Genomic DNA, 286279 nt, shown 5'->3' with positions numbered 1-286279 from the left:
GCTGTCCCCTGGCAGTTTCTGAGATTACTCTGTGCTCTAAGCAGCTCAGAATTGTGTGACAGCATTTCCATGCAAGGGACTTACAATCATGTTTCATTAATTCGACGTGAATGAAGCCTCATTTCTGGCCTTGAGGAGCTTAAGATTTATGTGAAATTAATAACAGAACAGATGTCTTCACAATTTGGTTCCTCTGGAAAAAAAAAAAAAAAAGGAACCTGATTACTTTGAAAACTTCAATGCTGGAAAATGCAGACCCAGGGAGTTTTTACTCCAGGGTAAAGAGTTACGCCTTGATATGGTCCACATCTCAGAACTAAGTGGAATTTAAATGTCAGATTTATATTAAATAGTCATATTCCCCATTATGACATATATAAACAACAGCTTATTACTTTCATTAATAAGATGTGTTGGGCATTTAAACTAAAGCTTCCGAGATAAAGCTGGCACCTCATAAGCAGGAGACACTGGGGAGGTATGGGGGAATATGCAAGCAGCCTGGTTTTGAGCTTGGTTTCTGATAATTTAATCATCGATTCCTCCTAGGAAAACAAAATGCATCTGTGCTCACACAAAACTCACCGCTTTCCAAAGGAGTCATTTCCCGTGGGCGTTTGTGCTGAGGGGCCGGCCTATGCTACCCATTTCACAGGACATTTTAAGTCTTGCCTCTTTCTTTTATTTTTTCCTCTTGCCTGAAATCCCTTTTTTTTTTTTTTTTTTTAATCTATGCTTCTATCTCACTAGGCACCTCTCCAGCTGAATTTTAACACTCCTCCAGGCTCAAGAGTGACTGCACAACAGCGGGGGCTCAGTTTTTACTTCTCAAAGTCCAAAGAGGGAAAGTGTCATGGAAAGATCACCCATGGGCATGCTCTGGAGGAGGGGGCGAAAGAACAAAGACCCCCAGGCATGCATGGTTGGACAGATGGACAGACCAGAGTTCCCCTCCCTCTAGCTAAGCAAGTTAAAGAGGTTGCAGGGGGAGGGGGATATTAAATGGCAAAGTCCAGAGTTAAGGTCCCTACTACGACTACGATGACCCTTTCCTCTATTCCCAGCCTGCTGTGTCTCCTTTAAGCCACCACCTCCCCCATTTCTTCCATGGAAAAAACAAGAGCATTGAACCAAACAACCGGAAAGCTCCTCACGTTCACATCCTCCATTTACTCTAATTTTGGGCTTTCCTGACACTGACTCTCTTCCTCTCCCTCCTTTCAAACCTGGACCAGGTCAGGGGGTCCCCTGCTCCAGTCACTTCTCCAGACTGACCCATAGATGATGGTCAAGGGAAGCTCTCGGGTCCAGCCCCGGCGCTTCCTAAGGGCGTGGCCTTGGGCAAGACACAGAGTATGTTGGACCCTCTGTCTCTTCACCTGAAAGTGGACAGAATAACGCTCGCCCAGGGCTGTTGTGACAGTGATATGAGCTGATGCTGGAGAGTGGAAGAGACTGTCCAGCTCTGCTCTTAGCATTCCACAGCTTCACAGGGATGACAAACAGTGGGCCTGAGGGACACAGAGGTACCCAGGAATGACATTAGGAAACTGCGGGCTGCCGCGGTCCCTACCACCACCCCACCACCACCCCTTGAAAGAGGATTGTCCGAATCTTCTCTAACCTTGGCTGATCTTGGGCTATGAGTGCACAGCAGTGGGGACCAGGCTAGAATGCAGAGGGTAGGCCCCTTCCAAGGGGGAAGGGGCCTCTCAGAGTTCAACAGTTGTCACCCCAGGGGTGCATGCCAACGGCACTGTGGGGAAAGGCTGGCCCTCCTTCCACCACTTCTTTTTTTTTTTTTTGGCCGTACTGCACTGCTTGCAGGATCTTAGTTCCCCAACCAGGGATCGAACCTGGGCCCTCGGCAGTGAAAGTGTGGAGTCCTAACCACTGGACTGCCAGGAATTCCTTCTTGCCACCCCTTCGAGGAAGCTGGAACTATTGAGTTTTATGTGAAAGTCTTCCTGGGGTTTTTTTAATGCTTTTTTATCGTGGTAAAAGTCACATAATATAAACATATTATTTTAACCATATTTAACTGTGCAGTTCAGTGGCACTAATACATTCATATCGTTGTGCAACTCTCACCATCATCCATCTCCCAAATTTTTCACCTTCCTAAACTGAAACTCTGTCATACAGAGTGAAGTAAGTCAGAAAGAGAAAAACAAATATCGTATATTAACGCATATATGTGGAATTTAGAAAAATGGTACAGATGAACCTATTTGCAAAGCAGAAATAGAGACACAGACATAGAGAACAAACGTATGGACACCAAGTGGGCAGGGCAGATGGCTTGGGAGATTGGCATTGATGTATGTACACTACTATGTGTGAAGTAGATGGCTGGTGAGGGCCTACTGTATAGCACAGGGGGGAAGAAAAAGGTACAATCTGTTTGCAGGACATAGATTAAGTTAACCTTAAAAATACTTCCTGGTTTTGAGTAGAGGTCACTAGAAGACCACAAACCCTTATCTGAAACTGCTGGGGCCAGATGTATTTCAGTATTCAGAAATTTTCAGATTTAAAAAGATTACATGGTGCTACTACCACTTACTACCTGACCCTCCCAAGTGGAGCCTAGGGCAGCATGTCACAGTCAAACTCATGAATATCCCTGCATCCTAGGATGCCTCACCACTTCCTCTCCCCAAGGGGCACCCAGGGCAGGCAGTCCCCACCATGCTGGCAGAGGCAGGAATGCAAATGACCCCCCATTGTGTCTTCTGGTGAAGTGGGACAGCCATGGCTGAGGCCTGCGACCCAGTTTCCTTCAGCCAGCCCTGCTCATTATAGGAAGGCTCCTAGAAGCCATAACACTTTGGGATTCCTGAACTGAAAGACCCATAATGATCATTGAGTAAGTCAAGACGCTCAGCTCTAAGTGACGAAAACCCAAGTCAAATAGGCTTAAGCAAATAATAGCACTAAAAATCAAGTTTCCTAGCTCATGTAACATAAAAGTACAGAGGTGTCTGGTCAGGATCAAATGGATCCAGGTGTTCTGACTATGTCTGTAGGACTTAGGTTGTCCTATCTCTCTGCTTCACTTTTGATTGTGTTGGTTTCATACTCAAACAGATGCTCCCCTCATGGTAGCAAAATGGCTGCCAGAGCTCCAGCCTTATGTGTTCCTGGGGTTGGGACCCCTGGGAAACAGCTTTTGCTTTTGCCCAGAAGTCACCAAAAAAGCCATTGAGCACCTCTATGGCTCTGATGGGGTCACTTGCCCATTCCGGAGTCAATCACAGTGGTCAAGGTTACATATCCACCTGGAACTGAGGACAGACTCAGTCAGCTACGATGGTGATCTAGCTAAACCACCTCATTTCAGCAGAGGGAATGGTAAAACTAAGTGAGGAGGCAAGATCTGGCCAAGATCGCACAGTCAGGCACTGGGAAAGCCAAGACACTGACCCAGATGTCTCACAGTTCTGGGTCCCTTTATGACACCACTAGGCTTCCAGAATAGGTGGTGGGTGGGACTGAATCCCCAGGGCTCCAACCACCCCAGGCTGCTCAACGGAGCCTGCTCCAAAGCCCTTTCCCCACTTCCCAGGTTTCCTCACCCTCAGGCTGTGTTGAAGGGGCAAGAGGTGAGGACAGCCCACAATCTAACACACACACACACACACACACATGCACACACCATGAATGGGGGTCAGAGCTCTCCATCAGCATGTTTGTTCTGAAGGACCCACAATTTATCTTTTCTTCTCTTGTACCTCTCACACCTCAAGACAGGCCTCTGCTGAGACCAGCACAGAGTTAGCAAGGAATATATGTCACTAATAATAATATCATTGTTGTTACTGTTATTATTATTATTTCTCCTACTATTATTTATTCTTGCCCACATTCTCCTTGGCCAAACTTCTTCATTTACCCTGAGGCACAAAGGATGAAGCACAGAGGAAGTATGAACAACAAAGCAGAAGGACCAGGGAGTTGACATTTTGAATGGGACCCAAAGCCTGAATTCAGCCAAAGGCATGAAAGCCCTAATAATTACTCATATGCATAACTCTTTCCAATGTGCAGACCACTTTCTCCTCCATCACCTCATTAGATTCTTAAAAAATAAAAAACCATAAACAACAAGGACTTACTGTATAGCACAGGGAACTATATTCAATGTCTTATAATAACCTATAATGGAAAAGAATCTGAAAAAGAATATATATATATGTATATATATATATATACGTATATATATATATATACGTATATACATATATATATATGAATCACTTTGCTGTACACTTGAAACTAACACAATATTGTAAATCAACGATACTTCAATAAAAAAAAAAAAACTCAAGGAGTAAAACGAGGAGGGAAAATCATGTCCGTTTATGAATGGAAAAAACAGCTCCTTCCCCCTAAAGAAACATTTATGTAAGGTTTTCCAGCTACTAAGTAGTGGAATTGGGACAGAATTTGAGTCCCAGTTCAGAAGTTTTTCTACGAAACATGTATATGCTTGCAGCACACCCACACGTACTCATACTATTAGAAATACAGATATCTAGCGATATAAATAAACAGATGGATCTAAAAGCCACCAAAGTCACAAACCCTCGTAGGCCTTACATGACCCCTGTCTTGAGTCAACTTTACATAAAAGTATCAAAAGCTCCCTGGGCCACAAATCTTTAAGCCATGTATCAAATCAGCTGCCCTCCCTACCTCCCTCCAATCTTTCTACTCTCTTTTTTTTCATCTCCCACCCAAGGGCCACCACATCGGCCATTTATCCTGTCCCCCACGCTTATTTGTCTCAGTTGTGACCAGAAGTTTTTCTTCTCTTTGCTAATAAAAACTCTATTCAATTCAGTTCACATTTACTGATCTCCTAGGAGGTTGTTATTATTATAATCATTTAACTGACCAGGGAACAGAGACTCAAAGAGTTTAAGTAACTTGTCCAAAGTGGTACAGCTAGACCTGACCATTTCTTCCTGCCATCCTTTGGCCCAGGTGGCCTGTCATTTGATTCTACCCAATTTTTCCTCTTTCTGAAACTGGGGAGAATGAGTGTTCAGTTCCTACCCTTGAAAAAAGTGGAAAGGAAGGTGTTCCTCCTGGTCCGTCTTCAGGTGGAATCATGTTCATTCATTCATTCTACATTTACTGAGTTCCTACTATCTGTTAGGCCTGAGGTTGTGAGGGGTTTGAAGGGCAGAGGAGGAAGGAGAAGGGAGAACAGTACTTGTTAAGGTATAATTGGTTCTAAAATATTTGTTCTTGAGCTAGAACCTATATTAGCAACGATTCATGGAAAATCAGCTAGCAGAAAAAAAAAACATTCTGAAGAACCTAGGAGCAGGACAGGAATAAAGACACAGACGTAGAGAATGGACCTGAGGACACAGGGAATGCGAAGGGTAAGCTGGGACGAAGTGAGAGAGTGGCATGGGCATATATACACTACCAAATGTAAAATAGATAGCTAGTGAGAAGCAGCCACATAGCACAGGGAGATCAGCTCGGTGCTTTGTGACCACCTAGAGGGGTGGGATAGGGAGGGTGGGAGGGAGACACAAGAGGGAGGAGGTATGGGGGTATATGTATATGTATAGCTGATTCACTTTGATATAAAGCAGAAACTAACAACAGAAAAAAAATCAGCTAGCAGTATGTAGATATAGAGGTAAATGTAGATGCAGATCTGGATCAAGATCAAGATCTACAATAGTGGGTAATACATGCATACACTAAAAAAAAATTAGGTATTAAAGGTAATAAAAGTCTCTCTTACAGTCATCACCCAGCCACCCAGTTTTTCCCCTTAGAGACAATGACTTTAGTTTCTCATGAGTCCATCCAGAGAAAGGAAAGCATATATCATGAGACCACTTATTTCTCCAGAATCCCCCCAAAACAATATGTTAACAAACTTTGTCATATTTGCCAATCTAATCAATGAAAAACAGTATCTCATTTTTCTTGCCTATTCATAGTCTTAGAACATTTATCTGTTCACTTGTTTGACTTTTATTGATTTATAGAAACTATATATTCAGTAAATCCAACTTTGTATGATACAAATTACAAATAGTTTCCCACGTTTAAATTGCTTTTTCATGTTTTTATTGTTGCTACTGTCATTGTTGTCATGCAACCTTAAAAAATATTTCTTTGTAGGCAAATTGATCAATATTTTCTTTTATGGATTCTGGTGTTTCAGTCATATTTTGAAAACTCCTACCCATTCTGAGATCATTTTAAAGTTTCCCCCTATCTTCTCCCAATTCTTTTAGGTTTTATTGAATGCATAAAAACATTGATTCATCTGAACTTTATTTTGGTGTAAGTTGTGAGGTAGGGATCCACTTTCTATTTTTTTCCAGATGAGGATCCAGTTATTCCAAAGACACTTATTAAAGAAACCATCTTTTCCCCACTTATTTGAAATTCTCAAACCTTGGTAGCAGCTTCTATTTCAGCTTTCTTCAGTTATTTTATTGTTTGGAGGCTAGATCATTATTTCAGACTGATAATATCACTCACCATGTTTGCGGGGGTCATTTGCACCAAATTTAAGTGATAAAAATAAAACGATGTTGGTACAGAACAAGGGCTGTAAACATATACCCATCAGAGAGTTGCATCACACTGATGCCTGGTGCGAATACTTCCTATCATGAACCTCTGATTGTGTTCAGGCTTCAGCCACCAAGAGAAAAAAACTTGGATACCAAAATGAGACATAAAAGTGCATAGTTTTATAAACAAAAATTTGTAACATGAGGGTTCAGGAGGTTCTCATGTGAGGGCAGCTTCAGGAACATGCTGTTAAGGTTGTGATTCTACAGTCATGATCACACCACTGCCTCCCTCCCCCTACACACACACACACACACACCAGAGTCCACCTCATCCTTTACAGCAACAATTTTAATTCCTGGGGCCTGCCTTGAGCTTGAGGTGAACCTAGGACCTCCTTTCCACCAGAGAAGGCCTGGGTGCCCTTTAATCTTCTTAGAGCAAAATCCACTGAGCAAAATTATAATTTAATATGGACGCACTTAGCCAATAGAAACTCATATACCGTCTTAACATCATAATGCATTGTGAAAAGGAATTGCTAAATACCATGAAACATATGAGAACCTCAGGCTTCCATTCATCTCCAGCTTTATACTAGGGCAGCATGTTAAAGTGATTTCAACTTCAGAGCAGAGCTCCCCAAAGAGTGCTCCAGTCTTAATTAAAATGTCAATGAAATACAAAGGTGCATTGGGGACTTTTTCAGGCATCATTCCCTTTTCACTTTTGGATGGTTGGCTGTTCCTTCCCTCAAGCCTGCTTGCTTGTCCACTCAGGGCAGACACTCGACCCACCCTTTTTCTCTGCCATGGGGGAGCCCTTGTCCAGACCCTTTACCATCCCCTTGGGAGACTGGAGGGAGGTGGGCTGCAGGTGCCTGCTTGAGGCTTCCCTGTATCTTGAGTTGCCTGAGTTAGAAGGCAGGGATTAACATCACCTGGGTACGTAGCCCAGAACTGCAGAAGGAGGGGCGGGGTGGAAGAGCAGGGGGAAGGAAAGTGAGAAAACACAGCCTCAGAGTGACTGGGGCAGCATTGGTGAACCAAGGGAAACAGGAGTGACACAGGGATGTTTTTAACTCAGAAGATGAAAATGCAGATACCTATGGGGCTAGACAAGGGACATAACTGAGGATGTGGGGAAGACGCAGGGTAGTAGGGAGTGGTGGGGCTTGTGGTGAACTCAAAATCAGTCTCCCCTTGAGAGGGGCAGCTGCTCCTCAGCTTCAGGATTGTTTATATGTGGGATGCAAGCTGGGTGTCACCACATCTTCTGATTTTTTTTCAAGAAAATCCAGAAGTCTGTATTTTTTTAATGTGAAATCTCCTGGTTTTGTAGTGGCTACTTATTATTTAAATATTTAACATTTTTAAATATTTAAAGCCCTTGTGTGGGTCACCTCTATGACCAAAATAAAGCATTTGTGTGGATGAACTTTGGCCTTCAGTCCTAGGAGGCAACTATTAGGTCTCAGTTTTGTCCCTTCGTTAATTTCAATATCCATCCATCTATCCATCCATCTGTCCATCCATCCATTTATCCATCCAACCATTTATTCATTTATCTATTCATCTATCCATCCATCTGTGCATCCATCCATCCATCAGTGAATATTCAGTAATGCTCCCAGGTATAAGGGAATGTGATAGAAACAGAAATAAGTCTACCCCCAAGCCCAATCTTATCTCCAGCCCCATTCTGGTCTTATCTTGACTTGACAGAGGGAGGCAGCCAGATACAGTTTTTAAATAATAGTGTGTGTGTGTGTGTGTGTGTGTGTGTGTGTGTGTGTGTGTGTGTGTGTTTTAAGCACAGACCAAGGATCAAAAGTTAGCATGTGGAATCTTAGTTCCCCAACCAGAGATTGGACCCACGCCCCCTGCATTGGAAGCAGGGGATCTTAACCACTGGACCACAAGGGAAGTCCCAAAAGTCAAGTTCTTGAGGCCTATCCTGGCTCCTAAGCTGCATGTGACCTTGGGCTCATGCCTTCCCTTCTTTAGGCTTCTTCTTTCCCATAGCACAAGCTGGAGAATCTTCTTTGATACTTGAAGCTGTCACCTGTGACCATTTCTGGTCTGTTTCTTTCTTTCTTTCTTTTTTTAATAAATTTATTTTATTTATTTATTTATTTATTGGTTGCGTTGGGTCTTTTGTTGCTGTGTGCGGGCTTTCTCTAGTTGTGGCTAGCGGGGGCTACTCTTCATTGTGGTGCACCGGCTTCTCATTGTAGCTTCTCTTGTTGCGGAGCACGGGCTCTAGGTGCACGGGCTTCAGTAGTTGTGGCTCGCGGGCTCTAGAGCGCAGGCTCAGTAGTTGTGGCGCACGGGCCTAGTTGCTCCGCAGCATGTGGGATCCTCCCCAACCAGGGCTCAAACCCGTGTCCCCGGCACTGGCAGGCAGATTCTTAACCACTGTGCTACCAGGGAAGTCTTCTGGTCTGGTCCTTAACCTCATTTCAGGCCCAAGGCCAATGCTAACCTTTGTGCTGACCTTTGTGCTGACGTCACCTCAGTCTTAATAGGTTCACCCATTAAGCTGGTCTTAATAGGCTCACCTGCCTGAATCTGCCACAACTTCCTCCCTGTGCCCCGCCCCTGGACCATAGCCACAAGAAATGTCTCCATAAATGCCTCCCCAGAAGGAGGGAAGAGACGCCTGAGACAGGGCCTGAAGATACGGGCTGATCTAAGGCTCCACGGGACCGCAAGGCACTCTGGGTGGGCTCTTCTCCCAGGGAGCCCTTCCTCTCAAAAGGTACCCAGGTTCATGCTAAATATTTGACTCTCATTCAAGTAGCATCTCTCAGGAAAAATTGTTACCTTGGCAGCGATCTCCTGGACCTCAGGCAGAGGTATCAACCTGGGAGGACATTTCCACTGATGGGGAAAACTGTCCTGTCATTCTTGAAATCCCATCTCTGAGGCAGTGTTTACGTCTCTGGAGGCACGAGGAGGGAACACACACTTCCACAAGTGCATCCAGACTTGGCCTTTGGCTGAAGAATGAAACATTAAGTCATTTATGTCAAGAGTTGCAAAACTGCAACATAGCTTCTAGGCTATCCTTTATTAAAAGCTCAAGATGGTATCTTTAGATCACAAATGCATACTCACTCTGTGTCTGTTTCTCTGAGCTCAAGGTTCCCATTTCCTTTATCTGCTTATCTTTTCCTGTGTGCTTATCCTTCCTTTTGTGGGTCTGTATGTTTCTGGCACGTATTCGCTGTTTTGGGGCCATTTCAGGTCTGTTTTCTAGGGCTTTTATTCAACTGCCTTTCAAAATTTATGGGTCTCCTGCAGATCATTTGGCCATAATTTAACATTTGGGTTTTCTCAACTCTTTCAAACGTTCTTCTTTTATGGGGTTAGCAGCCCTAAAAGGAGGCAGGGATGAGAAGACATGCTTGGGTTTGTTCTGCCTTTGTTTGAGCCTGTTGCTGAGAAATAGTGTATACTTTGTTCACCATCTTATCTTTCCAGCTTTTGATCGATAGCAGAATGTGTTTTTTATATAAGAACTAACCAAATTTATTCAACAGATTATACATTCATTTTACCATTATGACATCAGACAAACAGATAATCCACACACACAAAAAAAGCTTTGGATTTCTTAAAAGTGAATTTAATTATAAGTAGTCATGTGTGCTGGAGAATTATAATTATGAAAAGTCGTGTTCTGTAAGTCTGAAATGACAGATTATATTTCAAAGGCTTATTGCAGAGGAATTAAAGGACCCAATTTATTAGTTGTAAATGTACGATTATTGCAGATTTGCTTTTAAAAAAACCCCACACGCGCACACACGACCACAGTATATTGTAGCTGGATTTACTACGTCTAATCCTTTCGACAAGAATCATATTTGGCACCAAAAGCTGCCACTTGGTTAATTTGTTTGTGAGACAGAGACAGGCAACTAATCTTCGTCTTCTGATCCCTGAATGGCAATAATTTCAAGGACTTTGCGGGCATGTTTTACTTCCCTCATTCCCATCCTTGCAAAGTGATTAAGAAGTTGATGTGGATCAAAGAACAGAAATATTGTTGTCAGGGAAGAAATGGAGACAGTCTCGTGGATGTTGGTAAGGAGGGTGGGGTGGGAGGTGCAGGAGCTTCAAAGAACCTGGAACTGGGCTACATTTGTTTCTGCAACAAACATTTTTGGGGGCGTCTACTATGTTCCAGGCACCGTACTAAGTACATTCTGTGTGTTTTCGCAATAAAAACTCTCAGAACAACCCCCGAGGTCGCAAAATTGTAAGCATGTCTTACAGATGGGGAAACTGAGGCTTGGAGAGATCACCAAGCAACCTGCCCAGGTAACTGAGTTCCTGAGTGATGGAGCCAGGACCTGACCACAGATCTGTCTAGCTCCCATGTTTATATTGTCACCCCAGGCCCCCCATTTCTCTCCCACGTGGCACTCACAGGCTCACTGGAGAGAAAGTGGGGGGCAGTGTGCATGTCCCAGTGGCATTAAGCGGGGTGGGAGGGCTGTGTTTATAGCAGTCCCCAAGACACAGAAAGGGAAGGAGGAATTAATCATGTAGATGGGGATGGGGAGGGGACATCGGGGAAGCCCAAAAGGATCAAGCAACACTTTGTAGCCATGACGTTGAGCCAGGCCCTGGAGGACAAGTAGGTTACTCCAGGCAGTGGAAAAGCATTCCCAGCAGAAGGAACAGCCTCTGGAGGAGACAGATTCTGAGGTGTACAAATAAAATGTCTTGTGTTTGCAAACGCTTGCATGATGAGGGCTTAGGGTATAAACAAGAACAGGAGAGAGGGGTTAGAGGCAGGAGGTAGGCTTGGAATAGAAACAGGGAAGAGCTTTTAATGCCCAGCTAAGGAGCTTAGACTTTCTTCTGTAGACAATGGGGAGCCATAGATGGTTAAGGAGCATGAGTTGGTGGTATTGGGGGAAGAGGTCACCAATCACTTGTCTGCAGGGGCCAGGAGGGTAATGGATATGAGCGATGCAGGCCTGGAGAGGTTGTATAAGCCTGAGAAAGCACACTCTATCTAAAGGGGTGACCGCTACTCGGCACCCAGTCGGCCTGGTGGACAGGGAGAACCAGATCTCCGAGTTCTTAAGAGAAGCTAGAAGTAGCAGCAACTCGGTAGATTGATTGCAAACAAGCCCCATCTCTTTCCTTATGCAGGCCCGTCACAGGGTGAGTCCCCAGCACCTCCCGTCATGTGTTGGAGCCTATTTCCCACCCACTGAACCTGCTATGCCCCATTGAATGTGACAGAAAGGAACGTGTGTCTGTTCTGCGTCTGAGCTCAAGTGGCCTTGAGGACTAGCCTGGGCCAGCTTGCGGAGGATGGAGACCACGTGCAGTGGAACCATGTCATCCCATCCTGGCCCACCTAGACCAGACCAGCTCCAGTGAGCCACCAGCTCGTCTGGAAAAAGAGAAAGCCCAGCCCAGAACAGCAGAACCACCCCCCAACCTGTAGACTAATGTAAAATGATCAATGTTTGTTGTTTCAAGCCACTAGGTTTTGGAGCTATTTGTTAGGCAGCCATAGCTAACTGATACAGTAACTAATTTGTATTTTTAAGAACTCTGTGCTGATGTCTCCCCCTACCCCACTCCCCAAAATGGAAGGATCAGAGACTCAATACTCAGCATTTCTTGTTCAGCAAGCATCAAAAAGTGTTCAGTTCTAAGTTGCTGGATGGGGCAGAGGAGGGAAGACCTAAGAACATCTCACACACTGCCACCTGCTCTGTCCTTCCCACAGGAGGCTGTGCCAACAGTGGAGTCCACCGTGGTCTCAGGATCCCCCACTAGTGCATGACCACCAGGCCCTCCTGCTCCCTGTTCAAGCAGCTCCCACAGCCTCCACCCAGCTCCCCACCTGTAGTAACTGCACTCAGCAGACCCTAATCCAGCCATCTCTTCCTCACCCTAGACCCCCAGCTCCGTATGTCTGAGGCTGTGACACCCAGGAGCTTGAAGCCCCCAGCATTTTAATCTGAAGTCACTCCCATTTTAGTTCCAACATGGTTTGCACATTCTGTGGACACACCAAGCCCTCAGGCAGGCTGCACAGGTCCCCCAGCCTCCAGACAGCCTGCTCCCTCCAGGCCCTGCGTTTGTGGCTCAGGGGACAGTGGTCACAGGGCTTGGGGTGGGCTCTCGAGCTGGATCCTGCTCTGCCACCCTGGCTTTGCTGCCATGGGAATTAGAAACAGCCTCCTCCAGCAGGCATGGGCAGACACAGGAGGTCAGGGGCTTGTCTTAGCTGGATGTAAGCCCCACTCAACCCCCAGCCAGTGCCCCTGGTTCAAGATGAAACATGACATCCATCAGAACTTGAACCAGCCCAGGCTTTCCCGACCATTGTCTCCAGCTATGAATTCTTTTCCTCCTCGGCCTTCAATGCCTCCTCTGGGAAGACCTCCCTGACCCCCTCTCCTGACCAAGCCCCTTGACGCCCTGGGAGTCCCCCCTCATCAGCTTGTGCCTTGTCCTGGGGGTCTCTCGACACCTGGCAGCCACCCCCAGTAGACCGCAGTCTCCTCCAAGGGCAGGGAGGTGTGGAGTGGGGTCCTCTGGGAATCAGAATTAAGGGGAACCTAGAGGCTCAGAAAGGAGGCTGGCCTCCCTCACCTCTACTCTGCACAGCTGGATGTGCCTGAAAAATGAATATTCCCTCAGGAGCCTGGGGCACTGCCCACACGTGCACTTTGGAAACCCCCAGCCATTTTCCAGGCCTTCCTGAAATCCCTCCTAGCCGCCTGCTTGCAATTCCGCCCCTAAGTCTCTCCTGGATTCCGTGACAATGAGCCTCCACCAGGTGAAGGAGTCGGCAGGGACCTCCCTGTCAACCCCTCAGTGCTGGTCACCGAAGTGGGAGGCCAAGGACCAGTTGAGTTTGATGAGAGTGGAGATGGGACATGGGGAAAGTTCCAGAGTTGGAGACTGACTTAGGCATCACAGTTGGGACTCCAGCCTGCGATGGCAGTTTTCAGGTCTCTGGGCTACAGCTGGGAGGGCAGCAGACAAAAGCCGAGCTGTGGGTTTTCCTCTTTGAAGGGTTTCGCTGACCCGAGGGGGAAGGATGGGGTGGTACTTACAGGAAAGGGGATTGACTGGATTCTTAGAAAAACAATAGCCAGAGCTTACTGCTGGGGCAGAAGGATTGGGGTCACCAGCTGGCTGTTTGATACAGTGATTGGTTCCTGCTGCTTTGGAATTCAAGGGCAGGAGGCACTTTGGGGCCTCAGCTCAACCTCGGGCTCCCTGGCCCCCTCCTGAGCCCCCTCCCTGGATCCTATAATATGTAGGATGTTCTGATTGTCCATTTCTCCTTCCTTCTCACTTGACTTTGCTTTCACTGGAATGTGGCAGGGGATAAAGTCTTAGAGGCATTTATCTGAGCCATGGAGGGACCTTTGGCGGTAGGGGGTGGGGGGCACAGGAAACAGATAAATCATCTCAAGCTCAAAGCCATTGGCTTTCTGCTCTCTGCCTGAGGGCAGCTGCTTGCTAATGATAGAGAGGGGTAGGGACCTGGCTTGGGTGGGGAAGGGAGAAATTCTGGATGAGGGCTGTTAGAAGAAAGGTCATCCCTGAAGGTAAGAAGCCACCTACACATAATCAAGAGATCTCAGAACGGCAGTGTCAGAAGAATCCACAGGATCCCCATAGTCATTAGAACACAATCCAACTCCTTAGCTTGGCCAAACAGCACGATCTGTCCCCAACTTCATCTCCCTTTATTCCTACACTGCTTCGTTAGGGTTATTTGGGTGCAAGCAACAGAAATTAATGTTGACTAACTTAAAACAAGTGGGCATTTATTGGAATAATAATAGGGGTGGTGGCAAAAGCTAGACAACCAGAGCAGGCACCAAGATGGGAACACCAGGTCCGTGGGACCCCACAGTTGGCATGCCTGGGCTCCCAGTGTTCTGTTTATATGTATGTCATTCAAGATTCCCTGAGTGTCCCATTGGCTGAGCCCAGATCACAAGCCCACCCCTGCTTGTAACAGAGGAAGGGTACCCAGAGGAAGGGCCTGGCCCAAGAAGGCACCAAGGACCCATGTGACTTCTGAAGAGGGAAGGCAGGTACCCCAGTCTGTCTTCCCAGCAAGAGAGAAGTTCCCCAGCAACATTGTCCTCAGTGGAAGGAGAGAAGTATCCCCAAAAAGGGGGGGGGGGCAGATGTTTGCAGACCAAACCCATGAATGTCTCGTGTGTCCTTCACTCTGCTCCCACCACAGGGCCTTTGCACCTGTCATCTTCTCTGCCTTGAACATTCTGCCCCTGGTTCTGCACATGTCTGGTTCCTTTTCTTCCTTTGGGACTCAGATCTCACATCAGCTTCTCTGAAAGGCCCTTCCTGCCCACCCATTCTCAAGTTTTCCCCATCAGATCATCTTGATCCTGTTACGGAGTCCAAGCTCGCTCTGCTCACCACACGACAGGCCAATAAATCAGGAGACAAGGTGTTGAGACAAGGAATAATGACTTTATTTGGAAAGCTGACAGACCGAGTCCTAGTGTCCACAAAAACCATCTTATCGGGGGTCTGGATGCCATTTTCTCTTATAGAACAGAGAGGGGGAGGAGGAGAGGAAGTAAAGTAAAATGGCCATTAATCTTGCAAGATATCTCCTCGCTTGGCCCACATCAGGGAGGGGATGTGTTAATTTCTTCTTTTCTGCGGCCATTCACAGGTGGGCAGGGATCCCTGTGGCAGGCCATCATATATGTTTACAGCTATAGACAGCATCCTTTTAGTGATTATAATAACAAAAGCAACGAAAAGCAAAGGTTAAAGTAAAAGAAACAGAGCCAACATGGAGTCAGATTTTGCTCTTCCCTGTTACAATCCCATCTTCACAGGTTTTCCAACCATCGAACATTACCTTGTTTATTAGTATATTAATTTGTCTGCTTTGTATTGTCTGTTCCCCCCGCCACCAGAATGTAAGCACCCTGAGAACAATGACTGTAGTTAATCACTGCTGTATATCCAGTGCCCAGTGCAAGGCTTTAATAAACATTTACCAGGGAAATAAACAAATAAGGACAAAGAGACCCAGACAGAGAAGGTTGCTTGGCCAAGGATGATCAGAGAGAAGATGCTGATGTCCTCAAAAATGCAGAAGCCAAACCTTGCCTGCTCTGGGGCACAGGATGGCCCCTGGCTAAAAGCATGGGCCCAGAGCAGATTGCCTGGGGCAGTGCTCACTAACTGTACCTCAGTTTCCTCTGTGCAAAGGGATAACTCTCTGTGTAAGGGATAATCATCATAATATATTCTCAGGGGCGTGTTTGTAGGATCAGATGAACTAATACATAGAAGGTGCTTAGGGCAGAGCCTGACATTATCATAATGCAAGTTGTTACTATTCTAGACCTTCTGTGTCCTTATCCCTGACAGATCAATGCCCCATCCCACCCTCATGCCAACCAGGATGAAGAACAGGCGAGCAAGATAGTTATAGTAATACTCCAACAGACAGACAAACAAACTGCAGCATCCTAAGACCGGAGGCAGGGAGATCCTGCCACAGTGATCCAGCTCACCTTGGCAGAGCCCTTCATTTATTTGCAAACAGCAGGTAACAGATGCCAGGTCTCCTGATGGCAGCCATGCTTCCTTCCTGCTCACCCACATGCCCTAGAACTGGGAGGGGAGATGTCTGCTGGCTCGCTGTGTGGTCATGGGTGAGTGACTGCCGCTTTGTGGACCTCGGTTTCCTCCCCTTTAAATGCGAAAATGAGAATCTCATATATGAAGTGGGTTGATGATTTTATTACCGAACAGGTGGGGAGCAGGTACAAATACATTGGTAGAAGTCCCTTTACAGCCCTGCTTCTCAAAGTTAAACTTTCCTTGAGTTCAGAATCACGCCCCCAAAATCTGGCTCATTAGTTCTAAAGTGGAGTCCTGGAATGTTTAACGAACCTCCTTGGGTGATTTCTGAGGTTGAAGCTGATAGAGTGTGATTGCTCATTAATGCCACTAGATAGAGCCACAAGCCTAGATAACGGTCTAACCCAGCAGGCTCCGAGCCCTGAGGCTGCTTCATCAAGAGTGGCCACCGGATGGCGCAGCCCATCTGCAGAAGGAGCCGCTGGCCTTTCTTTCTACTTGGGGACCACCACACCATTCCCACCTCTGCTTACTGGGCCTGCCCTTCCATCTCCGCACATCTAGGGGCGATTCATTAACGTATTCAACCATTTATTTGACAAGTATTCATTCAACACCTTCTATATGCAAACCCTGTTCCAGGTACTAGGGCCACAGCTGACATTCTAGTACAGGAGTCAATAATCAAACAAGAAATTAAAGTTAACAAGATTGTTTCAAGACAGTTGTAGCTGCTTGGAAGGAAAAAACACAGGGGGTGGATCCTTTCTGTGGATGGTCAGTCAAGGCAGGCTTCCCTGGGAAGGCAGCATCTGAGCTGAGACCTAGCAGATGAGAAGATTTGCAGGCCAAGAGGACAGGCATGTCAATTGGGTCCTCCAGGAAGTACATTCTGGGATGGGGTCAGGAGTTCAAGGAGTTTTGGAGGATAAGGCCAGAGAAAGAAAAAGAGTGGGAAGCAGGATGGGGCAGAGAGTCTCAGCCTCCAAGACAGCTCCTCCAAAAAGATCAAGTGGCCCCAGAGGGGAGCTCTGGAGCCCTGGTACCCTATGTGCTCAGTCATCGTCTGGGGCTTTGGCCAAACGAGCATGGTGTAGGCTCAAAAGCTCAGGCTGATTCCTACAACTGTAGGCAGTCAGCTCACTGGACTCTTTGCCACTGAACAGCATGTTCTTTCTTGAAAGAAGATCTATGGCTGTCACAAGAAGGTTGCCATCTTTCAGGAACAGAGAGAAAGCCAGCATAGCTGCAGATGAAAAGTGCAGGAGGGAGGAGACGGCGGGCGTGCTGGTCAATTTCCATTTGCTCCTCCAGGTGGCGCTCCACCTCCCTCCCCCTCGGACTGCTGGGGCCAGCTCCTCCTGCGCTGGGGAGCCCCACAAAGGAGGGTGTTTATTCCTGGATCCCGCGGCAGGAGGTCTCTCGGGCTGTCGTTTCGTTAAAGGCACCTGCTCTCCCATAACTGCGCCCTCCGGTCAACCTTCTGGGCCAGATGATCACGGTTCTGCTTCTGGCCCATTAGTCCCCCCTACCTTCCACCCACACACTTTGTATTTAATCCCTTCCTCACTAAGCACTCCTGGAATTAGCCTCCTCCAAGAGTGCCATCTGCTCCCTCCTGGGCTCCTGACTGTACGGAGAGGACATGTCTTGGAATCTATAGGCCTGGGCCTAGGGTTGGGGTCCCAGCAGGAAACCGAAAGGTACCTGGGGTTCCCTGGCCCCAGAGAAGGTCCTGCTATGCTCCTCTAGGATGGAGTGTGTTGGCACACTCCTGTGCCCCCAGGACTGCTTCTCAGATGTCCCTGGGACCAGAGACAGAGACAAAGTGAGGGAGGGCTGTGACCTCAGGCAGAGGGTCTGACTGGTGCTGATTTCTCAGCTAAGTCTTTCACTGTATCAGTCAGGAATCTCAGGTTGCAAGCAACAGAAACTCAACTCAAACAGACTTAAGCAAAAAACAAACAAACCACATACAAAGTTAGGAGGAGAGGCTATATTGACTCACAAACTAAAAAGCTCAGGATACTTTGGCTGCAGGCAGGGCTGGATCCAGGAGTTCAGCCGATGCCAGCAGGAGCTCAGCATCACCATTTCTGTTCTCTTTGGTGTAGTTTCAATCTTAGGAAGCCTCTGTCCTTAAGGGCTCCTCCACCATTGCATCACACCATTTATAGCTGAAAGTGTAGGCTACATCCCAAATACCTCCAGTGAATGTCCCAGAATTACTTTCCATGGGCTCCAATGGACTCATAAGCCTCCTTCTGGACCATCGTCTAGCCAGTGATATTGGATTTGCTTTTTAGCCAGGCCTGGGTCACATGGACCCATGATCCAGGAGGTACGTCACATCCACTGACCCTCATAGACCAAGAATTGGTTAGAGGAGGTTTCCTCAAAGGAAAATTAAGGGGCCGCTACCAAAAGGAGGAGGATAGGATCTTGGGAAGCAATAAACAACAGATGGCCACTACCTCCCCCAGGGCCCAGTCTTCTCATGTTTGGTATCTCCCATCCTTGTTTTCCCTCTTCATCAATACAAATTTTATCTTGATGTTGCTGTACCCCAGCACCTGGAACAGTGTTCATTAAAGTTTTCCTGAATGAATGAATAAATGAATGCATGGCAGGAACTGATGCCATATCCTGGTGTCACTTAATTGAAGCCTGTATTAATTTCCTAGGGCTGCTGTAACCAAGTAGCACAAACTGGGTGGTTTAAAACGTCAGAAATTTATTCTATCATAATTCTGGAGGCTAGAAGTCCAAAATCAAGGTGTTGTCAGACCCATGCTCTCTCCAAAGGCTCTAGAGAAAAATGCTTCCTCGTCTCTCCCAACTTCTGGGGCTCCTGTCAGTCCTTGGGATTCCTTGTCTTGCAGCTGTGTCACTTCAGACTCTGCCTCCATGGTCACATGTGTGTCTCTGTGTGCAAATTCCTTCTCTTATAAGGACACCAGTCATTGGATTAGGGCCCACCCTAATCCAGTAGGACCTCATCTTAACTTGGTGATATCTGCAAAGACTCTATTTCCAAATGAGGGCACATTTACAGGTACTGGCGGTTAGGAGTAGAACATACCTTTTGGGGGGGCCCACAATTTTTACCTGTATTAGTATTGGCTGAAAGATGCTGCAATACCAACTGTATCCCCAGATCTCAGTGGTTTATAGTATTATGTCAAAGTTTTTTTTCCACTTACCAAGTCTACAGTGGGACTGGTTGCTTTCATTTTGCGGTTCTGCCACATCACCATGGGGCTCCCGGGGTTACCATGGCTCCCAGGGTGACCATGGCAGGTTGCCAAGGCAGAGAGAGCTAAAGGGATACACAGGGGTCCTGGAGTGTATCGCATGCACTCACCGACAAGTTCATTTCCACTAGATACTGTCTATGCTCTCCTGGTCCCCTGGGCCTTAGTCACTACTGGGCACTGCCACTGCTCTGCTGGGTATAATGGACACCTGCTTCTGCAGCTGTCACCATCTCTAAATGGGCACCAAGCACCTACACTGGGCACCAATGCCTTTGGAATGCCAAAACTACACAGATTGTGAAGAGGCACAGTCAAAGCTGCCCTGTGCCAGAAGTGCCCAATGTCTTACAAAGGTTTTCGGGAAAATGTTAAACCTCAAATGGGACAAGTGATGTAAATGAGCAAAACTGAGCTGAGTCACATGCAAGGCAATAGAGAATGGTGGGGACTGTGGCAAACCAAAGTACATGCCTCATCTAAAGGAGGCAGCTGCTGTTTAGCCTCAGCTAATTGTTGCCATGTGGACATTGGCACCCAGTATTGCCAGATTTGTGGGAATTTCTGAAAGAAAACCAGAAAGTCAGATATTTAGATGAAGTGTCCCAAGTTTCAAAGTGCTGTTCAGGCGGGATTCAGCCCACAGGCCACGAGTTTGTAAGCCCTGCTTCAGTGAGACAACTTTTTCCATTTTCACTCCTAGCTCTCTGCTCTCCAACTTGGCTCTCTGGTTATCCAGAGGACGTGGACCTGAGCCAAATGGGGCCTAGCCAGGAGGCAACCCCCTCTCGCACTGACCTCAGACTCACCCTCCCCCAAATAGCCAAGGCTTCTCCCTGGGTCAGGATGATGGGCTGGGCTCCGCCTGTGGAGCGAAGTCCTTCCCAAGGGGTGCCTTTCAGGTTGACTTCTGGCCAGCCAGCAGCACATGCCTGCCAGGCAAGCCTGTACTTCTCTGAAACCCACTGACACCCAAGCTGCAGAAGCTTTTCTGGTTCTTATGATACAGACCAGATTCATCACCCTGACTTCCAAGGCCCTCACAGGCAGATTGTTGCTGACCCTTTCAGCCCATGACTTTGCTCCTCAAATTGGTCCCTGCCCACCCCCAGTCCCATCTCCTCACCCTCCCCCCTCACCCCCAGTTTTCAGATAGAGGGAACGTCCTTCTCCAGTGCATCTTGCTGTCCTTCATCTCTGGACCTTTGTAAATGTTGTTCCTTAGACTGTGCCTTCCACATCCCTCCCCCCACCCCAATACTCTCATGTCTTGTAGCTCTTCAGGTGTCAGCCCAGAAGTCCCTTCTTCCAGGGAGCCTTCCCTGACCACCTATACTAGTTTAGGGACTGAGGGCAGGTGTTCCCACACCTGCTGGAGTTCCCCATCACAGCTTAGCACCTAATGAATTCTCCTTCCTGAGGGAGGAAGGGGACATTCCTCAGGGACAGAGACCAGGACTGCTGGGTTTCCAAGTGTTTATCTAGCACCTAGCATTATGCCTGAGGCCAAGTAAATGCTTAAATAGTCATAGAAGAAAGAAAAGGAGGGGAAGGAGAAGGAAGGAAGGAAGGAAGAAAGGAAGGAAGAAAGGAAGGAAGGAAGGAAGGGAGGGAGGGAGGGGAGGGGGAGGGAGGAGGGAGGGGAGGAAGGAGGGGCCTTCACTTTGTTTCCATCTCTGTATCTCTTTCCATTTCTGCCAGTCTCTCTCATCTCTCTGTCTCCATCTCTAATCATCTAAAATCTCTTTCTCTGACGATCTATAGGTGCAGCTGATCATCTGTTCCTGACCCTTCCTCCCCATCTCTGACCTACGCCCCTGGGAGTGCAGGCCGTCCGGCCCCCCTCCGCGTGTCCCTCCAAGAACCGCTGCTCTCCAGCCTCAGGACGTCAAGTGTCTAGAGTGGTCGCGCCAGATGTTTCCCAACAGAGGTTCCATAGGTTTTGCGCCCGGATTGGGGAGTAAAGGTTGGAAGGTCGCCACACTGATGGTTCTCGCAGAGGCCCAAAGCTCTGGCTGAGGGGAAAAGAGGCGGAGAAAGGAAAAGAAAGGAGAAAAGAAGAGGAGGGCGAGAGGGGGAATGGGGCGGAGAGGGGCGGGCCTGAGCGCTCCCCCTCCACCCGGCGCCGCACTGCCAGCGCCCTCCCAGCCCAGCCGGCCACATCTGGCTGCTGCCCTCCCTTGTTTCCGCTGCATCCAGACTTCCTCCGGCGGTGGCTGGAGCTACGCATCTGGGGCTTTAAACATACAAAGGCTTTGCCAGGACCGGCGAGAGCTGGCGGCGGCGGCGAGGGCTGGGGGCCGGACCATGCGCCGCTGAGCCGGGCAAAGCCGAGGAGACCGAGTGGAACAGCCCCTGGGGGCGCAGCGCTGCGCGGGGAAGCAGGCGCCAGCCAGGCGGCGACGCGGCCACACGCACCGAGCCAGCCACCCCCCGGGCGACGCGCGGGGCCCGGGAGCGCAATGACCGAGGCGCGAGTGGCTCGGGGCGCGCTGGCCGGCCCCCTGCGGGCGCTCTGCGTCCTGGGCTGCCTGTTGGGCCGCGCCACCGCCGCGCCGTCGCCCATCATCAAGTTTCCTGGAGATGTCGCCCCCAAAACGGACAAAGAGTTGGCTGTGGTGAGTTCCGAAGCGAGCCTCATCCAACCGAGTTTAGACAAACTTCGGAGGTGGAGGAAGGGCCACCCCTCCCCCCATCCCCACGGAGGGCACACAGCGTGGGGGAGGGGCTTCAACAAACAGCACGGGGTGGTCTGGTTCGCAGGAGGAGGGGGTGGGGAGCCGTGGTAAGAGGAGAAGCCCAATTTGTTAACTTTCAGGACACAGCGGGGGGCGCGGGGGGTGCTTTGGCAAACCGCTGGAATGGGCCCCCTTTGCAAATAGCAAGGACATTGTCTAGTATCCGGGATTTGGCAAAGGGGGGCGGCTTTGTATACATCTCTTGGACACATCTGGGGGGTTGGCTAACGAGGCCGTTGGCCAGCGTCCTGCTAGGCCTTTGGCAAAAATCCTAAAGGGGTCTCTTTTGCAAACGGTGGAGGATCCTTTAAACCCCTGTGGGACTTAGAGAAGAGGGGCCTTTGGCACACAATTTGGATAAGTTTTTGCACGCGTGAGGGTGGGAGCTCTGGGCAAAGCGGAACTTTGGCAAACGTCTGGGAACCTTTGGCACACATCTGGAGAGGGGCCTTGGACAAACCGCTCCCCAGGACCTTTTGGCAAGTATTGGGGTCAGGAGGGAAGAGGACAGCACTTTTTCCGATGGCTCAATGAGCAAGTTGGTCAAGGAGGGTCAAGGGTTGGACTTAAGAAAGTTTCCTCGAACTTCTCCAGAGGGGTCGGAGGACAGAAGGAGAGAATTGGCCTGCAGGGCGGAGGGAGGGGCGGCACGAGGGCCCTGGCGCGTGGGGCGGGGGCGGACTGAGGCCGGCTGGGGTCGGAGAGCGGCCAGGGAGCCCTCCCTCCTGGCGGGGCTCCGAGCTGCGGCTCAGATGTTGTTTTGCGAGCGCGCGCGCGCCTGGCCAGAGGGGCGTCCAGGCCACCACATTGCACAAGCAGAGATGGGGGCAGCTGAAGGGCACTCCCCCTCACCCTGTAAGCGCCTCGGGCTGGGGACCCCTCAAGATGTTCTTTCCAGCACACAAGACATCTGCCACGTTATTGCTTCAGCCACCTTAGAAAGCCCCTATTCTCCTTCAGTGTGGTCCCCAAACTGCCCGGGACAGGATCCTCGTGCCTCCTGGTTACCTGGGGGGCCCCTTCTCTGGATGTGACACCACCCCTGCCCCTTTTCCAGCATCTAGGTCTCTGCCTTCTCTGGACAAATGGGTTGGGAGACCTTACATTTTTAGGGGGCTATTTTTCTCAAGGGTCTGGAGGTGGTCTGCATAATGAGGGGGCTATGGCTGAGGGCGAGGGTGGAGCTTTGGAGCACTGACAAAGCTACCTGGGTCCCCATGCTTTCTACAGCATATGGAAGTCCATGTTGCCCAGAGGCAATGCAGTGGGGACGGGGGCTTGAGAAGCCAGGCTTTGAACTTAGTCTGCCTGGCCTCAAATCTGGGGGTGCACTAACCAACTGGCCTAGTAAATCTTGGGCAAGTGACTTAACTTCTCTCAGCTGCTTCTGCAAACTGAGGGCAATAATGGTACCTGTCTTGGGGTTCGAGGAGAGGTAATCTTAGACACTTTGAAGGGTACCTGGGACGTGGTAAGTGCTCAATAAGTATTAGTCATTATATTGTTATTATCATTATTATTATTATACCCTTTATTTCTTCTTTCCTAACTACCCTCTCAAACAAGGTTAGGGCCCCAGTAATGAGATCTCCTGGCTCCTCCCACCATTCCCATCACATATTTAATTTTTCACTTATTTGTGGTCCATCAGCCTCCCCACACTGGGATTTGAACCCTAGAGACTAGAAACATCTGTCGTGCTCACCACTTGACCCCCAGCACCAGCACCGGGCTTGGCACCTGGTACGTGTCAAAAAGTATTTGTTCAACAAATAAATGAGCTGATTGGTCCCGGATGCCCTGCAGGGGCCTGTCTGGTTTTGGCCTCCCTTTTGGGGCAGAGCCTGCTGCACAGGCCCTGAAGGACAGGACTGTTTTCTTCTGGGAAATGGCAGATTCAGGACTTGAACCCAGGACTGACTGCTGCTGGAGCCCAGGCACATAACCCTTGAATCTCTTTAAGGAAAAGTGAGGAAAGTAATCCCTATGTCATCAGCAGTTTGGTGGATTAAAAGAGATGATGGAGGTAAAGAGGGGTGGTAGAGAGGTACAGTTCTAAGCCTGGGCTCTGGAGCCAGTTTGCTTGGGTCCAAATTCAGTTCTGCCATTTGTGAGCTGTGTGATCTTAGGCAAGTTTCTTAACCTCTCTGTGCTTTAGTTTCCTCCTGTATGATGGACTGTCTACATGATAGAGTTGCTGTGAGCATTCAGTGAGTTAACACAAGCTGACATTAGTGCCTGGGCACATAGTAAACACTCAACATGTGCTCCCAAGCCGTGCTCTCTACAGCTTTTATGTCACTCGGCTAGTGGGTGACAGAGCTGGTTTGGGAACCTGGGACTCCACCCAGTGCCCTTGGGTCCCTGACTCCTTTGATCAGTACTGTGCCATCCTGACGTGACTGCCTGTGCCGGGGTGCTTACTTCTTCCAGCAATACCTGAACACCTTCTATGGCTGCCCCAAGGAGAGTTGTAACCTGTTTGTGCTGAAGGACACGCTGAAGAAGATGCAGAAGTTCTTCGGGCTACCCCAGACAGGTGAACTGGACCAGAGCACCATCGAGACCATGCGGAAGCCGCGCTGCGGCAACCCCGATGTGGCCAACTACAACTTCTTCCCCCGCAAGCCCAAGTGGGACAAGAACCAGATCACCTACAGGTGCCGGGGCAGGGCTGTGGGAGGCAGGGCCCTGGGCCAAGGGACACCGCGTCTCATTGGGCGTTGCCTCCCCGCTCCAGGGACCTGGGAGTTATCTTGGGAGGACTTGGCCTCTTAAGGAGCTTGCATGCAGAATTCTTAGGACCTGGAATAAGACAGACCAGAACTTGAATCTCACGTTTACTGGCTGTGCGCCATTGGACTCCTTCCTTTTCAGCGCTCTGAGCCTTGGCTTTCCAATCTGCCACATGGGGTTAAAACGAAGCCTTACTTACGGCTTGGGAACTGGATCATATGTATAAAGGGCTTTCAGTGTCCAGCATGTAGTAAGAGTGTAATAAATGCTAGTCACTATTATTATCAGATGAGGTCATTGGGGCGGGTAAAGGGAACTTGATGATTGGTTGCTAATTGGGTTTTTTATTGTATTATAGAGTTGTTATAATTGGTTGTTAATTAGGCTGTGGGCTCTGTTCTGTACGGCTCATGTTGGACTCCAAGGATGAGATCTCTGTGCTGTGTCCCGTAATGCACTATTCACACCCCCATCCTTCTCCCTCAGCCAGAGGGAGGGAAGAGATGCCTGAGGCAGGGCCTGAAGATACAGGCTGACCTGAGGCACTGCCGGCCCTCAAGGCACTCTGGGCGGGCTCTTCTCCCAGAGAGCTCTACTCAACATGTACACACATTGTCTGCCTGTGCATCCACACTCACATGCACATGCTCATGCACACAGACTCGCACACCCCTCCCATGTATGCACACACTTGCATACACACACACCCTTGCACACTCACACACAATTGCATGTACAAACCCTTGCACGCATGCACATACACATGCATAGGTACACTCACGTTCCTTTGCACACCCGTACACACTCGCGTGCACTTCTGCCACCTCCAGGATTATTGGCTACACCCCTGATCTGGACCCCGAGACAGTGGACGATGCCTTCGCTCGTGCCTTCCGAGTCTGGAGTGATGTGACTCCACTGCGGTTTTCTCGGCTCCATGACGGAGAAGCTGACATCATGATCAACTTTGGCCGCTGGGGTAGGCAGAAGAGGGGCCAGCAGGGGGGTCAGTGCAGAGACAAGGGGGCGATCCAGACATTAGAGAGCCACAGGGGACTCCTTTCCAGCTTAGCTAGGAGGGCAGAAGATGCAGACACTGGAGAGCCGCATTGATGGGAAGGCAGTGACGCGACTCCTTGGAGGCGGTGTGAACCTGAAAACAAATGGCTCCACATCTCCTGTCCAATACGGTAGCCCCTGGATCCATAGGGCTACTTACTTTTAAATTAGGTAAAATTAAATAAAATTTGAAATTCAGTTTCTCCGTCACACTAGTCAGATTTCAAGTGCTCAGTAGCCACATCAGACTGTTAAGTTAGACAGAGAATATTCCCATCATGGCAGGAAGTTCTATTGGATGACACTCAGAGACACTGAGGAACTCTAGATATGAGAGTGGGTCAGATGGACCAGTGTAGACATGAGAGTAAGTGGGATGGAACCCAGCGTCCAGGGCGCCATGTGTGTTGGGGTGGGAACACTGGCAGTAGTGTAGACACGAAGGTAGGCAGTGTAGACATTGTGAGTGGTATGTGATGAGGGTAAGTGGCGCAGGCACAGGAGACAGTGTAGGCATGTGGCCCTGGGTGGCAAAGCGGTTATGAGGGTTAGTGTTATAGCCATTGGGGATAGTGTGGCATGAAGGGAGGTGATACGGCTAAGAGAGAGCAGTGTGGACTTGAGGGTAGATGGTATAGACACTGTGGACAATGAGGGTGGGTGGTGAGGAGACTGGTATGGCAATGTAGGTATGTGGATAGCTGTAGTGTCATTGGCAGTAGTGTAGACAGTGAAGGTTGGTGGCAGAGATTCTGAAGGCTGTGTAGACTTGAGGGAGTAGTGTAGACCATAGGATGGTGACAATCAAGTCAGCAATACTCTAGACTCACTGTGTCCCCAGTCCTGGATAACCCAGCAGGACAAGGGAAGGGGACAGATGCTAGGTGGGCTAAAGGGCCCCAACCATGGATGGCATGTGCTTGGGTTTCAGTGCCCAGCGGGGTAGCTAGAAGCTGAGATCCAGTGTGTTTCAGAGCATGGAGATGGGTACCCTTTTGATGGCAAAGACGGGCTTCTGGCTCACGCCTTCGCCCCAGGCCCTGGCGTTGGGGGAGACTCTCACTTTGATGACGATGAGCTGTGGACCCTGGGAGAAGGGCAAGGTAAGAAAGTGACCATCCGCATGCCCAAGCCTCCTTGCCGGTCCTCTGCATGCCTCCCTGTCACCTAGCAACAAGGACTTTGGCTTCCCTGGCAACCGCGGACCCCTCCATCTGCTCAGATGGGAGGGGGAGGGAGGTCACACACCCCGGTGAGTCACAATCCTGGTCTGTAAAGAAAGGCCCGGAGAAGTTCACCCTCCACCCTGTGTGGCCCCTCAGTGGTCCGCGTGAAGTATGGGAACGCCGACGGGGAGTACTGCAAGTTCCCCTTCCTGTTCAGCGGCAAGGAGTACACCAGCTGCACGGACACGGGCCGCAGCGACGGCTTCCTCTGGTGTTCCACCACCTACAACTTCGACAAGGACGGCAAGTACGGCTTCTGCCCCCATGAAGGTGAGTGTCCTCCTGGCCCCAGGCCTCCACCTTCCCGGCCTCCACACTCCCCAGGCCTGGCACTGCCAGTCAACCAGTGTCCCCTCAACTTCCTTCAGGCCCCATGTCCTGATCTGAGCCATCACTGTGCCCCTCTCGTCTGTTCCATTATTCACTTAATACTTTCATTAAATCAATTCCTTTTTTTTCTTTAAGTTTTATCATTAGTAATAATATTTTTGAACTCACCAGTTTGATGCACTAATTATTTTTTTCTAACATGCGTTAGAGGAACTTAGAATGATTAAAATGCCCAGCGGATCTCTAGAGAACCACTCTCTACCCTCCAGCAGGATTGGAGGTTCAAGGGCATGAGGAGAGGCTTGGGGGTAGATGAGAAGCCTAGCAGTGGGATTGGGAGGCAAGACTCAGATACCAAGGCTGGTACCCAGCCTGGCTTGGGGATGCCAACCTGGGGAATTTCAGCCATCACTTCTGGTTCTGATTTGGACTCTGAGTATGTGTGTGGGTGTGTGTGTCGGTGTCTGGGAGGTGTTGCGTCTGCCTTTCTTGGTCTCCATCTGTCTTTGCTTGTGGCTGCATCTCTGTGTCTTGGCAAAGGCATTAGGTTTGACTCCGTATTTTTGTGTGCATTTTTGTCAGTGCTTGAGACAAGCTTCAGATATTTTGAAGCAATGTAGAGGGAAAAGTTTTTAAAAAGGGTGAGGGTATTGACATACACACTCAATCCTTTTTCATCTATCTATCCTTGACACACTTCATACAGAAATCATAAAAGGACAGCATACGTACTTCATACTCTATCAAGTCATCGTGTTTAATGATTCTAGAGATTGAAAGCTGAGAAAGTTTGGGGAAAAGGGGAGAAAGTCCAAAACCTTTTAAAATACTTTTTAAAAAAGTATTCACTATCCCATAAAGACTCCTTGATCTATAGATGCCTCTGTCTTCTTGGCTGTAATTTTACATGTTTGTGAATCTCTGTGACTTTATTGCAACTGAACCCTAAGCACCAGCCATGTTGAGAGAAGGAAAAAAACAAAAACCTAGTTAACTGTGTTCCTGTTTACGCTTTTGGTACCAAAGTGCACGCAATACTTTGTATTAAGTAAGAGTTCAAGGCATTGACCATCAGTAAGTCAGAAATATTTAAAACCAAAAATATTTAATGTATCTTGCATTTCCCAGTAGGGATTTGGATGGCGTTAACTCTCCCATGTGTCAACCCCGGTGCTTAGAACAGAATGTCTTGATAATAGAAGTGGAAACAGCTGGAATTCATAAGTTAGGGAAGGGTTTTTCCCTGCCCTGAACATTAGCCATTGATTTGGTCTTTAGCCAGATGCAAGTACGCACGACATGCACGTGTTTGGGTCTTGGGGCAGAGGTTCTGGTTACTCAGCCCCTCCTGACTGCTGAGTCAGCGTCTGCTTCTCTCCATCCCTTTGGGGGCAGGATCTGAGAGGAGATGGGGGCTTCCTGGGTGGTAGAAATGCAGCTGATGGAAGGCCAGAGGTGGAGACTGGCCTCCATTGAGGTTAACACCATCCTGCCCACCATGGATGATATATTTAACAATTGCCTTTCCCACTTTGAGGCCACCAAGGCATCTGGCCTCAGTGTTTCTTCCTCCATTCGTCCCCTTGTTCCTGGCGTTGCAGGAGAAGGTCACTTGGTTGGGGAGACGGGAGCAGTGAGGGAATGGGGCCCCAAGACCTGCGATGGGGGCGCCACGGACTGGGTCAATTCTGGCCGTGGCGGAGTTAATGGGGGCTGGTGAGGTCACCTCTGGCGCCGTAGTGCACAGATGGTCCTTGTTATGCACTTGTGGTTTTGCTAGTTGGCAAATCCAAAGACACACAATTTTGTAGCTTTGGGGTGGATGAGGGTACGGAGGAGCAGGGGAAGAGCCCAAGACAGACAAGCCCAGACTCTTAATCCCACTGTCTCCCCTGAACTCTCCAGTCATGGCCCATGCCTTGGGGAGGTCAGAGTGGGAGCCTGGGGTGTGTCTTGAAAGGTCCCCCAAAACACCACCTCCCTGTCCTGCCCTCCTTCTCCTCTCCTCCTCCCTCCTGCAGGGACTGGAAAGGGCCTGGGGTTGAAAGGAGGTGAAGCCTTCTCTGTGTGCACGAGCGTGTGTGACAGAGTGAGGAAGGGAGAGATTGCGATTAAGTGTGTTTTGTAGTTTTCAGTTACAACCCTCATCCAGTTTTTCCGTTTATATGACCATGAGCAGTTCTGGAACCAGCTTCTGCAAACCTCAGTTTCCCGATCTATCAAATGGAGAGACTCTTGCCATCCTGCCCACCACGGATGACATATTTAGCCATCCGCAGGGATGTGGGCAACGACCAGGCAGAGCGGACAGTGCTCCTGGGGCTGGGGCAGGGATCTGAGGGCCCCACTGTGTGCCAGGTGTTAACTATTTTATTGCTGGTGTGGAGGGGCCGTCCATAACGTCCCAGGGGAAGGATGGGGTTGGCCGGGTAGGCAGGGGTAATTACCCCCTGGGAGCTCAGAGGAGCAGCAGTTTACCAGCCAGGATAGATGTTTTTTTTAACGTTTTACCAACGCTACAACTCCCCTGCTATGAGCGGGCAGGTGGGCAGCAAGCCAGCTCTGCGCCCATGCAGGTGCCCAGCGGATGCTCCCGTGGGCAGATGGGCGGTCTCCCTCACATTCGCACCCTCCCCCTCTCTCCTGCACCCCAGCCCTGTTCACCATGGGTGGCAACGCCGACGGACAGCCCTGCAAGTTCCCGTTCCGCTTCCAGGGTACCTCCTATGACAGCTGCACCACGGAGGGCCGTACCGATGGCTACCGCTGGTGTGGCACCACCGAAGACTATGACCGCGACAAGAAGTACGGCTTCTGCCCCGAGACCGGTAGGTGTCACGCCTCTCCCTGTCCTTCGATAGCAAACCCACGGGAGCCCTGTCCCCACCTCCTTTCCCCAGGACAGGGGCGCTGGTCAGGGTGCTTAGCAGCTGGTCCAGCACGGACACCAAAATCAGGACAGACGCTGGGCACCAGCAGCCAGTTCAGCTGAATCGGTTGGTGACGTCTAATGTCAGGTCCACCCAGGACCCTCTGAATGACCCGCACTCTCGCAGCCTCCCTGGCAATTGTCTCTTCCTCTCTCTGATCTCAAAGTCTCTATTGCCTGCCTTTCTTTGTCTTAGTCTATATCTCCTTTGGTCTCTGTTTTTCAGTAAGGACTCCCTCCCTCCTTCCCTTCTTTTCTTCCTCGTTTCCTTCAGCAGACATTTGCTGAGTCCCTGCTCTCTGCAGGAGACACAGGTAGGTCTCCTGCGAGACCATGTGTGATGGAGCTCCCGGTCTCGGGAAATGTGTTGACACCCTCAGCTCTGCCCAGCCCCCTTTGCCTCTAGCCACTGTGGTCCCATCCATGGGAGGCTAATTAAAGCTCTGGAATCTGGCTGCCTGGGTTTGCATCCCAGCCCTGCCACTTCCTAGCAGCATGTGCCAGGCAAGTTACTTAATCTCTCTGAGCTCCAGTCACCCCATCCATGAAATGGGGGGTAACCTAGGGTCCCAACCACACAGGGTTGTTGGAGGGGGCCAAGGGGGTGAGCGTGTGTAAAGCACTTGACCACGTGCCCCGGACTGAGTGAGTACTCAGTAAGCCTGGTTTTTTCATGTCCGCATCATATCATTGCTCCCTGGCGGTGGCCCCAGACCCCTCGCTGCCCGCTGACCCATGTCCCTAACCCCACAGCCATGTCCACTGTGGGCGGGAACTCGGAAGGTGCCCCCTGTGTCTTCCCCTTCACCTTCCTGGGCAACAAGCACGAGAGCTGCACCAGCGCCGGCCGCAGCGATGGGAAGTTGTGGTGCGCGACCACGGCCAACTACGACGATGACCGCAAGTGGGGCTTCTGCCCCGACCAAGGTAGGAGCCCTGGCCATTGGGCAAAGACACTGCACACCCCGCCCCGCCCGCAACTGGGCTGGAAATCTTCCAGAGTCCCCACCCACCTCAGCCACAGACACTGCCCCCCAGACACCCACCTACCCTGGTAGAGACACTGCCCACAACAGACCCGCCCACTTGGCAGAGATGCTGTCCGTTCCTCGTGGAGACAGGGTCCCTGCCTTGACCTTGTTTCTCCAGGCAGCGACTTGGCCTCCGAGATAAGACCCCGTCCATCCCAGTACCCGATTCCTGGGTGGGAACCAGCTTTCCCGAGGAGATGCTGCTTTTCCCTCCCACATCTGTACCCCTCCAGGTGGGGCTGTCAAACCCCAAAATGTCTCAGTGCTGGGCACAGGGAACCCTGCCCCAGAGAGATGATTCTCCTGCGAGGCATTCTCACTCCAACAGAGAGCTGCCTTCAGGGAGCCAGGTGGGCAGAAGAGAGGAAAACAGGAGGAGCCTCGTCCTTGCTCTCCCCACCCTCCATGCAGCACGGGGAAGCGTCCGCAGCCCTCCTGCCCCATGGGCACCATCCTTTGCCAAGTTGTGAATGGAGGGGTCCTCGTCAGTGCTGGGTGTTGAAAACACAGCTACCTGGGACAGTTCTCTGCCCTCCAGGACTCACAGGCTGGAGCGAGAGAGTGACCAGGAGACAGGTCATGACCGTACTGTGTGGTCACTGCAATGAATAGAATCCTTGGGGGCACTGTGCCCACTCTAGGCTGCAGGGCCCAGTGTCATTGGGTTCAAGGCCCCAGATGGCCAGGTGAGAGTGCTGGTCCTGGGCCAGCCAGAATTAGGTCAGCCTCTCTTTAAGTTTACTTTTCTTCTTTTTTACTCTCAATGAGATGGAACTTGGAGAACGCCAGCTGACAGAGGCTGGCCAAAGGAGTTTTTCTCATCCTCCACCAAGTACCGTGCTAAGACATATCCTGATTTTACCTGCTGCAGGCTCTACCTAAAGGTGGGATTCTCCACCTGCCGGAGTGGTTTAAGACTCCAGAGCAGGTGTGGTGCACCTGAGGGGCTGTGTATTAGTGTCCTAGGGCCGCCATAACAGAGTACCGCCAACCAGGTGGCTTAAAATAACAGAAATTTATTCTCTTGCACTTCTGGAGTCATCTAGAAGTCTAAAATCAAGGTGTGGGTAAGGCCACATTCCCTCTAGAGGCTGTATCCCTCCAATCTCTGCCTCTGTTGTTATTTGGCCATATATGTTCATCTCTAAGTATCTTCTTTTCTTATAAGGACACGGGTCACATTGGATTAAGGGTCCACCCTACTGCAGTATGGCTTCATTTTAACTTACATCTTAATTTATCTGCAAAGACTCTATTACCGAATAAGGTCATAGTCACAGGTACGTGGGGTTTGGAGGGACGCAATTCAACACACAACAGGGTGTGACAGTAGGGTTTGCCCACTGTCTGGCTTGAGCCTGGGCAACCACTGCAAGTGAGAATCTTTTTACTGCTTCCCCTGGAGCAGAAATGGTGGTCCCATGGGTTACCTCTTTGGAGACCCCGCAGAGCAGGTTTTGTCCTTAGTCTTTATATAGAGAAACAAACAGCCAGGAAATAGGATTTTTAACAAATGGGACTCTACATAGAGGATTTGCCGATACTACGTGCTCCCCTTTATAGCACACGTGCAGCCCACCTGGAAAGGGACAAGCGGACTTTGGTTGACTCTCCTTGAAAGCAATAGGCATGGTCTGTTAACCCCAGAGTTCTTGGGAGAAGGAAAAATCAGTACATGTCACCTCCACGCTCTCAGCCCCACCATGGGGATGTCCTCAAATGTCGCCATCGCCAGGGCCAGGCCTGACTTCTCTCTCATCTCTCTCCCTATCTTTCTGTCCCCCCTCCCCTCCCTGCGGCCCTCAGGGTACAGCCTGTTCCTGGTGGCAGCCCATGAGTTTGGCCATGCAATGGGGCTGGAGCACTCAGAGGATCCCGGAGCCCTAATGGCCCCCATTTACACCTACACCAAGAACTTCCGCCTATCACATGATGACGTCAAGGGCATTCAAGAGCTCTATGGTAAGCCTCAGCTTGGGGTCCCCGGGGCAGGGGTCTGGGGAGGTCATGCCACTGGGGATGGAGGCCCAGGGGGTGGAACCATCCAGGTCCCATTTGTCTAGGACTGCAGGAGACAAGGGCAGGAGTGCTAACCTGGTCTGGGGGTGTCAGAACCACTCTCCAAGGGGGCCCTTGGACAGCCCTTTCCTTTCCAAATAACACCAGTGTCTGTGCCCCGCTTGGCTCCCCAGGGCCACGCTGTGAGGCAGGCGGGGCAGAAATGGGCTCTCCATTTTCTAGGCGGGTCAACTGAGGTCTGAGAAAGGTAACCCTCTGGCCCAAGATCAACCAGGTTTATGCATCCAAGTGAGGTTTAGAATCCAGGAGAATTAGCTAAACACAGGGTAGAGTTTCCCAGTGCCTGGAATGACCTTAGTGATACAGGGGTGCAAGTTTCTAGTCTTCCTAATGATTCTTCTATTTTAACGTGTAATAGGATCAATACAACTAGTACCTGAAACTAGGGATTTTATTTATATTAATGCTTACAGTGAGGCCAGAGTTTACAAAGTAACTCCATTTTAAAAAAAGAAAAGTAAATATATAATAGTACTGGTGGTACCTGGATAAAGCTGAAATCATGAAACTGGCTCTGGAGTGATGAAGTGTGGGGAACATTGGACTTGGGGAAGAACTGCAGTAGAGTGAGAGGCTGTGGGTTCGAGTGCTGCCTCTGCCACTCACCAGCTGCAAGAGATGGAGCCGGTCTTTACCTCTCTCAACTCAGTTTCTTCATCGCTAAACTGTGGCTGGTTATCCTAAGGAGTGAAGGAAGTGCCACACCCCCTGTGCTAAACACACGAGTATCCCCTCTGACCGCCGTGACTCTCTTGTGGGCTTACTAACATGAGCTTTGGGTTTAAATATTTGGGCAAGTCATATACAACATTTCTGGGCCTCAGTTTCCTCATCTGTAAAATGGGGGTAATAATGATGCCTACCTCTTAGGGATGTAGAGAGGACTGATTCTGAGGATGTCAGGGAAGAGCATTTGTAAAAGGCAAAGGGCCACGGGATTCTGGTTTCTGTTCAGTCTCCTCTCTCCAAGTCCAGGCCTCGTCCCCCGTCTTCCCTGGGCTGACACCGAGGCCAGAATACTATTCTTCTGATGCTTCGCAGGTTGGGTGGGCCAGCCTAGGGGCTCAGCCTGGTAGGGAGAACCCCTGGAGCTGGGGAGAGTCTGAGGTCAGGTGTCCTCCCCCAGGGGGCTCCCCTGACATTGACACTGGCACCGGTCCCACGCCCACACTGGGCCCCATCACTCCTGAGATCTGCAAACAGGACATCGTCTTTGATGGCATCTCTCAGATCCGTGGGGAGATCTTCTTCTTCAAGGACCGGTAAGTGCGGGATCTTACTTCTTGTCCTCCTTGCCCTCTGCCCCTTCTCCGTTATTCTCGTGCCCCCATCTCTTGCTCAAGGATCCCACTGTGGGCTTCACAGAATGGCCTGTATGAGACCATTTTTTGCTGCATGTCAGATAGATCCTGGTGGCTACCCCAACAGGCATTTCTTGTGCCCTCTCCTAGTCTGTGGGTCTACTAGGTGCCTTGGCTTCGGGCTGCAGTTTGGGCTCAGGTCTGCTCTGCATGTCACTCATTCTCCTGGGATTAGCGGCTACTTGTGGCAGATGGCAGGAGCACAAGAGGCCAAATCAAACCACACAAGCACATTTAAAGCCTTCAGTCTCAGCATGTTTGAGAATATTCCACTGGCTCAAGCAAATCACATGGCCAAGCCCAATACCTACTCTAGGGGATGGTACTGCATAGTCATGTGACAACACACATGGATGTATACTTCTAAACTAGGGATGGAGGGAAGAATTAGGAACAATAATCCAGTCTACCACAGGCCTTCTCCTGGGATGGCCTTGACCTAAAATGTTCTATGTATGGGGAGCAAGTAACCACAGGGTAGAAAGAGGTGGTGTCCTTCGTGCTATAAATAAAGGCCCCGACTCAATCCATCAGGGCTGAGACTCACCCAACTATCCTAAAGGCAGGCAGAATCTAGGACTACATTAAAGGGTCCATCCATCATCCATCAATCCATTCATCTGCCTGTCCATCATGCATCCATCCATTATCTGTCTATCCATCATCCATCGTCCATATCCATCATCAAGCCATTCATCATCCATCCATCTGTCCATCCATAGAGCATAATAGCTGAGAGAATAGTTCTGGAGCCAGATTGCCTGGGTTAGAATGCTGGACCTGCTACTAACCAGTTGCATGATTATAGGCAAGTTAATTGTGAATCTCTTTTTAACCTCAATTTCCTCATCTCTAAAATGGGACTAATATTCCAACCTATCTCACAGGGCTGTTGTAAGGATTAGGTGAGCTTAGTGCTTAAAACAGTGCCTGACACAGACTAAGTGCATTCAAGTATACTAGCTGTTATTATCGACAAATAATTACTTGCCATCTACTGTGCCAAATCCTTTGATAGGCTTTGGGAACTGGGGGTGCGAGGTGTTGTTCTAGAGGTGGAGGGGCTGCTTAATGCCTGAATCGGTGTCCTCAAAAAGAGGTCAGTAGATCTCCCACACAGAAGCCACCTAGAGTGTGAGGGTTAAACGTGTGTGTTTCTGTCCCCACCCTCAGGCCCTCTGACTGGAACCTCTGGGAATGGGTCCCAGGCATCTGCATTTAAGAGAATTTCCCCATGGGAATTCCCTGGCGGTCCAGTGGTTAGGACTCTGAGCTTTCACTGCCGAGGGCCTGGATTCAATCCCTGGTAGGGGAACTAAGATCTCACAAGCCATGTGGCACATCCAAAAAAGAAAAAAAGAAAATTTCCCCAGTGATTCTGATGCACGTTAAAGTTTGAGCACCCCCAGTCTGCTTTAGGGAACAGAGAATAGGGAATATTCTCTGACTGCAAGAGACATTAGCAAAACGCTTTGTGGACACGTCCAAGTGAAGGAAAAGCTCTGCAGGTGAAGCAGCACTCAAGCGGAAACGTTAAAGGAGAAGCAGATGCGGATGGACGTGATGGGGCTGGCAGGGTGGGAGCGTGTTTGAGATGAGGGAACTGCAAGAACAAAGCTGTAGAGATGTCAAAGTTCCTGGCTTATCCCGGGAGAGCCTGGTGAGGCTGAAGATGTTCCAAAAACTCTTGTGAAGGGGCTCCTCTGCTCCAGCCACTGGGCTAGGTGCCGGGGGGGCAGATGCCAGTAGGGAGAGAGAGGGCAAGAATACAGAGCGAGGTGAGACCCAAAACGCAATGAGAAGTCAGGTCCATCAGGCCATGAATGCCCAAACCAGGACATGTAACAACAGACGTCAGTGCTGTCCTGCAGCCCCCATTACAGGGCTGGGGAAGAAGTGAGCGCAGGGGCCCCATGCCCCAGCACCACCCTTGGTCTGGAGCACTTCTCCCTAAAGAAGCCCTGACCACACGTGCGGATCTGAGTACAGAGTTAGGAAAGGGTGCAGTGCCTAGGCCCAGGTCGGAGCCATCCCTGGCCTGACACATCACACTTTCTTTCAGAAGGAAGTTGATGAGTGTTTTAACGGGCTCCTTGAATTAATCAGTAAATATTTAAGCGCTGACCATATGCAGAAATTGGTGCTAGGCATTGTGGGGGACGAGAAAGGCAGTACTGTAGGATAATTAAACTCAGACTTTGGAGTCAGATGTGGATTTGAATCCTGGTAATGCCATTACCTCTCTGAGCGTCATTTGCCAAATAAGGATTGTGATACTTTCCTGTATCAGGATGTTTTGGCTGCAGAGTAACAGAGAATCCCAGCTCAAACCAGCTTAAACAATGGAAAGAAATTACTCCCACGTGGTACGAAGTCCAGGGGTAGGGCTGCCTCCAGGGGCAGAAAGAGGGTCACTGATTCAATGATGTCTTTGTCCACTGCTGTCCTTGGCATTGACTTCATCCTAAGGCTGGGTCCCTCAGGGTCACACAGTGGCTGCCAGTGGCAACTGGGGCTATAAACTTCCTTGCAAACATCCAGCAGAAAAGAAAGAGAGAGACAGATCTCCAGATGTGAAATATAAGTGTATGTGTTCAATCTTATTGTGCCAACATAGGACATATGGCCACTGCTGAATCAATAACAGTTGCCAGGGAATGCTTAGCTCCGATAGGCTTAGATCAGTGGTTCTCAAACTTTGGCATGCATTAAAATCATCTGGAAGGCTCTTAAGACACAGATTACTGGGCCCCAAGCCCAGAGAGTCTGATTCATGGGTCCTGAGTGGGGCCCAATAATTTGCATTTCTAATGAGTTCCAGGTGTTGGTCTGGAGATCACACTTTGAGAACCGGTAGCTTAAACTCATCAGAATGGGGATTGGGTCCACCTATAGGAAAGGAGGGGCCATAAATGTGGGAATTTTGTGAGGAAGGATGATAGGGAAATAAGATAATAGATGCTGGGTAGACCACTGAGAGTGCATATTATCTTATAATATTGACATTGAAGTTGATATTTTACAGGCCACATAAAGTGCTTGGCACTTAGTAGGCCCTCAATAAACAATGGCTCTTTACTACTCCTGCCAAAGTGCCTGAATCCATCATTTCAGTTCAGGAAATACTTTTGAGCGCCATCGGCCTCTGCCTGAATTGGCTTTGAATCTGACAGAAAGATAAGACACTTAAAAAAACAAACAATCAAACTACTCTTCTGGGCACTCAGTGTTGATGATTTTGAGAGGCTCAGAGGAGGGAGAACACAGTAAGGGACAGAAGTAGTTAAGGAAGGCTTCCTGGAGGAGGGAGCAGGAGGGCGAGCAAAAGGTTGCTTCTCAGCCCTGGCATCTTGCAGAGGGGGGCTCTGCCCATTCTCCAGTCCTTCTCCACCCTTTCTTTGATCTTACTTCCCCCCCTCCCAGGGAATCATCCAGGGATGTTTCTGAGAGGGCTTATAGAGGCATGTGCGGTTACAACTGCAGAGTGACTGAAGGTGTGGTTTCCTGTGCCCCCTTCCCCTACCCAGGTTCATTTGGCGAACAGTGACACCACGTGACAAGCCCATGGGGCCCCTGCTGGTGGCCACATTCTGGCCTGAGCTCCCGGAAAAGATCGATGCTGTATACGAGGCCCCACAGGAGGAGAAGGCTGTGTTCTTTGCAGGTGTGTGGGAGGGGAGCTGCCCGGCCCTCGGCCCTGGGCGGCACTGCACCGTGATTCCTGTGCACTGGCGGCTGCTCCCTGTCCTTTACGGATCCACTCTTTCAACCATCATCTGGGAGATGGGTTCAGACACCCAGCGACAACTAGCCTTGGCCCACAGAACAACCATTTCAATAACCTTTTAATTCCTTTTCAATCCTTCTGATTCCTTTTCCAGAGGGAAAATGACACTTTAGTTCTGGTGTCTTTAACACCTTCCTAATGCTAGTGCCTTCGGCAGATGACAATTTTAATTAGAAATTTTTAAACACCATTTGTTTTCATTTTTAATGTTTAAATTTATTTCTATAGACTTCAAAATGAATTCCTTCAAAGCAAAACGTTAATTCAAGAGTTAAGTAATATGAGGAGTCTCTATGAGTGGTAAAAATCATCGAGGTAGGGTCATATGGGTAACATTTGGGAAACCCTGCTCATTTAATCTTTATTCGAGCAACTATCACGTGCCAGAGATGCAGCCCCTGCTCTCAGGAAGCTCATGAACTAGTGGGGGAGACAGAAAACCAGGCTGTTATGAGGGGGCGCAGGAAGGGCTGCGGTGGAGGCCCAGGGGTGGCTTCCTGGGGGCGCTGAAGCACCACGGGTGCATGTTCCACCAGCCGGCTTCCCAGCTCCTCCATCCCAGAGTGATCAGGGCAGCTGCTGGCTCACAGGGGACCTTTGTGCAACTTTGAAAAAGGTGCCTCTTCACAATGGGTGTGACACTTAGAGTCTCTGTCTTGGTGAGTGGAGCCAGGCTAGGACTCACTCCCACCTACCTTCTTGGCCAGGGACCTTCCATAACCAATTTGTAAAACCTTATATGTGGACCCTGATTCCGGACACTGAATCCGGAACTGAGCAGAACTTGTGTCCCTGCTGAGAAAGGCCACAGTGGGGTCCCTGGCAGATGGATGGTGGGAGGAGCAGCCTCCAGCACCTGCCACCAGCCCACCCTCTTCTTGCACCCCAGGGAATGAATACTGGGTCTATTCAGCCAGCACCCTGGAGCGAGGGTACCCCAAGCCACTGACCAGCCTGGGGCTTCCCCCTGATGTCCAAAAAGTGGATGCTGCCTTTAACTGGAGCAAGAACAAGAAGACGTACATCTTCGCTGGAGACAAGTTCTGGAGGTAAGGGAGGGCGGAGCGAAGGAGAGCAGCACCTCCAGCTGCGTGGACGGAGAGAAGACAGTGGCTTTGAGCCTCCTGGGTTAAGTTTGGAGGCTGGTGGACCATGGATGTCCCCTCTCTGCTCTCTAATCTGCCAGGGCTATGGGCCCTCTGAAAAGTCACCAAAGGGTGAACTATTCTTGGGCACATTACTGGTACAATTCTGGTTAGATCCTCCTTTCCCTTCTCAGAAGTCTTTGGATTGGGCCCATGTCCGTCTGGTCTGGAGCCCCATATTTTAGAGTCAATCACTGAAGAAGGGAGTGATAAAAATAAAGATAATAGCTGCTACTCTGATGCTATGTACCAGACACCATTCCAAAGGCTTTATGAGGTGGATATTATTATTACTATTCCTCCCATTTTACTGGTGAAGAAAGGGGTTCAGAGAGGTTAAGTGTCTAGCTTAAAGTCACACAGCCAAGTAGTGGCAGGCTGGGATTTAAACCCTGGAATTCTGGCTCCCAGAGAACATTCTTCACTTTTCTACACTGTACCTGAGATAGTGGGGTCCCAAGAGATGGGGGTGGTGGAGGCAGGGATGGCAGATGGCAAACATAGGATGAAAACTGAGACGGGTGTCCACTGGAGCCAACATCCAAATCCGGCCTCATTGAAAACGGCACCCTCTGGCCCATCTGCCACAGGCTCAGTAGCTGTGGGCACAGGCTGGCCGGGGGCCAGTGTGGAAGCAGGTAGCTCTCTGCTCCAGCTCATCCAAAGGGAAGGGTCTGATTCTGAGAGGCCACGGTCAGGCCTGAGGGTCAGGGAGCCTGATCTCCAGGAAAGGTTAGTGAGAGGCAGCCCGGACCTCAGGAGTTTGATTTTAAATCTTCACATTTCCTAGATGAGGAATCTGAGGCCCATAGAAATGAACCAACTTGTCTAAGTTATTTATAGGCAAGTGTGTTGGCCACAGATTATAGGATTATAACCGCTTCTTCTGGCTTCTAACCCTGGGCCCCCTGCACTGTACCCTCAGGGTCATTGGGTCGGTGGGGGAGGGGTGGTCTTCCTGCTTCCCTCCTAGCGTCCCCGTGTTTCCTCCCATGCCTGCATCTGGACCTTTGTCTGCCACCCCTGGAACAATCCTGCTTCCCTCCCAAGGCCTCTCTCCTCCCGTCTCCTCCCCACCACCCGCCCCCAGCTGCCCTGCATTCAGGAGCTGTTTATGACCCAGGCTGCCGTGGCAGGGTGGAATTCCAGACATATTGCTAAGATACTTAGCAACTTAAGCTGATTGATATCTCAAGCCTCAAGAAAGGAAACAGTCAGCCAGGAAACCACGGAGCAGGCACTCTGCCCACAGGCTCCGGAACACTCCCAGGCACGCGCACGTACTGTGGAAGGGCATCTCGGCACAGTAGGCACTCTGAATCTCCAGATCTTAGAATCATGCACAGCAAGAGGCCCAGCCTCACAGAGCAGAATCATAGAACCCTTGTCTTTGAATCATGGTGTTGAAAGGACATTTATAATCACCCTCCAGCACGTATTGTGAATGTAAACATATGAGAATAGACGTGTCCATGCGTAATCATGAGTGTATAGTGTGTGTGTGTGTGTGTGTGTGTGTGTGCGCGTGCGCATGCACGCACGCACACACACACACACACACACACACACACACTGATGCTCACGCTGTAGTGGTACCTTGCTGGGTTTTGGGCAGAGTTATCTGCTTCCCAGTCCTTTTCCGCAGCAAGCCCACCTCACAAAGCCTGGATCTGGGATGGACAGCCTGCTCTACAGAGGAAGTTCTGTGAATCTTCCTTAAAAGCAGCAGAACTGAAACATCTATTGGAGGATCTGGGCGGGGTTTCCAAAGGAGACAGATCTTTTTCCCACGAGAGGTAGTTAATGAGCTCGAGACACTGGTCCTGGTGGAGTTTGCCAGTGCCCAGGCCTCCTTTCTGGAGAAGGAGAGAGCGCTCCAGAATGACAGAGGACGAGCAGCTGCTTCCAGATTGGGCAAACCCTAGGTCATGCCAGGGAGTGCTCAGCCCTTGCTTCTAGAAGCTTCCACTAAACCCACAATAATATATTCAATATCTCCTATGTGCCAGGCAATTACCTAGGTGCTGGAAGACAGCGGTCAAGAAATAGTCACTCTCTGCCTGGTGGAACTTACAATATCGTGAGGGGAAGAGATATAAACACATACAAATAAAATAGTGATGGCTCTTGTGACGGGACCTGTACCACATCCCAGGGCTGTGCATTTCACCTGTATTTCTCATTTAAGGTAGATGCTATCATTAGCTCCCTTTTCTAAGTATAGAAACTGAGGCTGAAGTGCCTCAAGGATATACCTTTGAAAAAGCTCGGACACAAATGTCTGTGTCCTTAACACCTGCTCTGCACTGCAGTTCTGCAGCCAGAGGGGAGAAGTTCAGAGGGTCACAGAGAAGCCTTTCAAAAGAGTGTACCAGCGAGCAGGAAACACTGTAGGAGGAGGCTCTGGGGACAGAGAGGAATGTGAAGAGGCGTGGTCCTGTTCAGAGCCAACATGTTCTGATGGCTCCATGCTGTATTCTTCCTGGAGGAAAAGAACTTGGAAGCAAATTGGTTCACTTCTCCGAGCCTCAGTTTCCTCATCCATCAAATGGGGTTGCTTCCTGCTGTCCCTACCTTCCGTGGGTAGAGTGAGAAAGAAATGAGGGCAAGTTCAAGGACACATAGCTCTCAGCCATCATCACTCTAGAGAATGTAGTTTGGGAGGTCAGTGCAGGTGACATGGATGGACTGCTAGAATTTTGAGCTGGGAAACTTGGTTTTGGTACCCCAGGTCGTGAGGAAGCATGCTAGGTTTGGCAAGAAGAAGTCTCATGACAGAACTGGGATTAGGAAGGCTTTTCTGGCAGTTCTGAGGGTGATGGGCAGAGGGGGAAGACCCCTGTAGAAGGGGGCTCAGAGAGGAAGCTGTTTTTTGGCCTCTGGGGCGGAGGTGGTCAGGCTGGCCGTGGGGAAGAAGAGAGTCAGCTATGAGGCTGATGCTTGGCTGTCACTGGGATGGCATTCAAACACAGATCCATCTAGAAAATCAGCATCATGAGGGCAAGACTTTATCTTGTTGATTACAATATCCACAGCGACATAGTGGGAGCTCATTAAATATTTAGAGAATAATAAATATATTGAGTGTAAGTGGAGAAGCAATGGAATCAAAATAACCCCAGCGTTTAAAAAGTTCTCCCTCCAAATTAAAAAGACACAGATGTTGCTAGCCAGAAAGAAGAATACGCCAACTAATACTCAAGGTATTTACACAAATTAAAGGCAGAGCCCAAGATAACGACTTGCCCTGAGAACTGCGACTGGGACTGAGGTGGCAGGAAGTCACCCTGTGACTGACAGGGCTTGGTTTCACACACCACCTTGTACTGTAACGTCACTGTCCCAGCCAAGATCATCGCCCAGGATGTGGACTGTCAACTCCACTTGACAGATGAAGAAGCAGTATTTGTCCAAGCTGAGCCGTGAAGGGCAGTGATGGGGCAGGACCCTGTCTCTGGGCTCCTGGGCCAGTGCTGTTTGTACTGCAGCAGGGATCAGAGTTTGTAAGGGAACTAACATTTCCCAGATACCTACCCAGTACCAGATAATGGGATAGGCACTTTGCATGTTTTACTCTGTTTCACATATATGTTAATTAAATACATTAAATTAAATATAACCCATTTTACAGATGGTAAAACTGAGGCTCAGAGAGCAGTTTGCTGCCCTGAGCCAGACAGGCCGGGGTTGGACTCCCACTTAGAGAAACTGGGTGCCCTTTTTAAGCCTCTGGTCTGGAAAATGGGTATTATGGTAGTGACTATGTCGTAGGGTTGTCAAAAGGATTGAGAAAGTATATGGAAGGTGGGTAACACACTGCTTAAACGTGAGCAGTAATCACAAGATTGTTTTCATGGGACTGTCCAAAGTCACCCAATTAGTGAGTAGGGGAATTAGGATTCACCCAGGTCTGACTCCCTGCCCCTCAGCTCCAGTCAGTGGCCTCCCTGAAGGGCTAGGTGTGGCTTCCCAGGCTCACCCAGGAGCCATCATCCTGGCCCTCCCATCAGGTTGGGGAAGGGCTGGCCTTTAGGGATTCCCACAGGTTCACCATGGCCATTTCCTTGCAGATACAATGAGGTGAAGAAGAAAATGGATCCCGGCTTCCCCAAGCTCATCGCAGATGCCTGGAACGCCATCCCTGATAACCTGGATGCCGTGGTGGACCTGCAGGGCGGGGGTGAGCTGCCCAGGCCTCTGTCCACTTTCTAGGACTCCCTGCCCCCAGCCAGGACCCTGCTTCTCGCAAGCACACACTCCCTTATTGTGCAGGAAAGCATGCGGCGCCCCGGGAAAACAAACCAGCCCCTTCAACCCAGTGCTGGGAAGGCATCCAGACCCCTGGCCTCTGCTCACTCAGCTGGCTCCAGGCAGTAAGACCCAGAAAGGCCCCTCACAGCTGCAGAGCCTGGAGCCAGGGAGCAGGGAGGGCGGGAGGCCTGCTGGGAGCGAGAAACCTGGGCTCAGTGCCCTGGATTCATTCTGGGGTTTGATCCAGGCCCTTTTGGGTTCTGCAGGAGGCCTTGTGACTGCTTCCCATTAGCAGAAGGATGGCTCCATTTGAGACAGCACAAACTTTGTTAGGCCCTGCTGCTGAGGTGGCAGAGATATCCCATCGGCTCAAATTGTCCCTGGTCCCTTGCTGAATGAAACACCAAACCAGCGAGGGATAGAGTTTGGAGTTTGGAAACCATATTCCTGAGGAGGCTTCTGGGAGGTCCCTAGGGCCCTGGAAATGAGTCCAGTTTGGCTTTTTAGAGGAGATTTCAATTAAATTTCACAAAGATGCTTCTTGAGTTCCTATCACACGCTAAGCACATGGCCCTGACCTCCAGGGGCTAAAGATCTTACATGTCCAGGAAAAAGCAGGATACAATCAGGTGCTAGGTTAAAGATTATCTTCAGAAATAAACATCTATTGAGCACCTACTATATGCCAGGGTTCGAAAGGAAGAAAATGAGATCATATATGTCAGAAGTAAGAAATTCCAAAGCCCACAGGGGCCAAGCTGGTGGCATGAATAAGTGAAGCAGGCAAGGCAGACAGTAGGGAGTGGTGGGGTCTGTGGAGCACCAGAGAGCACATGGCTCATTTTCAGGGGACAGTTGCTTCTTGGCTTCTGGCGATCTCTGCCCTGCAAGAAAAGGGGAGCAGTGTTATTAGCTATTCTAACTCTTTTAAAAGGAAGTGAGAAATCTGTATTTTCATATGAAATTTCCAGATGTTTACATGTTGGCCAGTTATTCAAAACAAAACAAAACAAAAAACTTGTGTGAACTAAATAAAACCAATCTGTGGGCCCGATGGGGCTAGCAGCCTCCTGGTTTGCCACCTCTGGAAAAGGAAAGTGCCTAGTTTGGAGCTTGTGCTCAGTGGAGTTCTGTTATTTATCTTAATTATAGCATATATCATCTCATTTAATCCTCAGAAGCCTTAAGAGGTGGTATCGTTATCCACATCTTAAAGATGAGAAACAGACTCAGAGAGCATAATTCCACAGCCGTTTCCCTTCTTCCAGCCTCACAGGGGTCTCCTGTGATTTAAAAGCTTCTTCCCTATGGCAGGCAGACTTGTAAAGCTCTCAGGAACCTTCCCTGTGCCGTAATGCCTGAGGATGGGTTGGTCACAGCCTCTTCTCTTTCTCATCCCAGGTCACAGCTACTTCTTCAAGGGCGCGTATTACCTGAAGTTGGAGAACCAAAGTCTGAAGAGCGTGAAGTTCGGAAGCATCAAATCCGACTGGCTGGGCTGCTGAGCTGGCTCTGCCTCCCCCAGGGCCTGCCTCTCTATCACTTTCTGCACACCGGGCCCTGAGCACCAGGGAAGGACCCGGATGGGCCTGGCAGCCCTCAGCTCTGTAGTTAATCAGCATTCTCACTCCCACCTGGTAACTTAAGAAACCACAGAGTGGCTCTGCCCTGTGCTCCAAGAAAGGTGCTGATTGTACCCCTCCCAGGTGCCCCTCCCCCTCCACACCTCACCAGCCCTCCAGAGCCACCCCCAAAGAGATGCTTTGATATTCTCAATGCAGCCCTGTCTTGGGCTGCCCTGGTGCTGCCACACTTCAGGCTCTTCTCCTTCCACAACCTTCTGTGGCTTTACAGCACCCTTGGAGCCAACAGAGACTGTCTGAAGAGGGCACTGGTGGCCCGACAGCCTGGCCTGGCATGGGGCAGTGGGAGAGGGGCACAGCCCGGTGGCCACCCCAGACACCTGGCCTTCTCACTGCTGGCTGCCTTAGAACCGTCCCTACATTAGCAGTTTGCTTTGTATGCACTTTGTTTTTTTTGTTCTGATCTTTTTTATTTTTCCACTTTGAAATTGCATTTCCTGACAGAGGGACTCAGGTTGTCTGAAGTCACTGCACGATGCATCTCAGCCCACGTAGTGATGGTCCCCTTGGTCACTCTATTTAGTGTGTCCCTCCTCTGTCACTTACTCCACTGGATGGAGGAAAACCAAACCCTGGCTCCTCGCCCAGCTCTCCCCTCCTCTCCCTTCAGCAGTTTCCCCGTGGGAAAAACCAACGAGTATGAATAAAGACACCGATTGAGTGGCCGTGTTGGCCGGCTGTTTTAGCAGAGCCTAGAGAGGGGCCCCAGCCCCAGCCAGAAGAGGAAACTTAGAAAGTCTAAATCTCTGCTCCCTGCAGCGTACAGGTAACATCTGCTGGAAAGGTCACAGATGCCCAAATAAACAGCAAGAGACTCAGGGTGGGTGAGCTGGAGTCCCTCTGTCCTGTGGCAAGAGCCCTGGAACAGCAGCGTTTCTGTTATTTAATCGCAGGGCCTTGTTCAAGGTTTCCTCCCTTCCTGAGTCTCAGTTTCTTCGTTGACAATAACACCAATTCTAATACTAATAACAGTGAACAACAGTAATACCCCTTCCATTAATAGAATGCTTACTATATGCCAGGCACTTCACATGCATCACTTCATTTAAGCTTTATAGCAACCTAAAGAAGGGAGAATATTATTAGTCAACTTTTATTGATAAGGAAATTAAGGCTTGGAGAAAAGTGATTTTCCCAGGATACCATAGATATTGGGTAACATCCTGAGTCAAGGCCAAAGATGACCTAGAGAAGGAGCTTTAGCCGGAAGTTGAGTATCTCCCTCAGCAGCATTAACCTCCACCTCCCCCAAAACCCTCTAAGTAAACTCAGCTAGGGGAGAAATGTGTGTGCTTTCTAAACACAGCTTCTATTAATGATAAGCTCCTTACCTTCCTCCCCAGCAGATTGCTCATTTTTAATCCCTTCCTATATAGAAATTCTGGAGCTGCTACAGAACAGAAACTTAAGGCCTGGGGTTATTTCAGAGGCCCTTTCTGGCTCTGATAGACTATTACTTCAGGCCTCTCATGGTGGGGCTGGTAGGGAAGGGGATGAGGAGGGGACAGGTCTCTCTGGAGGTGACCTTGGTGGAGTCCTCTTTTCTCCTGTGGCCTGCCCAATCGCTCAGGTCCTTGAGGGCTCTGGAGAGACTGCCTTCTGTGCTAAAGAGCCACAAGGGTCTGCCACCCTCTACTTGAAGACCCCAAAGCTGGGGCACTTTATATCACGGCTGTAATATGTTGTTGTTAAGGTTCTCTGTTAAATACTGAGAAAATTCAGCTGCTCCACTGCGTAATACCTAAAAGGTGCCATTTCTTGAGTGCTTTTCTATGAACACTACACATGCATTATTTTACTTACTTGATACTGCTGGGTTGGCCAAAAAGTTCGTTCGGGCTTTTCTGTAGCGCGGTGTGGAAAAACCCAAACAAACTTTTTGGCCAACCCAATACAATCCTATGGGGTAGGAATTCGTCTTCCCATTCTGAGATGAGTATGCAAGCTCAGAGAGGTTAAGTGAGTAGCTGAAGGCTGCATCTATCTGGTAGGGTTGGAAGATTCTGAGATTCTACAGTGGACACCTTGGAAGGAGCAGCTGTCCCAGGGCCCAGAGTCAGATTCTCATCATGCCTCCAGCCTGCTGTGAGCAGTTGACCAGTAAAGACAAGTCATTCACCATCTCCATCTGCCTCTCAGCCACTCAGGGCTTGACCAACTGGTCTCAGGTCCTGGGAAAATCCTCCCCCTAACCCCCACCAACAAAAGGTCCAGATAGGCCCTTGAACTTCCTCAGGGTGAAGTGGAGCCACAGCCCAAGTCACTTCCCTTTTTGAGGCCGGGTTGCTCATCTAGTGCAGAGGGCAGTGGTGGTTTTGTCATTTTCTAGTAATTGCAGCTCAATTTTCCTTTGGAGAACTATCTCCCCATTGTCAGTCCATATTTTGAGTGAAAGAGATTCCACTCATGGCACTAATTTCTATATTAGTCAGGACTCTCAGCGGTAACTGATAAATATCCCACCAAAACGGGTTTAAGCAAAAACAAAACATACACCAGAAATCAAACCCACCCTGGATAATTAACCCTCTTAATGGAACAGCCCAGGGGTTGCTCCTTGAATTGCTGGATTCAGGTTGTTTATCTAAGTTCCGTTTATCCCTGATTACGAAGGGGGCAGCGGAGGCTCATGGAGACACTGATTTGACCAAGTCAAAGAGCCAGTAAAAGCGAAAGGAGGGGCTTCCCTAGTGGCACAGTGGTCAAGAATCCACCTGCCAATGCAGGGGGCATGGGTTCGAGCCCTGGTCTAGGAAGATCCCACATGCCCCGTAGCAACTACGCCCGTGTGCCACAACTACTGAGCCTGCACTCTAGAGCTCATGAGCCACAACTACTGACTGAGCCCGTGAGCCACAACTACTGAGCCCGCGCGCCTAGAGCTCGTGCTCCGCAACAAGAGAAGCCACCGCGGTGAGCAGCCCCCGCTCTCCGCAACTAAAGATAGCCCGTGGGCAGCAAGGAAGACTCAACGCAGCCAAAAATAAATAAATTTCTTAAAAAAAAAAAAAAAAAGCAAAAGGAAATCCAGGTCCGCCTGACCCTAAAGCAGAGAACTCAGCCTAAACTGTCTCTCATTGGGGGTGCCTTGCTCTGAAGGAAAAACATTCACCCCCAAGGAGGCTGAGGTATTAATCCCAAGAGTAAAAGCCAGACAACCTAAAGGGCTGGGGGGGGTGGGGGGGTTGTGCTCAGGGGGGTGGGGCCAGGGCCTGGGCCTGTTCAGAGCCAGAGGGGGCGGGGCGAGACCGGAGGGCGGCTAGGTAACTTTGGCGCCTGCGCAGAGACCCCGGACTCCTAAACTGCTCCCCCTCAAGCCTTGGCGGCAGCGGTAGCTCGCACGGACCGCTTTGGTCTCTTCGCTCCAGTGAGACGCCGGGCTCGGCCATGAACCGGTGCGCTGAGGCGGCGGCGGTGGAGGCCTCCGGGCCCGGCGCGGGCGTCGGGAACGCGGGGCTGCGGCCGCTCATAGTGCCCCGCCAGGCGTCCTTCTTCCCGCCGCCCGTGCGCAACCCCTTCGTGCAGCGGACACGGCTGGGCGCGGCGAGGCGCATCCAGGTGCGGGGCGAGGGTCTGACAGGGGACGCAGATTCAGGTGCGGGGCGAGGGTCTGACAGGGGACGCAGATTCAGGTGCGGGGCGTCTGACAGGGGACGCAGATTCAGGGGAGGGACGTGGGTCTGAGAGAGGAGGCAGTTTGAGGGGGGCTTGGGTCTGTCAGGGGAGGTTGTTGTCAGAGGGGAGTGCGGGTGTGAAGGGGAAGTGGCTGAGGAGGGCGTGAGCCTGGGAAGCGAGGCTCTGAGGAAGACAGGGATGTAGATCTGAGAGGGGAGGGCTTTTGAAGGGGCCATGAGTCTGCAGGGGACAGAGCTGCGGGACTGAGAAGTGAGGGCCCTTGGAGGATGGTCTGGGGGCGTGTGTGAGAAGAGAAGATGCAGAGGACATGTGGGCCTTGGAGGAAGGTCCTAAACAGGAGGAGGCTGAGCAGGCAGGCCATTGGCGGAGGAAACATTCCACGCTGAGAAGAGGGAATGACTCTGGGAGAACTTCGACTTGAGTCTGTGAAAGTCTAGTGGGACGTCGTCGTAGCACAGGAGAGTGGGTTTGGGGAAGTTTTTGCTTTGCCGCAGGGAAGGAGAGGAGTCAGTTTGGGATGGGAAGAGTAAGGGAGAAGGCAGAGAGCCCAGGGCTGGAATTAGAACAAGAAGAAAGGCTGGGATGATCGGGCTGAGCAGTGGCATCCAGGACGGGCAATCACAGTCTAAGAAAAGGGATAATATGGGGCAGCTGAAGGGATTCAAGAGTTTTTGGTCCTGAATCAGTTTTCACCCAAACACTTCTACATTCAAGAATGCGAAGCAGCTCAGACTTTCTTTCACTGTTAAAAACGGCTATATACAAAAAGGAAGTTTCCTGTCCTTTCCTTTTTCTTGTAAAACGCTGCATTTACCATTAGCACTTACACTTGCTCTTTGGACTTCCTGTTTGGTGAAGTTAGTGATCAGAGAACAAGATTGACTATGCAAGCTACGTTTGTCCTTTGTGTTCTGCATGAAAAAAATGGTTTTAATATTTTCCTGTCCATCTCACCCATTTATTTACTTTGGATTTGAAATAGTGTAATTTTTGCACGGCATACTTTTGTGCCCTGAGACTGTTGTCCTCTACGATGGAAGCAGGTTAAGTGGTGGGCTAAGCAGCATGGGATGGTGGTTAGAATAATGGTAGATGGGTGTCTGGTTGAAGAAAGGTGTGAGAGAGGAAGATAGTGAATGTAGTAATACCTCTTTGTAAAGAAACTAAGTGTTTAAAAATTTGATCTTCATGTCTTTAAATGGATAGATATTCCCTTTATATCTTAAAACTTCTGAAACACTTAATAAATACATTGACTATCGTTCAAGATTCCTTTTGGTCTGATTTAGTCAAATCGGTCATACTTAAATGAAAGTCATGTCTGTCTATTTGGCTTCATGTTTTGGAGAGAGGCTCAAAGTGGCATATTTATAAGTATTTATATTGTACCTGGAGTAAATTATTAAGTTTTTGAGGGTTTTTTTTTTTTTTTTAATAGCGTGCCTGCAACCATTTTGAGAGCACTTTCAAATAACCCTGTAAGAGTTGTAGTATGATGGAAAGATCACTAGTCTTAGTCAGAAAACCTGCTCAGGCCCTGCCATTTATTAGTTGTGTAACTTTGGCCAAGTCACTTAACCTCCCTGAACTTCACTTTCCTCATCTATTAAATTGGAATAATAATACATGGAAGAGGGATTAAAATTTAAGTGAGATAATGTGTGAAAGAATCTGGTATTGTTTGCTGATCTTAATATTGATAGTTATGCTATTTGTTATCTACAATTGTATACTGCACTTAAAATTTACCACTCGGATTGGATAGAAATGAATATAGTCTCAATATTTTTTTAAAAATTAAAAATGCATGTAGACCAGAGATTCCAAAGTAGTTTCAATGGCTTGAACAGTCTGGGTAAAAGGAAAATTTAAATAGACATGATTGAAAAACAATGTTGTCTGTATTATCCAGTTTAAAAGATTGATATACTTGCATTTAAGTATGATTCGATATGATTAAATCAGACTAAATTGAATCCTAAATGATGATCAACGTCTTGCTTAAGGACTGGTGTGACTTTTGCATCTCATTATAGGGCTTAGCTTTACTGCTCCCCTTCTCTTTTTTGACTGTTTAAGGGTCTGCTACATAGTGGCATATAAAAAATTAGCCTAGCTTCTATTTCCTCAATAGAATATGGAACTAAAATGAGTGTTTGGTTGTAATTGTGGGGTCATTTACCATGCCAAAAATATTTGTTGGTTGCCTACTATGTGCCAGGCACACTGTTAATCCCTGGAGACATAGCAATGAACAAGAGAAATAAGGACCCTGCCTATTTAAAGCTTGTATTTCACTGAAAAAGTTAAACAAGCAAGTACAGAAATATATAATTCCATGTTTTAGTAAGTGCTATGAAGAAAGTCCAGAGAAGAAAATAATCCCAATAGAGTGTTGAAAGAAGGGCTTCCTACAGAGATGACATATTACCAAATGGCAATATAATGGGTAATCCTCTTAATTCAACAGAGTTACTCAGAATTGATTTTGTCATCTTAATAATGTTTAAAGATTAAAATTTTAAGTCAACTTTGTGTATATACTAGCATCAAACAATTGCAAAATGAAATTAAATAATCTCATAATAGCAATAAAATAACATTAAATACGAAGGAATATATTAACCAAAAGCATGCAAGACCACTACAATGAAAACAACAAAACACCATTGTGAGAAATTAATGAAGATTTACGTAAAATGAAGAGATATACCATGTTTATAAGTTTGAAGAATTGACATTATTAAGATGATAATTCCTCCCAAATTGATCTATAGATTCATTGAAATCTCAACAAAAATCCCAACAGGCTTTTTGTTTGTGTGGAAACTGACTAATTCTGAAATTTATGTGGAAATGCAAAGGATCTATATTAGCCCAAAAAAAGCTTGAAAAAGAAAAAGTTGGAGGACACACACTACCTTATGTCAAGAATTACTACAAAGCTACAGCAATTAAGAGAGTAGGGTAGTATCGACAGAAGGACAGATGAATAGATCAATTGAACAGAATAGAGAGCCCACATGTATGTTCAATTGATTTTTGACAAAGTTGTCAAGAAAATTTATCAGGGAATGTCAAGTCTTTTCAAAAATTGGTTCTGGGGAATTCCCTGGCGGTCCAGTGGTTAGGACTCGGCGCTTTCATTGCTGGGGCCAGGGTTCAATCCCTGGTTGGGGAACTAAGATCCCGCAAGCTGCAGCGCAGCCAAAAAAAAAAGGAGGGGGGATGGAATTGGTTCTGGAACAACTAGATAAATCTATGGATAAAAATGAAACTTGATCCCTTCTGCACACTACACAGAAAGTAATTTAAGATGGATCATAGTCTTGAACATAAAAGCAAAACTCATATATCTTCCAGAAGAAGAAAATATAAAATATCTTCATGATCTGGAGATAGATAAAGATTTCTTAGAAAGGATGCAGAAGAGAACTAAACAGAAAATAAAAATTGATAAATTAGTCTTCATCAGAATTAAAATTCTTCTCATCAAAGGATACCATTAAGAAAACGAAAAGGTGGACTTCCCTGGTGGCTCAGTGGTTAAGAATCTGCCTGCCAGTGCAGGAGACACGGGTTCGAGCCCTGGTCCGGGAAGATCCCACATGCCGTGGGGCAACTAAACCCGTGTGCCACAACTACTGAGCCTGCACTCTAGAGCCCGTGAGCCACAACTACTGAGCCAGTGTGCCACAACTACTGAAGCCCGCACACCTAGAGCCCGTGCTCCGCAACAAAGAGAAGCCACCACAGTGAGAAGCCCGGGTATCACAATGAAGAGTAGCCCCGGCTCACTGCAACTAGAGAAAGCCCACACACAGCAACAAAGACCTAACACAGACAAAAATAAATAAATTAAATTTAAAAAAAAACAAACAAATAAAATGAAAAGGCAAGCCATGGAATGGGAGAAAATATTTTCAATACGTGTATTGAAAAAGGGCTTGTAAACAGAACATATAAAGAACTACAAATTGATAAGGAAAGGACTAACTACCCAATAAAAATGGGCTAAAGACTCGAACAGACAGTTAGGTTAAAGGGATGACCAATAAGCACATGAAAAAATGTGCTCACCATCATTGTTCGTCAAGGAAATATGAATTAAAACCACAATGAGATATCATTTTACACCCACTAGAATGGCTACAAAGACTGACAACACTGAATGTTGATGAGGATGTGAAGCAACAGGAAATTTCATACTTTGTTGGTGGAGATATAAAATGATACAACTACTTTGGAAAACAGTTTGTCATATCCTGGCCCAACAATTTCACTCCCCTTGAAATGAAAATGTATGGCCACATAGAGACTCAAACATTAATGTTTACTCATAATAGCTAAAAACTTATAATAGGCTAAATGTCCCTGAACAGATTAATGGATAGATTAAATGTGATATGTTCATACAGTGGAATATTACTCTGCAATTAAAAAGACTATACTACTGATACATATGACAACATGGTTGAATCTCAAAAATATGAAGTGAAAGAAGCCAGACATAAAAGAGTACATACTGTATGGTTTCATTTATATGAAAATAGAGAACAGGCAAAAATTATAGTGAAAGAAAGACTGACTGTCAGTGGTTGCTATACACTGAGGATATATTGACTGCAAAGAGGCACAAGGGAACTTTTCTGGGTGATGGAAATGATCTATATCTTGATTATAGTGGTGTCTGCATAGGGTTATGCATTTGAAAACCTCATACTTAAAATAGGTGCATTTTATTTTATGTAAATTTTGCCTTAGTAAAATTGATTTTTATAAAAGACTACAAACACCAAATGTCAGCAAAGATGTACAGTAACTGAAATTCTCATACACTACCAGTGACACTTTAAAATGATACAGCCACTTTGGAAAATTGTTTGGCCAGTTTCTTATAAAGTTAAACTACATCTATGACCCAGCAATTCCACTCCTAGGTATTTACCTAAGAGAAACGAAAACAACTATTCCCAAAAAGGCTTGTAGAAGAATGTTTGTAGTGGCTGTACATAATAGCCCACAACTGGAAACAGCCCAAATGTTCATCAGCAGGAGAATAGACAGATTGTCATGTGGTCATATAGTGGAATAATACTCTGCAGTCAGAAAGAATGACTTACTGACATCGAAAGCAACATAGTTGAATTTCAAAAACATTGTGTTAAGTGGAAGAAGTGAGACACACAAGAATGCATAATGTATGGTTCCATTTATATGACACTCAAGAACATGCAAAACTAATAATATATGATGATAAACATCCAGCATTGGTTGCCTAAGAGGATAAGGATTGACTGAAAGAGATATGAGGCAACTTTCTGAGTGGCAGATGTGTTCTGTATCTTGATTGAGGTGATGTTTACAAGAGTACACATTTATCAAAACTCATTGAATTATACATTTAAGATCTGTATATTTCCTTGTATGTAATTTTTAATTCAGTCATACACATGTACACAAATAATTTGATAGAGATCTGATAACTACAGTATTTTTGGCATTTCTCGTAAATTATTTGATGATGCTCAGATTCACATTACGGGCCAGTAGAGACAAGAAAGGCAGCACTGAGTAGTGTAATTGGCTAAAAAAAAAGAAGACAATTTGTGATATATAAGGATAGCTTAGGGCTTCCCTGGTGGCGCAGTGGTTGAGAATCTGCCTGCCAATGCAGGGGACACGGGTTCGAGCCCTGGTCTGGGAAGATCCCACATGTCACGGAGCAACTGGGCCCGTGAGCCACAACTACTGAGCCTGCGCATCTGGAGCCTGTGCTCTGCAACAGGAGAGGCCGCGACAGTGAGAGGCCCGCGCACCGCGATGGAGAGTGGCCCCCGCTCGCCGCAACTAGAGAAAGCCCTTGCACAGAAACGAAGACCCAACACAGCCAAAAATAAATATAAATAAATAAATAAATTTATAAAAAAAAGAAGGATAGTTTATTTCACTTGAAAGGCATTATGGGATAGGATTAAGAGCAAGAGCTTTATAACCACATTGGTTTCAAATCCTGTTTCTGCCACTTACTGTGTGATCTTAAGCAGTTTAACTTAATTCCCTCTGTGCCACTCCTTTCTTGTATGTAAAACAGCTTAAGGTTGTAAGACTCAGATAAGTTACTACATGCCAAGTGCTTAGAGTGCCTGGTACATAGTAAGCACTATTATTTGCTGTTCTTATTTATTTAGTTTTTATTCTTATTCTTACTTAGTTTTTATTATTTTTTGTATTTTCGCCCCCATCTCCTTATTGTTAGTTATAAAGGACTGGCAGGTATATAAAATAATACATTTACTTCTTCACACTCTTATGCCTTTATCATCCTACTTATAGCTCTCAAAAAGCTATTTCCCCCTCTTACCTTCCCAGCTTCTGCTTGCTTCTTAAAGCAAGACGTTTCAGCGTCAACTCCTCCAGGAAGCTTTCCCTGACTACTAAGCCCAACAAACCTTTTCTTTGTTCCCCCAGCAGCCCCTATTCACATTCATTGATATACAGATCAGGTAGTACTTGGTTTTCTTCCTTGTTTCTTTTGCTGCTTTGTAGGCTTTGTGAGGTCAGATACAATGTCTTATTTTCTTTGTGCTTAGATCCTTGTCTGGTATAGGGTAATGCCCAATTCATCTTTGAGTGAATGCATGAATAGCATAAGATTTTCCTCTTATGTATTTTTGTTTGATAACTACAGCATTAAAATAATGTCATCTATTTTTTTAATCAACTTTGATTTCAGATTTTCTTTCTCGGAATTATCCTGCTTCCAATTCGTGCCCTGTTGCTTGCATTAATTTTATTACTGGCGTGGCCATTTGCTGCAATTTCAACAGCATGCTGTCCTGAAAAGCTGGCCCACCCAATAACTGGTTGGAAGAGGTAAGAAATAACTATGTCTAAATATTAGGAAAATCAAGATAAAGAAGAGTTTGTCAAAGTTTAGTCAGTGATCAACAATTATGACTCTGAATATAGGATATTTTGGAATATAGTTGTTACAGGCTGTGTCACTAAAACTAAAAAATAGGAGGTATGGAAATTCTGTGAAGGGATGAGCTCTTTATCTTTAAATAAATAGAGATCTCAACTCTAAACTACAGGGCAAGGAGAGATAGGTCATTTCCCTGTGCCCTCTGGAAAAGTTCTTTGGTTTTCTGTGTCTCACTTCTCCTTACCGTGAAATTAAAGTTAGAGAAACTTCCTCAGGAGTTAGTTGCTTAATAGTGCCTCACTATATTATTGTATGAGTTTTGAGAGAATTCTATAGGAAGCCCATTTTTTAAAGCTCCCACTGGATGTCTTATGGGAGACATTTTTCATCTAAAGCTATAATGCTTATTCACATACTGAGATGTCTGTCATGTGTTTGCACTTCTAGGGCTATTTTTTTGTTTCTCTACTCAACTGAGTTTATCAAGGACAGAGACTGGATCTTACTTGTCTTGTGTGTCCAACACAATTCCTGGCATAATTTGATGAATTAAGTAATCTTTAATGACATTCTTTTTAAAGAGTAAACAATTCAGTTTCTGGAATTGAAATTTCTTTGTTCCAGAGAAGTGAGATGGTAAATTTACTTCTTAAGATTCTTGATGATATCTAAGGGCTATAATGATATAGGTAATAAGGCTTACTTTTAAAATTTTATTCCTAAAATAATTCTGAGGACAATTTCCTCATGCCGGTTCTAAAAGTGTTTTGGGAAGTAGCAGCATCCTTGTTACACAAATATAGATTTCCAAAGTGACTCCTTTGAAGGACAGTACTGATTTGGATTTCTCAGTGGTGGATGCATGTTGAAGATTCATTCTTTTTACTTTATAGTCACAGAATAAAGGAGCCACTTATTAGCCACATGGCCTTGGTAAAATTACTTCTCTGGGACTCAGTTTTCATGTCTGTAAAATGGGGATAATAATAAATGCTATCTATTTCATAAAATTGGGCTAAGGATTAAAGAAATTAATATGCATAAATTACTTAGAACAGTGCCTGGCAGAAAGAGCTCCACTGAAGTGTTAGCTATTCTTCTTAGCTCACGTTTTAAAATGAAGTGCTCCAGCTTGTCTTGGTTTTTGCATTGTGCTTTAGAGTAAAACCCTGCTGTTAGCTGCAGTTGGCAAAGCTAATTATGTCCTTTTTTGTATTTATTTCCAAAGGAAAATTAATCAGCCAGTCTTGAAGTTTCTAGGCCGTGCCATGTTCTTTTCAATGGGATTTATAGTTACCGTGAAAGGAAAGATCGCAAGTCCTGTGGAAGCACCAATCTTTGTTGTTGCCCCTCATTCAACATTCTTTGATGGAATTGCCTGTGTTGTGGCTGGGTTACCTTCTATAGTATCTCGACATGAGAATGTGCAGGTGCCTCTGATTGGCAGTAAGTACTTTATAAGATAACAGAGATAAAATATTTTCACGCTCATGCTTTCAATTTAGAAAATCATGTATAGTTCATTGGTAGGCTTTTTAAAAACTTTAAAATAATAAAACACTTAAAACATATTTCCTTGCTTTTAATGAGGTACTATATCACAAGAATGAATTTATGAAAAAAGATTAAAGACTTCCCTATCTGTACCCTTAATATTCTTTTTAAGTCTAAACTCTGTCACTGCACCATCACCTCTTTCTGCTCCTAAATATAGCCAAAAAGAACAGTTTTTAAATACCAAACATGGTAGATTTTTTGGAGAGAGAATTTAATCTAAGAATCTGTGAAAGCGCTGGTTACATGCTATTTCAGTGAATTTCTCTTCAGGCTATTAGACTGATAAATAAATGCACTAAGTCTTTTCTCCTAACTCTGTTTTCTTCATTATTGCCCAGATCTCCATGAGAGGCAAATGTGTAACTCTTTGAAAATTATGATGTGGAACAATTAATGCTTCCCGCCATAAAAAATAATGAAGCAATTGAAATGTCTTTCCCACCAGATGCTTTGCTCTCTCCCCAGGGGATTAGTCTCCAAGTAACTGCTCCCACTTGTCCCAAGGTTATTGCCAAGCATCAAGTGGTGAGAAAGTGCGTGTGAAAACTGCCTGATGTTGCCTTGGTACTCTGGAGAAATAATAGTAGTTCTTACAGCTTTGTCATTCATCTAAGAAAGACAGACTCTCTCTCTCTTTTTTTTTAAGGTAACCACCTTGCTTTGTGTAATATGACATTTTCCCCAAAAGTTGTTTAGCAATAGTCTTTTGGTAAATTGAGGTTTATTTTGCATGTGCTAGGAAGCTACCTACTTAAAAGACTATTGCGCTGAAAATTTTAGTAAGATAAATAATAATTGCCTCCTACCCACGTATACTATGACTTCACATAATCAGTTTGCAGGATAGTCCTGAAATAAAACAAGATAATCTTATAGTATATTCCAAATGTTTAATGTCAATTGAGGAAGAAGTCTTTTAGGGAGAAAACTGCATTTGCTTCTTTTCGTATTCCTGCTGCTAACTTCTGTTAAATCAGTGAAATATTTTTAGGTCTAAATATCCACCTATCCTTTTGAAACTGGAAGCTAAGTTCTAATAAACTTTGAATTAGAGGGCTTTTTTAAGTTGTTCTTTTTGATTTGCTATCATTTTAATTTTCCATATAATTTGTTTTATGATTTGTCTGGTATCATTGCTATAGTAGCTTTAGCCCCCAAAATGACTTAGTTGTGACGTTTCATTTGTTTTAAAGGAATATTGCGGGCTCTGCAACCAGTGTTGGTGTCCCGTGTAGATCCGGATTCTCGAAAAAACACAATAAATGAAATAATAAGGCGGGCCACATCAGGAGGGGAATGGCCCCAGGTAAAACACAGTAGATGTTTATTTAAATATATTGAAAGTTTATTTATTGTACACTTGTATACATACTCATTAGGATCCACAGATCCAATACTGGGGGACACCTTCTGCTAGACATCTAGAAGCAGAATAAATGAGTGAGGATTAAAAAGTCCTCTTCCCCATGAGATACTCTGTGGAATTAAATGTATCATTCTTTTTTATTCTCCAAACTCTTTGAACTGGTTTTTACTTTGTCTCATAAAAAGTAATTCTCTGCCTCTGAATTTATTTACCCTTTTAAAAAGATGAGATACTGAAGCTCAGTTATACTCAACAATATGTTGGGTTTCTTTTGAAAATGATTAAAATCTTAAGTTTATCTTAAGTATATTTAGATAGTCTTTTTAGTTCAGGGGCATCTCAGAATCACCTGCAGAACTTTTTCACATTTTACCATCCCACCACCTCCTTCCCCTGGAATGCTTTTTGAAGGTGTGGAAGGGGCAACATTTATTGCATAAATGGAACCTCATGGGTGATTCTGATAAGTACCCCTCTATCTTTGCCCAGGTGAAAACAAGTGATCTCTAGCAGAACTCATGGTCCTGAGGTGATCTGGCCACTCATGGTGATTTGTAGTTGTTAAAAGTACCAAGAGGCATATGACCAACCAGGAGGTTTTAGAAACCAAGGCATGTAAGGAATGATTTAAAAAGTCACTGGGAAGAAATGACATTCGGAATAAGGGTGTGATTTTGCTCTTGGCTCCAAGGAATGTATCTAGGACTTGTGGGTGAAAGTTAACAAGTAGGTAAATTTCAGTTCATTTTGCTCATCTCAGGTTTTCTGTCCAGAATTAGAATGGTCTGATTTGGAATCTCTTTCTGGAATGTTCAGGCATTGGCTAAGCAACCACTTGGGTGGGATATTGTAAAAAGAATTCAAGCATTAGAGATGCTATATGACTTTTAATGCCCCATACAGTTCTTGAGATTTTATGATTTACTCTATATTAATTTATTGTTCATAGTATGTAGAATATCCACTCCATGAATCATATTTGATATTGTATCCGATTGGGATAGGAAACCTGTTTTTTTTTTAATTGGAGGATGGAACTGCACCTATTCACAATTTTTATTTTACAAATTACTTGTTATTGTGACAATTTAGCTTAATAATGTTTTCCTTCTCTCATTTTTGTAAAATACCCATTACTAACTGCTGTTAGTGCAGGGATTTTCTTTTTTGTTTTATGTGCCTAGCAATTTACTCATTGCTAAATTCTAAAAGCTTCAGAAAAATGAAGCTGCCATGCTGTTCAGTTAATGAGGAACTGTACTGCATATCTTTTGCGTGGAAAACATAAAGAAGTATATTAAAAGCTAAAAACACCTCCTCAAAAAAGGACATTAAATTGTATTCCATATGTCAATGAATTGAAGTAAGCATAAAGCATATTGTAGGCATTTCCTCCTTTTTTCTCAGTACGTCCCAAAGCTATATGTTGTAAGAGGGAATATCATTTAATGGGAAAACTGAAACAAAGAAGTAGGAAATGATTTGGTTAAGGATGTACAGCAGTAGAAGAAAGCATTTAATATTGCCTAAAATGCACACAAATGCACGTGATTCAGGGTCTACATCTTCTTCGAAGCCTATTCAGATCATTAGCATCATCATTAAGAAACATTTACTGTGTGTATTCTCTCTTCAAAGCTTTAATTCATTTTCTAATTATCTTAATGGCCAGACTACACTTCTTTTAGAGCAAAACCGAATAATCAGATTCTAGCTTTCACTAGAATCAGGTGTTAGTTAGCCTTTTATTTTATTTTTGCTTTATAAAAATAGGCAACTGTTTGCAAAGTCTTAAGAAAGCAAGTAAAGAGCTAATCTATTCATTAGACTGAAATATTAAATCTATTCCTTTTCTCCCAAGATACTAGTTTTCCCAGAAGGTACTTGTACTAATCGTTCCTGTTTGATTACTTTTAAACCAGGTGAGATCAATTAAATTATGTATTGTGACAAAGTAGTACGGAAGATTTCTCAATGATCTGATAATAAATATACAAACTAACTTGTCAGTTTGCTTGGAGCATTTCTTATTTTCTGATGAAATGTTTTTAATGATGTGGATCCACAGAACTCACTCCTTTACTTTCTGTTTTGGTATCATAACCCCTTCCTCCTTGGAATGTCCCGCACGCACGTGTGTGTGTGTGTGTGTGTGTGTGTGTGTGTGTGTGTGTTGGAGCAGAAACCACTAGCAGATTTTTCTTTTCCTCCAAAGATAACCCTCACAGACACTTGGGGTCCTGTGTCATCAAGTTAGAAAACCTACTTCAATTATCATTATAATACCTTCAGTTCCTTCTAAGTTTCACTCCTTTTTAAAATATTATGAAGTTGTGAATTTTATAGTAGTTTGTAATTTCATATGTCATTTCATAGTAATTATTAATACTTTAAAATGTTTTTGTATTGGCTGCTAGAATGCTCAGAGCCAAAGTTAGAACTCACTTCTAGCAAGTGTGGTAGTTTAGGGCTCAAGCATTTGGTTTCAACTAGATTTTCTTCTCTTTATTTTCTCTTTGTCTTGGTTTCATCATTACTGTTTTTTTTTTAATCCTGTTGAATAATAGGTATTTGGCAAATGAAAACAAATGGAGATATAAGTAATATTTTAAATGACTTAGGCATAACATTTAATATTTTGCTTACATAATTCTGAATTCAAAAATCTGTCATTTTGGCTAACACTAGGGATTTACTAACATTTAGCCAATAGTTTACATGTACTCTTAAAACATTTAACATATTTACATCATTTATTATTAATTTTTTAATTCACTGTAAAGCTTGTGTTCATATAAAGGGCATGTTATAAAATTTCACTATGTGGTTATAGGGGCCTTCATTCCAGGAGTTCCAGTGCAGCCCATTCTCCTCAGATACCCAAACAAGCTGGTAAGCATCGTAGTTTACTATGGGAAGAATCTCAACATTCCAAACAGCACAAATTCTCTAAGACCCCTTTTGTTTGAATAAATAAAATAGATGAATAGATAAATGGTGGGAGCAGATGGGTAGACCCGTTCTCCTTGCCACAATTTAGTTTTTAAAAATTTGCAAGATAGGCACATATTGTTTGATACCAATTTGACATATTGCTTTTGCTATTACTAAGCTATAGGAAGATATTTCCTTAGCTTCTACCCTGTAGTCACTGTGGTGGTATGGTTAAGTCTCAGATTCAGGGTCTCTTAGACTGGACTTGAGAAAACTCTCATAAATTTGTAGTTTTCATTAAGCCTAGAAGGAGAAACTTCTCCTGATTCAATGGTCATTACTGGTGGAGAAGGATTGACGTAGTAGATAAATTTGGAAGAGGCTTGGTGTTTTAATTACTGGCTCAGTACTTAGTAGCTGTGTGACACTTGGCAACTAGCTTAAATAAGAAAATATCTGAAAAGAACCTAACATCCTAAAGAAAGTCCATGTGGGCTCAGGAAATACTCTTCTGCTGCAGCGAGGAGCATTGTCACCTTCTGGGTATTGACTGCGTCACCATTTTCCTAAAGAAAGTGGTTTCTTGGCAGGGGTAGGGATGTTCTGTTTCGGAGAGGAGCTTTCTTTACTAGAGAATTTACATTAAAAGGCAGGATGTAATTATTAATGATCTATGTCATTTAAGATTGAGTTCTTATTCAATGCAACTTTCTATCAGCAGCTGATTTCTCAACCTTGGACACTTGTAGTTAAAAAATTAAAATTCATCAAATTTTTACTCAGCATACTTCTACCTGTGGGTTTGCATTTGTCATTTACGCAAATTCTTTCACTGTGCACTACCTCACTACTGTAGTCTTTTCTCCAAAAGAAACTTTTTTTTTTGAGAACTGATGTATTCTGGTTTTTGTAAGCCAATTAATTATCCAGGTATGTTCATATTAGGAGAAAAATCGTTAAGCATGCACAAGTTTTTTAAAAGATTCAAAGCAACTTAATTCCATAAAAAGATAGGTGGTTACATATGGAAGGCAGATTTTTGCCATGTAGATATGTGATCCAAGAATTTATAGATCAGTTCACTCTTGTTTAACAATAATAATATGCTTGTCTTACTTTTCAGCATATTGCTTTTAATTCAGAAAGAAAGTATATTCAGTATCAAAATAAAATTTTTGTTTTATTTGGTGTTTTTTCTCTGAACTAACAGTTTAAATACTATTGTTATTCTAGGATACTGTGACATGGACATGGCAAGGATATACATTGTAAGTCGCTTATATTATTATTAGTTTATATAAATTTTATTCGAGCGAAGAAAAAGAATTTGTTCTTTTTTTTAAAAAAAAAAAAAAAGCCTTATTTTTGTAGAAGTAAAGATTTCTAATCAGATCCTCAAGTCTTGTAACTGATAAGTTTCTGCAGAGAGCATAACTATCTTGCCCATTAAACCCCAGTGTCTGCCATGTGCAGAATTCTAGTTGTTTGTCAGGTTCTAATGGGTCTCAAGTGTTTATCTACCAATTCTTAAGAAACATTCCAGTGATCTCATTTGCATCCTACTTAGCTTCAATTTTGTAGTTTCATTCCCATTGCAAATTTAGCATTATCTGGTGTCTCCATCTTTATTTTACTGTATTCGTTTAAACAGTCCAGAGCAGTTTAGTCATATGTCCTGAAATAGTTGTGATGTGTCTGATTTGAGTTGAGGAAATAGCTAACCAAGCTTTCACTTCCACTCTTGGATTTTAAGAGCCTAGGGATCATACAGTTTCACTGTTAAGCTAGCTGAAGTGAAATAGACCTTTTAAAAAGGGCAGAACATGTAGAATCTTAACTTTCTCTCAGGAAGTTCTTTTGTTTAGCTCCCCTGCCTGTTTACGTGCCTCCTTTGGTCCTTTACCTGCATGGAGAGTGTCGATATCCCTCTGTGTTCACCTCAAGGAACCTGGCTGGCTTTGGGTGGCAGAAGAGAAAAAAAAATAATAAACCTTCCCCAAACTTAAAAAGATTTTAAAAAGACAGCCTGTTTATATTTTGGATTTGAGGACTTTCCCAGGACTTATGAAGTAATGCCTCTTGATACTGTTATACACAGAGCTCAAATTATTGATGGATAGGTGACGATCACTTGGAAATATTTAAAAGAAATCGTCATTTGCCTTCAAGTACATTGTAGACAATCCAAACAACTTCTGAAAATTAGATTTTTTTTAACTACAACATACTTATTTTCTCCATTTTTTTGTGTTTGTAAGTTGCTTTGAAATGATACATTTAAATCAGAATAGATGGGCCAATTACATGTGTTAATAAACATTGATACGCATGAGACATTTATGTTCCTGTTATACTTCAGTCCCTGGTAGTTGAAGTTAAGTAAACAACACCAAAAATAAGGAACATAAATTGTAAAAGGTATCTAGACATTATGCCATCTTTAACCCTACAGGAAATCAGTCTATTCCCTTGGCTAGAATACATATTTCCTGTCATTACTAATTATGAATTCCTGGTTTTCAACTTCTATACAAGGGAAAAGTAGGAGAAACAAGTAGTATGAGAGCATTTTAGAAAAAGAAGTGCCTGAAAATTGAGGGGATAACATATTTATATTTCCAGAGGTGTGTCATCCTTGGGGCCTTTACAAGTTAAGTCCTCATAGAGATAGTGACTTTGGGTTCATCGTGACCTTTTTTGGTTTTGCAGCTGGGCTGGTGGATGTGAAGGTCAAATAGTAAGCTTTTCTGGAAGGTAGATCAGGGGTAAATAGAGTGATTGAGTTAATCTAGGCTCTAACCTGAGAAATGTGTGACAGAGGGGGAAAAATAGAATTCAGCAAAGAAAGAGAGGAAAAAAAGTATTTTCAGAGTTAAAGATTTCTTAGGATTTATAAACAAACACAAAATCTTCTAAAGATACAACGTTGTTTTATCCAAGTGCCACATCATACTTATGTGTGGTAACCTCTTGTTTCCACCTTTATCTTCTGATCTTCATGTTATATTTAGCACTGTGTCTCTTACTTCTAAATCAGTTTTCTCAGTTGCCCTGGCTCCAAGTACTACTCTGACTCAGGATCTAGGGAAGGGATTTTACACCAAAGCAGATGTCCTAGCGGAGAGGAGACTCAGGGACTAACCATCAAGAAGGGAAAGCCTTGGAAAAGCTGTTTTATGTTAGTCTAAGAAGTGTTGTTTGGTTTGTCTGTAGTGTGGACAAGTCAAGTTTAAAGAGATCTTGTGTGTGGTTTCATTTGTGTTTTTTTTTTTTTTTTCTTTAACAGCATTCAGAATTTTCAGAACAAAATATGTATTCAAGTCATTGAATTCCAAAGCTCAATTTAAATCATTAAAGAACAATTTACTTAATGATAGATAATATGGATTGGCTTTGTGGCTTGGAGTTGATAGTAAAAGATTCTTTCCATTTCAAACAGAAGATAGGAGAACTGACACATTAACAATTTATAATTAATTATGGAATTAATAAACCTGTTTCCTAAATTCCTTCTTTTAAGTAAATTCCTTGTTTAAATTCCTAAATTCCTTGTCTTAAGTAAGTCCCTTCAAGCAATTTTTACAGGTAAATCATATTTTAATTTCTTAATAGCAAAAAAAGCTTGGTTGGTTATTTTCTTACACATGTAGTCTAATTTACCCTGCCTGACTTCTGGGTCATTCGTCTACATGAGACGAAATAAAAATCCCATGGAAATCTTATCCAGAGAGTCTAAATATACACTGGAAAGCTGCAAGTAGGAACCATTTCAAAAATTATCTTGGAGAGGGTTGATTATAACCACTTTAAAGAAAGCCTTTGTCTAGCTTTACAATGAAATCTGAAACTTTTCAGAAAATTTCCCCATAGCTAAAACATTTATTAATAACTGGGACAGTGATGATAAAGTTTCTGCTTTTAAGGAAAGGCCCACTGGTTTTTTGTTTTTTTTAATATTAGAAAAGAATTTAGTAATGTTTTACTCAGCAGTTTTTCTATAAACACATTAATGTACCTTAAAATGTGACCATGGTTAGTTTCTCTAGGCCTATGAGTCTCAGCTGTCAAGAAGACTTCAAATTTGGGGTTTAGTCTGCTGAGCTGCGGCTCTGACCCACAAATACATATTTGGTATTGCATTCAGCAATTTAACTTTTGAATATCAAGAATAGTTCTCTAAACCCAAGAAGTGTTATATCTACAGTGTGGCATTTATAAATGGAGAATACATACAAAGAGTGACATGGGGTTGCTTGTATGTAAAGAAAAGATTGTTCAGTAATATTATATGGTACTTGTATTACCACATAAAGATGGCCTTCTCTTTTTTTCTCTTCAGCATTCAACTTTGTGTGCTCACTTGCTGCCAGCCCTTCACAAAGGTGGAAGTTGAGGTAAGTGGTTCAAAATGTAGCCTTGGAGCCTAAGATTTGGCCTTACCTTTCATTGTGAATTTTCAGTCTAGAGAGACCAGATGTAGAAAGATTGGAAGTTAAATCCGCCACCTTGAAAATAAACCCTGGTCTTTTGCAAATTGTGTGCCTAAACCCAGTCTGTCAACCCTAGCCCTTAGAACTGTGTTAGGAAACACAATTTCCTAACTTCTGGGAACTTCCAGCATGTCACCACCCTGGCTGGCCAGATTTGCATCACCCGTTCCTATCTTTTAATCCTTTTAGTTCTGACCTCTGCCAAGTTGTGTGATATGCCTTCACATCCTGACCAAAGGAGCTACAGTAGCTGGTAGAACCCCACAACTTCTTGAAGAAGTATGTTCTGTGAAAGCTGAGAGATTGTGGGAGAGGTAAAAGTGAGGGCCTCTCTTTAGAGTGAGAGACCCTCACTTTTGGAATCAATCTGCACATGGAAAGCCTGAGGAAATCATGTTGTATGAGCCGTGAAGGCAGCTCATATCATCGTTCACAGGACAGTTTTTCAGTTTAAGTCACAGTAGCAGCTGTAACACTGGAGGAGTGATTAGAATGTTCTGAAAATTCTGACCAGATTTTTAAGACTCTGAAGGTTGATTCCAAGAACTATGCTTAGTTTCCAGGAATGACATGGAATAATGGACCCCTGAATTCAGAATCTCGTTGGCTTTAGTGATACCCTCAGGTAACCTCTGAAGAGAGAGGGTCAGAATAGTGGTTCTCCAGACTCTTGCCTGGATTTTCCAATTGCATCCATGGCTTTTGTAATGAAAACCTTAAGTTTGCATATGTAATTCAGAGTTCTGTGCGGGGGCCTGTGCTCCAGGTGACAGGACTGTGGAATGGAAGTCACAAGAATCCTATTTTATTTTGTTGGATAGCTTGGTTGTTCAGCCATTTAGATGTTGTCAGCAATACCAAATGATGTAGGAGGGCAAATTATGTCAAAGTGAATTTAACTTCAGTGAAATTTTTCTTGAGACTTGCAGGCTGTCTGCCTGCCTTGAAAATACCTGTTTACTAATTATATGCCACACCTCCCCACTTTTAAAACCAGCTCAGTATCTCTCAGTGTGACCAGAAAACACTACATCTTGGAATATACTTAGATGTTTCTAGAGAAAAAAACTAATCTGTATCCTAATTAGTTTAGGAAGTACCAGGGTAAATAAAATGAATCAGATTTCTTTTCTCAAGACTTCTCAGTGCCTTTGAAATGTTTGACCACTGAACCCCTTTTTCTCTGGATACCTCCTAGAGCCAGTTTCCATAGAATACATTTTGGGAAACCCTGGTAGAAAGAAATATCTTATTATTTCTAAGTACTTCGACAGAGCACTGCTCTTCCTTCTTGAATAACTGCTCAGATAGCTAGCCCTGTTTTCTTTCTCTAAAAAAATAAATAAATAAATAAGAAAACCCATACTTAAAACAGCCATACTATCTTCTCTGCAAATTTGGAAGATTATTTATATATATATGCTGTTCCTTCCTCTAAATTTACCCCTCTTTAGCTAAGATGAAATCTAGCAATAGATGTGGAAATGCACATAGAACTGTACATTTTTTTGTCTAGCACACGTGTCAGTGGTCAAATTGTGTTACAACAGAGGTATGCAAATTCCTCATGCTTTTGCCCTGACCACTATTACCACATTTCCTTTCCATGTCATGGCTGTCCTTCTTTCTTTTCAATTACAATATTTGCATTCTCCAACCTGTTCTCAGACCTGTTTGGATAATATTTTCTGCAAAGAAAAGAATATATCCTTTGTTCGATAACTTCACACACAAAATGGCTTTCAACCAGTTGAAAAAAGCGGAATAAGTAGGGATTTGATGTACAAGAATTGTGGTGCAGGGTAAGAAGATGGAAATTTGTAGGCTTCAAATTGGGTATTCTTATTTTAACTGTAATTTAATTTGAGATTTATGAGTCTACCTTCCACCCAGGGGATTCCTAACTACTTTATGATTTTTGAATATTTTAATTCCCCACTGTTGGGATGTAACTGGAAAATGTATCCCAGCAGCCTGCCAGGCACTAAGTATACCCACACCCTGGCTCAAGACTCTCAGGAGCTGGGCACTAGCTCTGAGGCTCCAGCTTTTCCACCACATCAAAGGAGGCCCAGCTTGAGCTGCCCCAATGCAGCTTAGTCAGAAGTCTCAGTACATTTAGTTGCTACAATTTCAGTTGTCCTGGTTGTTGAAAAGCACCTCCTCTGCTTTCCTTTTTCTTTAAAATGGATGGAAATCCTGGGTATTATTTTTAACATATGTTTTTAGACCTTCTTGAATATTAATTAGGTAAACCTAATTCAAGATGTATTATTCAAGAATATAGCCTTAACTTTATGGTTTTTAAAATGAGCTATGAGGGGATTGTTACTAAAATGTCCATTTAGACACACTTGTTCTTGTGATTCGAGGACTTCTCAGTATGTTGAAGGCTGTATCCTTTAGTTTCACAGGTCTCCCCTCATTAATGATGATTATCAATCTCTTTAATTACCAAAATGATCAGATATCTAAAAATCTAGGGAATATAATATTTAGGACTATTTCCTTACCCACTCCTTCTCTGCTTCCCCAACACAAAGACTTATTTTTGAAAAGGTTATTATTTTCTTGACTCTTGGGTCTTAAAAATACAGGTTCCAAACCTCATGCCCTATGTAATTGGTCTTGTGGCATCTTTGAACAATGATGCCATGTGTGTCTACAGAATGGTTCTATTGAAAGTTATTCTTTGAATCATAATGTGGCATAGTGGGTGTACTTAAAGCATCTTTTAGTGATCACTTTTATCAGCCAGCTACTCCACAAGTATTCCTTAATAAGCATATGGCTTAGGGGCATAGGGAATAAGCTAGCTAGTAGGGAACATCCCAAAATATGACATAAATTAAGAGCCTTCTAGTTTATCTCATGAGAGAGAATATAAGCAAAGTCAGACTATATAGCACTCTGTGGATAACAGCTAGTTTCTGAATGGAAACATGACATTCACACTGACTCTACAATCAGTTTCCTTCTTCATGGGCTATATCTTAGTTTGCATTCAAACTATGTTGACTTTAAAGCCATCCATTATATTAGAGATACATAAAAATGATTTGTCTGTAGACATACATATTTTGCTTTAGGAAAATTCCTTGGCAAAGCTTATAGTGAGCTTCTAGTGGCTGCTGGCATTACTTAATGGTAGGTAATTCATTGCCTTGTGATAGAAAGAGTCTTTTTTTTTTTCATTAAAAAATTTCTGATGTAGGAAAGGATTATAATAATGAGTGTTATGATCAACACCTATAGAAATATATCACTTTTTAAATCTCTTAAAGCTAATTACTTAGAGAAGGGTCAAATACATTTGTATAGTTTATTTAAATATCCGAATGCACTAAAATGATGTGTAGTTTTTAATCTAAAACGGGCCTTTCAGAAAAGCATCACACAAATACATACATACATACACACACACACAACACACCCCATATGTATTTGTTCTAACAGAGGTCATTTCTTCTGGAACTTGGTAGAATTGTGGAATTTGTAAGTGGAGAAATGGAGTGCTATAAGAAGAGCGTTAGCTGGGGGTTTTGATCCAGTTCTGCTAATACTTACCTGTATTTGCTTGAGCAAATTACTTAAACCTCTCTAAGCCTGTGTTCTCACTGGTCAAAGGGGGATAATAATACCAATTTTATAGGGTTGTGAGGATTTAATCAGGTTGCTTGTGTGCTAGTATGTGGTAAGTTAGGCATTAACTTTTATTCACCTTATCAACTAGATTTTCCTGTTCTTTTGGGAAGGAAGGAGCTAATGTTCATAAAACATTGTTCATAAAACCTTTCTTCTTTTGCATTTCTCCTTTTGAAGACCGTAAAGGAGAATCATGAGCAGAACTAGAACTGCACTTTTCTTCTTCTTCTTTTTCTTTTTTTTTTTTTGGCTGAACTGCGCAGCTTGCAGGGTCTTAGTTCCCTGACCAGGGATTGAACCCCAGGCCCAGCAGTGACAGCACCCAGTCCTAACCACTGGACCGCCAGGGAATTCCCAGAACTGCACATTTCTTAAGATTCACCTGTTAAAATCCTTTTCTGTTCCTTAGAAGAAGAAAAAGTTGACTGTAGCGTCATCACTCGTCAATCTTTCTCCCTCTCATCATCACTTATTTAATAGAAAGGAACGCGCTTGATGTGGTCAGTAAACAACGAATACACCAGTCTCACTGGTAGTGAGTATTCGTGTAAAGGACTGGCTCTGGGTAATGGAGAGCCTTAAACAATAGGCGGGGGAATTTGGGCTTTATCTTGTGTGCAGTCTAAGGCCCAAGAAGAGGTAGGAGGCTCTGGGACCAAAAGTGCAAACTAGAGATGCTGGTGTGGGAGACAGGCCAGTTAGTCTCCTCCTCTCATCTGGGTCAGGACGGTACAGAGTAAGCAGGGTGAGGGAAGAGGGGATACTGCAGTGAGGAGGGGGCTGGAGCTGTGGAGCCCGTCTCGGGTGCAACGGGAAAGGGAATTGACGAAGTTTACACAGGATGCTGCCAGCAAGGAAAGACTTCCCTCTACCCACCCAGGTCTGATTCCTGGGTCTGTGAAATAAACTGACAATAGGCAGATTAACAGCGGAAAAGATATACAGATTTATTAAGTTTTAATATGGTATGCACAAGGGCAGCACAGGGAATAAAAAGGGAATACCCAAAAAAGTGAGATTTGAGAGCTTATATACCATATTAAAAGAAGCAGGGGATACAGCCGCTATGGAGAACAGTATGGAGGTTCCTTAAAAAACTAGAAATAGAACTACCATATGACCCAGCAATCCCACTACTGGGCATATACCCTGAGAAAACCATAATTCAAAAGGACACATGTACCCCAATGTTGATTGCAGCACTATGTACAATAGCCAGGACGTGGAAACAACCTAAATGTCCAACGATAGATGAATGGATAAAGAAGATGTGGTACATATATACAATGGAATATTACTCAGCCATAAAAAGGAACGAAATTGGGTCATTTGTAGAGATGTGAATGGACCTAGAGTCTGTCACACAGAGTGAAGTAAGCCAGAAAGAGAAAAACAAGTATCATATATTAATGCATATATGTGGAATCTAGAAAAATGGTACATATGAACCTATTTGTAGGGCAGGAATAGAGACGTAGATGTAGAGAACGGACATGTGGACACTGGGGGAAGAAGAGGGTGGGATGAGTTGGGAGATTAGGTTTGACGTAAATACACGGGAACCTGCTGTATAGCACAGGGAGCTCAGCTTGGTGCTCTGTGACGATCTAGATGGGTGGGATGGGGAGGGAGGGAGGTCCAAGAGAGAGGGGATATAGGTATACATATAGCTGATTCACTTCATTGTACAGCAGAAACTAACACAACATTGTGAAGCAATTTTACTCCAATTTAAAAAAAAGATGAATTAGAGCTTCCACATAGTTTATAGCAGAGATAAAAGTTTCAAATTAAAAAAAAAAAAAAAGCAGGGGAGGGAGGGCATAGGCCACTTAGGGGAGAGTAAATGATTTTTAAGAAAGACCAGTGGGCCCTTAGAACAGATGGGAGACATGATGGTGTGTGATAAAGTTTGTCTGGGTGTGATGTTGACTTCTAGTCTCCTCCCCTCTGCTGAGAGTCAGTCTTCCCTGTTTGATGAAACTCCCCAGGAGCACATTTAGGACAATTGAGTTCTTTTTGGAGGATCTGTCATGGGCAGATAAGGGGAGTTCAGAGAAAGCCTCTCCCTGCAGTGCTGTTTTTAAGTGCCTACAGCTCAAAAATAATTGATATACCCAAGTGGCACATTTTGCAGTTGCAGGTCCTGAACTCCTTCACTGTCTTCTTTCTAAAGTTGAAAATGAAGTATCATTGAGATGAAAGTGGAATTGCAACTTGAGAAGCAAGGAACATGTTTGAAACAGGAAAATATGATAGCAGCAGGTCAAAGAGGGACAGAAGAGGGCTGCCAAGCAGCAGTGAGGTTCAATTTAAGTAACTTGATCCTCGCCCATCACATCCACATTAAAGAAATAGACCCAGTGTTAAGAGCACATATTTTGTTTTGGCCCACCTGCACAGATTAGAAAGATAAAAGAAGATCTTCGACAACAGAAACAGAAAAGTATTTTTTTATGTTTGGAGGCAGCATGGTCACCTTGGGAAATTACATAATTTTTCAGGCCGCTCCAAGGAACTGAACATGAATTTGTAGTAGCCTCAGCCAATAAGATTTTGTACCTTTGTTTAGCATCTCTCAGCATCACTCTCTAACAGGATTAGGGAGGCAGGATCAGGAGAGGTGACCGAGTATGTGATTAGCGCCCTGCGTGTGGCAGAAGTGACAGATTCTAGGTGACAGAAAGGTCATAGAGAAGTATCTGATTCTCAAAGTCCAGTGTAGATAGGCAGACAGATGTTGTCAGGAGGGGGTGGATAGAGAGGGATGAATAGGTCCTGAGGGTGACCGTCAGTTTCTTGCGGTCTCTGCAGGACCAGGTTAGGGGTGAAGTAAACACTAATAGATAATGAGGGGAAACTCTCATGGAAGAACTTGTCAGAGGAGGAATTAGAATTGCATGTTTTTTCCATGGCCAAGGTGGAGTTGAGAAAAATATCTGTGGCCAGATGAAGGGGTGTGAAATCAAGATGGGCCATCAATGTGGATACTGGGGATAACGAGAGAAGATAAAGGTAGAAAGGATAACTTGTGGTCCTGGGGTCACTGGGGTATTTAGGTGTGTATTAGCGTTCAGTAATAGATAATGACAATCATATTCCCCTCTCTCTGGCTGATCTTTCTTCCCAAATAAAAGATATGTTCATGCTGCGACCCTTGAATGACTTTGTACAAATTGGAAATGTGATATAGAGGGCAAGATCTTATCCAAGGAAAGGTGACTTTTTATTAGAATTTCCATTGAATTGCTTCTCAGGAGGCATGGGGCCTTCAACACCAGTGAGTATCAAATCCAGGCTTTTAACTATTTTGAACTCTCGGGAATTTTTTTCCTCAAGAATAAAATGCCATGCCAATATGAGCGTTATTAAAAATCATTTTATGGAAAATATTCCCTGCACTAAAAGGAACCAAACCCATAGTTCATTGTATTGTGTTTGGTTAACAGTGTAACAGCAATTTATTTTTTAGGGTTTTCAGTATGAACTTTTATGACCTACCAATCAAGTGTATTATAAATGAGCATTTAGCTTTTTTTAGTGAATAATTATATGGCAATTTAAAACTTTAATTGATTGTATTATTTTGTTAGGTTTTTATGAACATTGATTTTAACATAATTTTCTTCCTTGGATTTCATCCTAAGCAACTATAAGAGATTTTACTAGAACAGGATGGAGGGAATTTTCAGAAATATTTATTTGCAAAGATTTTTCATTGCTCTGGATATATAAGTGATGTGGGGACCTCTGGTGGCTTAGTTTATTTTTCCATCTTAAAGAATGACTGGATACTAAGCGAAAAGATAGCAGTCCAGTTGGAAAGGACCTTAGATGGCATCTACTCAAACTTTTTCCTTTGACAAGAGAGGGAATTGAGGCCTATAACGGCTAAATGACTTTTCCAGGATCGCACAGCAGAGCCAAGGCATCAATCCAGGCCTAGTGCTGTCTCCGCAGCATGCCACTGTCCTCTTGGAGAGGATGTTAATAAAATAAATGTGAAAAGTAAAATAACAAATAGCACATTATCCTGTGATTTCTGTCCATTTTATCCTAAAAATGCCAGTTGGGTCCATGCTGGCCTGTACACCCTCCCTCCCTCCCTCTATTCATGGTCTTACCATCACTCACAGAGTGATTGTGGTTGCCTCCAGGGGTTCTCCCTGCTCTGAGCCTCTTCCTCTTTGGTTATCCACTCCCTGCCACCAAAGTTACTGCTCAAAAACTTGGACCGGGTCATTTCACTCCCTTGCTTAAACTTCATCTCTGAGTCACTATTGCCCCTAGGCTTCTTAAACATGGTTAACAAGCTTGAAAACAGGTCCATGTGAGTCTGAAAGTGGTGTTATTTATACAGATATTTACTTTTCTTTCAAATTGTGACCTTGCCATTTGTGTGTGGCTTAGCTATATTGTTTAACCTCTCTGGAGCCACATTCTTTACCTATCAAAGAGAAATGGTAGAATTTGCCTCAAGAAATTGTTGAAAGAGTTCAGCACGTAAAACCCCTTATATAAAGTACCCAGTACACAGTAGGTTCTTGAAGGATGGTAGCCCTTATTGGTGGACTTAGCTCGCTGTATCGTACATTTATTCCCCACTGCATGAAGAACTCCTTGAGGGCAGAACTTCCTTGTCATGTCTTCAAGGCTTAGTGTGGTGCCTGGCATATAACAGTGTGCCTAAGCAGTATTTGTTGAATGGAAATGAACCATGAAATCTTGAGCAAGTCATTTAATCTTTGTGAACCCCAATTCCTTATTACTAGAATTGAGAGGATTAATAAAATGAAATAATGCATATAAAACACCTAGCATGGTGCCTGGTTCAGTTAATAAACAGTAGGAATTGGCAAGATCATGTTTATCCTCAGAAAGTCAAGATCAAGTATTAGCTCTTCTATAAAACCTCTTTGGTTGCTTTTCCCAGCCCCGGACCAAATTAATCGTTTCCTATCCCTTGTGCTCATACTCCAGGAAGGATGGTTTAATGGGGAAAACAAGGGCTTTAAAGTCTGACAGGCCTTGAGCTGAATCCTAGTCATGTGGCCCATATAACTTTAAGTAAGTTAATTAAGCTTTTAAGCCCTATCATTAGGGGTAATGATAGTTAGTGCGTGTTGTGGCAGTCTATCCTGTTAAAATATGGATCTTCTTTAGAGCAGGAATTAGGGTCCTGTTCATCTTGCCTGGTATATAGTAGGTGCTCAAAAAATGTACAATGACTTAAATATAGCACTGAAAGCTTGTTAATGTTAGGAAACTATAATTAAAAACAAGAATAGTACAAATGAGGTATCACAGAATATCAGGTGGAGAAAAAAAAGTAAAATTTAAAATGATAAAGCAAAACACGGTAGAAAGCCAATATAAGGGTTCAAAAACAAGCAGAAGAAATGATAAAACATAAAGCTTGATCAAGTGATAAAAATATGGCTGATATAGGAATGGATAGAGAAGATAAACTACAAGAGACAAAGTACTACCACTAAGAACGTTTTCACACAGAGGGTAGGTGGGAGAAAATGCAGCTTTGAGAGTAAGATCTGAGTAGTTTCAGCTTTACAACTTCCAGAATTCCAGACGTTGGCTCATTTCATCCTCACCACAACCAGGGACGTGGGTGGTCATAGCCCTCCTTTCAGAGTTGAGGAGACAGTTCAGAAAAGTTAAAGGTCATACTAGTTAACACGCAGAAAGACCCAGAGCTTGGATTCAGATCTCCTGAGTCCAAGCCCAGTGCTCTTTACATTCTATCCTATAACCCGTGTGCTAGAAAGGGGATTTCATATAATGACAGCTTATAAATTAATTTAGCATTTAAAGTCTTAGGCCTCACAATTGTAATGGAAAGGTATATTTGCTTTTCAGTTTATGCCTGTTCAAATACCAAATGATGAAGAAAAAAGTGATCCTGTCCTTTTTGCCAGTAGAGTCCGGAATTTAATGGCAGAGTAAGTATCTATATGTGATTATGATCAGTAAATAGTTTTAAAATTATTGGTAAATGGCATTTAACATTGTTTGAAGTCTTTGTTTTTTTCTGAGGGCCTCATTCCCCAACTCATTTTGGTAAGGAAAAATCATGTGCCTAGGAATGCGGTCGGTAAGACAATCTATAAATATTTTCCCTGACGTAACCCCAAACTAATGGAGATGTAGCTTTGCCAGAAGGGGAACAGGGAGGGTACATGAACCGGGAGAAACCAGCCAGTGACCTCCAAAGGGTGAATTCTCCCAAGCTGGCCAGTCGCTGTCAGACAAAGCTAATGATGGTCTGAGTGGTTCCTGCTGTGACCCGCCTTCTATCCCCTCAGCCTCCATATAGCTGCCAAGGCCACGTGTTTCAAAGGCATTAATGATTATAGCACCAAAGAGGAAAAAGTTTGCAAGGGAATGCAATAGATGCATAGAAAAGGGGGAAAGTCACCCTCATTAAGGGGATGGCTATAAATTTAGGATTTAGAAACTGCAAAACATGAGGCAAGTATTTTCCTGCACTTAAGGGAGTTTTAACTGGCCACTATCCTGATTAAATAAATCACCTCTCCTCCTGTAATGAAAGAGTGTGTTATACTATTCCCACCACCCAGGCAGCCTCAGAGCCCTCCAGGTGTGCACCCTCTCCCCAAGCACCACCTCCCTCAATCATGCCCAACGGTAGGTTTGGAGCTAATAAGCCAGCAGTATTTATTCTCTTAGTAAAAATGCAATGAGAACTCTGAATTTAGCTTCATAGCTGAATTTGGCATTATAAGCAAGATTATATATATTATATGTATATTACATATATTAATGTTTCACAGGAGACTAACTTTATTTTCAAAAAAGAATAAATGTTTAAGTGTTTGGCTGAAAAACTTTTGTTACTATGTGTCCCTACATGTACTTGATTTACCTAGTTTCTAGAGCAGCTACAAAATTTGCTTTGAGATTGTTTGCTTCCCTCTTCCATTATGTTTTCATACTAGCTTATGTCCAAAATTTAGGAAGGAAGATAAGTATTAGGAACTGAGAGAATTTACATCAGATATTTTGACTTCCCAAAACCTGCCTAAAAACAGAGGAAAGATTTGTTTAAGCAGGCTTTTCCTGGATTTGGAGGCGTGGAGGTAGAAGGGCCTTGGATAAAGAGTAAGAAAGACCTCAGTTAGATGTACAACCTTGGATAAGTCCCCTCCAAGGCTCCTTTCCTCATGTGTAAAGTGGGAATTCTAATCCTTGCCTGGCTTTTCTCATAGTTTTGGTTATTATGAGAGTCAAGTAGGAAAGTATATGTTAAAAGCATTTGAAAATGGTAAAGAGCAAAGCCGAGGTAAGTAGCGGTGGTCGACCACTAATAAATATTTACCAAATCCTGTGCTAGGCCGTTTGCTTGTGTTACCTAACATAATCTTCACAGCAGCTCTGAGGCAAGTGAGGAAATGGAGGCTCTGAGGGCTAAGTGGTTTGTTCCAGATCATGGCAGATAGTGAGAATCTCTGGGCTGGGATTCAAATCCACACTTCCTATTACCAAAGCCCAAGCTCTTAACTGTTTCGTTCTACTACTTACTCTTATAATTCCTGAAGTGTTTTTAATTTTTATTTTCCTTATATATTCTTACACCCAAATAGTCATTAATCAAAAACAGCTTAGTGGCAGGTAGGAAAAAAATGTTTATTCATATTGCATTCATTGAAAATTGAATGTTCTTAGCCATGATTCAACAAAATCAAATAACAGTTGATGACATAATTTTATGATTGTCACTGAATGTGTGTGAATAAAAATTTAGCCAAGAGGGATCTGCAGGAAATTATTTTATGTACAGCACAGATTTTCTTCTTGTCACTCAAGTGTTTTTTCAAGTTCTTGTTAATACGTATTTTTTCCAGGTCTGGTTCACTATTAGTAGATCTCTGAGCAGGAGGGAGGTAGTCAGTGCTGTGCACTCCTTTGAGGACGGAGGGTGTTTAGGTTTGGAAGAAATATGATCTTATAATCAGTCCTCATTAGTATTTTTTGAAGATTGCTATGTAGCAAGAAGGTGATCTTCAGTCTTAAAAGATGGGAAGACGCAGATGGCTAGCAATATGGATAGACCGTTCACTTATAATATGTACAGGTGCCATTTATCTGTTTAAATGGCACTTCCACAGGCATTCTTAGTTGGTCCTTAAAATAACCCTGTGGAGGAAGTGATTATTCCTATGTGCAGATGAGAAAAGTGAGGCTTAGGTTAAGTGCCAGCTGGTAAAAGACTCCATAGGACTTGAACCTAAGTCTTCTCATTACTTTCCATGGACTGAACTCAACTATTATTATCACTGTAGTCAAAACACAGAACAAAAATGACTAGCTGGCAGAAGCACACAGACATAAGGAGATTAACTCGGGCCACAATAAGTCTGTGAAGTAGAGAAATATGTCTCTTTGGCAGTAGTAAGCCAAAGCCACTGGTTCAAAAAGTAGTAAATACTTTTCCATTTACTGTCGTTTGTTGACCAATTCAGGCCTAATGAAAAACCATCACCTTTTTGAAAAAGTTGAATCTGTTTGCTTTTTAATACTTTAGAGCTCTGAGAATTCCAATAACAGATCACACCTATGAAGACTGCAGATTGATGATTTCAGCAGGACAGCTAACACTGCCTATGGAAGCTGGGTTGGTGGAATTTACCAAAATCAGCCGGAAATTGAAGTAAGCGTATTTTAAAATTACCACACTTTCCTAAAGGTGTCCAAAAGAGATCTGAAATCCAGTATGTTTATTTTCTCTGGTTTCATTAATGCTCAAACTCTAGAACCTACGTGGTGTTTATTAAGAAAGCCAGGGATGTGAATTTATCTCCCACTTAGTTCATCTAGTTTTGTTTTTTCAAGAACAGCTAACTCAGAAATATGTGCGTTGGTCATGGGAGGAGAACGAGACAGTAAACATGGGTCAGCGCAGATCTGCCTCCCTACCCAGAAACAGCTGAGTAGTTGGTCCTGCCACCTTCTTATAAGAAAGATGGCATAATTATATGGTACTGGCACGAGGTGGTCAGAACTCCTCATGTGAAATAGGAAGTGACTTGTAGAGCAGCAATTCTGACCATCATTGAGTTTTAAATACTTCCCTAGATCAACCTTCTCCTTCTGGGTACATAATTTTTTTTTAAAGGCAAAAAAAAAAAATTGTGATTTTTATGATCTGGTTTAAACCATTTAGAACATTCCCTTTGAACTTTCTGGTATGAAGGTGTTAACTCCCACATCCCTCTCTGATTACAGTTCATTGTTTTCAGCCCTGACAGGGATCTGCAGAATTTATTAACTCAGTAGACCTTGGCATCCTCCCTAGGAGGGAGCTGCAGAACCAGTTACTGTATTAAAGTTCAATATTAAAAAATATTTTTTGATAACTGATGTAGTAAACATTATTTATATCTTCTAGATAGCAATGTTTTGATGTTATATTTTTACAGTATTCCTATAGATTTGAAAAAATTAGATAGTCACTGAAATTGGATGTAGAAGTATGTGTTGTCACCTGTTTAATTCTACAGGATGTGATGTAAGCCACAGTATATTTTCCAGTGTTTTTTAAAGTGTTTTATAACTAATATTGGAGGAAGTGTACAAAGTCTAATGAATCCCCCATCACAACATTTTGTGAAATGTGAGTTCATTATCATCCGGAAAGCTTGAAAGCAAGAATTGTATTTTTTTTTAACAACTCAGTAAGTACTGTTGACTTACTAAGTAATATTTAGATTAAAATGTGAGTTCTTTTTTTCTTCTCATGAGTCATTTATTATCTTACCACATTGCTCCTTTTCCCAGTTACTTTTCTTTCCCTCAGATATTTGGGATAATTACAGTTATGCTAATATCCTTTAAAAAATTAGAAGTCTGTATCCATGTTCAAAATGTGCCTTAAAATATTCGTTTTCTTCTCCTTTTCAAATGTAACACTGAATATATTTTTCCCTCAGACAGATGAATAAAACAATGCTCACAAAATGTTCATGTGAATTGTAAAACGCTAATAACACATCTTCGTAACTCTTTGTTTAGATTAGATTGGGATGGGATTCGTAAGCATTTGGATGAGTATGCCGCTATTGCAAGTTCCTCTAAAGGAGGAAGAATCGGAATTGAAGAATTTGCGGAGTATTTGAAGCTGCCTGTTTCAGATGTCTTGAGACAACTTTTTGCACTCTTTGACAGGGTAGGTTAAAGTTTAATCTTTAACACGCAAACGTTTTTATTTCGCAAGTCCCCACAGGGTATAAATCAGTATGGCAGGCATTAGAAAAACTTGCTAGGTCAGTGTTAGAAGAAGCAAGGCTGAGCCCATAGTTTAATTGCATGATTTTGTTTTTCCGCTTAACAGTAGTAGTAGCAGTAGTAGTAGTAGTAATAATAATAGTAATATAATAATAATTGTGCGTATGTGTGTGGCAACAGTTATGATAGTGTCTATTTATTTTAAACACCAGGTCAGAATTAAATATTGTGACCATATACCCATATTTGTGTATGGAATTAGAAAGGTTTACATAATTAGCAAGAATTTTAATATTTATGTCAAAATCATACATTGATGACACGGGTGGTACTATTCTATCCTGAAGGTTTCTGGACTTCCCCAAAAACATCCGAAGACCAAATAGATTTTAGTTTATTTATAACAAAGTTTTCCATTAAAGCTTGACTGTTTGTCCTTATAGTGGGGATTCAGTTTTCTGCTTACGAATATGTACGTACATGGAGTTAGATCATTGAAATGTCAAAGTTTCCTTAGGAAAAGTGCATCAAGATTTCAAGTTCTCTCTTTTTAATTTGTTTTTTAATATATAAAGTTGACAGTAAAGTTTACTTTTTTGGTTACAGTTTTGTGAGTTCTAACAAATGCGTAGAGGCATGTAACTACCACCACATTCAAGAAATACAATTGCAAAAAAAAAAAAAAAATTCCCTGTAGCTAGACTTTTATAGTCAACCCCTTCCCTCACCTTTAACCACTGGCAATCACTCCATCCCTATAGGTTTGCCTTTTCTAGATGCCATACAAATGGAATCATTTAGTATATCCTTTTGAGTCCAGCTTCTTTCACTCAGCATAACGCATCTGAGATTCAGCCATGTTATTGCATGTATCTGTAATTTGTCTCCTTTTATTGCGGAGTGGTATTCCATTGGGTGGATGTACCATATTTGGTGTATCCATTCCCCAATTGAGGAACATTTGGTTTATTTCCAACTTGGGACAATTATGAATATAACTGTTCTAAGCGTTCATGTATAGGTTTTTGAGTGAATATAGGTTTTCCTTTTACTTGGGTAAATACTTAGGATTGTGATCTTTTTTATTTCACATTCATTCCTGAGGGATATTTTTGTTGTACATATATGGAATTCTGTATAGAGTTCTTCCCTTTCAACAATTTAATAATTTCATCCTGCTGCCTTCAGGCCTATCTGGTTGTTTTTCAAGTTCCTCCTGCCATGGTATTTTATCCAGAGGTAGTGCTTTTTATATTTCGATCAGAGTTTCTAATTGTATTGAGAAGGAGAGATAGGCTAAACTGGGCTCATTCCATCCTGGTTGGCCCCAGAAGTCCCAGGTCTCTATCAACCACTGGGAAAAGATATTTTGCAAAGAAATTATAGCCTGCTGACAGAAACCAGGACAGAGCTTTTCTTTTTCTTCTTACCCAGAGGTCACTAACATTCCTAATGACTTATTCTGTGACTTATTCTCTTAGATAACTATTCTTTTTTTTTTAATTTATTGTAATTTTGGCTGCATTGGGTCTTCGTTGCTGGGCGCGGGCTTTCTCTAGTTGCGACGAGCAGGGGCTACTCTTTGTGGCGGTGCGCGGGCTTCTCATTGTGGTGGCTTCTCCTTGTTGCGGAGCACGGGCTCTAGGCGCACGGGCTTCAGTAGTTGTGGCACACGGGCTCAGTAGTTGTGGCTCGCGGGCTTAGTTGCTCCGCGGCATGTGGGATCTTCCCGAACCAGGGCTCAAACCTGTGTCCCCTGCATTGGCAGGTGGATTCTTAACCACTGCACCACCAGGGAAGTCCCTTAGATGAACTATTCTTTAACATGATGCAGGTAAGCAACCTTCTTCCGTATGGAGTGGACAAGCCTCTCTTCTGTGCTTGTTGCAGCATACAAATATTTTTTCCTTGTCCGTGAAGTGGTAATGTGTCACTGCAATGGTGCTACTATAAAGTGTAATGAAGATTTAGGGAAAAGGAGATGTAAATTATGGAATGTAACAGTGCAAGTTGGGAAAATAGAGGCACTTTTCACTTGTACTGTTACTAGTATTTCTGTGAGGTTTGTATAGCATTTTTCAGTATGGCTCTGGAAACCATGCAAGCAATTTTAAATAAAGTTTCTATAAATATGAACTTGGTGACGGGAAGGAATATGGCAGGGACATACAAATAAGGACAGGAGATGGGTAAATGGGAAGTGACATGAAACGGACCAAGAGGGAAGTTCAAAGCACATCATAGACTTTATGCTCATCAGGATTTTTAATCAAGATTAAAAATAGTCTCTATAGAAGTTGCCCTGTCTTTCAGGTGTCAAACTGTCATAACAGCAATAACAGGATTGCTTTGACATCAGTTCTGTCTTTTGATGACTGATGATACTTGCCAGTGGCCCCATTGTTTCTATAGCACTGGGATATGTGGGAAGATTTGGGAGTGGGGAAGGGAGTGTAAACCAAGGATTACAATAAGCCCTAGTTAGCCAGATTGACTCACTCTGAACGAAAGAATACAATTAGCTCCAAGCAGTTTGGAGACTGGTGAGCCTTTGTGGCCAGTGTGGTCAATCACACTTCTGCATGGACTGCTTCAGTGGGCTCACGTGTCAATTATACCTGTAAGTTTTCTTCACTTCTTTGTATAGTGTATAGACTTAGCTTTAGATATAGACCATGAGTTGGTCTTTAAAACACATTTGATCTCCAACGTACTGGAAGGTAGAGAAAATAATCTGGAGAATTAACAACCAATGCATTTGGCCTTTCTTTACCTCTTCCTTTTCTCTTCTCTTTGTCTCTCTGTCTTTCTCGCTTTCCTTTTTTTGTTTTTAACCTACCTGCATGTCTGTGCCTGTGAAGGTTTGCTTTGTTTTGAGAAACTGAATTATGCAATGGTTGCCACGCCCTGTGCCCATCCCCGCTTCCATGCTCTCTTGGAGGGATTTAGCTGGGAAATGTTCCACGGAAAAGACAAAAGAAGTTCAGTCATAGTTTATTTCTCTCTGAGTAGCTTATCTTGCTAAACTCAGTACTTATGAGGGGTGGGGGAGGAAGAAGGGTGGGAAAGAGAGAGGGTGGGTGTTCCTCTTGCTCTTTCATTTCAGTAGCTATAAATTTTTGCAGGACAGAGGGCTCCTCCCATGTGCCTTTCCCACTTTATTCTCCTTTTCCCCTTCCTTCTTTTCTTCTCTTAATCTCTCCCCAAGTCTGGTGCAATTGTGGTTGGTATTTTGGCGAAGGGGAGAGATCTGTATATCTCTCCATGTTCCCTTACTCCTTCTTCCCACATACATTCCTGGCAAGTCTGCAAAAACTTCATAATGGTTTTCGTCTCAGTCTGTCCTAAAAAAAAAAAAAATGTGCTGTCTATTCAGTTTCTTCTGACAATCTGATGTGTTCCTTTAGATTGTCAGATATGCGATGGCAGATGATTTCAAGGTCCAACAGAAATGTGGCATTCATGATCCAAAGCATAGCATGGGTCATTGGTTTAGGACAGTTTTTTGTGGAGAGGTCTCATCTCTGAAAAGAAGGAAAAGAAGACCCTTTTCATCTTTAGGTTTCATTCAGCTTCTTTATTTTCCCGAATGTACACTGAACTCTCTGAATCAGAGGCTGACTGGGATTAGTCAAAAGTCCACATGAGTTAGAGTTGAGAGCTGAGACAGTAGTTTAAAACAATGGCTTCTCAACATTTTTTTTTTTTTTTTTTAGAAATTCACGTTCTTTTATTTATTTATTTATTTATTTATTTATTTATTTATTTATGACTGTGTTGAGTCTTCGTTTCTGTGCGAGGGCTTTCTCTAGTTGCGGCAAGTGGGGACCACTCTTCATCGCGGTGCGCGGGCCTCTCACCATCGCGGCCTCTCTTGTTGCGGAGCACAGGCTCCAGACGCGCAGGCTCAGCAATTGTGGCTCACGGGCCCAGTTGCTCCGCGGCATGTGGGATCCTCCCAGACCAGGGCTCGAACCCGTGTCCCCCGCATTGGCAGGCAGATTCTCAACCACTGCGCCACCAGGGAAGCCCTCAACATTTTTTATATTCATAATTCAGTTTTCAAGACTAGATTTTTTTGCCAACACTCTTGAAGGCATTTAAATACACTTAATGGGACTGAGAAACAACACTGGCTAAGTCAGAAATAATTATAACACAGTCATTTTAGCAGTCATAAGAATATCTACACAGCATCACCTTATTTCATTCATTCTTCAATGCTGTGTTATTGAGCAGAGCCGTGTGCTGCCCTGCCAGCAGTATCTTACATACCTATGAGACAAGGTCCTCAGATATTTCAGCACACATGTCATCTTTGTTGCTAGTTTGACAGTATACCATGTTATCTGCCTCTTACCTCTTACTAGTGGCAAGTCATCTCGTCTACACTACATCTCATGATACATTCAGGGTAATGTTCCATCTGGCACACATCACCATAACGGTATGTATATTCGCTGGTGGCAAAGCTATATTTCAGGGGTCAGCAGACTTTTTTCAGCAAAGAGCCGGATTGTAAATGTTTTTGACTTTGTGGGACATTTGGTCCTAAACTTTCAGTATAATTTGTACAACTGAATAAAAAAAGTTAATCCACCCCACTCAGAAAGATTTCTCTGTTTATTTCCAGTCACTTAAGCCACATAAGTGCCCTGTCCTAACTCTCAGCATGAAAATCTGCGTAATACAGCACCCTACCTTCTCTAACAGGGAAGGGCAAGCAAGGATGCTTGTTATTATATGCTCATTATTTGCTCACGATTTAACACTTGAACTAATGCCAAGAACAGGGCAGACAGGAAGAACTTGGGATAAAGAAACACATTCATTCCACACAATGCAAAACAGTAATAAAAGATCTCCAGAATAGCCAAAAATGCTGGATTGTCAAAGTGCTAAAGTATACACACACCTTTCCTGTTCTAATATTTAAACAAAGGACATAGTAATGCCAGAAGAACTAAGTACCAGTTAGAAGGCTGAAATGGGAAAAATCAGGACAGTTTTCACATTTTTAGAGAATGGAAATAGTAACCATCTATCTAAATTTTCTTAGCCTGTGGTCTGTTGTGTGCATAATTGTTTTGGTAAAAAGAGAGTGAGCTCATGCCAGACTATAGCTGAGTTATTAGAAATCAGTCTCTGTCATCTGTGAAGATGAATGATATACCACTAGTTAGAAATGGAGAGGATGTCAATAAGAAGTAGACAGATTTGGTGAGAATAAAGATTCAGAGTGACTCCCTTTAAATCAGATGTGGAACGATGGTAGCTATAAGCCCTGACTGCAATCCTTCAATCAGTCCTTAAACTTTACCAGCATGCTTTGTTTTCATCAGTTTAGGAAATACAGCAGGTGACAGTCAGCAAAGTACAGCTGATAGACCAGATCCAGTCTGACGCCTATTTTGTAAATAAAGCTTTATTGGGACACAACCATGCCCATTTGTTTATGTACTGTCTATGGCTGCTTTCATAATACAGTGCCAGAGGTGAATAGTTGCAACACTGAAGTCTTCTATCCTTTTTTTTTAAATTGAAGTATAGCTGATTTACAATGTTGTGTCAGTTTCTGGTGTACAGAAAAGTGATTCAGTTATATTTATATATTCTTTTCCAGATTCTTTTCCATTATAGGTTATTACAAGATATTGAATATTTTTCCCTGTGCTACACACTAGGACCTCATTGTTTATCTACTTTATATCTAGTAGTGTGTGTCTGTTAATCCCAAGCTCCTAATTTATCCCTCCTCCACCCCCCTTTTCCCCTTTCTAATATCCTTTAAATTTCCAGTTCAGGTTTGATGTGTACTTTAGTATTTCATAGCTCATGTGAAAAGAACTCATCTTTTTTTTTTTTTTTTTTTTTTTTTTTTTGTAGAGACCTATTACATTTATTGGACATGAAAACGGGAGGGGGGAGTGGGAGATGTGGGGAAGAGAAGGCGAACGGTGGTGTAACGCCAAGCGGCTTCAAAGCGAGTTTCTAAAATCAGGAATATTTTGCCGATTCACACTCGATTTCCCCTCATGACACGGGACGTTCCTCTTCCTCATCGCTCATAAGCTAGAGAAAAGAACTCATCTTGATTCCAGTCTCAATTAATCAGGATTTGTTACATGAACTCTAAAGCTCATATGATATAATTAACAGAAGAAGGCTATAACTTTCTGAGTGGGCTAGATGAACATTCCTATCCAGTTGTACCAGTCATCCTGAAAGTTTGATGGCCTATATGTCTGACCATTTCTTTCTTCAATTCTCAGGGTGACTTAACTCCCCCATGTAGTCCAGCATAATATTTTCCCTCCCTGAGCGTTCTTACACTAGAAATATCCTTTTAAGCATGAGAATTATATGCTTTCTTTTTGGCTTCTCAATGCAAGTCTACCTAGGAGACACTTAGAGGAAACAGAAAGGAGAGGGCATTGACTAAAGCTCAATTTTTTATTGGAACAAGTGAGCAATGGCTTCCTCCAAGAGCATAAAGAGGTAAAGAACAGGGCTTTGTAAGGAGAAAATTGTGTCAGATCAATTTAATTTCCTCCTATGACAGAGTGACAGTCCAAGATGATAAAGAAGAAGAAATAGATATTATCTATATGGACTCGAGAAAGGCTTTTGATTTCATCCAACGTGACATTCTCATCAACAAATTAGGAAGGTCTGGTCCAGATCATGTTGCAGTTAGGTGAAAGCCCCACTTGACAGAGAGCCCTCACTGAAAGTGGGAGCTGTGTGTCCTGTGTTATTCGAGACCTGCTTCAGTCCCCCCACCTTGGAGTTCTGTCTGGAGGAGCAACATATTTGATAGGTTACCGGAATACTTTTGAAAACCAGACAATATGTCAAAGTGAGGATAAGGATATGTAAGTATGTCTTGAAAAGTTGTAGAACCAGACCCAAGAAAAAGATTAAATTACAGTCATATATAACATAAAAATACTTGGGCATGAGAAGGAAACTGAATGCAAGGTAAGAACGAAGCTGCAGTCACCACTTCATGGCACATGAAGATCTAGACCCGCAGAATTCTAGAGCTGAAAGGATGTTTAGTGTCAAATTGCCCATCTTCCTCATTTCTCAGGAAGCTTCCAGCCCAAAAGAGGAAGTTGCATGCTCAAGGCTACAGAGCTGGTTAGTTGCAACACTGGGAACTCTTAGTTCAGTATTCTTTTTACTAAAAACCATCTCTGGACTTTTAAAAAATAACTTTCTTGAGACATATTTTACATATCAGAGCATTCAGCCATTTCAAGCATATAGTTCAATGATTTTTTTAGTAAATTTACCAAGTTGTGCAACCAGCACCATAAATCAGTTTTAGAGTTTTTCCATCACCCCATTATGATTCCTTGTGTCATTAACTGTTAATTCCTGTCACCTACCTATCCCCCAGCCCTAGGCAACCACTATAGTAAGTCCTCCTGCGTTGTTCTAGACCTGGTCTAGAATAAAGACTAGAATAGAGACTTGTATAGATTTGCCTTTTCTGGACATTTCATATAATGGAATCTTACGATATACAGTCTCATGTCTGGCTTTTATCACTTTTGTAAGTTTTTGAGGACCATCCATGTCGTTGCCTGTATCAGTAATTCATCCCTTTTTATTGCCAAATAGTACTCCATTATATGAATTTATCACATTTTGTTTATTCATTCACCTGTTAGTGGATATTTAGGTTGTTTCTACTTTGGAACTATTATGAATAGTGTTGCTAGTAGCATTCGTGTGTCACTGTTAACTTTTTAAGTTCAATAACTCTTCCCCCTCAAATTGAGGTTAAATTTTCCATTGAATATGGCCTCTTCCCCTACCCTTTTTCTCCAGAGCTACACAGTAGAGTTCCCCCAGACAGCAACCAAAGTTCCTATTAATGTTCTAATAAATAGCCTTAGGGGATTAAATAGTCCAGAGAAGAAGAGGCTTGTTAATCTAATAACAGTCTTTTATTCTATGATGGCTTATGAGAAACTGTTAGCCAAATGCTTTCCATCTTAGCAGAAAATAAATGAGAGGAATTGGATTTAAACTTCAGCGAAAAACACTTCAGATGGTCATAAGGAGGCACAATTTATATGACAATGGATGCTGTCAAGTTAATTTGCAATATTATAAAAACAAAGCCCATGTAATTTCCTCAGAAGCTTATATGAATGGATTTAAATCTGTCTGAGGCCAGATGGCCCCTTGTGATCCCCTAAAGGGAAGAAAGTCCTTTTGTGGTGCTTCTTCAGTGTGGTAAAGGAAGACATTTGGCCTTTGGTGTTTACAGAGACCATTTCACGGTGCCCATGAGACCAGTTATTGGAGTCATTGTGCCATAAAACCAGTTGATGGAGAGTTTTCTATAAACCACTAAGTGTGGCAGGAGACATTGCTCTCATGTCCTACACAGAGCAGTGTCTCCCAGCTACTATTCTCTCCCTAATAATAACTAGAATAATCATTATTTAATTCTAGAATTGTACAGTTTATAAAGTAATTTTATGTTTAACCTCCTTTTGACTTCATATTTGAGTCTTAGTATTTTCCAGAGTAACCTGTGAGATAGACTCTGTCACATGGCAGTTCAGAGTCCTTTCCAATTTCATTCTATTCTATTGAGTTGCCTTTATCTCCCATCATTCTCAGCAGTAAACTCTCATCACACTGGACTACTCATTATCTCTTGAATACCACACATGCTTTAGTTCCTCTATCTTTTCACTACACCACCCCTTTATATATATATATATATATATATATATATATATATATCTTATATTTTGGAGAACTCTGACTTAGCCTATAGTCAGGTCTACACCTTATCTCTTCTGTAGGTAAATGTTCTCCTTTCCTTTCCTCACCAGAACTTATTGTTCCTCTTTTGGGCACCCATATTGGTTTGATAATCCTGTACAATATATTAGCTGTGTGACCTTTTATAAGTAGCTTAACTTCTCTGAGTTTTTCTTTCCTTATTTCAAATGCTTTTATGTCTTCCAGGGAAATTCTATGAAATCGATATACCAAAGAATATTATATACAAATGTAATAGTTTAGTATTAATAGTAGAAATGTGAAAATAGACCTCAGATTATAGTTACAACACCTAGTTTTCTGTGGGTCTCTTTGATCCTTGAGGACAGCAATCCTGATGTTTTCATCTTTCTCTTCTAAACATTGAGTCCAAGTCCTGAAACATAATAAAAGAAATTGAATCATTATGAAGTAGGCAGGGGAGATACTATTATCATCATCAGTTTGCAGATTGAAATTAAGGTCCAAAATGCTGAGTGATATAAGGATTTAGTTATGTCCTGGCCACTTTTCCCTGAGTTTACCAGTAGAACTTCCAAAGACTGCTGAAGAGCTTGTACCCTGACTCTACCTAGTATCAAGGGTGAGGTTTCTCAAAGTATTATCTGGGACTATCTGTCATAGACTGACTTCTGAAGATACTTATTAAAAATATAAAATCTCACAAATGTCATTTTGAGCAAAGAAAAGCCAGACACACAAAATCAGAAAAGAGAGGACAGTACTACCAAATTTACAGAAATAAAAAGTATTATAAAACAGTACTATGAGCAACTGTATGCCAACAAATTGGTTAACCTAGATGTAATGGACAAATTCCTAGAAATGTACAACCTACCAGGACTGAATCATGAAGAAACAGAAAATATGAACAGACCTAACTAGTAAGGAGATTGAATGAGTAATTTTTTAAAAACCTCCCAACAAAGAAAATCCCAGGACCAGATGGCTTCACTAGTGAATTCTACCAAATGTTTAAAGAAGAGTTAACACTAATCGTTCTCAAACTCTTCCCAAAAATTGAAGAGGAGGGAATACTTCCCAACTCATTCTATGAGGCCAACATTATCCTGATACCAAGGTCAGAAAAGGATAGTACAGTTGACCCTTGAACAGCACAGGGGTTAGGGGAACCAACCCCCGTGCAGTCGAAAATCTCCGTATAACTTTATAGTCGGCCCTTTGTATCCATGATTCTGCATCCACAGATTCAACCAAGCTCAAGTGTAGGACTGTAGTATGTATTTATTGAATAAAATCCTAGTAGAAACGGAAGCACATAGTTCAAACCCGTATTGTTCAAGCGTCAACGGTACATGAAAAGAAAACTACGGACCAATGTCCTATATGAATTGTTTTTTTAATTTATTTTATTTATTTATTTTGGTCTTAGTTGCAGCAGGCAGGCTCCTTACTTGCGGCTCGCCAGCTCCTTTAGTTGCAGCACGTGTGCTACTTAATTGCAGCACGTGTGCTCCTTAGTTGCGGCTCATGGGCTCCTTAGTTGTGGCATGCATGTGGGATCTAGTTCCCTGACCAGGGATCGAACCCATCTCCCTTGCATTGGAAGGCAGATTCTTAACTACTGCACCACCAGGGAAGTCCCCCATATGAATATTGATGCAACAATTCTGAACAAAATACTAGCAAACAGAATTCAACAGCACATAAAGAGGATTTTACATCATGACTAAGTGGGTTTTATTCCTTGAACGCAAGGGTGGTTCAACATATGAAAATCAATCAATGTAATAAACCACATTAACAGAATGAAGGGGGAAAAAACACAGTTACCTCAATCGATCCAGAAAAAGCATTTGACAAAATTCAACACCCTTTCAGATAAAAACACTTAACAAACTAGGAATAGAAGAAAAATACCTCAACATAATAAAAACCATATATGAAAAGCCCACAGCCAACATCATACTCAATGGTTTGAGCCTGAAAACCTTTCCTCTAAGATTAGGAACACAAAAGGATGCCTGCTTTCACTACTCCTCTTCAGCATAGTACTGGAAGCCCTAGCCAAAACAGTTAGGCAAGAAAAGAAATGAAAGGAATATGAGCTGGAAAGGAAGAAGAAAAATTATCTCTGCTCACAGAATACATGATCTTATATGTAAAAAAATCCTGCAGACAACACACACACACACAATTGTTAGAACAAATAAACTAATTCAGCAGAGTTGCAGGATACAAATCCACACACAAAACTTAGTTGTGGGGACTTCCCTGGTGGCGCAGTGGTTAAGAATCTGCCTGCCAATGCAGGGGACACGGGTTCGATCCCTGGTCCGGGAAGATCCCACATGCCGCAGAGCAACTAAGTCCGTGCGCCACAACTACTGAGCCTACGCTGTAGAGTCCACAAGCCACAACTACTGAAGCCCGCGTGCCACAACTACTGAAGCCCGCAAGCCTAGAGCCCGTGCTCCACAAGAGAAGCCACCACAATGAGAAACCTGTGCACCACAACAAAGAGTAGCCCCTGATCACCACAACTAGAGAAAGCCCACGCGCATGCAATGAAGACCCAATGCAGCCATAAATCAATCAATCAATCAATCAATCAATCAATCAATCAATCAATCTGCCTACCAGTGCAGGGGACACAGGTTCGATCCCTGGTCCGAGAAGATCCCACATGCCGTGGAGCAACTAAGCCCCTGCAGTGCAATTACTGACCCTGCACTCTAGAGCCCACATGCCACAACTACTAAAGGCCACACGCTTAGAGCCTGTGCTCCGCAACAAGAGAAGCCACCGCAGTGAGAAGCCTGTGCACCGCAACAAAGACCCAATGCAGCCAAAAATAAATAAATTTATTTTTTAAAAAAAAACTTAGTTGTGTTTCTATACACTAACAGTAAATCTGAAAAAGAAATTAAGAAAGCAACTCTATTTACAGCAGCATTAAAAAAAATAAAATAGGAATAAACAACCAAGGAGGTAGAAGACTTGTACACTGGAAACTACAAAGTGTTGCTCAAAGAAATTTAAAAAGATGCAAATAAATGGAAAGACATCCTGTGTTCATGGATTGGAATTCTTAATATTGTTAAGAAGTCAATACTGCCCAAAGTGATCTACAGAGTCCGCGCAATCCCTATCAAAATCCCGACAACATTTTTTTTTACAGAAGTCAGAAAATCCATCCTAAAATTCATATGGAATCTCAAGGGATGCTGAATAGACAAAATAGTCTTGCAAAAGAAGAAAGTTGGAAGTCTTACACTTCCTGATTTCAAAACTTACTACAAAGCTACAGTAATCCAAATAGTGTGGTACTGGCATAAAGACAGATATGAACCAATGGAATAGAATAGAGAGCCCAGAAATAAACCTGTGTGTGTGCATACAAATGATTTTCGATAAGGGTGTCAAGACCATTCAATGGGGAAAGAACAGTCTTTTCAACAAATGGTGCTGAGAAAACTGGATAACCACATGCAGAAGAATGAAGTGGACTCTTACCTTATGCCATATGTAAAAATTAACTCAAAATGGGTCAAAGACCTAAACATAAGAGCTAAAGCTATTATGTTTTGTGTTAGACAAAAATGTAGGAGAAAAGCTTTGTGACAGTGGATTTCTTGTTGATTTTTTGGATATGACACCAAAAGCACAAGCAATAAAAGAAAAATTAGATAAATTGGACTACATCAAAATTTAAAAATTTTGTGAATTGAAGGACACTATCAACAGAGTGGAGAGGCAACTCATGGAATGGAAGAAAATATTTGCCAATCGTATAACTGATGAGAGGTTAATATCCAGAATGTAGAAGGAGCTACAAAATAACAACAAAAAAAACAAACAACCCAATCAAAAAATGGGCAAAGGGCTTGAATAAACATTTCTTGATATACAAGTGACCAACAGGTATATGAAAAGATGCTCAACATCACTAATCATTAGGGAAATGCAAATTAAAACCCCTATAAGATATCCTGTCACACCCATTAGGATGGCTATTATCAAAAAACAAACAAACAAACAAAAAAACCACCCAGAAAATAACAAGTGTTGGCAAGGCTGTGGAGAAATTGGAACCCTTGCACACTGTTGGTGGGAATGTAAAATAGTATAGCCACTGTGGAAAATAGTATGGTTGTTCTTTAAAAAATTAAAAACAGAATTACCATTTGATCCAGCAATTCTGCTTCTGGGTGTATAACCAAAAGATTTGAAAGTAGGAACTTGAAGAAATATTTGTACCCCCATGTTTGTAGCAACATTATTCACAAAAGCCAAAAGGTGGAAGCAACCCAAGCATCCACCAATGGACGAATGGATAAAAAAAAATGTTATATACATACAATGGAAGGTTACTTAGCTTTAAAAAAGAAATAAATTCTGACACATACTACAACATGGATGAACCTTGAAGACATTATGCTAAGTGAAATTAGCCAGTCACAAAAGGACAAATACTGTATGATTCCATTTATATGAGATACCTAAAACAGTTAAATTCATACAGACATGAAGTAGAATGGTGGTTGCTAGGGCCTAAGGGGAGGAAGGAATGTTTAATGGGGACAGTCTCAGTTTTGCAAGAAGAAAAAATTTCTGGAGATGGATGGTGATGATGGTTGCACAACAATGTGAATGTACTTAATGTCACTGAACTGTACACTTAAAAATGGTTAAAATGGGGGACTTCCCTGGTGGCACAGTGGTTAAGACTCTGCGCTCCCAGTGCAGGGGGCCCGGGTTCGATCCCTGGTCAGGGAACTAGATCCCACATGCGTGCTGCAACTAAGAGTTCACCTGCCACAACTAAGGAGCCCACGAGCTGCAACTAAAGAGCCCACGTGCCACAACTAAGGAGCCCAACTAGGGAGCCGCCTGCCGCAACCAAGACTCAGTGCAACCAAATAAATAAATAAAAATTTTTTAAAAGATGGTTAAAATGGTAAATTGCACATTACATGTATTTTACCACAATTTTAAAATTTTTTAATTAAAAATTTAAAAACAAGGTACAAAAAAGTATATGCTGTATGATTCCATTTATTTAAGGTACAAAAATGAATCTGTGGTGTTAGATGTCAGGACAATGGTTAGTTACCCTTGGGAGAGGAGAATAACTGGAAAGAGGCATGAAGAGGCTTCGGGAGTCCTGGTGATGTTCTGTTTCTTGATCTGGGTGTTACGACATGGGTATATACATTTTGTGAAATTCTTTGAGCTATATATTTGTGATTTGTACAGTTTTCTATGTGAATGTTACACTTCCAAAAGATTCCAAAAACGTAATCATGAGCCCCACAGCAGACTGTACAGAATCAGAATCTCTGAGGATGGGACCTGGGGACCCTGCATTTTAAAAATCCCCCTTCCAAGTTTTTCTTAAGAACATTGGATGCTGCAAATCTTTGCTAAAGGAAGAGAATTAGGTAAAAATTTTTCCAGTGCCCCGGAATTCTTCAATTGTACCCTAACAATAAATATTCCTTAGAAAAGAAATTCTTGATATCCTTGAGTCATTTACCTTCTCCTGTTAGGAAACTCCACGTCATCTTTCAGGTGCTGAGAAAGAGAACTAAAAATAGTTAACAGCATATAGAAATGTATAGTTTAATATATTACACTTAAAAATATGATTTCTTCTAATTTGTCAGACATACTATAACTTAGGAGTATTTTATTGACGCCCTCTGAAAAATGGCAGGTGCTAGGACCTAGTGGAATTCAGGCAACTACAGTGGAATTCAGGCAACTAGGGTAGGAGGTGCACCCAGGGTGTGGTACAGTGCAAGCAAGTACAGAAAAGCCAGTTCTTCCACATGTAAACTACTTAGACTCCATTTCATCTCTCTCACACCACCTCCAAGATTTCAGCAGCCTTTACCCTTGCTTGGTAAACCGAAAGCATGTTTCTTGCAAAGGCTGTATTGGAAGGAGCAGATCAAGGTCAAGGTCTTGGACAAGCTCTTGGAGACCTTCTTGGAGGAGGCGGTCAGAGAAGAGGAGGAGGAGGAAATATTGGAGGGATAGTTGGAGGACTTGTGAATTTTATCAGTGAGGCTGCAGCTGCTCAGTACACCCCGGAACCACCACCCACTGAGCAGCATTTCACCAACGTGGAGGCCAACGAAAGTGAGGAAGTTAGGCGGTTTCGGCAACAATTTGCACAGCTGGCCGGACCAGACATGGAGGTAGGTGCCACTGACCTAATGAATATTCTCAACAAAGTCCTGTCTAAGCACAAGGATCTGAAGTCCGATGGCTTTAGTCTTGACACCTGCCGGAGCATCGTGTCCATCATGGACAATGACGCAACTGGAAAGCTGGGCTTCGAAGAATTTAAGTATTTCTGGAACAACATCAAGAAATGGCAGCGTATTTATAAGCAATATGACAGGGACCATTCTGGGTCTCTGGGAAGTTCTCAGCTGCGGGGGGCTCTGCAGGCAGCAGGCTTCCAGCTAAAGGAACAACTTTACCAAATGATTGTCCGCCGATATGCCGATGAGGATGGAAGTACGGATTTTAACAACTTCATCGGTTGCCTGGTTCGCCTGGATGCCATGTTTCGTGCCTTCAAATCCCTGGATAGAGATGCGGATGGCCTGATTCAGGTGTCTACCCAAGAATGGCTGCAGCTGACCATGTATTCCTAAAGTGGGCACTAAGTCAGGACTACCCCCCGGGACAGGAGTGCTGGAAGCTTAGCCATGCTCTTGCACGGTTGCGGTTACCCCATCCAAAACTGTCATTTCCTGCTGAGTTCTTTCATAACCCGACCTATTTCTGAACTTGTGCTGCCCTTTACTGCTAAATTAAACAGATTTTTCATGAAAAATGTTCTGAGTGGTTTGTATGTCGGCTTTTTGAGACACGGGATTTATATGGACTTTATGTGATGGGAGTGCAGGGCGGGCTCTAATGGAGTAGATTTTAATAGGTCATTTCTTATTTGGTGAATGAATTCCGAAGAGCAGGAAAGCTGTTGTTGTTATTGTTAAGAATGAAATTTTGAAAAAAATCCTGGAAGAAATCAAGAAAGCTCTCAGGAGATAGATATATTTTTTTCCTTTAAAAAAGGTGAGGAGGCAGGAAATTCAAAACCTGTTTTTCTCTTAATTCACATCTGGTCTTTCTATTACATTTATTAAAAAAAAAGTGTTTTCCTGGAAATCTGCTTAACTGTATAGAAACAGGTTCAGAAATGTGAAATTAAGCAGTTTTATAAAAGGTAGTTTTTTTTTTTTAATGGTGGAACAACTATCTAAAATCTAGAATTCTTTAGTCCCGTTTCTCTAGCAAAATAAGCATGTAACAGTTTTGTTTTGATATAATTGTAAAGAGGATCAGGGCACTGGGGAATGAAAGAGTGTACTTATAGTTGAAATGTCTCTGGTTGCCTTAATGAATCAAAGTGATCACTCTTACATGTACTTCACACAAAATCAGGCATGCCCTGCTGATGTTAGCCAGCTCTTGTCATGTCTTGCCCTGCCTCAGAGCAAAGAATATTCTTTCATTTGTTTGAAAACTGCAGACAGGAAAAAAAGTAAACAAAGAAAATGTACACAAATCATAACCAGTTATTTGGTATCTAAAGCGATAGAGAGATGTATAAATATATATAAATGTTGCTGCGTCTTTATTGCAGTGGTTCTCAGCCCTGACTGCAATTTAGAATCACCGGGAGAGTGCTTGAGCTGAGTCCCACTCCACGTGAGTTAAATAAAAATCTTTAGAGGTGGGGCTCAGAGATGAGTATTTTTTAAAGCTCCCCAGGTGATTCTGAAGAGCAACCAAGGTTGACAGCCACAGCTTTAAGGTTAGGCTGTCTCACTGTATTTTTCATATTAGTCTCAGCTGAAAACTGAGGCCCCCCACAGGAGTCAGTGTTGCCAGCTTCCAAAAGAAAGAAGATAGGAGTATGGAGAAACTGCCACCCAAAAAGCAGGGGTAGTTGTGCCTTTCTTGTGAACGGCCCTTGGTTTGGCTTTTTCATTTTGATTCAGGTGGTGATAACGGGGCAAACAGAATCCAGGAATTCCCGGCCAGTAGACTCAGCTAGACAGGCTGCATTTTCAAGTGCTCTGTTCATCTGCCTATTTAATTGGTTTCTACCCCTCCTGCTTCTCTGGTTTTTAATGCATTCCTTCTCTCCCATTCTACTTTGGAGGATCATCCTGAGTTTGAAGATAAATCCTTCCTTTTTGACTCATTTAGAGGAAAGCTGTAACTCTTGAAATGATGTAACTGGCCTGTTAACAGCCCTCAGCTGCCTGTTAGAGATCCCCAGTGAAAACAGAAGAGGTTGGCATTTAGCCTCTGTGGACACCATTATCACCATCATATAATATTTATGAAATACCACATGCGTGTAATTCTGAATTGAGCCAAGCCCAGAGATCACGTCCGCTTTCCTCAAGGGACTTGTAATTTAAACTTGGTCTGGGGAGCTACTTAAAACAGGTGTGCTTATATAAGGATGAGGCTGCTGCCAGCAACCACACATTAATATCAGGATCCCTGTTTTAGAATATGGCCACTAGTCTGTTAGGCATGGCTGCAATAATATAGCCAGGAAAGGGGAAATCTGCCAAGATGCCTTTTAAGGTCTCAGAATATTAAGTTTATAATTTAACCTTTCCACACGATGGTTGGGGAAAAGAAAATGTAGCCCCACTTTTCTCCCCTCACTTCATTTTAAATGTTTTATGAAAGTTAAGACAATTATCTCACACTAGGGGTGGTATTAAGTATTTGTCTTGCTCTTCTAGTTAAGGGATTACCTACTTTTATGATTCTCCTCCTGCATGCACAGGGCAAAACATCCTGAAGTTACCTAAGTTTCTCTTTTGTTCTTTTCTGAACTTGTGTAAAATTTGACAAATAACCCCAGGCACTAGAGTGGATCCCAGAAAATTTAGTCCAAAGTCTGAATTTTTCCAAGTAAACAAACCTTTGGCATTGTGTAGAACCAATAGCCTAACAAGTGATTGAATTTCTTAATTTCCATCCAATGGGTTTTTTTTGTTGTTTGTTTGTTTTAGTTGGTGTTTTAAAGGCACATCTTCAGTGTAAGAGGGAGTATTTACCTGATAATTTTTTTCAAATGTTGCCTTTTCTACATGGAAGACTACTGATAGCCTAAGATGAAGGGCTTTCATTAATATAACTCCATCTCATTTTCACATTTCTAAAAGCAATACAATCAATGTAGTAAGTCGAAAATAATAATGATTTTATTTAAATGTGAAATTATACATCTACATTTTTAAATTTCAAAATATCCCATATGATTTTGAAAAACACCTTAGTCTTGATATAATACACTGAATTCTATAACCTATAATAGCAGGAAAAAGAACTGTGTGTTCTGTACCTAAGAACAGCAAATGTCCAAAAACATTCAAAATTTGTATATCATCTTAAAGGTCACTTTTAAAATATTTTTTGAGTAATAGTGCATGTGATTTAAAAGTTGATTTATGTTTCAACTTCAATCAGAAATTTCATCAGTAATATTGCACAACTAACCCATGGTCATGCCTTAAAAAATATTTGCTGAGGCACCTGCAGGGCACTGATACTTAATGTACCTATTAATCTTGAAGTGCTTTCAGAATTACTTTTTTTTAAATGTCTATTTTTAATGCTAAGTGGATTAAAACAATTTAATTCCTAGAAAATTGATAATACAATTATGCAGGTGGGTAGAAGTATGCTCTTAATAAGAATATTGAGGTAAACAGAATACCTCTTCCCTGACTCTCCTGGATAACTGAGAATTTATTGAATTTGAATAATAATACTCTTCCTGAGGAGTTCCATTGGTTTTTAAAGGAAAGAACCACAGCTTTGAGGAATAATTTTTTACCATGGGACTGATTTGAATTTGAAAAATTAAAGGAGTGTATTTTGCTGTATACTTTTTTATTATCTGTTTTTTAATATATTTTATCAACTTGCCTGCTTTAAGTTGAATGATTGGGAGTCAGATTACCTAAATGTTCATTGTCATTATGGCAATAGTGAGTTTTGTGACCTCAAGTAAAACTTACATCTCAATTTTTCATTAGTAAAAATGAAGAAGTTGGATGATTTCTAAGATTCCTTCCAGTTCTAAATTTTATTATTCTGAAATTGGAACCTTAAAATGTATTATTTTATTAGTCCTATAATGAAATCTCTCAGAATAATTTCTATGCTGCCTTTTTTCCTTCACATTACTAGGATGAAAACTTACATATAGTTTCCCATGTGATTGATTATCAAGAGTCTGCTTTAATATTCTTTTGTTGGTCAAAGCCACTCATATAAAACTGTTAAAGAAAACCAGGGGTCCAGAATATTACCTTTATTCGTGAATAGCAGTAATACTAAAGGTCTTTTACATTTCTCTTTCTCCATCTGAAAAATAAGCTATAATGCTTGACCTGTATTATACATAGGGTCCGGTAATACAGATAAAAATTGGATGCCTCACAATAAATCAAAGGCGTATTTCCAATCATACTACCTATGACCGTATCTTCTGTGTCCGTAGATCACTCTTTTTTTTAAATTTATTTAATTGAAGTATAGTTGACTTACAATGTTGTGTTAATTTCTGCTGTACAGCAAAGTGATTCAGTTATACATATATATACTTATTTTCATATTCTTTTCCATTATGGTTTATCACAGGATATTGAATATATTCATAGGTCATTCTTATATCTATACTTCAGAACTTCTTTTTTTTTGAATTTTAGAATTTTATTTTATTTTTTATACAGCAGGTTCTTATTAGTTATCCATTTTATACATATTAGTGTATATATGTCAATCCTAATCTCCCAATTCATCACACCACCACCACCACCCACCTCCCCTCCATTTTCCCTCTTTGGTGTCCATACATTTGTTCTCTACATCTGTGTCTCTATTTCTGCCCTGCAAACCGGTTCATTATACTTTAGAACTTCTATTCAAGACTTCTATGTTGCTTAGTAGAGAAAACCAATTGCAGAATAAATTTACCTTTATTGAGCATATATTCACGGTTCAATAAGCTGTTCAGCCTCTAAGGCCTAATGAACAACATCCCTCCGTAGTATAGGAGAAAATTAAACGTTAGTGGCACAACAAGGAAAATTATGTCCCTTAAAACTCTACCTTCTCTGAAACTTCTGGGGGGATGAAAATATCGTAGCCATCAATTGTGATGGTGGTTACCCTGGTGTCTGCATTTTTTCAAAGAACATCAAACTGTACACTTAAAATGGATGCTTTTTATTGACTGTAATTGATACCTCAATAAAGTCGATTAAAGGAAAGGCAGAAAACAGCTGTCTTAGAGGCTGGTAATCAGACAAAAATGGAAGTCGGATGACCTGAGTTTTAAATCCCAGGAAGAAACCCTGTTACTTTAGGGAAATCTTGAATCCTCTGTTTCTACCTTCTCCAATGAGAAAGTGAAGGTAAATTATTCTTTTTTAGTTCCCACCCTGCAGCAAGATAAAGTAGTATGGTGACAGTGAGTCTTGGTTGCTTTGAGAAGCCGAGGAAAGCTACAAGATTTTTTTTCCCTAGAAAAATGTACATATAAAAAGGGCCGGGACTTCCCTGGCGGTCCAGGGGTTAAGACTCCACGCTTCCACTGCATGGGGCACGGGTTCGATCCCTGGTCAGGGAGCTAAGATCCCGCATGCCCTGTGGCTCAGCCAAAAACAAAAAAACAAAAAAAAGGCACACCCTTTCAGGGGATTCACAGCCTTCCCTTTCAAGCTCATCTATGAAAACCCAGTGAAAAACACTGCCAAAGTGTCTTAAGGTGAACCCAAAGTATCAATAGTAGGTAAGGGTAGGTGAGGAAAAGGTAGCATCGTTTTTAGCACCTACCTGTGTGTGCTAGGCAATGGGAATACACTGCACAGAGGAAGGCAATCCCTGCCCTAGAGGAACTCTTGATGGTTGAAATGTAGACACTTAGTCACAGTTAAAGATTAACCTGTCAAGTATCACACTTAGCTTTGTTGTTACTAGTTCACAGTTTATCTGGCAACATGAAGATCTTGCTGCCAAAATGATTCCACACCTGGGATTATAATCATTGTGCTTATTGTTCTCTTCCTTTCTCCCTCCTCCTCCTCTCTTTCCCCTCCATTTTTCTCTTCCACCCTCCATCTCACTTTTCCTTTCTCCTCCTCCCCTTTCCTTCTTGTTCTCTCTCTTCTGTCTCTTCCTTCCATCCTCCCTCCTTCTCTGCCTTGCCTCTCTCTCCCTTTCTTCCTCTCTTCCTTAAGCTCTCTCTCCTTTCTCCCCATTTCATCTTCTCAGTGTTCCCATCTAGGTGAGTAGTTCATGTGTAGGAAAAACTCTGTGTTCGGTCAGCATGGATTAGAATAATCAACCCCTTCTTTTATAATACCATCAAGAAATACCTGCTGAAGTGTATAGATATAAACATCATACGAATTACATTTAGTTTCCAAGGCTTAGAAGTGCAGGATCTTCCAGGGCCCGATATCACTAAGGGGCCCTTGAAGTTGCTCAGGTTTGCTTACTTTCTCCTGCTTTACTGCAGAGTAAGCACAGAAAGAAGAAAGAATGTAGCTGTGATTATTGCCTCAGTTTGCCCCTTTCCTTTCCCTTCTATCTCCTACATGGAGAGAGTCTCTTAGTGATGACCCACTGGTGTTGGCCATCATGGCAGGCCCACCATCGATGGTGGAATGAAGGCTTCAGTCCCACCTAGGATGAAATCCCCCATCCTGCTTCCCAGAGAGGCTCCCATCAAGGCTGTGCTCAGGAACCCACAGTGAGTGCCATAGAGCCACTCTAAATGAGCCTCAGTGATAAAATGTTTATATTGATCGCTCAACAGGAATATATTTTTCTTCCTTCTGAGTTGGGAATGGGTGGGCCACTCACTAGCTGTTCTCAGTGCGAACTTTTTTCCAAATCGGCTCAGTGCGTGATGAGGCTAAGCTGCGTGGCATGTCTGAATTTTGCCTTGTGGGCTGTGATTAATAGTCATTCAACCAGTGGCCCTGCTAACTGATTTCTCCCATCCTTTCACAGAACCATGATGGCAGTATTGACTTCCGAGAGTACGTAATTGGCCTGGCTGTCCTGTGTAACCCTGCCAACACAGAGGAGATCATCCAAGTGGCATTTAAGGTACTGTCAGCCCCACTGAAATCATCTTGGTCTGTCTCGTAAACAAGTGTTGACTCTAAGTGTATTATCTGAAAATCAGTGCATCTATTACGAGTGTTTATAGATCTGCTGTGACATGTACACGAGGGCAATGTGATTAAGACAATCGCTACCAAGAATAAAGAAAAGACAAGCATCCATTTAAGCAAAAAGAAAGTCTTTGGAAGCAGCCTAGTTAACAGCATTAAAATTGAAGAGCAGGTGATTTCATAAATTAGTTTAAAATTTATTTCTTTTCAGCCTCCCCATTTTGGAGCCCCAAAGTGAGGTTTATAAATAAACACCACCTGTCTATAGTCATCCCAATTCACCAGGCAGAAAGTTTTCTGATCCATCCTTATTTTCTCACTCTGTATGTCAGAGATATTTTAGGTGATCTTTTCCCGATGGAGTTTATTTTGTTGTGGTGGTGTCAGGTGAATACCATCATAAATGTCTCAAGTTTCCACTCTCTGTGTTTTCCTGTATATCACATATATTGTCACAGCAGTATGGGGGGTTGAGGGGCAGATGAATAAAATCCATGTCCCCCATCCCTAGCAGAACTTAATGGAGGTTTGAATTATGAGATTCCATTTGAACTCAGATTCCATTTTATCACTTACATATGCAAAAAGGAGAGGGAAGAATACATTCCCAAAGTGTGTTTTGGTTCTTTGGAGACGAAAGGTGCTTTATCTAATTAGTATTTGAATGGGATGGTCCCTTCCATATTCTAATCTTACATGATCTGCTCTCAAGTAAAACAAAAACTTGATCTCACTTACCAAGCTGTGTATGTGGAATCTTATCGTACAGCTCTTTGAGTCTCTGCTTCATCCACCATAACAGCTGAGGACCTTCCCCATGCCTCTTTCCTACTCTTATTTCTTCCTGATTTTCTCTGAGAAGAATATCCCACTGTATCCTCAACAAGTGTTTTCCCCTCTATCATCTAGAAAGACTCTCTTCCTCCCAGAGTCCTTTCTCACGTCTTGGAGGCCACCTGGGATAGCCTCACGAATTTCCATGTGTTCTATCCTTGACAGAGGAGTCCCCAGGTTGACTTTTTATTTCAGATTGGTTTCAACTGAGTTAACTGCTAGGCCTATAAAGAACCTAAGAGGTTGATGCTTAGCAGATGGTCTCAAGGCAAGGGCCAGAACCCTTTCCAAGCTGAAAACTTTTACAGACTTATTCATCATAAAACCTAAAATTATACACATAGCTAACTTATTCCAACCCAGATATTTCTGTTTCTGTTCTGGGATTGTCTGTGTGATTATAAGGTCAGCTGGGCAAGTGGTCACTTTGGGTTTACCAATGAAAGACCTGATAGAAAATTTGGCCCTTAATCATAGTAATTATTGTCTTTAAAGAAGTCCTGAGATTTTTCTCTAGCCTAGACCTTGGTTTTGAGGGGGGACAGGGAGAGGAAAGAAGGACCTAAAACTATAATTAGCTCTTTTTTCAGTAAAGCAAGTGTCATGTTTTACTTTGGTTATTTTTTTAACCTTCTCAGGCGTGTATGATGTTTTGGTTTTTTTGTTTTGTTTTGTTTAAGTGTCTATTTGCCTATTTTATTTTATTTATTTATTTTATTTATTTATTTTTTGGCTGTGTTGGGTCTTCGTTGCTGTGTGCGGGCTTTCTCTAGTTGCGTCAAGCAGGGGCTACTCTTCGTTACGGTGCACGGGCTTCTCACTGCGGTGGCTTCTCTTGTTGCGGAGCACGGGCTCTAGGCATGTGGGCTTCAGTAGTTGTGGCTCGCAGGCTCAGTAGTTGTGGCTCACGGGCTCTAGAGCACAGGCTCAGTAGTTGTGGCACACGGGCTTAGTTGCTCCATGGCATGTGGGATCTTCCCGGACCAGGGATCGAACCAGTGACCCCTGCATTGGCAGGCAGATTCTTAACCACTGTGCCACCAGGGAAGTCCCTGTATGATGTTTTTGAAAATTATTTTGGCATGCTTCTATTTTTCATTTAGTAGTATCATTTTGTATATATACAGAATGCATTCACACCCTTTTATTTGGGTAACACTTCACAGTTAACTTCCCATCTTTGATCATATTATTGAGAGAAATGGAGGGGTTTTTGTGGGGTAGTTGTGACAAAGGACAAATGGAGAGGAAGTAAAAGTCCCCAGGATGGACGTGTGAAGGAAACTTATACAGAAGGAAGAGCCATCAAAGCACCAGATTTAGATGATTGGATAAGTTGGTGAGAATTCTTTAGGAATGGAAGACTTTCACAGAAAAATTAGAGTTTGTGAGAAGGTGGGGGGAGGTTGTGACTGAATCCTGGCAGTTAATGTCTGAAGTCCAAGGCCCATAAAGAGCCCCGGGGCTACTGTTGTGAAAAACAAATGCTAGCTAATTCACTTTGCACTTTCCAGCTATCTTATCGTCCATTTAGGGGCTGAGTAGTAGAAAATGGACTAAGAGTCCTGTGCCTTCTTATCTGGGGGCAGCAAATCACAAGTTCGAATTATATTTTTCTCCTCCCACCCTAGTGGACAATTAAAACACTATTCAGTATTTGCTTATTGTTCTTTTCATGATTATCACACCTTATCCAATGCCTGTTTTTGATCGTGTATTTGGTCAGAAGTGGATACCTTAACAGCAGGAACTGTAGATCTCTGCCTGCATTTGGGCGACAGCTTGACCATTTACAAGCTGTGTGACCTTGGGAAAGTTACCTGGCTTCCTTGTTCCTCAGCTTTCTCATCTGTGAGATAGGGCTAATAACAACACCTCCCTTACATAAGACTATTATTAGGGTTAAATGAGTGTGTAAAGTGATTTGAACATGTTGATTCAGTGCCTGCAAAGAGTCCGTGTTGATATCATGAAAAAATGTTAATACACTGGTGAGGATTATGAATATGGCATATTAATTATCTATCAGTTACCCCTGCTTTGCTGCTTGACTTTCAGTCTATCCCACCCTTTTCCCTCTGCCTATAAACATATTCAGTCTCTCCCTTCCTGAAGGCAGCCTCCTTTTGTACGTGGCTATTACCCCGTTTATCTCCTGTGCTTTATTCCATAATTTCTTAAAAGAAGAACCATGCCTATTGCCTCCATGCCTCACCTCTCTAGTCATTGCTTGATTCCCGTTACCATCCGTCGCCAGGATCTCCTAATTGCCAAATCCAGCAAACCTTCTTGCTTCTTGCTTGGCCTTCCTATGCCATTTTACTCTGTTGGCCATTACCACAGTCAGAGTTTCTTCCTCTTTCCTGAAAACCTTCCCTAGCTTCCAAGATGCATGCTCTTTCTTTCTGCTTCTCCATCTCTCTGGCTGCTGCTTCTGAGTTCTTTTGGCCGGTTCCTCTTCCCTGCACACACCTCAACTCTTGCTGTTCCCAGGGCTCTGCCTTACTTTGTGCATTTTCCACAGAGAAGCTCAAACACACTCACTTCAATCCTTACCTGAATTCATATCTCAAGCGTCATCACTCTCCTGAGCTGATGTGCTGAATCTTACTTCCTCCTGGCACTTCTGACTCAAATTTAAGCTCTCTAGGTCTAACCCTTGATCTCATTGGGAACCTGTTTTCCCACTCTTGGTAACATAACCCACTTTCACCCACTTGCCCAAGCTAGAATCCCTCAGCCATCTTTAGCTCCTTCTTTTCCATCACTACAGACCTCTAATTGATACGTTAAGTCCTGTCTTTGCTTCCTTATAAATTCTGTCTCTTCCTGCCCTTCCTGCTTCTCCACCCCAGACTCTTAATTGTTTTTCCTGCCTCTAGTCTTTTCAACTTTCTGCCCTCTCTCCACCCTCCACACTTTGCCTCAGAGAGCTCCCTCAGTTCACAGGCAGTCACCCCACAGCCCTTCCCATCATAATCCTGCAGGGGTAGATGAGGCCTTATATGTCCATCATGATCTGATCCTTGCTTGTCTTTCTCTCTCCTGACTTGAGCCCCAGGCAATTGCCTGCCAGTCCTTGTATGTTCTGGGAATATCTCTTCATGTTTTAAGACCCAACTCAAATGTCATAAAGCCTTCCCTGATCTCTCCAGGTAGGATTCATCTTGTTCTACACAGGACTCCCATGTGCTTTTGTACTTACTATGGTTATAGCGCCTATTTTTTCCATGTGCTTTTGTACTTACTATGGTTATAGCGCCTATTTTTTCCATGTGCTTTTGTACTTACTATGGTTGTAGCCCCTATTTTTTTTAAAGATTTATTTATTATTTTATTTATTTATTTTTGGCTGCGGCACACAAGATCTTTTGTTGCAGCGCACGGGCTTCTCTCTACTTGTGGCGCACAGGCTCCAGGGTGCATGGGCTCTGTCGTTTGTGGCATGGGGTCTCTCTAGTTGAGGCACGAGAGCTCAGTAGTTGGGGCGCATGGGCCTAGTTGCCCTGCAGCATGTGGGATCCCAGTTCCCTGACCAGGTATCAAACCTGCAACCCCTGAATTGTAAGGCAGATTCTTTACCACTGGACCACCAGGGAAGTCCCTGTAGCCCCTATTTTAATCCTATCTCTTTCTACCACTAAACTATAAGTATTGTGAAGGCATCAGATACCATACTTATGGACATATATCCCTAGCCCTCGGCACAATGAATGTCTGAATTACTAAAGAGTTTATTTTTTAAGATTATTCCATACCACCATTGCTCTGGAGGAGCTCATTCTTAGACTTTATTTTCTTTTTCCTTCAGCTCTTTGATGTTGATGAGGATGGCTTCATAACAGAGGAAGAGTTCGCCACCATTCTGCAGGCTTCCCTTGGAGTGCCTGACCTTGATGTTTCTGGTCTCTTCAAGGAAATAGCCCAGGGGGATTCTGTTTCGTATGGTGAGTAGGCAGTTTGGCTCCTGATTCGGTGTACTGTACAGTGTACAGCGTACATCCAGACTATGACTGACCCTCATACAAGAGTGTTGCTTCCCCCCACTAATATGTTAACAATAGAATTAATAGTAACAATGATGATGATACTAATAATAGTAGTAGTGGTGTAATGGTAGAAGCTAATTATTGAGGACTTACCATATGCTAAGCACTCTTCACACATTTTATATATATTAATTCATTTATTCTTTATAGCAAGCCTATTCGATCAGTACTCTTCATTATTCTTATGTTACTGAGATGCAAAGAATTTACGTGACTTACCTAAGATCATCTCCTAGAGAATGTCAGAGTTGTAGCCACGGTAGAGGGATATGGACTGAGGGACCCACAGTAATAACAGTAGCTAAACCATCTATTAATGTTTCCTGTTAGTGGCTTAGATGAGCTTTCACGTTCATTATCTCACATCATGTTGATGGCACCCCTGTGAGGTAGGGACTATCGTGGAGGAAGACCTTGTGGCCAATGGCAGGTCCGTCCACCGGTGACCAGCCTTTCTCCTGATGGCTCGAGTCCACACATGAAGACAAGTCCCCTAAGGGCTGAAGGGATGGTTCATCAGTTTCACAGTGTCCTTGGGAAACACACCTCAGTGGAGAGGCCCCTGCCTTAGCTTTGATGTGATCGTAGATGTCAGCGTGGCTTATCTTCCCCAGTCTTCTCTCGTGGGCCAGAAGGGGATTCCTCTTGAATGCCTTTTTCCTTCTGGTGTTCAAAGAGTTTCAACCTGATAACTTTCATGGGATGGGGGAATTAGTTCACAGACTTCTCTTACTCTTCTGTTTTTAATTACTGTCATTTTGGCTGTCCTTATTCTATTTTAGGTAATTAAGTGCCTAGGGCACTTACTCTATTAAGTTCATTAAAAAAAAAAAGAAAGGATAAAATGGGAAGTATATACTGATATAAAACTTAAGAGTCATAAACCCCATGCGTACTAATTCTCTGACCATTTTCATTGCGTAGTTAATACTCTGTATTACTCCAAACTACAAATTTTGAAAAACTATTTGGAATAACTATTTCAGTGGAAGCTAATCCTAAGAATTATTTGTAGGTAGTCATATTTTTACCTGTCAGTTTTAATATGTTTTTAGGGAAATCTACTCTGTTTTTTGGAGTTCAACCTTTTTCTTTTTAGAATACACAGAATATCTCCCTTTCCCCAATATTATGCAAGCCCACTTTTTTTTGCAGGAATGTTTGAGGTATTTAAGTATGATTTTATGAAAGAATAGGTATAGAAATGTATCATGTATGTTTACATTTACATTATTTAAATGTTATTGTTTAAATTGTTTTCATTCTTGGTTTTCCTTTAGCCAAATTAATGCCCAAATTCCACTTATTGCCAGCTCTCAGCACTTCTAGAAATGAGTTACTCTTTAATGCCACTAGCATCCCCAAAGAGGATAGAGAGCCTTGATCTTTTGACCAGAGCACAAGTCTTAAAATTAAAGCTCGTGGTTTCAGTAGATCAATACTCCTGCCCACGTATCTTAGAAGTCACTTATGTCCTCTGTGTCTCCGTCACTGAAATAGACTCATGCAGATAAATCTTTATTTTGGATGTTAAGAAAGAACAATTAATAGCTTGCCTAATTTGGAAATATAAAGTGCTCTGTTAATGCAAAATAATGTTGTAATTGCAAAGAATGATCTGGGCTCTATCTGGTGACTTCCTCATCACTAAGACCTGTTTTTATCTTAAAGAGTTGCTAGATAGTCTAATGTGCCATGAAGTAGACAATTGGTTATCAGAGGATTTTTTTTTTTTTTTTTTAGTGAATGGATAGAAATAGGATATTGGGTTAAAAGCCTTTTATTATAGAGTCAAATAGCAAGCTGATTCAAAGACCAGGCTCGCTTTGCTATATAAGCTCAATAAAGTTTTCTCCATCCAAACAGAAGAGGAGAGAGAAATGTCAAACTTGAGGGTAACATCATATTTCAGAAACTCCAGGTTACCGGAAGCTTGGGGTTCAAATTCTTATGGTTAATTTTGTAAGCCTGCTATACTCTACCTCACTTCCTAAATCTCAAACGTCTGAGATAAAAGGAGGCCTACTACTCAGGGGTCTTGTGATATGATTAGTGAATATTGTACACTCTACTCGCCCTTACTGGTCATAAGTCAGGGCTCAGCTTTTCAAGATGGTTTATTTCTTTACCAGAGTTAAAGGTTAAAATAGTTTTAAAAGCCAGTAATAGAGAGTCCTGGGTAATAAATTTTGTTAACATTTTTTATTACAAAAAAATAATAAAATTACATAAAACAATAAAACATAATCATAGAGCACAACAAAGTTTTACAAATGAACACTTGTGTAACTACCACTCAGGTCAAGGAATAGAGCTTTTCAATAACTCTAGAAGCCTCCATGTGCCTGTTCCCAAATAGAACCCCTTCCTCGGTCTTAAAGGAGGGAACTGCTGACCTGACTTAAAAAGGAATCTCTGCCTGCTTTGTTTTAGCATTTCACCACAAAAGTACACATCTTTAAATATAGTTTAGTTTTACCTAAGTTTTTGAACTTTACATAATGGTCTCATACAACATGTGTTCTTTTGCATCTGGCTTTTTTCATTCAACATTATGGTTTTAAGATTCATCCACATTGTTACAACACAACTATTCATTCATCTTCATTGCTGTGTAGCACTTTGTTCCACGAATATGCCATGATTTACTTAGCCATTCCAACTGTTGACAAACATTTGAATTGTTTCCATTTTTTACCTATTATGAATAATGTTGCTGTGAACATTCTCATACATGTCTCCCAGAACACAATATGCACAAATTCTCTCGCTTATATACCCTGGAATAAAGTATGCATATCTGCAACTTGACTAGATAATGGAAAAAACTATCTCCCAAAGTGGTTGTATAATTTATAGGGGTTGAGTAATAGACTTTTGCAATCATTGTATTATTAAGATCATATGTTAATCTGCATCATGCCAAAAGAAGATTCACCTCAATTTATTGGATTTTGTTTTTTCTCCTCTTTTAGAGGAATTTAAAAGTTTTGCCCTAAAGCATCCAGAATATGCTAAGATATTTACAACCTACTTAGACCTCCAGACGTGCCATGTGTTTTCATTACCAAAAGAAGTCCAAGCAACTCCCTCAGTCGTAAGTAATAAAGTCAGCCCTGAAAGTCATGAAGAGAGTACCTCAGACAAAAAGGACGACTGAAAGCAAACATTCCTAATAAGGAAAATGCGGTGGCTTTTACTTGAAATTTCAAAGGCGTTTATTGATAGTATTTTATTTGTGATTGAGTAATGATGTTTAAAATAGAAAGCTTTTTTATAAAAATAGATAGATTTTCTTACTGAAATGCTTCTATTCACATGTGTTTATCAAGTAATATTCATTTTCTTTTACATTATATTTTGCTATACTGATAGGCTTATTGGTGATAAAGATGTTTTTATGGATTTTCCAGGTTAATTTGCATATCCAAATGAATGAAATGGTCTCCCTTATTTACTGATGAGCATTAATCAATGCTGCAAAAAGTTTTAGAAGTATAAATAATTTTTCATCTACTTTCCTCTAAAGAAATAAGGTTAGCTTTAATCCCTTCCCATTCTAGAAATAAGAATGAAGAGTCTGAGGAATGTTGCAGAATTTTATACCTTTAACTTCACAGATTCATTTTTTCCATTTGCATTTCAGTTTCTTGGATCACTGAACATGGGGGGATTGGAAGGGAGAGCTCCGCTAATTAGATGAGACTTCTTAAAAACTCATATTCTCTTGACCATGCATCCCTATTGTAGATTTCCTTAACCACCTGCTAAGGAGATCATAACCTTTTGCATGATCTACAGATTTAGAACTTTGTTTTAAAGACAACAGCTATGGCCAAAGGCTATGTGGGAATTGCCTTATTGAAGGTAACATTAATTGCCTAATGAGAAAAATTGTTTGCCACAGAGTTTAGTTTAATTTGAGTTGGGTAGTTTAGAATGTAGCCCTTGCCCAGTAAATGAATCAGATTTACTTTATTTATATATTATTAGAATTAATATATTTTATCATCTAAGTGGGAGTTTTATTGTGTCCTCTCAAATTTTAGAGCTTGCCTGAAATATCTACAGGGAAAATACGAAAGGTTCCAAAGTATCACCAAAAGCTAAGGAATCCAAAAACCTACTTTATTAATGCAAGACCACAATTTAACCCCCAGGCAGGAATTTAACAGTGTTATTTTTTTCCTTTAGGTTAAGCAATAATTTCCCTCAAGTGCCATTTTATCATATGTCACGCATGCTTACTAAGAAGTTTCATCCTTAAGTATGAAGGATGAAACAGTATGATTGTTTGCTTTTTATATATCTTAAGCTATTTAGACAAAGCACTGAATAAGCTGAAAACAATTTCTTAAGTAATTAGGAAAGTACATCTTTATAATATTGGTTCTCATATGCAATTGAATGTATGTATTACTCAGGTACCATGATTTTTATCATAGAAAACCCACATATTAATCCCATTTATCATGAAAAAGTAACATTTTAAATTACAAGCTTTCTGTGAGGCTCTTGAAAGTGATCCCATTGTTTTCCTGTTTTAAAGTAATATTTTATGTTCTTTAATTCCACTTATGCCAATGTAATATTCCTATTTTATTATGTTACTGAACAAACTTGCTACATAAAATTCTTGGCAATTAAAAATTCTGGTTTTGCCATTTTGTCTCAAATGAAATATACCTTTTTAATATCGTGGTTTGAACGTAAGTTTGCATATTTATGAATGTGATTAATCATTTTTGTTTGCATTTAAGCCTTATGAAATGTCAGACATAATTTTACTCTAATGAAAGACTCAAATTTTAGCCAAAGCAGCAATAGTTATTATTCCTAAAGAAGTTGACTTTTGACTGGTAGGGTGTATGTAATAACACAAGTCATGACCGTCAGTACTACTACCAACTAGGCCTCTACTTTTATGCCATCTAAACAAAGATTTCCTTCAAAGAGTTTTTTCTCCTCTTAGAATTTAAAGTAAGAAATTAAATTCAACTAAGTCAGTTAAATGCACTGTGGTTTTATATAATAGTTTGAAAAAACGAGGTTACTCTTTGAAATGAGAAATACTAGATCCTAAGACCTATACACCATAAAAATTTCCATCAGAACAGTTCTATTGAAGGATAACGACATACTGAATGCTTATAGAACAAGTTGCTTGCATTATGCATATTTAATTCTCCTTTGCCAATGCTTTTAGAGTGTTGGAAGGCTGAGTGTGATCGCTAGTAGTGCTACCTCTAATGGATATTTAAAAGAGCCCCTTTTAGAAGACACATGGTCTGCTGTCTGCATGAGGCACAGCAGTACAGATATCTGACTCCCAGACTCAGGAGCTCTCCCTTTCAGACTGTTACAGATGCAAGGTGGATAGCTGATGGCAGTTAATTGATACACCATTGACTGTATTGGAACAAGTGGGCTCTCGACCACAAAGGTCCTTGTGGAATTCTTATAAAGGAATCCCTAAAGAGGATTAAAAGACACTAGTAAGAAACCATTCCCTAGGAAAGCATACATATTTATAATTCTTTTTTTCTTTTCTATTCACTTGAATGGACTTTTCCATTTTTGGTAAATTGTTATACCAGAGTATTCCGTCGATGCCATGCTGTGAGTTGATAGAGGCAAAGGCCCTCACAAAGTTCTTGACATATATCCAACATACATATCACATATACATATCATAAACAATGTAGAGGGTATTTATATACTGCTTTTTCACTTGCCATATAACATTTTCCAGTATCATTAAAATTACCTGGAAATGTAAATTTTTTAAAGTATACCTAATATTCCTTCAGATAGCTATAACATAATATATGTGATCATTCTTCAAATATTGAAACTGTGAGTTTGATTTTCATTTTGGGACTATTAAAAATAACCAACTCCATACTCCATAATAGTTTATAATTATGAATAGTTTGCTAAGGGGCTTATTTATACTTACTGAATTCCAAAATGAAAAATTTTTTGGCTAAAGATTTTATAATTATTAACTTTATTTTAAACTAATTTTATTACAGGAAAAAATTGAAATTATTATTTTTGATTCTATAGTTTTAACCTCATGTAGTAGTTAACAGGTTCATGTCTTTTAAAGGTAAGTAGACTTCATCTTTTTGAAGGTATTTTCCCCTTTGTAAAAGTAACAGACTTACTAATTATTACAATAAGTAATAATAATAATACTACCAATCTGGCATCCTTACTATGTATCAGGCATTGTGCTAAGTGATTTACAGACATCAACACATTTAAACACTCAATGAAGCATAGGTGTTGTTGTCCCTAGTTTTACTAAACAAAATTTAGAACTCTCCCTAAGTTACTCATTAAGTGGCGGAGCTTGCAATTAAACCTAATTTTGTCTGATTCCAAAGGCCATGCTTCTAATCACTTATATAAAGCAGCAAAGCTGCCTGATTTATAAAATTTATAGATTGAGCATCTGCCCGTGTATTTTCCTACTTGTGGGAAATTTTGATTTAGTTCTTTTTTTTTATTTATCTTTTGGCTGCATTGGGTCTTCGTTGCTGCGCGCAGGCTTTCTCTAGTTGTGACGAGTGGGGGCTACTCTTCGTTGTGATGCGCAGGCTTCTCATTGCGGTAGCTTCTCTTGTTGAGGTGCACGGGCTCTAGGCACACGGGTCTCAGTAGTTGTGGCACGGGGGCTCAGTAGTTGTGGCTCACGGGCTCTAGAGCACAGGCTCAGTAGTTGTGGCGCACGGTTGCTCCACGGCATGTGGGATCTTCCTGGACTGGGGATCGAACCCGTGTCCCCTGCATTGGCAGGCGGATTCTTAACCACTGCACCACCAGGGAAGCCCTTGACTTAGTTCTTAAAGAGAGACAGAGGTAGTTCAGAATGGTTCCAAGCAGTGGCTGAGATGGGGAAAAAGATTGGCCGACCCCAGCCTAGAAAAGGGAACCCTCCTGACCCTCTTCACTGTGGCCCAGGATAGGTCAGCTGAAAACCCTGAAGCCTTCCTGTAGGAATAGTCCAAGTTACTGTAAACCAAAGGTGAGGTGAATGCCAGGGTACTACAGTAACCTTTTTCCTTTGTGGGTAGTGGTGGAGCATGAATTCTCTACTTCTCATGGGTCCCTCTGCTGCAGTGGCCTTTTCCGTCACATCTCTGCATAAATTCCATCTCAGAATAAAGTATATGATCAATAAAGGAGAGTCTGAGGGACCGAGGACAAAGCCAGAATTCCAATATCTAGGACCTTCGTTCTAACTGTTGCGAAGCATTCCCTTTGCTGGTCTCCCTGCTTATATTTTTTGCCCTCCTATATATCCTCTTGCCATACAGAAAGCACAAGTATTGTTTGAAAGCATAAACCAGATATCACTTCTCCAGTTAAATGTTTTCAAGGGCTACCCTTTGCACTTTGGATAAAATCTCAAGTATTCAACATGACCTACAAGGCCCTGCCTGGTCTGTCCCCTACCATAGTCTAGATCTCCACCATCTCCAATCTCCTCCCTCACTAAACTCCCACCACCCCATCTTTCTTTTCCTCCAACTGATGAAAGTCCCTTCCAGCCTCATGGTCTCTGTACTGCTGTTCCCTCTAGCTGGAGTGCTCTTTCCCAAAGATTTTCACCTTGTTTTCTCTTCTTCCTTCAGACTTAAAAAAAAAAAAGAAAAACAGCTTCATCAAGATATGATTCACACACCATACAATTCACCCCTGTGAAGTATACAATTCAGCTTTTTTAGCATATTATTCACAGAGTTGTGCAACCATCACCTCTCATCTAAATTTTTTATTCTTGACTTCATTCAGATTTTAAATCAAATGTCACACCATCAAATGGGAATCTCCTATCACCTAATCAAAAAGCTCACTCTGTCTCTATGGGCAGTCTCAATCCCATTATCCTTTTTGGTAGTGCACTTAAACTTCTGGGGTTTTTGTTGTTATTGTTCTATATATATATAACAAATATATATTTATATATTAAAATATGTTTATATAATGTATTATTCGTGTATTTATTGTCTGTTATTCATTGCACTTAGAGGGTGTACCTGACAGTGAATGCTCAGTATTTGAAGACTGAATAATGATAACATTATCTTTCACTTATTGTGCCTTGTATTGTATTGAGAATAGAGATCATCTTTACAACAAACTTGAAAACCTGGGATTATGATCCCTAAAACTAATATAGAAAATAAGGCTCAGAGACGTTTTGTCACTTGCTCAGAGTTACATAATTGGTGAGTACCAGGGCTGGAATTCAAACCCAAGGCTGCCTGGCTCTAAGTGAAGGGACTTTTGATTAGGCCAAGGTAACTTGAACCCATAAAGTAAGTAAAAACTTATATGACAAGCTTCAGGTTCCAGAAACGTGGAAACTAGATAATCTGAAAACCCTCTGGCCACAAAACCCCTAGAATGTTGAATAAAATATCACCAATATATTTGAAATGTGTAGCTGAGCATGCACAATACTAAGGGAAATGCTCAAAGGCCAAAAATGAAAAGGGAGCTGGAACCCAGAACTGTGTGAAGGCGTAAGTTACAGTTGACCTGGGGACATTCATCAGTCTTAGTAACAAAAAGGGTTATATTTTGTGGCTATGGGAAACAAAAGACAAGGTTGTTTTTTTTTTTTTTTTTTACAAGGTTTTTATATGATGTGGTGATTTGGAACTGAGATCTCAGGGGAGGAAAAAAAAAAAAAAGACACTTGAAGGGCTACACCCTCAGTAAAAGAATGAACTGCGAAAATTCATCTTCTGGTAAAGGAAGACTATGAGGAAATTTTTCTGTCGTGGCCTGGGTTCTAGGTTGGGGGAAAAAATCCTCCTCTGATAACTTTTTTAAAACTTTCAATTCTTTTAAATGTTTTGAGACTCATTTTATGGCCCAGCCTATGATATATCTTGGTGAATGTCCCATGTGTACTAGAAAAGAATGTGTATTCTGCAGTTGTTGGGTGTAATGTTTTAGAAACATAAGTTAGATCCAGTTATTTGATAGTGTTGTATAAGTCCTCTTTATTCTTACTGTTTTTTTGTCTACTTGTTCTATTAATTATTGAAGAGGGATGTTGAAATCTCCAACTGTAATTGTGGTTTTAGCAACTGTCAGTTTGTCTGGAGTTTGCCATTGGTTTATAATCATTTTCAATTGTTACATAGTTTTGATAAAATAACCTTTTTATCATCATGAATATTCCTCTTTAATTCCAGTAATACTTGTTCTGTTAACATATCCACTTCAACCACACCAACTTTCTTAGTGTTTGCATGTTTACCTTTTTCTATCTTTTTACTTTATATTTAATATGCATCTCTTAAATAAGTGTTTTGTGGTCTGTTTGGGTCTTGCTTTTTTATCTTGTCTGACTTTCTTTGATCTTCTTTGATCTTTTTTCCTCCTTTCCTGATTTATTTTGGATTAATCAATATTTTTTGGTAATTTATTATCTTATTTTCTTTTGCCTTCTTAGCTGTACTTATTTATTTTTAGTGGTTGCTCCAGAGCTTACAATATATATCTTTAAATTAATATAGTTTACTTTCAAATAATAGTATACTTTTCACTTATAACATAGGAACCTTACAAATATACTTCCAATTCACTCCATCCCATCATTTGTGCTATTGTAATATATCTTCTATGTGTTTTAAATCCCACAAGACACTTTTATCATTTTTGCTCTGAATAGTCAAGTTAAAAATTTAGAAAAAAACATCTATTTATCTACATATTTACTGTCCCTGGCACCCTTTATTTCTCTTTGTAATTCCACCTTTCCATCGTTTTTCTTAAGCCTAGAGAGTGTCCTTAAACAATTCCTGTAGTGCAAGTCTCCTGACAATAAATTCTCTCAGCTTTCTTTTGTCTAAATATGTCTTTATTTTGCCTTCCTTTTTGAAGAATATTTTTGCTGGATACAGAATTCTAGGTTAACTTTTTTTTTCCTTTCAGTACTTTAAAGATCCCATTGTCTTCTTCCTTTTATTGTCTCTGATGAAAGTTAGAAATATTTCTTTTCATAGCTCTCTTGTATATAATGTATTTTCACCATCAGGCTACTTTTAACATTTTTTCTTTATTACCGTTGAGAAATTTTTGAGAAATTTTGTGATTTGCCTTGGTGTGATTTTCTTTATGCTATCCTCTAGGGGTTTATTGAACTTCTTGGATCTGTAGGTTTAGAGTTCATCATATTGGAAAATTTTTCAGCTATTATATTTTTCAAATAACTTTTCTGCCCCTCATATTTCTCTTTTCTTTCCTCCAATTACACATATGTTAGACTGCTTGGATTATCCCACAGGTCACTGAGTGGGACCTCAAGTGGTGGGATATTTTTTCAGTCTTTCTCAGTGTGCTTCAATTTTGGTCATTTCTGTTGCTCTTATTTCAGGTTCACTGATTCTTCTTCATCTAATCTGCACAGCAGATGTTTCATTTCAGATACTGCAACTTTTGCTTCTAGAATTTTCGTTTGGTTCTTTTCTTAGTTTCTATTTGGCTAATGAGAAATCCTTATTTGTTTCCCTCATTATGTTCATAGATTTCTTAACCTTCTGGAATATACTTATAATAGTAGTTTTAAAGTCCTTGTTTCCTATTTCATCATCTCTGTCATTCCTGGGTCTATTTATATTGGCTGATTCTTCTCCTGGTAATAGGTCACATTTTCCTTCTTCACGTTTCTTTATACAAATTATTTTGTACACAAATGTGTACAATTTATTTATGAAAGTAATTTTGTACTATATCCTGTACATTATAGATGCCACTGTATTGAGTGTCTAGATTTGGCTATCATCCTTAACAGAGTTTTGAGTTTTGTTCTGCCAGGTAGTTAATTTACTTGCAGAGTATCACATGAACTTCAACCTAAACCTCACACCCTATACAAAGAATAACTCAAAATGATCACAGATTTAAATGTAAAATGCAAAACTATAAAACTTTCAGAGGAAAATGTGTGAGAAAATCTTTGGGCTCTATGGATAGGCAAAGAGTTTTGAGACTTGACACCAAAAGCATAAGACTATAAAACGTTTTTCCCAAAGTAGCTGTACCAATTTACATTCCCATCAGCAATAGATAAGAACCCTAAAGGCTCTACATTCTCATTAGCATTTGGTGGAGTCAGTATAAGTTGCATTTTTCAAGGAATTTATTTATTTTACTTAAGTTGTTGAATTTATTACAGTAAATTTGTTCTTTTTTTTTTTTTTTTTTTTTTTTTTGGCTGTGTTGGGTCTTCGTTTCTGTGCGAGGGCTTTCTCCAGTTGTGGCAAGTGGGGGCCACTCTTCATCGTGGTGCGCGGGCCTCTCACTGTCACGGCCTCTCTTGTTGCGGAGCACAGGCTCCAGACGCGCAGGCTCAGTAGTTGTGGCTCACGGGCCTAGTCGCTCCACGGCATGTGGGATCTTCCCAGACCAGGGCTCGAACCCGTGTCCCCTGCATTAGCAGGCAGATTCTCAACCACTGTGCCACCAGGGAAGCCCCCAGTAAATTTGTTCTTAATATTCCTGTGTTATCCTTTTGATGTCTGTACAATCTTAATGATATACTTTCTTATTCTTAACATTAGTAAGTTTTAACCCAGACTGATTTTCCCAGTAGATAGCTTCACAAGTTGTTGGATGCATTTTTGCCATATAGAAAGATGAAGCATATGTGTCCGATGGAGAAAGTTCAAGTGAGTGATAATTTGGGGAACTCATTTGGGGAGTATTATTATTTGGATAATTTGGGGAGGTGGGGGAAGGAAAGAATCCCTTCCAAAGTGGTTGTTTGAATAGCATTGCTGAATTGTAATCCACTTCTCTATAGTAGAAAAGCCTGAAGTTTCCCCTAAATTTATTTTACACACACACAGAGTTTTCTTCAGTGAAAAACATTCATAATATAAACTTGCAAATTTTTCCAGGTTTCTTAGATTCAATCACCTGCTTGTCAGTGTTTTAAACTAGAAGGCTCTCCAAATTAAATTGAGATAATTGAAGCAAAATCTCTGTGCTCGGCACAATTGTTACGGAAAAGCAAGTTCCTTTGAAAGGTAAACACAGGCCTTATGAACAGCATTGACGGGGCCTGCTGAAATCACTTTTCACTCCATTCAGGGTTACTTTCCTTTCAGACACACAGGGCGGAGGAGAACAAATGATTTGTCAAATAAAATGAACAGGGAAAAGTTTAGGAGACTAAAACGGATTTCCGATACAGGAAATTTATTTGAACAAAGGTGTTTTCTCAGGCAATAGATTCAACCTGCAGTAGAATCCATCATTTGTTCAATAATCCCCCAACCCTATCATACCGTATCAGTGTTGTCTTTACATAGCACATTTCCTCTTCATCCAAATTCTGCCACATTTATAGGCCACGCATTATCTCCTCAACTCTGCCATGATATTTCTGGACAAATAAGTAACTGAATACTCTCAACCTCAGAGTTGCTTGGTGAAGAAACAAAACACAGAAATCCTGAGAGAGAAGCACTGTCACTTTCCCCAGTGACAGTTTGGCTCTTTGTTTAAATTCTGTGTAAACAGAAACCCAACCTGCTAGTAAGCTGCTTTTAAATCTGCCAGAACTGCCCCTTTCCCCATCATCACCCTGCAATGCCTGCTTGAAATGTTGGCAAATGCAGAACAGTTGTGGGAACATTCAAACGTAAACCATAAATGGCTCAGAAGTGAAGGAACCAGATCATGGGTCCTGACCCTCAGAGGACATTTTTGGAGAATGATTTTGTTTTCTGCCTTGAGCTCACTCATAATAGTCACACATATACCTTAACTTTGTCTCCATTCATTCATTGAATCAGTAGATCATTTGAATGATGGGTCCAGAAAGTTGTTTTTTTTTTTTAATGATTCTCAAGGTACTATCAAAATGAAGCTACCTATTTGGATCCTACTAGCAGTGTCTCAAAAGAAGCATTAGGCCTCCTTTACAAATGAGGAAGCTGAGACCCCATGAGGTGAAGTCACTGCTGGATCCAGCTCTGGGGGCAGAGTTCCCACAGTTCTGGGGACCAAGCTGGCTTAGTGTTCCAAGTCCTCTAACTCATAGGTCAACTCTGATTCCCACACGCCAGCAAGAAGCCACTTCCATCTCTCTGAGCTCAATTTCTGCCTCTCTAAAAGGAAATCATCATCATGGCTTTGTCTACCACACAGTGCCTTTGGAGAAAGCTGATGCGACAAGAGATGGGAGAGGGCTCAGGATGCTCGTGAAGTCCACCTAAGGGTAGAAGTGGTACTGTGACCTTGAATGGAGACCTCCTTTGCTTTGATCCCTCACATGGCAGCCCTTGAGCCACACACCAAAGGCCCATACTTCCTCAGCCATGGTCTGTGTGTTTATGGATGAGTTCTTGCAGAGGTCCCCCAGCCCCAGTCCATTGACAGCAATGATGCTTGGGACTCTAGGGTGGGGTCATCTTGGAGAGGGGAGATGGAGTGATCTGGGGGTGGGAGGAAAAGACTTGTTTATTCCCAGAGAGCTTAATCAGGCTTGGGGCCAGGTCTTCCATGCACATTTGAGCAGGATGGGGGATGTGGGAACTTCTGCACACTGCAGAAAAGGCTGCAGAGTGTGGCAGCATGGGAAAGAATCCAGGAGGGGCCCTTCCTAGAGCTCAAGACTTCCCCATCCCACCCTCCATTTTTGCTTCAGCTCACTGCCCACTAAGCAGGCCGGTAATGCAGGAGGAAGAATGCCAGTGTGAGGACACTTAGCTTCTGATCCCTGTGTTCATCCTCTGACTTTTTGCCACATCCCTTACCCTCCCTGGGACTCGGTTTTCTTATCTGTAAAATGGTGATGTTACTTCATTTACGTAATGTTACTGAAATTTTGTGAGTCAGTTCAGGCCAAACTCATGTGGTGAGTGTGTGTGTGTGTGTGTGTGTGTGTGTGTGTGTGTGTGTGTGTGTGTGAGAGACGGAGAGAGACCACAGGCGTGTGAGTGGGCATGAGAGAGAGAGAAAGACAAAGACAGAGACTGAGAGGGAGAGAAAACCCTGCAAAGTGTAATATCCCATGCAAATATAATTTCCTTGAAAGTTGACATTATTGTCTGAGCTTTGGGAAAGCTAGAGACTCAGGTGGATATAATCTGGTATTTTTCTCCCAAGGATCTCAGAGCTTATCAAAGAACTTGCCTAAGTTGTCCTCATGCCCTGGGACACCCATTTTGCAGATGTATGGGGAGAGGCAGAGGTAAGACCAGGGAGAATAGGAGAGACGGGTGCTCATTCTCCCTCGAAAAGGCAGCCAAGAAGAAGTAGAGAAGGGACACTCTTTGATTCATCCCAGGTGTGGTCAAATGATAGCTCTTAATGCAGTTTGGATGGTGCAGTTTGGATGGGGGTTTGGGGGTGCGGGAAGTGGGGGTGTTTTGAGTGCTTACTATGTGCTGGGTACTCAACACCCTATTGACAACTTCTGAGGAATATAAATTCCTTTCCTCAGAACAAGAGTGCTTTTCAGTCTTGCCCAATGGAATACTTCAGTGACATGAACCAGAACTCCAAACTGGAAAAAAAAATCAAGCTCATATTCTAGAGCTTGAATCAAACCAGTTATTTTTTCCCCTTGAATCATAAAGGAAAGCTAAGCTGTGGCTTCCCGCTTGTCCGCAATATCCACTAATAAAGCCATTCCAATAGCAGTCAGATTTTCATTTTTTTTTATAACTAGTGTACTAGGAAAAAAATCCAAATATCATTATATCATCTGAACTGAATGTATTTGGTCTGAGGCTGTGTCACATAAGGAAAGAAGACCAACCTTCAATTCAGACACCACCAGAGGTCCAGGGTCCTTCACCTGAGCCCGATCAGGAGAAGCCACCAGAAAGCTTTCAGCCTCCATCTGGAACAACTCAGAATATTTACTCCTCTCTAGGGAAGAAAAAGTACATGGCAACTCTCAGGGTCCTGAGCTTTGGAACCCAACCTCGTACTGCCCGGGTAGGCTGGTGCGTTATCTAGCACCAGGCGTGCACAGACATCCCGGCCGGAGCAGCATCATACAGATTAAATGGGATTAAACACTGCAGCTGGCATCCCTGTCTGCCCCTTAAAGGACCTCTGGGTGGACCAGAGTAGCTGACGGGCACTGTTAGTCTTGGGTCATTCATGGCAACATTTCAATTGCCTTTGTCATTGAGGACATCCTTCAGCCATTGGATTGAAGACAGCAATGGCTAGAATTGGAAGAGATCTTGGTACTTGTTGTGGGTTGAATGGGTCCCCCAAAGAAGATATGTTGAAGTCCTAACCCCAAGTACTCAGAATGTGCAGTTATTTGGAAAGAGGGTCTTTGCAGATGTAATTAATCTAAGATGAGTTCGTTAGGGTGAGCCCAAGTCCACTATGACTTGTGTCTCTATAAGAAGAGAAAAACTTGGACATAGACACATACAGGGAGAAGACAACCACTTGGTGGTGGCAGAAATTGGAGCCATACAGTTCCAAGCCAATGAACCCCAAGGATTACCTTCAAACGCAGGAAGATGTGAGGCAAGGAAGGATTCTTTTCTGGAGCCTTCAGAGGGGGCAAGGCCCTGCAGACACCTTGGTTTGAGACTTCCAGCCTCCAGAATCATGAGACAGTAACTGTTGTTTAAAGCCGCCAGTTTGTGGTACTTTGTTACAGCAGCCCTAGGAAATTCATACAGTCCTTTCTGGTAAATGTATTGTTTCCAAAGATGGCGCTGAACAAGATTCAGCAACAGCCCTTCAGATTCCCAGGCCTCCACCAGAGAAGCACGTGACCACACGTTCTCAGGGCAACTGGTTAATTAACACTCAGATTAGCCTGGTAACCCATGGTTCTTTCCCCATCCCTCCTGCCTATTTCAGCAGAACATCTGGTCAGGTTCAAATGCTAGACCTGGAGGATGGACCAAAGGCACCTGACCTGGTCAGGAATCACCTGGCAACACTGACATAGGTAGGAATACAGACAGAGGGCCAGCGATGGCTGGGGAGGTCAGTGCACATGGAAAGCCCCATGTAGAGGCAAAGCAATAACTCTTTCCCAGGCAGCACCACATCGCAGGGTCAACACTGGTGACAAAGAAGTGGAAGGGCCAAGGGCCATGGTTGCAAACTCAAAAACCACAGAGGCTCAGCACAGAGGGAAGTGAGTACGGTCGTCAAGAAATAAGGGGTCTGGAGTGAACTGGAGAGCTCCTGCCCTCTCCAAAACTCAGGGTGGCCAGACATAACTCCCCAAGCTTTATGGGAAGCCAGAGACCTAGATTTTTTTTTTTTAATTGAAGTTTAGTTTATTTACAATATTGTGTTAGTTTCAGGTGTACAGCAAAGTGATTCAGTTATCCGAATTTTTTTTTCTATTCTTTTCCATTATAGTTAATTACAAGATACTGAATATAGTTCCTGTGCTATACAGTAAATCCTTGTTGTATATCTATTTTATATATGGTAATGTGCATCTTGATCAATCCCATACTTCCAATTTATCCCTCCCCCCACATCCCTTCCCCTTTGATAACAGTAAGTTTGTTTTCTCTGCAGAGACCTAGATTTTTATGTGAAATTTCCTGATCTGTAAAGCACTGGGTGGGCCAAGTAAAACACTGGGACCTCAAGGTGGGCCCGTAAAGGCACTGGTTGGTGACGCTCTGTAACAGAGGTTAACTCCTTCCACCATCCACCCTGACATCTGGCTGTGCGTGGCCACAGCTGCTTTAGTGGCCCTTAGGCACCTTCCTAAGTGATCACAAAGGGTTATGGCCTTCTCTGGTGCGGAGAACGGGCAGGTCTCTCTGGGGCAGTGAAACAGTGTGAATGTTTGCATTTCACTGGGATGCGATCGTTACAAACTGGATCAAAGAAACTTGAGAAAGTCAAGGGCTGGGAGGGGAAGAAATGTGTCCCTGTGGCCTCTTAAGCAATTAGCGTTGATGTCCCTAGCAGCTGCTGAATTCCAGAGGCAATTCCAGGAGCTATGATTTGGAATCAGTCTCTTAAGACACACTTAAAGGCATTGGGGCTGGAGGCCTGGCCCAGAGAAGAGAAAACCCAAGGTGCGTGGGCGTGGTGAAAGGGAGGGAGAGGGAGTAGTTGTCCCTGTCCTCAAATACCTGCCCGGTTGTTACAGTTGGAGGGAAGTAGCTTCTTTTGTGAGGATCCAAGGGTTAAACCCAGGGCCAGCAGGTGGAAGTTATAGGGAAACGACTCCCCTAGCAATCAGAGAGGTCTAAAGGTGGAGTCGCTTGCCTTTGGAAGAAGTGAGCACTCCGTCACGGGAGGCATCCAAGCACACGTTCAGTGCCCACCGTTTGGAGATTATATGGTGGAGAGAAGCATCACTTTGGACAGGCTCTGGAGTGCCATCCATCCTAGAAATCCTGTGATTTATCTTACTAGCCACAGTTCAATTGACCTGCTTTATTTGGGGTCTTGTTTTTTGTTTGTTTGGGGTTTGATTTTGTTTCGTTTTAGAAGATATGCAGAAACTTCAGAATTCTCTTTCCACTCTAGAAATGGGACTCAGAACTCTCAGCACAGGAACTATGACGAGTGGAAAGTGAGCCGGGACCACGATACTTTCGAGGCGAAGGTAGCAGGCAGTCACTGACTGTGCCTTAATTTGTGGCTGCCGGGAAGAGTTAAAGTACAAGCCAGGCTTCTGAGAAACAGGAAGGAAAATGGGCAGATAGGACACGGGATCCTGGAATTAATAAGAAGTCAAATGGCTGAGTCACTGAGATAATTTCCAAGTCTGAAGGTAACAGGAAAAAATAGGAAATGGAAAAAAGAAAATCAGACACTTGGAGAGTAATGAAGGCTTTCCAGAGACCCCTGGTGACCAACACAACAGGAGAAGTCAGGACAAGTTAATTCCACCCTGCTAGGTGAGTGCTTCGCGGCGGCCAGACCGTCCTGCTCCGGCCTTCCCCTATCACTGGATTCCTTCCCGGTCAACAGCAGCCCTCACACCCATCCCAGGACCCAGTGAGACCGGGGGCTCACCATTTGCGCAAGGAATCTCCTTCACGTCCACTTATACTGCTGTTCAGTCCATTTCATCACTCCCCCTCAGTAAGGACGCAGAACATCAGAACAGAAGTAGACATTGGGAAACACTGCACGCGTCATACAGAAGGCAAAGCAGAGGCCCAAAGAATGGTCCCTGTACCAAGTGCGACAGGGAAGATTGAGATGTGCAAGAGCCGATTCAGGTTCTCTCCTAAATTAATAGAAAAGAAGTTCACAGTGCTAAAGTTAGAGCTCACGCTTCTGCGTTCAAAAATGTCATCTCTGGAGATTAATATGAGAGTCTCTTCAACTCAATAACTGGTTTCTGAGGAATAGAGATTCCTCCTGTCCCACACGCTAAAAGTCACGTTTTCGTTGACAGGGTGAGGTTTGGGGATGTTCTTAGGAACCACCAGGCTCTGTGTTCTGCCCTGTTCACAGACCCATCCAGAGAGCCAGCCCATCCCCGGGTGGTCCAGGGGCATGGAGCCTGTTTGGCCCACTTTGAAAGACACAGAGGGGCCCAGCAGGGTTCCCAGCAGGACTGGGAAGGTTAGGCAGTTTTCTGAGCCGGGGCAGTCACGTGCGTAAGGAACTAGAGAGAGCAGGTCCATTTACTCTTTCAGTATTTCTTTACATTTTTTCAAGATCAGAAAATGTCCCCAGACTGTTCTTTTGGGGTGTGATTTAGACTCCGTCGTTAAAACTACCCTTTGCTCCTGCTGTCCTCCTCCGCCTGCCTGTGAGGAAGGCCTCAGCCCCCCCTTCCTCACTGCCCCCTCTTCTCTTCCGGTGCCTCCAGGACCTCCTGACCAGGCCTCTGCCCCACCCCTGCCCGCCACTCTGCACACAGTGTTGGACAGACCCTTTCAATACAACTTTGACTGTGCTGCTCACTGTATAAAGGCCTCAATGGCTTTCTCACTGCATTGAGTAAATGCCATCCTCTTCAGGGCGGCCAAGAAGCAGATTAAAATTAGGCCACCATCCACCTCTCCACTTCCTCTCCCTGCCCTTGGCCACACCCCTGGGAGGCACTGCCCCTTGCTGCTCGCTCCCTCCAACCCACACGGTGCTTCCTCTACCTGAGTCATCCCTCCCTGCTCCCTGCCGACCTAGGTCCCTCTCACCTTTTGGTCTCATTGGGGAGGCCTTGGAGAAGGCGTTTCCGAGCACCCAACTAAAGGGCCCTTCCCCGGTTTTCTGAGTTAACCCACCGCTCTGGTATTGTCTGCAAGGCTTTGTCAATATCTATTGATAGCTGATTTAGTTGCTTGTTTATTTGTTTCTAGTCTTCCCCCTGCTTGAGTTTAAGAGGGACCTCATCTGTTTTTGTTTCTGTTTTTGTTTTGGTGGGGGTTTTTTTAACATCTTTATTGGAGTATAATTGCTTTACAATGGTGTGTTAGTTTCTGCTTTATAACAAAGTGAATCAGTTATACATATACATATGTTCCCACATCTCTTCCCTCTTGCATCTCCCTCCCTCCCACCCTCCCTATCCCACCCCTCTAGGTGGTCACAAAGCACCAAGCTGATCTCGCTGTGCGGCTGCTTCCCACTAGCTATCTATTTTACGTTTGGTAGTGTATATATGTCCATGCCACTCTCTCACTTTGTCACAGCTTACCTTTCCCCCTCCCCATATCCTCAAGTCCATTCTCTAGTAGGTCTGTGTCTTTATTCCCGTCTTACCACTAGGTTCTTCATGACCTTTTTTTTTTTTCCTTAGATTCCATATACATGTGTTAGCATACTGTATTTGTTTTTCTCTTTCTGACTTACTTCACTCTGTATGACAGACTCTAGGTCCATCCACCTCACTACAAATAACTCAATTTCATTCCTTTTTATGGCTGAGTAATATTCCATTGTATATATGTGCCACATCTTCTTTATCCATTCATCCGATGATGGACATTTAGGTTGCTTCCATGTCCTGGCTATTGTAAATAGAGCTGCGATGAACATTTTGGTACATGACTCTTTTTGAATTATGGTTTTCTCAGGGTATATGCCCAGTAGTGGGATTGCTGGGTCGTATGGTAGTTCTATTTTTAGTTTTTTAAGGAACCTCCATACTGTTCTCCATAGTGGCTGTATCAGTTTACATTCCCACCAACAGTGCAAGAGGGTTCCCTTTTCTCCACACCCTCTCCAACATTTATTGTTTGCAGATTTTCTGATGATGGCCATTCTGACCGGTGTGAGGTGATACCTCATTGTAGTTTTGATTTGCATTTCTCTAATGATCAGTGATGTTGAGCATTCTTTCATGTGTTTGTTGGCAATCTGTATATCTTCTTTGGAGAAATGTCTATTTAGGTCTTCTGCCCATTTTTGGATTGGGTTGTTTGTTTTTTTGTTATTGAGCTGCATGAGCTGCTTGTAAAGCTTGGAGATTAATCCTTTGTCAGTTGTTTTCTGTATTATTACAGTCCTGGCTCATAGAACCATTCCTGATGCATAATAGTTGCTCAGGAAATACTTGTGGGAAAGAAGGAAAGAGGGAGGGAGGAAGAATGGGAGAAGAAAAAGAGAAAAGATAAAGGAAGCCTCTTATATCTACATATTCTAGTTGGTTTCTAGCTTGAAGAGGGTAGTAGCTAAAACAAATGATTAACTATGGGCTTTAATGCATTATAAGCAGCAATATTGGGGGGCAGATTGGGGGTGGGGAGCCCTCAGTGTCACCTTCCAGGCAGCCAGCTCTGTGGTCCAGGGGAGGACAGACAGGAGCTGGGGAGGTAAAGGGAGCTGCCAGTGGGGCGCGACGGTTGGATGGAGTGGATGGAGGAGGGGAGAAGTCTCCGCCCTCACAGGTGGGCAGGATCTGCCCTGCCTGGCAGACTTGTGATGGTAGCATCTGCCATTGTATAAACAGCATCAGGACCAGCCTTGCCCTCAAATAACCTAGAATCAATGAAAGAGTTGGTGGAATGCAAATATTTAGGTCAGAGCGAGGAATATAATTTATTTCCCTCCTTCAGCCCATGAGGTCCTTGGAGATGGGGCCTGGGTCTTCTGAAGTTATGCAAATGAAGTATGTCGCTCAAGACCTGGCCTCAGGTGGGCACTGCACACACAATTGAGCTATGATGAAGGTGGCTCAGGAGGGGGTGGGACCTTGTTCCAGGGAGGTGGCATTGCACCAACCTTTGGTGTTCCAGAGGCCAGGACTCATGTGTCTGGACACATGCTACACAAAAGCAGCTGGCTGGCCACCAGCAGAGAAATCTCTTTTAACCGAGAGTGCAGACACTGGACAGCTTGACTAGGGGGCTGGAGGGGGCAGGAGCTTCCCACCCTGGAGGCCGAGGAGAGCAAGAAGTGCTCAGGTATTAGGCAGGAGATGGAAAAGACGGTGGTCTGAGTCCCTGCCACACCACAGATCATTCTCTGATGCCCAGACTAGATCCATCTCCCGCTGATGCCCAAGTGGACACTCGGAGCCGTGGGGAGGGTGCTCTGCTCATCAGGGGAAAGTCAATTCCCTACGGCTTTTACTTATAACTTTGTTTGCAGATAGTGAGCCTTTTCTGTCCGGCTCCTCATCCGCATCCTTTCTGCCTGTGACAATCACATTATTTAATTTAGACGAGTGAAGTTACCTTAGATCAATTATACTTATTTTTCCTGTGTAATTTCCAAAGCTTAATATCTCCATTCAGGCCCAGCCTGGGGGACAGGTTGTCTAGCAGAGTCCTAAACGATTTCAGCCCTTAATTCAATTGTACTTTTACCACAGCCCGGGCAGCGAGCATAATTCTTTTATCCCTAAGATGTCTCATTAGCAATAATCTAATAGCACGTATTAAAATATAGGTCACCGAGGTGGGCTGCCAAGTGGAAGGCTTGTCATAACTTTGAAGGCTGGGCAGCTGTCTTGTTCCCCCCACACGACACACCCCAATCCCAGGCTTAATTCTCAAGCAATCAACTCACAAAAAACAGTTTACTTTCTGCGGTTCAAGGTTAAGAACTAACCCTGGCTAGAAAATAGTGTTGGTATCTGTTGCCATGGGGTGGGGTGAGGGAGACAGTTCTTGCCAACATGACACAGTAAAAAAGATCTCTGGCCTCTAGCATTTGGAGCTGGGGCCCTCATCGCAGTTGTGTCCCGAACTTGCAAAGTGACCTGAGGGTATGACTTTTACTCTCTCGGGCCTCAGTTTTCACATCTGTAAAGGGGGAAGGCAGTGGAGTTAGAGCCATTGTTCCTCTGGCAGTCCGAGTTCAACTTGTCCTTGTGTGCCCTTGATGTTTTCCTTTAAATCAACTCACTCTTCTAAATTAAATACATTTGTTTTAAAAAGGAAGCTCAAGTATCAATATGAAAAAATCTCAAGAACATTTGCAGAAAGATTCATGCAGAATGATGCCATTTGTATAAACTTTAAACATGCAAAACGAAATACTAGCAAACAGAATCCAACAGCACATTAAAAGGATCATACACCATGATCAAATGAGGTTTATCCCAGGAATGCAAGGATTCTTCAATATACGCAAATCAATCAATGTGATAAACCATAGTAATAAATTGAAAGAGAAAAACCATATGATCGTCTCAATAGATGCTGAAAAAGCTTTTGACAAAATTCAACACCCATTTATGGTAAAAACCCTCCAGAAAGTAGGCATAGAGGGAACTTACCTCAACATAATAAAGGCCATATATGACAAACCCACAGCCAACATCGTTCTCAATGGTGAAAAACTGAAACCATTTCCTCTAAGATCAGGAACAAGACAAGGTTGTCCACTCTCACCACTATTATTCAACATAGTTTTGGAAGTTTTAGCCACAGCACTCAGAGAAGAAAAAGAAATAAAAGGAATCCAAATGGGAAAAGAAGAAGTAAAGCTGTCACTGTTTGCAGATGACATGATACTATACATAGAGAATCCTAAAGATGTTACCAGAAAACTACTAGAGCTAATCAATGAATTTGGTAAAGTAGCAGGATACAAAATTAATGCACAGAAATCTCTTGCATTCCTATACACTAATGATGAAAAATCTGAAAGAGAAATTAAGGAAACACTCCCATTTACCATTGCAACAAAAAGAATAAAATACCTAGGAATAAACCTACCTAAGGAGACAAAGACCTGTATGCAGAAAACTATAAGACACTGATGAAAGAAATTAAAGATACAAACAGATGGAGAGATATACCATGTTCTTGGATTGGAAGAATCAACATTGTGAAAATAACTCTACTACCCAAAGCAATCTCCAGATTCAGTGCAATCCCTATCAAACTACCAATGGCATTTTTCACAGAACTAGAACAAAAAAATTCACAATTTGTATGGAAACACAAAAGACCCTGAATAGCCAAAGCAATCTTGAGAAAGAAAAACGGAGCTGGAGGAATCAGGCTCCTAGACTTCAGACTATACTACAAAGCTACAGTAATCAAGACACTATGGTACTGGCACAAAAACAGAAATATAGATCAATGGAACAGGATAGAAAGCCCAGAGATAAACCCACGCACATATGGTCACCTTATCTTTGATAAAGGAGGCAAGCATATACAGTGGAGAAAAGACAGTCTCTTCAATAAGTGGTGCTGGGAAAACTGGACAGCTCCATGTAAAAGAATGAAATTAGAACACCCCCTAACACCATACACAAAAATAAACTCAAAATGGATTAAGGACCTAAATGTAAGGCCAGACACTATCAAACTCTTAGAGGAAAACATAGGCAGAACACTCTTTGACATAAATCACAGTAAGGTCCTTTTTGACCCACCTCCTAGAGAAATGGAAATAAAAACAAAAATAAACAAATGGGACCTAATGAAACTTAAACGCTTTTGCACAGCAAAGGAAACCATAAACAAGACAAAAAGACAACCCTCAGAATGGGAGAAAGTATTTGCAAATGAAGCAACTGACAAAGGATTAATCTCCAAAATTTACAAGCAGCTCATGCAGCTCAGTATCAAAAAAACAAACAACCCAATCCCAAAATGGGCAGAAGACCTAAATAGACATTTCTCCAAAGAAGATATACAGATTGCCAACAAACACATGAAAGGATGCTCAACATCACTAATTATTAGATAAATGCAAATCAAAACTACAATGAGGTATCACCTCACACCAGCCAGAATGGCCATCATCAAAATATCTACAAACAATAAATGTTGGAGAGGGTGTGGAGAAAAGGGAACCCTCTTGCACTGTTGGTGGGAATGTAAACTGATACAGCCACTATGGAGAACAGTATGGAGGTTCCTTAAAAAACTAAAAATAGAACTACCATACGACCCAGCAATCCCACTACTGGGCATATACCCTGAGAAAACCATAATTCCAAGAGAGTCATGTACCACAATGTTCATTGCAGCTCTATTTACAATAGCCAGGACATGGAAGCAACCTAAGTGTCCATCGACAGATGAATGGATAAAGAAGATGTGGCACATATATACAATGGAATATTACTCAGCCATAAAAAGCTACAAAGTTATTTGTAGTGAGGTGGATGGACCTAGAGTCTGTCATACAGAGTGAAGTAAGTCAGAAAGAGAAAAACAAATACCGTATGCTAACACATACATATGGAATCAAAAAAAAAAAAAAAAAAAACAATGGTTCTGAAGAACCTAAGGGCAGGACAGGAATAAAGATGAAGATGTAGAGAATGGACCTGAGGACACGGGGAGGGGGAAGAGTAAGCTGGGACGAAGTGAGAGAGTGGTATGGACATATATATACTACCAAATGTAAAATAGATAGCTAGTGGGAAGCAGCCGCATAGCACAGGGAGATCAGCTTGGTGCTTTGTGACCACCTAGAGGGGTGGGATAGGGAGGGTGAGAGGGAGACGCAAGAGGGAGGAGATATGGGGATATATGTATATGTATAGCTGATTCACTTTGCTATAAAGCAGAAACTAAAAAAAAAAAAAAAATGCAAAACGATACTTTCTGTTGTTTAGACAGGCAAAACTAGTCCATGCCATTAGAGGAGAGGAGGGAGGAGATGGTGACGGAGAGGGGGTACAAAGGGGAATTCTGGGGTTCTGGTCATTTTTTTTTAAGTATATTCATTATGTAAAAAGTGTACTCGTGATTATTGCTCTTTTCTGTATTTTTCTGTGTGTGTTAAGCCTCATAGACACACACACACGTATATGTAAGATAATTTTAGGAGTATACATATACAATTTTAGTTATATATCCCTATATCTATCTCTATCTTCTTTATCCATCCATCCATCCATCTACCTATCAATCTATCATCCGTCTAGTGAAAGCATAGATACATGCTTGGGAATAATCAATATTATATAAGGATGGCGGCAGGCCAGGGCAGGTGGGAGGGAGATGAATACAATTGGGAAAGAGACTCAGGAACTTCGACCATATTTCTAATGTTTTTATTTCTTAAGTTAGTTAGTTGTTTGTTATAGGAGTGTCTATAATTTTATGTAAGTCTGAGATATGTCATAAGTTTAAAATCATTAAGTAATAAATAATGAAAGAAACTTTGTATAGTATCAGAAATCGAAAACCACTACCACATGCTATAAATAGATGGTAAGCATAACAATAGTTATGCAATGAGATGAAACGCTGTTATTCAATTGTACTTTGACACTGTTTGGGCTGGAAGGGTCTGATCCTGAGCCCGGCTTCCCTCTGTTGAAATGGGGATCAGTGAAGGAGAGAGAGGTGCTACTTCAATAGTCAGGGTTAAAAGGACATGGTGTTACCAAACGAAATGTTGGAGTTTGGAGCAGAGAAAGGTTTATTGCAGGGTCATGCAAGGAGAACAGGTGGCTCATGCCTGAAAAGACCCCAAACTCCTCGAAGGATTTCAGCAAAGCATTTTTAAAGACAAAGTGAGGGAGGGGCGTGGCTTGTTCTTGCAAACTTCTTGGTGTCAGAAGCATTTGTTCTTGTAGCTTTCCATGTAGGTCAGGTCAGGATGTTCCTGTAAACCTCCAAGGAGGCAAATGTTATTCTCTCTGTTCTGCAACTTTTTATCTCTACATGAATGGGAAAGTATTATACCCTTAAAGGTCAGGGCCTTGAGAATGGGCTGTGCTGTATATTTCAGGCTATAGGCAACATTCTTAACTGGAAGCAAAAGCAATAGAATACAAAGGTTAAAGCAGAAGAAACAGATCTAATATGGAGTCAGATTTGTTCTTCTCTATTACAGTGGGAAGGGGGTCACACTTTCTTCCTATATGAGGCAAAGCCATTTAAAGCAGGGGCTGCATGGGCCTAAATCATCAACATCTCACGACCCATTGTGCTGCTCTACTTCAGGAAAGGGTAACGAGGTCCCTCTAAGCCCTGGCTGTCCTGCCTTCTAAGTGGTTTGGGGAGTGGAGTAGGTCTTGTTAGGAGTGGGCTGGGAGACAGGGAGACAAAAGAGGAGGGATTATTATTAGTAAAATGATTAGCAATGATTGGCAGAATTGGGAAAGCCTTGAGGAAGAGCCCCCTTCCTCCTGCGACCCCCTTCCCAGGCCTCATGAGTGCCTGGGAAACTGTCAGGCAAACAATCCCCACCATGTGGTTTGTTCTCACGCTGGGGCTCAGCCTGGACGCCTCTGGGAGCCAGGCCCTCGTGCCTGGGAGGGCGGCCTTGTCCACCCCGATACAGCCCTTTAAGCCCCCTCCTGTGCTCCGGGGAGCTGGGGGCTGACTCCCTGCAGCGTGTGTTTATGGGCTTTGATCCTGCTCTTGGGTCACAGATAATATAACTGCCACCTCCCCTCTCTGACTGCATGTCCCCCCATGAGGACAGGTCTGTCCCTCAGTCTCCTAAGGCCACAAGCCCCTTTACCACCACCTCTCCTCATACTCCCCGGCACACAAGCAAGCAGAAATACGCAGTATGTTTGCGGGGGTGTCCGAGTGTCTGGACTGACTTCAACTCAACAGCCCCCATCTATCCCTGGGCAGTATGAACTGGCTACCTGGTCTCCTCACAAGGAAAGCAGGGCATTGGAGGGTTAGTGTGTGCATTTCTGTGTCCCCTGGAATAAGCAGGGATGACCTAATGGTGACCTGTCTTCGACTCTGTCACCCAGAATTCTGCCCGGCCCAGACCCTCCTCCACCAAGACCTCAAAGTCTCCTCAGCCTCCTCATCTCAGCTTCCCCGTCCCTTGTTTCATCCCTTCAGGGTGTGCCCAGACTACCTAGTCTGATAAATGCTCCACAGAGAGGATGTGGCATGTGGGAAGATCCCTGGACCACATGTCAGGAGTCAGGGTCTGAGCGCTTGTTCTGTGTGACCTTGGGAGTTGGGGGTGAGGCACGGAAGCTGTGAGTGGAGGGTTCTTCTTCGAGTTACCTGGGAGGAAGGGAAAGGAGCGTGATACAGCACTAAGGAGGGGGGATGCCGTCAGATGGAGAAGACCTGGGTAGGACAGAGGGAAGGGGAGGAGAGAAGAGAAATAGAAGAGAAGCAGGATGGTGTTGGGGCAGGTCCCAGAGCTGGAGGGTGGGGGGACATAAGGGATGGGAGGGGGGAGGAGGTGAGCCTTGGAGAGGGAAGGACTCCAGCTCCGAGGAGAAAGGGCCAGAGAAGACAGTGGCTGCAAACAGACAATGCTGGGGTTCAGAACTGCATCAGCCTCTGCCTCCGGGTTCCCAGAAAAAAAGTGAGAGGAGCCCTGCTGAGAATGGGGAGCTTGAGTGGGGAAGGGGGAAGGTGAGAAGGTGAGGAGGATGAAGAAGGTGGGGACCAAAGAGGGAGACCCTGAGCCACCAGCATAGAACAGTGGTTAAGAGCATGTGCCCTGGAGCCAGCCTAGCTCTAGGTTCAAATCCCACCCTCTGTCCCATCCTACCCATGTGACCCTGGGCAAGGCATTTAACCACTTTCACCATTATTTTTTTTTTTGGAAAATTTTTAAAAACTTTATTGGTTAATACCATTAATTCGTTAATCTGTAAAATGGGGATAATAATAGTGAGTATTATATGAAATAATACTTAGCATGGTACCTAAAACCAATAAATGCTCAATGAATGGAAAGATTGCCAAATATATAGCAAATGTCTTTTGTGTATTTAGTATGTGCCCAACACGAAGCATTTAGCAGTCATGATGCATTTAAGCCTTACGAGTACCCTATGAGATAAGTACTATGATGAGCGCCATTGTATAGAACATTGAGGCACACATCAGCCCAGGCTGACACAACTAGTAAGCAACAGAGCCAGGATTTGAAGCCCCAAGCAGTTAGTATGAAAGTTGAGTGCCACTCTGCCTGCTTGTCACATAAAGGAGGCCAGCGTGTCAGGGGTCTCCCGAGAAACTAGGAGGGGAGGGTGATGGTGTTTACCATAAAGAGGGGCAGAAAATCATTACCCTGAGCCTTGCTCTCTAGTTCCCCTGCCCTTGCCCTAAAACCACTCAGCTTTCATCTTGGGGGTCAAGGGTACAGGCGGAGGAGGAGACAGACTTCGTAAGAGCATGCCTCAGGCTGGTGTTTTCTGTCTGTGGTCCACAGAGCGTGGCTACTGCTTGTGCTGCCGTCACTAAGTGGCTTATTAGATTCAGGTTCCTGGGCACGAGGGCGGAGCAGGACCAGCCCAGGCTGGGGGCAGATCCCACAGCCCTTGGCTTCGTTGTGCTGAGGCCTCCTGACAATCACCTTGATGAGGGTGCAGTTCCCACCTCCATCCCCTTGCCCATCCCACACACCTGCTCTGGGGGTTTTATGGCTGCTCCTGGTACCTCTGCAACTGTCCCTTAGACAATGAGCAGGAAGCAGCTCTTCTCCTTGCATGCCCTAGAGGGCACCCTTTCACCCCTCCCAGGGAGAAGACAACTCGGCCAGGAAGTGGTTTTTTGCTAAGTGTAACCAGAGCAAATGGAAGAAGCCCCAGTGCTCGGGAAAGACGGCACTCAGGTGGGGCAAAGCCAGTGTGAATCGCTATAGCTACTCTCAAACTGGGACTGTGCTTATGAAACATATCACTAATACTGGAATTATATATTTTTTAAACAGGAATTAAACATGCCACAGACAGGCAGATTCCTGGTCCCCACTGCAGATCCACTGAATCTAAATTTCTGGGGCAGGCCCAGGAATCTGCACTTTGAACAATCTGCTAGACTAATGTGAACTGGGAAAGTGGCAAAGAGGCAACAGAACTCTAGGAAGAATCAGATTACTTTCAAGGACATGACTGTAACTGATGTCACAGAGCGTTGATAAATGAGTCCCTTCCTGTAGTGTTACCAAGTCTTTCCCATTGATTGTTTTATTTAATAGCTCTGTTATCCCCATTTTACAGGTGGGAAACCTGAGGCTCAGAAACCAAAGTCACTCAGCAGGTAAATGGTGAAGCAAGTTTTGAACCCACCCAGCTTTTTTTTTTTTTTTAACTCCAAATCCACACTCATAGTTGTTATACCAACCCTTATTTGCTACTTCATCCCAGTCTCGGAATTTTTTTTTTTTTTTTTTTTTTTTGGCTGTGTTGGGTCTTAGTTGCGGCACGTGGGATCTTTCATTGCAGCGCACAAGTTCTTCCCTGTCGTGTGCAGGCTTCTCTCTAGTTGTGGTGCGCGTGTTTTTCCTCTTCTCTAGTTGTGGCGCAGAGGCTCCAAGGAGCGTGGGCTCTGTAGTTGTGGCGTGCGGGTTCCAGAGCGTTTGTGGTATGGCGGGCTCTAGATGAGGCGCGTGAGCTCAGTAGTTGCCGTGTGCGGGTTGCCCCACGGTATGTGGGATCTTAGTTCCCTGACCAGGGATGGAACCCGCATCCCCTGCATTGTAAGGCAGATTCTTTACCACTGGACCACCAGGGAAGTCCCCCAGCCTCGGAACGTGAAATCAGATAGACCTAACTTAAAATTCTGAAGACAATCCCCGCCTCCCAGAGATGTGGAGGCATTAAAGTTTTTGAAACAACAGCAAGAAGAAGTAACACATATGCTATACCAGGCACTGTTCTAAGTGCTTTGCATGTATTTATTCATTTAATCCTCTCAACAGTTCTATGAGGTAAGTCCTATTTGGCATCACCATCTTATCCATTTTACAGATGAGGAAACTGAGACACAGAGAAGTAGGAGAACTTGACCAAGATTTCACAGATAGTAAATGTGGAGACAAGATTAAAATTCATGCAATATGGCTCCTAAGTTCCTGCTTTTACCCATTCTGCCTCTCCAGACTGCAGAAAAAGGTTAACTTGGTAAGTTTCCGAGGAATAGATATCAGAGGGCCAGAGAGACAGGCGGGAAGAGGGTGGGAAGGTAGCTGTATGTGTATGTATTATGTATGACTAGTGAAACCACTGGGAAGTGTTTCCTGATGGAAAAGAAAACAGAGCACAGAGACTAGTGGGCAGTCATGTCAGGGATTCTGAGATGGAGTCCATGCAGGTATCTGCAAGTCCCCTAAACCTCTGTTTAAAATGCTGTGTACATTAAAAATGACAAATACACAGAGATAAGGAATACTTATCTTGGATAGGGATACCGAATACTGTAAAATATTGTCAATTCTCCCCAAATTGATCTATAGATTCAATGTAATCACAGTTGAAATTCCAATGGGATTTTTCATGGAACTCAACAAGCTGATTCTGAAATTTGCAGAGAAGAGTTTGCCAAGACACTTCCAAAGAAAAAGAGCTGGAGAGTCTTGCCCCATCAGATGGAAAAGCTTATTATATGGCAAAGTCGTTTGTTTGTTTTCCCAGCTTTGTTGGGGTATAATTCACAAAAAGTTGTATACATTTAAAGTGTACAACGTGATGATTTGATATACATATACATCGTGATATGGTTACCATAATTAAGCTAACACATCCATCACCTCACATAGTTACCTTTTATGTGTGTGCGATGAAATATGTAAGATCTACTCTCTGCAAATTTCACATATACAATAGAGTGTTGTTAGCTATAGTCACCATGCCGTAACTTTAGAGCCCTAGAACTTAGTCAACTTATGACTGAAAGTTTGTACCTGGAAAACAATGTTAATTAAAACAATGTGGTATTGCTTGGACACAGAAAACCGACCAATGGGGCAGAATGAAGAGCCCAGAAACAAACGCAACTGTACAAGGAGACATGGTTGGTGAGTGAGCATTCTCTGCCAATCAGAGCAGAAAAGATAGAAGTACTTAATGAATGGGCCACGACAGTTTATCAGTGATTCATATGAAAAATAGTGAAGTGGCATCCCTACCTCACACCCTACACAAAATCAACACCATGTGGATTAACGATATAAATATGAAGGGAAAAACTATCAAAGTTTATAGTTTAGGAAAATATCAGGTAGGGAAGGGTTTCTGAAATAAATACATAATGTATTTTAATGCATTGCTGCATTAAAATACATTAAAATGAATAACCTCTATCAAAATCACCATACAGAGAAAAAAGACTTACACAACCAAGACAAGATGTTTGCAATGTAAGTGACAAAGGTTCGGGCCCAGGATATTAAGAACTACTGTGAATCAATAAGAAAAAAACAAGCCAACACAAAATTGCACAGACAACATGTCATCATGTCACAGAAAAAAAGAAACACAAATGACCCACACGTATGTGAAAAGATGGTCCAGGTCATTGGAAGTCAGAGAAATGCATGTTAAAATCACATCATTTTTTTTGTTTTTTGGCTGCGCCGTGCGGCTTTCAGGATCTTCGTTCCCTGACCAGGGATTGAACCTGGGCCACTGCAGTGAACGTGCCAAGTCTTAATCACTGGTCCACCAGGGAATTCCCAAAATCACATCTTAAAGATTGGTAAAAAATAAAAGCCAGATAATGCCAAGGGTTGGTGAGGATGTAAAGAAATTGGAAGTGAAGAAATAACACTGTTAGAGTTTCAGCTGGTATCACTTTAGAAAATAGTTTGACATTATTTGATAAAGCTGAACAGACACATCTCTGCACACCAGCACTTCACTAAGTATAGAGCCTAGAGAAACTTGCACATGGGCATAGGAGCTGTCTGTACAAAAGTTTCTAGGCAGCATTGTTCAAAATATTTAAAAAACTAGAAACAATCCAAATGTCCTTCAATAGCTGAATGAATAAACAAATTGTTATAATTCAGACAACAGAATGAATATATACAACAGTGAAAATGAGTGAACTACAGCTAACTCCATCATCACGGATGAATCTAAAAAATATTGTATTCAAGCCAAAGGAGTCACAGAACAGTATCTGTAGTACGATTCCTTTTATATAAAGTTCAAAGAAGGACAAAACTAAACAATATATTGTTAGGAATAGATTCATACGTGACAATACTGTGAAGAAAAACAAAGAAATTAATGAGCTGCTAAATACAGGAAAGTGGTTACCTTGGAGTGGGGGAGAGTAGTAAGAGGAGGGGCACACAGGGGCTCATAGGGTATTGGAGATGGTCTATTTCTTAATCCAAGAGGGTGGGTTCTTGTATGTTCATATTATTGCTACTTAAACTATAAATTGTTCATATATTTTTTATACACTTTTTCTTATGTATGAGAAATTTCACACAAAATTTTAAAATGCTGTGTGTGCGTGCATATTTCTGGGAGAGTCCACATTCATCGGATTATCTAAGGAGTGTCTGGTCTTCTAACAGAGTACACCCGGGCGTGAAGGTTTCTGTGGTCCCATCCTGCTCTGATATTCATTCCCATGATGGACAGAGGCCTTGTGTCAGCCTGATTATGGCTCATCCTGGTCAGCTGACCTCAACCCCCCTCTGCCTCGGAGCAGGACATGAACCAGGTGTGAGTCCTCTGTCCCCATAACTCACGTGACCACCTCAGGCCAAAGGATGTATGTGGTGGCTCATGCAGAAGAGGGAGGTCCTCCTCTCCTCCCAGGAGACTGAGTTCCTTTGCCTCGAACATCTCCTTTCCTTTCTCCTTCTGCAGTTCCAGTCCTGACATAACTTCTGTCTGTCTTTCTTCTTCCTACTGTCCCTCCCCATCTTGCTGATGGACTTGGCCCTCACCAGAAAGCCCGAAAGCAGCAGAGCAGGAGTCAGGACCCAGGGTGCTGACTCCCAGACCTGTGCTTTTTCTGCCACCCCACATGCCAGTGCCTCTGTCCGTCCCTTAGAGGGTCACGAGGCTTGGCCGGGCTTGTGTTGGCAAATCCACAAAAGGATGGTTTACTCATTCATCCATCTCACCCGTGGAAGGGCTTCAGATTCTATTCTGAATGAGATGGGAGCCATTGGAGAGAGGGAGGAATAGGATCTGAACTCGCTTCCAAAAGGTCTTCCTGGTGGCTGTGTAGAGCTTAAACTTCAGGGGGTAAAGGGAGAAGTGAGGGAGGCCATTCAGAGGCTGCCACAGTAATCCAGGTGAGGGATGACATAGCCTGGAACAGGGTGGTGACCTTGGAGGTGTGGAGGTGGGATCTGATTTGGAGCCAACAGAGTTTGCAGTAGGATTGGTTGTGGGAACGTGAGAAAGAGGACTCCAAGGTTTTTGGCCTCTGAGGATCTACAAGGACAAATATGCCATCACCTGGAGTGAGGGAGATGAGGAGAAGCAGGTGTGCATGCAGCTCAGCAAGGGGACATCAAGAATTCTATCTTGGACATGGGAGTTCCAGGTGCCGTTTATTACCCGTGTGGAGATGTCGGTCTGTATTTAGATCCAGGCAGGGGATGTAAATGGTTTTATCCATCGTCAATGATGGATAGACGCTCTTTAATGCCAGTGCCCGGATGTGGTCCCAGGTTGGGTAGGAGCTCCGTAGAGAAGAGTCTAAGGACTGAGTTCCATCTGGGTAGGTTGGAAGCCTCAAGGACACCTGGGGGACTTTAGTGGGAGGTGTCCTGAAGGAGACTGATTTCAACTCCTAAGGGTCTTTTACTGAGGACACTTTTTTGCTATTTGTAAATGCAGTTTAACCTATACCAATGACCAATGACCCAGGGCAGGTCAGTGGCAAGGACATCAGTCTAATGCCCCTGATCAAAAGATGAAAAAAAAAGAAACAGAAAGAAAGAGAGAGAGGGAGGGAGGGAGGAAGGGAAGGAAGGTGGGAAGGAAGGAACGAAGGAGGAAAGAAGGAAGGGAGGAAATGTACAGGCGAACCTCTCCTCCTCTCTGGCCTTATTTTCCTCATCAGTGCAATGGAGGTGCAGGCTCTGATAGTATCCTCAGGACACTTCCAGGACCAAGCCACTTGGATTCCAAATAACCTCCAGACCAGCCTTTGTGTGTCAGGGTCTTGGTGTCTGCAGGGAGATGGCCAGAGCTGGGCTGACAGCACCAGCCATCACCTTGTGCCCATGGCCTGTGTCACCAAGTGCCGTGGTAAGTGGAAGTGACGCCTCCCCAGGGATCCCGTTAGCGCTGATAATGCTCCAGCCGCCTGCCCACCCACTTGCCCTCAGGCCACCTGGAGGGGCAGGAGGCAGGGCACAGAGAGAAGCCACATGGCCCCATGGCTCTTGGAACTGAGGGGCAGGGAGTCTGGGCCAGAGATGGAGAGAGATGCCTTCCCCTTCAGCACAGCTGCGGGCTGGTATCCTCACTGCTGTCCTCCAGAAGTCTCTGAAACCACAAAGTGGAACCCTCAGGACTTGCTGGCGGCCCCTCCAGTGATGTGCATGTATTGGGGGGGGGGGTGTCTCCTTCCATCTCTGTAGCGAACACTTCCACTGCCTCACCAACACCACTCGTCATCCACTATTCCTGCCAACGCAGACCTGACCCACCAGCTTCCTACTGCCCGTACCTGGGACTCTGATGGGAGCCTTTTTCTGGCAACAGGAGGTCGCTCAGCCCACACACCAGACAGGCTGGGAATGCTGGGAAGTTAGCACCCTTCCAGGGAAGGCTGAAGGGAGCAGTCTTCATGGATAAATACTCCAGCTTCCTTGCCCGGGGATGGGACAACTCCGAGGCAATGCTGTCTCCCAGAAGTTCCCAGCAGGACTGACCAACAGCTGCCCACAGCCGTAACTGCTTTTTTTTTTTTTTTTTTTTTAACATATTTATTGGAGTATAATTGCTCTACAATGGTGTGTTAGTTCCTGCTTTATAACAAGGTGAATCAGCCATACATATACATATATCCCCATATCTCTTCCCTCTTGCGTCTCCCTCCCACCCTCCTTATCCCATCCCTCTAGGTGGTCACAAAGCACCAAGCTGATCTCCCTGTGCTATGTGGCTGCTTCCCACGAGCTATCGATTTTACATTTGCTAGTAACTGCTTTTTAACGTCCCCTCTGTTGGGTTCCTTCCCTTTCTTACCTCCCCACTCCTCTATCAGTGCTTCCCGTATCCCCTCCTAAATAAACTTCTTGAATTCAATTCTTTGTTTCAGGTTCTGTTTCTGGAAGAATCCAACAGAAAAAACCCCAGCCAAAGACACCAAACCCAACCAACAATTGAGATCTCTCCTAGTTCTGTTGTGTACACATTTCTGGAGTGCAAGCTATGTAACAGGATATATCAGGTACTGTCCTTGTCCCTAGTAGGGAAGTCACACAGATAAAGTACTAGGCAAAAATACAAAGCAATATAAAGGAGTTTACTCTCTTGTGGGAGGTGGTTATTGGGGAAGGCTTTACAGTGGAGGTGACATCTGAGGTTTTAAAGGATGAATAGGAGTTCTCCAGGTAGACAAGAGGAAGATGGACAGTCTACTTAAAAATCCAGAAGTGTAAAAAGGCACAAGGTGTCCAAGGACCCATTAATAGTTGAGTATCTCTCATGTTGCTGGAGAATAAAGCACATTTTTGAGATGGTAAAGGAATTTTAAGAAGAATGAGGAGAGAATTGGAATAGCAGGAGATGTGGTTAAATAGGCAGGCAGAATCTTGCCTGTACAGCTGAAGGTGTTTTGATATTATCTTGGAAAGATCAGAAGATTTTAAGAAATTATCTTTTTTCTGATTGCATAAGTATCAAATGCTCATTGTAGAAAAGTTGTCAGATAAAGAGAAGTATAAAGAAGAAAATAAAATTACCTCAAATCCAGGGTTAATTAAATCACGTTGATGTGTTGTTGTCTCTCAGAGGAGTTTTATGCAGAAGAGTGAGGTGATCAGATGAGTTTTAGAAAAGGCTCTGGCAGCTGGTGAATATCATGTGGCTGGAAAGATACTGGACACGGGGTGACCAGCGAGGAGGCTGCTGCAGTGGAAGGCGATGGGTGGGCACCCTCTGTGGGGATGCTGCAGCAGTGGGAATGGGGCTTCGTAGCAGGTTTAAAGGTGGGATTCTCAGAACCAGTTGGATGGGACATGGGGTAGAAAACAGGAGGGGAACATGACTCTCAGAGAGATTCTGAGTGTCTCCATCCATAAGCTGGTGGAGGAGACACAGGCTGGGAGCCAGGAGACCTGGGTTCTCATTTCAACTCTGTCACTTCCAACCTGTGAGACTTCACAGCCACAGTTTCCTGACCCCCAGAATGGAAAGATGATTCCATTCCTGCTTTCCTCATAGGCTTATCAAAATGGTCCACGGGTCAGAGGAGATGAACGTCCTTGATGGGCGTGGTTCCAGGCTTTCCTCCTGAAACCTCCTCCTTTCTCTGACCATCGGCCTCCAGAAGGCCAAGGCTGACCCACCACCCCACTATTTTTCCTTTTCTCTTCTCTCTGCATCCTTCACAGAGGACATCTGTCATGCTGGTCGCCCTGCTGAAAATGCTCTAAACACCCTCATACACCACCATTAATTCATTCACCTTACATAACTGATGCCCTAGTATGTTCCAGATATTAGGAATATGGTAGTGTATAGGACAGCCAAGGTCCCCGCCCTCATGGAGCTCATAAGCCACCAAGAGGAGACATATAATAGATAAACAAATTTTAAAATTTGGATAGTGATGTAATGAAAGGAATAAAACAGGATGATAGGGTGATGTGATAGAGAGTGGACATACACTTTCAATTTGAGTGGTCAGGAAGGGACCACCAAACTGAGACCTGAACAACTCAGGCAGAGGAAACAGCAAGTGTAAAGGTCCTGAGGTGGGTTTGAGCTTGGAATGTTTAAACAAAAGAAAGGTCGGTGTGCCTGGGCTTATTCAAACTCCTACCTATCCTGCTTAAGTGTTGTCACCTCTGTGAGGCCTTCTTGGATCACCACCCCGCCCCTTACTCGCTAATTCAGCTGCGCCCAATTTCCACACCCTTGTGGTCACAACTAATTCTGACCACGCTGATTTGTGATCAACTCTTTACACACTGGACTGAGAGCTCCTTGAAGCCAGGGACTATCTCCATAGCTCCACCAGCCAGCACGCTTCAGGCATATAGCAGGTGATCAGCATCTACTGATGAATGAATAAATTAACCAATAGGTAAACGAATGAATGAATATCAGGTCCAAATGGCTCACTCCTTTACTTGTTTAAGCATCGCCTTCCCAAATTCCCTGGTCACACTGCAACTGCACCCTCCCCCCACACAGCACTCCCTATCCCCTCATAGTACAGATCACCTTCTGATATACTATATAATAATGTGTTTACTTGTTATGTTTCTTGTTTTCCCCTGACTCCCCCTGACAGATTGTAAACACCATCATGTCAAGGATTTTTTTTTTTTTAAAAGGGATTTTTGACTGAGTTGTCCACTAACGTATCTCAAGAGCCTAAAACAGTGCCTGGCACATAAAAGGCATATGTAGGAACATGTGAGCAAAGGGGTGCATGAATGGGTGAATAAATGAATGAATAGCGACTCTAAGCCTCATACAACAGGGGTCACAACCTCAAATCCCTTGCTAGCCTGCCCATAACAAACAGATGAAGGAGTAAGTGCCCAGTTGTGACCTTTCAATTCGAGCCAGCTAAACAAAACCCACCCAATGGCCTGCAGGCCCTCAGTGTGCCTTCCTAGGCATTGAACAGAATATTCCCATTTTGTTGGTGGAGAAACTCCGGCCAGGTAGTTTAAGTGGCCTGCGGCGGATGACAGAACTGGTACTGAACCGTCATTGATCTCCCCAGTCCTTTCCCCGTCCCCTCTCAAACGCGACTCAGATCCTAGTTCTGAGAATCTCGCTCTCTTCCCGTAGTCAGAGGTCAGAGCCTGGTGCCCCCAGGAGCTGAGTCTGGTGTCCCAGTGCGTGCTGGAACGGGAATGGGCGCCCGGGTCCCGTGAGTCGCCGGGAGCGGGACTCCCGCCGTCCCCCGAGTCCGCGCCGCGCTCCCGCCCCTGCCCATCCCCGGCCGCGCTGTCAGTCTCCATTAGCGCTAACAGGCTCCAGACAGAGCGGGCCCGGCGCTGGGTTAATGCAATCGGCGCGTTACCTGGGGCGCAGGCTACATTACCAGCCCGGCCCCCACCCGGCACGGTCAGAACCAGCCAGCCTGCGCCCCGCCAGCCGCCCCGCGCTTTCAGCGCTCCTCGGGCCGCGCCCGAGCGCCACGCGGCGGAGCCCAGCCCCAGCCCGCGCCCCACAGCCTGGCGAGGCGAGGCGAGGCGAGGCGGGCCCGGAGCAGGCAAGGCAGGGCGCACGGCAGCAGGGATCCCGTCGCCGCGGAACACGTGAGTGCGCCCTGCGCGCGGAACCGAGCTAGGTGTGCCGGGGAGGCCCAGGTTGGGATGCGCAGAGCTAGGGTGCCAGCGAGTTTGAAGTGCAGAGGTAATAAGTGTCCGGGGAGGCTCCTGGGGCTCTCGGACGTGGCTCAGACCCGAGCCGAGGGTAGGGGGCAGCCAGCTGCACCCGGCCGGGTCACCGCCTTGGGAAACCTCTGCCTGGACGTGTCCAAACTCCGCCGTTTGGGGACAAGAGAGAGCGGGTGAATGAGGGAAGAGCTGCGGGGTGCCTAGCAGGATCCCTAGGGCGGCAGGGGCGGTCTCCACCTCGAAGTGCCGTCCCTGTCGGGCGCCCCACTACTCTGCTTCCAAATTTTTCCAACAGACGCGCGCCCTTTTCTAGGAACCTTGCGTCCGCTCAGCGCGCGCCGACCACAGTATCCCAACGCTCCCGGGAGGCCTTGGGAGGCGCAGGCAGGGTGGAAGGGCCCAGTGACCGCGTCTTTTCCTTTGATTCCAGCAGAGCCTCGGCGTGGTCCCAGTATCACCGACTCCCCTCTCGCCAGCCGCACCCATGCTTCTGGCGCGGATGAACCCGCAGGTGCAGCCTGAGAACAGCGGGGCGGGCCCGGGGTCGGAGCAGCCCCAGCGGAAGCGCAAAGCTGCAGAACTCTTGGTGGTGAAAGAGCGCAACGGCGTCCAGTGCCTCCTGGCGTCCCGCGACGGCGACGAGCAGCCCCGGGAAACCTGGGGCAAGAAAATCGACTTCCTGCTGTCGGTGGTCGGCTTCGCCGTAGACCTGGCCAACGTGTGGCGCTTCCCCTATCTCTGCTACAAGAACGGCGGAGGTGAGCCCCCTGACGGGCTGGGGGTTTGTACTTGGGAGGCTACCTAAAGTCCACAGCGGTGGCCGGGAGAGGAGCTAGGATACACACGGGAGGAGAAGAGGAGGCAGAAGGGCAAGTCTGCGACGCAGGAAGGGACTGGATAGGGCTCACGGAAAAAGGAGTCCCCTGTGGAACAGGGAAATCGAGGCATGACTTTGGACAGTGATAGGCGCATGCGTGGGCTCACGGAAAAAGGAGTCCCCTGTGGAACAGGGAAATCGAGGCATGACTTTGGACAGTGATAGGCGCATGCGTGGAAGGACCAGGTTGGGTGAGGAACTCTGACCTTTTGATGGTCCGCAGGAAGGGAGGTGGAGATCTGGAGAGCTCTTGACTGGGCGCCAAAAGTGCCCACGGTGACCCTAACTCCAGCACTCCAAGTTTGATAAAGGACTTGGGAACCCTGAAGGCACTTGGGAGGCCCTGCTCCCTTGGGGACGGAAACCCTGGAACAGAGACGCATAAAGAGAAGCTAGTGGCAGAGAGAACTCCACTCTCAGCTTGGTGGTCCTTTGGCTGGAGGGACCAGAGCACACAGCCTAGGCGGGATTGCATCAGTGGGTACCAAGAACCGGCCTGGTCCTTGAGACAGGAGGCCTGGGTGATTGGGATGAAGCCTCTACCTCCCGGGGTCCTGGCCACGTTGCAGGGTGGAGTGGGAGGAGGGCCTGGAGGAGACCCCAGTCCAGCAACCAGGCTCTCTCCCCCTCCCCCTGCTGGGTGACCAATTACTGTCTGCCCTGGGATGAGAGCATAGAAATCAACTGTAGCCTACTCAGGGGGCAGAGTCCTGGGGGAAGCAGCCCAGGGGGCAGGATACTGGGGCCTAAAGCCCGAACTCCTTCCTGAGAGCTTTTGCCCAAACCACCCCAGACCTGCCCCCTTTGCTGGAATGAGCTCAGGAGTACCCTGTAGAGAACCTGGGAAAATGACCCAGAGGAAGAAGTCGGCAAAGGGGGGGCCACCAGCAACTGAAACACTTTTCTATCCACTGGGCCATCTGCCTGGCAGGGGCTCTGGCTCAGGACTCCAGGGGGTCAGAGGGAGGTAGGGTGAGGGTTTGGAGTTGGAGGGAAAGCTCATGACCTTGTTCCATAGGGTCTGGGACCCTGCTGATTGCTTCAGTGTGTACCCTGGACCCTTGCTTTGGGTGAGGAATGGAAAACAGATGATCCAGAGGTGAAACTTTCCCTCGTTTGACTGGGCAGCTTCTCAAGAGTTTCTGGTCAGGTTTAAGCATTCTGGCCCTTTGGACTCAAGGAGGGAGGAACTGCAGATTCTCTGTATTTTTAGCAGACAGGGAGATGAGGAATGAAGGACAGAATAAGAGAACCTAGGACACTCTGTCTAGCATGTCCTCCATGACTGTCCGAGGCTGCGTGTCCCTAGACAGCAGAAGGTTCTATCATTAATCCGCAATATTTATTGGGTTCCTCTTGGCATGAGGTACAGTGCTAGGCTCTGCAGGGGTCACCTAGATGTATTAACCACCACTTCTGCCTGCCAGGAGCTCTAGTCATCTAAGGGCTTCATTGTCATGCGCTACACATCATTTCCATTGTTATAAGTATTTGTTGAAACTAAAAGCACCCCAGATGGCCAATTGAACACGTCAGCTAGATGGATATTCTGGGGCTTTCACTGACACTGTCCGCTCACTTGGCCACCGCCACCAACTGAGAGTGCCTGCTGTATGCCAGGTAGTCTGTACCAGGCGCCCAGGGCACCAAACACAGCACATTTGTCACACGTTCCAATTTTTAGGTGAAGTTGGCCAGAAGCTCCCTCTCCTAGGCTTGCTAGCCCTGCACATCACCCATCCTGAGTTGCTGAGCGATTTGTCTCTTTCTGGGTCTGTCTTCCAAACAGACTGGGGCACATTGAGCGCAGAGACTGTGGCTTTTTCATGCCTGTATTTCTAATGCCCAAGATAAGGGCTAGATCCTGGCAATGTGGTAGAAGGTGCCCGACAAACTTCTGTTGAATGAAAAAAATGAATGAAATGGTTCCAGCCCTCAGAGACCTAATGCCTACCCAGGAACAGCAGAACCCCCGCCTCCACCGGCAGGAACTAACAAAGTGAGGGAGCCTGTGCTGGTGGGAGGCGGGGTCGGCACCTAGAGATCAGAAGCCCTGGCTGTGGAGTCCTGGGTCCCAGCTTCTAGCTGTGTGACATTGGGCAACTCTCCAAGCCTCCGTTTCCTCATCTGTCAAATGGAAACAATGGTGTTCAACTCAGAGGGTTGTTGTGAGGACTCAACGTGATAATGCTGTGGAGGGCCTGGCATGAAGTACGGCCTTAGTAAAGATAGCTGCCGCCTCTTATTCACATCCTTGGGATGATGTGTGAGATGGATGGGAGAGGTGTCGTGCTCTAAAGGCCTGAGTAGAGGCTGCTTAGGAAAGACTCGGAGGAAGTGAGCTGTGTGGTTGGAACTCAGCTCCTTGGGACGGATGGAGCACGGACAAGCCTGGGGAAGGGAGCAGGTCTACTAGTTGTGCAAGAATGCAGGAGGGATCGTCTCTGAGATTAGGAGTGCAGACTGGCTGAAGGGCAAGCCGGGAGAGATAAGGGTGGAGAGGCAAGTTGGGGCCAGGCTATGGAGACCTTGGCTGGCAGGCTACGGGGTGGGGAAGTTATACGAGTGAATTTCCATTTCTGCCTAGGATGTCTATGGCTGGCACAATGGAGCGGTGCAGCCCCACATCTCAGAGTCTGAGGCAGCTCCTGTTCTAACTTACTCCGCACCCCTCCAGGGGATGCTTGGCTGGCCCCTTCTGGGCTTTGTCTCTGCTGAGACCTCCTGGCTGCTCCTTGTGGATCAATTCTCATCCAGCAAGTATAAAGTCAGCCCTAGAGATGGGCAAGCAGGTGGGCAGGTGGATATCCTGTAATTCTAGAAGCAGCCAAAAGACCCAAGTTCAAATCCCATCTCTGTCACTCTCTCTGAGCTCAAGTTCCCCGCTACAGCTAGAGGTGAGCTTGGATGACCCCCAAGATCCGTCCCTCTCCAATGCCTGGCTCAGCACTGCACCCAAGCCAGGACTCACGCACCCTGTTATTTAACAGGCTGTGTTCTCTTCTGGTGCCAGTATTAACACGGTAACCTCCAAGTCCAGCTGTTCATGCTGGCCCAGACTGGAGGATGTTTTGAAATGATAAAGGTGCCAATAGTTTAGGCCCCTGGCTAATATTTTTTGAATGAATTACTGAGAAAGATCAACCTGTCCGAACATCTTCCCATAAGCCAGCTGCTGGTTTGCACGGGGGCAAGTGGCTTCCTTCCAGCCGGGAAAGCCACTCTTGGAAATTCCAAGGCTTTGTTCAGAACCTTCTCAAACAGGGAGGCGGTGCCAGTGGGGCTCTTTCCAAGGTCCTCCGCTCCTGTGGTCTTGGGCCAGGCCTGTGTTGGTCCCCAGGGAGGAGTGGACAGATCCATCGAGTCCCCGTGTCTGTCTCCTTGCCATGGAAGAGGCCACTCTGAATTATCCTTTGCAAATGACAGCTTCTGTTTGAGATGTGTCCGGCTGACAGCTCTGAGCCGTCAGAGATGTCCTTTAGGTTCAGACAGACCTGAGTTTGAATCTGAGCCTGACATTTCCCAGAAGTGTGGCCTCGGACAAGGCACTCGTCCTCTTTGGACCTCAGTTTCCTTGTGCAGAAAAGGAAGGTGACTGCCTCTTCCCACAGGGTGATATGACATTAGATATAATATAAGCAAAGTACTTACAACAGTGTCTGACACGTAGTAGGGGCTCAATAAATGAAGTTGTTGCTGTCATTTTTATTGTTCAATGATTTTTAACTGCTAGACCCAGGCTAGATACAGGAGTAGGGCAGGGTCCTGATTTTGGAGCAGATTTGATTCTAAGAGGAAGTTAGAAGGGATATAAGGCTGGAAAGTAGTCACACTTGGGCCTGGGATTTCTAACAGCCTAACCTTATCCCACTGTTTTTTCCCTACCTGGAAAATGGGGATTGACATTCCTATATGGGGTCCCATGAGATATGTAGTTCTGGGTCCCAAATGGGGTTCCCTTCCTTCCTCAAGTGAGCTCAGGGTCTCAGGTACCCACAGACCTTTGGGAATCCTCTTGGCCAAAATATCTGGGGTTCTTGAGGTCAAGTGAGAGGCGGTGACGGGTACAAAAAGCAGGAGTTTGCAAACTCATCGCCCTGACGTTGGGCCTAGCTGCAGGGGGCCATCTACACCCTGAGCTTGCCAAGCCTGATGCTGATTGTTCAGCACGGATGTACATGAGCCAGCCAGCTGATATGGCCCTTCGGCTAACAGGTTTGCAGGAATGAGGCATTCATCAGGGGCTGGAGCTGAGACCGTGATCTGGCATTACCAGCATGATTTGGCCCATTGCTCTGAGCTGACCAAAAAGATCTAGAGGGACTGTTTTCAACAAGGTGGGATTTCATAGGGATAAATGTCACATCCTGCCCTGTGGTCCCAAACCCAACTGCCTAAGTAAGGATTAGGCCACAGCACAAGTGGAGAAAGGCCCCGGGGCTTTCATTAGCTGCATCCTCTGTGTGAGTCACTGCCGGGATCCATTTATTTAACCAAAAAACCCACTTACTAAATGCCCGTCATATGCCAGGAATATAGAGATGAGCAAAAGGCAATCCCTGCCTTTAGGGAGCTCATAGTCTATTACAGATACTCTACGAGTTAATGTCATTTTCAATTCTGTTATTGGAGGTACTATATCCCAAATCAGGGAGGTGAGGTTCCACTCTGTTCTTTGTGAGTTATATTTCCTTCTCTAATATAGTTCTGACCATTCCAAACACCCTGTAATTTGTTCCTCTTAAAGAGACCAGGATGGAAGAGATGGGAGACCAGAATCTTCGAGGAGCTTCATTAGTAAGAATCAAGCCAGATCCTGCAAAGTTGACAGCTGAGGGAGAATTGTCACAGGAGGAGGGGTAGCCTCAACTCCAGTTTCCCTGAATTTCACCCCCACTGACCTCCTTAGAGGAGCGGGGTTTAATCTACCAGAGGAGCAAGCATGTTTCCTCATTGGAACTGTCCTGCTCTCAGAGCTAGGGTCCAGAGATCAGCTGGAAGAACGCAAAGTGCAGATGAGGGAGCAACCCCTTGTGGGACCAGAAAAGCCGGTCCTCATCACTTGGTAGATCATTCTGTAGAATCCCCTCTTGGAATAGCAGGGGCTTATGTAGAGGCGTGTATAGGTGCTGCTGGCTAGTCTCAGTAGCGTGCAGGGGATGGAGTGAAGAGGTGCAAAACTCCACGTGGGCTGAGGTCCCGGGAGCTCTGAGGCCAGTGGGCAGAGCCCCACAGTGGTCGCTGAGGGTCCTAAGGAGAAGGTCGGTCTTGGGGCAGAGAAGACACAAGTTGACACCACATGGCTCAGCTACCCTACCCACGGCAGAGAGTCTGTGTTGACAAACTTGAACGACCTGGGCGTGATTTGTTATAGGAACAGGCATGGTTCCTTACAGAAATGGCCACTGGCAAAGACTCAGAGGGGGACCCTATGCCTGGCACCCAAAGGGCACAAAGGATTGCTTTGGAAAAGTCTGATTTGTTTTGTTCTGGAGGACAGAATGAAGGCAGTAGGTGGAGGCTGCAGGGAGAGGGATTTAGGGGAAGGGAGGAAGCAGAGCTGGCCAGACGGAGAGGTTGGGCTGCCAGGATCAGCAAAGCCTCAGCTGACCATGGTGTCCTCTGAAGCTGGGATGGCCCTTCAGACTGGTCCTGAGTTGGGGTGAGGGGGCCAGGACTGTATGCCCCAGGGTCCATCGGTCATTGGATGCCAGCTGCCCTGGGAAGGGAATGTGGCCTTGGGCGAGGCAGCTGGCTTCAGCCGAGGCAATTCCCAAAGGGCTGCAGCCGAGGGCTGAGCAGTCCCAGCTGCGGGGGAACAGGTCCTTCATTCTTGAAGGAGAATCTGGGCAGTACCGCCGGAGCCCTTTTTGCTCATGGGGCTGGCTGTGGCCTGAGGGAATCCTTGGATCTACTCCTCGTGGTCAGCAATCTTGTTTGGACACGAGGAGGAGTAGCCAGCCTCACTTGGGATGGGGGCATGAGTTGCCCAAGCAACTTGCCTCAAAATCCTTCTGTGCTGGGAGCCTCTGTGCTGTGCTCTGCAGAGGACCCGGCCACCTTCAACCTCACGGGCGATCCCTTGCTTGTGGTTTCCAGTCTACAAAGGCGCATCCCAGCTGCTCTTACATGTGATGGCAGGACATGCTTCCCATTTACAGAGCACCTCAGTGCCAGGGACTTCACCTCCGTTATCTCTAACGATCACAGCAAACCAGTGATGCAGGTATTATCCCCCCTTACAAAGGGGGAACCAAAGCTCAGAGAAGTCACATTGGCTCAAGGTCACAAAGCCATAAATAGCATGGTTGGGGGCCAGGATTACCTCAGATCAAGGCAAGGGGGTAAGAGGAAAACTCCATTTTTGTACACATTCTACAGTCTTTTAACACCAAATCTGTAGGGGTTTTCCTAACACCAACCCATCCTCCAACTTTGGGGTGGGTGTCCTACCGTTCAATTCTGACACTACCTGGAGTTAGTGCAGACCCCACAGATTAGGGCTTAGTCTCACAAGAATTCTTTCACTTCACATGCCAGTCACAAGGGTCAAGATGTCACCTGTGCTTCTGACCAACTGACTATAATCAGGGGTTCCCATGACCCCCTCTGCAGGTTTGATAATTTGCTATAACAGCTCACAGAACTCAGAGAAACATTTGCCAGTTTGTTATAAAGGATATTATAAAGGGTACAGGTAAACAGCCAGGTGAAGAAGTACACAGAGGGTGAGGTATGGAAGGGTCCTGAGTGCAGGAGCGTCTGAGCCCGTGGAGATGGGGTGCGCCACCCTCCTAGTACGTGCATGTGCTCACCAGTGCGTCAGTCCAGAAGCTTTCCAAACCCCCTACGTTCGGGATATTTATGAAGGCTCCTCACAAAGGCATGATCAATATTAACTCAATCACCAGCCCCTCTTCCTTCCCTGAAGGGTGGGCGTGGGGCTGAAAGTCCTAAGCCTCTAATCATGGCTTGATCTTTCTGGGGACCAGCCCCCATCCAGAAGCCCACCTAGAGTGGCTTCATTAGAACGAAAGACGCTCCTATCACCCAGAAAATCCCCAGGGATTTAGGAGCTCTGCGTAAGATGCTCCTGTCACCCCCATCTCTCAGGAAGCTGCAGGGGTTTTAGGAGTTCTGTGTCAGGAGTCCAGAGCAGAGACAGGGGGTCTGCCCTGGACCCTGTGCTTTGGAGAGCAGAGAGGGCCCTGTGCCCTGCTCTGCCCTCCTCTCCGCCTCACCCAGGCCAGGGCTGAGAGGGCCTGCCCACCCAGAGCACTGATTCTAACCCCCATCAAACTCCAGGTACCTGGACTCCGGAATTCCCTGCCCAAACACTCCAACATCCACCCACCCCAGTCTACAAGGTCCTCTTACCTGGACCCTGCTTCCCCAGCCTGGGCTGTGTTACAGGCCTGCACAGCCCCAGGCCCAAGGGGAAGCCAGAGGCCCCCTGTCTGCAGAGGCTGTGGACAGAGCTTAGACGTGTGGGCACAAGAGTCCACACGTACGTGCAAAAGGCCTCACACACTGCTGGTTGGAGCTGAGGTGGGGATGAAGCAGGGTGCGGCCTCCCCCAGGCCTCCACACTCCAGCACAAAGCTCCAAGAACTGGGGATTCCAGATTTGAACTTTATAATAGAACCATGCTGAGTTGTCAAGGTAGGATGATAGAGCAGGTTTGGTTCAACAGCTGTGGCCTGAGTTGTCACCTTTAAATGTGTAGATATCGCAGGGTAAGTCTCCACGGGTGCTCTTGTCCCCACTTCTGCAAGTCGGGTGGGCCTGCTGCAGGCAGCCCTGTCTCTACTGAAATCTCACCTTCTTTTGCACCCTGATGTCTATACCCTTGGGGTAGTTGGGGAGTGGGGACAAATCTGGCTACCATAGGCATTGACCAAGGTTTTCTTGGAATTCTGGTGAAAGCCACGGGCAGTGAGAACCCATAGCTGAGCTGCAGGCACCAGGCAAACAGTTCTGTGGGTTTTCACTTCTTAATGTATCAGGATGTGGCCAGTTTGAGGAATCCTACCCTCCACCAACTGGGAAGCTGGTCCAATGAGGTCTCAAGGGACCCTCCTGTCCCTCCTGCAGCCCCTCCCTGATGACAGTCTCTCCACCCCCCCACCAGGCCTGGCCCGCACCTCCTCTTGCTGAGCCACCTCCCACAGGCCTCCCGTTCCCTCCCCTGGGGTCCTCCTCACCCACCAGGGGTCTGCTCCAGCACTTCCCACTCTGAACTGAGTGACCGCTGGCTTCCCTTTTCTGAGGACTTGGCATTTGCACAGAGGAGTCCAGAACCCCTCTCTGACCAGTAGGGTTCCTCTCTAATGGTGGGGCATCAGGCAGTGTGTGCCAGACAGATGCTTTTCTCACTGAATTCATCCGAAGGCCACGGGTCGGAGTCCCTTTCGCAGCTGACAGTCTTTTCTTCCTGTGTTCGTGTGAGTGTGTTGACGTGCAGAATCCGTGTGTACCTTTGCATGAAGATGTACAGGTGTGCATCTGTGTACGTGTGTGGATGTTGGAGACTCCTAGGAGCTGAGACCCTCAGGAGGTCTGCCCCTGTCAGCCCAGCCAGAGCATTCCAGAGCCAGGATTCTGGGCCTGTAGCTCCTTAGGTTCTAAGCTCTCTGGCCCTGCATGAGGCTGGATAAAGCTGACACTGCCACGCATGGAGATGAGGCAGGGCCGTGGGAATGTGGCAGTTATGAGCCTTGCAGAGCAGTACCTTCTAGAAAGTTTGCAACCAGCCTCGGTGTCCCAGGAGCTGCTGCATGGCTGTTTCTAGGAGAAGCATCCTTAGCTGACCTCAGGCACCCCCGAAACCTCTTTCTGACTCTTCAGCTCTGTCCTGGCTTCCTCCAGATCTTTCTGCAAGGGGGCTTGGGCCATCTCCCTGGTCGATGTCCTCTTTTAGAATAAGACACTGGCCACTGGGCAGCTTTCTGGTTTTCATTCGTACTCAGCCATTCCATCATTCTTGAACGTTCCCCGTCTGTTACCACCTGAAGCTTTGGCTGGCCCGCATCAAACGCACTTGGAAGAGTCTTGGGCTTGTGCAGACCCATCATCTTTCCTCCTCTCCTTCCACTGGAACTCCCAGCCAGCACAAGAGGAGATGAATCTCAAACTGGGCAATTTACCTACCTGTTGGCAGTGCCACCCAGAGGGTTAGAGTTGAGAAAACTGGCCAATGTGAGATCCCTGGTGAATTGGCTGGCGTTGCTCGTTCCTCTGGTTGTAGAAAAGAACATCTAGTTGACAGCGGCAAACCACGGTGCCAAGATCTGAGCCGTGACTCCTGGCTTTTTCCTTCCCTGTTGTCCCTTGGGCCACTGACTTCAGTCTTCAGGCCCGTTAAATACTCTACTACGTCTATTTCCCTTACTCTCTGGCTCCAGGCCCCCAAGGGCAGCGACAGGCGGCCACAAGGCAGAGTGGGGCTCCGACAGATCCAGATGTGGAGCCAAGCAAGCATATTTACTAGTTTGGACAAGGATCTTGACCTTTCTAAGCCTCAGTTTCCTCATCTTTTACATGGGATTGGTGGTAATTCTCAAGGATGGTTTTAAAGGAATAATTATGCAAAAACTTAGTGTGTGGCTTGGCATATAACGGAGGCTTAATAAATGGTACTTGTTACTTTCACCAGCTCCACCGTCACCACCACCACCCCGACCTCCATCAGCAACACCAGCATTGCTATCAGCAGCGTGAACAGACGTGGGTTCCAGTGCCAGACTAGCCCTCTCTGTGTGGGGAAAGAGAAGGGTGGAGATTGAGAGTAGAAATGAGGAGGGGAAGAGAGAGGTTGGCATGTGGCCGTTTCAAAGAAGTCCAGCCTGGAGCAGGGGCTGGAGGCTTGGACCAGCCCATGACCAGCAGACCAGCTGGCTCAGCTGGCCCCAGAGTCCCAGTTTCAGATCACCCTCCACCAAGCCTCTATGCAGACTCATGTCCTCCATCGAGGCTGGGATATTCTGGAATCAGCAGAATATTTGGGGAATGGCTCTGGAGCTCCGGCGCCAGGCAGACCTGGGCCCAAATCCCAGATCTATCACTGACCAGTTGGGTGAACTTAGACCTAAGTCACTTAATTTCTCTAAGCCTCAGTTTCCTCCTCTGAAAAATGGGTATAGCAGTTGCCACCTGAGACGGTTTCTGGGAAGGGTAAATGGGATCACAGATGTCCAGTGCCCAGTAGTGCCCTGCTTGATACATAGGAGGTACTCATGTTCCAGTGGTTTCTTCCCTACTGCCCACCCTGCTGGTCCATCTCCTGCTTCAGAAGGACTGGGTCTCAGAGCACTGCGGCCAAAACTTCATGCTTTGTCCCTAAGAGCCCTGGGCTTCCTGAGGAGAAGCCCTGGGAGGAAAGTGGAGACTGACAGTCTGAGTAGCTGGGGGAGTTTGACTCTGGGTGCATGCGACTTTGCCACAATTCTCTGCTAGCCTGGAGCCCCAGTTTCCACATCTAAAATGGCGGTAGTAATACTTTTAGGGTTGTTGTGAAGATGGAATGAGACATTGCATGGAACACAGTGCCTGGAACACAGCAGGGAATATTATATTCCTAATATTATCATCGTTACGTATTTCCCGGTTTCTGCACTTTCCTAGTGTGGGCGGGTCAGAGAGTGTTTGGTTTCCAAGATTACGACATTTCAGCCAAAGGCCAATGGCAAGAGGAGTGTGGATCTGGCCTGGCCACCTCCGGTTGCACCAGGCCAAGGAGCAGCCTAGGCTGACGTGGCAAGTACCCCTGTGAGTCACCTCACGGCGTCAGAGCCCGTTAAGCTCACCCCAGGCTACCAGGCATACCGAGAACTGTCTCTGGAACTCAGACGTGTCTAATTCTACCAGGAATTTTCCCAGGGATTTGCTGCTGCCCATTGCCAAGGGCTCCCTGTAGCTTCGGCAGTGTTCTGGGTGGGCATCTTCCCTGGTCAGAGACTTGAGCCTCTGGCCTCTTTGCTCCAGTGTTTGTTTACCTTCAGCCAGCAGTAACAGAGTGAGCTTGATGGGTTGGAAGACATGAATGCGAATCCTGCTTCTGTCACTTAGCAACGGTGCAAACAAAACCAATTCGACTCCCTTCTCTGCCTTCAGTTTCCCCTGGGGGGAGATAAAGACCCTCTCTGATTATTTCTGTGAGCTGATGTGAGACTAAGGACAATCCAGTGAGGTCATGTTTGGGAAAACCCGAGGTGACCTTAAACTGATACAGACATGAGCAAAATGAAAACTCAGTCATATGTAACTTTGGGCACTGTCTCTCCCTCTCTGGCCTCAATTGCCTTCCCTATAAAAGGAAGGGTTTGGGGTGATTGGCATTCCCCAGAATTGTGATTCATGAAAGGAAGGGTTCTATGTTGAAATTAATTTGGTAAAGACTGCACCTGATCTCCCTCATAGCCCGTCACAGCTTGTGCTTGTGTATCAAAGGCTAGGAGAATCCTGCAAGAAACAAGCCTATTTAGCTTTTTTTTTAAATTATTTTTTTAAATTGACTTTTGGCTGCTCTGGTTCTTTTGTTGCTGTGCATGGCTTTCTCTAGTTGCGGCGAGCGGGGGCTACTGTTCATTGCGGTGCGCGGGCTTCTCATTGCAGTGGCTTCTCTTGTGGAGCACGGGCTCTAGGTGCACGGGCTTCAGTAGTTGTGGCACGCGGGCTCAGTAGTTGTGGCTTGCAGGCTCTAGAGCACAGGCTCAGTAGCTGTGGCGCACGGGCTTAGTTGCTCTGCGGCATGTGGGATCTTCCCAGACCAGGGCTCGAACGAACCCATGTCCCCTGCATTGGCAGGCAGATTCTTAACCACTGTGCCACCAGGGAAGCCCAAGCCTACTTAGCTTTGATGAACACAGATTTTACTAATTTGAGCACAGAACCTCATTATTATGATTATGACTATTGCTATAACTATTATTATGTTATGGTTATTTGTATTAATTGCTCTGATTTACCTACCACAAGACATCCCTTGAGAAGTGGCCGGGTGACATGAATGAGGACCCTCACAGCTCTGGCTGACATGGGTCCACACACGCTGAGGGGCAGGCCCCAGGCTGGCAGGGATCGAGGGGCTCACGCTCTGCCTCTGTGTCTTCCAGGTGCCTTCCTGATCCCGTACACCCTGTTCCTCGTCATCGCTGGCATGCCCCTGTTCTACATGGAGCTGGCTCTGGGCCAGTACAACCGGGAGGGGGCAGCCACTGTGTGGAAGATCTGCCCGTTTTTCAAAGGTAAAGAAGGAATCTGGGGGAGTCAAAGGTTGTTCTACAAGACTTCTGTGTGCCCCTGGAGAATCTGCTCCAAAGGTGGGATCTGCGGTAGACCAACTCTCTCGAGAATTACAGTTATTGGCAAGGTCAAGCGCGTCCGCCATTCAAAGTAACATCGAACGCATTGGGGGCTTCAGGAACAGCTTTAGCCTAGAAAGTCTGGAAATCTGGGCTCCAGTCCAGGCTGTACAGCTGAGTGACCAGAGGGAGTCTGTTTTCCTGAATGGGAAAAACTCATAGAAGTGTCAGAAGTACCTAGCACACATACCACTACTCTCCCCTCTTGCTCCCATGGCGGACATGATAAGTGGATCATGTGCCTTTCCACCGTGGGCAAGGGGCTTCATTCCGCTGGGAGAGAATGTTATCATGCCTCAGTGTTATCCTGCCCAAGGGGTGGGGGGAGCTGGGATACTTATGCTCCAACACCTGACCCGGCTGCTCCCTGGGGCATTAAAGGTCCTGGCACTTTTGCCTTGCCTGATGAGTGGATAGAAGGGGCTCCAGGGGCAAGAGAGAGCCCTCAGGCAAAGGAATGGGGGGTGGGGCCCTAGGAGATTTAGGGCTCTGACAATCTGCTACAGAAAAAAAGAGAGGTGTGGGGGGTCGGGTAGTGCAATGGTTGGAGCCAGCTCCCCAGGAGAGGTGGTTCTGGGGAAGCCCCTGCCTGACCCCCTCTGCCCCCCACCCAGGAGTTGGCTACGCTGTGATCCTCATTGCGCTCTACGTTGGCTTCTACTACAATGTCATCATTGCCTGGTCACTCTACTACCTCTTCTCCTCCTTCACCCTTCACCTGCCCTGGACTGACTGTGGCCATGCCTGGAACAGCCCCAACTGCACCGATCCCAAGCTCCTCAACAGCTCCGTGCTGGGCAACCATACCACGTACTCCAAGTACAAGTTCACGCCGGCAGCAGAGTTTTATGAGTAAGTCGTCAACCCCTTGTCCTGTTCACACGGGCGCATCGAGACCTGTGCTGGGCAGGACCTGAGCCAAACGCTAAGGAAAACCACAGGAGGGGAGGGGGCCACGCCAGTCACTGTAATGTTTACTCAGCAGCCACCACAGGCCTGATCCTGGCTAGGAGCCAAGGATACAGCCGTGGACAAAGCTTGAGGAGCTTGTGTTCTGGCACAGAATGGGGGTGGGGAGACAACACGCTAGCAAAAAGGTAAGGAAGCAAGAACACTGTACGGCGTGAACATGCCCTTCAGGAAATCAAACACATTTTAGGGAGTATAAGTGCTCTCAAGGAACTAAAACCAGTGCTACACAGTGATTGTGTAGGGAAAAGGAACTTTAGTGCAGGTGGTCAGGGAGGGCTTCTAGGAGGAGGTGTCATAAGCATTGATGAAGTCAGCCAGGGGAACACCTAAGGGCTCAGCTGGTAGATGATGGAGCTGCAGCTTGAACCCAAGTCAATCTGATCCTGAAGCTGTCACCTGGTCCCCCCTGTGCTGCTGTCTCTCTGGGGCTTCCATGGGTGAAAGTAGCCAGAGTTTGTGAGTGAAATTTAGGAAGCGGGAGGCAGGCCAGCTGTGTACAGCTCAGAGAAATTATTTGGACTATGTGCATGAGAGGCACTGACTGGTGGTAGAAGACAGAACATCTTTTAAAAAAAGAAACATTTTATGTTGAAATCATTTTAGAGGTAGAAAAAAGTTGCAAATGTAGTACACAGAGCCCCTGTAGACCCTTCACCCAGTTTCCCCTAATGTTGACACCTTATACAACCATAGTGCAATGATTGAAATCAGAAAATTAACATGGATTAACTAACCTGCTAAAGACTATTTTTGAATTTGTCAGTTTTCCCACTAATGTCGTATCCTGGTCCAGGATCCAACCTAGAGTCCCATGTGGCATTTAATTGTCACATCTCCTTAGTCTCCTCCAATCTGTGAGAATTCATTAGTCTTTCCTTGAGTGTCATGCCCTTGATGCTTTTGAAGAGCACTGGTCAGTTTTTCTATAAAATAGCCCTCAGTGTGGGTTGGTCATTGTTTTCTCCTGATTAGACTGAGTTTGACATTTTTGGCAAGAATAACTTGGAAATGACATTGTGTCCTTCTCGGTGCATATCATATCAGGGGGTACAGGATGCCAGTCTCTTATTACTAGGCATGTTGACCTTGATCACTCGGCTAAAGTGCTATCTACCAGCTTCCTCCTGTGCAGAGGTAGCATTATTCTCTGTAATTAGTAAGTGTCTTCTGGGAAGTTACTTTGAGGTTATGCAAATATCTCATTTGTCATCAGACTTTTGCCCACAGTTCTTACCATCCTTCAATGAGTCTTGCAAATGAGGATTATTATTTATAGTGTTGGTCTAAAGCGATTTCTACTCCCATCATTCCCTCTAGATTAATTGAAGAGAAAAGTCCCTTTTCCCCTATTTATTCATTCGTTTGTTTACTCATTTATTCATTTCTATCAGTATGGGCTCATTGGTGTTTATTTTATTCTGTGGTTTTAACCCATAGCCATCATTATTTATTTTGTTACTCCCTAGAATCCTCTCAACCTCTACTCCATCCTTTTAAGTCCTTGAGGTCGGTAATAGTCAACTTGTTTTCAGTCACCTAATTTCAAATGTTTGCAAGGTGGTCTCTTCAGAATGTAGCATCGATCGTCTTTATGCTTCAGGCGGGGGTGAGTCCCATTTTAGCAACCCCTACGCAAGTGTTAGCAGCTAAGCAGAAAGTCCCTGGTACAAGCTGTGGGGCAGGACAAGTAAATCCCACTCAAACCTCACTCTCAAGGTACACATGGTCTAGAGTAGTGGTTGGAAAACTTTCCAGTAAAAAATTAGATAGGAAATATTTTGGGCCTTGTGGGCCACATAGGTCTCTTGCATATTCTTTATTTGATTTTACCCTTTAAAAAGATAGAAACCATCCTTAGCTCACAGGCCATAACTCAATGGGCCACAGCTGGATTGGGGGGCAGGGTGGGTGGGGCATGGCTTGCTGACTGCTGGTCTGGAGCAGTACTGCTCAGGAGAACTCCCCGTGATAGAAATGTCCTATGTCTGCACAGCCCACTGCAGTAGCTACGTGCCACACGCGGTTAGTGAGCAGTTGAAATGTGGCTAGCGTGACTAAGTTGAATTTTTAACTTCATTAATTTTCATTCGTTTATGTGTAAAAAGCTCGTGGTTACCGTATTGGGCAGTGCAGGTCTAGAGGATGGAAAACAACAAATTCACCAGCACCGAAACCTTAGGGCCACTCTTCTTTGGTCCTATGTATTCCCTAAGCCAAGGACCTTGGAACGAGTCCTGATTATCCAGAGAGTGGGGTTCCTGAGGACCATTTCCACTCCTGCCATCTCGGTGCAGCATGACCAAGGAGTCTTAGTGTGGTTAAAGGTGGCCTCTGGAAAGTCTGCTGCCTCCTGGGGCTCAGAGGAGTCAGGGTTCTCAGGACCCAGGAACTACCCTCAATGAGCCATGGCAGAGAATTTGCTAAGGGTCCTGGACCTGTGTGTCCACCTGCCCCCATCTGTGTTTTCTGCAGACTTCCAGCAGGCATATGCACAATTATGTAGATTTGGGAATTTTGTGGGGAGAGGGTCCACAGTTGTCATGGAATTCGAAATCCTTCTACAGCCCCAGACGGATCTGAAGGACTGCTGTTACTTAAAGCAAGCGTCTCAGTAACACCACCATCCCTGTCTTCCTCCTCATCGCAGCAACAGCTAATCACTTACCGTGCGCCTCAAGCTTTCTGCTAACTTCTCTGTATGTGTTATTTCAGTGTAAGCCCTCACACCGACCTGATGAGGTTTCTGTAACTCTTACCTTCATTGCATACATGACACGGCCTCATTTCACAGGTGAATAAATCACTGGCCCGTGGCCACATGGCTAGTCCCGTGCAGAGCCAAGATTTGGACCCAGACGGTTTGCAGCTACGGGACCCCAAGAGTGAGCGCCCCCTTACACTCTGCCCCCAGGAGCCTCACTCTCCTCACCCTGGCCCCTCCCTTGCCAGGCAGTGAAACTCCAGAGTCTGCAGGCTTAACTTCTGTGTTATATTGGATTCTAGCCATTATAAACGGCTATGATTATTCCAAAATACTGTCATAGTCACAACTAACATCTATCCAGCTTAGATTCTATCCCAGCCATGCATTTGGAAGTGACATTTGAAGTGGGTTTGAATCCAGGAAGTCTGGCTCCAAAGTCCAGGCTCTTAGCCCAGCAATTCTAAACACTGGCTGCTCATTGGAACCACTTGGAGAGCTTTAAAACACCCTGATGCCTGGATCCCACACCCAGAGATTCACTTCGTTGGTCTGGGTGCAGCCGGTGGGGCGTGGAGATTTTTATTAACGGCTCCTCCAGTGATTCTAATATCCAGCCAAGGTTGAAAGCCCCTGTCTTAGCCACTGCACTCTCCCATCTCAAACAGAATAAGATTCTCAGTGGGCTCAGGCTAACATGCCTACAGTATCATGTCATGGAAAATCTAGGGCCTCCTTTATTCTTCTCCTTAGGGGTGTGGCCTCGGACATTCCCAGAACCGTTAGGGACCTTGCAGGCGGAGGTTTTAGGCCTTCCTAGTTTATAAGTGTGGTTTGGACTAGGAGACGGTAAAGGATAGTGGAGCTCAGGGTGCTGCTGATACAAGTAATTGGTTCCGTGCTTTCTCCTCTATCATCTCATGATAAAGGAAGAAAACAGGATCTTTCTTTTTGCTCTTGGCAACCCTCGTCCTTATAAATTAAAATGGGAAATGATAGCCTTGTCTCTAGTCTAGTTATTATTTGATTCCTTCTCTGACGTCTTCATAGCCAGCAGATCTGCCCCAGCCGGAGGGAGAAGTGAGTTGGGTTTTGAAACCCAGGTTGCTTTAATTACAGCCTGAAACTTCCTCCCGGCTTGTCTGTGAGCAGAATGAGGTGGAAGGAGATGACATTCTCTTACGTGGGGCCGCAGGGGCTTGGGGGGTGTAGTGGGGAGCAGAACCCAGGGCTTATTTCTACACCTTCCTGCTCCGCAGAGCTCCTGTACCCTCCCCTCCTCCCCCTTCCTTCCCCTCCTCCATCCTTTGAAGTACATCCCCACCCCAAGCTTCACAGCTGCCGTGAGCCAGGCACCAAGCATCTTCTCATATCCAAGTCCCATTTAGTCCTCACAGTTCATGGAGGGGGGAATTACTCCTATTTTACAGATAAGAATGTAGTGGTACAGGTTTTAGGGAAGTGGCAGAGCTGGGATCCGAACCCGAGCGGTCTGAGTTAAGGCCCTCGCCCCATCCACAGGCCTCTCCCGTCTTCTCTTCCATCCCATCAGAGTCTCCAGTGGGGTGTGTTCGGGACAGGAGTGCAGGAGTCCCTGTGGGGAGATCGGAGCCCTTCTCGTGCATCTCTTTCTGACTTTGAAGCTGCTTTTTTTTTTTTTTTAATGGTATTTATTTATTTATTTATTTATTTATTTATTTATTTTTGGTTGTGTTGGGTCTTCGTTTCTGTGCGAGGGCTTTCTCCAGTTGTGGCAAGCGGGGGCCACTCTTCATCGCAGTGCGCGGGCCTCTCACTATCGCGGCCTCTCTTGTTGCGGAGCACAGGCTCCAGACGCGCAGGCTCAGTAGTTGTGGCTCACGGGCTTAGTTGCTCCGCGGCATGTGGCATCTTCCCAGACCAGGACACAAACCCGTGTCCCCTGCATTGGCAGGCAGATTCTTAACCACTGCGCCACCAGGGAAGCCCTTGAAGCTGCTTTTGTGTGCTTCTCAGTATCTAAGTCATGAGCTGCCTCTGGATTTGTTTTTAATGGCCCTCTTATCTAAATGCTTCTGCTTTAAAAGTTACCCCCTCTCAGTCTGGGGACCCAGCCGGTAGGACTCCCAGGGCCAGCCCTGAGGAGATTACTTGGTTTTTTTGCTTTCCTCAGAGCCTGCTGGCCGATTCTCTTGCCATCTTGTACTTATTTAAGCCGATAGATTGAACATATCATTCAAAGGAATAAAACTTCGATACTCCCCAGACTCCAGGCCTGAAGCCAAATAGCCCAAGGCTGAAGGAAACCCCGAGACTCTGTAACTTAATCTGTAAAAGGGCACCCTTGGTGAACACGCTCAGGGAATAGAAAACTTCTACCCCCTGCCTGTTCCTAGTGGGGAAGAGAACTCTCCCTCCACCCCAACACTAACCCTTTGCACTTAAATGTAAAGTGAGATCTGAGCCCGTTTGGCCTGTAGACTTCGGAAAGTCTGGACCGTGTACTCCACGATGATTCATTTTCATTAAACTGCTGGAAAACTACAACAAACCCAAGTTACTTGTACTAACCCCCAAGGCTTGGGCCTGTTACGGGGGAAGAGGCTGGGTTCGCTTTTCTTGGAAATCAGCTCTGGAGTCTGGCTTTTTCACTGATGAAATATCTAGACAACCACTGCCAGGCTGAAAGTGGACCTCACACACATGTGGGTCACCTGGGCCGGTTAGGAGGCGTTTCGGCCATCTGATTGGATTCTAGAGTCATTTTAGCACATTTGAGGGCAAGCACAGTTGGTTCAGTGCCTTTTTTTTTTTTCATGATTTTAACAGTCAAATTGGCCAAATGGTTATTGATACCATTCAATACTTGGCCCGTATGGAAAGAAATGGGAAGAAGCAGGATTAAGAGTCAGATGGGCTCAGTACCTGATTCTGGTTCTCCATCTTTTCAGATATGCCCGGCCTCTCTTCTCTTCCAATCTCCTCCCTTCCCTTCGCTTCCCTCCCCTCCCCTCTCCCCTCCCCAACCCCATGCTTCTCCTCCTCTTCCCCCTCCCCCTCCCCCTCCTCCCCTCCCTTCTCCTCTCTCTCCCCCTACTCTTCCCCCTCCTCCTCCTTCCCCTCCTTCTCCTTCTTCTTCCTCTCTCTCTCCCTCCCTCTCCCACTCCCTCTCTCTCCCTCCTTCTCAGCATAGGAGAGGGACCTCAGCCAGGGCCTCATTTTTGAGCTGAGACTAGCAAGGACAGAAGTTCACCAGGCAGACACATTGGGCCAGGAAGTGTGTTCTAGGCATAAAGGAACAGACAGTTCCAAGGCCCAGAGTGACAAGAGCTTCATGTAATTGGGGAATGACAAGTGGCTGGTGGTCGCCAGGAGCCAAAGGCATGGTGTGGCAAGGCACGGGGTGCACTTGGTACAGGACGAGTGAGAAAGGCCTCCGATTCTGAAAGGCTTATGTTTTTATCCTCTCTACCAGGATTCCACAACGCTGATGCTTTTGACATTTGGGGCTGGATAATTCTGTGTTGCGGTGGGAAGGCTGTCCTGTGCATTTTGGACGTTTAGCCCCATCCCGGGCTTCTGCCCACTAGACACCAGTAACACCCCTCTGCCCTCCAGCTGTGACAACCAAAAATGTCTCCAGCTGTTGCCAAGTGTCCAGGGAAGGCAGGGGCAAAACTGCCCCCAGTGAGAACCACTGTTTTAGGTGATGAGGAGCCGCTGAGGATTCGGGGGCGGAAGAGTGACAAAGTTAGAACACAACTTCAGATGAATCAGGTGGTTCTACGGCAGCACAGACTGTGGATTTAAGGAGGCCGAGCGGAGGCAGAGAGACTGGGATGGCGGGAGGATGGGGAAGTTTTTACAGTAGTCCTGGAGGAACAGAATATGGGTCCGGCCTGGCATCGGGCCATGAGGACGGGGGTGTTGGTTGCAGATCAAGAGATAGGACTAGGAGGGGCCAGACACAGAGACTGATTGCTCAGGGAAGCTGATGCAGGGTGAGTAGTTTAAAGCCACAGCATCCTGCCTGGGGGCAGTGGGGATGAAGGCCGTTCTGGAGATGGGGACACGGGTCTCTGTGGGCCTTGATCAGCCACACAGCTCTGCTCGCTCACTCCTGCGCGCTCACTGCAGACTCCACTGTTTGCCTGTCACCACCCACCTCCCTCTCCCCATCTCGCCCCTACCACACCTGGGCACCCCTTCTCAACTCACCGGCTCTCCCACAGGCCCGCAGAGAAGGCACCAGCCACCCCCTCCGTGGAGCCCGCCACACTGACTCCCTTGGCTGAGTTTTCTGGACACTCCTTAGCTTCTTTGCCAATGCCCGCTGCTCCTTGAAGGCTGGGACTCAATCAGAATGATAGTTACAATGACCACTGGCGCTGAGCATTTCCTGGGTTCTAGGCACTGTCTCACATTCTGCAATGTAAGCCTCGTGAGAGCCATTTTACTGAAGAGGAAAAAGGCTCAAGGTGGAGAATGTTTGCACCCGCTATTGTCACCCAGGAGCTCCATGTGGCTGGAGCCATCACCTACTTGTCCACAGCCTTGTCACCTGCCCCCAGCAGTCCTCTTTCAGTTTTGACTTCTTTCTCACGAAATTAGGTGTGTGAGATTCATCCGTACAGAGCTAGTTGCTATATAATATTCCAATTTATGAATATATCATAATTTATGTAGTCTACTGTTTTTGTTTTGTTTTGAATATTTATTTATTTATTTATTGGCTGCATTGGGTCTTAGTTGCAGCACGCGGGATCTTTTGTTGCAGTGTGCAGTCTTCTCTCTAGTTGAGGCGCACGGGCTTAGTTGCCCCAAGGCATGTGGGATCTCAGTTCCCCAACCAGAGATCGAACCAGCATCCCCTGCATTGCAAGGCGGATTCTTAGCCACTGGACCACCAGGGAAGTCCCTGTAGTCTACTGTTTATAGATATTTATTTTGCAATTTGGGGTTGTTATGAATAATGCTGCTATGAACATTCTAGACCATGTCTTTTGGTGAACATATGTACATGTTTCTACTGGGCAAATACCCAGGAGTGGAATTGCTAAAGCAGAGGATACACATACCTTTAGTTGGGGTAGATATTCCCAAATAGGAGAAAAGTTTACTCTTATCTCAGTCTCTAGACCAGGTATTCTAAACCTCAGCAACATGCGAATTTTGGAGGCTGTCCTGTGCCTTATAGGATGTTTAGGTTGTCCTGTGCATCATAGGATGTCCCACTTCTCTGTCCTCTAGATGTCTCCTACCCAAGTCGTGACAATCAAAGACATCTCCAGACATTGCCAAATGTTCCATTGTCCACTGCTTTAGACCATGAGTGCTATGAGGGCAGAGACCTTTCCTCTGTTTATTTACCACCATCTCCCCAGGACCTGGCTTGCAGGTGGCACTCAAGAGATATTTGTTATGTTGAAAGCTTCTGTTACCGTTAAAAAAGCAGCCTTGGGTGGGGATGTCTCCCCAGATGAGTTGCTGGCCCAGGGCAGGGAGGTGCTGGACACAGGCCATGACTGTGCAGGGCAGGTCCAAGTGATGCAGGGCTGTAGCCAGGGCAGCCCAGGGCCTGTCTCCATCAACGTGCACTTTCGAGGACTGGCCTGTGGTCGAGGCCTTGGTCATCCTCCCTGATGACACCATCTTCCCCGGTCCGCTCCCCTCTCCTCCCCGCAGGCGTGGCGTCCTGCACCTTCATGAGAGTAGTGGGATTCATGACATCGGCCTGCCCCAGTGGCAGCTCTTGCTCTGTCTGATCGTCGTCGTCATCGTCCTGTTTTTTAGCCTCTGGAAAGGAGTGAAGACATCAGGAAAGGTAATATCTTTGTTTCTCTTTCAGTTGGGAGGTTGGCCTCAAAAAAGATGTTTTTTTCTACCTATAAACAGGTAGTTGGTGAAAAGAAAAGGTGGTGCTAGAAGTACAAAACCTGGGTTTGCACCCCAGCTCTGCCACTGGCTTGCTGGAGACTTTAGATGAATCCCCTCCCTTCCCTAAGCCCAGGACTCCCCAGCAGTAGGATGAGGGAGTGCAAGAGGATCAGGGTTCTTCACACTTTCCCACCAAAGCCTCCCTAATAGCAGAGACCAGGGAATGGGACACCCCAAGGGTCTCTGGAAAAAGCCCAGAGCAACCTGTTGACATGTGTTTGATAAATCTTAAATTCTGGTCTAAAACTGCATGCAAATATTGCAGCCTTCTCTAGCATATAACCATTTCCTTCACTATAAAATTGATTGTTCCCACCTCTGAATTTTTGAGTAGATGAGAACGCTCCAGAAGATATCTAGATGAATCCTGGGGCATCCTCTGACACAGTGCGGAGTGCTTGCAAGGGTCTACGTTTCCTGGAGAGAGGAGCACAGGGTTCGATGACCTAGGAGAGCCTGCCAGAGTTGGCATTCTGATTTAGGTGACACTGCCCCCCGTAGTCAGCACCTCAGGGTGGAGTATACTCAGGTCATGGGCCACATTGATTCTGAGCCTGAGGAATATCATGAGAACAACAGCTCCATTTGGGCCCTATGGGTCCATGTGGAGCTTGGCTGTATTAAAGAGGCTGTAGCTGGGAAATATTCTGTCCAGTGTTTTGGTTAGCTATCGCTGTGTAACAAAATACCTCAAGATGTAGAGACGTAAAATAACAACCACTTTATTCCCTCTTGTGATTCTGTGGGTTGACTGGGCTCAGCAAGGTGGTTCTTCTGCTCCATGTGATATTGCCTGAGCTACATGTCTGGGGGCTTGACTGGGCTGGAACCTCCAAGATGGCTAACACTCATGGATGGCAGTTGGTACTGGCTGGGAGCTTAACTGGAGCTGTCAACCAGAGCACCTTGGGTGGTTTCCATACAGCCTCACGCTGTAGCTTGGGTATCTCACAGCATGATGGCTGAGTTCCAAGAGCATGTTCCAAGGAGACAAGCCCCAATGTACAAGTAGCTCTTGCAGTCTCTGTTTACATCATGCTTGCTATTGTCCCAATGAACAAGATAAGTCTTGTGGTAAAGCCCAGAGTCAGTGTGGAACACACAGTGTGTATGTTCATTGGGGGTTACAAGGCAACAATAATCAGGTAGGCATGAATTTATGAGAAGCTTCATTAGGCAACTGATTTTGAATTTTTTTAAATTTATTTTATTTATTTATTTTTGGCTGCGTTGGGTCTTCATTGCTGTGCGTGGACTTTCTCTAGTTGTGGCAAGCGGGGGCTACTCTTCCTTGTGGTGCACGGGCTTCTCATTGCAGTGGCTTCTCTTGTTGCGGAGCACGGGCTCTAGGCTCACGGGCTTCAGTAGTTGTGGCACGCGGGCTCAGTAGTTGTGGCTCGCGGGCTCTAAAGCGCAGGCTCAGTAGTTGTGGCGCATGGGCTTAGTTGCTCCACGGCATGTGGGATCTTCCTTGACCAGGGATCGAACCTGTGTCCCCTGCATTGGCAGGCAGATTCTTAACCATGGTGCCACCAGGGAAGCCCTAGGCAACTGATTTTGAAAAGTGGGGTGCATCAGGGTTCTCTCTGGTTCTCCTAAAGTCTTGGTTATGCCATAGATAGCAAAGATAGTGACAGGGGACCAGCAACCAACAGCAATGAAATTTGACAAGAGCCTGAAGTGGAACTTCCTATCAGCGTATTGGAGACATGGTATCTGCCCCAAGGAAGAACCCAAATGAAATGCAGACCAGGGCTTGGAGGAATTCTAAGATAGAGCAAAACCAGGCTAGGACCACAACCATCCCAACACCTGACACATAGTAGGTCTTCAGTAAATATTTATTGACGGACTAGTGAGGAAAGAAGGGAAGATAGGAAGAAAGGTAGGTGGGTAAATAAGTTTGGGGAACTTCATTAAGTGTTCTTTTGAATTCAACTCGTTAAACATTTACGGATACCTACTATGTGCCAGGCTCGATGCTAGTACTAGTGATGCAAGAAGAAATAAGACAGATTCACTTGATTGTAGTATTATGTGTGTTATAGCCAGGTAGATGTAGGTCAATGTTATTAGTTTCTTGCATCTCCATTCAGAGACATATGTGTGTCCCCCTTTCAATAAACACTAATGGTCACAAACTATACACACTATTATAGATTTTGCTTTTTAAAAAACTTAACTTTACCTTGAAGACAGTTTTACATCAGGTAGGTTGCACTTTAATTGAGATACAAACTGTGGGTTTTTCAACTGTCATTAAATCAATTTAGTGGGTCACCACAATTTTTCAAAATGAAATCGTCTAGATAATAACAGCGTGCATTGCACATACTAAAGTTAGAGCTGTCTTGTGGAATTTTTGTGTTTCAGTTATAGCAGCCCATATGTCTCGATAAATAAGGTTTTTCTTACCATGAGTGCCCATGGTCCAAAAAGCATAAGATGTTACATTAGTGGAAGAAGGAACTCTTCAGACTGAGAGGGTCTGCAAAGACCATGGCGAAGGTGGCATTGGGCTAGGTCAGGTAGAGATGGGGCAGAGGGAAAGGGTTTTCCGTGGAAGGAGCTGCAAGCAAAACTACAGAAGCCCCAGGCCAGCCTTGTCCAGCCTCTCTGCGCCTCTCCTGGGTATCAGGAGCAGGGCTTTCCTGGCCTCTGCAGGCAGCAGAGCTGCAGAAGGTGTATGAGCTTTACTACTGCTGCCGACCTGGGTGAGGGGCCACCACAGGCTTCTAATATTACACCCCAAGATTAAGCTTCCTGTAGCCATCGCCAAAGGGGTACAGCCTGCCCCACCTTGTTTAGCACTTGGCTGGAGCAGGCCTGAGTTGTCTATGGGGAGACTGATGCTAAAGAGAAAAGGAGTGGAGCCTCGCATGCTCCGTTTCTTTGTGCAAAGTCACCTTTGGAGGAGGAGGACTCACGCCCTCCCCTGAGGAGTGTAATGACGAGTGGGACAGGAGTGTTGCCCTAGGAAGCCCCCCGCAGATGGAAACTTGTCGTCTGAAGTCCCTGCCCACGTTTTGCCTCCAGAGCAGGCGAGGACCCCTGCAGTCCATGGGGAGGGGCTTTCTAGAATAAGGAACTTCATGCAGGACATTGTTGTGTCCTGTCTTTAATTGTTTTTATACCCTGGCTCATGAGAAAACCAAGAGCATTGCTTATTTCTTCCCAGACTACGTCTGGAACAGGACACGGATCTTTTCTTAGCAGGCTGCCAAAGCCACAGAGCCGGTCTGAAATGAATTGCAAGTGTTCACATTTCCCGTCTTGGCCGGTGAAGGCTCTGTTCTTGGGAAGATGGCTCCACAGCTGGGACACTGGGGGGCGAGGTACAGTCTGAATCAGGGAAAGGGGTTACCGCAGACCACACACTCGGTGACCCTGGCCCACCGACCACCGCAGGGTAGAGGGCGGAGGTCAGCCAGCCCCCAGGGCGTCGGGCACGTGTGCACACACTGCCGCTTGCCGCCCTGGAGTCCTGTCTGCCCACCCGCCGCTCACAGGCGTTGGCTGAACCAGCACTTAGCAACTACAAGCCTGTACCGAACGCCTAAATGTTGATCTGGAAGGTTCTCCAAAGCCACCTACTCCAGCCTGCTTGTACAGATGGGGAGCCTGAGGCCAAGAGAGGGAGAGGGTTTCACAGCTGTCTTGGCAGAGCCGGGACTTGAACCTGGGTCTCAGATATGCAGTAGCGTGAGTGATTAAGCACATGGCTTTGTGGTCAGACCACCTGGGTTGGAGCCCAGGCACCATCGTTCCCTAACGGGTGACCTCGGGATGAATGATGCCCCCTAAGCTACAGTGTCCTCACCCGCAAGATGAGGGCAGTTCCTGATCCTGCCCGCCTCCAGGGCAGTTGGGAGGATGGGGTGAGAGGTCCTCACTGCTGGGCTAGCAGATGGAAATTGCTCAGTAAGTGATCCTCATCTGTCTTTGTCCCCTGCATCCACCTGAGGGAGCTTTCAAAGCACGGAGTGCAAGCCCCATCCCAGACCAATTAAATCAGAAAGTCCAAAAATGGAATCTGAACTTGGACATTTTTGTCTATAACTTCCCGCAGACTAGTCTAATGTATAGTCAGGGGTGAGAAGGAACAGCGAGGAAGCCTACGCAACCTTCTCCTCTCCCCACTTCTCTTCTCTGTTTCTTCATCGTGGGCAGGCTGGGCTGGTGTCTCTTTTCAGTCTGGGGACAGTTTCTTCCCTTATGGGTTTCTGGACGAGGCAGTTTGTCTTTGCCCTAAATCCATCCCCAAATAAAGAGCAGCCAGGGATTCTGCTTTCGGCCCACATCCCTCCCTGGGCGGTGAGCTTAGGAGGATACACTTGCATGAAGGTAAACGAGCGGGGGAGAGAAGGGAGGAAGGAGGGCGTAAAGGTGAGGGTGCTAGTTCCACCTGGGGCAAGTCAGCGCAGGAAGCTTGTAGAGCAGGAGGCGCTGGGCACCAGGAGAGTCTGCGTCCTCACTGCCCTTGGCTTCCTTGGCAGCGGTGCCCCCAGGGTGCCGACTTTCTCATTGGGTGCAGCCTTGGTCTGTCCGCTCTGTCCTGGAGTACCCCAGGCCTGGCCTGGAGGTGGAGCTCTTAGCCCGTGCACTGTGTGAAGGAAGGTGTGGGGAGGGTGTGACTGGCTGCCCCCCGCCAGCCCCCCACCCCGCTGGCAGCAGAGTCAGGCTCTCACTGCGAGCTTGTCCACCGCCAGGTGGTGTGGATCACGGCCACGCTGCCTTACCTCGTGTTGTTTGTGCTCCTGGTCCACGGCATCACGCTGCCCGGCGCTTCCAATGGCATCAACGCCTACCTGCACATCGACTTCTACCGTCTGAAAGAGGCCACGGTCAGTGCCCAGTGACCACCCACCCTTGGGCCCGGGTTGGGGAGGGTTCTCGGTGCAGGCAGTGGAAGAAACTCTGGTCCCAGCTCTACGTAGCCTGGGATGGATCCTTCCCACTCTGGGCTGCAGCTTCTCCACCTGACCAAGGCCAATTTGATTTGCACCTGACAGTCTCTGTGAGCCTGTCCGGCTCTGATGGCTTGGGATCTGTGGTTCTGTTGAGTGGCCTTTGCAGACCCCTCCTTTCAAGGAAAGCAATACCCTGTCCTGGGTCCTTACCTCTGCCCTGTGCCGTGGCCCCAGCCTCACCCCAGCCACCCTAGCCCTATTTCTACTCTGGTCTCCAACCCTGGCCTCTGGTACCATCTGTGATGTTGGCATAAGGAGCAGCGTCAGCTGCAGGGAGACCAGACCCTGCTGACTCTCCCCTCGCAGCCCCTCGAGCTCACTGTCCTGCCCAGAGGTAGAGATTACAATGAAGGCGGGGTGAATGTGGAGTGGAGTCCAAAGTAGCGCGGTGAGGCTGGGAGCAGGGACAATCTTAGAGGTTCCTAGTGCCTTGAGCATCTTCAAATCACAGCTGAGATGATTTCCAGCCTCCTCCCTCACGTCTGCCTCAGTGACCACACCTCAGTATTTCCCCTCATAATCCCCAAAGACTTCCCCACACTCTACTTGAACCCATAATAATCCTGGCAGGCAAGATCAACATAGGATTAGGATGGACGCCTCCCAGTACACACCTCCCATTGTCCCAGCACAACTCAGTGTTATAGCCCAGTAACCAAGAGAAAAACCTACTTCCTTAATAACTGTCAGAAAAATAACAGAGCGTAAGACATGAAACAGCCTTGTAAATTGTGAAGCAAGTCAGAGTTCTATCTGTTCTGCATTGTTTAAATATCCTAAGTCTTTCTCGACAGTAGAAACTCAGCCTGAGTGCTGTCTCAGGGAGCAGATCTACCTTCCTCCGTCAGATTGCTTCTCTCATTACACCCTTTGCTTACAAAGCAGGGGAAGTCTAGAATAGCACGCGTGGGGAGATGACAGAAGTCTCACAAATCCGAATTGTGGCTTATTCCTGGTGAGCTAGGTAAAATTATCCCCAGTGTACAGATGAGGAAACTGAGATATAGACAGTGAAATTGACCAGGGCAAGACCATGAGGCTGAGAGGTTGGAGAGGAGCTCAGATCTCCGGGCTTGCAGCCATGCAGTCTCATCATCCAAAAGATGAAGGAAGTAGACCCCATTGGCCACCAAGGAGTCACCACTGTCTATGGGTTGGTAGAAGCTACTAGGAATCATTACCCCTTTCTGAAGATGTTGTCTCCATAACCCCTGAGATAGTCATAACCCTTTGCCCTTGCCCTATCCACATTCTAGCCTAGAACATTTTGTTTATTAACTTTCTTTGAAAATCAGGATGTCAAATTGAGCCAGTGAGTTCCTCTGGGGTGAGCTCACTCATGACCACCCAAGGCTGGGAGATGCTAGAGAGACCCCAGCCTCTCTGCACAGTGATTTTGTACAGGCTGCGGGAGAGCAGGAGTTGCGTGGCTCCCCATCTCTAGTTCAGACCTCATTTCCTCAGGTCTTAGGGCGTCCCTGGGGCTTCCCAGCCCTTCTGGAACAGTGAGGTAGTCCAATTCGGTGGAAACAGAGGGTGATGGCCTTTATCTGCCCATTTCAGGTATGGATTGATGCTGCAACTCAGATATTTTTTTCCTTGGGCGCTGGATTTGGTGTCTTGATTGCATTTGCTAGTTACAACAAATTTGACAACAACTGCTATAGGTAAGATCCTTCCTGGGGCTCTGGAAAGCTCTAAATCCTGGGAATCAACCCTTGCAGGGATGGGAGAGAGGGCTCTGGTCTGGGACAAGTCAAATTTTCTTCTTGGGTTTCTTTCCCTGTGAAATGAAGTGCAGTAGACCATCCTGGACGTTCTGTGAACTCCGACATGGCCTATGGGGGTCCTGATGAACATATGTCAGTTCAGGACACCTCCCAAATAGATGCAGGGTGAGGAGCTGGGAAAGCTGAGGCCACTAACACTGGGATATCATGAGGGTGGGTAGCTGGGACAGAGGGGAATTGTGTGGCTTTCAGAGCTGCCAGCACTGCCTGTCTGTCCATCTGATGCCCGGGCAGACAAGGTTGGAATATCCAGGCTGGTTGCTTGAGGGGTGAGGGCCTGGCAGGGTCAGAGCTTAAGACCACACAGCAGAATGAGAAGTCTGCTCAGTGCCGTAGAGTCAGAAGACTGTGCTCTAGATCATCTGGTCCTGTAAGCATTTAATGCTGCCTCCCACAGCCCCAGTGCTGTGAGGGCTTCAGACATGGGCACAGATGGAGCTGCTTCCATCCTTCTCTATCAAAGGCTTAAGACAGAATCATAACCTCCCTGGTACAAGACAGAGTAGGATGAATACAGACCAGTGGGACAGGCTTTAGGGAGGCTAAGGAAATGGGGTGATCAGCCATCTGATGGGGGATCAGCAAGAGCATAGAGGTGCGTTTGAGGTGAGCCTTGGAAGATAGTTAGGGTTGGGATAGGCAGACACGGAGTGAGCAGACAACTTACAGCATGAGCAAAGCCAGGGGACGTGGTACGTTTGTGAACCAGCAAGTTGACTGGTTTGCTCAGAGAGTACATGTTGGGGAGTCATGGGAAATAAGCCTGGAAAGAAGGTTGGGTCCTCTCAGCAAAGCTCTTGAATGCCTGGGTGAAAAGTTGAGAGGCACTGGGGAGCCACAGAAAGTTGGTTGAGGAAGGAGGCTGTTGACTCGATTTCCCAATAAGAGTTTGATATCAGGCTCTGGTATCAAAGTGTTTCATCCAGAAGCTGCTGACCTATTTTCTGCACCTACAGGTTCTGACCCTGTGGTGGGGAGGTGCTGGGGGTCCATGTGGCAGCAGGGACGCTGAAGAGGGGGTTGGCATTTGAAGCCGTGGATTCCATAGATGGTCCAGCAGTCCATAAGCGGGGTTGGGGAGAGTCAGACCACTTGAACTAACAGTGCTTTCTTTTCCCTCAGGGACGCCCTGCTCACCAGCACCATCAACTGTGTCACCAGCTTCATCTCTGGGTTCGCCATCTTCTCCATCCTTGGTTACATGGCCCACGAACACAAGGTCAACATTGAGGATGTTGCCACTGAAGGTGGGTGGGCAGACTGGCCCACTGAGGAGGAGGGGGCTGAAAAACTCACCCCTTTCTTAGCAGTTCTCCTGTGGCTGCGGGACTGAGAGGACTGGACACGGAGCTTTCCCAGCTGCCCACTTTCTTTGAGGCCATCAGTCGGAAGTCCAGGCAGAATCATCTTCTGAGTCAGGCCAGACCAGATAGATTTTGGAGCACTGACTCTGTACCAGCCCCTGTGCTAAGCACTTGACATATCTTTGTTTAGTTCTTGCAGTGTTACTAGGCAAGTGTTAATAGACCCACTTTAAAGATCAGAAAGCTGAGACTCAGGCGACTGAAGTTGTTCAACCAGCTCGTGTCCTTCCCCGCTGCTTCTCATATTCTTATGGCCACAAACAGGCCGAGACTTGGGGAGGGGCTGCCTCTGATGGACTCTGAAAATCACAAAGTTCTGAGAGTAAGAGGATCCCTCATGGGGTGCAGCAGGTGGGGTTTGAGGCCCATTGCCTGTAGCGGTCCAGGAGAGGCACTGCCCTCTGGCTTGGCTGTTTGAGGTCAACCTCCTTGGTGCATAGGTGAACTCAGGCTGGAGCTGGCTTCATCAGTCATCTTTAGACCTTGGTTTGCTCCATCTACACATGACTGCCCAAATATCATGGGGCTGGGCTGGGGCTTGTTGGGCCTCAAAATGCTCTCCTATCATCTGCAGCTCAGACCACCAGTCCCAGCTATTAATGAGGTCCTTGATGTTCCTTACAGGAGCTGGCCTGGTCTTCATCCTGTACCCAGAAGCCATTTCCACCCTATCAGGATCCACGTTCTGGGCTGTCGTGTTCTTCGTCATGCTCCTGGCTCTGGGAATTGACAGCTCAGTGAGTGACCTTGCTGGGGATACCATCCCCCCACAGACACCACTAGACCTGACCCTCCCTCCCCTAAATACACTCACACTACTCAGTCTAAAGTTCTCCACCATTCAAGCCCCTGATCAGTAGTTGTTTGCAGAAGACCTTATTTAAATGCAAACAAGGAAATCAGTACTCACTCAGAAAGGCAAGATTTAGGCCAAAGCCAAGAACCAAGAGAAACCTACTTGGCATCATGGAACTCTACATTAGAAGGGACCTCGGATAAGCCAGCCCAATACTCTCCTTTTACAGATGGGAAACTGAATTCAGAGAGGGCATGGCTAGAACTCTTGTTCTCTAACCAACCACTCTTCCCACGGTATTTCATCAGCATCCACTCAGGCTGAGTGAGTGGACAGGAGTCAGGTCCCTGTTGATAAGGGGGAGACAGGAGTTAACTCTTCACCCTCTCCCACATGGTTTCTGAGTTCTGAGGTTGGTTGAGAACGGGGCAGAAGTGGGGTGAGAGGATGGGGAGAAGGGAGGACCTGCTGATTTCTCTAGAGAAGCCAGGCAGCCTCCAGGGCTCATGAGTCCAGGGCTGCGGGAGGTCCAAGGGAGCCGGGAGGCCTGAGACTGGGGTTCAGAGAGTCCCTCACTCCTGTGTTGACTGAAAAAAAAATGCACAACCTGGGACTTCCCTGGTGGTCCAGTGGTTAAGACTCTGAGCTTCCACTGCAGGGGGCACGGGTTCACTCCCTGGTTGGGGAGCTAATAATCCCGCATGCGCGTGGTGCAGCCAAAAAATGCACAACCTGAAAGTTGAGAATTATGTTTCAGTTGGCAGACTTTCTGGGGACTTCAAGCCTGGGAGGCAGCCTCTCAGATCGCTCTGAGGGACTGCTCTGAAGAGGTCAGGGGGGAGCCAGGATATGTAGGAGTTTTTGCAGCAAAAACCAGGTGGTCAGAGCATCAAAAGATGACTGTTAATTAAACAAAACCAGACATCTCAAGTTAATGAATTTAGCGCTTTTCTGTATATGGGAAGATGCAAGAGTCTGGGCTCATTGAAATCATTCCTTTGATATGCACCTGAGCTATCTAGGGCCAGTATGCTTTCTTTCCCATCCTGAGTCCCCTCAGGTGCACCTTTGCGGGGGCAGCGGTAGTGGCTGATGGCTTGATGGCTGCAGCATCCTTTGTTTGCTGATATGTTGGACAACATTTTTCATTCACCCCTGTGTCCCACCTGCCTGGTTCCCTTCAGATGGGAGGCATGGAGGCGGTCATCACGGGCCTGGCCGACGACTTCCAGGTCCTGAAACGACACCGGAAACTCTTCACATTTGGTGTCTCCTTTGGAACCTTCCTTCTGGCCCTGTTTTGCATAACCAAGGTGAGGGGGGCTGGGCTCTGGGTCACCTGGGGCTTCTGAGGCTGCATTTCAATCCAGCCAGATATTCCCAGACTTGAAGCTGGGGGGTAGGGCTAGGGTGAGCTCAGGGGAACCATGGCAGTGCCTGGTATCCTGAACTCCGTGGCCCAGTCCCCTAGGGTTACACCCCGTTGTTATCGGTCCCTTCTGAGCCTGAGGATATCCAGACAAATCTTTCAACTGCTTGTTGGTTTGGGGGGGCAGCAAAAGTCCATTTTAAACTGCCAGCTGAAAAAAGTGCACAACCTGAAAGCTGAGAATTATGTTTTATTCGGTGGACAAAACTGAGGACTTAAGCCTGGGACACAGCATCTCAGATAGCTCTGAGGGACTGCTCCAGAGAGGTAAGGGAGGAGCCAGGATACGTGAGTTTTTGCAGCAAAGATCAGGTAGTTGTTACATCAAAAGATTACTGTTGACCAAAGAAAACCAGACATCTCAAGTTAAGGAATTTCGTGCTTTTCCGTGTATGGGAAGATGCAAGAGTTTGGGCTCACTGAAATCATTCCTTTGATATGGACCTCAGCTATCTAGGGCCAGTATCCGAGCTTTTTGCTGACTGCTAGATGGCGGGCATCCTGTTTCTATCCTGAATTCCCTCAGAGCTCACCTTCAGAGCGGCGGCTATAATGTGATGGCTGCAACATCTTTTGTTTACTGATATGGCAGGCAACATTTTTTTTTTCATTGATAAAATCCATCTTGCTTTTTACTGGCTGAAGTCCCCACCCTCAGACCCAGTGAATATGTAGAATACATAGCGGCAACACAGTAGCACCAGAAACGCCATTACCTGTGTTGGGGGTGGGTGTGAGTTCTGAGTGAGCGGGACAGGGGACAGCTAAATTTTGATGGATGTAACAGTTGATAGCCATTTCTATCCATCATGGCCTCAGGCTTTCTCTGTCCATGCCCCAGGGTGGAATATACGTGCTGACCCTGCTGGACACGTTTGCGGCGGGGACCTCCATTCTGTTTGCTGTGCTCATGGAGGCCATAGGCGTCTCCTGGTTTTATGGTACGTGCTGGGTCCTGAGCGTGTGGCAAAGCCTCGGGCCCCGTGTGCTTCTGGAGCCTTTTCACCTGGAGGTGCCAAGGGGCTTTCCGTTTCCAGGGCAGTCACTGGCTGATCCCAGAGTTGAATGAGTTGCTTATTGGACGCAGCTCTCCCAGCCCTCAGCTCATCTTTGCACGAGCGCCCTTTAAAAGGAGGACACAAAGGCCCCAAAGGCATCAGTGTCAGCTGTTAGAGAGGAACTCAGAGGAAGCTGCTGCTCCTCAAGCCATGTAATTCATTCTAGAGTAGGGTTGCCAGGTTTAGCAAATCCAGGATACAACACATCCAGTTAAACTTGAATTTCAGATAATGAATCATTTTTTTTAGTATATGTCCCAAATATTGCATGAAATTGCTTAAACTCGAATGACTTTTGTTGTCTCTCCGAAATTCAAATGTAACTGAGTGTCCTCTGTCTTCTCTGGCAATCTTACTCCAGAGCTGAATGGGGAGAACGTGGTAGAAAGTGAAATGTGTTGTCATTGTTCATTTCTTCCCCATGTGTCACTCGCTGTTTTCTACTCACTGGAAAGAGTCTGGTCTCTTCTACCAGATTAAAGTCGGGGAAAGCTCTATATACACAGCCATCATTGTTTTAAGAGAGAGGGAGCGGGAGGAAAGAGCTGGGCTTTGGAGTCAGGCCACCCTGGCTGTGTAACCAGGGCCAAGTCCCCTCCCCTCCCCGAGCCCTGGTTTTCCCTCTGAAAAAGGAATTGGGGCGGCACCTACAAGGGAATGCTACCTCTGAGTGTGTTCTCTCCCCTGTTCTGAACCGGCCAAGTGCCTGTCCCCAGGTCTCCTAAGTGCCAGGGTATCCCTGTCTCTGGAGATACTGTTCTGCTCTCCACCTGGGGACAGACCCTCTTGGGAAGGCAGCAGGGGTGGCCCCAGGCTCTGCAGGGGCCGCTGTAATGGGCCTGCCCTGTGTGTGCGCAGGTGTGGACAGGTTCAGCAACGACATCCAGCAGATGATGGGATTCAAGCCGGGCCTGTACTGGAGACTCTGCTGGAAGTTTGTCAGCCCTGCGTTCCTCCTGGTGTGTAGTGTGTGGTTGGGCATCCTCGGGGGAGGGGTGCTGTGTGTCTGGGGTGAGGGTGGGGGTGGGGATCTTTGCTTCTGAGGGGAGGAGGTTGGGATGCAGGGCCCTGGTCACGCAGACAGATGCTCAGGATGCTCTGCCCTGTTGATTCCCAGGAGGCTGCACATGAGCGGGGTCGCCAGCCTGGGGCCAGGTCTGGGCCGGGGGCTGTCTGTGCCACCACTCAGTTCCAAGGTCACCTTTCTAGTTTTCTTCTCTTTGTATTGCTCCTGTTTCTTTGTCTCCTTTTTGTTATCCTTCCTTACTTGGATTCTTCCTCCTTTCTCTCTCCATCTCCCTCCTTCCTTATCGTCTCCATTCCTGCATCCATCTCACACGCTGGTCCTCACTTCCCTCTGGTCCCTCTCTGCACCCCTCCCTCTCTCCCACCTCCTTCCCTCTCTCTCCCCTCTCCTTGTCTCTCTCCCTCTTCCTTCTGTCCCTTCCCCCCAGTTTGTGGTGGTCGTGAGCATCATCAATTTCAAGCCGCTCACCTACGATGACTACATCTTCCCACTCTGGGCCAACTGGGTCGGGTGGGGCATCGCGGGCTCCTCCATGGTCCTGGTGCCCGCCTACATCGTCTACAAGTTCCTCAGCACGCGGGGCTCCCTTCGCGAGGTGAGCTCTGGGCCGAGCCTGGGGGAGGGTGGGGGACAGCACGGGAGGGGGCATCCCGAGTCATTCCCGCTGGGGTGAAAGAGGGAGACAGAAGGACACGGAATCTAGAGTCACACGGACCTGCCACATTGGCCACGTTATTTACCCCCAAGCCTCAGGTTCCACATTTGTGACCTGGGGTAATCATACAGACCTTGAAAGGTGAAAGGAAGTGCTTGGCACAGCACCTGGCACACGGTAGACGGTCACCACGTGGCACCTGCTCTCGTGTTGAACGTCATATGCACTGTGTGCTCCCACTCTGTTCCTACCGTTGTTTATGTGAGGAGCTCAGCCCTCCATTCCCCTAAGGAGCAGTTAATCTGCATTAACTGTGCCCACTCCTGTGTCCCACCTCCTAAGGTTTGTCATGTCCCCAGATGTCCCACACTCTCCCCATCCAAACTCACCGTGACCTTGTATCTTGGCTTTCACCTGCTTCTGTTGTGAACCTGATACCTGATCAGCCTAAACCAGAGATTTCCAAAATACATTTTCTTCTTTGACCTGTGTACATTGCAGATACATATACGCATGATCTGCCTTTTAACTAAAATTATGTCTTTCCTGTACTTTGGTTGTTAAATGCCCTTTCTTTTATAAATAATGGTGATAGTCTTTTCCTCATGTCCTTACTTATAAAGATCTCATCCCTTCATTCCTTTATCCACTTCCTTCACAGATATTTACTGAGTATCTGTACGGGGCAGGCAGTATCCTCAGCCCTAGACACGCTCCCCGGAGCTCATGTTCTCATGAGGGGACAGAAAGACACAGGAGGACGTAAAGGAGTGAGCTGTACAGGAACTTAGTGCAGAGGGTCCCAGGCAGGGCTGTGTCCACCCCCTCCCCCTTGTGACGTGTTTCCTGTCCGTGAAATCCCAAAGTCCAGGAGCCTCTGGGTCACTGGGAGGACCCGTGTTCCGTGAGCTCATCCCGGACGTGGAACCAGGACCTGCTTTGAGCTTTTTATTCTCCACACTTTGGGATCCCGCTCTAGTGATCAGGCATTGATTCCAGACGCATTCCCTGGGTCCACCCTGTGTCTACAGCCCAAGGAGGCGGCCCCAATCCCCAGGCAGGGCTGAGGTCCCATCAGAGTTCTCATTGTGCTCTGAACTTGACCTCTGCAGCACTGACTCCGATCGTGGTTGTAAAATTGCCGATGTGTGTTTCTGTTCAGTGTCAGCCCCTTCCATGAGCTGTAAGCTCCCCCAAAGCAGAATGTGTGGGTGACCTTCAGCTCTGGATCCCCAGGGCCTAGGCCAGTGTGTGACTACAGTCATTGACTCAATAAACATTCACTGGATGAATGTCTCAAAGTGAACCAACCAGCTCCACAAACCAGGGTGTCTTGTACGAACCTCTCCTGCTGTCCATGTGAGACTTCAGGGCCAAATAGCAGGTGGCCCTGATGTGTGGTGTCCTCTGGGCTGCTGGAAGGGTGTCCCTGGGCCAAGCTGAGGCCTCCTCCCCTTCTCCGTCCTTTCACAGAGACTGGCCTATGGCATCACCCCAGAGAACGAGCATCACCTGGTGGCCCAGAGGGACGTCAGGCAGTTCCAAGTAGGTGCAGCTTGGACCATTTTGATGGGGGCCACGGGGCGGGGGCGAGGCAAGACCACACACCACACTCCAGAAAACCCAGAGCAGCTGCTCGCTATAGCCCCTGGGGGTGTGATGTTACAAACGGAGGAGAGGGGCCTGTCTTCTGCCTTCTATCAGCTTTCACCTGCCCCTCCACTCCTTGGTCCTGAGATACCAAATGCCCAGACTTTCCTAAACTCGGTTCTCCCTCTTTGAGTTGTGACCACGGAGTATCCCCAGATTAGGCTGAGGATTTCTTATCTTGAAGGAAGCGCTGTAGGTACATCAGTAACGTGTTGACCTGAGTCCTACCCTTTTCCCCTGTAAAATATGGGGGTGGGGGAGCCAGGAGGGTCCCGGTGAGCCCCCCCTGCTTCAGACATACTGTGTGACTTTGTGAAGGTTCCTTTGCCCTTTCTGGGTGCCAGTGACTATTAGGGGATTGGCCTGCATGTTCTCCGGGTCTTTGAAGGAAGCAGCTGTGTTTTCTGCCCCTCCATGTGTCTTACTGCCCTTCTCAGCTGGCCCTTGTCCCTCGGTCCCTGCCCGCACTGGCCCTTGCCTAACAGCCTTGCTGTCTTCCTCTGCAGTTGGAACACTGGCTGGCCATCTGAATCTGACCCCGAGGAGGAACCCTGCTGCACCAACGTTCAGGTCAAAGGCTTCCTACCACCCCAGACACTGTCTGGGGATTCCTCTCCGACCCCCCTCTTCCTCTTTTCCAAGTTACAACTGATTTAGTGACCTGGTTTTCGTTCACCTTCTGTTCACCTGGCCTGAGGGCTGTGAGCTTGGATTGGTAAGCCTTGTGGGAGAAGAGGAGAGGAGGGAACAGGAAAAAATGACTTCTGTTGAACCTCTTTAGTTTTGAGGAAGTCTCACCCAGTGTGGGAGCCGGCCCGAGCTGACGTCCACGGGCTCGGGCAGAACTCCCCACCTCGTTTGCTGGTACTTTGGGCCGCAGAAGAAATCCTCAGTCCACCAAATGAGACAGAGGATGTTGCTTTTTGGTCAGACACCGTAAAACCAAAACACAAATAAAAAGCCCAGCTGAGTTTGGGAGGTACAGAGATCTTGCCTCTCTCGTCTGCCCCGGTCAGTGCTCTGTTGTTTGGACCTGGGTTGGGGAGCTTGGGGATATTTGTCGCTGTTCTGAAGTCCGTGGATAGAAGCTCTGGGGGATCGTGAGCAGAAATCTTCATAGATTAGTTTTCACTCTGGTTGACCTGGGTTTGATTTGTGTGTGTTCTGGAATATTCTTCTGGTTTCTGGCGCTCAGAGGGTCCAGAGCTATGGGTGTCGCAGTGAGTGGCTTCTGCAGAAGAAGCAGACAAGTCTGTAGAGACCACATGCGGGTCTCGCTCTGTCAGATGCACGGAGCTCAGGAACCTACCTGTGGCTCCTGAGACCTTCCTGGGTGACTCAGGACAGGAACCCAGCAAGGCCAGCTGCGTGTCTCCACTACGGGATCCTCTGCTGTCCTCACAGGGCCAGGTGGGTGTCCAAGGGCACAGCCGACAGGCTGTCTGTTTCTGTATTGTTCACAGACACCTGCAAAGCCTGTCCCTGGGAATCCCACCCAGCCCGGACCAGGAGTCTCGAGTGATGGGGAGTGGGCCCTGAAAACTCCCTTTGTCTCTCTTCATGTGCCATACTTTGCACCGTGGAGGGCAGCATGGAACCAAGCATATAGCACCCCGGTCACTCAGGTTGAGGGGAGAATAGTCTCAATTGACGGAGCAGGTTGGCGGCTGTAGAGAATTTCAGGTTGATTTCTGATACAAACTTACAAGTGGTGCCCTCTGGTGGTGCTGGTGGCTAGTCTCAGCTCATTCAGAGAAGCGATTTGTAGTTTGGTAAGTCGGTGGCATCCATTTGGAATTTCTGTTTATGGTCTGAGTTTCTTACGCTCTCATTGGCAATCTAGAGTTGTGGGTTATCGTCCTGACTGTGGGAGCCCCTGTTGCAGTATCTTGGGCAAAAAAAAAGGCCACATCATTTCCACTGGGAGTAGAGGGTGACACACATCCGAAAGGTGCTTTGGGGAAAGTGGGGTGTCACTGACCCTAATCTATTGATTATGCAGTCTGTGGAAGATGGGCCGGCTGGGGGCAGGGAGGTGGTTTTCTCCCAGGGACAGGGTCCTTATGTCATTCTTTAAAGAAAAGTAGGAAAATCAGGAGACTTTGGATCTTTCCATATAAAAAGTTCAGTTCAAAATCTGAGACAGCCCAAGTGGCAGGTGTCTTGGACCCTGAAAAAGATGGGGCCTGGGAGCATCCAACAGAGTGGAACAAACAGGGGTCTGGGGATGAGAGCAAGGTGACCCGTCACTGATGGAATTTGGCCTCACAAGTGACTGAATCCGCCCGTGAAGGATAATTCCTCCCTAGGTGTGACATTTTTTTGTTTGTTTGTTTTTAACAAAGCACTTTCATCCACGTTCACTCCCATCCGCCCAGCAAGTACTGCAGGGCTGGCTTCTGTGTCCCTATTCTCCAGGTGAGAAAACCAAGGTCCAGCATTTCAGTCATTCTTGCTCAAGGTTCCCCAGCTACTAAGGGATCCAGTTGGACCCTCAAGTCAGAGCCCCTGACTCTCAGCTGAGAGCACTTTGAAATTCCCAGCACAATATGGTTCACCCCATCCAGGGCTGTCATTAAACATAAACAAAAATCCATCCAGTCAAGTGGCCAAGGCATATTTCTTAGCAAAAGAACAATGTGTTGGAAGAAGGGGGGTGGGGGGATGTCATTTATTCTCCTCTAGCTGGTTGCTAGAGAGGAAATGATTTAGCTGCTCTCCTTTTTTTTTTTTTTAAATAAATTTATTTTATTTATTTATTATTTTTGGCTGTGTTGGGTCTTCGTTGCTGCGTGTGAGCTTTCTCTAGTTACGGCGAGTGGGAGCTACTCTTCGTTGCAGTGTGCGGGCTTCTCATTGCAGTGGTTTCTCTTGTTGTGGAGCACAGGCTCTAGGTGCGCGGGCTTCAGTAGTTGTGGCGCGCGGGCTCTAGAGCGCAGGCTCAGTAGTTGTGGCGCATGGGCTTAGTTGCTCCGCGGCATGTGGGATCTTCCCGGATCAGGGCTCGAACCCGTGTCCCCTGCATTGGCAGGCGGATTCTTAACCACTGGGCCACCAGGGAAGCCCCAGCTGCTCTCCTTTGATGAAAATAGTCACTCTAGGGAACAGCGGGTTGTGAAAAGCTGAGTCTACTTGGCAGAAATGAGTCAGAAAAGCCTGTGTATCAGGGGCACCCTTCAGAGAGAGCCTGACGTTTGCGCTTTGCCAACTGCACGTGGCCCTTCTGCCTCCAGACATTTGTCCGAAGGCAAATCAGAGATGCGGTGCTAGCTGAACCAACACCAACCAACCCAGTGGTGCTGCCTTGCGGGGGAAGTTGGCTCCCGAGCCTGGGGAGGGGCTCTGGAGATGGGGGGACCCGGGACACCCATGGACATTTTCGAGGAGGTGCTGGCAGACCTTCTGGGTTCACCTTTCACCCACACTTGATGGAGAGGGAGCATGGGCTTTATCATAAGTAATGTTTGACTTCTTATTTGAGGCCTTTTTTTTTGATAGTAGAGGTTATCCCGGATGAGGGTGCTCCTGTGTACTGTATAGAGCACTTTTGATACTTTACCAGATTTTTTAAAGAATTATTATTTTCCATGAAGTGTAAAAATATCTGTTTAATACCATCCCGTTAACATCTACTCAGTGTCTAATTATAACATTTAGTGTCAACCTGTGAGTCGGTCTTCATTCTAGATGCGAATGAGACAGAGGAGAAGGGGACCTGCCAACTCTTGCCAAATGTCGTGCCAAATAAAGGTCCTCAAAGCTGCCTTAATTCTCAGAGGGGTTCCGGCCCAGGTGGGAGCCAGTCTCTTGCCAAATGATCCCGTTAATGTGAGACCGAACATTCTTACCAAAGATGTCATTTCTTAGTAAGAAGCCCACTGAGCTCATTTCATTTCTTTATTTCCTTTGAAAGCCATGGAAGGGAGAAGAACAGAGAGGGAGTGTGGCGTGGGGGAAACAGCACAGCATTTAGAGTTGCACAGACCTGGGTCTGCGGCTGTCTTACTGGGTCACCTGGGGAGAGGGACTCCACCTCCGTGGGCTTCAGAGTTCTCTGTCTGTAAAAGCAAGGGTTGGATCAGAGATCAAAGGTCCCATCCAGTAAAAAAATTTCCTGTCTCCATAACAATGTTATTGTTGTAAATTTACAATGAAGGAAGCACACGGTTTACTGTAGGACTTTCCAGAATGATCTAGTGACCAATAACCTACTACTGAGCAGAGACATATCAGAACTATGATTTTTCTGGACATTCAGTAGTTCCTCTTTCGACAACATTTCTTCAACTGATGTCAGAAACACTTGGTATTTTAAACAATAAATCCAACCCTTTTGTTTTGCGGAATTTGAGGGTAAGTTTTCATGCTCTTATGAGTCCCAAAATCCACAGCTCTGCGATGTGCAGCATGGCTATAGCTGCGATCATAGAAGTCACCAAAATTCTGGTGAATGTGAAGTTGCTTTTGGGGTTCCCGCCCTCATCCCTCTGTTTCTCCACTTCTATGTAAATAAGGACTCTTTCAGTGGCGCCCTGTGTCATGGACTGTTCCAATGTCATGCAGATTTCTATATCTGGTGTGCGTTTATTTTAAAAGCTGTTCTCTTCATGGAAAATTAAGTGTACAGAATAATAAAGGATATTTCCTGTGCCATGTATCTGGTAGTGGAATTCTTTCTGGCGTGAAGGTAAAATGCTACAAATTAAGTCCAATGGGTCTTCTGTGATCAGCCTCCAGCTAGTAAAGTAGAGCTTCTGGTCATAGTGGCCCACCTTTCACCCAAACAACTCGTTTGATAACCTATGGAACGGAAGACTGGGGGGGAGTTAAATCTGTAATCCTAGCTCTGAGACTGACGCATTTTTATTTAAGTAGAAAGTGGATACCAAGTTAGTAGTTTTGCTTTTTCGTTTCTAGGGCTGAATTTCAAGGGCATCAGAACTTCCAGTTGGATGGAAATGAATGTGCAATTTAGCACTTGTGTGCAGTTTTCTGGGAAGAGGGATACACTAACACTTAGGGCCTTAGTGCTATATTGTATTGTTTGGGGAAGGTGTGACCTTACATTGTTATTTTTAACGCAAGTAAGCAGATAGACAGTGACACCAATATAAGGGAGGTATTGACAAGCAACAATTCAGTCTATGTCTTCAAGTATGTAAAGGCTGTCAGGGAGTGGGTGGTGGGCCCCAGGGCTGAATTGAGGCCAAACAGAGCATGGGATGGTGCCGGAAGTAGTGAGCACCCCAGTGATGTCTCTTAGGGAGGTTGTAGAGGGAACTCAGTGTCAGGTAGGGCTGTGAGAGGGGGTTGCATACCTCTAAGGTCCCTTCCATTTGGAGCTTATGGAATTTTTTTTTTTTTTTTGGATAGCCATGAACCCAACCTTGCACAGCAGCATTGGGAAAGTCAAATACATTTATGCCAAAGATGTCAGGGTGGGTTTGGCTTGTTGAATTGGAGTTGGGCAGACATCCCAGAGGGGGTATTATCATCTGATCATTTAAATTTTACCTCCAGAATTGGAGTTAGGGTTTATTATAATGAATCAAACAAAAGGCAGCCACATTGCTTCCAGCCCTCCCCTCACGCCTGCAGACATTTAATAAGGGGCCCTGCGGGAGTAGAGGAGGGAGCCTGGGGCAGAGGGGGAAAGGGCAGCTCTTCTGGGGGGCTGGCTGCCACTCTGTCCCCTAGGCTGACAAATGTAGTTGGAGAAGCCTCACAGGTGGGCTTCACTTTAAGAAACTGGTGGGCTTTTGAAATGTCCCAATTTTAATCGCACTCCTGTCCTATGTTTGGAGAGATGGAGGTTCATTTTTATCTCCTTCCAAAAGGCCCTGATATGTGGAGTCTCTCCCTAGGCCTCAATTTGTTCATCTGTGCAATGGGTCAGGGGTTACTAACACTAAGTGTTCATGGATAGGCTTCAGAAATATCAGAACCTCCTGAAATGAAACGCAAATTTTTGTGTGCGTGAGTTTGTGTCTACGTTTCTGGGAGAGAGAATTGATACATTCATCAGATTCTCAAATGTTGAAGACTCACAGGTATATATTACCTTTGGGGGCCTCTTTCTTCCGATAGTACATGGCATCTCTCTGTGTCCTCACCCCAAATGAAATTAGTATGACAACAGAGTTCATTTCTAAATCTCCATCGCCCTGCATTATGTTGACTTTTCATTTTAATCCACCCCAGATCCAATATCTCATCTGTTTTCCTGGCAACTGTTATTAAACCTTAGCTTTCCAATCGGTAAAATGAAAAGGTTGGATTAGGTGATTCTGTAAAGTCCCTTCTGTTTTTTGTTTGTTTGTTTGGGGGGTTTTTTGGCCGCACTGCGTGGCATACAGGATCTTATTTCCCTGACTTGGGATGGAACCCCATGCCCCCTGCAGTGGAAGGGTGGAGTCTTAACCACTGGACCACCAGGGAAGTCCCCCCTTCTGTTTTTGACTCTATGATATACTCTCAGGGAGCGACCACAGATGTGATTGGTGAATTCACACTAAAATGTGAATGACTACCTTTCTAGGCAGCTGCTGATAGACAGGAGTGGGAGTTGCTACTTTTCACCCATTCTACGTTTTTAGTGTAGGTTTCAGCAAACATTTTCTGTAAAGGTCTCTGTCAGAAGTACTCAACTCTCCTGTTGTAGCATAAAAGTAGCTTTATTTACAAGACAGGTGGTGGGCTGGATTTGGCCTGAGGTCTGTGGTTTGCCCTGGATTAGTGAAAAGAACAAAGGTTTTGAGTCAGGTTAGACCTGGGTTTGAATACCAGCTCTACTACTCACTCCTGTGGAATCTTGGACAAGTTATGTAAAATCTGAGTCTCTCTAGCTTCTGAAGAGTGGGAATAAGACTGCCAAGAGGATCGGCAGGATCAAATAAGATGATGAACACTTAAGAGCAACCTCTCTGGGGCCACAGTGCCTGGATCCAAATCCTGGTTCCATCACTCAACTGTGTGAAGACTTGGGCAAGTTACTTAACCTCCCTTTGCCTCAGTTTATCATCGATCCATGGGAATGACAATGACCCCACCACCTCATGGGATCATAGATAGGATTAAATATTAATATTGGATTCAGAATAGTGCTAGCTTACACAGCTCGTTGTTATATGTTTAGTACCTGTCAGTTACATAATGATGATCTATTTCTTCTCCTTCTCACCCATCTTTGCCCATTTCAAAGGCAGCCCAGCTACTGCTGTGTTTTCATGTAGCCGAAACAATGTCTCTGTTCCCTTGTCCCCTCCTTAGGAAACTGCCCCAGAGGTTTGAACTGGGGTCTGAGTAGCCAAATCTGAGTCTCCTTGGGCCTGAGTGCACGTGACCACTGGGCAGGAAGTTCCAGCTTCGGAAATACCAGCCTCCAGAGGCCTTGCCAGGCAGCAGCCAACCTCCTGCAGGATCTGGCTGCCTCACAAGCCCTCCGCTGTCAGTCCCCATTAGGCCGCTGGCAAGGGAGATGTCCCCTCCGCTGGGCCATGTCTCAGGGAGGCCCTGACCTCAGCTATGACCCAGAAGAGCTGGAGACAGAAGTGTGGTAAGCAGAAGCTCCTGAAAGAGCTGGCAAGTGATTGGCTTCTGATGTCTTTCTTATTAGCTACTGGCTTGTCATCAGGCCTGGGAGGGGCTGAGCTGGGCCCCTAGCAGGTCATGAAGGTAAGGGGTTGGGCTGCAGGAAATCAAGGGAAACCATCTCTGTCCCCAGAGAAGGCCCAGCAGGGGTCGTGGCCGGAACATACCCTTGAGCCATGGTTGATTGTTTCTACAGCAAAGAATATAGAGGGAGCAGCTACCCCACCTACTGCAGCTTCAGGCTCCAGTCCGGAGTCTCAGCCTAGGACAGGAAGATGTGGAGTCAGAAGAGGAGAGGCCTGAAGCAAAAACCCAGCTTCTGGCAACGGTGAGCCTGGGGCAGACGTGAAGGCCATGGTCAGGCCAACAACAGGGCACCTGCCTACTGCCCACCCTGAGTCCATTCCCAGGTTCTTGCTACATTTCTGTTCTTGCACCACAGCACCCCAGACTTCCCTGGTAGTTGCCATTGACCCCTGACTCCCATCTCCAGTCACTTGATGGTAACAATAACCTATCAATGGAGAGGAGTGAGAGGGCAGGGCCAATAAATGAGGCAAACTCACTTCACAGATAAGGAAGGACATTGCCACTCTGACATTTCAAGTGAGCTGCAGAATCAAATCAGGGAGTGTCAGAGCCAAGACTAGAATTTTTAGGTAAGCAATTGAATGTAGAGAGTTCCCCACCGGAGTTTTGGGATTGGAAGGGAGCACGGCACAAGCAGGACCTGGCTTTGTTAAAATAGAAAATGGGGCCATCCAGGTCTCACAGGCCATGGTTCCCAGGAGGACCGAGACCTTAGGAGCATCAGCACCTTGGACAAGGCCAATGCGCTGGGCTGACATTCAATTAACAAGCACATTAGCTTATCCCGCCGCAGTTACTATTCCCAGTGCTTTACAAATTGCAACTCTCTAAATCCTCTTAATGAGTCGATGAGGTAGTATTATTATCCCCATTTGTAAGTGGGGAAAGTGGAGACACAAAGAGAAGAGACAACTCACTAGCTGGTGGGGCTGGGATTTGAAGCCAGGAAGTCTGGCTGCAGTCTGTGCTTCTAACCACTCAGATGTGCCATATTCCTTGGTCCCCAGCCATCCAGGCATACCATGGTCCAGCTGGTAGGGGCATGGGTCCTCAACTAGTTCCAACACCCTCTTCAATTACAAATAAGTACTAGATATGAAAATAAATATGAAAATAAATTTATATATATACACATTTGTAATTTGTACACATATACATACTTTATATACACATGTTATATATGCATATATGCATGCACTTAAATCTATATACATTTATATATAAATATAATTTGCCTACATGATGCTAGGAAGTAAATGACTTGCCCTAGATCACAAAGTAAGAGATTTCATCTTGAACAGAACTTTCCTGTATCTCAAGGAAAATATCTTTGCTGGCTTTCTCCATACACACCCCAATGCCATGCCGTCTGGTTCTTATGTCCATCTGGACTCACTATCAAAAAGCAAAAACGTTATACTCATATGCGTTAGGATAAGTGGCTGCATGTAACTGAAATCTAACCATGGTCTCTTAACAATGAGTTTTTCTCATTTTCTTGTAACAAATAGGCAATGAGTCAGAGAGAAGATTGTTCTTCAGCAGGAAGAAAAGGGAGAGGTGTCCCCGGTTCTGGAGAAGGACTTTAGTGAGGATCTCCTCCTGGACGTGCCCAGAAGCCCAGGATGCCTCTGGTGATGCTTAAGAAAGTCATCAAGGATTTGGACTCCTTCTGGCTTCCTGTTCTACCATCTGCAGCATGCGGTTCTCACAGTCATGGAGAAAAATGGCTAATCCACCTGCTGACATCTTGCCCAACTTTCAGGCAGGAAGAAGGGAAATAAAGAGAAAGAGCAAAGGGCAGAGGCCTGCTGAATCTGTGCCTCTTGACTCTGAAGAAGAGTAGATTTCCTAGAAACCTACCTGGATGTTCATCTACATCTCATTGGCCAGATCCATGTAACCTGGCAACTTTAGCTGTAAGAGAGTCTGGGGTGGGAGAAAGACTGTGTAACTGGATACATTGCTTCTCTGGACAGAATCAGGAAGAGGATCTTAGGAAGAGGATGAGGATATTGGGAGGACACTGGTCATTACCTCCCTTTCGTGGCTTCCTCACCTGAATTCCATCATCTGCTGACAATGGCAGGGGCCCTTGTGGAAAGCACCATGGTCTGAGTGGCCATAGATAAAGGGTTTCTCTGTCCTATGGGGTGAGATCAATGACTCCCTTGGCCTCAAGTTATGGGGATTCGGGACGCAGATCTTGCAGGTGAGGACAGACTGACCTGGGTTGGCATTTACAGAGGCACCTCTAACTGGCTGAGCAGGCAGGTATGTCTGCTTGTAGCCAAACATAGAGTTAAAATTCTAACAACTGACCTTCTCTTTTAACTCATGTATTAATTCAAATAATGTACACATGCTGCTTCTCTCTGCTAACTATGCTGATAGGCTCTAGCCTGTTTGGCTATTTCTTTTTATCCTGAATCACAGGTGTGTAGGATCAAGCAGCCAGCAGAAAAACAGTCAGTCTGGTCTGCCTTGACCAGAGGCAGATCACCACAATGTCCATGAATCACGGAAGTATCAAAAGAAGCGGCTCCAGCCCAGCGAGGTCTCAGTCACATAGTCTTGCGATCCCTACCCTCAAAATTCTCCTTAAATAGACCTGCCCTCTTTCAGAGAGTAGGACGGTAGTTGTCAAGATGTTAGTCTGTTACCCTCCTCATTTGCTGGCACATTAAGAAATTCTTCTTTCCTTTATCCTCAAAACCTTGCCCTCGTTATTCTCATTTGGCATCGGGGACAGGGACCAAATTTTCGGTTGCAAATTGGCTGAGCCAGCCAGAGGCACCTCGGCTCCCCAGTGGGGTGTTCATCCCCTACCCAAGTCCAATGGAACACTGTCGGAGCGGGGGAGGGGAGGGGAGGGGAGGGGAGGGGAGGGGAGGGCCCGCCCCCGCCCCGCCCCCGGGCCCGCCCCCGCCCCAGGTTGCACTTGGAGCCCAGGCCGGCAAGAGGGCCCCCTTCCGGGAAGAGAGTGAAGGACTGTCTAAGCAGCTGCCGGAGCCCCATTTAACTCTGGGGAACTCCGGTCTCTCTCCCCAGATAGGACGTCGTCTCCTGCAACTTGAACCTTCTTGGAGGAAAAGGAAACAGATTTTGGAAGAGTCAAGACACCTGGGCCATTTGGGTAAGTCCCCTGGTGTGCACACCGAGATCCTTGATTCCGTACTTTTAAGGAAGGTTGTGATACTTCCAGGCCTTTATGAGGTGTTTGTGGCACTGTTGGTATGGAGGTCACGGTTGAGTGGGACCAGAGAACCCGGGGAAGTTGTTCCCTTTTGTTCTCTTTTGAGTTTTGAAAGGTTCCTGTTTGTTTAGCTGGCCTTGTTGGGTTTGGTTCCTTTGTTGTTCCTTTGTCGTTTGTCTGCTTTTAAACATGGGAGGTGCCGTCTCAATTTCGTCCGAAAGTCCCTTGGGAAGGATTATGGCCGAAATGACCAGCTTACAGCTATAAGCCTATGTCTAAAAGGAAAATGGGTAATGAGAGCGCTATTCCATCTTGTAGTTGTTCCCTAGGGTGTATTTTACAAAACTGGGTGATTTTTAGTATGCTCCTAGAAAGAGAAGTTTGTTTTTTTTTTAACACTGCATGGCCACAGTGTTCTTTAGACTCTGGAGAAAAATTGCCAAGATTAAGTTTTTTTATGCCAAAACTGTTTCTTTTTGCATATGCAGTTAGAGAAAGCTGGTTTGATAAAATACTTTTTTTCAGAATTCTGACCCTGTGGGAACAAAAATATGCCTAGCAGAAAGCTCGAGGTGAACTCTTACATGTCCTTGAAATATAAACGCAGCCCACTTTGCCTGAGACTTCAGCCTTGGGTTAATAAGCAGAACTGTTGCCGAAATCTCGGCTTCTCTGTGCACCGATGCCGAACAGAAAGTCGGAGCCAGAGATTTTGGAGGAAGATAGAGATGGCTTGATTTTTCTGCCAGGCACAAGGGAAGACACAGCAGGCTAGCGCCTCAAGGACTGTGCCCCCACCTCCTTCGGGAATCGGAGAAGATTTTTTATGTGGGGCTGCAGTCCAGGGTAGATGATAAGGATCAAAGTAGTGAAGGTCTTGCATTCTTCTTCTTCCCGCATTATTTCAAAACAGTCACAGCTGGCGTCAGGCTGTCGGGTAATTGGGTCCGTTTGTCTCTGGGTTATCCGCCTGCGACCTTTTTTCTGAAATGCAAATGCTACAAGGGGTGATTTACTACAAGGGAGTGCAGGATGTAATTCACATAGTATTAAAGAGTAATAGGTTAGCTTTGTGAAGTACAAATCTAGTTAAGGAAACTACAGATTAGTAACAGTTAAAAAAAAAAAAAAACTAGGAGTGATTAACTCTTTCAGGCCAGGTTATGTTTCTTCTCTAGCCTGTTCAGTGTTCCCTTGTTCTCAGGAGAGGGAAAACTTCTATTTTTGCTGCAACAAATTCCCCACTGCTAGTTCATTCCCTCCATATCAGTGGAGGGAGGGAAACAGGCGTCATTCTTGTCTGGCTGAGGACAAAACTTCAGTTTTGCTCCACTTGACAAACACCAGCTATCCGGCCCAGGGGCCCATCTATCTCCTATTTTATATCCCCCCTGAGAGGTGTGAACCCCAAGAAATCTTCATTGGGAGGATAAGGGACGACGGGGACGACGGTATGTCTTCTGTAGCTTCTTTAGCTGGCAAGGGGCTCGTAGACCCTACCTAGTTGGGGTCACGGAGCTCTCACCCTATCTTATTAAGGGCCCCGGGGTGACTTCTGTTGTTGTTTTGGCAGGATCTGTTCTGAGAAATGGCTGGAATCTTTGCATCATCATTATCTTGATGTGAACCTATTGTAATCTTCCTGGAAGAGACAGAACTTAACAAGTAGTTTAAAAAAAAACAGAGGCCAAAGATTAGTAAAAGAATTATTGTAGCCGGGGGCCCAAGCAGGACTAAGAGCCATGTTACGTTCGGTAGTAATTTTGATCCTGGTCTAGATAGAGTCAGCATTTGGGTTACCCTGTCTAAAGGAATGGAGCCATTTGGTGTAGTCATATATATAATTTTATGTCCTCTTCTATTAGCTCAGTGTGATTGATGTAGGTATAACAAACCCTGTTAGAAGTATTTGGAGGAGTGACAACCTAAACGTTAATAGACAAAATAGATCTCATTTCTTTTTAGGAGACTAAGCCTGAAACCCAATCTAGGCCTGGCGCTTTGGGGAGACTTGTAGCTAGGTAGCCGGTTATCTAGTTTCATCAAAGTAGGTTTTAACCTTTGATGTGGTATTAACATATAAATAACAGGAGCTACTGGTCACTACATATGTGTTTTCTCTTTTTGTTAACATATGATCTAAAGCAAGTTTTTCATCTAAAAGTGTAATAGTTACCAGAGGAGACCTTTAAGAAGTAAGGTTGCAGTTACCAGCTGCCAGCAGATGTTCTTTTGAGAATGGCTGGTAACATCCCAAATCTAACGCAGCTCAGAAAACTCAAGTTCTTAGCAATAAAAGGACTTGCCTAAAATAACACCTTAGTGTCACTGTTAATGATGTCAGTGTTTCTCTAGGTATGAGAAGATGCAAGAATTTGGGCTCATAAAATCTTCTCCTGAAAGTATTTAACTATCTGAAGGCCTGTCCTGTCTGTTTTTCCCAGAGCAGAGTGTCTCATTTAAGATCTCCACCCTGAACTCCTTGTAGAGGGTGTTGAAGGTCACCAGCTACAGAAGCTCATGATTTAATCCTTGTAGAAGTAGATGGCAAGTGTCAGTTTTCAGTCGGCAGGGCCCCTTTATGGTCATAATTTCAACCATGGTTTGGGGCGTTTCATGACCATTTTGTCCCACAGTACTAGGAATGCTCTTTCCCAGGTCTGGCGAAGATTTTGCTGATAGCCCACTCCATGTGCTATTACTGGACTAGGCCTTTACTCGTATCCAGAAGTCTCTGGACCACCTGTCTTCCTAGTCTCTTATGGTCCAGGATATTCCCTCTTGTTGCTTCCTCTCATATCTAGAGTTAGGTTATGGTAATCATTTGATCTCCTATGGAACTATATATCCTCATTTTATCAGAGGCTCAGTCACACATTTGGTAACATAAGAAACAATAATTTTTTTGAAGTAGGCAAAATACAAATAGCAGCTGGTAGTAATAAAGTCATAAGTAAGAATTAAGCCAAGAACTTCCATTAGGTGCAGCCCAGTATATCCCAGGTTGTCTTGACTTAGTCTGTTCTATACCAATCCCTATTCTTCAGGGAAATTATATATTGGCATTGTCCATAAGGTACTCAGCCCAGTTTCCTAGTGTTACTAGGATGATTATCCTTAGTATGATTTAATTGTTCCCAACATAGAGAAGCCTTTAACCTTAAATTACCATAGCCTGGTGTTAATTACATAAATCCATCCTGTAATTGTGGGAGGTTTTATTCCTTGGCTGAAATTTTGCTTGTTGCTCTGATTGAACTTTGAGTAATAGAGGAAAATTCATATTTATGGTCGGGGTCAGAGCAGGTATTATTAATTGGTCAGGTGAGGGGAACTTATCTAGTAATATCAGTAGTGGCCTGAACATGATTATAATTTTCCTTTTAAGATTAATTTCTTAAGAGTCAACCAATTAGAGCCTTGGAGTGGAGAAATCCACTCAGGTGATCCAGAAGTACTAGACATAGGTAATTGGCCACAAACCCAACAACTGGATTGATTTTTAAAGCTAGCATAGGATCGTGCCTATGATGGAAAAACATTTGATTCATATGCAAAGGTCCAAGAAGTCAAGAGAACATTATAAATGGGCATATGAGTCAGGTCCAGGATCTTGGGTAAGCTGTCTACTTCTGATGTTGTCTTTTTCTCATCCTGGTGTGAGTGTAGTTTCTCCTCTGTTTGAGCATGGTTTTAAGGTGATTTTGAGGTCAGCTGCCCTCTCTATAGGCCAGTCCAGTGCAGGGGCCCTTTGTGAGTGGAAATTAATCCAAGAATTAATTCCCTTTAGTTTTACTGTGTATGAGCTAGTTAAGAGTACCTGATAAGGGTCCTTCCATCCAGTTTGGAGATAGTCCTTTAAATTATGTCTTTTCCAGTATGTATAATCCTCTGGTTGTAGGTAGTGGGGCATCTGATCTTCATCCAAAGATAGATTACTGAGATAAGCTTTAGAAACAAACTTAGAGTGGCCTTTAATAATTCAATTAAACTTTTTAGCAATATAAAATAACAGCAAGGAACTATCTGGGAAGTGAGTCTTGGTAAACACAGACCTCAATTAACAAAACTAGAATTTAATATTCAGTAAAACATAAATTTTTTCCTTCACTGTGAGGGCATTAACCTTGCAGCCAGGGAAGGCTTTATCCCGTCAAATAAAAAATGAGGTTTGTTTGGGAGCCGGAAAAAGCCAAGCAGCCGTCTTGGATTTTCCATAGCCCTGACTGTTTGATTGACAGCTATTGTTTACCCATTTTTAATTTCCTGATTTAGGAGTAGATATGTTGTCATGTTTTCAGGACATCAGGATGGCAAAAGTCTGACAATGAGGGGTTAATTTTTGTAGAAGCAGAGTGAACTTTATCTACGTGTGCCATCATAATCTTTATAGAGCATTGTGAAATAATACTTATTTACTTTACCGAAGTAACAAAAGATTTTAAAAGCAAATGTAAATCACTTAAAGGCAAAGAAATTTACATAGTCTGTTATTAAAGCAGCATTCCAAGAAAACTTTGTTCTCTTAACAGAGAGAGAGAACCAAATTTTAGTCTGGTATCAATAAACTTGGCCTGATGATTTACATAACTGTAATTGATCATATAGGCTTTTTGCTTGCTGAAACTTTTATAGGAGTCTCAGACTGAACTTTTAAAAGACCTCTCAGGGAAGTCACACCAAGGGCTTGTCACAGATTTCACTTACCAGATGTAGGTGATTTTCCTCCCTTTTCAAGGTCCCGAAAGTACCATGAGATTTCTATACCTGTTAGTGAGGTAGCCTTCCTAATCTATCTGATAAAGCTGCTGGGGACCTAAGAGTTTCCAGTTTCTGGAGGGAGCAGATAGAGAAGATAAATGTTTTAATTTTACCCATAAGTGTAAATCACCAAATTGTTGTAAACCATAAGTAGCTTGAGGAGAAGAGCTTCTTTATATCCAATTTAGCATTATGGTCTGAAAGTCAGAAACTTGTATTTATCCAAAAGTCCTTTTTATAAATCTTCTTGAAGAGGAAGCATTTTTGCAAAGGCATCGGAGTGAAACTGTGTCTATAAAGACAAAAGACTTAAGGCAAATTTAAAATCTGATTACAATGTAATTAACAAGGTAACTTGGTTACTGTTGTGACATATGACACTTAAGATAATAACTAGAATTATGACTGATAACATTTTACCAGGACATATCAGAATTTTTTTGAAACTCCATATAATTTCTAGAATATCTATATTAGTAACAATTACCATACAATATAACCTAAGAAGATATATTACACATTTGACAATACTTCCCACATACTTTTAACATACCAAATGAACCTAATTAGTGTAATCTCTCTCTTTGGGATGTTTCAGGAGCCATTTGAAGCACCCCAAAGTTACCTAGAGGTCAAAGAAACTTCGTTACATTTGATTTGGGAAGTTTTATCAAAAAAATCAAAAGTGTTTAGAACACTCAGTCAGATAAGATCATATGTCACTAGGAAACAGTAGTTATTCACTTAGCCAAAGTAACGATAAAAGATTTTAAAGGCAAATATCAAACGGATCACTTAAAAGGTAAAGAAGAATGGGACTTCCCCGGTGGCACAGTGGTTGGGAGTCCGCCTGCCAATGCAGGGGACATGGGTTCGAGCCCTGAGCCGGGAAGATCCCACATGCCGCGGAGCAGCTAAGCTTGTGCGCCACAACTACTGAAGCCTGCACGCCTGGAGCCCACGAGCCACAACTACTGAAGCCTGCACGCCTGGAGCCTGCGAGCCACAACTACTGAAGCCTGCACGCCTGGAGCCCGTGCTCCGCAACAGGAGAGGTCACTGCAATGAGAAGCCCATGTACTGCAACAAAAAGTGGCCCCCGCTGGCCCCAACTAGAGAGGGCCCGCGCGCAGCAACGGAGACCCAATGCAGCCAAAAATGAATGAATGAATAAATAAATAAGCAAGCAAGCAAGCTTTAAATCTGTCATCCAAGGCAGTTCAACATCTTAAGAAAACTTGTACCATGTATAAAACTCTTTCCTAAGGGTCCGCATTCTGCAAACCATTTTTATCACTTTCTGTATCCATCACTTTATTTTCCCATTCAGAAACAGCCACCTGTAAGTCAGACCTACTTCCTTTTCCCTTAATAAAATGCAATTCCATTCCTCATACCTTCCTTACTAAAAACACACATTCTACTTTCCTTAAGCAACCATGAACTGTCCTTTATATTCAGCACTCTGCAGATTGGTAAACGTATATCCAAATAATAATTTTTGAAGAATGTGCTTTCTTATAGAAAATATCTCAGTGTGGCACCAAACACATTTTTTTTTTTAAGTTTTAGTAATTGTTTTTTTTTCCCCCCCTTTTAATTAATTAATTTATTTATTTTTGGCTGTGTTGGGTCTTCGTTTCTCTGCGAGGGCTTTCTCTAGTTGTGGCAAGCGGGGGCCACTCTTCATTGCGGTGCGCGGGCCTCTCACTATCGTGGCCTCTCGTTGCGGAGCACAGGCTCCGGACGCGCAGGCTCAGTAGTTGTGGCTCACGGGCCCAGTTGCTCCGCGGCATGTGGGATCTTCCCAGACCAGGGCTCGAACCCGTGTCCCCTGCATTAGCAGGCAGATTCTCAACGACTGCGCCACCAGGGAAGCCCCCAAACACATTTTTTAATAGTTCTAAACCTTCTGTTTCTCTGTAAAAGGAAGCCAATGTTCAGTAATTGCTGTTCCAGTATCTTATTTTATTTGGAAATGGCCTAGTTATTTAATAAACTTCCATCCTTTAACTTAATTTAGCACAACTCTAAATTTTCAAGTTGTCCAGTATCTGGAGAGATCATGCTTAAGTAAATATTCCTAAAACATAATTATTCCTAAAACTTCACCCAAAGTTCTTATCTCATTTGCAATTTTTCTCCTTAAAAGTTTCTTCACATCGAGTTATTTTCATTGCTGACAAATTTGTAGCAGATATAATAAGATCTTATTTAGTTTATATTAAACCTAGGCACAATAAAAGTATTATACTTAATGTTGATGGCTCTAAAGACATGTCTAGATTAATTAGGTCAACAAACTTAAACATTAATACCAGGTATTAATTTAATATTGAATATTTCCCAGTTCACATGAACCTGAAATTTATTTAACTTTTCTTGTATTTAGAATTGTTTGATTTGTAAGCGCTTACTTTTCTTTAAAGCCAATTAAATAGAGCTCCTTTACAAATTAACCTCAGCAATATTATCCAAAGACAAAAACACATACTGAGACATACACATATATCCAGACAGACAGCGATCTCATAGTTTCCACTTGAGATTTAAAATGTCTCTTTGCCTCTTTTTTTTTTTTGGCTTGAAGTTCTACTAATTAACCCAAGGCTGAACTCTCAAGCAAAGTGGGCTGTGTTTGTAACTCAAGGACATGATAAGAGTTAACTTCAAGCTTCCTCCTAGGCATATTTTTGTTCTCTCAGGGTCAGAATTTTGAAGAAAAGTATTTTAACAAGCTAGCCTTTTCTAATTGCACATGCAAAAAGAACTGGCTTTTCAATTTTAAGAAAAGTTTTATTTTAACCAGTTTTCTCCAGAGTCTAAAGAATACTGTGGCCATACTGTCAAAAATGATCTTTCTCTTTTTGTGGTCATGCTTTCACAGCTAAAATTTAAACCAGATAGTGCTCAGATTGGCTCTGATAACCGGGGCAGACCGGCTGATAAAATGTCCCAGCAGGGACTGTCCCTCTGGGGAGGTGGGGTTAGTTTGATCAGAAGAATCTGAGGAAGTAAGGGAACTTGCAGGAGTGGGAAGCTTGGTTCCCCACCCCGGCCCTGAGAGTTGGGAGAAGTTAGGAGAGGATCATTTAGAATGTCAGGGGAGTTTTTTTGGGTTTGTTTGTTTTTTTATTGATTCCTCCGGCTTTTGATTATGGAGCCACCTAGAGCAGAATTATAATAAAAGGGGCACAAAGTCCTGAACATAAGGGAACCTCAGTCCATTTTCCCCATCCTGTGGCAAAAAAGATCTAATTGTAGGAGACCCATTTTCAGGCCATCTTTCTTTGTCATTGGATCATAGCTACAGGTCGACCAGTCATTTAAGATTTTCCCTAAAAGTTCCCAGATGTGGGTGGAAGGAACCCTAGAGGAAGCGCTTCCCATTTTGGCTAGAGCAGTTGGTAACAGACGTTAGATGTTAGCGCGCTCAAATCAAAACATAAACCTTCACCTCGTCAGCTGGAAGTCACACATAAACATAAACCATAGAAGGAAACAGCAAAGGGATGCTCAGAAAGAAAAAAGAGAAACATATGGCAGAGACCTGCCCAAACGTGACTTCCGAGTCCCACTCAACCTGGACGGTTGCCCCAAAGCGGCGCCTTACATCAGAATCTCCCTTTGCAGGGAGAATTCCACATCAGGATTTCCCTTTGCAGGAAAATCCCCCAAATTGGAACCGAAGTTCCCCTACGGGGACGGTCAAAGGTCACGGAGTGCACTCCCGAAGACTCACCGTAGGTGCTGACAGGGTGTGTCGCGACCTCCGTATGCCCTCTTTCTGATCTTCCAATATTTAGTGTTTTCTCAGAGTGAAAGTCCAGGCCGGCACGGGCAAGAGAAGAGAAGGTGTCCTTGAGGCAAAAGAAGCCTGGCAGCTGCTGGGTCAGCCTCTCCCACGTTCTCTGCCGCAGCCTCGGAGTTCCGCAGCCGAGTCGGCGGGCCGGGTGTGACGGGGCACAGCCCTGGGGCAGGGAGTCCCTGGCGATCTGGACTCAGGGATATCCTCGAACCCTCCGCTCTCCTGAAGGGCGTGGAGAGAGATCCGCAAGCTTCCGATCAAGCCGAGGGGCACGGCGGAGCCGCCTGCCTGCGAGCAGATCCCGGAGGAGCCTCATTTTGTGGACGAAATCTCGGCTTCTCTGTGCACCGATGCTGAACAGAAATTCGGAGACAAGATTTTGGAGGAAGAGAGAGATGGCTTGATTTTTCTGCCAGGCACAAGGGAAGACACAGCAGGCTAGCGCCTCAAGGACTGTGCCCCCCACCTCCTTCGGGAATCGGAGAAGAGTTTATATGTAGGGCTGCAGTCCGGGGTAGATGATAAGGATCAAAGTAGTGAAGGTCTTGCATTCTTCTTCCCGCATTATTTCAAAACAGTCACAGCTGGCGTCAGGCTGTCGGGTAATTGGGTCCGTTTGTCTCTGGGTTATCCGCCTGCGACCTTTTTTCTGAAATGCAGATGCTACAGGGGTGATTTACTACAAGGGAGTGCAGGATGTAATTCACATAGTGTTAAAGGGTAATAGGTTAGCTTTGTGAAGTACAAATCTAGTTACAGAAACTACAGATGCTAGTAACAGTTGGAACAAAAAACAAAAAACTAGGAGTGATTAACTCTTTCAGGCCAGATTATGTTTCTTCTCTAGCCTGTTCACTGTTCCCTTTATTTTCCTTGTTCTTAGGAGAAGGGAAACTTCATTTCTATTTTTGCTGCAACAGAACCTCAAGCCAAGGGGGAAAAAAAGGCAAAGAGGCATTTTTAACCTCAAGCAGAAACTATGAGATCTCTGTGGTCTGTCTGGATATATGTATGTCTCATTATGTGTCTTTGTCTTTGGATAATATTGCTGAGGTTAATTTGTAAATGAGCTCTATTTAATTGGCTTAAAGTAAGCGCTTACAAATCAAACATTTCTAAATACAAGAGAAATTAAGCTAAATAAATTTCAAGTTCACGTGATCTGAGGAATATTCAGTATTAAATTAATATCTAGTATTAAAGTCAGTTTAAGTTCATTGTTTAAGTATGTTAATTAGCAAGGCACATCTTTAGAATCATCAACATTAAGTATAGTACTTTTATTGTACTTGGGTTTACTGAGAGTCAATAAGTTCATACTATTGGGATGGCCAAAAAGTGCCTTCGGTTTTTAAGTAAAAATAAGACACAGTTTTCATTTTCATCAAGAACTTTATTGAACAACGTATTCACCCTTTTGTTCCACTACCTTCTGCCATTTTTCAGGCAACTTCATAATTCCATCTTCCCAAAACTTATTTTTTTGAGCAAAGAACCGTTCCAGGTGCCTTTACAGTCTTCCAGGGAACTGAAATTTTTTCCGTTAAGAGAATTTTGTAAAGACCGAAATAAATGGAAATCCGATGGTGCAATGTCTGGTGAATACGGCGGATGAATCAGAACTTGCCAGCCAAGCTGTAACAGTTTTTGCCTGGTCATCAAAAAAACATGCAGTCTTGCACTATCCTGATGGAAGATTTTGCGTTTTCTATTGACTAATTCCGGACGCTTTTCGTTGAGTGCTGCTTTCAGTGGGTCTAAATGGGAGCAGTACTTGTTGGAATTAATCGTTTGGTTTTCTGGAAGGAGCTCATAATAGAGGACTTCCCTTCCAATCCCACCATATATACATCACCTTGTTTGGATGAAGACCGGCCTTTGGTGTGGTTGGTGGTGGTTCATTTCGCTTGCCCCACAATCTCTTCCGTTCCACATTATTGTACAGTATCTACTTTTTATCACCCGTCACAATTTGTTTTAAAAACGGAACATTTTCCTTACGTTTAAGTAGAGAATCACGTGCAGAAATAAGGTGAAGAAGGTTTTTTTCGCTTAACTTATGTGGAACCCAGACATCAAAGCAATGAACATAACCAAGATGGTGCAAATGATTTTCAAGGCTTGATTTGGATATTTTGAATATGTTGGCTATCTCCCACATGGTATAATGTTGATTGTTCTCTAATGTCTCAATTTGATCGCTATCAACTTCAGCTGGTCTACCCGACCGTGGAGCATCGTCCAGCGAGAAATCTCCAGCACGAAACTTTGCAAACCACTTCTGACACGTTCGATCAGTCACAGCGCCTTCTCCTTACGCTGCACAAATCTGTTTTGCATTTCAGTTGCGTTTTTACCTTTCTTGAAATGATAAACCATAGTATGCCAAAAATGTTGCTTTTTTTCTTCCATCTTCAATATTAAAATGGCTATACAAAAATTCACCAATTCTGATGTCTTTTTTTAAATGCATGCTGATATGACAGCTGTCACATACAATCTAACAAAATTGTTTCGAATGAAGTTAAAGAAAACTAAGTGCTACTAGAGACATCTTATGAAAAAAACTGAACGAACCTTTTGGCCAGCCCAGTATATCTACTGCAAAATCTGTCAGCAAGAAAATTAACTTGGTATGGGATAAAAGCTTTTGAGTGAACACTTTGGGAATAATTATGTTCTAGAAATGTCTACTTAAAAATAGTTTTTCCAGATTTCTGGTAACTTGAAATTTTAGAGTTTTGCTAAATTAAATTAAATGATAACATTAAATGTCGAAATCATTTTTAAGGTAAAATACTGGAACATTGATTGCTGAACAAATCTAAGTTTACCTACTTTTGTCTTCTTACGAGAGGGAAACTAAAGACGTTTGGGTTTATTAGACATGCATCTTGCACCACATGCCAGAGAAATCATACTATGAGGAAACTATGTTTTTGGAGGTTATGAAATAAATTCTTAAGTTTGCTAATCAAGGAATGCTGATATCACAACCAGTTAAATTACTTGTTTCTTGGTTTTGTTAAGGTTTCTAAGAGTTAAAAAATTATTATATATAACTAAAGCTACTAAAATAATAAGGGAAACATTTCAATATGTAAAGATAGTAGGATATATGTTGTCAGTGACAGAAGACATGAAGACTGGAAATATATTCATGGGGAAAAGAGAATAATTTTGTCCTAGAGCTGGTTGTTTATAGTTTTAAAAAAGGGGACAAATTAATACGGACACATAAAGTTATGGAAGGTTTACAGAAAAAGAACCTTGAAAAAAGGAGGGTTTTTTAATGATCAGGATTGATTAAGATTAGATTGAATTTAATTAAATAAATGGATTTTGTTATTAACAGTAAGGTGGTACCAAAAAAAAAAAAAAAAAGAATTTGGTTTTCTCTCTCTGTTAAAAGAACAAAGGTTTCTTGAAATGCTGCTTTTGAGAACAGATTGTGTGAATCTCTTTGCCTTTAAGTGACTTGTATTTGCTTTTGAAATCTTTTATTACTTTGGTTGAGTGAATAAGTATTGTTTCAAAATGACATGTAATTCTGTTCACCAAGTGTTTTGAAACTTTTTGATATTTTTGACAAACTTCCCAAATGTCAAATTCTAGTTAAGGTTCTTCTGACCTCCAGCTAACTTTGAGGTGCTTCAGAGGGCCCCTGAGGCATCTCAGAAAAAATATTAAACTAACTAGGATTATTTGGTAGATTAAATTAGAGGGGAAGCATTGTCAAATAAAAGGTAACATTAAGCCTTCTTTTTGTTATGTCTATATAAATATATTGTGGGTGTTACAGAAATTATATGAAATTCCTTAAAATCTTATATGACCTGACATAAAATGTTATCCATCATCAAAACTGAGGCTCACACCAAAGGGACTGAACCTGAGTATTAGGGAAATGCCCTAACTGACTTTCATGCAAAGGCAACAACAGAATCTATAAAGATTATAGCACATGTAGATAAAGTCCATTCTGCTTCTACAAAGAAAATTAACTCCTCATTGCCATCCTGATGTCTTTATAACATGGCAACAGTCTGCTCCTAAATCAGAGAAATTAAGATAGGTAAACAATAGCTGTGAGTTAAACAGTCAGGGCTATGGGAAACCCAAGACAGCCACTTGGATCCTCCCAGCTCCCTGGCAAACCCCATTTTTTATTTGATGGGTTAAAGCCTTCCCTGACTGCAAGACTGATGCCCTCACAATGAAAAAAGAAATGGTTAGAAAATGTGTTTTCCACTTGGGATATTCTTTCTACAATCATAATTTGGCTATATTTGGTAAAAATGAGGGTACTTTTAGAGAGAAAAGATTACATTTCAATAGGTGTTAAATTCTAGTTTTGTTAATTGAGGTCAGTATTTACCATCTAAAACTCTCTTCCCAAATAGCTCTTTGTTACTATGTTACGTTATTGTTAAGTTTAACTGAGTTATTAAGAAGATATTCTAAGCTTGTTTCTGAAGCTCATCACTGTAATCTATCTTTGGATGAAGATCAGGTGCCCCATGATCTATAACCAAGGGGTTATGCATACTGGAAAAAGCATCATTTAAAGGACTGTCTCCAACCTAGATGAAAGGCTTCTTATCAGGTATTCTCAAGTACCTCATGCACAAGGAAACTGAAGGGAATCAACTCTTAAATTCATATTTCCCAATTAAGAAGGGCCTCTGTATTGAACTGTCTATAGAAAAGACTGCTGACCCCAAATGACAACCACACCAGGTTAAGAAGACAACAGCAGTGGTAGGCAGCTGACCCAAGAATCTGTATCAGCCCTGAAGAACCATCCAACTAATTTAATTGAACTGTTTACCAAATGTTTGTCTTCCTATCAAAATGGAAAGTTATTGTTTTACTTCTGACCATACTTTTAACCCCAATGTTCAGGATGGAAAGAAAATTCTCTAGTGAAGTTGTCTAACTATTCATGACATGTATCACTGCTTGCTTTGAGTGTACTGCTAAAAGCACATATACAATGTTTGAATGACAATTTGGTATAATTGATTAAATGCATAGCCTATAAAGTGTTTCCCTGTCAGCATACCTCACTGTATTTGTTTGTCCTATCTGATTAGTTTTCCCCCAACGTGGAGAACTAGGCAAAGGTGTAAACGATGAGTAAGCCTAGCACTGAGAGACATGAATGGACCTGGAGCAGGCAGCTAAACCACTCCAGCAACAATGGAAAAATGTATTGATTATCAATGCTTTCTATGGAGAGATTTGAAACTAAAAGGGGAAAATTATGGAGGAAATTTTCACATATTGAGGTATGGGAAAGTCATTCTGGCTTATACATTATTTTGAACTTTAGGCTAATCAGAACAGCCTGTTTGTGGCCTATTACATATACTTGTACATCTGCTTTAACCATTAAGAAAAAGTATACATTTAAAAATCAAAGTAGAGTAACTGTGGTTCAGGCATTGAATACAGAGCTGGATGGCTGTTACGGATGTGGTTTCAGACACGTTTCTGTACTACTGAGAACCTGGCGGCCGACTGCAACCTTATGCCCTCCAAGGTGTTAATATAACAAAAGGTGACATCAGGCCAGAAAGAAAGAAAAAGCCTCTCTGCTTATCTTGCAGGATTTTAGAGCACCTTTTGGGACAAGCGAATCCTTTAAAATGAAAGTCCAGAACTTTCTCTCTTCTAATCCTCCCCATTTTTAACATTGCCCCCTTCAGCAGGAAGTAGCCAGATGACTTTTTAGTCCTCACTCCCATAGATATGGAAGGTTATAACTGACAGTGGGGAATATGTAGCTGAATATAGAGTTAAAAATTTAACAACTGACCTCTTTTAACTCATGCATTAAATCAAATAATGTACACATGCTGTTTCTGTCTGCTAACTATGCTGATAAGTTCTAGCCTGTTTGGCTAGTTCTTCTTAATTTGAGTCACAGGTGTGTAGGATCAAGCAGAAGAAAAACAGAACATCTTGACCAGAGGCAGACTACTGCAATGGCCATGAATCACAGATATATCGAAAGAAACAGCACCAGCCCAGTGAGGTCTCGGTCACATAGTCCTGTGACCCCTACCCTCAAAATTCTCCTTAAATAGACCTGCCCTCTTTCAGAGAGTAGGACAGTAGTTTTCAAGATGTTAGTCTCCTACCCTCCTCATTTGCTGGCAAAATAATATTTCTCAAGGGAATTCCCTGGCAGTCCAATGGTTAGGACCCTGTGCTTTTACTGCAGAGGGCACAGGTTCAATCCCTGGTCAGGGAACTAAGATCTCACAAGCCATGTGGGGCAACCAAAAAATAAATAAAAATAAATAAATAAATAAATATGTCAAGGACTCCAAAATGGCCCTGGCCAGCACCAGTGTGCTTGTGGTAGAATGAACTACCAAAAAATGGCTACTGCCGGCAACTGTGTCCCCAAGGTGAGCTCCAATTGCTTCCCGTCTCTCCAGGAGACTCTTCTAGAACAGCAGAGGTGACTCAGGAGGCCCTGGAAGATCTCAGCATCACAAGATGGAGAAGCCAGATGCCAAATCACAAGGGAAGGCCAGTTGCAGTTGGCAAAACTCATTTGGACTGTGATGTGAGTGAAACACATATGCTTGTTGAATGGAGGAATAATCAAAGAGCTGAAAGACTGGAATGCTTCTAAGTGCCAAGAGCAGAAGAGTACAGGGTTCTCTGTGAAACTCTGGAAAGGATGATGAACAACTTGACAAGAAATTTTTCTCACTCCAAACAATTGGGTTGGATCAACTGGCACTTTGGTGAAGCTATCCTGAGAAGCCACTATTCTTTTCCATTTTCTCCTGCTGCCTCCACATCTAAAGAGCACAAAGTGTTTCTAAGGCTATATATAGCCATGTGGGATGGTATTGTAATTAATACTGAGTTCTGAAGACCCTGGTTTTGCTAGTGAAACGATAGGAGAATGATGTGTGTACATTAAAAGAAGTGTTGTTATATTAAAATTTTTTTTCTCTTTCCTTTATTCTCAAAACCTTGCCTCATTATCACTTGGCATTGGGAACAGGGACCAAAATTTTGGTTACATGCTGAGCAGAGCGTTTCTGCCCACTCCAGGCTCCCGCTTCCCTTCTCTGGCCTGACGGGGCCCCTTGGCAATGGAGGAAGACAATCAAAATAGAACATGAGCACTGTGGCCACCAGGTGGCACCAGCACACACTCCTGCTGCCAAGCAAAGGCTGAGGGAAGCCCAGAGGACTAGGGGTCTTTGCTCTCTGTACCTGTCTCAGAGCCTATCTGAACCCTCAACACCTCCCTGACCAGGAGAGTAAAAAGTGGTTCTTGTTTGGATGAAAAGACCCACTGGGTTTTGTATTATATCCTGGGTGGCATTATTCACTCACTCATTCATTGATCAAAATCATACCCAGCGGGCTTCCCTGGTGGCGCAGTGGTTGAGAATCTGCCTGCCAATGCAGGGGACACGGGTTCGATCCCTGGTCCGGGAGGATCCCACATGCCGCGGAGCAACTGGGCCCATGAGCCACAACTACTGAGCCTGCGCGTCTGGAGCCTGTGTTCCGCAACAAGAGAGACCGTGATAGTGAGAGGCCCGCGCACCGGGATGAAGTGTGGCCCCCGCTTGCCGCAACTAGAGAAAGCCCTCGCACAGAAACGAAGACCCAACACAACCAAAAATTAATTAATTAATTAATTAATTAATTATTTTAAAAAATTTAAAAAATTTTAAAAAAAGAAGAAGAAAATCATACCCAGCCATCCCAGGAAGGAAATAGAGAATGCAAAGAAGGACTAACCCTGTCCTCGGGAACTCTCAGTCTAATGGAGAAGACAGACGGTGTGCTAATAAGGAAACATTTATTGAGCACCTATTGCATGCTTCTTTAAAGCCCTCTAGTGGCTCCCCTTACCTTCAAGGTAAATCCAAACTCCCCCTCCTCAGCCCACCCTACCTCTGTGCTCCAGTCATCCTGCACTACCTGCAGGTGTGTCCCCAAGCACACCCAGCCCCCTGGGCCTCATACCTGTGCATTTCTCTGAAACTGACTAATTCCTATTTGTCCCTCAAGATGTCACCTCTAAAAAAAGCCAGGTTCTAGAGCCAAACTGGCAAGGGTCATATCCCAGCTCTGTCACCAGCTCTGTCATGGGTGTGAGACCTGTGCTGTCACACAGTACCCACTCAGAAGCCTCCAGGCTCCGTGGTAGCTTTAGTACTCTGCTGTTGCTATCTTGAAATTCTTAATAATTTTTTAATTATTGCATGTGCAGTCCAGTTCCTTTAAACTAATCTTCACAAAAGCCTTGCTAGGTAGACATTAATATGCCCATTTTACAGATGAGGTAACTGAGGAAATGGAGGCAGCCAGTATGGACTTTCTAAAGGTGGAACTGGCGTGGCCCTGCCAGGGGGTAAACAGCAGTAAGGGAATAATCTGCCCCTAATTTGGTTCTTACTCTGCTCTTACCCTCAGTTCCAGGCCTCTCACAGTGTCATAGGCCCAGGAAGAAGATAAAACCCAGTGGAGCCTGGGCTGTCAGTGCACTGACAGCCAGAGCACTGGCTCTGGACTCAGGAGATAGAGATAGAATTCAGAGCATGATTTTCCGGTTGACCTTGGGCATGTACATGTCCCTCTCTGAGTCTCAGTTTCCCCATCTATAAAATGGCACAGGTGCATTCTGAGGTCCCTTGCTGCACCCTTATATTAACCAGGTGTTTCATGTTCTGTATTCTGATGCCTTGACATCTGGGGCCTTGCTGATTCTGGAGGGACTGCCCCTCCCAGAGTTCGCCAATCCCTAATGATAGGAATGAACTTCCCCTTCAAGCGTGCCAGAGCCTGTACCCCAACTACCTTCTTTATCAGGCCCTCCACATCTGGCCACTATCATCCTGCCCTAATCACTCCAGGCCGAGTACCTGACAACTGTGGGAACTCCCTAAGCCCCAGAGCCCATTGCAATTGGCTAGTTTGCCAATCCCAAACCTGCTTATTCTGCTTCGCCTCTACCTTCCCCCCAGCAACCAAGATAAAGGTTCTTGCGCCCAATTCCTCCTTCCTTCCTCTGCCTCCTGATGCACCCGGTGCCTCACCTTGTGGCCCACCATGGTGGTGTCACGCCCCCTCCTCTGGGGAACTGTAACAAACTATCTTTTCAGTGGCATTTGGCTCCTGATCCATGGCCTTACCACACCTCAGATTGTCTATTAATACACTGTATCTTAAAGCAACCCGTTTATTTATGAATTACTTTTTTGCATTGTCTCCATTCCAGACACATTTTAGAAACAGCAACCCATTTCAACCTCACAATAGCCCAATGAGGTAGATACAGTTGTCACCCCCATTTTAGAAATACAAAACCGAGGCACAGAAAAGGGAAGGTTCTTGCCTCAGGACACACAGCTAGTAAGTGCTGAGCTGGGATGCAAACACATGCACTATGGCTCCAGAGTCGGTATTAATATTCTGGTATTAATGTGAGTGTGCCACTCTCCATGATTTGGCCTCATCCATACTAATAATCAAGAGGAAAATAGTAGGCACTCTCCAAAGTTCTCAACAGCAAGGCGGGAGGTCAGCTGATTTCCCTCCTGCACATGGCCTGTGCAGCTGTGTCTCATGGTGTTTACCCTCCCCTGTGTCTCCTGCCACCAGATTGGCTGGGCTCAAAGCTCCAAGTCCAGAGGGTGAGCCATTGCTAGGGAACTTTTGCCCTGTATGCATCTCTGGCACCTCGTCCCAGACAAAGATTTCGAAATGTCACCCCGCTATTTGCATTTCAGGAGGACTCATGCCAGGCTGTGGAAGTGGAGAGGGAGGTCAGGACCAGAGCAGAGAGCCACAGTACGGAAGAGCAGCTCCCATGCCTACAGGTCTCTAGGAGTTTGGAGGGGCAGTGCGGTCCCACCTCTCAGCTCTGCCCTCCTCCAGTCCCGCCCTCTCCAGCTCTGGCTGCAAGCTCCTACCCCCCCGAACCCCCCGGCCACCTCTAAGACACACCCTCCCCTCCCCAGAGTTTGCCCTCTTTTATACTGACAGCCAGGACTAAACCCTCCAATTACAGGTAGCCAGAGACTCTTCAAACAATTTGTTTCATAAGTGTTTCTCCCTTCCCGGACTCTAGCCTTAGTGCGCTGTGAGCTACCCAAGGCAGACACCAGCACACAGAGGCCTTTGGACAAGGGGAGGCTGTGGTCTGGGGTCCTCAGAACAACTTGAAAACTTTCAGAGCAACTCCCAGACCCACAGCTGCCCAGCTGGGGAATTAACGGCAAATCTTTTCATTTCCCTGGGCTTCTATTTCATAGAGTTCCATGCTCTTATTTTGGAAGCATCTTAAATTTCATTCAGTCTCCCTTCTGATGCCTAAATTAACTTTACAATATTCCTGCTAAGTGACTCAGCCTCCTGTTGCACACCTGCAGGGTCAGGGAACTCATTCCCTCTCCAGGCAGGGGTCTTTGGACAGAATGTTGTTACAATAAAGGGACTCCATCTCTCCATAGTCTTTGGCTCTATTCTTTCATCCCTCCCTCCATCTTTCCTTCCGTTTATTCATTATTTCATTTATTCATTCATCCTCCAGACATTTACCAAATGCCTGGCACTATGCTAAGTGCAATGGATACAAAGATAAATCCAAGACATGTTGCTGTAAACTGGACTGGATCCTGAATTTTTCTAGTTTCCTCAAATATCTGGCTACGACTCTCCAAACTAAAGTTTCAAGTTTTTTCTCACCCTTCTGATTTGGAATCACTAAGCACAAAGACTGTCCTTGAATCTCCTTGGAAGGGAACCCATTATAACAGGTCCTCCTCACTACCCAGATGACAGCCAAATATCAGGGACTTAAACCTTGGGTCCTCATTTCCTTTTTTTTTTTTTTAATTAATTAATTAATTTATTTATTTTTGGCTACGTTGGGTCTTTGTTGCTGCACGCGGGCTTTCTCTAGTTGCGGCGAGCAGGGGCTACTGTTCGTTGCGGTGCGTGGGCTTCTCATTGCGGTGGCTTCTCTTGTTGCGGAGCACGGGCTCTAGGCACGCGGGCTTCAGTAGTTGTGACACACGGGCTCAGTAGTTGTGGTGCACAGGCTTAGTTGCTCCACGGCATGTGGGATCTTCCCGGACCAGGGCTCGAACCCGTGTCCCCTGCATTGGCAGGCAGATTCTTTTTTTTTAATATATAAATTTATTTGTTTTATTTATTTATTTTTGGCTGCATTGGGTCTTCGTTGCTACGCGAGGGCTTTTCTCTAGTTGCAGAGAGCAGGCGCACCTCTTCGTTGCGGTGCGTGGGCTTCTCATTGCAGGGGCTTCTCTTGCTGTGGAGCACAGGCTCTAGGCACGCGAACTTCAGTAGTTGTGGCACATGGGCTCAGTAGTTGTGGCTTGTAGGCTCTAGAGCGCAGGCTCAGTAGTTGTGGCGCATGGGCTTATTGGCTCCGCGGCATGTGGGATCTTCCCAGACCGAGGATCGAACCCATGTCCCCTGCATTGGCAGGCGGATTTTTAAGCACTGCACCACCAGGAAAGTCCTTTGGGTCCTCATTTCTCAACTTAAAAGGATTCCTCTAGACGCTAGGAACTGCACACCTGCTGGAGACCTCAAAATCAAATTGACTAGGAAAAGAAGTAGCCAACATTGAGGTAGACTACTTCCTACCAAGACATTGGATCCAGAAAGTTTCATTCCATTTCTCCTTTGCTGTTTGACCATTCTTTTCCTAATTCTTACACCATGAAAATATTTTATGATTCTTTTGTCCACCTTTTGCTTTGCTCTGGCCTGGAAAGATAATGCCATTGCGCAAATACCTCAGGACATTGCAAATAATGGTAATCCAACCTCCAAATGACTGATAGATTTGCCACGATGGTGGTGATTCTGTAGTTTTTCCTGTCACAAACTTACCCTGATTTCCAATGCCTCAGTTTCCCTGGAACAAACTCAGTCCCCTCTGTACTGTGTCAGACAACGTGACCCTGGGGGTCCATTTCCCTGTCTCTGATTCCCTGCCTGTGATCCCAAACTGTGTACAAAAAGACAGACACAAGGCAAGGATAACTGGAATAAATATGCCTGTGTGGTCTATCAACCCTCAAATTTTATTGACCTCCATGGCTGATGCCTTTCCAGCCCTGAGACACAGACTCAAGTGGGAATTATCGGAAGGCATTCGTTATTCAAAATTAGCTTCCTTTGGCAGATTACTCTCCCGGGTAGGAGTAAGTGCAAATGAGGCTATGATCTGAAACCTCTCCTCAACTGTTTAAAAAAAAAAAAAAAAAAAGTATTGCAGGATCTTCTGCTAACATAATGGTTGCCCAACAAAAATCCTTAGACTCTCTGGACAGGTTGTTTTTTGTTTGTTTGTTTTGTTTTTTTTAACATCTTTATTGGAGTATAATTGTTTTACAATGGTGTGTTAGTTTCTGCTGTATAACAAAGTGAATCAGCTATACGTATACATATATCCCCATATCCCCTCCCTCTTGCATCTCCCTCCCACCCTCCCTATCCACCCCTCTGGGTGGTCACAAAGCACCAAGCTGATCTCCCTGTGCTATGCGGCTGCTTCCCACTAGCTAACTGTTTTACATTTGGTAGTGTATATATTGGACAGGTTGTTTTTGATAATAAAACTGCCATTGATTATCTTTTAGCTGAACAAGTAGGTGTCTTTGCTGTGGACCACGACACTTGAGGCACCTGGATTAACACTTCTGGGGAAGTTGAACATCAGTTGAGCATGAGATCACTGAGCAAGCCACATGCCTTAAGCAAGTGACTCTTTCAATGGGGTCTTTCCTTGACTTATTTGATTTTGATTGATTTAGGTCTTGGGGACCACAGCTTTAAAGTACACTCTAGACATTGGGAATTATCCTGCTTCTAATAATCATAGTAATCTCCCTGGTGTGTTGTAGCCTCTCAAAATCTTTAAATACATATTCATAGCTAATCTCCCAAAGACTGGAACATCAGAAAAGGAACAAAGAGAATAACCAACTAAACAAATGTGAATCGAAAATCATGACCTCTGAATACAACAGAGTTTCAGCAAAGAACATCATGACCTGTGAATACCACACAGAGGATCATCAGAAACTTCAGAGTGGTAGCTGGGCGTGGCACTGATGCCTTAAACTTTTATCACGTCTCTCAGTTAAGCTGAGACTCTGACCAAAAGCGGAAAATTGTCAAAAGAGACAACGGTACCAAAATGGAATCACTTGCACTAAGCACACGTCACCAAACAGGTTTAATATCTAACTTAATTATAGTTCAACTTCTCCCAGGAGTGAAATGTTAAACCAGTCAATCTGGAATTGCCTGGTCAGCACCAGTGAGGTCATTGGTCTGATAGACCCCTGCCATCCCCCCGTTTTTAAATTTTTTTTTATTGTGGTAAAAGTCACATAATATAAAACATACTGTTTTAATCGTATTTAACTGTACAGTTCAGTGGCACTAAGTACATTCACATTGCTGTGCAACTCTCACCGTCATCCATCTACTGCATTTTTCACCTTCCTAAACTGAAACTCTGTCCCCATTAAACACTAACTACCCATTCCCCCTCCCCATCCCCCCAACCCCCCAGCCCCTGGCATCTACAAATGTACTTTTGTACTCCATGAATTTGACTATTCAAGGTACCTTGTATAAGTGGAACCAAACAGTATTTGTCTGCACCTACTGTATATTGGAATGCATTTTTAAGGTTAACTTAATATATATCCTACAAATGGATTGTACCTTCTTTTTCTTCCCCCTGTGCTAAACAATAACCTATTGTTTAGTTAACTAGTTCTCACTAGTTATCTATTTTATACATAGTAGGGTATATATGCCAATTCCAATCTCCCAATTTATCCCACCCCCTTTTTGCCCTTGGTGTCCTTTGTTCTCTACGTCTGTGTCTCTATTTCTGCTTTGCGAATAGGTTCATCTGTATTATTTTTCTAGATTGCACATATATGCGTTAATATATGATATTTGTTTTTCTCTTTCTGACTGACTTCACTCTGTATGACAGTCTCTAGGTCCATCCACATCTCTGCAAATGGCACAATTTCATTCCTTTTTATGGCTGATTAATATTCCATTGTGTATATGTACCACATCTTCTTTATCTATTCGTCTATTGATGGGCATTCCATGAACTGGCTATTGTAAATAGTGCTGCAATGAAAATTGGGGTGCATGTATCTTTTCAAATTATGGTTTTCTCCGAGTATATGCCCAGGAGTGGGATTGCTGGGTCATATGGTAATTCTATTTTAGTTTTTAAGGAACCTCCATACTGTTCTCCATAGTGGCTGTATTAATTTACATTCCCACCAACAGTGTAAGACGGTTCCCTTTTCTCCACACCCTCTCCAGCATTTATTGTTTGTAGATGTTTTGATGATGGCCATTCTGACGGGTGTGAGGTGGTACCTCATTGTAGTTTTGATTTGCATTTATCTAATAATGATGTTGAGCATCTTTTCATGTGCCTCTTGGCCATCTGTATGTCTTCTTTGGAGAAATGTCTATTTAGGTCTTCCACCCTTTTTTTGATTGGGTCGTTTATTTTTTTTGGTATTGAGCTTCATGAGCTGTTGTTATATTTTGGAGATTAATCCCTTGTCAGTTGCTTCGTTTGCAAATATTTTCTCCCATTCTGAAGGTTGTCTTTTCGTCTTGTTTATGGTTTCCTTTGCCGTGCAAAAGCTTTCAAGTTTAATTAGGTCCCATTTGTTTATTTTTGTTTTTTGTTTTTTAATTTATTTATTATTTATTTATTATTTTTATTTTTGGCTGTGTTGGGTCTTCGTTTCTGTGCGAGGGCTTTCTCTAGTTGGGGCGAGCGGGGGCCACTCTTCATCGCGGTGCACGGGCCTCTCACTATCGCGGCCTCTCTTGTTGCGGAGCACAGGCTCCAGACGCGCAGGCTCAGTAGTTGTGGCTCACGGGCTTAGTTGCTCCGCGGCATGTGGGATCTTCCCAGACCAGGGCCCGAACCCATGTCCCCTGCATTGGCAGGCAGATTCTCAACCACTGCGCCACCAGGGAAGCCCTATTTTTGTTTTTATTTCATTACTCTAGGAGATGGGTCAAAAAAGATCTTGCTGAGATTTATGTCAATCCGGAATTGCCTGGTCAGAACCAGTGAGGTCATTGGCCTGATAGACCCCTGCCACCCCTTAATGTAAGGTGACCATGCCACAAAAAATCCACTCTTAATTTTTTAACTTCCTTGTCCCACCTCCTTCTGCCTATAAGAGTCTTTCATTTTGTATAGCTCTCTGAACATCTTTCTGTTTGCTATATGGGATACTGCCCGATTCATGAATCATTGAATAGAGCCAATAGGATCTTTAAATTTTACTCAGTTGAATTTTTACTTTTTTAACACCTTTAATTTATGACAATTTATAATCTTCCATTTATGGAAATGGGTAAAATTTTCTTTTTGAACAATTGCATTAAAACAAAAAGAATTAATTCATTTAAGAAAACTGCTCATAGGAACTTCCCTGGTGGTGCAGTGGTTAAGAATCCGCCTGCCAGTGCAGGGGACATGGGTTCGAGCCCTGGTCCGGGAAGATCCCACATGCTGCGGAGCAACTAAGCCCATGCACCACAACTACTGAACCTGCACTCTAGAGCTCATGAGCCACAACTACTGAGCCCGTGAGCCACAACTACTGAAGCCCGCACGCCTAGAGCCCGTGCTCCACAACAAGAGAAGCCACCGCAATGAGAAGCCCACACACCGCAACGAAGAGTAGCCTCCGCTTGCCACAACTAGAGAAAGCCTGCATGCAGCAACAAAGACCCAACACAGCCAAAAATAAGTAAATTTAAAAAAATAAAAGAAAACTGCTCATAATAGTACAGACGGTATGCTGATATGGCTAAAAATGTGATGTTAGCATGAGAATAACAGATTCCAGAAACACTGTATATGTCTAGGCTGCATTGAAAAATTTCATAGAATTCTAGGTTCATAGAATGTTGATCCAAGGTGGATGGTGCATGAGGGATCACCTCAGCCATCGCCACCCCTGCCTCTCACCACTCCCTTTCCAAAAAGGACGTCTGAAGTCCCCCTGTGGGTTTCCAGACCTCTGGTCCCCCAGTGCAGCGTTCTCCACCATGAAGACTCTGCCTGATTAATCCCATGATTAATGGACAGAGTCCAGCTGAATGGTCCAGCAGGACATGGGCTCAGACTTGTCCAGTGATTGTTCTAGTATGTGCTCTCCATGTATCTGTTGAGTGAATTGATGGAGATGGCAGGGGTCTGATTTGGAGCTTAGAGGTGTCTTCTGTCCCAAGACCTGCCCAGCTACTTAGGCATTAAGGCCAGTATAGGATTTTCCTCTTCAGACTAGTTCCATATGGCAGTTTCCCAAGTTAAAAGCTGTAATCTCTATCAAATGCCACTGAAACAAGAGCTGTATCACTTACAGCTGGTGCGACCCAGGGAGCGGGCACAGGTTAAGCAAATTGAGGTCTGGCTTGATGCCACACCCACTTCTGCAGAGTCATCATGAGCCAGGAGTGGGCATGCAGGCTGCAGACACTTCAAGGTCTGGGCATAGCTGCGCGTGTTTGCGGAACTGTGGGTGTCACAAGAGGGCATGCGATGGAACAGTGGGGCTGGGAGAATGATTCATCCTTCCTTTTTATATTTTGCTAAGACAGCATCCTACAGTCTTCATAGTCTAAGAGCCAGGTCTGTGTCTCAAGTTGCAAAGGCCAGCTGGCCAGGGCAAAAGGCAGGATGGTTTTGCCTTAACAGGTGTGTGTGTGTGTGTGTGTGTGTGTGTGTGTGTATACGCACATAAGTGTGAGTGTATGAGTGCAAAGTGATTAGAAACAGCTTTGTTTTCTGCTTAGGAAGACAACCTGGGTTATCCAGTGTGGATAGAGATAGGGGTGTTCTTTATTAGGGTGTTCTTTAGGACCCATGTTTCTTTCCTGGTAAAAGGGAGGAGCCCAGCCCAGGTCAATCTTTGTAGAAGCAGTCGCCTCTGGGGCCTGACTCTACTGCTGTCCCAAACCCTCAGCCCTCACCGGCCTGCCACAGTGGCTAGAATGGGTACACACGAGCATCACTCTTAGAACTTGGGTCTCCAGAAGCTTCATTTCACCCACAACCTATGACGTTGGCCAAGAACCCATGAGCTTTTCTAAGATTGTCATGTGCTTTATGGTTGCCCAATTCTTCCTAATGTTAATATTGGTCTGGCCTGGACAAGGTCAGTTTTGACAAATGACAGTTGGAAAACAGTGCAAGCGTGGAGGAGGCACAGCTGCCTCTTCAGTCTGCTGCCCTAGAGACAACCCCTTCACATCTGCTCCCTCTCCACGGACAAGAACAAATTTCACATCTCACGACTCCGGTTAACACCATGTTCAGAGTAAGGTCTATAACACTGTGCAGCTTTTGTACAATTCTCAGCTCTTCCTCTTACTTGCTGTGTGACTGTGGGCCATTTCCTTGTCCTCACTGAGCACGGGGAGATCACAGTATCAATTCACAGGTTTATTTTGAGAACTAAGTGAGATCCTACATACAAAACCCTCAGCACGGTCATTCCCACACTGTGAGTGCTCGGTAAATATTTGTCAAATGAATGTCTGAGTGAATAAAAGTGAAAAATACTAATAAAAACACTCGCAATATTATAGCCAGGAAATGGCTGTTGCAACACAAATTAGAGGTATAACCTTCCAAAATTTTTCCCCCCCAAAGAAAGATATTTTTTATATTATAATGGGATATTGTACATGACTAGATTTTTTATTTTTATTTATTTAAAAAAAATTTTATGAATTTATTTATTGACTTATTTATTTTTGGCTGCGTTGGGTCTTTGTTGCTGCACGCAGGCTTTCTCTAGTTGCGGCGAGCGGGGGCTACTCTTGGTTGCGGTGGGCAGGCTTCTCATTGCAGTGGCTTCTCTTGTTGCGGAGCATGGGCTCTAGGCTCGCAGGCTTCAGTAGTTGTGGCGTGCAGGCTCAGTAGTTGTGGCTCACGGGCTCTAGAGCGCAGGCTCAGTAGTTGTGGCACACGGGCCCAGTTGCTCTGCGGCATGTGGGATCTTCCCAGACCAGGGCTCGAACCCGTGTCCCCTGCATTGGCAGGCGGACTCCCAACCACTGCGCCACCAGGGAAGCCCTAGATTTTTAAAAATATTTATTTATTAAAAGATTATCCACACACCATAATATTCACCTTTCTAAGGCGTACACGTCAGTGGTTTTCAGTATATTCACAGAGTTGTGCAAGCGTCACCACTATGTAATCCCAGAACATTTTCATCACCTCAAAGAGAAGCCTCTACCCATTAGCAGCCGCACATCATTCCCCCACCCCAGGCCTGCAGCAGCCACTAAACTACTTTCTGCCTCTATGGATTTGCTTAATCTGGACATTTCATACAAGTGGAATCATACAGTATATGTCCTTTCATGTCTGGCTTCTTTCATTAGCATAGTATTTTCAAGGTTCATCCATGTTTAGCATGTACCAGTACTTCATTTCTTTTTATGGCTGAATAATATTCCATTGTATAGATAGATATTATTTTATTTGTCCGTTCATCAGTTCCTGGATATTTGGGTTCTTTCCACTTCGGTCCATTGTGACTAATGCAGCTATTTGTGTACAAGTTTTTGTATAGTTATGTTTTCAGCTGTTGTGGGTATATACCTAGGAGTGGAATTGCTGGGAAATCTGGTAACTTTGTGTTTGATTTTTTTTAATTTTTAAATTTTTTTGGCCTCATCACGTGGCATGTAGGATCCTCAGGGATCGAACCCACACCCCCTGCAGCGGAAGCATGGAGTCTTAATCGCTGGACCACCAGGGAAGTCCCTGTGTTTGATTTTTGAGGAATTGCCAAACTGTTTCCTAAAGCAGCCATAACTATATTATAATCTGTTTTTTTCCCCTTCACAATAGATCATGACTGCCTTTCCTTGTCAATAAATAGAGGTGTGTATGACTTCCCTGGTGGCGCAGTGGTTAAGAATCCACCTGCCAATGCAGGGGACACGGATTCGAGCCCTGGTCCGGGAAGATCCCACATGCCGCGGAGCAACTAAGCACATGCGCTACAACTACTGAGCCTGCGTGCCACAACTACTGAAGCCCCCGTGCCTAGAGCCCGTGCTCTGCAACAAGAAGCCACCCCAGTGAGAAGCTCGCGCACCGCAACAAAGAGCAGCCCCCACTCGCCACAACTAGAGAAAGCCCACACGCAGCAACGAAGACCCAACGCAGCCAAAAATAAATAAATAAATAAATAGAGGTGTGCATCACTAGTTTGTGTGAAAGCATAGTATTTCCTTAGGCAGCTGTACCAGAATGTATTTAGAGAATGTCCTGTTGTTCAACATTTAATAATTCTATAAAACAGGCTTTGAGCATTTTCCTTGTGTCCCTAGTGGGTAAGTGGCACTTTCACAGGTGTACTCAGAGCACTTTGTATCCCTTTACTTTGGTGCTTTCAGATTGCATTGCAATCTACCTATCACCTCGCCCTGCATCTGTCTTATTTATTACATGGTGAGCTCCTCCAGGAGATGGAACATGTCTTGAATTTATCTTTGTATCCATTGCACTTAGCATAGTGCCAAGTATTTGGTAAATGTTTGGAGGATGAATGAATAAGTGAAATAATGAATAAACGGAAGGAAGAATGGAGGGATGGATGAATGAATAATTAGAGGCAAAGACTGTAGAGAGATGGAGTCCCTTTATTGTAAGAACATTCTGTCCAAAGATCCCTGCCTGGAGAGGGAATGAGTTCCCTGACCCTGCAGGTGTGCAACAGGAGGCTGAGTCACTTAGCAGGAATATTGTAAAGTTAATTTAGGCATCAGAAGGGAGACTGAATGAAATTTAAGATGCTTCCAAAATAAGAGCATGGAACTCTATGAAATAGAAGCCCAGGGAAATGAAAAGATTTGCCGTTAATTCCCCAGCTGGGCAGCTGTGGGTCTGGGAGTTGCTCTGAAAGTTTTCAAGTTGTTCTGAGGACCCCAGACCACAGCCTCCCCTTGTCCAAAGGCCTCTGTGTGCTGGTGTCTGCCTTGGGTAGCTCACAGCACACTAAGGCTAGAGTCCGGGAAGGGAAAAACACTTATGAAACAAATCGTTGAACCTGTAGGTGGCTACCTGTAATTGGAGAGTAAAGTCTGGGCTCTTGATTTAAAAGAAGGTAAATTCTGGGTGGGCATGGCTTACAGCCCTAAACAGCAGCCCACAGGGAAGGGTGGGAGAGCTTTTCTGTTATTTCCAGATTAGGCTACTGAGCAACCGGGGCGGGAGCCTGTGCAGAGAGCTGGGGGCGGGAGCTGGGGGCGGGGACTGGAACAGCCCCTCTGAGCAGTGCCGAGACCTGCGGGCACAGGAGCTGCTGTCCTTCCACGATGTGGCTCTTCGCTCTGGTCTTGTCCTCCCTCACCACTTTCACGGCTTGGGGTGAGTCCTTCTAAATTCAAATAGCGGGGGACCTTTGGAAATCCTTGTGGGGGACAAGGGGAAGGAGTGACAGGCCCGGTTCTGCAGCAGCGCGCGCTCTGTGGACTTGGACCGTCTAGCCCAGCCGGTCCCCCGCGGCAGGAGACACAGTGGACGATAAACATCCTAGGCTCGGCTGCACGCTGCCACACCGGAGGGGGACCACCAGCTAACCTCCTGCATCCCAGTTGAGGACTTTGGAGAGCTCCATATCTTTTCCTCTTGATTACTAATACGGACGTGGCCAAATCCTGGAGCTTAGCTTACCAGAATATTAATACCGCCTCTGGAGGCAGAGTGTGTGGGTTTGCATGCCAGCTCAGCACTTACTAGCACTGTGAGCTTAGGCAAAGGACTTCCTTTTTCTGTGCCTCAGTTTCCCCCTCTATAAAATGGGGGTGACAGCTGTATCTACATCATTAGGCTGTCGTGAGGTTGAAATGCGCTGTTGTTTCTGAGAGAGTGCCTGGAATGGAGAGAGTGCAAAAAAGGGATAAAGAAGTTGTTTTAAAAGACAGTGTATTGGAACTTCCCTGGCGGTCCAGTGGTTAAAGACTCTGCACTTCTACTGCAGGGGGCGCAGGTTTGATCCCTGGTCGGGGAACTAAGATCCCGCATGCCTCGCAGGGCAGCCAGAAAAAAAAAAGACAGTGTATTAATAGACAATTTGGGGTATTCTAAGGCCCACAGATCAGGAACCAACTGTCATTGAAAAGATGGTTTATGACTCAATTTCCCCAGAGGAAGGAGTACGGAACTACCATGGTGGGCCTGGAGGTGAAGCCCTGGATAGGTCATGAGGCACCGGAAAGAAGGAGGAACTGGGAGTAAGGGGCTTTATCTTGGTTGCTGGGGGGAAGGAAGAGGTGAGGCAGGATAAGCAGGCTTGAGATTGGCAAAGTAGCCAATTTCAACAGGTTCTGGGGCTTAGGGACTACACAGTTGTCAGGTACTTGGCCTGGAGTGATTAGGGCAGGATGATAGTGGCCAGATGTGGAGGGCCTGATAAAGAAGGTAGTTGGGGTACAGGCTCTGGCACGCTTGAAGGGGAAGTTCATTCCTATCATTAGGGATTGGCGAACTCTGGGAGGGGCAGTCCCTCCAGAATCAGCAAGGCCCCAGATGTCAAGGCATCAGAATACAGAACATAAAAGACCTGGTTAATATAAGGGTGCAGCAAGGGACCTCAGAATGCATCTGTGCCATTTTGTAGATGGGGAAACTGAGACTCAGGGAAATGTACATGCCCAAGGTCAACCGGAAAATCATACTCTGAATTCTATCTCTATCTCCTGAGTTCACTGACAGCCCAGTCTCCACTGTGTTTTATCTTCCTCCTGGTGCTATGATACTGTGAGAGGCCTGGAACTGAGGGTAAGAGCAGAGTAAGAACCAAATTAGGGGCAGGTTATTCCCTTACTGCTGTTTACCCCCTGGCAGGGCCACGCCAGTTCCACCTTTAGCAAGTCCATACTGGGAACTTCCCTGGTGGCACAGTGGTTAAGAATATGCCTGCCAATGCCAGGGACACTGGTTTGAGCCCTGGTCCAGGAAGATCCCACATGCTGTGGAGCAACTAAGCCCGTGCGCCCCAACTGCTGAGCCTGCGCTCTAGAGCCCGCGTGCCACAACTACTGAGCCCACACGCTGCAACTACTGAAGCCACATGCCTTGAGCCTGTGGTCTGCAACAAGAGAAGCCACCGCAATGAGAAGCCCACGCACCGCAACAAAGAGTAGCCCCCACTCGCCGCAACTAGAGAAAGCCCGCGTGCAGAAACCAAGACCCAACACAGACAAAAATAAATAAAATTTAAAAAATAAGAAAGTCCATACTGGCTGCCTCCATTTCCTCAGTTGCTTCATCTGAAAAATGGGCATATTGATGTCTACCTAGCAAGGCTTTTGTGAAGATTAGTTTAAAGGAACTGGAATGCCCATGTGGCACATAATAAGTGCTCAATATACAAACATTACATATAACACAAGTGGTAACTGCTGCTGTTACCAGGATTGCCTATACCTCTCAGCCAATCACCCACTTTTTCACCCTTGCCAGTTGGACGTCTGTCCACTTCATCTCTCTTGAAGGTTATCATCGGATTTGTCTGTAAGACCAAATCTGGGTTATTCTTTTCTGTTCTGGCCACATACTTTGAGGGAGAGGTTGACCTTTTGTCTATATCTAAAGGGGAACAACTGGGAGGATGAGAGGCTGGAAATCGTTTCCTGTTAGGATGCTTAAACAAACTGAAGCTGTTGAGGACGGACAAGAGAAGACTTGAGGGATGGGTATGAACATAGGTCACTAAGGCTGCCTGTCACATGAAGGTGCAGGATGTCCCAGAGCAGGTAGGACCAGGACTGATGTGGCAGCTTCGGGGAGACGCATTTCAGCTCAGTGAGAAAGAACTGTCTGCTCCATGAGAAGGGGACAGACGGAATCTGAGCCCCAGTCTCTCTGCCTCTGGATGACCCTGCTCAGAGCCAGCAGAAGGGGCCTCTTCAAGCTGATTGTGTCACTCTCTGTTACTCCAGGACAGTTCACTGCTGCTCATTTACCCACTAAATAAAGCTCGAATCACTGGCCTGGCGTTTGAGACCCTCCCAGACATGAACCTGTCTCATCCAGGATTATGTTCCACCCCCATTACTCTTCCTGACCCAAATGGGCCCATCGCTCTTCCTCAAGCAGGTCTTGCACTTTGCTGTCGCAGAGCCTCACCTCTGCACAATCTCATCTCTGTTTATACCTTTAAACACCCTCTTCCACCTCCCCTTGTCACTCCTTCCACTACTGCAAGTCCCAGCTCCAAGGTCACTGCCTCCATGAAGCCACCAGTCAGAAGGCCTCGCTCCCTCTTCTGTCTCCTATGGCACCCTACTTGGTACCTCTCTCAGGACACGGACCACTTTCCTCCCAGCAGTAGGGTCAGGTATATGTGGCTCATCCCCCACATAAGGTCAGATTTCTGAGGAGAGCAGCCGGCTCTTGTTCATCCTCTCATCCAGCGTGCAGCTCGGCACCAGCATCCGGTGATTGTTTCCACATGCTCCTAAGTGTGGAAACCGAATGCCGTCTTCATTCCCAGTGGCTCTTCTTTTTGCATTTATGTCTTATTTGATGCTGTTATACCTCCAACTGCAATTCGCTCCTTCGGATAGAACTGTGAGTTAGGAAGGACAGTTAGCTTCATTCTCTCTTACATAAGAAGAAACTGAGGCTTAGAGAGTTGAGGGGACATTCAAGATCACGTGGCAAAAGTAACAAAATTCACCCAGAATCCAGTTCACACCTTCACCACTGACATGTCCTCATTTCCTTTCAATGTCCAGCAGGGCAACCACCCTCACCGCCTGTTGTGGACACCGCACAGGGCAGAGTCCTGGGGAAATATGTCAGCTTAGAAGGTTTTGCACAGCCTGTGGCCGTTTTCCTGGGAGTCCCTTTTGCCAAGCCCCCTCTTGGATCCTTGAGGTTTGCTCCGCCGCAGCCTGCAGAACCATGGATCTTCGTGAAGAATACCACCTCTTACCCTCCCATGTAAGTCAGGGTGTGACTTTGGCATCTTCCAGTGGGGATGTTAGCCTCAAAGGGATGCAGGAAGGAGCCAAGGCAATCCTCTGAGTGGTTCATACTTCATCCTGGAATCCTCAAGATATTGTAGATCGTTAAAAACATTCCAGAACTCTCATAGCATTCTAGAGCCCTTTATTCAACTAATATTTATTGAGCAAATTTGCCAAGCATTTCTAGTTTCCTGTAATCTATTAGTGAACAGAACAAAGATCCCACCTTCATGGAGCTTGCATTCTAGCAGGGGCAGATAGATAGTAAACAATATGCAAATTAATAAATAGACTATACAATATGTTAGAATATGATAAGTGCTGTGGAAAAAAATAGAAAGTTGAGCAGGTGAGGAGTTTCAAAAGTAATGATTCTGTTAACCTAAAACAATAAAACAACCAGATATTTTACCAGCAAAACCAGAAATTTATTTGGGAGCAGCAAAGAATTGCAGTTGGGGACATGCAACTATGGCAAACCACATGCAAGTCTGGTAAAAGGAAAGGAAACTCTTTTATAGAGCCGAAGGGGAAATTAGGAGGCACTGTTATAAACAAAAAGTCCATTGGAGGAAACTGGGAGTTTGTTATGTAGTGGCTTTTAATTGGCTGAGTAATGACAGTCTCTGATTGGCTGAGCTGTTGCCAGGCAAGGAGGAAATCTTTCTTGTAGTAAAGTGTCACTTCTGGTCAGAGGTGCACAGTATGTCTCTTCCTAGGGGTATCTGTATTGAGGTGGAGTGATATCTTCCTGAGATCTCCCCCTCCTGACCTCCAGATTCCATTTTAGTGAGGGTTCTCTTTATTAATTTTCACAGTTCTATTCATTTTCCTTCTTGAACTTTACCATAGTGGGAAGTGAGGTGGGCCAGGAGATGTGTGGGTGGGTAGTGCTTTGGGGTGTTGACTGGGCAAGTTCTCAACTCCCAAATGTGTCTAGCTGCCTAGCCACAAGCAGAACAATGGTTGATGTGTTCTAGTTAGCTGGTCAGGTTGGGCAAGAAGACTCACAACTGTCCCCCAAGGCACCTTAGATGTCTACAAGCATTGATTCAGACCTTATTTATCTCAGGAAGAGATTTCTAATAATTTCCAGGGTCCTGCCTCTTGCTGAATTTTCTTCTCTTCTCTCCTTACTCCCTTCCTTCCTTACTTCTTCCATTCTTTTAAAATAATATTCATTCTTTTTATTTCCTGATTGCAATTAATATGTTTTATTTACTTTTATTGCAAGTATACATTTTATTTCCTGATTGTAAGTAATAAGTAATACATACTTATTACATAAAAGTGAGAAAGTATAGATAAGTAAAGGTAAGAAAATGAAAATCATACACAACTCCACCACCTAGCAAGAACTGCTGTTCATATTTTAGATTCTATTTTTCCAGTCTTTTATCTGTTGCATAATTTCTCCCTTAAAATGTAATCACATAATTTTCTGTACCCAATTCTAATGTGTGTGGTTTTTCCCCCGCACCAAAAAGCAGTTCTCACACACCATATGTGTGTCCAACAGTTTAGCTCATTCTGATGCTCTCTTCCCAGAGATAGCATCAGATTCCACAGATTAAGGGCTCAGCTCCACAGTAACGCCCTCTGCTTCAGATGCCAGTTCCAAGTCCAAGTTGTCACCTATGCTTCTGACCAACTGGCTATAAATTAGAGGTTCCTGTGATCCCCTCCTTAGGTTCTATTAATTTGCCGTTGCAGCTCACAGAACTCAGGAAATTAGTTTTCTCACTAGACTACCAGTTTATTATGAAGGGTATTAAAGGATACAAGCCAGTAGCCAGATGAAGAGATCCATAAGGTGAGGTCCCTAACGAAGGAGCATCCATCCATCCTTCTGGAGTTTGGGACCCAGCACGGTGGCCCTTAGAAGAGTTCTGGTTCACCAACCAGGACACTCGCTGAACCCTGTCCTTTTGGGTTTTATGGAGCCTTCATTACATGGGCAGGATGATTGAAAGCATTGGTCACTGGTGATTGATTCCTCTCCAGCCCATCTCCCCTTTCCAGAGGTCAGGGGGCTGTGGCGCAAAGTTCCAACCCTCTAATCACATGGTTGTTCCTCTGGCAACCAGTTCCTGCCCTTAGATGAGAACCAAAAGTCACCTCATTAACCCAACAGTATACACCACTCAGGAGATTTCAAGGGTTTTAAGAGCTCTTCAGCAGAAACTGGACAAAGATCAAATACATATTTCTTCTTATATCACAATATCATATTACACGATACAGATACTTTATTTTTTTTAATTTATTTATTTTAATTTATTTATTTTTGGCTGCATTGGGTCTTTGTTGCTGCATACGGGCTTTCTCTAGTTGCGGCCAGCGGGGGCTACTCTTCGTTGTGGTGCTCAGGCTTCTCATGGCAGTGGCTTTTGCTGTTGTGGAGCACAGGCTCTAGGCACACGGGCTTCAGTAGTTGTGGCGCATGGGCTCAGTAGTTGTGGCTCACAGGCTTAGGTGCTCCGCGGCATGTGGGAACTTCCCGGACCAGGGCTCGAACCCATGTCCCCTGCATTGGCAGATGGATTCTTAACCACTGCGCCACCAGGGAAACCCCAAGACAGATACTTTAGATGCCTGTTTTGCTCATGAAAGTATATCATGAACATCATTCTATGTCATTAAATATCACACCCTGACATTTAATAGCTGCATTACATTGCATATTGAATCATGATTTATTTACCGCATCTCTTATTTGGGATTATTAATTGTTCTTGATGATTTTGATAATATAAGTAGCACTATGATGAATATCCTGTAGCTAGATCTTCATGCATGTTCATAAATATTTTTGGATAAGTTCTAAGAAATAACATTTCCGAGTAAGAGTATTTTAAAAATTTCCCTTCAGAAATATTCTAACTGCATCCCTTTAATTAATATATGAAAACCTCCATTAACTGAATTTTTAGCAATGTTTTGGGTTATTAAAAATGATTTGGGCTATTGAATAGGCAAAATAATGATAATTTTTATTATCATCGTCATTATATATATGATTATTCTCTTTATTCTACATTTATCTGAATACTAGTGACATTGACTTATTTTCTCTTTTTAAACTTTTGATTGTCTTCTTTTATGAATATTATGCCCCTTGCCTTGGTGATCTGGGGAAAGTTCCCCCAGGATGGAAATCAAGAGTTTATCTTTGGGGCTCTGACTCTGCCACTTGACAGCTGTGTCATCCAAGCACCTCAGTGCTTCAGTTACCTCATCAACATACTGGAGGCAGTCATGCTGTTTTGTGGGGACACTGAGATCTGGAAATGTGGCTTATAATGTCCTTGGAAACATAAACACTACATAGTATGGTTCTTTCTGGCTGTGTGACCTTGGGCAGATTCTCTAACCTCTCTGTGCCTCAGTTTCTCGACTGTAAAATGGGGATAATAATAGAACCTAAATCATGGGGCTGATGTGAAGATTAAATGAGTTAATATATAAGCAGTGTTTACAGCAACAGTTGGTGAGAGAGCACCAGAATCACAACTAACTGCTGAACAATCATTGACAGGAAGACACTGGAACTCACCAAAAAGATACCCCACATCCAAAGACAAAGGAGAAGCCACAATGAGACTGTTAGAGGGGTGCAATCACAATAAAATCAAATCCCATAACTGCTGGGTAGGTGACTCACAAACTGGAGAACACCTATACCACAGAAGTCCACCCACTGGAGTGAAGGTTCTGAGCCCCACATCAGGCTTCCCAACCTGGGGGCCTGGCAGTGGGAGGAGGAACTCCCAGAGAATCAGACTTTGAAGGCTAGTGGGATTTGATTTCAGGACTTTGACAGGACTGGGGGAAACAGAGACTCCACTCTTGGAGGGCACACACAAAGTAGTGTGTGTATGAGAACCCAGGGGGAAGGAGCAGTGACCCCATCGGAGACTGAACCAGACCTACCTGCTAGTGTTGCAGGGTCTCCTGCAGAGGTGGGGGGCGGCTGTGGCTCACTGCAGGGACAAGGACACTGGCAGCAGAAGTTCTGGGGAGTACTCTTTGGTGTGAGCCCTTCAGAGTCCACCATTAGCCCCACCAAATAGCCTGCAGGGTCCAGTGCTGGGTCACCTCAGGCCAAACAACCAACAGGGAGGGAACTCAGCCCCACCCATCAGCAGACAAGCAGATTAAAGTTGTACTGAGCTCTGCCCACCAGAGCAACACCCAGCTCTACCCACCACCAGTCCCTCCCATCAGGAAGCTCGTACAAGACTCTTAGGTAGCCTCATCCACCAGAGGGCAGACAGCAGAAGCAAGAAGAACTACAGTCCTGCAGCCTATGGATCGAAAACCACATTCACAGAAAGAGAGACAAAATGAAAAGGGAGAGGAATATGTACCAGATGAAGGAACAAGATAAAACACCAGAAAAACAACTAAATGAAGTACAGATAGGCAACCTTCCAGGAAAAGAATTCAGAATAATGATAGTGAAGATGATCCAGGACCTAAGAAAAAGAATGGAGGCAAAGATTGAGAAGATGCAAGAAATGTTTAACAAAGACCTAGAAGAATTAAAGAAAAAACAGAGATGAACAATACAATGACTGAAATGAAAAATACACTGGAAGGAATCAATAGCAGAATAACTGAGGCAGAAGAACAGATAAGTGACCTGGAAGACAGAATGGTGGAAATCACTGCCACGGAACAGAATAAAGAAAATAGAATGAAAAGAAATGAAGACAGCCTAAGAGACCTCTGGGACAACATTAAACACACCAACATTCACATTATAGGGGTCCCAGAAGGAGAAGAGAGAGAAAAAGGACCCAAGAAAATATTTGAAAAGATTATAGTCGAAAACTTCCCTAACATGGGAGAGGAAATAGCCACCCAAGTCCAGGAAACACAGAGAGTCCCATACAGGATAAACCCAAGGAGAAACATGCTGAGACACATAGTAATCAAACTGACAAATATTAAAGACAAAGAAAAACTATTAAAAGCAACAAGGGAAAAACAACAAATAACATACAAGGGAACTCCCATAAGGTTAAGAGCTGATTTCTCAGCAGAAACTCTACAAGCCAGAAGGGAGTGACACAATATATTTAAAGTGATGAAAGGGAAGAACTTACAACCAAGATTACTCTACCCAGCAAGGATCTCATTCAGATTTCACAGAGAAATCAAAAGCTTTACAGACAAGCAAAAGCTAAGAGAATTCAGCACCACCAAACCAGCTTTACAACAAATGCTAAAGGAACTTCTGTAAGTGGGAAACACAAGAGAAGAAAACGACCTACAAAAACAAACCCTAAACAATTAAGAAAATGGTAATAAGAACATGCATATCGATAATTACCTTAAACGTGAATGGATTAAATGCTCCAGCCAAAAGACACAGGCTCACTGAATGGATACAAAAACAAGAACTGTATATATGCTGTCTACAGGAGACCCCCTTCAGACCTACGGACACATACAGACTGAAAGTGAGGGGATGGAAAAAGATATTCCATGCAAATGGAAATCAAAAGAAAGCTGGAGTAGCAATACTCATATAAGATAAAATAGACTTTAAAATAAAGAATGTTACAAGAGACAAGGAAGGACACTACATAATGGTCAAGGGATCAATCCAAGAAGATATAACACTTATAAATATATATGCACCCGACATAGGAAGACCTCAATACGTAAGGCAAATGCTAACGGCTGTAAAAGAGGAAATCAACAGTAACACAATAATAGTGGGGGACTTTAACACCTCCCTTACACCAATGGACAGATCATCCAGACAGAAAATTAATAAGGAAACAAAAGCTTTAAATGACACAATAGACCAGGTAGATTTAATTGATATTTATAGGACATTCCCTCCAAAAACGGCAGATTTACACTTTCTTCTCAAGTGCACATGGATCATTCTCTAGGATAGATCACATCTTGGGTCACAAATCAAGCCTCGGTAAATTTAATAAAATTGAAATCATATCAAGCATCTCTTCTGACCACAACGCTATGAGATTAGAAATCAGTTACAGGGAAAAACACGTGGAGGATGAACAATACGTTACTGAATAACCAAGAGATCACTGAAGAAATCAAAGAGGAAATCAAAAAATACCTAGAGACAAATGACAACGAAAACATGATGATCCAAAACCCACGGGATGCAGCAAAAGGAGTTCTAAGAGGGAAGCTTGTAGCAATACAATGCTACCTAAAGAAACAAGAAAAATCTCAAATAAACAATCTAAACTTTCACCTAAAGGAACTAGAGAAAGAAGAACAAACAAAACCCAGAGTTAGTAGAAGTAAAGAAATCATAAAGACCAGAGCAGAAGTAAATGAAATAGAAACAAAGAAAACAGTAGCAAAGATCAATAAAACTAAAAGCTGCTTCTTTGAGAAGATAAACAAAATTGATAAACCTTTAGCCAGACTTATCAAGAAAAAGAGGGAAAGGACTCAAATCAATAAAATTAGATGAAAAAGGAGAAGTTACAACAGACACCGCAGAAATGCAAAGCATCATAAGAGACTACTACAAGCAACTCTATGCCAATAAAATGGACAACCTGGAAGAAATGGACAAATTCTTCGAAAGGTATAACCTTCCAAGACTGAACCAGGAAGAAATAGAAAATATGAACAGACCAATCACAAGTAATGAAATTGAAACTGTGATTAAAAATCTTCCAACAAACAAAAGCCCAGGACCAGATGGCTTCACAGGTGAGTTCTATCAAACATTTAGAGAAGAGCTGACACCCATCCCTGTCAAACTCTTCCAAAAAATTGCAGAGGAAGGAACACTCCCAAACTCATTCTATGAGGCCACCATCACCCTGATACCAAAACCAAATAAAGATACTACAAAAAAAGAAAATTACAGACCAATATCACTGATGAATATAGATGCAAAAATCCTCAACAAAATACTAGCAATCAGAATCCAACAACACATTAAAAGGATCATACAGCATGACCAACTGGGATCTATCCCAGGGACGCAAGGATTCTTCAGTATATGCAAATTAATCAATGTGATACACCATATTAAACTGAAGGATAAAAACCATATGATCATCTCAATAGATGCAGAAAAAGCTTTTGGCAAAATTCAACACTGATTTATGATAAAAACTCTCCAGAAAGTGGGCATAGAGGGAACCTACCTCAACATAATAAAGGCCATATAGGACAAACCCACAGCCAACATCATTCTCAATGGTGAAAAACTGAAAGTATTTCCTCTAAGCTCAGGAACAAGACAAGGATGTCCACTCTCACCACTATTATTCCACAAAGTTTTGGAAGTCCTAGAAATCAGAGAAGAAAAAGAAATAAAAGGAATACAAATTGGAAAAGAAGAAGTAAAACTGTCACTGTTTGCAGATGACATGATAGTATACAGAGATAATCCTAAAGATGCTATCAGAAAACTACTAGAGCTAATCAATGAATTTGGTAAAGTTGCAGGATACAAAATTAATGCACAGAAATCTCTTGCATTCCTATACACTAACAATGAAAGATCAGAAAGAGAAATTAAGGAAACAATCCCATTCACCACTGCAATAAAAAGAATAAAATACCTAGAAATAAACCACCTAAGGAGGTAAAAGCCATGTACTCAGAAAACTATATGACACTGATGAAAGAAATCAAAGATGACACAATCAGATGGAGAGATATACCACGTTCTTGAATTGGAAGAATCAATATTGTGAAAATGACTCTACTACCCAAAGCAATCTACAGATTCAATGCAATCCCTATCAAATTGCCAGTGGCATTTTTTACAGAACTAGAACAAAAAATCTTAAAATGTGTATGGAGACACAAAAGACTCCGAATAGCCAAAGCAATCTTGAGGGGATAAAAACGGAGCTGGAGGAATCAGACTCCCTGACTTCAGACTATACTACAAAGCTACAGTAATCAAGACAGTATGGTACTGGCACAAAAACAGAAATATAGATCAATGGAACAGGATAGAAAGCCCAGAGATAAACCCATGCACCTATGGTCAACTGTTCTATGACAAAGGAGGCAAGGATATACAATGGAGAAAAGACAATCTCTTCAATAAGTGGTGCTGGGAAAACTGGACAGCTACATGTAAAAGAATGAAATTAGAACACTCCCTAACACCATACACAAAAATAAACTCAAAATGGATTAAAGACCTAACTGTAAGACCGGACACTATAAAACCCTTAGAGGAAAACATAGGAAGAACACTCTTTGACAAAAATCACAGCAAGATCTTTTTTGACCCACCTCCTAGAGTAATGGAAATAAAAACAAAAATAAACAAATGGGACCTAATTAAACTTAAAAGCTTTTGCACAGCAAAGGAAACCATAAACAAGACGAAAAGACAAACCTCATAATGGGAGAAAATATTTGCAAACAAAGCAACTGACAAAGGATTAACCTCCAAAATTTACAAGCAGCTCATGCAGCTCAATATCAAAAAAACAAACAACCCAATCCCAAAATGGGCAGAAGACCTAAATAGACATTTCTCCAAAGAAGATATACAGATTGCCAACAAGCACATGAAAGGATGCTCAACATCACTAATTGTTAGAGAAATGCAAATCGAAACTACAATGAGGTATCACCTCACACCAGCCAGAATGGCCATCATCAAAAAATCTACAAACAGGGCTTCCCTGGTGGCGCAGTGGTTGAGAATCTGCCTGCCAATGCAGGGGACATGGGTTCGAGCCCTGGTCTAGGAAGATCCCACATGCTGTGGAGCAACTAGGCCCGTGAGCCACAACTACCGAGCCTGCGTGTCTGGAGCCTGTGCTCCGCAACAACAGAGGCCGCAATAGTGAGAGGCCCGCGCACCGCGATGAAGAGTGGCCCCCGCTTGCTGCAACTAGAGAAAGCCCTCGCACAGAAACGAAGACCCAACACAGCCAAAAATAAATAAATTTTAAAAAAAAATCTACAAACAATAAATGCTGGAGAGGGTGTGGAGAAAAGGGAACCCTCTTTCACTGTTGGTGGGAATGTAAATTGATACAGCCACTATGGAGAACAGTATGGAGGTTCCTTTAAAAGCTAAAAATAGAACTACCATACCACCCAGCAATCCCACTACTGGGCATATACCCTGAGAAAACCATAATTCCAAAAGAGTCATGTACCACAATGTTCATTGCAGCTCTATTTACAATAGCCAGGACATGGAAGCAACCTAAGTGTCCATCGACAGATGAATGGATAAAGAAGATGTGGCACATATATACAATGGAATATTACTCAGCCATAAAAAGAAACGAAATTGAGTTATTTGTAGTGAGGTAGATGGACCTAGAGTCTGTCATACAGAGTGAAGTAAGTCAGAAAGAGAAAAACAAATATCGTATATTAACGCATATATGTGGAATCTAGAAAAATGGTACAGATGAACCGGTTTGCAGGGCAGAAATAGAGACAAAGATATAGAGAACAAACGTATGGACACCAAGCGGGGAAAGCACGGTGGGGAGTGGTGGTAGTGGTGTGATGAATTGGGAGATTGGGATTGACATATATACATTAATATGTATAAAATAGATAACTAATAAGAACCTGCTGTATAAAAAAATAAATAAAATAAAATTTAAATGCTTAAAAATAAAATCTCCTATTAGACCAACCAATAGTTCTTGCCTGTGATGGGTTGATGATAGAATTTTAGCATGTCAGTGCTGCAGGACCCTTATGGAAATCACTCCCCTCATTTACACAGAGGAGCAGACTGGGGCCCAGAGCAGGCAAAGAATTCACCCAAGGAAATCCAGCAAATTAGGCTGAGGCAGGACTAGAACGTAGTTCTCCTAAAGCTGCCCCACAAATATTTCACCTCTGACCTGTTGTAGGCCGTAAATAACTGCCATTGAGTGATTTCTCCTGGTTTATGGAAGTCTCCCGTGGACTAGAACATGTTTCCCTGTTGGCAGAATATGGTCACCCTGTAGCGGGCATCATACAGCGCCCAGCGGAGAGCTGGTCTGGACCCAGGGCATGCAGGAAATTGTCCTTTCCCAGGCCCATCAGCATATGGGCAGCTTCCTTCCTTGACTCAGGGCCTCCCAAAGGCCCCAGGAAGGGAAGAGGGTCAGGCCTCACCATACCTGGTCCTGGGAGACCTTGGTGAGCCTGAGAAGCCCCCATCGGATGGCCCTGGTAGCCTCCTACCTAACCCAGTGTCTTGAGTCTGGTGAGAACAACTCTATTTACTGCCCTAAACCTGCCAGTGCAAGACCTGGCCTGACCGCAGGAGACATCTCCTTGGTCAGCTCTGATTGAACTTCAAGAATTCTTTTCTCTCCTTGCCCCTCCCAGGTGCTCCCAAGACCCAGTGGCGGGGCAGAGGCTCTCAGAGCTCTTTACCAACAGAAAGGAGAACATTAATCTCAAGTTTTCCGAAGACTGTCTTTACCTAAATATTTACACTCCTGCTGACTTGAGGAAGAGAAGCAGGCTGCCGGTAAGCAGTGGGAACAAATGGGCAAGGCTGGTGTGGACTGGAAGGGGATGAAGGCAGTGTTGGGTTGGGGCGTCTTGGACCAAGGCTGTTCCAGGGGCCCCAGGCTGTTCCCCAGGGGCCCCAGGGCTTTCTTTATCACCACAGCCAAACCTGGCATCGGGGAACACAGGTTTTCCACACCTCAGTTTCCCATAGTGACAGACATAGGGCCTCTGGGGGAGTTTGCTGTGCATCTGTAATGCACATTTTAATTTTTCTAAGGTCTCTCATGCTAATAGATGGACAAGAAGGATTACTCTTACTTGTTAGATTAGGAATATGATACCCAGGGTGGCTAAGACATAATTTCCAATAAAGTCAGAGCTGGAAGGAATCTTAGAGGTAAGCCAACAGCCCAACACTTCCGTTACAGATAGAGAAACTGAAGCCCAGTGAGGGGAAGGCGAGGTCACAGAGTAGGGTTGGCAGGACTAGAGCACGGGTCTCCTGATCTCCAAGTCGCGCTCTTTGAGACACACACACTAGCAAGTGGAGCCTGTGTGTGGCCTTTCCTCAGCACACAAAGACCTTCTCTGACAAACTTTCAGTGTCTCAGTGTCACACGTGGAGGGTGCAGAGCCTGGAGAAACAGAGAAGCACGTTCCTTTGCCTTTGCCAACTATCAAGATTTTATTGTAGATAATTTCACTTCCTAATTGTCTTTGACACAAGCTGATGACCCAGTGAGTCAGCATTTCCAGAATAAATGGAAGCCCAGAGATGGGGCAGCCTTCCAGACTCAGGCTGGAGGGTGGCGCTGGTCTGCTGGGAAAGGAGGGGTCAGTGGGGTAGAGACAGGAGGGGTGTGAGCACCCAGCCATCTCCCAGGAACACCCCTGGCATGGTGCCCAGGTGTGGAGGAGGGCATCTGTGAACTTGTGACTAGAAGGTGGCCCTGCACATGCTTGGCTCAAAGAGGTGGGGACAATTGTTCATTCATTCATTCATGCATTCATTCATTCATTCCCCTAGTACATACTCAGCGCCCCCATATGCATAGGTAGAATTGGGGGTTAAGAGAAAGGAGGAACATAAAACCATGACCACACAGCCCTGCCTTGGAGGATCTTAGCATCTGGGTTGCACAGAGCTGGACTAGCTTCTTCAGCAAATCACTGCTGACCAGCCCTTGGCTCAGCCTGGACTCAGAGATGACTGCACACTCAGTCCCTCCGCCCGGAGGTAGGCAGGGATCAGAGGTGTAGGAGGAGCAGGGGCTCCAGGAACCTGAAGTGGAGAACCTCTACTATGGACACAGGCTCTGGAACCGCAGGGTCTGGGTGTAAATCCTGATTCCGCCTTTTACTAGCTGAGAGACCTGGCTCTGTTTCCTCAAATCAGGGATAATCGCACACAAGTGTTCAGTGATGAATATCAAGATTTATGTCAGTGTCTGACACAGCACATGAGGCAAGTCTTGCTGATGCATTAGTTAGAGTTGAAGGGAAGAAATTCCTCCTGCCCCAACAGCCAGCCTACTGCACCGTGGCCATTGGCTGCCGTGTGCTGGGCAGCTCAACATGTGGACTCTGGAGCCAGACTGCCTGGGTTCAAGTCCTGCCTCCACCGCCTATTAGCTGTGTGACCTCAGGGTGGTTAAGTGCCTCAGTTTTCCTGTCTGTGAAATGGGACAATGGTAGTCCCTATCTCGTGGATGGTTTATTTTTAAATGCTTAGAGCAGTACTTGACACATAGTTCATGTATGAGTTCTTTGATTTTTTTTTATTAACAAAATCATTTTTTAAAATTTATTTATTTTATTTATTTATTATTTTTGGCTGCATTGGGTCTTCATTGCTGCGCGCGGGCTTTCTCTAGTTGTGGCAAGCGGGGGCTACTCTTTGTTGTGGTGCACGGGCTTCTCACTGCGGTGGCCTCTCTTGTTACGGAGCACGGGCTCTAGGCGCCTGGGCTTCAGTAGTTGTGGCACACGGACTTAGTTGCTCCGCGGTATGTGGGATCTTCCCGGACCAGGGCTCGAACCTGTGTCCCCTGCATTGGCAGGTGGATTCTTAACCACTGCACCACCAGGGAAGCCCTAACAAAATCATTATACTATTATTTTAGCCATTCTCACTTTCTTGCTATGTGAACTCTTTAAATTCAGGGCCGTGCATTATGAATTGTCATGTCCACTCTCAGCCTCAATTCTTACCACAGTCCCTGGCACCTAGTAGGTTTTCAGATCATATTCATCAAATGATTGAAGACTTCTTAGAGGAGGTGGCTTTTAGGCTGGGCTTTGGAGGATGGGTGAGATCTGGGGAGCAGAGGAGGCAGCGGGAAGGCCTATTAAGAAGAGGTACCACCCGGGGCGTGTGCTTCTTGACATGATCATCATTCACGTGAGAAGTTTATTTCACCACACAAAAGGTACTAAGGTGAAGCTGAAATAAGCTTCTAACCAAGGGCCGTTGCATGCAGAGTGTGCTGAGTTGCGTGAGGGGTCCAGGAGTGAGGGCGGGGGGAGTGTTGGGGAGAAGATGACGCTCTTAGCCTTGGCTGTTGCCATGATGATGTTCTCAGCATGAAGAGCCCTGGCAGGAGGTGGCACTGGGGCAGGGGAGACAGGCAGGGACAGCCAGGGCGTGCTGAGTGGGGTGGTGGCCTGGGCCACAGCTGAGAGAACGGGTAGGTGACCAAACCAGACCGCCTCTTGAGGTCTTTCCCGGCTCTGCTTCCTATGACCCGTATGGTTGCTTCCTCCCCGTCCAGGTGATGGTGTGGATCCACGGAGGAGGTCTGACGTTGGGCGGGGCATCAACCTATGATGGGCTGGCCCTCTCTGCCCATGAAAACGTGGTGGTGGTGACCATTCAGTACCGCCTGGGCATCTGGGGATTCTTCAGGTAAGACACTGGCCTCTCCTCATGGCACACTGACCCTCAGTGTGGGAGTGCTAGGACCCCACTCTGGTCATGCAAGCCCTCAAAGGGTTCTTTGCTAGGTTCCCTACTAAGACGTGCAAGTCCCCTCATAATTGGGCTCTCTACCTACCTTCTCCTTCCCCAGCCACCCTGGTCCACTTACTTGCATGTAAAATGCCTAATCTGCCTGACAAGCTCCTATTATTCCTGCAAAGCCCAACCCAAATGTTACCTCGTCTGAAATACTCATCTCTTTTTCACCTGTGCGGCCCAGCATGTTGCATGCCTCTAAGATGACAGTTAACATGCAGCGCAGCAGTTAGAGGCTTATACATCTTACCTCGTGGGGAAGTAAAGAAGGAGCAGACTCATGTGGGAGCTCCGTAAAGTCTTGTAGGTGGGGGAACGGGTGGCTGGAACTGGGAGGTTGTAACGAGCACCTGACTCCAGTGGGCACATCTACTGGGAGGAGCGTAGGGCCCACTCACCCCATTTCCTTCGTGGAGCTTGGCACATGCGTGAGTGAAGGCTCGAGTCTCCTCCATGGAGTCTCCGTGGGGACAGGAACCGGACTTCCTGCAGGCACAGTTACTGAGCCTTTTCTGAATGCACCAGCCCCAAGACCTCTTACCCTCAGATGGCTGGTGGGTGGGCTGGGGGAGGGAGGGGTGGTCATCTCACTGGAAAGACCTATGGGCTGGAGGAGGGTTGTCCCAGGCAAGTCATGTCCCGGGATGTGTCACCTTCACCGAGACTCCTCATCTCCTTCCCCCACGGCCCACGGCTGCTCCCAGTTACAGTATAACTGCGTACACTCTCCCCCCTTCCTCTCCCACAGGCTCTCCTCTGCCACGTCAGTCTGGGTTTCAGCCCAACCAGACACCAGACTGCTCTGGTCCAGGTCACCAGTGGCCCAGCCTTGGCAGCAACCGCACGTGATCCCTCAAATCTTCTTGAAAAATTTCCTTCTCTTGGCTCCTGGCCACCTCCTCCCTCATGGCTGCTCCTTCTCGGCCCCTCCCGGGCCCTCCCCCTCCCCATCTCAGCCTCTGTGTGCATCTTCTTCTCTGTCCCACTGGTTCCCTGAGTGACCTTGGGGGCACTTCCAAGCTCCCTATTTTTAGCCCATTTCTCCTTTGAAACCCACAGGTACATCATTAACTACCTCCTGCCATCCCCATGGGACATCTGAGGGCACCTCTCCCTTCCACAGACAAACTTAACCCTTGACTCCCAATGCCCCTCCCCCCAAACACTCCTCCTTTCCCCACAGGGCCTCCTGCTCAGCTGCAGGCAGCTCCACCCTTCCAGTTACTCAGGATAAAAGCCTGTGGGCACTTGGATTCTTTTCTTTTTCTCACACCCCACATCCAGTCACCAGCAAATCCTCTTGGCTCCACCTTTACAATGTATTCAGGATCCAACCACTTCTCACCTCCTCCCTTGTGGTCACCCTGTTCAAAGCACTCTGTGTCTCTCCCCTGGATTGTTGTAATAACACCTACTTTGTTTAAAAATATTTTATTTCTTTATTTGGTCGTGCTGGTTCTTAGTTGTGGCAGGTGTGCTCCTTAGTTGTGGCTCGCAGGCTCCTTAGTTGCTGCATGTGAACTCTTGGTTGCAGCATGCATGTGGGATCTAGTTCCCTGACCAGGGATCGAACCCAGGCCCCCTGCAATGGGCGCGTGAGTCTTAACCACTGTACCACCAGGGAAATCCCATAACACCTACTTTTATAACCCTGCTATTTTACACCATGTCTGATCCACACAGTAGCCAAAGTGATCATTTAAGACATAAATGGAATCATGTCATCCCTGCAATGGCTTCCTAACTTACTCAAGATGACATTGACATCCTTACCGAGGCCCTCAGGGCCCTCTGTAGCTGTATGTCCTAGACTCACTCTTTTGTTCACTGGACCCCGGGGCCTTTGCCTGTGCTGTTTCTTCTGCCTGGAATTCCCTTTGGAACTGTAGAATAGTAGATGCTCAATAAATAGATGTGGGATGGATGTGGAGAGCGCTACAGCGGAACAATGCTGCAGGATGGGAGGCAGGTGAAGACCCCAGTGTCAGTGCTGTGGAAGCCCAGCCTTTTCCAGAAGGCTCACCCAGACCCCCAGCCCCATCTGTGGTCCTGAGGGCCCTGCTGTGACATCTCTGCTCTCAACCCCACCCTGTTCTCTTACAGCACAGGGGATGAACACAGTCGGGGGAACTGGGGTCACTTGGACCAGTTGGCCGCACTGCACTGGGTCCAGGAGAACATTGCCAACTTCGGAGGGGATCCAGGCTCTGTGACCATCTTTGGAGAGTCGGCAGGAGGGGAAAGTGTCTCTATTCTTGTAAGTGTTCCTGGCCCTGATGTGGCTACCGATGGGACCCCTTGCAGACCAGCCAGTCTAGTCATGGGACCTTTACTTATAAGACTTGGATTCAAGGCTGACCCTAGTCTGTGCAGCGTCAGATGGTGGAAAGTTACGGCCAAACTCTCCTTGGCCCTCCAGAGCTCAGCTTAGCATCCTGGGGCCATATCTCCAGCCACGGCTGCAACGGAGACATTCCTCCTGTCCTGTGTTGGTTGAGCTCTTACTCTCCTTCCTAATCATTTTACCGTTAGTACTCATCTCATTCCTCTTGGGAAGTAGGGGTGGGTGTAAATTCTGAATAAAAAGAGGCAACCATGAAGTTGGGTGCAATGTCATTATTTGCCTTGAAGCCAGATCTACAGTTCAAGGGGACACGAGCACTAAGAACAGGTCAGAGGCCTCCTCTGAGGAGGTCTGATGGCTTGTTCATGCTCAGGAAGGAGGGCAGCAGTCTCTGGGACTGAGGATGGAGCTGGGCTGGGGGAAGAGGGGTAGAGAGAGGAAGGAGGATGGAAGGGGGGATGGGACCGGGGATATGGAACACAGACACAACCTGGGAGCGTGATGTGGGGAATGGGAATAAGGAGACACTGAGGGAAGCAAAGACGGAAAACCAGACTAGAAGGCGCTGGGAGCTGTTAGAAACCCTCCAGCTGCCTCACAGTTGAGCAGAAGGTCAGTGCTATTACTGCATTTTTAAAACATATGTGTTGGATTCATAGTTGAATATTCAGAGGAAAATGTTTTTATTTTATAAAATGGAGAAAAAAGAAAAGCATAGATAACTCCCCCAAAATAAAAATTCATCCACAATCCCATTAGCCAGGGATTGTCACCATGGACAGTTTTATTTTTCTAGTCTTTTTTCCATGAATCTATCTATCTGTCTATCTATCTATCTATCTATCATCTATCATCTATCTACCTATCTATCTGTATCTATAAATTTTTAAACAAAAAAACTTCCTTAATATTATAACACATATATTTCCCTAACCATTAGTTATTCTTTTATATTTTTTGTGTGTATAGTCGAGTATAGTATTTCATTGTAAGAATGAAAAATACCTTATTTACCCAATGTCATATATTAGAACCTTGTGTTATTTCCAATTTTTACTGTTATAAATAACACGAACATTTTAGAGATTTTTGTGTGCCTCCATGATCATTTTCCTTAAAATAAATCCTAAGTAATGGAAATGGGGAATCAGAACTGTGCCTTTAAAGTGTTGCTAGGAATTGCTGAGCTGCCTTTCAGATACTTTGATTGTTATAATCAGTGTGTGCCACACACTTCCTGTTTTGTCCTTCACTCTGCTCCTGGCTCCTTCCAGCTGAGGTTTTCTTGCAGAAGCCGGGCCCCAAGGTCTCCAGGGGAACAGCCCAGGACAGGGCTGTGGATGGGGGTGGCTCTTGAAGACCCCTTCCTGTGAGCATAAACTCCCTTTCTCGCCACCCTCCTCCCAGGTGTTATCTCCCCTGGCCAAGAATCTCTTCCACCGGGCCATCTCTGAGAGTGGTGTGGCCCTCACTTCTATCCTGGTCCAGACGGACATGAAGGCTGCAGCTAAGGTAGGTCTCACACTGGCCTGTCCCCACACCCTTTGCTCTGCTCTCCTGGAGTTGTCAGGGTCTTTCTTGCTGTGGGAGCCGGCTGACATCCTCAAAGAATCACAGAAGTGAGGGTGGCTGAGCAGGGAGGACAAGGGCACACCTCAGCCCACCTCCGCCTTCTACCGCTGAGCAAACTGGGGCAGAGAGCGGAAGCACTTGCCAAGGTCAGCGAGTGATCAGGGCAGAGCCGGACTCAAGCTCATGACTCTGGGCTGCCAGCCCCATGCACGGTCCACTGACCATATTTCCTAAAGGAGGGGTGCTGGGCTGGATGTGTCTGGTGGACTGTCATTGTGTCTTGCCTCTCTCAGGATCTGAGGTCTGGTGAACTCATTTGTACCATGTGGGCCTGGAGTGGATTCTCCTTGGGGGCTTGTGACTGGGGTGGGTTCCTGAAGAATTCATTCATTGATTCATTCATTCACTCAACAAATAGTTTTGATATAATCTGACATCTCGCAACCTCATGAAGCTTCTGTTATAATTGAGGAGACAGATTAATAATTATATAATTGCACAACTTACAAAATGTCAACTGTGACTAGAGCAATAGAGGAGAGATACCTGATGTTATAACAGAGTCCAAAAGGAGCACTTAGTCCAGTGGATAGGGGGAGGTTTTCAGGAAAGGCTTCATGAAAAAAAGTGATCAACGAGTTGAGATGAGAAAGATGAACAGTAAATTACTTGGTAAGAAAAGAATATCCAGGAAGAGGGAACAGCCTGTGCAAATGTCCTGTGGCAGGAGCAGGTATCTCAAGTGAGAGAGAGTGAGAAAGGCTGCTGTGGCCAGAGCAGAAAGAGCAGACGGAACCTGGAGTGAAGTGAGGATGGGGCCATCGGCAGGGCCATGCTGCATAGGACCTGGTGAGGACTTTGTCTTTATTTGGAGAGTGTTAGGAAGCCAAGGAAGGGTGAGCTGCAGGGAGGCTCTGCTGAGGAGTGTGCGCTGGAGTCATTGATGTGGAGCGTTTTCGTCGGGCTGTGAGCGCTGGTTAGGTGGACAGATGGGGGCAGCAGGCAGACGTAAAGGGACTGCCTGGTGAGCAGGAGGGGAGGAGATAAGACACCAAGAATTTAAACAATTGTTGAGACTGGTTTTCAGAATTCTTTGGCTATTAACAGCAGAAGCCCCTTGATCAGGCTTAAGTCAAGAAGGGGGAGTTTATTTAAAGGAAACAAAGGTGGCAGAAATGGTGCTGGATTTTGCTATCAAACAGGACCAGAAATTGGCAGAATGAAGAATCCAAGACTCTTATTCTTGCTCTCTCTCTCTCTCTCTCTCTCTCCCTCCCTCCCTCCCCTCTACTTCTTCATGTGCCTTTTTATTTAATTTTTCACCAAATACATATTGAGCATTGATTGTATGTCAGACACTGGACCAGGCTCTGGGCAGCCCATGTGCACTCTACACGGTCCCACCATCATGGAGCCTGACTTCTCTCCTTCTGCATCTTCCCCTCTGGCTGCACTTTGCAAGTGTCTAGCCTGAGGCCAAAAGGCTATTAATTGGGTGAGCCGAGATTTGAAATTAGACAGTGGATTCTGGATTCCATGCTCTTAAGCCCCACTCCATGCTGCCTGTCTTTAGATGTTCAGCTTTGAGATCATTATGGCCACTTGAACAGAGATAAGGCAGCAGAGGCTGAGGAATATAATTGGCACGTCTGGGATCCAGGACATACTCGTCGAGAGTATCTTCTGCTACCGTGTGTTGACTTTAGAAATTGAGGTTGGAGCAGAACACTTCGTTATTGATGGAGGGAAGAGACATGGCTCTTGAATTCTGCTGTCACCTGTGATCTCTGCAGAAAATTGCTGTCTTTGCTGGGTGTAAAACCACCACCTCGGCTGTCCTCATTCACTGCCTGCGCCAGAAGACAGAGGACGAGCTCTTGGAGATAACGCTGAAGATGGTAAGTACATCCACTCTCATGGCCACACAAGCTCCCCGTCCTGTAAACATGGCCCCAGGCTTCATCATTTCAGCTGTCCCCTTGCCCTGGAAAAACTACCTGGCACAGTTTCTCACCTCTCAAGAGCAGTGTCAGAGCTCTGGATCTGAATGGGGAATTTCCTTCTTTCTTTTTTATTATGAAATATCTCAGATGTTAACAAAGACAAAAAATAACATAATGAACAACTGTGTAATAACTCCTCATATCTATCAAAACTTACTCTTTCCAATCTTGTTTTTCTGATAGATTTTTTTATATGTGACTGTTTTCTTTACTGTAAATATATATATATGTCACATACAATTTACCGTTTTAATCATTTTAAGTGTACAATTCAATGGCATTAATTATACTCATAGTACTGTGCAACCATCACCACTATTTCCAAAAATTGTCATCATCCCAAACAAAAAATCCCTACCTCTTTAAACAGTAACTCTACATTCTCCCCTTCCCCCCTGTCTCTGGAAACCTCTAATCTACTTTCTGTCTATGAATTTGCCCATCCTAGATTCATTCTCATAAGTGGAATCTGATAGATTTTTAAGAAATTAAACATTACATATTCTCAGAGGTGATTACCATCCTGAATTTGGGGAATGGGGTTATTTAGAACAAAGATTTTCAGAAAGGTTGTCACAATTGTCTTGGTTAATTTAGAAACCACCTCAATTATAACCCAGTGATGGCCCGATTTTCTGCATGTCTGCCTCTAGTGATTCTCACATAATCGTATATCTACCCATTCATCCATCCAACCATCCATCCACCTATTCATCCATCCATTCATTCATCATCTTATTATACACCTGTCCATCCACCAATTAATCCAATTCATCAATATCTTTTCATCAATCTAATATCAATTCATCTATAACATACATTCATCTGTTATCAATCATTCATATATCTGTATTTCATCATCCATTTCTCTAAAATCAATGATCCATCCATCACCTAATCTGCTAGCTATCGTCCATCTATCCACTTATCCCCCCAATTCACCCATACTCCAAGTATGTCACAGAGAAGGTGACATTTCAGGATTGGTGGATGGCTATGGTAGTGGGTCATCACAGGAAGCTACAGCACAACAGATACCCAGAGAACACCACATTTAGAGCCAGTGGGAGCTATTGGAGTAGCCCGAGTGCCTGGCCTCTCTGTCTGGACCCTGAACCCCTGCGGATGCTCCTGGACCCCCAGCGGCCAGCCTCCAGCACTGGACTCTGCTCTGTTTCCATGGGTTAAGTCCAACGTAGCCTTGGATCCTGGTTTCTCAGGCTCAAATAAGGTGACCAATGTGTTCAAAGACAAAAACACAACTGTTTCCTGATGCCTGGAAAGAGGTAAATTTATTTCAGCAATTCTCCATGTGGCACAAGAGATCCACTTATAAGGGGAGAGTCGGTGACTTTGGGAGACTCCAGAGAACCTAAGAGCCCATGTTATCCTTCTGAGATCTTCTGAGATCACGTGGAGGTGTTTCCATGATTATCCTCTCTCCCCAATAACACACGCGGGCACGCGCGCGCACACACACACACACACACACACACACACACACACACACACCTGGATTGCGGGGGTACAACCCATAACGGAGGGACCCTTACTGGGACTTCCTGCATACTGGTCAGGCCTGTTAGCTACAGTGTCACAATAAAATCAGCACAATCTTGGTGAACTCACAACAAAGAGAAGCGTGGGGTGGGGTGAATTTCAGTGAGCTTGTATGAGTCAGGATTTTCTAATGCAAGACGAGAAAACTAGAAAGGGGTATGTTGTAACAGAATCTTCAGCTTACTAACTGAAAAGTCCAGGAGTTGATGGCTTCAGGCATGTCCTGATCCAGATGCACATATGATATTATTAAGACTCTGTCTCTATCCCTCAGCTTTTTACCTCTCTGTGTTGGCTTCATTCTCAGGCAGATTTGTCCCCTGGGGAGGTTAGATAAGAACAGTATTCTAGACTTACATCCTATCTGCTTAGAAACCCTCCTTCCCAATAATTCCAGCAAAAGTTTTGGGGAAACTCTTGAACTGACATGGGCACATGTCCATCCCTGAAGTAATCCCTGTCTTCAGGGAGATGGTGAACCTCAGGTCACATATAGATGCCTGGAATCGTGGAGTGAGAGTGGGGAAGAGGAGGTCCCCCAAAGGAAAATTGGGGTGTTTTGCCTGGAGGAACAAGAAGGGGAGATGGATGGAGGGCAGGGCAGGCACAAGCAACAGTCCTCTCCAGAGCTCCCCTCCCCCGTCCCATACCTCCACCCTGTGCTCATGCCCAGGGGAGCTGGTGCCCTGCCCACTTCCTTTCAGCCCAGCCAGGGTGGCACCAGGAGGGAGGACTTGATACCTTTGACGCACAGCTCACAAGGATCAGCTTTTCTCCCAGGAAGCCTTCTCACCCACAACCTCTGCCTTTGTCTTCACAGAAATTTTTCACTCTTGATTTACATGGAGACCCCAGAGAGGTAAGATGCTTACAAGAACTGACTATAGGTGGAGAGATGCATGTAGATATACATACCCTTCAAATTAAATACACGTTATGTTATATAGTTTATACCAACTTGAGTGAAGATTTGCCCGCATCACCTAAGCACTGCCGGCCCTGGTCAGAGTTCTGCCCTCTGGGGTCCACAGACTTAGCCCCCTTTGTTAGGACCCTGAATATGTGGCCACCGCCCATGGGCACGCAGGTCTGCGATGCCGGCCGTGAGCTCAGGCAGGTGGAGAGGGGGACGCCGGTGTGACCTCGAAGGGGAAGCACAGACACGACGCTGCCCTCTTCCCCAGAGCTTTCCTTTCCTGCCCACCGTGCTTGACGGAGTGCTGCTGCCAAAGACGCCTGAAGAGATTCTGGCTGAAAAGAATTTCCACCCCGTTCCCTACATCGTGGGAATCAACAAGCAGGAGTGTGGCTGGATTCTGCCGATGGTGAGAAAGTGCAGGCCTCTTAGACTCGCCTCCCCTGCCCGTCACATCACCCCTCCCATCTCTGGTCACAGGACCCCTCCTTCTACGCACCCCCCTCTGGGGCCTTCATACACCTTGACATTTCCGTGGAAACCTTCTCCACGATGGCCCAGCTGTCACCTGGGTGGTGCGGCCCTGGGGACCCACATCCCCACACACTCTCTGCTTGTCCTCGTATCCAAGAATCCTGAAATGTCAGTGCCAGGAGGGCTGGTAGAGATAATCATTGGGCAGATGAGAAACCCAAGGCCTGGAAAGGGGAAGGGGCTTGGGAGTTAAGGAGAGTGAGGCCTAGGACCTGCAGCCTCTCCCCTGGGCTTGGTGCTTTCATAGTTTCTCCATAAATTCCACCCACCCACACCCCACACTCTCAGTCGTCTAACTGGAAAGATTCAAAGGAGCCTGCTTCCTCCTGAGTTAAAATTGACTTCTAAAAGTTAGGAAGAGCTTTCCCTTCTGCCAAAGATAAACAAAGCCAGACACTAGTTGAAGTGGTAATGAGTTTGATTCAGTGACACTCTTGCTATAGGGAAAAGATCAGTTGTAAACTGAACCCAAATCTCTGAAACAAAAGGCTGGAGCCTGTTTAAGGCTGTGGGCACGGGGAGGGGGATTTGTCCATGAAACTGGGCCACCTGGATTTGTTAGCTGGCATTTGTCTGGAGAAGAAACAAACTTCTGTCTTTATGACAGGAGACCATGGTGTAAGTAGAAGCAAGTCTCCCACTGAAGTTAGGCATTATCTTTCCACAGGGACTGGGGGAGAGAGCAAGAATTATCCCCTGAATGTTTGCTTTTCATAAAAGTTTGCTCTCAGGTCCTTGAGAAAACAGGTTGGAGCAGTGGTTTTACATCCCAAAGGGCAGAAAAAGGATTTATAATTACAAGGTTTCTAAAGTAACTGCACTAAGAAAGGGTTCAGGGACATACCTGCCTATCACCAGGTTTTGGCTAGAACAAACAGTAAAATCTCCTGGCAGCGCAGAGCTTTTTAAGGGGGCCTGGGGTCATCCTGGGGACATGGCCTTAAGCTGCTTGTAGCCGTGCTAGAGTTTGGTCAAGTCACTTAGTGCAGAGGTTTTTTTTTTTTTAATTTTATTTATTTATTTATTTATTTATGGCTGTGTTGGGTCTTCGTTTCTGTGCGAGGACTTTCTCTAGTTGCGGCAAGTGGGGGCCACTCTTCATCGCGGTGCACGGGCCTCTCACTATCGCGGCCTCTCTTGTTGCGGAGCCCAGGCTCCAGACACGCAGGCTCAGTAATTGTGGCTCACGGGCCTAGTTGCTCCGTGGCATGTGGGATCTTCCCAGACCAGGGCTCGAACCCGTGTCCCCTGCATTGGCAGGCAGATTCTCAACCACTGCGCCACCAGGGAAGCCCAGTGCAGAGTTTTGATGGAGTCATTATGTGCAGGGTTCTGCAGTTCTTCAGAATGATTTCAGAGGTTATACCAAAGGACCAAAACCATAATGGCAGAATTTGGGGCTTTCTCTGCTATCTAACACAGGCGGGGTATTTGTGAGGTCTGTGTCATCTGCCCCAGAGCCCTCCACTTCAACACCTGGCTGGCTGAAACCTTCCCTCTCTGTCTTGATGACCACTGTGGAGACTCTAGCCTAAATATATATATATATATGCACGCATACACACACACACACATATATATATACATATATATACATACATACACACACACACACACACACACACACACAAAGACTGGGACAGCTTCCCTTAACAATTACTTTATCTTCTTTGCATTCCTTGATTTCTAGATGTAAAAGTCCATTTGATTCATTGATTTTGCCCAACTCATCAAAGACCCCTGCCCTACAGAGTGAAGTAAGTCAGAAAGAGAAAAACAAATACCGTATGCTAACACATATATATGGAATCTAAAAAACAAACAAAAAAATGGTCATGAAGAACCTAGGGGCAAGATGGGAACAAAGACACAGACCTACTAGAGAATGGACTTGAGGATATGGGGAGGGGGAAGGGTAAGCTGGGACGAAGTGAGAGAGTGCCATGGACATATATACACTACCAAATGTAAAATATATAGCTAGTGGGAAGCAGCTGCATAGCACAGGGAGATCAGCTCGGTGCTTTGTGACCACCTAGAGGGGTGGGATAGGGAGGGTGGGAGGGAGACGCAAGCGGGAAGAGATATGGGGATGTATGTATATGTATAACTGATTCACTTTGTTATAAAGCAGAAACTAACACACCACTGTAAAGCAATTATACTCCAATAAAGATGTTAAATAAATAAATAAATAAATAAACAATAAAAGACTCAAAAAAAAGACCCATGCCCATCAAGATATGACAGTGACCTTCAGCCTGCATTGGTTTGGTTTGTTGGTCACTTCGGTTTTTCTTGCCATTACCGGATGATTCACAATTGCTTAACCTTTGTTTTAACAGTTCATGGGCTACTCATTCTCTGAAGGCAAGCTGGACCAGAAGACGGCCACATCACTCATGTGGAAGTCCTACCCCATCCTTGTAAGAGTCTAGGAATCACAGGAACTGGCTGAGCCCTAAAGAGAGGAAGAGGCTTGTCCCCAATTGCAAAGCAACTAATGGCAGAATGAAGACTGGGGCTGGGGGGTTCTGCCCCACTTTTTCTGCTTTTCTTAATCACTACCCAGTGTTGAGGGAGGGGGAAAGTTTGCACTGGGCTCAAAAAGTTCACCATTAACACAAGAAGAGAAACTGTGTCACTCACCAGGGGTGGTGAAGTCAAAAATCCAGAAATAGCAAAATTAAAACCACCAAATGAATGAAGAGTATTTGGTAAGAGTTTATGGTACATAAAAAATAGTTCACGCCCTGGGGTTCACGCCCTGGGGGCTTCCACCTTCAAAGACTGGTGGGCAGCTCGGGGGCCTGAAGTTACAGGATGGCTTATAAAGTGAAACTGAGAAAGTTGTTAACATTTTCAGTGATTGCTTATTACAATAGAGGTTTTCAGGTGGCAAGAGATTGGTTAAAAGTGATTATCTCATACTATTTTAGGGAGATGACTTAAGTTTATTTTGTGATTGTCAGAGGGATTTACAAAAAATAACCTAAGTTAGGTTTTGCTTATGTGCGTGAAATGAGCTAGAGTTAGTTTTGCTTACATGGCTTAAATGGTTTTGTCTGCACAGATAATTCATAAGTCTGGTCTCCACTTTATATTTAACAGTGGTCACTTTCACTCGATCTATTTCAGAGCATCCCTGAGGAACTGACCGCGGTGGCCGCTGACAAGTATTTAGGAGGAACAGATGACCCTGCCAGAAAGAAAGACCTGTTCCTGGACTTGATTGCAGATGCGATGTTTGGTGTCCCATCTGTGAATATGGCCCGTCACCACAGAGGTGAGTCCCAGACATTGGACGGGAGAGGGACACTGACCGCTCCAGCTTCACTGACTGTCCTGCCCAGCCCTCAGCACAAACACATGTGGAAATTGCTGAGGGTCGTACATCCAAGGCTGATTGCATTTGGCCTGGGGTGGGGCACTGTCCTATTTTGGTTTCCACCAGAAGCAGACTCCGAGAAAAGGATCCAAATGCAAAGAGTTTATTTGGGGGGTGATCCCAGGAAACACCAGTAGAGGAGTGGAGAAGTGACATGAATGGAGAGGAAGCCAGTCCACACTGCACTGTCAAGAAAGCATCCACTGTGGACACCTGGACCTGGGGAGCTCTGGGAAACCAGCAGAACACATGTCTCAGGGTTATCCCTAGTGAGTGGCAAGAGAGCTGGGATATTTATCCTCCAACTTTGACGAGTCATTGGTTGAAGGCTGTTCCCAAGGGCAGTTAATTCCCTGGTGCTTTGACCTGCTGCACACATGGGCAGAGTGGTCTCTGGCTGCCAGAGACCTCAGGCAAAGAGCTGTGGATGCAGGAGGTGGAACTCAGGCTGACATGCCCAGAAGCAGAGGATATGGGGAGGCAGCGACAGCATCTGCCACAGGGCTCCTCACCTGAATTGCGGTGGTCTGTGGGGCTAGAGGGAAAATCTTGGAAGATAGGTCTTGGAAAGTTTCCAAGGTCAGAGCTACCTGCAAACTAGTTTGTTAACCAGTGGAGCTGGGGGTAGAGTGAGGCCAAGAGTAAGACCAGGAGTGTTGTCTGGGACCAAGAAAGCTGAAAGGAGTGAGTATTGGAAGAGTGGGGCCACGTGGTCTAAAGAACGTCAGTGTCTGTGGCTGGCTGTTGTTTCTCCCAGTGTGTGCTGTGTCTACCACAGGACCTTCCAACATTGACCCAAAACTGTGTGTAGGGTGTGAGGTCAGGGATGGATGAGCTCACCTGGAGAGGAGGTGTCCCTTTTGGGTACCTTTTGAGTTACTCACAGGGCCCTTCATTTCTTGGAGACCTCATTCACCTAGTCTGCAAGCCAGGAGATGGTTCTGTGGTCCAGACCTCTCTGCCTAACGGTGCTAGAAGGGTTTTAAACTTTGAGACTTTATAAGCATGATAAAACGTAGCTGTGGCCGACTCACTCTGTCCCCAAGCACTCAGTATAGTAATTTGGAGGCGCTAGTTACCATTTCTTCCTCCCTAGGGTCCTGATGACCAGCGAGGGGCTGCCTGGGGTCAAATCTGTTCTTTCATAAATTTGGTCTTGCCTCTTGCTACGTGTCTGACTTGTAGTATCCCCTTCAGCATCCATGCTGCTCCCAGCCATACTGGACTTGAGTTTTTTATCTGACATCCCGTGACTTTGAATTCAGTGTCTTATTGCCAGCACTTCCCAGAGTTTATCAATGTCATTTTTTCATTGTTGTATTTCTCTCAATTTCTTTTTGATAGAGTAGTTTTCTGAGTATAAAATTAATCTTACCATTGTAGAAAGTTTTGAAAATATGGGAACATGTTAAAGAAGCAACTATATATTACTCATAATTCCTTCACCTAGAAGTATCAGCTATAAAGTTTTGACATTTTTTTCTATTAGCCTTTCCATGTCTTACACATAGTTTTAAAATTAATTTTATGTTCATAGACAACTATATTATAGGCATTTCCTCAATGTCAATAAAAATTCATGGAAAATATCAATTATTTCATGGTATGATGGATTAAAATTTACTTTAGTATTCCTGTCCTATTGGGTATTTAGCCTGGCTGCTCATTTTGATGCTACAGAAAACATCATACTGAGCCTTATGTGCATAAATCTTTAACCAAGTCTCAAATAATTTTCTTAGAGTTGGTTTTTAGAAGTGAAATTATTAAGCTGAGCTGTAGGAGAATTTTAAAGTTCTTGATACATTTTGTGAAATTGCTTTCTGGTGTATGAGAGTATAGATTTCTTAGTTCTCTCACTTGGGATAGTCAGATTAAAAGAATAAAAATAATGCTGCCAATTTTATATAAGTCCTTCCTCACCAAAAAAAAGAACATCACACTGTTTTAATTTGCATATTTTTTATTACTAGCTCTCTCCTTCCCTCTGCTTCTCTTGTTGCTCCTAACTATTATTATTGAAATCTCTGCCCTACTTTCCTTTGAAGACGTGTGTTGTGATTATAGGAATTTTAAAAAAATATTTATTTATTTGGCTAAGCCGGGTCTTAGTTGTGGCACACAGGATCTTCACTTATGGCATGTGGGATCTTTAGTTGCGGCATGTGGGATCTAGTTCCCTGATCAGGGATTGAACCCGGGCCCCCTGCACTGGGAGCATAGAGTCTTAACCACCAGACCACCAGAAAAGTCCCCCCGTAGGAATTTTTTTATAAATCTCAGTGGTTTAAGGCAAAACACTGAAAAAAAAAAGAAGAGGAATGAAAAGAAGAATATCTTTTGGGCAGCATGCTGCCATAATTAAGTTCTCTCACTCACACTAGGTTTTTCTTTGTATGGTTGGGTTCTGAGTTCCTTTCTAACACTTCTGAGTAGCAGAGGCAAGGGTAAACACCCTCCTTTCAGTGAGTTCTGCTTGACCCTGAAGCAGTTGTTTAGCAAGTGGATTATGGAACCACAGACGGATTGCTTCTTCCAAACAACGCCTCTTGCTAAACCAAGAGTGCAGTGAGCGGGGGGAAGGGAGGCAATTAAATAAATTATTCTACATCCTCCTGTGAGGATGGCATATATTGTTACACTATGTAGTGGACAAACATTTAATGATATGAAGAAATTATTATAGTCATTACAAAACTACACATCCAATAGTATCCTTATTTTATATACATAAGTGGGGTAAGTGCTAAAATATTAACAGAGGTTCCTCTGAGCGGTGGGATTAGATATGATCTTTTTGTTCTTATTCCTTTTTTCTGCATTTTCCAAATGTGATTCTGTCCCCAGGAAGGGAAAAAGTGTGATATTTCCCCGCCAGTCTGACTTGGGGCCTGACCCTTCCCCGGTAGAGTCACTCGCTCTGGGCCTAATGATCAATGCAAAGCACAGAGCTCCCCAGGCGGGTGGCCCGTGAGTTAGCCCTGAAGGAGCAAGATGGGCAACTCTGCTGAAGCATCAGCAGGAAAACTGACATCTTCTTGGGGCTTAGAGAGGGGGTGGTGAGAGCAGGGGCAGGGGAGAGGAGGAGGGAGGAACTTTACCCTTCCTCGGCCCCTTCTTCCTTCTGCCACCACCTTAGCACTCCCTGGGCCAAGCAGGAAGCAAGACCTGTGAGATGACAGAGAAAAAGGAAATGCTGAATTGTGGTTTCCTGAGACACAAGGAATAGACTGTCCACTTTCTGCATAGGCTTGTATTTAAATATCTGCCCTTTCAGACCAGCAACTTGGATTTACTTCACTCTTCTTGGAATACGTGTGAAAAACACCAGAAACGCTCAAAAATGGGCATAATAGAAGGCACCTGTCAGGCTGCAGGTATTCTCCAAGGGAATGAAGACTAACCTGTCAGCAATGAAATGTCGTGGTATTTCTGTGTACATAAACTATGTATCTAGACGTTCTGGTGTGTAAATGCATCAGTAGGCAAAGAGGTTGATATGTATTGACCCAATGCCTCTATAACGATAGTTATTTTGAATCAATTTCCCCAAAGTTTCAACATTCATTCATTCATTCATTCAATAACCGGCTCAAATCCAGTTCCAACTCCACCACCAGTACACCCTTAAGCAAGTCATAGAACTTTTCCCAAGCTGTTTTTCTCTGTTATGCTGATAACCAGGGGCTTCCTGCAGGAACACACAGGGTCTGGCACACAGTTGGTTCTCACAATGGGCAGCTGCTGTTAATATTGTTGTTCACTCAGGACCAGGCATGCCCCCAATTTCCTGATTGCTCACAGCGCCCCTCCCACCCACCTCTGGAGCCCTTGATACCATCCAGGGGTGCGTCTGCTGAAGTGAACTGTGCGTGAATCCATGTCTTCCAGATGCCGGAGGCCCCACTTACATGTATGAGTTCCAGTATCGCCCAAGCTTCTCATCAGAGATGAAACCCAAGACGGTGATAGGGGACCACGGGGATGAACTCTTCTCAGTCTTCGGGGCTCCATTTTTGAAAGGTGATGGCCCTTTGGTGACTACAGACTTGGAGTTAGGAGATCTGGGTTCAAGTCTTGGTTTGGTGGCCTTGGGCAAGTTCCTCCTTCTCTCCAGGTCTTAGTTTCCTGAATTCACCATAACAGGGTTGAAAGACAAAGAGTCCCAATCTTTCTCTTGCTCTAATGTGCATGATGGATAATGTGTATCCTTGTGCCCTCATCCATGGTCACTCTAAGAATCCAGACCTGGGCATCAGTAAGACAGGAGGTGGGTCACCTGCAGGGCCCTGCTCAGGGCTAGAATGCCACCACTCACTTCGCACTCACAAGAGCATATCAGAATGTACGTGAGAGTAAGGTTAGAATTGCTCTTAACCTTGAATCAGGACTAATATGTGTCTGTCTGTCCAACCATCTATCTATCTAAAACTCATATCTTTTAAAATTAAATATGTTTAGGATTATACTATTTTAAAGAATACCTCTCACAGATGTCTCTCATGTCTTAACCCTCAGCAGTTACAGACAACTTGTGTGTGACACAACCCAGGGCTGTTCATGACACCCAGTGCCTCTGGGCACTTTCTGGATGGATGACTATTTGGGGACCTTGCAGCTTGGTTATTTTTCAGATTCTATGAAAATGTGTGTGGGTGAAGGAGATTGAGAAGAGACCCAAAGGAGAGCATCCTGGGAGGTGGGGTTACTGTAGCAGAAACCCTGGGGTGTGGCCCTGCGACCCTGAGGCTGCAGGGGCAGGAGGGTGGGCACAGAAGACCAAGGCAGCCAGTTCATGGATTGACTACAGCCCTTCACTGAGCCCGACCTAGGTCAGTAACTGTCAAGCTTAAAGTGCACTTGAATTACCCAAGGTCTTCTTAAAATGCAGGTTTGACTCAGTAGGTCTGGAATAAGGGCTCCGTTTCTGAATTTCTAACAAGTTCTCAAGGGCTGCTGCTGCCCCTGAACCACACTTTGAGTAGCAATGGCTTTGTCTCCTCCCCACAGATGGCGCCTCAGAAGAGGAGACCGATCTCAGCAAGATGGTGATGAAATTTTGGGCCAACTTTGCTCGGAACGGGTGAGCTGGTGGCAAAGACGGAGCAGGGTCGGGAAGGGGCAGGGCGTGTCTGCTGGGTGGGAGGAGCTTCCAATGTGTGAAGGTCAAACTCCCCGCCCTGTGACCTCTGACGTGAGAGCTCCCTCAGTGGACAGGCTGCCCAGGAGATGGTCAGCCTCCTGTCGCTGGAGGCATATGAGCCTTTGGCAGAGACGAAGCCAGGGGGTCCCTGACAATCTCTGAGGGTTGTTGGGACCACACAGTAGCTTTGGGGAATTTCTATGTGATTCTGTTCCCAGGAATCCCAACGGGGACGGGCTTCCCCATTGGCCAGTATATGACCAGAAAGAAGGGTACCTTCAGATTGGTGTCACCACCCAGGCAGCCGAGAAGCTGAAAGACAAGGAAGTGGCTTTCTGGAACGAGCTCCTGCCCAAGGAGGCGACAAAGCAGCCGCCCCAGTTAAAACATGCTGAGCTGTGAACGGGAGGCTCAGCTGGCCTTGGGGGCTTGTGGGACCCCAGACAGGGGTATTCAGTAGAAGGTTTTTGTGGGCCAAAGAGGCATCTTATTGTGGAGACTGGGAAATTATCTGATGGGAGTAGCAGAGGTCAGGGAGGGGGAGTTTCTGTTTCTGTGGCCTCAATTTTGGAAATAAATGTTCTTTTGGAGACCAAGTCAGTGTCTTTGTCTTGGGCTGGAATTAAGTCATCCTCATTAGCGAGAGAAGGATGAGAGAGGCCACCACTGGCAGGAAGGTGACTCGGACAGCTCTGGCTTGGCCTCTGGACAGGAAGAGTCCAGTAGGCTGGGCCCTGGGAGGGGCTGAGGGGACACTGCATCTGCTCCGTGTCTCTGGCCGTCAACAGCTGCAGTAAGTGGATGTGAGGGAACCAGAGTGCAGTGTCCCTCTCCTCCATGTGCAGCCGCCTGTAGACGTGGAGGGGGCACAGACCGAGGATGTACCTGGAGTGGGAAAGAGGGGGACTTGCCATGGTGACACTGTGGCACTGTTGTGTGGCCCTTACTGACCCTCCCACAGGTCTACAATTCTTTCTTCAACTTACACAGTATCCTCCCAGGCCCCTCCCTGAGGCCGTCTCTTCCAGCAATTCCTCTGAACCCTTTCTGCAGCCTGGACCACATCAGGTCCAAGCAGTGACCACCTTGAAGTGAGTCCCTGAAGTGTCACCTGAAAACTGACTCTTTCAGAATCCCTGGGGTGACTTCTGGCTCCTGGGATATAGAAAGCTCTAAGGAATGCCAATCCCACCTTAACAGAAAGAAAAAAGTGGACTATCCTCAAAATCATGACTTTCTCTGACTCATTCAAAGAGGTTGCAAGGCAAACAATTACCCTGACATCTCGGGGAAGACGGGCACTTTGGAGGAGAGATGGGAAGTGAACACTGGCTTACCGTCTGGCCACAGGTAGAAGATGGAATCACCATATGTGTGAGTACAATTACTCTAAAAATTCGAATCAAAGGCTAAAGGCCAAATGTGGGCGAGTATGAGAGTATGAAATCCTAAAAACCACACACCCACAGGGAATTTACACTTCTTACAGGCCCTTCTCCATGGACCTCTATCAGGGACCCGTGAGAAATACTGGGAACAGGTAGTAAGACGAGAGAAAACCTGCCTCAAGGGTGCATGCTTCAAGCTCTGCTCAGGCACTTCTCCCTTAAAAAATAAAATCCCCAAACCACTGAAGAAAGGTCAGCAAACCCACTTCCCTTGGGGCCCAGGGAAAGACCTATTGTGGCTGAGGAAAAGGAAAATTTTAGAACTTTATATACCTATACAAAATTTTGGGCTTCTCTGGTGGCACAGTGGTTAAGAATCTGCCTGCCAGTGCAGGAGACAAGGGTTCGAGGCCTGGTCCAGGAATATCCCACATGCTGCGGAGCAACTAAGCCCGTGTGCCACAACTACTGAGCCCACAAGCCGCAGCTACTGAAGGCCAAGTGCCTAGTGGCCGTGCTCCTCAACTAGAGAAGCCACCACAGTGAGAAGCCCGAGCACCACAACGAAGAGTAGCCCCCGCGCACCGCAATTAAAGAAAGCCCGCGTGCAGCAACAAAGACCCAATGCAGTCAAAAATAAATAAATAAAAATAAATAAATTTATTTTAAAAAGGAAAAGAAAATGTTAAGTAAAATATTAGTGCAGGTGACAGCAGAAATGGTGGGCATCCTCCTGCAACTTTTTGAAGGACAGGGACAGTCTTGATCCTGGCTTTATATCTCAAGTGCCAACTCCTATTTTCTGGGAAAGATGATAACCCTCTCTGGGAATTGGCACACGCTCACATGATTGATGAGGACGACACGGGACACACAGCTATTCACAACAGCACTATCTTATTGGTTTGTAAGTAGGAAAATATCGCCTAAAATATGACTGATAATAATAAACTAATAGCTAATATTTTGGTTACTTACTGTGTGCCAGGCTTACAAGTAATATTGTTGCATCTATTAAATTCTTAAATCCTTTTAAATTCTGACATCCTAATTTGTTGCATGGATAAATTCGTAAATGACCAGGCGCTATTATTTTACACTTTTACAGCAGTGGAGAATGACCAGAGAGGTTATGTCGCCTGGCAGTAACTGACACATGTGGAACTGGCCCTCCTGCAGGCTGACAGCAGCCCCTCGCCCAACCGGATACCATGTCATGCCATGAAAGGTGAGGACACTGAACACCTGGCCCAGAGGCAGCAGTGGGAAAGCACTGAGCAGCTGGCAGTCAGAACCCTCTGCACAGCTCTGTGACCTCTCTGGGCTTCAGCCTCCCACCTCTGCAGCCAGGAGCACAGCTGGACTGTCTCCGAAGACCCTTGCGGCCCTGAAAAAGGAGAGGCCGGATTCAGCCTCCAGTGATGTCATAACCGGCACCATGTGGCCGGGAGGTGAGACAGCTGTAGTGTAGGTTTGGTCCTTTGAGTCTAGGCTGTGTGCCCTTGGGTAAGTTGCTTAACCTCTCTGGAATTGGCACCATCGCTCCAGACCATGCAGGTTCACTGAGTGTGTCCAGGTGCTGTGGCGGTGACTCGTTCCATGGGGCTTGTTGGAGGAGATTCCCCACGCCCTCTGGCACTGGATAAGCAAGGTTCCTATCCATCTCTGCCCTCACCATGGGCTTGCTTGCAAAGCAGGGAGCCTTTCTCCAGGAGCTTGTTGGGAGCTAAAGGATTCTCCGTGCACAGATGTCAGTGTGGAGATAGCGATCAGAAAGGACACCGTTCGGGAAGCCCGAGCTAGGAGCCAGGCCACTGTCTCGCTTATTCCCCCTCTTGGAAATTAATCTTTTCTGCAGAAAGGAGGAAATGACATCTCAGAGAGTATCAGTGACTTGCCAGGTCAGGAAGTGGCACGGTGGCTGTGAACCCGGGTGCCTGACACCAGCACCCACGCACGCAGCACGGGCCGGCTCCCGAAATGCCCTCTTCACACAGGGCACCTGTGGCCGATCTTGGTCCTGACTTCTGAGCCTCTTGTCTCCTCTTTCTCTTGGAGTGCCCATGAAATAGGAATTCCCTCCCCAGACCGCCAGGGGGCCCAGCACCTGAACTATATCACCTGTCCCCTCAGCACACACGTCTTGCTAATAAACACCACCAGGCCCTCCGCACTGCAGCACCACCATCACTCTGCAGCGGAACACGTGAAGTCCTCCTTCTGAAACCAAGTCTCCGGGAAACGGCTGGGAAATGCCCACCAGACAAATCCAAGTCACTTTCGGGGTGTCAGGTAGCCACGGGCTGGATTTTGAGGGAAGGGAAGATGTCAGGCTGATCTAGGGAGGCACTGGCGAAGATTCAGGGCCAAGCCCCTGCAGGGAGCCGTCAGGGGTGGCGAGTGTCCTGTCCGTAGCCCTGGGCGAGCCAAGACTGATGTTGCGTGTGGGGAGGCAGGGGGCAGAGCTGCTCCAGGCGTGTGTGGTCCACACAGTGGGGCATGTGTGAAGTGTTCCCGGGACTCAAGCACACACTTCAATGTATGTGCAGCCTATGAGAGCCTCTAATTTTCAGAATTGCTCCTCCACGTGTTAAGGTGATTTTACGTGTTGAAGGGAAAAATGGGTTTCCCATATCGTGTCCTTTTACATTTTTTTCTTAGCGATTCTTTTTACTGACCAGGGTGAAAACTGTGGCAGAAAATACAAATAGGTCTTTCCAGGGTGTGTTAGACGCAAGCCCCGTGTAGAAGTCAAACAAGAGGGGTGTGGGGTTCCATCCCCTCTGGGTGCTTTTCCAGGCTCTCATCACCGAGGACTGAGTTTGGCAGGGGTCCCCAGAGAAGGAAAATGAGAAACGGACCACTTGCTCTGCAATCCATACTCCTAAGGGGAATAGAGGGAGTGCGTCCTCTGTGTGTCCGATGCCCTGTGTCTTCTGGGCGAGGCTTTCCTTTGGAGCTGAGAAACTGAAGCTCACATTAACCTAAGCGGCTAAGACGCTCCGTGTGTGTGTGTGTTTTGGGGGATGGGGGAGGGTCCTCTTTGGTCCAGAGCCGAGGTCTCTGCACTTCCAGCCCAGCTCCCCACGCCAGCCCTGATGGGCACGGAGTCTCTTTGTCCAAGACAGACAAAGGAAGACAGAGCCAGAATGAAGTCAACAACTTTTATTACAGCTCACATATTTCATAGAAAAAGGAATGTAGCGTCAGGTCCGGTTGTATGAAAAACGGTAAAATGCAGGTTCGTCCTGGTTGCTCTGTTGACACCCGGGGCAGGCTCTCCGCGACATCAGGCACAGCAGCTGCACTTGTCCGAGGCCCCTTTGCAGACGCAGCCCTGGGCACACTTGGCGCAGCCCACGGGGCAGCAGGAGCAGCAGCCTGGGGAAGCGAGGGCAGCGTGCGGTCGGACCACGCGTTGTCCGGAGCCACCCTTCCCAGCAGCAGGCCTGGCCCCAGCTGCCCTCAGGCCCAGACCCTGAGTTTAGGATGGTGTCCTCTGTCCTGAGATCATTGCTCTCAGACACTAGGTTCAGGTTGCCTGCCCCATCTGTGCCCAGGACAGGGCACAGAGCCTTGGAGAGACAGTGAGCAGGGCCTCTGGGGACAAGAGAAAGCCAGCGCCCAGCACCGTCAGTGATGTGAGCAAAGTCCTCAGGATCAAAGTGGAGGCAAAGCCCTGACAGAGCAGCTCCCGCTCGGGATAGGGAAGCTCTGGGCTGCTTCGACAGGAAGGGGCTGCCCCAGGTCCGAGAAACCACACACGGTCACTAGTTCATGTCCCTAAAGTGCTTCAGTCCCTGAGAGGATTCAGAAGCGTGACTCAGGAGGCAGGAGGACTAGTTCTACTGACAGGTCTGAGGTTGTTTGTTAATGACCCGTCTGGGCCTCAGTCTCCCTGTTCTCTAGTGCGCACTTGGGTCTCGGTCATCTGGAAGGTGATTCCAGCTCTGATTGTGAATCCCTTCCTGGTGGGGGGGGGGGGTGGGGGGGTGGTGGGGGTTACCGGGAAGTTTGGTCACTGTCCTGCTCCTGCCTGCTGAGCTCTGGGCTCCCTGCTCGCACTCAGCCCAGACCCCGCATTCCCAGAGAAGGCCCCGCACACTCACTCTTCTTGCAGGAGGTGCATCTGCAGGCTTTGCAGGTGCAGGAGCCAGCGCAGCTGCAGGAGCCGCCTGCCAGGAAGGGAAAGGCCCGCGGTGAGCAGGGAGAGGGATGCAGGAGCTAGAGCAGACGGTCAGCAATGCCTCCCTGAGCCCTCCTCCTCTGTCAGGACCCAGCCCTGGGAGCTCGTGTCCACTCAGGCGGATAGAGAAGCCCCAGCTCCTCTCTTCTGGTCCAAGGAGAGTAGGTCCCCTCCTGATGGACTCCACAGGGAAGGTCCCAGGCTCCAGACCCAGCCCAGGCTGACTGGGGCTGGGGGCCAGGGCCCATGGCCTGAACCCGAAAGAGGCAATGTCCCCTCCTCCCATCAAGTCCTGGCAGCTCCGAGGCCTCCTCCAAACACTGGGTCCCGGTCTAGCAGTCCCCTGACCAGCTGGGTGACCTCAAGAAGGACAGCCTGGAGCCTCCGTGCCCTCAGTGTTAACGGAGAGGCAAAGGGAGACTGACATGCTCTCAGGAGCCTGGCAGGCAAGAAAGCCCTGGACCCGTGACAGGAGTCCTCCTGAGCTCCAACTCAAAACCCTCCCTTCTCGTCCTGTGCCTGCGAAGGGGGGCATCCTAAGGCTCAAAGCCAGGGTTCCCTTACCAGTGGGGCAGGAGCACTTGGGGTCCATCTGGAGGAGGAGTGAGGCCCGAGGTCCAAAGCAAGGGGCGAAGCGGCTTCACTGGTCCGGTCGGGGGCGTGTGGGAGCCAGGAGCCCGTGGGCTCAGTTATAGGCCGAGGAGGCGGCCCGGGCGCAGAGGCCCCGCCCCCGCCTTGCACCCGCCCCGCGGATCCGCGCCCGCGCCCGCGCCCGCGCTGCCCGCGGCGCCCTGGGCCGGGCTGTGAGCAACACGCGGGGCCGAGCGCACGATTCCACTTCGGTGCCGGCTGGAGCGGAGGAAGCGGGTGCCGTGCGGTAAGCGGTGTCCCAGCCCCCTGGCCGCCCCTTCGCGATGTGGCCGACGGGAGCAGCCCCCCTGTTGCCGGGTTGTGCAGGAATCCAGCTCCCGCGTCCTCCGGTCTTCCCCGCCCCAGGCCGCGCGCCGCCGGCCTCCGGGTCGCCGTTTCCTGCAGCCTGAGAACAGCCCCCGCCTCCCGCTCGTGTCCCTGGCTTGGCCGGAGCCGGGGAGCGGTGTCAGAGACCGCAGGCGCATGTGACCCTCACCGCCGTTTCGCCCACCCCGTGTGTCCCCAGGCGTTGGCAGCCCCGGTCCCCACCACGGTCCTTTGGAAGCACTTTTCCGGTACCGTCTCCTGTAACCGCCCCGCGATGAACATTGCCTTCGGCCGCTAGTCGTCACTTGTGTTTTCCTTTCCTGGAGGGATCATGGCGCATTTCTCCGGGGGCTCCTTTGCCTAAACTTTCCAGGGGCGCTCCTCACCGTGGCCGGTCCACCCCAAGCCAGGGTGGAGGTTCCTTAATCATGGGGTGCTCCCCAGGGAAGGCATCACTGTAGGCGATAGGCAGACCTGGCATGAAATAACAAAGCGACACAAGTGGAGAGTTCCCTTTGGGTAGTCCTGACGATTACACACCATGGAGTCCATGCCAAGCCTTGTTAATCACTTTTGCTCTTTGAATTGTCACACCAACCCGGAAGGGAGCTAGTAGTCAGCAGCCCGTTTCCCAAAGGCCAAACTACCTACAGTACGAGGAGGCTACAGTAAAGGCAGGCACACAGTGCTGGGGAGTGGTGCCCTGCTTCTGTGGTCTTGTGGCTTCGCAGCTGAAAGAGAGAGTCAGTGAGAAAGCTCCCCTTTGGCCCAGAGCTGTGTCTTCAGCCCGTGTCTACCGTGTCCAGCTGAATCCTGGGGGGGACCGAAGTGACAGAATAGGAATGTATTTATGCTTTTGTGGCTTCCTTCTGACTCTCTCCTTCAGCAGTGTTCAAGAGGCTTCTTTTGGTACAACGTATTTCAGAAAATCCCTGAAAAGAAAATGGTAGGGAAATCCTGGTGCAGGTGACAGCAGAGATGGCAGGATCCTTCTGCATCTGTTAGGAGGACACCGACTGTCTTGCTCACGGCTTTCTATCTGTAGTGTCAATGGCTCCTTGCGTGAAGGGAGGATAACCCCCTCCGGGGAAGTGGTCCCATGCTCACAGGGTTGATGAGGACGACCCAGAACACAGAGCTAAACACACCATCCTTGCTTGCGTGTCTGGAAGGAGAACAATGTCTCCTAGGCTAATGATAACAAATAAATAGGTGATATGATCGATTACTCCCTGAGTGCCCAGTATATTCTGACATTCTTTGCACGGATTCAGTTCTTTCATCCCGAGAGCCAGACACTATTTTTTTGCCCTTTAGAGCAGTGGAGACTGAGCCACAGCGAGGTTATGTCCCATGGCTATCTGTGGCACAGATGGGACTGGCCCTCCTGCAGGCTGACTGCAGCCCCCCGCCCAACCGGACAGCATGTCATGCCATGAAAGGTGAGGACACTGAACACCTGGCCCAGAGGCAGCAGTGGGAAAGCACTGAGCAGCTGGCAGTCAGAACCCTCTGCACAGCTCTGTGACCTCTCTGGGCTTCAGCCTCCCACCTCTGCAGCCAGGAGCACAGCTGGACTGTCTCCGAAGACCCTTGCGGCCCTGAAAAAGGAGAGGCCGGATTCAGCCTCCAGTGATGTCATAACCGGCACCATGTGGCCGGGAGGTGAGACAGCTGTAGTGTAGGTTTGGTCCTTTGAGTCTAGGCTGTGTGCCCTTGGGTAAGTTGCTCAACCTCTCTGGAATTGGCACCGTCGCTCCAGACCATGCAGGTTCACTGAGTGTGTCCAAATGCTGTGGCGGTGACTCGTTCCATGGGGCTTGTTGGAGGAGATCCCCACGCCCTCTGGCACTGGGTAAGCAAGGTTCCTATCCACCTCTGCCCTCACCATGAGCTTGCTTGCAAAGCAGGGAGCCTTTCTCCAGGAGCTTGTTGGGAGCTAAAGGATTCTCCGTGCACAGATGTCAGTGTGGAGATAGCGATCAGAAAGGACACCGTTCGGGAAGCCCGAGCTAGGAGCCAGGCCACTGTCTCGCTTATTCCCCCTCTTGGAAATTAATCTTTTCTGTAGAAAGGAGGAAATGACATCTCAGAGAGTATCAGTGACTTGCCAGGTCAGGAAGTGGCACGGTGGCTGTGAACCCGGGTGCCTGACACCAGCACCCACGCACGCAGCACGGGCCGGCTCCCGAAATGCCCTCTTCACACAGGGCACCTGTGGCCGATCTTGGTCCTGACTTCTGAGCCTCTTGTCTCCTCTTTCTCTTGGAGTGCCCATGAAATAGGAATTCCCTCCCCAGACCGCCAGGGGGCCCAGCACCTGAACTATATCACCTGTCCCCTCAGCACACACGTCTTGCTAATAAACACCACCAGGCCCTCCGCACTGCAGCACCACCATCACTCTGCAGCGGAACACGTGAAGTCCTCCTTCTGAAACCAAGTCTCCGGGAAACGGCTGGGAAATGCCCACCAGACAAATCCAAGTCACTTTCGGGGTGTCAGGTAGCCACGGGCTGGATTTTGAGGGAAGGGACGATGTCAGGCTGATCTAGGGAGGCACTGGCGAAGATTCAGGGCCAAGCCCCTGCAGGGAGCCGTCAGGGGTGGCGAGTGTCCTGTCCGTAGCCCTGGGCGAGCCAAGACTGATGTTGCGTGTGGGGAGGCAGGGGGCAGAGCTGCTCCAGGCGTGTGTGGTCCACACAGTGGGGCATGTGTGAAGTGTTCCCGGGACTCAAGCACACACTTCAATGTATGTGCAGCCTATGAGAGCCTCTAATTTTCAGAATTGCTCCTCCACGTGTTAAGGTGATTTTACGTGTTGAAGGGAAAAATGGGTTTCCCATATCGTGTCCTTTTACATTTTTTTCTTAGCGGTTCTTTTTACTGACCAGGGTGAAAACTGTGGCAGAAAATACAAATAGGTCTTTCCAGGGTGTGTTAGACGCAAGCCCCGTGTAGAAGTCAAACAAGGGGGGTGTGGGATTCCATCCCCTCTGGGTGCTTTTCCAGGCTCTCATCACCGAGGACTGAGTTTGGCAGGGGCCCCCAGAGAAGGAAAATGAGAAACGGACCACTTGCTCTGCAATCCATACTCCTAAGGGGAATAGAGGGAGTGCGTCCTCTGTGTGTCCGATGCCCTGTGTCTTCTGGGCGAGGCTTTCCTTTGGAGCTGAGAAACTGAAGCTCACATTAACCTAAGCGGCTAAGACGCTCCGTGTGTGTGTGTGTGTTTTGGGGGGTGGGGGAGGGTCCTCTTTGGTCCAGAGCCGAGGTCTCTGCACTTCCAGCCCAGCTCCCCACGCCAGCCCTGATGGGCACGGAGTCTCTTTGTCCAAGACAGACAAAGGAAGACAGAGCCAGAATGAAGTCAACAACTTTTATTACAGCTCACATATTTCATAGAAAAAGGAATGTAGCGTCAGGTCCGGTTGTATGAAAAACGGTAAAATGCAGGTTCGTCCTGGTTGCTCTGTTGACACCCGGGGCAGGCTCTCCGCGACATCAGGCACAGCAGCTGCACTTGTCCGAGGCCCCTTTGCAGACGCAGCCCTGGGCACACTTGGCGCAGCCCACGGGGCAGCAGGAGCAGCAGCCTGGGGAAGCGAGGGCAGCGTGCGGTCGGACCACGCGTTGTCCGGAGCCACCCTTCCCAGCAGCAGGCCTGGCCCCAGCTGCCCTCAGGCCCAGACCCTGAGTTTAGGATGGTGTCCTCTGTCCTGAGATCATTGCTCTCAGACACTAGGTTCAGGTTGCCTGCCCCATCTGTGCCCAGGACAGGGCACAGAGCCTTGGAGAGACAGTGAGCAGGGCCTCTGGGGACGAGAGAAAGCCAGCGCCCAGCACCGTCAGTGATGTGAGCAAAGTCCTCAGGATCAAAGTGGAGGCAAAGCCCTGACAGAGCAGCTCCCGCTCGGGATAGGGAAGCTCTGGGCTGCTTCGACAGGAAGGGGCTGCCCCAGGTCCGAGAAACCACACACGGTCACTAGTTCATGTCCCTAAAGTGCTTCAGTCCCTGAGAGGATTCAGAAGCGTGACTCAGGAGGCAGGAGGACTAGTTCTACTGACAGGTCTGAGGTTGTTTGTTAATGACCCGTCTGGGCCTCAGTCTCCCTGTTCTCTAGTGCGCACTTGGGTCTCGGTCATCTGGAAGGTGATTCCAGCTCTGATTGTGAATCCCTTCCTGGTGGGGGGGGGGGGTGGGGGGGTGGTGGGGGTTACCGGGAAGTTTGGTCACTGTCCTGCTCCTGCCTGCTGAGCTCTGGGCTCCCTGCTCGCACTCAGCCCAGACCCCGCATTCCCAGAGAAGGCCCCGCACACTCACTCTTCTTGCAGGAGGTGCATCTGCAGGCTTTGCAGGTGCAGGAGCCAGCGCAGCTGCAGGAGCCGCCTGCCAGGAAGGGAAAGGCCCGCGGTGAGCAGGGAGAGGGATGCAGGAGCTAGAGCAGACGGTCAGCAATGCCTCCCTGAGCCCTCCTCCTCTGTCAGGACCCAGCCCTGGGAGCTCGTGTCCACTCAGGCGGATAGAGAAGCCCCAGCTCCTCTCTTCTGGTCCAAGGAGAGTAGGTCCCCTCCTGATGGACTCCACAGGGAAGGTCCCAGGCTCCAGACCCAGCCCAGGCTGACTGGGGCTGGGGGCCAGGGCCCATGGCCTGAACCCGAAAGAGGCAATGTCCCCTCCTCCCATCAAGTCCTGGCAGCTCCGAGGCCTCCTCCAAACACTGGGTCCCGGTCTAGCAGTCCCCTGACCAGCTGGGTGACCTCAAGAAGGACAGCCTGGAGCCTCCGTGCCCTCAGTGTTAACGGAGAGGCAAAGGGAGACTGACATGCTCTCAGGAGCCTGGCAGGCAAGAAAGCCCTGGACCCGTGACAGGAGTCCTCCTGAGCTCCAACTCAAAACCCTCCCTTCTCGTCCTGTGCCTGCGAAGGGGGGCATCCTAAGGCTCAAAGCCAGGGTTCCCTTACCAGTGGGGCAGGAGCACTTGGGGTCCATCTGGAGGAGGAGTGAGGCCCGAGGTCCAAAGCAAGGGGCGAAGCGGCTTCACTGGTCCGGTCGGGGGCGTGTGGGAGCCAGGAGCCCGTGGGCTCAGTTATAGGCCGAGGAGGCGGCCCGGGCGCAGAGGCCCCGCCCCCGCCTTGCACCCGCCCCGCGGATCCGCGCCCGCGCCCGCGCCCGCGCTGCCCGCGGCGCCCTGGGCCGGGCTGTGAGCAACACGCGGGGCCGAGCGCACGATTCCACTTCGGTGCCGGCTGGAGCGGAGGAAGCGGGTGCCGTGCGGTAAGCGGTGTCCCAGCCCCCTGGCCGCCCCTTCGCGATGTGGCCGACGGGAGCAGCCCCCCTGTTGCCGGGTTGTGCAGGAATCCAGCTCCCGCGTCCTCCGGTCTTCCCCGCCCCAGGCCGCGCGCCGCCGGCCTCCGGGTCGCCGTTTCCTGCAGCCTGAGAACAGCCCCCGCCTCCCGCTCGTGTCCCTGGCTTGGCCGGAGCCGGGGAGCGGTGTCAGAGACCGCAGGCGCATGTGACCCTCACCGCCGTTTCGCCCACCCCGTGTGTCCCCAGGCGTTGGCAGCCCCGGTCCCCACCACGGTCCTTTGGAAGCACTTTTCCGGTACCGTCTCCTGTAACCGCCCCGCGATGAACATTGCCTTCGGCCGCTAGTCGTCACTTGTGTTTTCCTTTCCTGGAGGGATCATGGCGCATTTCTCCGGGGGCTCCTTTGCCTAAACTTTCCAGGGGCGCTCCTCACCGTGGCCGGTCCACCCCAAGCCAGGGTGGAGGTTCCTTAATCATGGGGTGCTCCCCAGGGAAGGCATCACTGTAGGCGATAGGCAGACCTGGCATGAAATAACAAAGCGACACAAGTGGAGAGTTCCCTTTGGGTAGTCCTGACGATTACACACCATGGAGTCCATGCCAAGCCTTGTTAATCACTTTTGCTCTTTGAATTGTCACACCAACCCGGAAGGGAGCTAGTAGTCAGCAGCCCGTTTCCCAAAGGCCAAACTACCTACAGTACGAGGAGGCTACAGTAAAGGCAGGCACACAGTGCTGGGGAGTGGTGCCCTGCTTCTGTGGTCTTGTGGCTTCGCAGCTGAAAGAGAGAGTCAGTGAGAAAGCTCCCCTTTGGCCCAGAGCTGTGTCTTCAGCCCGTGTCTACCGTGTCCAGCTGAATCCTGGGGGGGACCGAAGTGACAGAATAGGAATGTATTTATGCTTTTGTGGCTTCCTTCTGACTCTCTCCTTCAGCAGTGTTCAAGAGGCTTCTTTTGGTACAACGTATTTCAGAAAATCCCTGAAAAGAAAATGGTAGGGAAATCCTGGTGCAGGTGACAGCAGAGATGGCAGGATCCTTCTGCATCTGTTAGGAGGACACCGACTGTCTTGCTCACGGCTTTCTATCTGTAGTGTCAATGGCTCCTTGCGTGAAGGGAGGATAACCCCCTCCGGGGAAGTGGTCCCATGCTCACAGGGTTGATGAGGACGACCCAGAACACAGAGCTAAACACACCATCCTTGCTTGCGTGTCTGGAAGGAGAACAATGTCTCCTAGGCTAATGATAACAAATAAATAGGTGATATGATCGATTACTCCCTGAGTGCCCAGTATATTCTGACATTCTTTGCACGGATTCAGTTCTTTCATCCCGAGAGCCAGACACTATTTTTTTGCCCTTTAGAGCAGTGGAGACTGAGCCACAGCGAGGTTATGTCCCATGGCTATCTGTGGCACAGATGGGACTGGCCCTCCTGCAGGCTGACTGCAGCCCCCCGCCCAACCGGACAGCATGTCATGCCATGAAAGGTGAGGACACTGAACACCTGGCCCAGAGGCAGCAGTGGGAAAGCACTGAGCAGCTGGCAGTCAGAACCCTCTGCACAGCTCTGTGACCTCTCTGGGCTTCAGCCTCCCACCTCTGCAGCCAGGAGCACAGCTGGACTGTCTCCGAAGACCCTTGCGGCCCTGAAAAAGGAGAGGCCGGATTCAGCCTCCAGTGATGTCATAACCGGCACCATGTGGCCGGGAGGTGAGACAGCTGTAGTGTAGGTTTGGTCCTTTGAGTCTAGGCTGTGTGCCCTTGGGTAAGTTGCTCAACCTCTCTGGAATTGGCACCGTCGCTCCAGACCATGCAGGTTCACTGAGTGTGTCCAAATGCTGTGGCGGTGACTCGTTCCATGGGGCTTGTTGGAGGAGATCCCCACGCCCTCTGGCACTGGGTAAGCAAGGTTCCTATCCACCTCTGCCCTCACCATGAGCTTGCTTGCAAAGCAGGGAGCCTTTCTCCAGGAGCTTGTTGGGAGCTAAAGGATTCTCCGTGCACAGATGTCAGTGTGGAGATAGCGATCAGAAAGGACACCGTTCGGGAAGCCCGAGCTAGGAGCCAGGCCACTGTCTCGCTTATTCCCCCTCTTGGAAATTAATCTTTTCTGTAGAAAGGAGGAAATGACATCTCAGAGAGTATCAGTGACTTGCCAGGTCAGGAAGTGGCACGGTGGCTGTGAACCCAGGTGCCTGACACCAGCACCCACGCACGCAGCACGGGCCGGCTCCCGAAATGCCCTCTTCACACAGGGCACCTGTGGCCGATCTTGGTCCTGACTTCTGAGCCTCTTGTCTCCTCTTTCTCTTGGAGTGCCCATGAAATAGGAATTCCCTCCCCAGACCGCCAGGGGGCCCAGCACCTGAACTATATCACCTGTCCCCTCAGCACACACGTCTTGCTAATAAACACCACCAGGCCCTCCGCACTGCAGCACCACCATCACTCTGCAGCGGAACACGTGAAGTCCTCCTTCTGAAACCAAGTCTCCGGGAAACGGCTGGGAAATGCCCACCAGACAAATCCAAGTCACTTTCGGGGTGTCAGGTAGCCACGGGCTGGATTTTGAGGGAAGGGACGATGTCAGGCTGATCTAGGGAGGCACTGGCGAAGATTCAGGGCCAAGCCCCTGCAGGGAGCCGTCAGGGGTGGCGAGTGTCCTGTCCGTAGCCCTGGGCGAGCCAAGACTGATGTTGCGTGTGGGGAGGCAGGGGGCAGAGCTGCTCCAGGCGTGTGTGGTCCACACAGTGGGGCATGTGTGAAGTGTTCCCGGGACTCAAGCACACACTTCAATGTATGTGCAGCCTATGAGAGCCTCTAATTTTCAGAATTGCTCCTCCACGTGTTAAGGTGATTTTACGTGTTGAAGGGAAAAATGGGTTTCCCATATCGTGTCCTTTTACATTTTTTTCTTAGCGGTTCTTTTTACTGACCAGGGTGAAAACTGTGGCAGAAAATACAAATAGGTCTTTCCAGGGTGTGTTAGACGCAAGCCCCGTGTAGAAGTCAAACAAGGGGGGTGTGGGATTCCATCCCCTCTGGGTGCTTTTCCAGGCTCTCATCACCGAGGACTGAGTTTGGCAGGGGCCCCCAGAGAAGGAAAATGAGAAACGGACCACTTGCTCTGCAATCCATACTCCTAAGGGGAATAGAGGGAGTGCGTCCTCTGTGTGTCCGATGCCCTGTGTCTTCTGGGCGAGGCTTTCCTTTGGAGCTGAGAAACTGAAGCTCACATTAACCTAAGCGGCTAAGACGCTCCGTGTGTGTGTGTGTGTTTTGGGGGGTGGGGGAGGGTCCTCTTTGGTCCAGAGCCGAGGTCTCTGCACTTCCAGCCCAGCTCCCCACGCCAGCCCTGATGGGCACGGAGTCTCTTTGTCCAAGGCAGACAAAGGAAGACAGAGCCAGAATGAAGTCAACAACTTTTATTACAGCTCACATATTTCATAGAAAAAGGAATGTAGCGTCAGGTCCGGTTGTATGAAAAACGGTAAAATGCAGGTTCGTCCTGGTTGCTCTGTTGACACCCGGGGCAGGCTCTCCGCGACATCAGGCACAGCAGCTGCACTTGTCCGAGGCCCCTTTGCAGACGCAGCCCTGGGCACACTTGGCGCAGCCCACGGGGCAGCAGGAGCAGCAGCCTGGGGAAGCGAGGGCAGCGTGCGGTCGGACCACGCGTTGTCCGGAGCCACCCTTCCCAGCAGCAGGCCTGGCCCCAGCTGCCCTCAGGCCCAGACCCTGAGTTTAGGATGGTGTCCTCTGTCCTGAGATCATTGCTCTCAGACACTAGGTTCAGGTTGCCTGCCCCATCTGTGCCCAGGACAGGGCACAGAGCCTTGGAGAGACAGTGAGCAGGGCCTCTGGGGACGAGAGAAAGCCAGCGCCCAGCACCGTCAGTGATGTGAGCAAAGTCCTCAGGATCAAAGTGGAGGCAAAGCCCTGACAGAGCAGCTCCCGCTCGGGATAGGGAAGCTCTGGGCTGCTTCGACAGGAAGGGGCTGCCCCAGGTCCGAGAAACCACACACGGTCACTAGTTCATGTCCCTAAAGTGCTTCAGTCCCTGAGAGGATTCAGAAGCGTGACTCAGGAGGCAGGAGGACTAGTTCTACTGACAGGTCTGAGGTTGTTTGTTAATGACCCGTCTGGGCCTCAGTCTCCCTGTTCTCTAGTGCGCACTTGGGTCTCGGTCATCTGGAAGGTGATTCCAGCTCTGATTGTGAATCCCTTCCTGGTGGGGGGGGGGGGGGTGGGGGGGTGGTGGGGGTTACCGGGAAGTTTGGTCACTGTCCTGCTCCTGCCTGCTGAGCTCTGGGCTCCCTGCTCGCACTCAGCCCAGACCCCGCATTCCCAGAGAAGGCCCCGCACACTCACTCTTCTTGCAGGAGGTGCATCTGCAGGCTTTGCAGGTGCAGGAGCCAGCGCAGCTGCAGGAGCCGCCTGCCAGGAAGGGAAAGGCCCGCGGTGAGCAGGGAGAGGGATGCAGGAGCTAGAGCAGACGGTCAGCAATGCCTCCCTGAGCCCTCCTCCTCTGTCAGGACCCAGCCCTGGGAGCTCGTGTCCACTCAGGCGGATAGAGAAGCCCCAGCTCCTCTCTTCTGGTCCAAGGAGAGTAGGTCCCCTCCTGATGGACTCCACAGGGAAGGTCCCAGGCTCCAGACCCAGCCCAGGCTGACTGGGGCTGGGGGCCAGGGCCCATGGCCTGAACCCGAAAGAGGCAATGTCCCCTCCTCCCATCAAGTCCTGGCAGCTCCGAGGCCTCCTCCAAACACTGGGTCCCGGTCTAGCAGTCCCCTGACCAGCTGGGTGACCTCAAGAAGGACAGCCTGGAGCCTCCGTGCCCTCAGTGTTAACGGAGAGGCAAAGGGAGACTGACGTGCTCTCAGGAGCCTGGCAGGCAAGAAAGCCCTGGACCCGTGACAGGAGTCCTCCTGAGCTCCAACTCAAAACCCTCCCTTCTCGTCCTGTGCCTGCGAAGGGGGGCATCCTAAGGCTCAAAGCCAGGGTTCCCTTACCAGTGGGGCAGGAGCACTTGGGGTCCATCTGGAGGAGGAGTGAGGCCCGAGGTCCAAAGCAAGGGGCGAAGCGGCTTCACTGGTCCGGTCGGGGGCGTGTGGGAGCCAGGAGCCCGTGGGCTCAGTTATAGGCCGAGGAGGCGGCCCGGGCGCAGAGGCCCCGCCCCCGCCTTGCACCCGCCCCGCGGATCCGCGCCCGCGCCCGCGCCCGCGCTGCCCGCGGCGCCCTGGGCCGGGCTGTGAGCAACACGCGGGGCCGAGCGCACGATTCCACTTCGGTGCCGGCTGGAGCGGAGGAAGCGGGTGCCGTGCGGTAAGCGGTGTCCCAGCCCCCTGGCCGCCCCTTCGCGATGTGGCCGACGGGAGCAGCCCCCCTGTTGCCGGGTTGTGCAGGAATCCAGCTCCCGCGTCCTCCGGTCTTCCCCGCCCCAGGCCGCGCGCCGCCGGCCTCCGGGTCGCCGTTTCCTGCAGCCTGAGAACAGCCCCCGCCTCCCGCTCGTGTCCCTGGCTTGGCCGGAGCCGGGGAGCGGTGTCAGAGACCGCAGGCGCATGTGACCCTCACCGCCGTTTCGCCCACCCCGTGTGTCCCCAGGCGTTGGCAGCCCCGGTCTCCACCACGGTCCTTTGGAAGCACTTTTCCGGTACCGTCTCCTGTAACCGCCCCGCGATGAACATTGCCTTCGGCCGCTAGTCGTCACTTGTGTTTTCCTTTCCTGGAGGGATCATGGCGCATTTCTCCGGGGGCTCCTTTGCCTAAACTTTGCAGGGGCGCTCCTCACCGTGGCCGGTCCACCCCACGCCAGGGTGGAGGTTCCCTGATCATGGGATGCTCCCCAGGGAAGGCATCACTGTAGGCGATAGGCAGACCTGGCATGAAATAACAAAGCGACACAAGTGGAGAGTTCCCTTTGGGTAGTCCTGACGATTACACACCATGGAGTCCATGCCAAGCCTTGTTAATCACTTTTGCTCTTTGAATTGTCACACCAACCCGGAAGGGAGCTAGTAGTCAGCAGCCCGTTTCCCAAAGGCCAAACTACCTACAGTACGAGGAGGCTACAGTAAAGGCAGGCACACAGTGCTGGGGAGTGGTGCCCTGCTTCTGTGGTCTTGTGGCTTCGCAGCTGAAAGAGAGAGTCAGTGAGAAAGCTCCCCTTTGGCCCAGAGCTGTGTCTTCAGCCCGTCTCTACCGTGTCCAGCTGAATCCTGGGGGGGGGACCGAAGTGACAGAATAGGAATGTATTTATGCTTTTGTGGCTTCCTTCTGACTCTCTCCTTCAGCAGTGTTCAAGAGGTTTCTTTTGGTACAACGTATTTCAGAAAACCCCTGAAAAGAAAATGGTAGGGAAATCCTGGTGCAGGTGACAGCAGAGATGGCAGGATCCTTCTGCATCTGTTAGGAGGACACCGACTGTCTTGCTCACGGCTTTCTATCTGTAGTGTCAATGGCTCCTTGCGTGAAGGGAGGATAACCCCCTCCGGGGAAGTGGTCCCATGCTCACAGGGTTGATGAGGACGACCCAGAACACAGAGCTAAACACACCATCCTTGCTTGCGTGTCTGGAAGGAGAACAATGTCTCCTAGGCTAATGATAACAAATAAATAAATAAATAGGTGATATGATCGATTACTCCCTGAGTGCCCAGTATATTCTGACATTCTTTGCACGGATTCAGTTCTTTCATCCCGAGAGCCAGACACTATTTTTTTGCCCTTTAGAGCAGCGGAGACTGAGCCACAGCGAGGTTATGTCCCATGGCTATCTGTGGCACAGATGGGACTGGCCCTCCTGCAGGCTGACTGCAGCCCCCCGCCCAACCGGACAGCATGTCATGCCATGAAAGGTGAGGACACTGAACACCTGGCCCAGAGGCAGCAGTGGGAAAGCACTGAGCAGCTGGCAGTCAGAACCCTCTGCACAGCTCTGTGACCTCTCTGGGCTTCAGCCTCCCACCTCTGCAGCCAGGAGCACAGCTGGACTGTCTCCGAAGACCCTTGCGGCCCTGAAAAAGGAGAGGCCGGATTCAGCCTCCAGTGATGTCATAACCGGCACCATGTGGCCGGGAGGTGAGACAGCTGTAGTGTAGGTTTGGTCCTTTGAGTCTAGGCTGTGTGCCCTTGGGTAAGTTGCTCAACCTCTCTGGAATTGGCACCGTCGCTCCAGACCATGCAGGTTCACTGAGTGTGTCCAAATGCTGTGGCGGTGACTCGTTCCATGGGGCTTGTTGGAGGAGATCCCCACGCCCTCTGGCACTGGGTAAGCAAGGTTCCTATCCATCTCTGCCCTCACCATGAGCTTGCTTGCAAAGCAGGGAGCCTTTCTCCAGGAGCTTGTTGGGAGCTAAAGGATTCTCCGTGCACAGATGTCAGTGTGGAGATAGCGATCAGAAAGGACACCGTTCGGGAAGCCCGAGCTAGGAGCCAGGCCACTGTCTCGCTTATTCCCCCTCTTGGAAATTAATCTTTTCTGTAGAAAGGAGGAAATGACATCTCAGAGAGTATCAGTGACTTGCCAGGTCAGGAAGTGGCACGGTGGCTGTGAACCCGGGTGCCTGACACCAGCACCCACGCACGCAGCACGGGCCGGCTCCCGAAATGCCCTCTTCACACAGGGCACCTGTGGCCGATCTTGGTCCTGACTTCTGAGCCTCTTGTCTCCTCTTTCTCTTGGAGTGCCCATGAAATAGGAATTCCCTCCCCAGACCGCCAGGGGGCCCAGCACCTGAACTATATCACCTGTCCCCTCAGCACACACGTCTTGCTAATAAACACCACCAGGCCCTCCGCACTGCAGCACCACCATCACTCTGCAGCGGAACACGTGAAGTCCTCCTTCTGAAACCAAGTCTCCGGGAAACGGCTGGGAAATGCCCACCAGACAAATCCAAGTCACTTTCGGGGTGTCAGGTAGCCACGGGCTGGATTTTGAGGGAAGGGACGATGTCAGGCTGATCTAGGGAGGCACTGGCGAAGATTCAGGGCCAAGCCCCTGCAGGGAGCCGTCAGGGGTGGCGAGTGTCCTGTCCGTAGCCCTGGGCGAGCCAAGACTGATGTTGCGTGTGGGGAGGCAGGGGGCAGAGCTGCTCCAGGCGTGTGTGGTCCACACAGTGGGGCATGTGTGAAGTGTTCCCGGGACTCAAGCACACACTTCAATGTATGTGCAGCCTATGAGAGCCTCTAATTTTCAGAATTGCTCCTCCACGTGTTAAGGTGATTTTACGTGTTGAAGGGAAAAATGGGTTTCCCATATCGTGTCCTTTTACATTTTTTTCTTAGCGATTCTTTTTACTGACCAGGGTGAAAACTGTGGCAGAAAATACAAATAGGTCTTTCCAGGGTGTGTTAGACGCAAGCCCCGTGTAGAAGTCAAACAAGGGGGGTGTGGGATTCCATCCCCTCTGGGTGCTTTTCCAGGCTCTCATCACCGAGGACTGAGTTTGGCAGGGGCCCCCAGAGAAGGAAAATGAGAAACGGACCACTTGCTCTGCAATCCATACTCCTAAGGGGAATAGAGGGAGTGCGTCCTCTGTGTGTCCGATGCCCTGTGTCTTCTGGGCGAGGCTTTCCTTTGGAGCTGAGAAACTGAAGCTCACATTAACCTAAGCGGCTAAGACGCTCCGTGTGTGTGTGTGTGTTTTGGGGGGTGGGGGAGGGTCCTCTTTGGTCCAGAGCCGAGGTCTCTGCACTTCCAGCCCAGTTCCCCACGCCAGCCCTGATGGGCACGGAGTCTCTTTGTCCAAGGCAGACAAAGGAAGACAGAGCCAGAATGAAGTCAACAACTTTTATTACAGCTCACATATTTCATAGAAAAAGGAATGTAGCGTCAGGTCCGGTTGTATGAAAAACGGTAAAATGCAGGTTCGTCCTGGTTGCTCTGTTGACACCCGGGGCAGGCTCTCCGCGACATCAGGCACAGCAGCTGCACTTGTCCGAGGCCCCTTTGCAGACGCAGCCCTGGGCACACTTGGCGCAGCCCACGGGGCAGCAGGAGCAGCAGCCTGGGGAAGCGAGGGCAGCGTGCGGTCGGACCACGCGTTGTCCGGAGCCACCCTTCCCAGCAGCAGGCCTGGCCCCAGCTGCCCTCAGGCCCAGACCCTGAGTTTAGGATGGTGTCCTCTGTCCTGAGATCATTGCTCTCAGACACTAGGTTCAGGTTGCCTGCCCCATCTGTGCCCAGGACAGGGCACAGAGCCTTGGAGAGACAGTGAGCAGGGCCTCTGGGGACGAGAGAAAGCCAGCGCCCAGCACCGTCAGTGATGTGAGCAAAGTCCTCAGGATCAAAGTGGAGGCAAAGCCCTGACAGAGCAGCTCCCGCTCGGGATAGGGAAGCTCTGGGCTGCTTCGACAGGAAGGGGCTGCCCCAGGTCCGAGAAACCACACACGGTCACTAGTTCATGTCCCTAAAGTGCTTCAGTCCCTGAGAGGATTCAGAAGCGTGACTCAGGAGGCAGGAGGACTAGTTCTACTGACAGGTCTGAGGTTGTTTGTTAATGACCCGTCTGGGCCTCAGTCTCCCTGTTCTCTAGTGCGCACTTGGGTCTCGGTCATCTGGAAGGTGATTCCAGCTCTGATTGTGAATCCCTTCCTGGTGGGGGGGGGGGGGTGGGGGGGTGGTGGGGGTTACCGGGAAGTTTGGTCACTGTCCTGCTCCTGCCTGCTGAGCTCTGGGCTCCCTGCTCGCACTCAGCCCAGACCCCGCATTCCCAGAGAAGGCCCCGCACACTCACTCTTCTTGCAGGAGGTGCATCTGCAGGCTTTGCAGGTGCAGGAGCCAGCGCAGCTGCAGGAGCCGCCTGCCAGGAAGGGAAAGGCCCGCGGTGAGCAGGGAGAGGGATGCAGGAGCTAGAGCAGACGGTCAGCAATGCCTCCCTGAGCCCTCCTCCTCTGTCAGGACCCAGCCCTGGGAGCTCGTGTCCACTCAGGCGGATAGAGAAGCCCCAGCTCCTCTCTTCTGGTCCAAGGAGAGTAGGTCCCCTCCTGATGGACTCCACAGGGAAGGTCCCAGGCTCCAGACCCAGCCCAGGCTGACTGGGGCTGGGGGCCAGGGCCCATGGCCTGAACCCGAAAGAGGCAATGTCCCCTCCTCCCATCAAGTCCTGGCAGCTCCGAGGCCTCCTCCAAACACTGGGTCCCGGTCTAGCAGTCCCCTGACCAGCTGGGTGACCTCAAGAAGGACAGCCTGGAGCCTCCGTGCCCTCAGTGTTAACGGAGAGGCAAAGGGAGACTGACGTGCTCTCAGGAGCCTGGCAGGCAAGAAAGCCCTGGACCCGTGACAGGAGTCCTCCTGAGCTCCAACTCAAAACCCTCCCTTCTCGTCCTGTGCCTGCGAAGGGGGGCATCCTAAGGCTCAAAGCCAGGGTTCCCTTACCAGTGGGGCAGGAGCACTTGGGGTCCATCTGGAGGAGGAGTGAGGCCCGAGGTCCAAAGCAAGGGGCGAAGCGGCTTCACTGGTCCGGTCGGGGGCGTGTGGGAGCCAGGAGCCCGTGGGCTCAGTTATAGGCCGAGGAGGCGGCCCGGGCGCAGAGGCCCCGCCCCCGCCTTGCACCCGCCCCGCGGATCCGCGCCCGCGCCCGCGCCCGCGCTGCCCGCGGCGCCCTGGGCCGGGCTGTGAGCAACACGCGGGGCCGAGCGCACGATTCCACTTCGGTGCCGGCTGGAGCGGAGGAAGCGGGTGCCGTGCGGTAAGCGGTGTCCCAGCCCCCTGGCCGCCCCTTCGCGATGTGGCCGACGGGAGCAGCCCCCCTGTTGCCGGGTTGTGCAGGAATCCAGCTCCCGCGTCCTCCGGTCTTCCCCGCCCCAGGCCGCGCGCCGCCGGCCTCCGGGTCGCCGTTTCCTGCAGCCTGAGAACAGCCCCCGCCTCCCGCTCGTGTCCCTGGCTTGGCCGGAGCCGGGGAGCGGTGTCAGAGACCGCAGGCGCATGTGACCCTCACCGCCGTTTCGCCCACCCCGTGTGTCCCCAGGCGTTGGCAGCCCCGGTCCCCACCACGGTCCTTTGGAAGCACTTTTCCGGTACCGTCTCCTGTAACCGCCCCGCGATGAACATTGCCTTCGGCCGCTAGTCGTCACTTGTGTTTTCCTTTCCTGGAGGGATCATGGCGCATTTCTCCGGGGGCTCCTTTGCCTAAACTTTGCAGGGGCGCTCCTCACCGTGGCCGGTCCACCCCACGCCAGGGTGGAGGTTCCCTGATCATGGGATGCTCCCCAGGGAAGGCATCACTGTAGGCGATAGGCAGACCTGGCATGAAATAACAAAGCGACACAAGTGGAGAGTTCCCTTTGGGTAGTCCTGACGATTACACACCATGGAGTCCATGCCAAGCCTTGTTAATCACTTTTGCTCTTTGAATTGTCACACCAACCCGGAAGGGAGCTAGTAGTCAGCAGCCCGTTTCCCAAAGGCCAAACTACCTACAGTACGAGGAGGCTACAGTAAAGGCAGGCACACAGTGCTGGGGAGTGGTGCCCTGCTTCTGTGGTCTTGTGGCTTCGCAGCTGAAAGAGAGAGTCAGTGAGAAAGCTCCCCTTTGGCCCAGAGCTGTGTCTTCAGCCCGTCTCTACCGTGTCCAGCTGAATCCTGGGGGGGGGACCGAAGTGACAGAATAGGAATGTATTTATGCTTTTGTGGCTTCCTTCTGACTCTCTCCTTCAGCAGTGTTCAAGAGGTTTCTTTTGGTACAACGTATTTCAGAAAACCCCTGAAAAGAAAATGGTAGGGAAATCCTGGTGCAGGTGACAGCAGAGATGGCAGGATCCTTCTGCATCTGTTAGGAGGACACCGACTGTCTTGCTCACGGCTTTCTATCTGTAGTGTCAATGGCTCCTTGCGTGAAGGGAGGATAACCCCCTCCGGGGAAGTGGTCCCATGCTCACAGGGTTGATGAGGACGACCCAGAACACAGAGCTAAACACACCATCCTTGCTTGCGTGTCTGGAAGGAGAACAATGTCTCCTAGGCTAATGATAACAAATAAATAAATAAATAGGTGATATGATCGATTACTCCCTGAGTGCCCAGTATATTCTGACATTCTTTGCACGGATTCAGTTCTTTCATCCCGAGAGCCAGACACTATTTTTTTGCCCTTTAGAGCAGCGGAGACTGAGCCACAGCGAGGTTATGTCCCATGGCTATCTGTGGCACAGATGGGACTGGCCCTCCTGCAGGCTGACTGCAGCCCCCCGCCCAACCGGACAGCATGTCATGCCATGAAAGGTGAGGACACTGAACACCTGGCCCAGAGGCAGCAGTGGGAAAGCACTGAGCAGCTGGCAGTCAGAACCCTCTGCACAGCTCTGTGACCTCTCTGGGCTTCAGCCTCCCACCTCTGCAGCCAGGAGCACAGCTGGACTGTCTCCGAAGACCCTTGCGGCCCTGAAAAAGGAGAGGCCGGATTCAGCCTCCAGTGATGTCATAACCGGCACCATGTGGCCGGGAGGTGAGACAGCTGTAGTGTAGGTTTGGTCCTTTGAGTCTAGGCTGTGTGCCCTTGGGTAAGTTGCTCAACCTCTCTGGAATTGGCACCGTCGCTCCAGACCATGCAGGTTCACTGAGTGTGTCCAAATGCTGTGGCGGTGACTCGTTCCATGGGGCTTGTTGGAGGAGATCCCCACGCCCTCTGGCACTGGGTAAGCAAGGTTCCTATCCATCTCTGCCCTCACCATGAGCTTGCTTGCAAAGCAGGGAGCCTTTCTCCAGGAGCTTGTTGGGAGCTAAAGGATTCTCCGTGCACAGATGTCAGTGTGGAGATAGCGATCAGAAAGGACACCGTTCGGGAAGCCCGAGCTAGGAGCCAGGCCACTGTCTCGCTTATTCCCCCTCTTGGAAATTAATCTTTTCTGTAGAAAGGAGGAAATGACATCTCAGAGAGTATCAGTGACTTGCCAGGTCAGGAAGTGGCACGGTGGCTGTGAACCCGGGTGCCTGACACCAGCACCCACGCACGCAGCACGGGCCGGCTCCCGAAATGCCCTCTTCACACAGGGCACCTGTGGCCGATCTTGGTCCTGACTTCTGAGCCTCTTGTCTCCTCTTTCTCTTGGAGTGCCCATGAAATAGGAATTCCCTCCCCAGACCGCCAGGGGGCCCAGCACCTGAACTATATCACCTGTCCCCTCAGCACACACGTCTTGCTAATAAACACCACCAGGCCCTCCGCACTGCAGCACCACCATCACTCTGCAGCGGAACACGTGAAGTCCTCCTTCTGAAACCAAGTCTCCGGGAAACGGCTGGGAAATGCCCACCAGACAAATCCAAGTCACTTTCGGGGTGTCAGGTAGCCACGGGCTGGATTTTGAGGGAAGGGACGATGTCAGGCTGATCTAGGGAGGCACTGGCGAAGATTCAGGGCCAAGCCCCTGCAGGGAGCCGTCAGGGGTGGCGAGTGTCCTGTCCGTAGCCCTGGGCGAGCCAAGACTGATGTTGCGTGTGGGGAGGCAGGGGGCAGAGCTGCTCCAGGCGTGTGTGGTCCACACAGTGGGGCATGTGTGAAGTGTTCCCGGGACTCAAGCACACACTTCAATGTATGTGCAGCCTATGAGAGCCTCTAATTTTCAGAATTGCTCCTCCACGTGTTAAGGTGATTTTACGTGTTGAAGGGAAAAATGGGTTTCCCATATCGTGTCCTTTTACATTTTTTTCTTAGCGATTCTTTTTACTGACCAGGGTGAAAACTGTGGCAGAAAATACAAATAGGTCTTTCCAGGGTGTGTTAGACGCAAGCCCCGTGTAGAAGTCAAACAAGGGGGGTGTGGGATTCCATCCCCTCTGGGTGCTTTTCCAGGCTCTCATCACCGAGGACTGAGTTTGGCAGGGGCCCCCAGAGAAGGAAAATGAGAAACGGACCACTTGCTCTGCAATCCATACTCCTAAGGGGAATAGAGGGAGTGCGTCCTCTGTGTGTCCGATGCCCTGTGTCTTCTGGGCGAGGCTTTCCTTTGGAGCTGAGAAACTGAAGCTCACATTAACCTAAGCGGCTAAGACGCTCCGTGTGTGTGTGTGTGTTTTGGGGGGTGGGGGAGGGTCCTCTTTGGTCCAGAGCCGAGGTCTCTGCACTTCCAGCCCAGTTCCCCACGCCAGCCCTGATGGGCACGGAGTCTCTTTGTCCAAGGCAGACAAAGGAAGACAGAGCCAGAATGAAGTCAACAACTTTTATTACAGCTCACATATTTCATAGAAAAAGGAATGTAGCGTCAGGTCCGGTTGTATGAAAAACGGTAAAATGCAGGTTCGTCCTGGTTGCTCTGTTGACACCCGGGGCAGGCTCTCCGCGACATCAGGCACAGCAGCTGCACTTGTCCGAGGCCCCTTTGCAGACGCAGCCCTGGGCACACTTGGCGCAGCCCACGGGGCAGCAGGAGCAGCAGCCTGGGGAAGCGAGGGCAGCGTGCGGTCGGACCACGCGTTGTCCGGAGCCACCCTTCCCAGCAGCAGGCCTGGCCCCAGCTGCCCTCAGGCCCAGACCCTGAGTTTAGGATGGTGTCCTCTGTCCTGAGATCATTGCTCTCAGACACTAGGTTCAGGTTGCCTGCCCCATCTGTGCCCAGGACAGGGCACAGAGCCTTGGAGAGACAGTGAGCAGGGCCTCTGGGGACGAGAGAAAGCCAGCGCCCAGCACCGTCAGTGATGTGAGCAAAGTCCTCAGGATCAAAGTGGAGGCAAAGCCCTGACAGAGCAGCTCCCGCTCGGGATAGGGAAGCTCTGGGCTGCTTCGACAGGAAGGGGCTGCCCCAGGTCCGAGAAACCACACACGGTCACTAGTTCATGTCCCTAAAGTGCTTCAGTCCCTGAGAGGATTCAGAAGCGTGACTCAGGAGGCAGGAGGACTAGTTCTACTGACAGGTCTGAGGTTGTTTGTTAATGACCCGTCTGGGCCTCAGTCTCCCTGTTCTCTAGTGCGCACTTGGGTCTCGGTCATCTGGAAGGGGATTCCAGCTCTGATTGTGAATCCCTTCCTGGTGGGGGGGGGGGGGGTGGTGGGGGTTACCGGGAAGTTTGGTCACTGTCCTGCTCCTGCCTGCTGAGCTCTGGGCTCCCTGCTCGCACTCAGCCCAGACCCCGCATTCCCAGAGAAGGCCCCGCACACTCACTCTTCTTGCAGGAGGTGCATCTGCAGGCTTTGCAGGTGCAGGAGCCAGCGCAGCTGCAGGAGCCGCCTGCCAGGAAGGGAAAGGCCCGCGGTGAGCAGGGAGAGGGATGCAGGAGCTAGAGCAGACGGTCAGCAATGCCTCCCTGAGCCCTCCTCCTCTGTCAGGACCCAGCCCTGGGAGCTCGTGTCCACTCAGGCGGATAGAGAAGCCCCAGCTCCTCTCTTCTGGTCCAAGGAGAGTAGGTCCCCTCCTGATGGACTCCACAGGGAAGGTCCCAGGCTCCAGACCCAGCCCAGGCTGACTGGGGCTGGGGGCCAGGGCCCATGGCCTGAACCCGAAAGAGGCAATGTCCCCTCCTCCCATCAAGTCCTGGCAGCTCCGAGGCCTCCTCCAAACACTGGGTCCCGGTCTAGCAGTCCCCTGACCAGCTGGGTGACCTCAAGAAGGACAGCCTGGAGCCTCCGTGCCCTCAGTGTTAACGGAGAGGCAAAGGGAGACTGACGTGCTCTCAGGAGCCTGGCAGGCAAGAAAGCCCTGGACCCGTGACAGGAGTCCTCCTGAGCTCCAACTCAAAACCCTCCCTTCTCGTCCTGTGCCTGCGAAGGGGGGCATCCTAAGGCTCAAAGCCAGGGTTCCCTTACCAGTGGGGCAGGAGCACTTGGGGTCCATCTGGAGGAGGAGTGAGGCCCGAGGTCCAAAGCAAGGGGCGAAGCGGCTTCACTGGTCCGGTCGGGGGCGTGTGGGAGCCAGGAGCCCGTGGGCTCAGTTATAGGCCGAGGAGGCGGCCCGGGCGCAGAGGCCCCGCCCCCGCCTTGCACCCGCCCCGCGGATCCGCGCCCGCGCCCGCGCCCGCGCTGCCCGCGGCGCCCTGGGCCGGGCTGTGAGCAACACGCGGGGCCGAGCGCACGATTCCACTTCGGTGCCGGCTGGAGCGGAGGAAGCGGGTGCCGTGCGGTAAGCGGTGTCCCAGCCCCCTGGCCGCCCCTTCGCGATGTGGCCGACGGGAGCAGCCCCCCTGTTGCCGGGTTGTGCAGGAATCCAGCTCCCGCGTCCTCCGGTCTTCCCCGCCCCAGGCCGCGCGCCGCCGGCCTCCGGGTCGCCGTTTCCTGCAGCCTGAGAACAGCCCCCGCCTCCCGCTCGTGTCCCTGGCTTGGCCGGAGCCGGGGAGCGGTGTCAGAGACCGCAGGCGCATGTGACCCTCACCGCCGTTTCGCCCACCCCGTGT

The 286279-nt window shown here is 46.3% G+C and overlaps 7 protein-coding genes and 2 long non-coding RNA genes across 20 annotated transcripts in view; 6 read left to right on the top strand and 3 right to left on the bottom strand.

The window, feature by feature from the left end:
- The window catches only part of LOC309616452 (uncharacterized protein), a gene marked incomplete at its 5' end in the record, with an annotated part of 67102 nt that extends 45657 nt beyond the window's left edge, over window positions 1-21445 (top strand). Inside the window, one exon of the mRNA XM_082367027.1 lies at window positions 21209-21445. Coding sequence (XP_082223153.1) covers window positions 21209-21232 — 24 coding nt within the window. The 3' untranslated portion in view covers window positions 21233-21445. The remainder of the gene's footprint in view (window positions 1-21208) is intronic.
- Window positions 21446-21632: 187 nt separating this feature from the next.
- MMP2 (matrix metallopeptidase 2) lies at window positions 21633-46578 on the top strand. The gene is made up of 13 exons (XM_082367022.1): window positions 21633-22062; window positions 24616-24842; window positions 25749-25897; window positions 26952-27080; window positions 27300-27473; window positions 30188-30361; window positions 31216-31389; window positions 33300-33455; window positions 34699-34834; window positions 38461-38597; window positions 39610-39769; window positions 43936-44045; window positions 45518-46578. The coding sequence occupies exons 1-13, from the start codon at window positions 21907-21909 to the stop codon at window positions 45619-45621; spliced, it is 1986 nt and encodes a 661-aa protein (XP_082223148.1). The 5' UTR covers window positions 21633-21906; the 3' UTR covers window positions 45622-46578.
- Window positions 44749-48923, bottom strand: LOC309616453. Its single transcript, XR_014237489.1, has 2 exons — window positions 46772-48923; window positions 44749-45000 (listed from the first exon to the last, which is right to left on the bottom strand). It is a non-coding gene; the product is annotated as an uncharacterized lncRNA (long non-coding RNA).
- A 52-nt stretch (window positions 48924-48975) lies between these two features.
- On the top strand, window positions 48976-112138 carry LPCAT2 (lysophosphatidylcholine acyltransferase 2). Of its 3 annotated transcripts, XM_082367023.1 has the most exons (14): window positions 48977-49317; window positions 56132-56271; window positions 57552-57769; window positions 59074-59186; window positions 61108-61168; window positions 62080-62138; window positions 63414-63448; window positions 66520-66574; window positions 76190-76272; window positions 78876-79001; window positions 80363-80516; window positions 102425-102523; window positions 107237-107372; window positions 110450-112138. In XM_082367023.1, the coding sequence occupies exons 1-14, from the start codon at window positions 49147-49149 to the stop codon at window positions 110632-110634; spliced, it is 1635 nt and encodes a 544-aa protein (XP_082223149.1). In that variant the 5' UTR covers window positions 48977-49146; the 3' UTR covers window positions 110635-112138. The 3 variants fall into 3 exon arrangements, with proteins under 3 accessions (XP_082223150.1, XP_082223149.1, XP_082223151.1); XM_082367024.1 differs by lacking the exons at window positions 59074-59186; window positions 61108-61168 and having other exon boundaries at window positions 48976-49317; XM_082367025.1 differs by lacking the exons at window positions 48977-49317; window positions 56132-56271; window positions 57552-57769; window positions 61108-61168.
- CAPNS2 (calpain small subunit 2) lies at window positions 95119-96200 on the top strand. The gene has a single exon (XM_082367026.1). It carries the CDS (start codon window positions 95269-95271, stop codon window positions 96016-96018), a length of 750 nt encoding a protein of 249 aa, XP_082223152.1. The 5' UTR covers window positions 95119-95268; the 3' UTR covers window positions 96019-96200.
- Window positions 112139-127085: 14947 nt separating the features above from the next.
- Window positions 127086-205221, top strand: SLC6A2 (solute carrier family 6 member 2). Of its 9 annotated transcripts, XM_082367018.1 has the most exons (18): window positions 127086-137685; window positions 142805-142936; window positions 146500-146827; window positions 159060-159191; window positions 159923-160160; window positions 168646-168784; window positions 173607-173741; window positions 175431-175534; window positions 176780-176904; window positions 177646-177758; window positions 179002-179130; window positions 180088-180187; window positions 181163-181263; window positions 181759-181926; window positions 183460-183531; window positions 184143-191554; window positions 192324-194452; window positions 203080-205221. In XM_082367018.1, exons 1-16 carry the CDS (start codon window positions 137533-137535, stop codon window positions 184164-184166), a joined length of 2193 nt encoding a protein of 730 aa, XP_082223144.1. In that variant the 5' UTR covers window positions 127086-137532; the 3' UTR covers window positions 184167-191554; window positions 192324-194452; window positions 203080-205221. The 9 variants fall into 9 exon arrangements, with proteins under 9 accessions (XP_082223144.1, XP_082223139.1, XP_082223140.1 ...); XM_082367013.1 differs by lacking the exons at window positions 183460-183531; window positions 184143-191554; window positions 192324-194452; window positions 203080-205221 and having other exon boundaries at window positions 127086-134276; window positions 134307-137685; window positions 181422-181920; XM_082367014.1 differs by lacking the exons at window positions 183460-183531; window positions 184143-191554; window positions 192324-194452; window positions 203080-205221 and having other exon boundaries at window positions 127086-136822; window positions 137533-137685; window positions 181422-181920.
- Window positions 205222-223460: 18239 nt separating this feature from the next.
- On the top strand, window positions 223461-258704 carry CES1 (carboxylesterase 1). Of its 2 annotated transcripts, none has more exons than XM_082366980.1 (14): window positions 223461-223569; window positions 226944-227151; window positions 237507-237651; window positions 240407-240540; window positions 242752-242905; window positions 244400-244504; window positions 246358-246462; window positions 248948-248986; window positions 249312-249452; window positions 251923-252003; window positions 252716-252863; window positions 256857-256988; window positions 257976-258048; window positions 258327-258704. In XM_082366980.1, the coding sequence occupies exons 1-14, from the start codon at window positions 223518-223520 to the stop codon at window positions 258508-258510; spliced, it is 1701 nt and encodes a 566-aa protein (XP_082223106.1). In that variant the 5' UTR covers window positions 223461-223517; the 3' UTR covers window positions 258511-258704. The 2 variants fall into 2 exon arrangements, with proteins under 2 accessions (XP_082223106.1, XP_082223107.1); XM_082366981.1 differs by having other exon boundaries at window positions 223462-223569; window positions 226947-227151.
- A 20028-nt stretch (window positions 258705-278732) lies between these two features.
- Window positions 278733-280434, bottom strand: LOC309616428 (metallothionein-1E). Its single transcript, XM_082367011.1, has 3 exons — window positions 280334-280434; window positions 279693-279758; window positions 278733-278963 (listed from the first exon to the last, which is right to left on the bottom strand). Exons 1-3 carry the CDS (start codon window positions 280359-280361, stop codon window positions 278872-278874), a joined length of 186 nt encoding a protein of 61 aa, XP_082223137.1. The 5' UTR covers window positions 280362-280434; the 3' UTR covers window positions 278733-278871.
- Window positions 280435-284101: 3667 nt separating this feature from the next.
- Window positions 284102-285295, bottom strand: LOC309616442. The gene is made up of 2 exons (XR_014237481.1): window positions 285055-285295; window positions 284102-284332 (listed from the first exon to the last, which is right to left on the bottom strand). It is a non-coding gene; the product is annotated as an uncharacterized lncRNA (long non-coding RNA).
- Window positions 285296-286279: the final 984 nt, after the last annotated feature.

This window comes from Balaenoptera borealis (genome assembly GCF_965194805.1).
Source record: "Balaenoptera borealis genome assembly, chromosome: 19".
Taxonomy (NCBI): domain Eukaryota; kingdom Metazoa; phylum Chordata; class Mammalia; order Artiodactyla; family Balaenopteridae; genus Balaenoptera; species Balaenoptera borealis.
The sequence above is the reverse complement of the archived record's forward strand: the minus strand, read 5'-3'. Positions and strand labels throughout refer to the sequence as shown.

What these genes read in the sequence shown, in the direction of transcription:
- MMP2 (XM_082367022.1), top strand. Translation starts at nt 21,907, where the DNA reads ATGACCGAGGCGCGAGTGGCTCGGGGCGCGCTGGCCGGCCCCCTGCGG. An exon ending in GGGCTTCTGCCCCGACCAAG is followed by an intron (nt 31,390 to 33,299) that starts GTAGGAGCCCTG and finishes TGCGGCCCTCAG; the next exon opens with GGTACAGCCTGTTCCTGGTG. An exon ending in GGGCATTCAAGAGCTCTATG is followed by an intron (nt 33,456 to 34,698) that starts GTAAGCCTCAGC and finishes GTCCTCCCCCAG; the next exon opens with GGGGCTCCCCTGACATTGAC.
- LPCAT2 (XM_082367023.1), top strand. Translation starts at nt 49,147, where the DNA reads ATGAACCGGTGCGCTGAGGCGGCGGCGGTGGAGGCCTCCGGGCCCGGC. An exon ending in TCAGATACCCAAACAAGCTG is followed by an intron (nt 62,139 to 63,413) that starts GTAAGCATCGTA and finishes TTGTTATTCTAG; the next exon opens with GATACTGTGACATGGACATG. An exon ending in ACATGGCAAGGATATACATT is followed by an intron (nt 63,449 to 66,519) that starts GTAAGTCGCTTA and finishes TTTTCTCTTCAG; the next exon opens with CATTCAACTTTGTGTGCTCA.
- CAPNS2 (XM_082367026.1), top strand. Translation starts at nt 95,269, where the DNA reads ATGTTTCTTGCAAAGGCTGTATTGGAAGGAGCAGATCAAGGTCAAGGT.
- SLC6A2 (XM_082367013.1), top strand. Translation starts at nt 137,533, where the DNA reads ATGAGGAAACTGAGACACAGAGAAGTAGGAGAACTTGACCAAGATTTC. An exon ending in GAGTGAAGACATCAGGAAAG is followed by an intron (nt 168,785 to 173,606) that starts GTAATATCTTTG and finishes GTCCACCGCCAG; the next exon opens with GTGGTGTGGATCACGGCCAC. An exon ending in AGGCGTCTCCTGGTTTTATG is followed by an intron (nt 180,188 to 181,162) that starts GTACGTGCTGGG and finishes GTGTGTGCGCAG; the next exon opens with GTGTGGACAGGTTCAGCAAC.
- CES1 (XM_082366980.1), top strand. Translation starts at nt 223,518, where the DNA reads ATGTGGCTCTTCGCTCTGGTCTTGTCCTCCCTCACCACTTTCACGGCT. An exon ending in GGCATCTGGGGATTCTTCAG is followed by an intron (nt 240,541 to 242,751) that starts GTAAGACACTGG and finishes GTTCTCTTACAG; the next exon opens with CACAGGGGATGAACACAGTC. An exon ending in ACATGAAGGCTGCAGCTAAG is followed by an intron (nt 244,505 to 246,357) that starts GTAGGTCTCACA and finishes TGATCTCTGCAG; the next exon opens with AAAATTGCTGTCTTTGCTGG.
- LOC309616428 (XM_082367011.1), bottom strand. Translation starts at nt 280,361, where the DNA reads ATGGACCCCAAGTGCTCCTGCCCCACTG. An exon ending in CAAGTGCTCCTGCCCCACTG is followed by an intron (nt 279,759 to 280,333) that starts GTAAGGGAACCC and finishes CCTTCCTGGCAG; the next exon opens with GCGGCTCCTGCAGCTGCGCT. An exon ending in ATGCACCTCCTGCAAGAAGA is followed by an intron (nt 278,964 to 279,692) that starts GTGAGTGTGCGG and finishes TCGCTTCCCCAG; the next exon opens with GCTGCTGCTCCTGCTGCCCC.